The 288358-nt window shown below is 37.2% G+C and overlaps 4 protein-coding genes and 1 long non-coding RNA gene across 11 annotated transcripts in view; 1 reads left to right on the forward strand and 4 right to left on the reverse strand.

Annotated features, from left to right (window-relative positions):
- Positions 1 to 4423: 4423 nt before the first annotated feature.
- On the reverse strand, positions 4424 to 29992 carry tpo (thyroid peroxidase). The gene is made up of 11 exons (XM_030126375.1): positions 29568 to 29992; positions 28882 to 28966; positions 28634 to 28794; positions 28286 to 28415; positions 25562 to 25691; positions 24556 to 24756; positions 23955 to 24455; positions 12035 to 12293; positions 6448 to 6618; positions 5734 to 5971; positions 4424 to 5131 (listed from the first exon to the last, which is right to left on the reverse strand). The coding sequence occupies exons 1-11, from the start codon at positions 29653 to 29655 to the stop codon at positions 4924 to 4926; spliced, it is 2172 nt and encodes a 723-aa protein (XP_029982235.1). The 5' UTR covers positions 29656 to 29992; the 3' UTR covers positions 4424 to 4923.
- A 13879-nt stretch (positions 29993 to 43871) lies between these two features.
- Positions 43872 to 166525, reverse strand: sntg2 (syntrophin, gamma 2). Its single transcript, XM_030126379.1, has 17 exons — positions 166182 to 166525; positions 127085 to 127222; positions 126911 to 126967; positions 126706 to 126763; positions 124233 to 124276; positions 121959 to 122000; positions 116790 to 116877; positions 114436 to 114527; positions 96995 to 97119; positions 86925 to 87054; positions 84181 to 84219; positions 82573 to 82689; positions 74118 to 74189; positions 70498 to 70707; positions 46338 to 46430; positions 45788 to 45898; positions 43872 to 44160 (listed from the first exon to the last, which is right to left on the reverse strand). Exons 1-17 carry the CDS (start codon positions 166248 to 166250, stop codon positions 44032 to 44034), a joined length of 1614 nt encoding a protein of 537 aa, XP_029982239.1. The 5' UTR covers positions 166251 to 166525; the 3' UTR covers positions 43872 to 44031.
- Positions 142873 to 163503, forward strand: LOC115413504 (uncharacterized). The gene is made up of 3 exons (XR_003934472.1): positions 142873 to 142884; positions 148290 to 148292; positions 163376 to 163503. It is a non-coding gene; the product is annotated as an uncharacterized LOC115413504 (long non-coding RNA).
- A 35847-nt stretch (positions 166526 to 202372) lies between the features above and the next one.
- Positions 202373 to 281399, reverse strand: kiaa1109 (KIAA1109 ortholog). 6 transcript variants are annotated; one of them, XM_030126369.1, is made up of 92 exons: positions 281254 to 281399; positions 276114 to 276225; positions 274679 to 274795; positions 273177 to 273255; positions 273019 to 273083; positions 272488 to 272662; positions 271623 to 271704; positions 271311 to 271504; positions 270332 to 270411; positions 270038 to 270188; positions 268517 to 268673; positions 268094 to 268172; positions 267372 to 267463; positions 266151 to 266268; positions 265872 to 266027; positions 264738 to 264835; positions 263487 to 263671; positions 262623 to 262729; positions 262287 to 262519; positions 261243 to 261461; positions 260892 to 261029; positions 259942 to 260118; positions 258965 to 259093; positions 258257 to 258376; positions 257779 to 258110; positions 256419 to 256669; positions 255978 to 256218; positions 255316 to 255807; positions 253591 to 253861; positions 253129 to 253266; positions 252941 to 253011; positions 252604 to 252777; positions 251883 to 252003; positions 250227 to 250376; positions 249373 to 249500; positions 248460 to 248662; positions 248166 to 248366; positions 247449 to 247660; positions 247190 to 247341; positions 245638 to 245788; positions 245380 to 245532; positions 244912 to 245152; positions 244521 to 244669; positions 243756 to 243987; positions 242916 to 243077; positions 242130 to 242198; positions 241098 to 241282; positions 240750 to 240925; positions 239860 to 240454; positions 238940 to 239138; positions 238074 to 238337; positions 237824 to 237917; positions 236671 to 236721; positions 235263 to 235469; positions 234512 to 234747; positions 234126 to 234370; positions 233923 to 234028; positions 233020 to 233117; positions 232699 to 232887; positions 232392 to 232560; positions 231956 to 232167; positions 230951 to 231034; positions 229856 to 230054; positions 229441 to 229500; positions 229053 to 229279; positions 228688 to 228864; positions 228000 to 228130; positions 227786 to 227909; positions 227550 to 227662; positions 226991 to 227081; positions 226543 to 226602; positions 223864 to 224120; positions 223529 to 223744; positions 223037 to 223217; positions 222744 to 222933; positions 222227 to 222388; positions 220404 to 220543; positions 220060 to 220255; positions 219348 to 219542; positions 218906 to 219082; positions 218605 to 218742; positions 217854 to 218099; positions 216865 to 217018; positions 215277 to 215434; positions 212871 to 213060; positions 212330 to 212547; positions 211747 to 211998; positions 210611 to 210814; positions 209142 to 209336; positions 206075 to 206209; positions 205187 to 205352; positions 202373 to 203310 (listed from the first exon to the last, which is right to left on the reverse strand). In XM_030126369.1, the coding sequence occupies exons 2-92, from the start codon at positions 276199 to 276201 to the stop codon at positions 203094 to 203096; spliced, it is 15612 nt and encodes a 5203-aa protein (XP_029982229.1). In that variant the 5' UTR covers positions 276202 to 276225; positions 281254 to 281399; the 3' UTR covers positions 202373 to 203093. The 6 variants fall into 6 exon arrangements, with proteins under 6 accessions (XP_029982229.1, XP_029982230.1, XP_029982232.1 ...); XM_030126370.1 differs by lacking the exon at positions 228688 to 228864; XM_030126372.1 differs by lacking the exons at positions 228688 to 228864; positions 230951 to 231034.
- A 2964-nt stretch (positions 281400 to 284363) lies between these two features.
- The window catches only part of c9orf72 (C9orf72-SMCR8 complex subunit), a 13791-nt gene continuing 9796 nt past the window's right edge, over positions 284364 to 288358 (reverse strand). For both annotated transcript variants that reach the window (XM_030126381.1, XM_030126380.1), the window contains exon 10: positions 284364 to 285237. In XM_030126381.1, the coding sequence (XP_029982241.1) occupies positions 285051 to 285237 (187 nt within the window). In that variant the 3' untranslated portion in view covers positions 284364 to 285050. The remainder of the gene's footprint in view (positions 285238 to 288358) is intronic.

Genomic DNA, 288358 nt, shown 5'->3' on the forward strand with positions numbered 1-288358 from the left:
TGCATACGCCACTACAGTTTATTCCCAGCCTAATCACAGTGTCATTTTTTATGTGTTGTGAGCCACTGTTTTACAGCTTTTTTTTTTTTTTTTCTGAATGTAAAAAAAGTGTGGTGAAGAAGCCAACTATAATGTAAAGAGTTGGTTTAACTCTTGCCCTCTACATTATTTTAGTGACCAGTTACCTCCATCTACACCAGAGCTCTACAAATGTCTTTCCAGACATAAGAAGACGTCAAAGGTTCACCGGTATTTACTGCATGGCCGTTTTCTTCCATCTCTATCAGTGAAACTTGCTTTACTCCATATTTACATTTTCTTGTTGGAATTAAAGTCTGACCCATTTACTAATTTGATCTCCCAGGTTTATCTTAAAGCAGTTCATTTTAAATCATCTTTTTGAAATGACAGCAAATTAAATCAAACTGAGTTGCAACCAGCCTTATATAGTTACTATCTGAGATCTTGGTGGTCTGTGCAGAACCATGAATTGACTGGAATAAATGAAGACACTGATTATGTTAAATTGAAAGTAATAAAGGTCACTAGTAATAGTAGTTTGGAGGTGTTCGATCACATGTAATTGCTTGCAGTATACTGTTGAAAGTACTGTAAGATAAGATAAGATGAGATGAGATGAGATGAGATGAGATGAGATACCAGAGAAGAGAAGATACTATGCCATGCCATGCCATGCCATACCATACCATACCATACCATACCATACCATACCATACCATACGATAAGATAAGATAAGATAAGGCTTTATTGATCCCACTGAGGAAATTGCAGTGTTAACAGTAGCAACAAGAAAAGCACTCGGAGAGTGCAGACCTGCCTCCCGTGCATGTTTGCTTGTTTGTTTGATTGATTGATTGATTGATTGATTGTTAGCAAGTTTTTGTTTTTGTTTTTTTTTGGGGGGGGGAGGCCCCCCCCCCATCCCCGATCACCACCAAAATTTAACCATTTCGTCCTTGTGCCAGTATCAACATTTCCTGAAAATTTAATGAAAATCCGTCCATAACGTTTTGAGTTATCTTGCTAACAAACAAACAAACAAACACGCATGCATGCACATACGCACGTACGCACACAAAGCAAAGTGATCACAATACCTCCTGGCGGAGGTAAAAAAAAAAAAACAATGTGCAAAAAGACAGGCAGAAACATACAAGAGTGAACAGGAAATATAAAAAAAAAAATCTTATATTTATGTTACTCGTTGTTGTTGTAGTTGTTTTGTTTTGCTTTTTTACATATGTACATATTATTTACATATTTACAACATAGCTTTAGATGATGTTGATATTGATGTGATATGGGGGATTACTGTGAACTGTTGTATAGTCTGATGGCTGTGGGAGGGAATGACCTGTGGTATCAATCTTTATTGCACTGAGGGTATTTGAACTTTGAATTATTTATGTGAAATATTGAATATTGAATGATTATGCGTAAGGAAGGTATAACAAAAGTAACAGAGACAAAAGACAGTCTTCATGGTATGTGTTTATTGAACAAAATCAAACCACCTCATTGAAACTGTTTAATAAATGACAGTGGAAAACCTACTGAATATTAGGCATGATATGAGATCACCATTCATTAATGATTAAATAACAGTTATTAAAATATCATTTTAGCTACTTCTATTTGATTCTATTCTATTTTTCACAAGACCCACAGAATCACAGAATTAATACACAGAAAACACACAAGGAAGAGCCATCTTTGTTCTGTAATGAAACTAAGAAACATTTCTAGATTGGCTGCATTGTCAGAAACTTAACAAGGATAGCCTGAAAAAACACACTGCCAAGAAAAGTAAAACAAACATGGCTATGTAAAGACATGCTTGATTTGGTTTTTTTCTGTCCAGTGGCAATCTGCTGAGTCATTTCTGTCACATGAGTTTGTATAAAGACAGCTTCCATTGTGCATCTGCGTTTTCTAGGTAAATGCGGCTCATCCTAAAACTAACCTAACAGACAGAACTACCATACGTATATCACGTGTAAAAACTAAGGAAAATTAGCAAGTAAGATTATCAGATGACAAAAAAGAGTTGTTTGCATATTGACTCCGAAGAACAAACACATTTTATATAGTCAGCACTTCTGGTTGGATTTTGGTCAGGTTACTTCCAGTCTTCTTCAAAGGGGCTTTTATCTGATGTCCAAAAAATATTTGATTATTTCAGAAAGACTCAATCCTACTTTTGTTTTAGTTCCCAAATAATTTTTTCTCTATATTTAACCTTTCTAAAGTGAATTATCACCATTTATCACCATTTACCATCAGGGCCCCTCAACTTTGGCCCAGGGAGAAAAGGCTTGCGGAATCAGGGACATCTTTTAAATCACTTCTTAAAACACATTTTTACAGACTTGCTTTTATGTGATGTTTGTCCCTTTTAATTAATTTTTAATTTTTAAAATTTGGATCTTATCCTGTTTGATTATTAATTTAATTCCCATACATGATGTTGTTTTATCTCACTCCTTTATTTTTACATTAATTTGACAGCATCATGTTACGTTATTCCTGCCCTCTTTATTCCGATTCATTTAATTTATTCGAAGTGTCATGTTTCTGCATTTGTTGTACACATCTCTCCTATTGTGTTGCTTCTGTTTTAGTGTTTTTACTTGCATCTTGTATTGTGCTGTTGTGCTCTTTACTTTATCTGTCAAAAGCACTTTGTAAACTTTGTTTTTAAAAGGTGCTATATAAACAAAGCTATTATTATTATTATTATTATTATTATTATTATTATTACTATTATTATTATTATTATTATTATTATTATTATTATTATTATCATATTATCCTCCCCATTTAGCTTTTTTTCAGTGAAAATCGGGTATTTTCCATTATTTATTTTACTGATCATGTACTTTAATCATCATGCTGAGATTACATTTGAGGGTTATCATACCAAAAACAGGTAAACTTGAGAAGAAATGACTTTTTTCAGACAAATATGTCATTAACTGAGCATAAACCCAGTGTGTCCATTCACTGGTGATTTCTTAAACTCCATGGGTTTTACTGGTGAATCAATGTTGTAGAAGATGACGGCATTTCCACGTTCACTACAGAGCCTCTGAACATCCAAATGGGTCATATCTGATGACCATGAAAAGATGAATAACTGTATTTTACACCAATTATTTATATGTATTGACAGGATTATTGGCTCTAAAGTTATTAAACATTTTAGATCAGTAGATGGTTTTTGTGTCACTGGTGTATATTTGAGTCTTTATAGGTTAAATAGAAAATGTTACGAATTTTGTGCCTCCACTGGTGACCAAAAGCATCTCCTGATCTAAACTGTTTAATACCTGTTGATCCACTTATCCTATCAATCCATATAAATAATTGGTGTGAAATGCAGTTTTTCATCTTTTCATGGTCATCAGATATAACCCATTTGGACGTTCAGAGGCTCCATAGTTACCGTGGAAACACCATCATCTTCAACAACATTGATTCACCAGTAAAACCCATGGAGTTGGATCAGTGACAGTGGATGGACACACTGGGTTTATGTTCAGTTACTGATAGATTTGCAGAAAAGTAACTTTTTCTTCAGTTTTCTCTGTTCTGATATAATAAACTCAGAGTTTTCATGCACATCTATATTAATATAGTAAATCAAATATAAGAAAATAGATGGTTTACAGTGACAAATGCGAATATTATAATAAATGGTGATAATTCACTTAGGAAAGATTAAAAAGACAGAACATTTCATATGGGAACTGCTGCAAAGGTAGCACTGGATCTTCATGGGTTAAACAAACCCTGTCTCTCTTTCTAGACATGGAATGCACTAAGCGCTACAGTTTCAGACACAGTACTTTACTTGTATGTTGCTGTTGTCATTTGTAGAGTGACAGGAGATGTATTTTAACATGACACTGACATGTCAAACCTTCACACATGTACACAATATGTCTTGTCTGATGGAACGCTTGTGAAACATACAGCAAGAATGTTAAACCGCATGTGTTTATGGAATTTACAAATCATATAAATCAAAACATATATTCCAACTGTAGCCAAGGTTGTACCTCTTGGGTGGGATTTGTTTTCCTCACAGGTGCCAGCAGGTAGCAGTAAAGCTCCAGTCAAACAAAATAACTATGGTATATAATGGTATAGATTAATGTTAACATTTAAAGGCTTCACAAGCAAATCCTTCTACGTCTGGTCTGAAATACTGTGTGAATGAATATTCAGCAGTTCATACAATCAAGCTGTGTCAGGAACTGTAATGTAATTATATAATATTTAATTGAACTGCATACTGAACACACTGTAAGAAAAACAGTGCAAACAAATGCTATGAAACAAATCCATTATAATAGTTCTCTCAAACTAATAAGTAACTACTAACCTTATTTGCACATAATTGTATCCTAACAGCACATATTGTTTTGCTCTGTTATTGTTAACGCACTGGAATCTACATTTTTTTTTTTTTTTTTACATTTCTTTCTATATACATTGTACATGGTCTTGATACACTTATTCTTTAGTGTTTTTTATATTGATGTACAGATTCTTGAGTGTTATTATATTTTCTCTTTATTTTTTATCTAGCTGAGAACTACCTCTAAGAAAAATGTAATTAAGTGCACATAATGACAATAAACATTCTTGAATCCTGAATCTTAAAAACTAATGCAGCAGTCCCTTTAATTAGAATCCATGGCAGCAGTCGTACAAAGCAACCAATTTACTAGATGTACAAGACAATATAATAAAACTCTTATTATTTTCTGTCTTCAAGAGACATATTTTCCAATTTCGGAGCCCAGTGATAACTTTCAGACATTAATGTATAGCAGAACCGATAATATTCAAAAGAACATCTTTCAAGAACGGCCCAGAGGACTTGCAAGTCAACCTCAGTGCTTCTCCTCTCTCCAGGCTTCCAAATTAATTGATGGTATATCATCACAACACAGGTAACCAGAGGGGTATTTCTCAAACCTGAAGGCATCTGGATGGACTTCCTTAATGTCAGTGTTGTCACAAATAATTCGAGACAGAGATGTTTTTGAAAGCTCAGCCTTCTGTTGCTGCGTGAATACATTTTCCGCCTCCCACCAAAACCTGAAAAACAGAAGAGAATTATGTTGCAATTAGAACAAAATGAAACAAAAATTAAAATGTGATAATAGGTTAACATTTAACCCTTTCATGCACGAATTATGAGAACCTTAATCAAAAATTTTTCATTCCTCTTTAGGAATGAAAAAAACAATGCAATTGAAAATTTTCTTCTGAAAACTAAATTAAATAACTAAAATAAAAATAATAAATAAATAATAAATAAAAATACATTTAAAAAATAATGATGAAAAAAAAAATTCATATGAACCTATTTTTCATGAAGTTGCAAAAATGCCCACTCAGCTGGACACCACATGTTTAATTTTTGATGCACAGAAACATGTATTTACTGATAAACTGTGTGAAAACTACGGGGAGGGCTTGTGATTCTGGGGGTTTATGCTCAGGGGAGATCTACATAATGTTACCAATTCATGTCAGAAAAGATATGTAGTGTCTTAAAAATTTAATGAAGATTTGTGTAGAAAAAACAACAACAACAACAACAACAAAAAGAACACCAAAATCCACGAATATACAAGAGACCAGCTGTAGAATAACTGTCCACTGTAGTGACCACTATGCATGAAAGGGTTAGGTACCTGTCACCATCCCGCAGCGCTTTCATCTGCTTTCCCATGAGGCAGGAGAACAGAGGACCGATTCTTGAGTTGGGATTGAAGCTTTCAATGATTCCTCCAAACCATACATCAATATTATCAAGATGCTTGTATATTTTTAGTATCTTCTCTGCAACACTGGTATCTTTTACAATGCTTTTGAGATGATCTAGGGTCTTAATGGGGCTCAGTCCACAGAATACTCTCCAGTCATTGTATCCTGAAAAATAATTTCATCACAATCATTTCGCAGGGTACAAGTTTATTAAGTCACTGGTTATTCTAACATGTTCTGTTTACATTATTTCAAAAAAGGAAAAGTCACAATCACGGTGATGCAGGAATAATGATAGGGTAGGTAGAAGGCAGCGCGGGCATTAGTGACTCATAAACACTCCAGGTATAACTGTCACATATGTCTGCACTGAAAATCTGCAGAAGAAAGCAGAAGCAGAGAAGAAGCCAAGAAGAATAAGTAGCTTGTTCAGGCTAGTGAGTAATACCGACAAATATCTTAAGATCGCAGGTAGCGTCACTGACACATGATGTTCTTGGAAACTTGATAAAACAATACTGGTTAACAAAGGCAGGGAAAGAAGAACTGGTTTAGAAGTGAGAGAAAACAACAGGGCAGTGATTGTTGGAGCGATTATGAGAATTAAAGACAATTAAAACAACCATCAGTCATGGACATACCTGGGAGGCCGTGGTCTCTCCCTCTCTGCAGATTTAATGAACCTAAATCCATCTCCCTGGGAATATTAAGGACAACCAATTTTTGAGCTACTTCTTCTGTCACGAGCATGTCTGGGCTAACAGTTCGTGCTGCCACTCCAATCATACCTCTCAGGATCGGTTCAATTCCACCTAAACACACAGATGAAATTGTTTAAACTGCAACAAAAAATGTGTTTTTTTACAGCATAAATTTGCCACTTGTGATATAGTTTAATTTGTCAAAGTTGATTTGTCAAGGTCAAGTTTATTTATATAGTACATTTAAAACAATGCAAAGTGCCCAAAGTGCTGTACGAAGTTGTAGATAAAAATACAAAATATGCTAAAGCTAGTAAAAATAAGAATAAAAATAAGATATACAAAAACTGATTTAAAAAAAAACAAAAAACCAGACACACAAAATGACATGCTCGTGTTTACTGGTCCTAATTATACACATGTACCACTTTATTAACCCCTGAAAAACCAAACAGCACCTGTTGAACACTAATCCTATCAATACATGTAAATAATTGGTGTAAAAATGCAGTTTGTTATCTTTTCGTGGTCATCAGATATAATCCATTTAACCCATAAAGACCCAGTTCTACTTTTGTGTCAGTTCCCAGATGTATTTTTCCCTCTCTTTAACCTTTCTTAAGCAATTTATCACCATTTATTATAATATTATCTTCTATAATTTGCATTTTTCACTGTAAATCGTGTATTTTCCTATGTTTAATTTAGATGTTGATGAAAACTTAAAGCGAATTCAAAGGTTATTATATCAAAACTGAGAAAACTAAAGAAAAAGTTACTTTTTCAGCAAATATATCATTAATTGAACATAAACCAAGTGTCTCCATATACTGTCATTGATCCAACTCCATGGGTTTTACTGGTGAATCAATGTTGTTGAAAATGACGGTGTTTCCACGTTCACTACAGAGCCTCTGAACATCCAAATGGGTCAAATGTGATGACCCTGAAAAAATGACAAACTGCACTTTATACCAGTTGTTTACGTACTGATAAAATTAGTGGCTCAACAGGTATTAAAGATTTTACATCGGTAAATGGTTTTGGTCGCCAATGGTGGTTTGGGTCTTTATGGGTTAAACACTCAGAGGCCGCAGTGACAGTGGATGGACACACTTGTTTTTAACATTCAGTTATTGATGTCATTGCTGAAAGAGTCACTTTTACTGTTTCTGTTATAATAACCTTCAACTTTAATCTCAACTTTTTCCAACGTCTGCATAAACTATGAATTCAATATCGGAAAATACCTGATTTCACCGAAAAACTGCAAAATACAGATGATAATATTAGAAATAAATGGTGACAAATCACTTAAGAAAAGTTAAATATATAAAAAAAAAATTTTGGAACTGCTACAAAAGTACTGGGTCTTTAAGGGTTAAACACATGTGTTGATCTGCATGTTAATGTAAATGTCCACTGTGCCAATCTAATGGCTGTTACTCTCCCATTGGTCTACATGTATGTATGTAGACATGGTTCAAATGATCTACTAATTTCTAAATAAGCATCAGAATGTGTAACAAATGTTAAGTGTGGCAAGAATGTTGGTGTCAGATGGACTGGTCTGAGTACTTCAGAAAATGTTGATCCACTTGGATTTTCACACACAACAATCTCTAGGGTTTACAGAGAATGGTCTGAAAACAGAAAATATCCAGTGAGCGGTAGTCTTCAAGGGTGGAAATACCTTGAATATTATTCTAGCCGTCAGAGTTTGGCCACTCTGGTTCAAGGTGACAGAAAGGTAACTTGAATAGCCCCTGGTTACAGCCAAGTTATGCAGAAGAGCATACAACAGGTCAAAGCTTGAGGCAGATGGGCCACAACGGCAGAAGATACATTCACTGGCCACTTTATTAGGTACACCTGGTACTAGCTAGATTGTACCCAATAAAGAGGCTGGTGAGTGCATATCTGTTCTTTTCTGCATCACTGTAGAAATGTGGGTCATGATTATATTACATTTTGTACTGGACCGTGAAGAAGCAGATGTGATTTGTAGTCTTTTTTTATGTCTTCACTTCAGATCACATAAGAGTTGGGTCAGGCACACCAAGGATCATAGGTTTAATCATGTTTTTTTTTTGTTTGTTTGTTGTTTTTTTCTAAGTATGTCTCAGTGGGATATCTACACAATGAGGAACAATTCAGCAATTCGGGACAGCTTCTGTACACACATTCTTCCACTGAACTCACTCCTCAGCACTTTAGGTTGAACTAGTTGTAATCATCACCTATTTCCATGCATGTATTCGATCTTGCACAGATTTTTCCACAGCAGCAAAGGGTGTCATATATCACAGTGCTATGATAACAATCAGGAATGGTAGCACTGTGTGTTTTACTTTCTAGGATAAAAAAAAATCTGGCATCTGTTTTCAGTGTTTGGGGCAGGAAGCTGAAGAGCGTGTCTTTCCTTTCAAAGTGCTTTAATTCATTCCCTTGGGTTTTACATAACTGCTAAGCTACTATGTGAGCTTAACAACACTAACTTCCACCTAAAAACCTTTTAGATGTGCTCATTTGTTCCCACTGCCTTGACCTCTTAATGTCTTAGATATAATTACAATTAGTCCTCCTCATCAGACAGATAAAGTCTTATTCGGTAGATAAGTAAGTAATAAATAATACATGACTGTGTTGGTAATTAATTTTAAAGAAACAGTCTTGTGGATGAATTATTACATGTCCTGTTGTAAACCTCTAGAGACCGTAAGCATGTTGTTGGAGTAATGCACTAAATCTGACAGACTGAATCAGGGTTTCATATAGTATAAAGTAGACCAGGTAGCATCTTTTGAAAACGCAAGAAACAAGTCGTCCCTTGAGGATCCGCTGGTTCTATGTCCACTTTTTGCAGAAATGGAGCTAAGCATATCAGGACATTCTAAAACCATTTAAGTTTATGTCCCAAAGTTCTTAGCTCCAAGCTAAACATCTACACACACTCACACCTAGAAACATTTAGTTCTATGTCCTGAGTGGCGCTCGTTTCAAATCAGGTAGTTCTATGTCCATGATCCAGACCTGGATCATGTGACATTCACTCAAAAAAGATGTATGCTCCAAAAATACATGGAGGGGGTCTCAAATTGACTGAGACTTGTTTACTTTATGCCGTTGATGCCTAAGTAAGGCATTTTGATACTGGTAAAAGTTTGAAATGATTGGTCTGAACAGGGCTGTCATGGAAATAGTTTTGTTTAATGTTTGTTCAAAGTAGTTCAGTGTTTAAATTTGGCATTTTTAGACGGGCAAGGCTGTCCCGGAATCAGGTCTGAGAGGTGGCTCATTGATAAACTTGTGTATTTGATAGTCATTTTATATTTGAGAGTATGAGGCATTTTGATGCAAAATTTGGCATTTCTGGATAAGTTTTATTTTTCATCCTTTCATTCTTTCACACTAGATTTTGGTCAAGTGGCCAATATTGTCCTGGCCTCAGGTTCAAATGAGAATTTGGCTCATTTACAGACTTGTCATTGATTTGATATAATCATTTTATCTGTGAATGTATATTTAATTTTGATGCAATTTTTGCATTTTATACACTTTTTTCTAATTTTTATTACCTCCGCCAAGGAGGTTATGTTTTTGCCAGGGTTTGTTTGTTTGTCTGTCTGTCTGTCTGTTTGTCAGTCCGTTAGTGTGCAACATAACTCAAAAGGTTATGGACAGATTTTGATGAAATTTTGAGGGTTTGTTGGAAATGGGATAAGGAAGAAATGATTAAATTTTGGTGGTAATCGGGGGTGGGGGGGCCCACAGGGGGGCCCATTTCCAACAAACCCTGAAAATTTCATCAAAATCTGTCCATAACTTTTTGAGTTATGTTGCACACTAACGGACAGACAAACAGACAGACAGACAAACAAACAAACCCTGGCAAAAGCATAACCTCCTTGGCGTGGGGGGGCCCACGGGGGGGGCCACTGATCAGCCTTGGCGGAGGTCTGCACTCTCCGAGTGCTTCTAGTGTTTTTTATGTTTTAGATTCTGGTCAAGTGGGCAATGTTGTCTGGTGTCAGGTTCAAATGAGAATGTGGCTCATTCATCATCTTTTATCTATGAGTGTACGAAGAATTTTCAATACTCATCAATCCTCAGTTTTAAAAAGGTGGTTCATGGTGTTACACATCATTTGCCTCCATTCCACAACTAATTCTCCTGCCTTTGACGATTGAAGTATGGCTGGAAAATGGTTGTTTGCCATGAAAACTGAGTTAACACAATTTACTCAGGTACTCCAGGTGTCCTAATGCATTTATTCACCATTCTACCTTTAATGAAAAAGGATAGATGTGCTCATTTTAGTTGTCAACCTTAAATACATGTGATTGGAAAACACTAGCAAAGGATGGTTTTTAATGTGACATTTTGTGACATCAGTATAAAATACATGTAATCACTGACTGAAACGTTCTTAGTTTGTTCATAACTGTTTTAATAACAACTCTGGTGGACATAGAACTTCCTGATTTGGATCATAAGTGACACCTGTAAAGGCACCAGGTCCTATGTTGGACATAGAACATGCTGACCAGGGGCAACTTACATACCTTGGAATCAGAAAGTTCTATGTCCATTTTTGACTTCTTATATCTCTAAGCCTATGGAGATTTAGAACATGTTAACAATGTTTAGGGTACCTGCCACAGTAAACACTATTCCACACAAAAGATGACTGATAACTCTCCAAATATCAGAGATCAGACAGGTGAAATTTTCAAACACTGTTTTCTCAAAATGAGGAAAAGTGGACATAGAACCAGCTGATTCTCAAGGGACGAAGTGTTACCAGGCACAACAAACCCCGCCCCTCACACATATTGTAGCTTATTTTGGCATCGATCCAGCTGATGTCATCATGTCTATGCGTATGGTGATGTCAGCATATTAATTTCCTCTATATATGTGGAGCAAGTTTGAAGAAAATTGAAACAAAATTGATGTTTTTGTAGACATTTGAAATTTCACCCATTATAAATAAATGGGAGAAAAAAAAATATTTTAAAAATTCTTAAAAAATTTGAACTTTGACCTACTTTTCCCAAAATGTAATGACATCTGTTCTGGGTCACTGACAATCTATAAACCCAATTTGGTATGAATTCAACCGACAGTTTTGCTGCTACAGACATTTGATATTTTGCCCATTATAAATGAATGGGGGAAAAAAAGATTAGAAAAATTCATAAAAAATTTGAACTTTGATGTACTGTTCCCAAAATAGAATCAGATCTATTCTGGGTTACTGGCAATCTATAAACCCAAATTGGTATGAATTCAACCAATAGTTTTGCTGCTGGAGTGTTAACAAACAACAAATAAATAAACAAACAAACCAAACCAAAAACAACACCCTTTGCCTCTCCTTCGTGGGGGGAGGGGGGGGTTACTATGTGTCAAACACCTTTCAGTCCTCCGGCTGTTGTGAGCACATACTAATTTGCGTATCAGTGGTGTGTTCAGGGTGTTACTGTTGCTCCGTCCCATAGGTGGCTTATGGGAATGTACTGACCTTCTTTAACTATTCTCCATTGACTGAAGAGAGTCTGGTGCAGTCTCAAGTGGGGGAAACACTTATGTTCCTGGAACTTTTCATCCAGTCTCATGAGGATCGGTGAAATGGTAGGATGGCCGAACCTGAATGCAGCAGTGGCAAACACATTGGAGGCTGAGGGGTCCACTGTTTCATCGTATCCCTCATAGGGTCCGATGTAATGATCAAAGGACTCTTGGTCGAGAATTTTAGGCATATAGTCTCTCATAGTTATGATCTGGAAGTGAAAGATGAAAGATAAGGCATTAATTTCTGGTGAACTATCAAGCCATAAATGTACGCCAAAGAACAACAATTTAAAGATGATCCACAACATATTTTATTAGGAAACGTGCAGAGGTGGAAAAGGTACTGAAAAATTATAATTAAGTAAAAACTGTAATTAAGTAAAAATATCTTTACTGTCTCCTCAAGTAAAAGGAAAAAAGTACTTAATTTAAAATTCACTTTGAGCAACAGTTACTTACTTTCTTTTGCTTACTTACTTGATGTAAAAAAAGGACGAGTCATAAATCCAATCCAGCACTAGTTGTTTTTAATCAACGTTTAGTCCACATAATAATTAGGACCTTTCAGGCGGTAGAATGTGCAGACTGTGTTCAGACCACTCCATAAAACATTTTCAAGTACACATGGCATAAGTTGTGAATTCTATGCTCCATTTTTTTCTTTACTGACAAACGCTAGCTATACTGCGAATTAAAGCCATTAAAGTAGAAGTAATAAATGACACATGAAATTTAAACCAACTAAAATGTTCGGGACACTCATGTTTTAAAGAACTGAGCTGACATTGATGGGCTGTCACTGTCCACCCAAAGCTCACGGTCTAGGCTACAGCTAACAACCCAGGAGCTAGTCTGTTATACATGAATTAAGGTGATTTCACACTGCAGAAAAGGGATGTCTAAAAACATGATAAAAACCAACTCGTAAAGGTGAGGTGATTCATCTCCTCTAGGCTACTTGTGGGACTGGTTCTAGATAGTCATATATGAGGCGGCCATCAGGAATGTGAAGGGGGCTCATTTTATTTGAGGGGGCAGGACGTTTGTTTAAGTGTGCGAATTCAGCCCACGTAATTTCCTTTCAATTTAGGCTGATTGTTTTTTCCCGTATTTCATTTTTTACTCAGTAACTGGTGGGTTTCCTAATGTAGCAAAGTAAAACACTTGGGTCAAAATGTAGTTGAGTAAAAGTTAAATTACCTATACTTAAAAAAATTACAAACTAGTCACAAAAACTACTCAGTTCAAGCAACTTGAGTAAATGTAATTTGTTACTTTCCACCTCTGGAATTGTGGGATATTTTGTGAATGTGAACCCAAGCAGCTCAGAGGGTTCCCAGTGGGTTTCAGTGACATTGATGCAGTAGTCAGTGAATACCCTGAGCATGAACATATGACGGCACATTCATCCTCATTATTGAATGTGAAGACAGGTTAATTAAACCAACTCATAACTTCATGTCAATAATTTCATCTGGTATGTTTTAACTGTTAATAATAATAACAACCCTTTTAATGTGATTAAATATTACCTTTATGCCATTTGTCTCAAGATATACATGTGTGTGCCAGTGATTTCACCAGAGCTGCCTTACCCAAACTTTGCACCAGGATCCAAAATGGGTCACAAATCTCTTTTTATTGAGTGTCAAGTTGGCAAAGTAAAATGCATAACAATGCTAGCAGTTGAGAATTCTCTCTCTGTTTTCATTTCAGATGCTACGGCTCTTTTTGCCTTTACTTGAACCTAAAAATGAGATTGTTTTTACTGTGGAAAAGTCAGAAATAACAGCTGGTGTTGTGGTGATTTATGATAAAAAAATTTTTGCATCCCACGTAGATATTTCTCAAACTGAAAAAGCCTGGTAACACACTGAATTAATCTCCTGACAGCTATGTAAGCCCACATGCCCTTCAATATTATTATGATGGTCTGATAGGAAATGTGCAGGTCTAGCCCAAAGGTTTTAATAGCACTCATTGCACTATGTCCCAACCACTTAAAAAGCAAAACTAGAAGGGAATAACACTGTCCCTTTGTAATATGTACCAAAAAATTAAATACAATAGCCTGGCAAACTGAGCACTAACAGTGAAATGCAATTCACAAAGAGAAACCAGCTTATCATTTCTGTTTCCTCTGTCCTGAAAATAACAGGCTTTCACTCTGTATGGAAATGGCTTTTGACCTTTCCATTTGTTTTCTGAAAGCCACATAGACTACCGCATTTCCCCAACTGTTTTCCAGTGGCAGCCAATAGACAGTGAGTTGGAAATAATGTATGAGTTGTTTCACCTGCCTGCTACCCTGTGGCTTCACTCACTCACACTCAAATTATATATATATATATATATATATATATATATATATATATATATATATATATATATATATATATATATATATATATATATATATATTTAAAGGAAAATAAGTAATGATTGAAAAAGTAACAGGAATCCTTTTGCTGACACTAAAATGTGCCTTCAGTAAAAAGCAAACATTAAGAGATGATGATATTTCCAAAAAAAGCAAGATTCTTGAGGGTTAGAGGGGTATTACTGTGTATGTAAACAGAGCTGCTCAACTGCACAAAGCGTTAAATTGAAGAAAAAAAAAAGCATGGAATCAAAGTCATGATACAATTGTACTACGAAGCGGTGATAGTTGAGTTTGAGCTGTTGTTCAATGACTTGCCCTGTTAATGTTTGACTAAATGACATAAAAAACCTTTTTGATATTTATCTTGAATAACTTACACATTCAGAGGGAAAATCAAACAATCAATTCATGAACAGCAACACTGTATACTTGGAGATAATTCTTTTAAGTGTCAGAGATGTAATTAAATATTCAGTACACAGGTACACAGCCGCAGGCCAGCTACCGCACAGCCCCAACCTCATAACACTTTAAACAGTTGTGTCCAATTTCCTGCCTACTTGCACCCCACTGTCGGCCCTGGAAGTGGGATTTTTGCGTAGTAATTTCCGCTATCACACATATTTGAATGCATGAGAGTACTGCTTTTACAGGGCCTTGTCAATAATGCAGCATGTAAATAGCAACCTGCATTACGTTCACCTTATGTGAGCTTTTTTTTGCCGGCAACCGCTGCCAGAGGGTTTATTTGAGGAGCTCAGTGAGAGCTATTGGGATTGAAGCATATGGACCGACACACCAAAACAATGAGCTGGAAACTCCTAAAAGCCACAGAGTTGACTGTTTTTATACTACTCAGTTGAATGTAAAACTAACACACCTTTCACAAACAGGCATAATTTCTAATATTACCATATATTTGTCACTCAGTAAACTATTCTGACTACCTGACTGAACTAGAAGTCTGATTTAACCTTCCTCTTGTGTTAGCTTTCTGTTACCATCTCTTATGTTAACGGGTTGGTTTTGACCCATGTCTTAAATCAGCTGTAAAATACACTAAAAACAATTATCTATCATCCAATTTATTTCTCATCTCTTGGTTACCTTGTTAGGCTTCCTTATCCATGAAAATATTGGTTTTAATATTTTTGGTGTGAGCCTCTGGGCATTTTTTTTTTTTTTTGTCAGTGTACCCCTCGATGTGCACTCCGCAGTCACCAAGTCTATACTGAATGAACCTCACATGTGTGGACATGCCCGTCTGTGCTTGTTTTGTTTTGGTGCAGGTAAACTGGATAACAAGGCAAAATGAGAATCCTCAAAAGCTCACATGATTGTTAGAGGAGCTGACTGTCAGTGTGTTGGCTGACAGTGCACTTAGGATTTCAGTTTGGGCTCGAATTATTGCTTTATAATCTTATTTTTATAACTGGGTTGAAACCAACCCTAACAACACAAAGGTTATAATTTCAACCAGAGCATTTCATAATTTAGTGAAAAAAAAAAAAAAAATTATCTCGTTGAAATAGAGGTTCCTGACAAAGTCAAAAAGCCTTGATGCAATACATAAAATTTATGTGGTTTATTTATGCATTTAAAACCTAAAATGGGTCAGTGCCAACTCTAACACAATAGGAAGGTTAAACAACATAATGAGTGCATAAACAAGCTATTGTAGTAATAAACAGACTGCAACGTATGGATGCGTATGGTTTGGTTTTTAACCAAAAATAATGCCCTTAAGCAGCTGCTGTTACAAAACACATTTTACTTCATATGACTGAACAGAAAGCCGACCAAATATAAAAAATGAACTGTACCTCAAGTATGATGTAATTCATACTAAAACAATAAGATTTGCATGTAAATAACATGTTGCCATAAGAGGCAATGTTCTGTACCTGAACCCCAAGGTCTGCATGTGGAGAGAATGTAAAGAGGCAAAGGCTCTATGCAAATCCCTACACTTCTTGTATTATAATCAAGGAGTCGAGTGGCTACTTGTAGGATTTATTTCAAGTAATTGCTTGTGCTTGTGAGTGTGTTGATGTTTCTCCCATCGCACTGGGACACTTCACAACCCCAATCCAAGATGTTGCTCCTCATTACAATGGTGGTTTAAGATGAAAGATGCATGAAACATATGCTACCATAACTTATGTAAAGTGGTGTATTTGTCAAAGATTAGTGAACACTAATTAGTAGCAGTTGATGGAAATTAACCCATAAAGACCCGAACATCCACATGGAACAAAATCATCTACTAATCTAAACTGTTTAATACCCGTTGATCCACTAATCCTATCAATACATGTAAATAATTAGTGTAAAATACAGTTTGTCATCTTTTCATGGTCATCAGATATGACCCATTTGGACGTTCAGAGGCTCTGTAGTAAACGTGGAAACACCACCATCTTCTACAGCATTGATTCACCAGTAAAAACCATGGAGTTTGATCAATGATAGTGGATGGAGAAACTTGGTTTATGTTCAGTTATTGACATTTTTGCTGAAAAAGTTACTTTTTCTTCAACTTTCTCTGTTTCTGATATAATAACCCTCAACTTTATCTTATCTTTTATGAACATCTACATTATCGGTAAATTAAATATAGGAAAATATCTGATTTTTACTGAAAAAAACAAAATATAGAGGACAATATTACAATGGTGATAAATCACCTAAGAAAGAGAGAAAAAAATTAATTTGGGTACTGACATAAAAGTAGCACTGGGTCTTTATGGGTTAAAAAGCTTGACTTAAGGATATTAAGTAAAAGATGAAGCTGCAGTGTAATGCTTTCAGGCACAACTACAGGGCTAAGTAGTTCACACACACACATTTTATTTTATGTTTGACTCCTGACAAACATACTCCTTTAATTGTTTACAACTGGTAACACAATCAATATAAAGTACCAGATGAAAAATGTGTATTAGATGTAGGTTAGGCATTGTCTGGCACACTCTCTGGCAGTATGTGAACACTTGAGCGCCTAAGGTCTCTTTAATCTCTCTTTAAACCTTTTATTCTCCAAAGATCCAAAGTGGAAGAACTTGTAGCCAGTGAAAATCCTGCAGGGCAAGATTGTGTTCTCAAGATGATATTGAAAATGTTGTTTGCTTTGATTAATCTCTGCGCTTAAGCTTATCAGTGTCCTTTAAAGCTCAGGAATCTTTAGTCATGTGGATTGACACGTTCAATAAATACAAGGGATTGTTGAGTCCTTTCACTGAAGCCTACTGCTTTTTCTGCATTAATCATATCCTTTTCAACCACTTACAACTGAGCCAGCCATCTGTTTCTGCAGTTTCATTCTTCATGTGTTCATGAATGACCAGCACTTTAACCCATAAAGACCCAATGCTACTTTTGTGTCAGTTCCCAAATGAACATTTCTCTATATTTAACCCTTCTTAAGTGATTTATCACCATTTATTGTAATATTATCTTCTGTATTTAGCCTTTTTTTTTTTTTTTTTAGTATAAATCAGGTATTTTCTTATATTTAATTTACTGATCATGTAGATGTTCATAAAAGCTCAGGGTAAAGTTGAAGGTTATTATATCAAAAACAGAGAAAACTGAAGAAAAAACTACTTTTTCAGCAATTTCTATCACTAACGGAACATAAACCCATAAGCTCCCAGTGTGACTTTTGTGTCAGTTCCCAAATGAATTTTTCTCTCTATTTAACTTTTCCTAATTGATTTATTAGCATTTATTAAAATATTATCCTCTGAATGTTGCATTTTTTCCCCGGTTAAAATAATCTATTTTCCTAAGTTTAATTCACTGATCATGCAGATGTTCATAACAGCTCAAGAATAAATTCAAAGGCTATTATATAAAAACAGAAAAAAATGAAGAAAAAGTCACTTTTTCAGTAGAATGTGTCATTAACTGAACATAAAACAAGTATCTCCATCCACTGTAACTGATCCAACTCCATGGGTTTTACTTGTGAATCAATGTTATAAAGGATGACAGTGTTTCCATGGTAACTGCAAAGCCTCTGAACGTCCAAATGTGTCTAATCTGATGACCATGAAAAGATGACAAACTGCATTTTGGACCAATTATTTACATGTATTGATAGGATTAGTGGATCAGCAGCTTAGATCAGTGGATATTTTTGGTCGGTGGTGGATGTTTGGGTCTTTATGGTTAAAACACCCATCTACAGGTATATATATATATTATTTTTCAAACTAAATTAATTTTACTGGTGAATCAATGCTGTAGAAGATAACAGTGTTTCCACATTCACTGCAGAGCCTCTGAACGTCCAAAAGGGTCATATCTGATGACCATGAAAAGATGACAAACTATATTTTACCTCAATTATTTACATGTGTTGATAGAATTAGTGGATCAATAGATATTAAACATTTTTGCATCAGTAGACGGTTTTGGTCGATGGTGGATGTTTGGGTCTTTATGGGTTAAATGCCAAAACAGAGGGAGTTAGTGCTTCTTTAATCCTAAATCTCAACTATGAGATTCTCTCCTTCTTGTGAGAAAATACTGTAGATAATGTCACAGTTGGCCAGTTTGCAACCTGGTCAGACCAGATAGTCCTTCACATTTTCCTGCAAAAGCAATACAGGGATTTTCAGAGTTGGTCATGGTTATAGCTTCAGTATGTAAATCCCCTACCTGCCTTTTCATACTTCATCCTCTCAAATTATTTAAAGAACCCCCATCACCTTAGGCCCATCTCTTTTTAATATTGTAAATCTCTTTCCTCTTGCATTGTCCCAGAGTGGCCTGAAAATAGCAGTTGTTAATCCAGCGCTGCAGTCAAATGTCAGCCCCAAAAATCTGAAAGATTACAGACTTATGTTCCCTCTGCTCATAAATGCTTTACAAACTTTACAGCCAAGCATCAGGGTCACTGGTTGCCATCACTACACATTTGCATTTAAACTTTAAATATTGTTTGTTATATTTAATCCAGAAGCCCAACAATTATAACTATGAGGATCAGTGTTAGTAATGCTTCACGCCTACAGCAAAAAATTATAGCTGCTGTCAACATTCCTTTCAGTCACATTATAATGAAAACAGGATTCATAATTACCAAGAGAGAATGCCATATTATGAGCAGTGACAAAACACAAAAAAATACAAGAAAGTAGCACTAGACCTACATAGATAAATACAAGAGGGTGGTCAATTTCACACTGCAACAAAGCACAAAAGAATGACTCATCGACAGTCAGTCACTTGGCTCTTATGTCTGCGACACATTTTTGATATTACATGTCAAAAAGAGTTCATTTAAAAACAGAAAAGAGTAAGTGCACACACTTAACTTAAGCTTAATGTCTAAGTGACACGGTTCATTATTCGACTCCTACAGAGAAGGAATAAAATGATGCAACGAATGATTTTAATGTGCTACCGAAAACCAGGTTTATCTCCGGTTTTTAGAGACTACAGCATCACCACTGAGATGATTTGCACAGGAGCCTTCTGCTGAGAGTTAAAATGACAGTAAAGCAGTAGATTCCACGGCTGGTTGATTCCTACAGTCACCAAACTTAAAGCAGCTGTCAAGGTCCGACAAGTTTTGGATCAATTAAATCAGGAGAGATTTTCTAACTCGGAAGAAGTTATTTTTTCCCTATTTGTCTTTATTATGTGTTGCAACTTCCTGAAACATTCAGACAATGGTACAGAAAAGTCACCACTAGATCCTGTAGTGTCCATTTAGGAGTGTTCCTGCTTCTTCCCTGTCTCACTCAGTGGCTGCATTTTACCCAGGAGTCATAAAAATGGAACATGTTAGCTTTTTTTTTTTTTTTTTGTGGTCTGAAGTGATGCAAGGTTAGAGCAATTAAATCCATTAAGTGAAGATGTTTTCAAATACTCGGCCTTTCAACATGACATGTTAAATATCTGACACAGCTCAATGACAGCAAATTCGCTTTCTGAATTCAACAGATGAATGAATATTGCTGTTTCTAATTATTTTGCAACTAATAAAATTTACCTAGTAGCTAGGATAGACCCCAGCGACTCCCTTGACCCTAATGAGGATAAAGCGAGTTCAGAAAATAAATGAATGAATAAATGAATACTAATCCACTACAGGTATAGATCATTATGAAGCTTTACCGTGCTACTGATATCCTCACATTTCCAGCTCTAACTGCAAGAATTATGTAATTTCTGCAAATGCTCCTTTGACGATGTGTTTCTGTTCATTATACTGACCCTGAGTTATGATTTACTTTATCAAAACAGCATCATAAATTCTTCAAACAAACACATAATCATCACTCATGTCAACATCTATTTGGCCTTCTTTAATAATAATAATTGCAACATGCTCCTACACTTCATCTGCACATTATAAAAATACCATGCTCATAAATGCTTGATTAGTTTATTTCCCCTTAGGGCTTTCTTATTTCCCTGTTTTCAGCTTTGGCCTGTATTTCCATCATACAGTTGTATCCACTTTGACCGAGAATGTCCTCTGCCAGTATCGACCAATCCACTTCAAAAGTCGACAAACAAGTGGTTCCAGGCACAACAAACCCCGCCCCTTGCATATATTGTAGCTTATTTTGGCATCGATCCAGATGATGTCATGTGTATGCATATGCTAATGTCAGCATATCAACTACCTCTATGTATGTGCCAAGTTTGAAGTAAACTGAAAAAAAAGGTTGTTTTTATAGACATTTGATATTTCACCCATTATAAGTAAATGGGGAAAAAAAAGAAGATTTTAGAAATTCATAAAAAAATTTGAACTTTGACCTACTTTTCCCAAAATGTAACCACATCTAATCTGTGTCACTGGAAATATATAAACCCAATTTTGTATGAAATCAACCAATAGTTTTGCTGCTAAAGACATTTGAAGTTTCGCCCATTATAAGTAAATGGGGAAAAAAAATAGATTTTAAAAATTCATAAAAATTTGTAACTTTGACTTGCTTTTCCCAAAATGTAATCAGATCTATTCAGGGTCACTGGCAATCTATAAAGCAAATTTGGTATGAATTAAAACAATAGTTTTGCTGCTAGAGTGTTAACAAACAAAGAAAAGAAAACAGACCGAACAAAAAACAATACCCCTTGCCTCCCCTTGGGGGGGGGGGGGGGGGGGGGGGGTAATAAAGCATGTTCCTCACATATCCTAATGAGAATCCTGTTCTTGTCAGTGACCCCAGAACCAGCCAAGGTGCTACTCCACTTTCATGCCATTTCTTTTATCCTTTTGTTCAAAATGTTTTCTCTTTTATAAGTTTTCCATAAATAAATGAAGTTTTTTTATATGTAAAATGTGTATTGTCAATGCTGTACAGTATAAGTACAGATGGTTAAAAAAAGAAAAAAAAAAGATTGATTGGTGACGGCAGGTGCAGCATAAAAATAAGTCCATTATTGCTCTGCCATCTTATAAATAAGTCATAGATGCAGGTTAAAAAGTACATTTCACATTTCACATTTTACAAGAGTCACATTGCAGTGACTCCTCTGCAACAGTCTTTGTCAAACATGACTTCAGTTTAGACTGTAAAAGAACTCACCTCAAACCCAAAAACCTCAATTACAGAAGCTATTTAACCTAAACTAGCCCAAAGCTTTTCTATATTTTGCACACTTCTAACCAACAACAATGAATATTTTAAAATATACACACAACATTGAGACTTGGCTCCAGCTAAAAGGGCAAAAAAGCAGTGAATCGAATATAATTAGATCTATTAACTGATTAAACAAGGCATTCAAAGATGCAAATGTGGCCTTTAGGGATTGTACACTGTATTTTGACAATCCTTTAATAAACCCTAATCACACCAACAATCATACCCAATAGCACTTAACCCATAAAGACCAAACCAGCAAACTGGCCTCCAAAAGCATCTAAAGCATCTAAAAATGTTTAATACCTGTAGATCCACTAATCCTATCAATACGTTGAAATAATTGGTGTAAAATACAGTTTGTCATCTTTTCAGGGTCATCGGATATGACCCATTTAGACATTCAAAGGCTCTGTAGTTACCTTGGAAACACCATCTTCTTCTATAACATTGATTCACCAGTAAAACCCATGGAGTTGTGGATGGACACACTTGGTTTGTGTTCAGTTAATGATATATTTTGCTGAAAAACTCACATTTCTTCAGTTTTCTGTGTTTTTGATAAAATATAACTCAACTTTAATCTGAGCTTTTATGAGCATCTACATTTTCAATAAATTAACATAAATTACAGGAAAATATTTGATTTTCACTCATGAATGCAAAACGGAAAGCATAATATTAGAGTAAATGATGAATCACTTAAAAGATTGAAATTTTGCTTTTTTTAACCCTTTCATGCACAAATTATGAGAACCTTAATCAAATTGTGTTTTTATTCCTCTTTAGGCATGAAAAAACAATGCGATTGAAAAATTTCTTCTGAAAAATAAATATAAAAAAAAAAAAAAAACTAAGAAATTAAAAAAATAATAATGAAAAAAAAAATTATTACGAACCTATTTTTCATGAAGTTGCAAAAATGTCCACTCAGCCTGACACCACATGTTTAATTTTTGACGGACAGAAACATGTATTTAGTGATAAATTGTGTGAAAACTATGGAGAGGGCTTGTGATTCTGGGGGTTTATGCTTAGGAGAGATCTACATAATGTTATCAATTCATGTCAGAAAAGATATGTAGTGTCTTAAAACTTTAATAAAGATATGTGTAAAAAAAAAAAAAAACCCGAAAAGAATAACAAAATCCATGAATATACAAGAGACCAGCTGTAGAATAGCTGTCCACTGTAGTGATCAGTATGCATGAAATGGTTAAAATGGAATTATGCATTTTAAAACATTTCGCTGTGGTCTACATAATCTGTAAATGCTCTGCTTGGGTCTGAATTCTTCATTAATTCAACTCCACAGGTCCATCTTCAACCCTATTTTTGACTAATGACACCAGAAAGGTTGTTTTGAGCGCTGGCCCTTTAAATGCAAATGAGCCACTTCATGCCCCACCCCCTCCAAATTGTTGGCTGTGCTGCTCTGTCCCGTTCAACCAACAACTGAACATTTTAAGTAATCGGCTCAAAGTTTGGACATATTTTCAGTATAGACTACAACTGCTGCTGCTGACAAACAATTATGTCGTACTCGGAGAAATGTTCATCAGAAGTCTTGACCTTATATGTGCTAATGTTGTGATGTAACTAGTTATAAAACATAAAAAATTAAGAAGGAATTAAAAGTTTGAAGAAATCCACTCGATTTTTGCTGGAATTAATATAAAGATAGCTTTGCAGCACCTGGAGGGTTCAAATTCAACTTTTGGAACTATTAGGGTCCAAATACACAAGACAAGACAAATAAAAGTGGGTTTAGCAAAGTATGACCCCTTTAAGAAAGCACTGGCTCTTTATTGGTTAACATGTTGTGTTGTAGAAGCCACTGCTCTGAGCCTTTTTTCTACAGTTCAGCTACATACCTGGTGGAGAGCTCCAATAATCTTGCGTGCTTCTTGGTACACGGTCTCCGAGCTCCAGTGACAGTTGATACGTTTGAGTTCTCCTGCAATTCGATTGTGCTCTCGAAAAAAAAGAGTATGCAACACGGTCAAGGGCAAGCCCTCGTTGACCCGAGTGTCTCCAGCGGCGAAACACTCCACTCTCTCCCCATCCACATCGTTAGGGTCCTGTCGACAGGGTGAGGGCAGGCTGGCCACAAAAGGAAGGTAGTCTCTTCCTTTGGGATCCTTCAGTCGCTCATTTACAGCAAGTTTCCCCTCATCGCTGGACAGGTCTCGGAGGGAGGCTTGCTGTTTGGGTGTGCTTCCATATACCAGAGAAGCATCAATGAACGATGTAATGATGTTCATCTGCTGTCGCTGCAGAGCTTGTCTGACATCAGACGTGCAATTGACAAAACAAGCTGGTGCGGAGCGAGTAAAAGGCAGGCAGTCTTGTTCACCACACTGCATCTGACTGAACTGCAAAAATGACAACAACAAATATTATTGACAGATGCTTTATTCTAATTTTCAGGTTTGTTTAATTTTTGCTCTAATTGTAGATGATGTAGAGGTTTACCTTTATGGGAAAACAAGGATGCACATTTTCACATGTGTTTAAACAGTCCACACCTGACATTCTCATAGCTGTGCCGGGACTTTGGGCGGTAAAGGTTATGTCATGGTTGATGTACTGACCCCATTCCACCAGCATTTGGGAAAAAGCATCATCACTAGGTTTACTGCAGCTCCGCAGGATTTCTTGGCTGACTTGCCTTACCTGTTAAGACAGCAGCATGTCTGAATCACACAACACCTGTCTCTGTCATAGTATGGGGAGAAACTGGTGTGTTCTGCGCTAACCTTTGTTACTGCGATCTAGCTCATCCTCTTGTCCGTTAAAATATTATAAATACACTCGTTGGTTGAGCTAACAAATGGCCTGTGACATGTTTGCCAATATATTTTTTTTTTCTTTCACATCCTAATCTCTCCAACAAACAGGACTTTGGCATTTGATTAAAAAATGAGTTATGCAATACACTGAATATCCAGGATACTATTTACTTGACCTCCTTTTGTAAGGAAACAAATATTGAGGATCAAAGATATTAATGATCTAAAACATTTTGGATAATAATAATAATCTCTCATATATGTAGGTAAACTACAGGCTGGACATGACTGATGCATATTTGATGAGTCTTTCACACACTAAAGGATAGTATCTGCGTAATGAGTGCATAAATTATAGCTCAAATTTAATGTTAATATCATCTCAGAACTGTTTCATGTGCTGTTTCAAAGAAATAATATTTTTCCACATCATTGGAAACCGTCTCTTTTCAAGCTATGGAAATATTTTCTTAAAGCACAGGCCACAGTATTCAAGTGCAGCTGCAATCTGTGTCATCACACACACAGTTGTGCAGTTCCCAAATTGTGGTGGACTTTATCTGCTGTAAAACAGGTCAGAAAAATAAATAGAATACTACATTAACTTGGGTTTGCAGGGGGAGTCTGCCTTATTTCTAATTTCTGTACCAAGACTTTTGTGTTCCTCAGACCAGCATTTTGTAGATTACCAAGGGAAGTTGGAATCCATTATAGAGCCGTCCTGGGTTCCAACCCTTGGGTTCTCTCTCTTCGTCTTCATATTCAGCTGGAAGCCATCTGACGAAGGGAGTGTTGGCTGCTCCCCAGAGAGGATTTTGCCTGACAAAAGGAATCATGAAGCTTGTCCAACAATACCGCAGAGCAAAAAAAAAAAAAAAAAAGTCCTGTATATGCCATCACCGACTGTTACATTTTTTGCTTCCTTCCAAAAGGTCAAGACTACATTTACCCAAAGTCATATTAATGCCAGTTACATACTATGTATTATTATTATTATTATTATTATTATTATTATTATTATTATTATTATTATTAGTAGTAGTAGTAGTAGTAGTAGTATTATTGGCTTTTCATTTTCCTACATTTACTTTTTTTTATTTTCCACTGTCAGAACTTTGATTAACTAACATAAAATAGGCTACAGGGGGCTGAGCTACAAATCAATAAAGATAAATATCATGATGTATTTAATATTACAATAAATATCATTATAGTAAACGCTTTTATTTGATGGTTAATTTTGTTTACAATAGGAGTTGCAAATTAGCTACATGCTTTAAAGTCTTTGTTCAGAACATCAGATCTTCTATACGTCCACTATGTTTCAATACATTGTCCCTGCAAATTGAATGAATGAATGAAATTATATGATCAATTTTGTTTTAACTTAATTTGACTTAACACTGTTTTTAATCATTATAAATATTTTAAATGTTCTACCCGTAGATTTCTGAAATATTTGTCACCGTCTGATTAACAAGTTATTATTTAACCCATAAAGACCAGTGCTACTTTTGTGACAGTTCCAAAATATTTTTTTTCTCTATATTTAGCATTTCTTAAGTAATTTATTGCCATTTATTATATTATCCTCTGTATTTTGCATTTTTTCAGTGAACATCGGTTATTTCCTATATTTAATTCACTGATCATGTAGATGTTCATAAAAACTCGGATTAAAGTTGAGTGATATTATATCAGAAACAGAGGAAACTGAAGAAAAAGTGACTTTTTCAGCAAAATAAATCATTAGCTAAATATAAAATAAGCATCTCCATCCACTGTCCTTGATCAAACTCCATGGGTTTTACTGGTGAATCAATGTTGTAGAAGATGACGGTGTTTCCACGGTAACTACAGAGCCTCTGAACATCCAAATGGGTCATATCTGATGACCATGAAAAGATGACAAACTGTATTTTACACCAATTATTTTCATGTAAAGCCAGTGCAGAGACTTTAATACATGCATTTGTCACTGGTCACATTGATTATTGTAACGCTCTCTTTTGTGGTCTTCCTAAGAAAACCATGGCACCGCTGCAGCTGCACCAGAACTCAGAGAGCATATCACACCAGTGCTCAGGTCTCTGCACTGGCTCCCTGTGAGCTTCAGGATTGATTTTGAAGTGCTTTTATTGGTTTATAAAACTCTTAATGGTCTTAGCCCTATGTATTTATCTGATTTGCTTTTAACATATGAGCCCTCTCAGACCCTCAGGTCCTCAGGTAGTAATCTTTTAACTGTTCCTAGAGTCCACTCCAAAACTCATAGTGAGGCCTCATTCAGCTTTTATGGCCCCAAACTATGGAACAGCCTACCTGAGGACCTGAGGTTCGCTGCGAGTGTTATTATTTTTTAAAGTAAACTTAAAACCTATCTTTTTAGTTTAGCTTTTAATTAAACTCTTACTTTTTAATATTGCTTTACTCTGTTGCTTATATTTTTATTTTTATTTGTAACTGCAGGACAGTGGGGGGTTTGGTGTAAAGCACTTTGTGCTACAAGTAACGTATGAAAAGTGCTATACAAATAAAGTTTGATTAACTGATTGATTGATGTATTGATAGGAATAGTGGATCAGCAGGTAAACAGTTTAGATCAGTAGATGGTTTTGGTCATCGGTGGCTGTTTGGGTCTTTATGTGTTCAGCCATAAAATAACTGTCTGGATTGTTCAACACTCATTCAGGGAGACAAATCAGACCAATCCGATCTGATATTTACTGTGATAATTATCGACAACAACAGTAATGGGAAGTTCCATAATCTTGTATTTACTACGTACAGCTTTGGAAATTATTACTTTACCACTGTTTATAATAATTCAACATAATAGTCCCTCAAATTGCCTTTTAAATTCTGTTTTCATCATGAGTTTCATCATGATTTGTTGTGCATAGTTTTCATCTGTAGTATAGAGTTAACTTTGTATATTTCAGTAGTTGTAGTAGTACTTCAGTAGCGTATGTATATGTAAAATTTTATCCTGTAGCTTTTTGCACATGCCTACATTTTCAGTATTTTGTGTGATATTTTATGTGATATTTTTTAGGTTTTTTGTTGCTAAACTGATTTCATTGTTCCTGTGACAGTGACCATTAAGATGTATTCTATTCTATTCTATTCTATTCTATTCTATTCTATTCTATTCTATTCTATTCTATTCTATTCTATAATCAGATGCTTTTAATTTGTATGTTCTATGTTATTGAAAATATTCTGTTCTCACTGTGTTGTCATTCATTTCAATGCAGCTTATTTCTTTAATGCATTTACAAATTGGCACACGAGCAAATCCTCATTTTTAAGTCAGATTTATGACATAGTACTCTAATAATCATTTTGAGTGCTACAGCCTTGAAAATAACTGCACAGTTTCTGTCAGACTGATAAATAACACGAGTCGTCACCTGTTATTGCAAAGGCCAGTTATGGTGCGGTATTTGTCGTCATCATCTTGTGGGCAGGTGATAGATTGCAGGGGAATGAGGCACTCTGACAGCTCTGCAAGCAGCTCCACATCACTCATTGACAGCAACTCTGATATTATGACACAGTCAAACAGACAAATTATTGCCATTCATTCATTTGATAAAACAGTTATGATTTATCCAGTGATTCGGTTCAGTTGTAAAATGTTGACCAATTAGAAAATCTGGTTATGTGCAGGTGTTTGCTGTTCTAAGTACTGTCCAACAGTCTGTGAAGGTTTTCCCAAAGGAATTCTCCCTGGATTTGATGATACAAAGCAAGTCTACCTGATGTTGTGACTTCCCTTTTATATCTCTGTCTTGCTCTGTTCTTTAATACTTGTAATGTTGTTTGAAAAACTTCTGCAGCTCGTGAAATCTCCTGGGTTTCAGGCTCCGTTTGCCGGAGGAATGTCAACACATGCATGTTAGACGCTGATGTGCTTCTCCTGTGCACAGAAAATGACATATAAAAGGTGCCTCACTTACATCGATTTGTTAAATCAGAGAATGTCAGTGCTTTTGTGGTACATTACCTTTGTCTCTCATGGAAAAGGACTTCATCAACAATTTTAAGGCTTTCTTCATGTGATGAGATGAGCAGTTCTCTGATAATTGTGGCTGAAACATGTACAAAGTGGTTCATTTAAGATAACATGACCATTTATTTAAATTACATGAAATACTCCATACATGTGGGATTTGGCATTTTAACACCACATAAACCTATTATTTAATAATAATAACTAGAAAAGCACTCGGAGAGTGCAGACCTCCGCAAAGGCAGATCAGTGGGCCCCCGTGGCTCCCGTGGCCCCCCCACACCCGATCACCACCAAAATTTAATCATTTGTTCCTTGTGCCAGTGTCAACATTTCCTGAAATTGTCATCCAAATCTGTCCATAACTTTTTAAGTTACCTTGCACACAGACAGACAGACAGACAGACAGACAGACAGACAGACAGAGAGACAAACCATCGCTGGCAAAAACATAACCTCCTTGGTGGAGGTAATAATAATAATAATAATAATAATAATAATAATAATAGATTACATTTCTATAGCACTTTTCAAGGCACCCAAAGCACTTTTCATTAATGATCCATTATTGATTCACTCTCACATTCACACTCTGGTGATGGTGGATTTATATTAAAATAAATCCAAAAAGACACACACACACACACACACACACACACACACAAAAATCATTTACTTACAGTTAATAGGGTTGGATTCATCAGTTGAAACTGTTGGGAGAACGATGCAGAACACAACCTGGACTATTAACCTAAAATAACAAGCCATTTTTTGTCGACTGAAGGGAATATTTCACAATCCAAGTGTCAGATGACTTCAGTTTACGGTCATTCTCTCCTTCTTGTCCCGGTGAGATGTTTATTAGCCGTATGTGTAATTGCAAAGTGAAAGAGGTTGAAGAATCCAGTTCTGAAGTTGCTTCCTGCTGTCCGTTACTTAAATCCTACGACTGCAATAACTATCATAGGTCCCAGTCTATGTGTGATGATCCTATTGGTTGATGAATCCTAAGCACCTTCTCTTCTGTGTCAAGTTAAAATCAGTTCACATGACATGAAACAAGGCTACAATACGTCACAAAAAGCAAAAAAAAAACTTCTGAGGTCCACAGTATCTGGATGTTTTAGTCTGACTCGGGACATCAAGAAGACAAATAAGCTGATCTGAACTTTGTCCTACATTTAAAACTGTTGATAAAGCAACATCTACTTAAATATCATAGTTGACTGGTCTGAAACAGTAGCCGCCTGGTGTTTCAGCCACTTGACTGTCCAGCAGACTGAATGACACAGAGGACATGAGGCCATACTACTGCAGGGCATAGCTCTAATAAAGACATGGTATAGGGTCTAATCTTTTTAGGGTCTAGACTTTTACCAGTGGTCACTCATGTCCCCATCACTTTTTAAAAGCTAAATGTGTTTCAAATAGGCTGAAACTCTCCCGCAGTGGCCTAGATTCGGTTCTGAATTCAGTATTTTCAGCCATTTCCTGCATGTCATTATCTCTCTCTCCTTACTTTACATGTTACACTATTGTTGCTATAATATAGGGTAAAAAACATCAGTCTATTAATCAACAGTTACCGATATAGCACATTACAAAAGATGAAATAAGAAACAATAAAACACATTCAAACAGAGACTTTTATGTTTCAAAACCCATATTATTTAACCCATAAAGACCCAAACAACCACCGGCAACCAATATTATCTACCAATATAAAATGTTTAATAACTCCTGATCCATTGAACCTATCAATCCATGTAAAATAATTGGTGTAAAATACAGTTGATGTTTCTCCCATCGCACTGGGACACTTCAAATCCCCAATCCAAGATGTTGCTCCTCATTACAATGGTGGTTTAACCCTTTCATGGATCGGGGTCACTACAGTGGACAGCTATTTTACAGCTGTTCTCTTGTATATTCATGGGATTTGATGTTCTAGTTCCATATCAGCTGACACAGCGGATACGTATGCATCATCCCATACACTCCAGTTCACACCATTACTGTAACTTTGCTGTTCTTGATAAACCTGATCTGCAGTAACATGTTTGAGTGTAAATCAATTGCTTGTTATTATTATTAAACGGCGTTTTGTTTTTTGTTTTTTTACTAAACATAGTTTTTTTTTTTGCATATTATCTCCATGAAGTGAGTAATGAGTAGTACTGGAGTATGTTAAAATGTGAGAAAACAGATTAGAAGCAGTATTTTTTTTTTTTTTTTAATTTCATAGTTTTCAAGTGATGTATCAGTAAATACGTGTTTTTTTGCTTCAAAAATCAAATGCATGGTGTCGAACTGCATGGACATTTTTGGAACTCCATGAAAAATAGATTCATAACAAAATTTTCAATGGCATGGTTTTTTTCATGCCTAAAGAGGAATAAAAACACTCAAGAAAATAAATCTTGATTAAGGTTCTCAAAGTCCATTCATGAAAGGGTTAAGATGAAAGAGGCATGAAACATATGCTATCATAACTCATGTCAAGTGGTGTATTTGTAAAAGATTAGTGAACATTAATTAGTGACAATAAATGGAAATTAACCCTTAAGGATCCAAAAATTAACCATCAAACAAAATTAATCACTGATCTAAACTGTTTAATACCTGCAGATCCACTAATCCTATCAATACATGTAAATAATTGGTGTGAAATACAATTTGTCGTCTTTTCATGGTCATCAGATATGACCCATTTGGATGTTCAGAGGCTCCGTAGTTACCATGGAAACACTGTCATCCTCTACAACATTTATTCACCAGTAAAACTTAATTAGTTTGACAAATGACAGTGGATGAACACATTTGGTTTATGTTCAGTTAATGATGAATTTGGTTGAAAAAGACATGTTTTCTTCACTGTTCTCTGGTTCTGATATTATGACAGTTACTTTTAATCTGAGCTTTTATGAACATCTACATAATCAGTAAATTAATATGGGAAAATACCTGATTTTTATTGAAGAAATGCAAAAAACAGAGGACAATATTATAATAAATGGTGATAAATTACTTAAGAAAGGTTAAATAGAGAGAAAAATTCATTTGGGAACTGACACAAAAGTAACACTGGGTCTTTATGGGTTAAATAACTGTGAAGTTTGGCTTTGAACAGAGTTAAAGCTGTGCTGGTTTGATGAATGGTTAAAAATCTCCCATAAATATGATGGTGTAAAGCCATTAATTGAGCCAGTGAATGGACCACAGAACAGCCTGTATATTAAAAAATAAAAAGGTTCTGAAAAGTTGTTGCACCATGACATGCTAATAAATTAGGACACTTTGGGAAAGTTTATTAGCACAACATGAAAACATATAGATTATGATGCAGCCTGAATGTACATAGTTTCCTCTTGTTATATTAGTGTTTTCCTGATGTTAGTTATGCATAGGATGCTGTGAATGTTACTGGTGTGACTGAAAGTGTCTGTATTATCATTATTATTATTATTATTATTATTATTATTATTATTATTATTATTATTATTATTATGACCTTTATTTAATCTCACAGTATATTGAAGTGAAATCTACGGTGGCCCAGAGGTGCAACAGCCCCCCAAAATTTCCATCATAAGAAAAAAAGAACAGCCCAAAAAATTATCTGCTCTAAGAAAAAAAAGAGAACAGCCCAAAAACTTATCCACTCTAAGAAAAACAAAACATCATCCACCTTTTCAATTAAGGGGGCGGTGTTTACCCAAAAGGTCTCTTGCTTTAAAATCAAGGCCACCACAAAAAATAAAAGCATAGGCTGAAAATTTTTAAGGCCTTCAGCTAATGTGGCTAATGCTAAGGAAGTCATCCTCTAGAAGTGCAGGCTGGTGCACTAAAAATAAAGTTTTTTAAAAAATACTGGTTAATTTTTTTGGGATGTTTTCTTTTTTTTTTATCTTATGGTGAATAATTTTTTAGGCTGTTCTCTTTTTTTGTCTTATGGTGGATATTTTTTTTTAGCTGTTCTCTTTTTTTCTTATAGTGGATAACTTTTTGGGCTGTTCTCTTTTTTTTCTTATAGTGGATCATTTTTTTGGGCTGTTCTCTTTTTTTCTTATAGTGGATAATTTTTTGGGCTGTTCTCTTTTTTTTCTTAGAGTGGATAATTTTTTTGGGCTGTTCTCTTTTTTTCTTATAGTGGATAATTTTTTGGGCTGTTCTCTTTTTTTTCTTATATGGATCATTTTTTTCAGGCTGTTCACTTTTTTCTTATAGTGGATAATTTTTTGGGCTGTTCTCTTTTTTTTCTTATAGTGGATAATTTTTTGGGCTAGTGGATAATTTTTTGGGCTGTTGCACCTCTGAGCCACCGTAGAAAGGGGCATTTGCAATACAGTTGTGAAACCACAGGCAGGAATTAATGATGATGACAACAATAAATTCTGAAAACTTAAAAGAAGAAAATGTAAAAAGAATTAGAGCCATAACATGGTTTATCTGCTAATCTGGTGAAATAATAAAACATAACTAGAAAATGATTTGAATTAAGTAAAACTAGAACAGTTCTAAAATACTGATTGTTTTCATTGTTGACTGTGTAAGACATGTTTTATTGTCTGAGCTGTTATTTTTTTCAGAACAAAAGTCAAAGGTTAAAAGTTAACTCACTTTTTTAACCCTGTAGGGAAATTCAGTCTCTGCATTTTACCCATAATACACACACATAGTGCCTAGCATTAGCAATTAGCATCAGCACAGGACAAAAAGGACATCTTCAGTCCAATCTATCCAAGGTGTACACTGATAAGCTGACAGAGCAGAAAGGAAAGAGAGGAATGTAACACAAGAAACTCACAAAAACAGTGTAAGTGATTTCAAATTTTGCGATGAGATGAGATTATTCAAGCACAACATGAAGTCGCACTAATGAGACTGAGCCACGTTCAGGCCTGTTTAGTTTCACAAAGACATACTCTAACAAAACCATTCAAAACAGCCTTCTCTCCTTGTCAGCACACCTTTAATGAAAACTGAACACTGTCAGAATTAATCCCACGCTAATAAACATCACTATGAAAACATTTATTAGTGCAAGTATTTTACAAACAGTATGTGTCACATCTGTTGTCAGATCGTCCCATAGGGATCATCGCAGTCCTTTTATGTGTCCCGGCTTTTCCGCAGAAGTCTTTTTAAATTGTACTTTTAAATAATATGTGTGGGGGGGGAAAGGCAGAGAGGAGGAGAAGGGGGAAAAGGGGGAGGAGGAATAGCCCTTGGCTGGTCTTGGCTGGCCTGGTCCCTGGGCTGTGGCTGCGTTGCTGGGGGGGGTTGTGTGAGAAGGTAATGGTGTCCTCCCCTCCGCCATATTAATTTAAGTTAATTAACCCTTTCATGCATAGTGGTGACTACAGTGGATTCTACAGCTGTTCTATTGTATATTCATGGATTTTGTTGTTTTAGTTCCGTATCAGCCAACACAGTGGACGCTTTTGCATCATCTCATACACTGCAATTCATACCATTACTGTAACTTTCCTGTTCTTCATAAACCTGATCTAGAGTCACATGTTTGAGTGTAAATCAAGTGCTTGTTATTGTTATAAGTCTGTACTTAACTTTTTTTTTTAAGTTGTCATTTTTGTTTTTTTGTTTTGTTTTTTTGCATATTATCTCCATGAAGTGAGTAATGACTGTTATTAGTATGTTAAAATATGAGAAAACTTCTGATTAGCAGCATTAAAAATGTCTGCTAAAGGTTCATACTGTCTTCCACATACAGGGGTTGGACAAAATAATGGAAACACCTTAAAAAATCAACAAAATATAATTTAATATGGTGTAGGTCCGCCTTTTGCGGCAATTACAGCCTCAATTCTCCGAGGTATTGATTCATACAACTTGTGAATTGTTTCCAAAGGAATTTTAAGCCATTCTTCAGTTAGAATACCCTCCAACTCTTTTAGAGACGATGGCGGTGGAAATCGACGTCTTACTTGAATCTCTAAAACTGACCATAAATGCTCAATAATGTTGAGGTCTGGGGACTGTGCCGGCCATACGAGATGCTCAACTTCATTAGAATGTTCCTCATGCCATTCTTTAACAATTCTAGCTGTATGGATTGGGGCATTATCATCTTGAGGTGAAGGTGTTTCCATTATTTTGTCCAACCCCTGTATAATAACACTGGTCAACAACAAATTTATTGTTTAAGTTTTTTGAGCTGATTTAGGATAATTTTGGTGTGCTGAATCCAAAAATCACATTAATTTTGCTCAGTCAGGTCAACTTTCTGAACTATGCTACATATTGGCTTTTTAACATTTTTGCTTACATTTATGGGCATTTTCACATCATGTGATACAAAATTCTTTCATATTTCTTGCAATAAACGAGTTCTGAAGATTTTACTTTTGCCAATTTATGATTAATGGGTTTTTTTAATATTACAGGTGAATGAAATGGCTTCAACTAGAAGATCTTGCAAAAATAAGCCTGATGTATTCTGCTACATCTGCGGTGAATACACCATTGTACCTAACAGGAATCAAGTCACAAGTTTCATAAAGTGTGCTTACCAGTCTTATTTTGGTATTAATTATTATATTTTGTGAGAAGATCAAATTTTTCAAAATCAAATTAGCAAAAAAATCTGACCTGATTGAAAAAAGCAGATGTCATTTTTGGATTTAGCGGTGCAAAATGGTCCTAATTCAGTTGAAAAAACCTAGACAACTTGCAAAAAACATTTTTTTGTAACCATTTATCAGACAAACTAGTAAAGCAAATAAACAAACAACTACCCTTGTCTGAGAAATGAAATACCTATAATAAGCATTAAAAATGTTTTTATTTCATAGTTTTCACACAGTATATCAGTAAATACATGTTTCTTTGCTTCAAAAATTAAATGCATGGTGTCCAGCTGAGTGGACATTTTTGCAGCTCCCTGAAAAATAAATTCATGAGAAAATTTTCTTTAGGCATGCTTTCATCATGCCGAAAGAGGAATAAAAACACTCAGGAAAAAAATCTTGATTAAGGGTCTCATAATTCATGCATGAAAGGGTTAATATAAACTCTGATTGATATGAACTGATAGAAATTATTATAAATATTGAATTATTTAACCCATTTTTTTACTGTTATTGTGGCTGCCACCACCGCTGCCACAGTAATAACAAATAAGACTATTAGTATTATTACTATGTATTGTTGTGTTGTTGTTATTATCATTATTTCATTATTATACCATTAGTATTTTCATTCACACCCCCCTTCCCTTTTCCCTATCGCCCCTAATCAATCCATATTGTTTTAGTTTCTCTTTATATTTATTATCTTTTTCATTGTAATATGATGTTGTCATTGTTGTTTGTTTGTTTACTTGCTCAATTTGTCTGTCATTAGTTTTTTTTCTTTCCACTATGTCTCGTTAGCTGTATCACGAATAAAAAAAAATTAAAAGAAATAAAAAAACATCACTATAAAAACATTTATTAGTACAAGTATTTTACAAACAGTATGTGTCACTTCTGTTGTCATGTTGTCCTGTAGGGATGTAAGGACACAATCATCGCAGTCGTTTTACTTTTACATGTCCCTGCTTTTCCAGAGAAGACTTTTATTTTTATTTTACATTTAAATACGATGTGGAAAACCAGCAGTGAGAAAAGCCTCAGAGGCGGCTCTCAAGCTTTCCGTGAAACTTTCTCTCATCACAAATACTTCAGTTAGTGTTCAGGGTCCGACGCTAACGGTGGAGTCAACTGTGAGAGTCACGGCCCATTGATGGTTGAGCGCTGTACTTGAAATTCATGCTTGACATGGTGCTGATGCAACTTTATGATGCTGTGTGTGTGTGTGTGTGTGTGTGTGTGTGTGTGTGTGTGTCAGCAGCCAGCAGTGACTTCAGCAGTGAGCTAAAGACCATCTCAGTTGTTGCTCCCTGTGCACTCTTACCGTCACGGTGCCTGGTCTAGCTTCAGCAGAAAACGGTTTAAAACTAAAATTCTCAACAAATGAATCTGAGTTTGCGAACAACATAGTGAGAGACAGCCAGACAAGTATATGACATATTGGAGTCTTTTTTTTCCATTATACAGAATCGGGTAGAGCACTATGAATGTCTTGAATTACATCGTTATTTTTTATTGATTGACAGCACAAAACAGACATGGCATCGACATAAACGCATCATTTGGAAGTGTAAGTAACCGTGTCAGACACTGCTATCACACCAGAGCACAGAAGCATATTGTATAAATATTGTTTTAACCCATGAAGACCCAAACATCCACTGTGGACCTAAACCCTCTTCTGATATAAACTGTTTAATACCTGCTGGTCATTTAATTCTATCAATTCATGTAAATAATTGTTGTAAAATGCAGTTTGTCATCTTTTACATGGTCATCTGATATGACCCGTTTGGACGTTCAGAGGCTCCGTAGTGAATGTGGACACTGATTCACCAGTAAAACCCATGGAGTTGGATCAATGACAGTGGATAGAGATACTTGGTTTATGTTAAGTTATGATATTATTAATATATTTTACTGAAAAAGTAACTTTTTTTTTAGTTTTCTCTCTTTCTGTTATAGTAACCCTTGACTTTAAAATGACCTTTTCTGAACATCAGCATGATCGGTAAATCAAACAGAGGAAAATACCAGATTTTCCCTGAAAAAATGCAAAATACAGAAGATGATATTACAACAAATTTTGATAAATCACTTAAGAAAGGGTAAATATAGAGGAAAAATTAATTTGGGAACTGCCACAAAAGTAGCGCTGGGTCTTTATGGGTTAATGCAGGGGTGTCAAACATACGGCCTGTGGGCCAAAACGGGCCCTCTAAAGGGTTCAATCTGGCCCACAGGATGAATTTGCGAAGTTGTATTGATCATAAAGTTAATTCTATGTTTTTCAGTTCCACATACCTATTACTAAATGTTTTGTACCTTTGTAGATCCACTGTGATGTCTAAGTTATAATATACATGTGTAAACGATAAACTGATGCATAATATTGTTAAAATTACACATATTTTTATCAACTAGATATCATGAAATTGTGTAAATATACACACTACTTTTAATTGGCGTGTTATCTGCACGTATTATAAGCTTCCGCATGTATGTTCACATTGTGTCACATACCACGCACTGAGGGTTAGGGTTAGGGTAAGGGTTTGTGGTTACAGATATGTGAACCAGAGATCTGGGCGTAAATTGACACACAATCAAATGACGCTGAATAACACGCAAAAGGATGAAAATTCGTACGTATAGCACGCCAAATGCCATAAGAACTGCCGTGACATACAACACAATTTCATGAGATCAGTCTCAGAAATTTCAGGTTGTTCATGGATGTTCATGTTATTCCCATTTTTTGCTTAAGGATAGTTTGTAAATGTAAACATTTTCATACTGTAATTTAACTTTTTTGCACTAAAACAAAGAGAAAAATTTGGAGTTGTCATTATTTCTAAATTATTATACTATTATTTTACTGGTCTGGCCCACTTGAGATCATATTAGGCTGAATGTGGCCCCTGAAAGAAAATGAGTTTGACACTCCTGTTTTAATGTGTACATGGATTAATTCTGTTAATCAGATGTTTAATCATGTCTGTTTACTGGTGTAGTAAAATTTATAACTACAAAAACATTCCGCAGTGAGCACATATGATACTTGACTAATCCCAAATAACAAAAGGCTCTGAGAGGTATTTTATTTCTGAATAGCATGTTGCATTATAAGATGTCTTTGGTAATGTGGGATTAAGGGCTTTATCATCCTTAGAAAGTGTTTGTTTTACTCTTACAGTTACTGGAGGACAGCATTTAAGACAAAACAGATGATAATTTAGTGAGAAACTACATCAACTAACATTTATCATATAAATGTGGCCTTGAGGTGATACTGAGTTGAAGTTTAGCTTGAATACTTATGATAAAAAAAAAAGTTATATCTTCAGTATTAGCGTTTATTTACTTAGCACACTGTCCTCACACTAAATAATCATTATCCGATACCCACGACAGATAAACCAACAAGTGTGATGATAATGAATAGGTGTCAAACCTGTTAACCAGGCTTAAAGTGGCAGCGCATTGTTGAGTTAAAAGCACACAGAGAACCTACCAGGTAGAAAACTGGTTTAACCAACACACCATAAAAATCTAAAATTAGTTTTGTTGGAGAGGAAACAGATGAGTAATGAACCCATCAGACAGGTTCAGTCAGAAATGCAGCAGATTTTATATAACCAACCCATAAAACTGCCATTGATGTTTCACCCTGTGGCTGATGTTTCATGTACGACATGTGAAAAATGCCAGTATTTAAGGCATGGTGGACTGGACTTGCTATAGCACTGACAAAACTGCATTTCTCAACTGTCTTTAAACATAACTACTGTATTTAGGTTTTACAAGTACCTCTTCGAATACATGTACAGTGTTGTTAGTTTTCATCAGTTTTTAATTCTATTTTTAAGTCCTCTCTTAAAACATATTTTTCTCTTTGGCTTTTAACTCAGTGTGAGGGGTTGGTTTTTATTGTATTAATGTATAATTACTTTTGTTTTTCCCCATTCTTTGTTTATTCAGAAAAGTGAATCATACAAAACTTCCCTTTCAGGTACAATTCAATGTCTACACCTCAAATGTGAATGAGAGAGTGATCGTTGCTAATACAATTTTTTTTAGTAGAATGAAGAACAATTATAACAAGTGGGCGGGAGGAGAGGGCTTACTCCACTTCTTCTACAACACAATAAAACACATTAAGGTGTGTATGTTTACATTAACCTAAACAGAAATGTATATATGTAAATGTTTTCACATAATCCATACATTCAATTCACAGCAGTCACAGATTTTACATAGTTCATCCATTTTGACCAAATACTGAAAAAAGATTCCCTTTGACCCTTAAAAGAAAATGTCAGCTTCTCCAGAAGGTAAATGTTCTGTACGATATCGATCCATTCTTCCATTGTGGATGCTTCAGACTTTAACCATTTTCTAGTGATAGTCTTTTTACTTGCTGCCAAAAGAATTAACAACAGTTTTTTTTTTAATCTTTCAGAGTCCAGTTATCACATGAAATATCTCTTAAGTACAGGGCTTCACACTTACAAGGAATCTTCTCAGTAAACATGTTCACATAGCTGCTCCCAGAACGGTTTGATCACTGGACAACTCCAGAAAACATGACAGTGATTTGCGTTATTTGTCCCACAGAGTCTCCAACAGGTGTCTCCACTGCCCTGACTTTTATTGTTTTTATTAATTCTTTTATCTGTAATATTTGTTTTTATGTCCGTGTACAGCACTTTGGCCGACTGCGATGTCTTCTAAAGGGCTTTATAAATAAAGTTGACCTGACTTAAAGGGCATTTTAGTAAAACACTAGTCGCTTTTCCATTGGACATATGTGCGAAACTTTACCGATAGTTACTAAATGTCAAAAAAAGAGAAGTGTGTAATGTTGGTTTTTCCATTAAATCACTAATGCGATGATTTGTTTATTTGTTATCGCGAGATGACATGAGAAGTCATGGTATAAACAAAGCAACAAACGTAAATATGCTGATTTACAGATATTCATCATTATTATTATTATATACTAGTGGCATTGTACCCGTGGTGCCATTGTACGATAGCATGAGAGGCTAAAATCGCCCAGCATACGTCGCGACATTTGAATACGGACATAAAATTGTGCCTAGTAGTCAGGTAATGTTTCTATTCATTTGGCAAGTTTGGTGGCGATCGGGCCTGTGAAGGCTGAGGAAAATCCGTACAAACATCCTCCTGTGCTGCAACATTGATTGGACGGACAGACACAGAACGTGCATTATATAGTAAGGAAGGATTACCCTTCTATCCCGTACTAAATTAAAAAATGATTTAGCTTCCTGGTGTGTCCACACCTTTTAAAACTCTTCTTCTTTGCTTGTTGTAACATCCGTTAACATGTTTTTTATTCATGTGACTCTAGTAGGAGAAAAAAAAGGTCTTTCAATTGTAGTTTTGCGTGATGAACCAATTGCGCTATGCCCGAAAAACCACCTCTTGCCAGCGCAAAAACTTTTAATCGAAAAACTAGAGTTGTCGTTTTTCCATTAGGTAAATCTTTGTGCGCAACTTATATTCGCACAATTTGAGGGTGAATGGAAAAGTGACAGCATTTATTTATTTAAATGCCATTTGTTGCTGATGCTGCAGCTGATGTGTGCCACTGCTGTTACTCTGAAGTGTCCTGGTCTGCCACAGGCTTTCACCTCCTGCAGCAGCACGGCCAAGATCCACCACCAAACCAAGGTTATTATCGTTAACGAAAACTAACGAAATGACGAAAACTAGAAATGAAAAAACATTTTCGTTAACTGAAATAAATAAATAAAAACTATAATTAAAAGAAAAAAAACTATAACTAACAAACTGTACAGGGTGGGGAAGCAAAATTTACAATATTTTGAGGCAGGGATTGAAAGACAGTGTATGACCAGTTAGTTTATTGAAAGTCATGAGAATTTATTTGCCACAAGAAAATATACATAATAGAACATGTTTTTATTCTATGTGTCCTCCTTCTTTCTCAATAACTGCCTTCACACGCTTCCTGAAACTTGCGCAAGTGTTCCTCAAATATTCGGGTGACAACTTCTCCCATTCTTCTTTAATAGTATCTTCCAGACTTTCTCGTAATAGTTTTGCTCATAGTCATTCTCTTCTTTACATTATAAACAGTCTTTATGGACACTCCAACTATTTTTGAAATCTCCTTTGGTGTGACGAGTGCATTCAGCAAATCACACACTCTTTGACGTTTGCTTTCCTGATTACTCATATGGGCAAAAGTTTCTGAAAAGGTATGGATAATAGTGTTAGGTATGATTATGACATCAGTATATGTTTGGTTTCAAAACAACTGACGTAGTGCCTGCTGAGAAAAAACAACTAAATGTTCATTGTAAATTTTGCTTCCCTACCCTGTATTGTGTGCTTACAAAACTAAAACATATAAAAATTATGGATAAAATTCCCTTTGTTTTCGTCTTTGTCAATGTCGGATTGACACGAAAGCGATTTATTTCACTAGCAATTTTAGCTAGCTGTACCATACGACACTCCACGGTGCATCACTTCTCGTCACTTGTGGTTTAGAGTCGTCTTCTGGTCCCCACTCTACCTGGAAACATGGAGACTAAAGTTGGGAGAAAGCAGCAGAGTCCTGTCTGGGATTTATTTGAATACGACGGAGAAGAGAAAAGATACGACAAAATGAAAATGAATACTAAAACTAAACTAAAACTAAGCATTTAGAAAAAAAATGGAAACTAATAAAAACTAGCAAACCTGCTCTAAAAATGAATTAAAACTAACTGAATTAGAGAAAAAAAAGTCAAAACTAAATAAGACTAAACTCTAAAGAAAAATCCAAAACTATTATAACCTTGCACCAAACAGCAGCTGATTACTGACCAGTGGGAAGTGGCTGAGGGATCATGCCCTACACAGTCGACTCACTACGCTCAGAGCCAGCTTAGAACACTGACACTGTTGGGAACATTGTGCATCTTTAGATTCGTGATGCCTTGCAGATATATGTGGACAAGATACAATGACTCATGAATATAAAGAAGCATCCAAAAGATCTAAAGCAGCAAAGTCCAAACAAAATCACAAACAGTTGCTTTACCCATTTATTTTAGGACAACACTGCAGCAGAGTATCCAATTAACGTTACAAGTGCAGATTTCATATATATTTTTATTAACGCAATGTTAATATATAATAAATAACACTGGTCAACAACAAATTTATTGTTAAAGTTTTTTGAGCTGATTTAGGATAATTTTGGTGTGCTGAATCCAAAAATCACATTAATTTTGCTCAGTCAGGTCAACTTTCTGAACTATGCTACATATTGGCTTTTTAACATTTTTGCTTACATTTATGGGCATTTTCACATCATATGATACAAAATTCTTTCATATTTCTTGCAATAAACGATTTCTGAAGATTTTAATTTTGCCAATTTATGATTGTTTTTTTTTTAATATTACAGGTGAATGAAATGGCTTCAACTAGAAGATCTTGCAAAAATAAGCCTGACGTATTCTGCTACATCTGCGGTGAATACACCATTGTACCTAACAGGAATCAAGTCACAAGTTTCATAAAGTGTGCTTACCAATCTTATTTTGGTATTAATTATTATATTTTGTGAGAAGATCAAATTTTTCAAAATCAAATTAGCAAAAAAACCTGACCTGACTGAGAAAAACGGATGTCATTTTTGGATTTAGCGGTGCAAAATGGTCCTAATTCAGTTGAAAAAACCTAGACTACTTGCAAAAAACATTTTTTTGTAATCCAGTGTAATGTATGGCAGTCTAGTCTGGAATAGAGGGATTTTTACAACCTGGCAACCCAAAAGCAGTTTTTTATAAATTGTTCATATATTAAATGATGAAAGTGTAGGACTAATTAAATTTAATGAATGCTATTACTTACATTATCTAAATACTTTATAAAGGGTCTTATCACAAAATGGTACCAATATTTCTAGGAAATACTTTCAGAGGAAAAAAAAAAATCTTGTAAGAAAGAGCTATGTATGAATAGAGTAGTTCAGCACAGATTACCACATACTTCAGCCTAAAGTTACTTTCACTGCCCGCACCCCCCCTACACACAAGCAGCAGAAAAAAAAAAAAGTTCTACACGATATGCAGTTGTGCTTGACAGTAAGAGCAATTTATTGAAAACACAAGAAATATGCATTTTCACACTGAAACCATTACATAAAGCAACTGAAGATATACAGTACAGCCACTGTATTGGGATGGATCCAAAGTGAAGAAATGTCACTTTTGAGTGAAATGTCCTCTTTAGGTTTTTAAGGTTTAGTCTTCGGGTGTTTTGTCTAAACTGTATCAGCTCAGACTGTGCTGGCAAACTGAAATGCACTTTCTGCTTCTCAAAAATGAAATACTATTTTCCCTGTTTTTTGTTATTCTTACATTATTTACTATTACAGTCTTTTACAAATGTTTCTTTTTCATTTATTCATACAAAAATAGCAAGAACAAGATATACATATCAATAGTCTTTGTGCATAAAACTCTGCAGACGTGCCTCAGATGCACATGGTGACAGGGGTGTCTTAACTGTTCATGTGGTTTCCAGGAAATGTCTGACTGCACATAAAGAGAGGGTCCATGGAGGCCACTTTGGCAGCGATAAAAGAATGTATACAGTGGAGGACGGCTGTTAGATTTGCAAACTCTAGCTCCTGAAAATGCAAGGTATAGAGAGAACTGTTAGTGATGCATGAATCATCAAAATTAACATTATGCAACTCTTCATTACAAACTTAGAAAGACTTAATTGCTCGAGGGGGAAGGACAAAATGAGCCAGGACAGGAGAATCTTAAAGTGTAGTACCACTGGTGGCCACTGGGGTTGGCTCCAAAACAGCTCTGGCTCTCCTAGACTTCTATTGGACATCTGTCTAAACGTCAAGTTGAGTCATTTTTGTCATTCTTGTGTCATTCCTATAATTTGGACCATCTAAGAAGAGACGTGGTGCTCCATCACACCATGCGCATGTGCAACCACAAAGTTAATATAATAATATTCCATTTTAATTCTCATCTACAGTCATGGAAAAAAATATTAGACCACTTTTGTTTTCTTCAATTTCTTGTTCATTTTAAAGCCTGGTACAACTAATGGTACATTTATGTGGACAAATATAATGATAACAACAAAAACAGCTCATAATAGTTTAATTTCAGCGCTGATATGTAGCCATTTTCTATAGTTTTCTTGATAACCAAAATCACTTCAGTTTTTACATCAATACCTATGGCATTGTACTGCCAAAAACAGTGCTTTTAGGCCAGGGGTGTCAAACTAATTTTAGTTCAGGGGCCACATTCAGCTAAATTTGATCTGAAGTGGGCCAAACCAGTAAAATAATAACATAATAATATATAAATAATGTCAATTCCAAACTTTCCTCTATGCTTTTGAGTGAAAAAAGTAAAATTACTTTATGAAAATGTTTATATCTACAAACTATCATTTCAAACATTGTGAATAACATGAACAAACTGAAAAAATAAGTGTAATTTTAACAATATCATGTTTCAGTTTATCATTTACACATGTACATTATATATCTTACAGGTCACAGTAGGTCTACTAATACACAAAACATTTATTAACAGGTGAAATATTGTTAAAATTGCACTTCTCTTAATACATTTCAGGTTGTTCACATTTTTATTTGCGAAATTATACTTTGTTTTAGTGTAAATACATGAAAATATTTACATTTACAAAGAGAAACATTTGGAGTTATGACTGTTTATAAGTTATTGGGTAGTATTTGACTGATCTGACCCATTTGAGATTGAATTGGTTCGAATATGGAACCTGAACTAAAATGATTGTTAATATCTTAGTGTAATTTTAGCATCTCACAAATTCATCGCAAGGGCCAGAATGGACCCTTTGGCGGGCCAGATTTGGCCCCCGGGCCGCACGTTTGACACCTGTGTTTTAGGCATTCTATGTTTTCTTTTCTGTCTGTTTTAGTCACATGATACACACACTCAGTTGTCAGTTAGTACTTGATTGCATAACCATTGTTTTTGATGACTTTTGATAGTGTAATTATTTTCCCACAACTATATTATTACTTATATAAATACCAAATTTCTTATTTTTCTCTTATATTTCATTTTTCATTTGTGCTGTTTTTTCTACATCTTTTTTTCTGCATTTGCTTGTTGACAGTTTAGAAACTAATACACAGCATTATAGTTCCTCCATCCACTAATTATCCACAGTCTATGGAATTACTAGATGTTGTTGTGTATAGTTTAACATTGGTTTCTCAGTTAAACACTTACCTTCATCTCTATTTGATTGCTTTCAGCGTTCTTGAAAAGAAGTTTTACCCTGGTTTTTCCATCATCAGAGGACCCTTTGAGTTGAGAGAACTTGTATCGCCACAGTATAGTCTACAAAGGAGGGAAGGAATAGGTATGAAAGCAACATTTAACACTGTCTACATACACGTTCCAAGGTGAGATCACACTTTGAGAAACTCTTATCAAAACAAAAACTTTAGAACATTCTCACAGTGATATAATGACCATGAAACACCCTGTGTAGTGCTGAAACAACACTAACAAAGGCTTTAGTCCTAAAATGTACCTTTAATAACAATACCGTTGAATCCTCTAAGATACAGTAAATCTGTTCTGGAAACTCCACTGGGTAAATTGGAAGGAAGTGGGAGGAAACTAACTTTTTTTTTTTTTTTTTTAAACTTTCACTGTTTAAAAGTTGCTTTTCCAACCTAAGTGAATATATAGTCATTTGGTATGTAGGTCACTGATACAGTTCACAAAAATTTCATACTGTGTGTATTCTATTGTCAAATCATTCATACTTTACCTTCGAAGTGCCTTCAGAGCAAGTGAAACCCAATTCAAAGTCTATAGTGAAGCACAGGACGTTCCCCTGGCTGCTGCACATGTAGCTTTTTGACTGGTGAGAGAGAAGTGATACACATTATTGGAGTCAAATAATTCTCTTCTGGTATTACATAAATACTATTTAACCTTCCTGTATACATCACTGGGTGAGGTCAAGGGCGTCACAGATGGACAGCTCACTACTTTTTGATTCATAACTTTTGAACCAGACAGTTTGAACCAGTTTAAGACAAATATTACACATAATTGGAAAGGTCTAAATGCCATCTTAAACATACTCAAAGGGCAAAATTTAGTTTCAAGTAATTTTAAATGAAAAATATCAAAAACTACTGCATCACAGACGGACAAAAAAAATTAACGTCGATTTTTTGTCACAATTACAAAGTTCTCAAAACTGAAGTTCCTCTGACAGTGTATACCTTAAACCCTCTATTTTACAACCTAATAATTGGTTAGAGGAAAAAAAATATTTTATCATACCTAAATAGCAAGAATTTTGACAAATGGCAGCGTCATGGATGGACAACAAAAGTAAATATCTTTTTTTAATTTCAATTATCAACATCATATACATTTTTTACATTTACAACATACAAATAACATTAACATTATATTCAAATGTATTTTGCATAGATATGTGCATTTATTAATTTTAACCACTGTGTGTTTAGAATATGACATAAATGATATAATAGTCAAATATCAATGTATTTGGAATAAATTGTTTATTTATGAGAGTTTATAAAATGAATGCAGAATGACAGCACAAAACTGTCCCTTTCCAAACATTCACACTCATGAAACTCACTTTTTTTTTTTATTTCAAAATGCATTTTCATGAAAATATAAGTAATTACCTACCCAAAAATGTACGTTGTCATTTAATTGTTTTGACCAGATGTTAACCTTCCCTTGACTTCGCCCCAATGCTAAATGACACCATCACAGTATGTCTGCACTACATGGAAACACTTAATTCCTCACTATTTCCCTCCTTTTAGGGCTGTAAATATTACCCTCAAATACCTGCAGAAATCTTTATTCATTCATATCATTGTTAAACTACTTTCGTTATGTTCATAAACAGATATTTCTTCCTGTACGTGTTACAATGAAAACAGAGGTGTAACTACAATTGTGAATCATCTCATTTAGATCCGTCATATGTTCAGTGAGTCAGCGTTAACACCTGCAGGCCTTTGGCAGCAACACCTTTCACTGACAGACAGCCTTTATTTAGGTCACTGAATGTTTGTTATATCATTATTATTATTATTATTATTGAGATTATGAGTGTTCCAGAAGTTTAATACCTACAGAGACAATGACTTTTATGAGTGACTGATAATTGTTTGTGTCATAAAAATTACCCAACTCCAGAAGATATAATTTTTTATGGTCATTACGTTCACACTTAAATAAAATCTTCAAATGTTTTCCATATGAAATTAGCCACAGAAAGGTTCCCCTCCCTGCATCTGCACTGAACCTATTCTAGTGCACACATAAGGAACAGTGGGCTACCACTGAAGACACCAGTGGACCTGATCCAGATCCAGTCTAGAAGGGGAACAGACAGGTGGATTAACCGACCAGGTATGGTTTTGATAGTGGGGGAACACGGGGACACCAGAGGTTGCGTTAACTGAAAATATTCCATCATTGACAGATTTTTTTTTTTTTAAATGACGGAAAATTCTGAAGGCCTTCCGTCATTTTGACAGATTAAAATACTGAGGGTAATCTGCTGTTAACCTTTCCGGCTCGACTTGTCCGACCGTAGTCAGTGAGCACAGGGCAGATTTCCTCCAGGGCTGATGTTGGGGTTAACTCCTTTCCCAGTAGTGGAAGACAGCAGCTTTTATTTATGCACAGTATATCGATGTTTGTACACTTTTTCCTTCTGTCCTCTTACACACTCATATTCAAAACTGACACTCCCTCACCTTGCTCGACCACTCACACCATACGCACACGCACGTGCCACACACCGCTCTCGCACTTAAAGGAACATACACACACACCAGTCTCATAACACTACCAAAGAAAGTTTTCACACAACACTGTGAACGGAACCTGCTGCAGAATCGCTGGTCTGTCTGTCTCTTAACAAGTCGTCAAACAGTCCGTAACAGCCTCCTACCTGTGTAGGACCAACAGCACCACTGTTCACAACTACACTGAATACAGCAGCAGTCACATGACTCACCGTTAGTCCACCTGTAGTAGACCCCCTGTCCAGTTAGTCCACCTGTAGTAGACCCCCTGTCCAGTTAGTCCACCTGTAGTAGACCCCCTGTCCAGTTAGTCCACCTGTAGTAGACCCGTCCAGTTAGTCCACCTGTAGTAGACCCCCTGTCCAGTTAGTCCACCTGTAGTAGACCCTGTCCAGTTAGTCCACCTGTAGTAGACCCGTCCAGTTAGTCCACCTGTAGTAGACCCTGTCCAGTTAGTCCACCTGTAGTAGACCCTGTCCAGTTAGTCCACCTGTAGTAGACCCCCTGTCCAGTTAGTCCACCTGTAGTAGACCCGTCCAGTTAGTCCACCTGTAGTAGACCCTGTCCAGTTAGTCCACCTGTAGTAGACCCCCTGTCCAGTTAGTCCACCTGTAGTAGACCCGTCCAGTTAGTCCACCTGTAGTAGACCCCCTGTCCAGTTAGTCCACCTGTAGTAGACCCCCTGTCCAGTTGATGGTGAGTGTGCATATTAATCAGTCAGTGTCCAGTCTTGTGTCGTTGTTTTGCTGACTTTAGCCAAAATTAGATGCTACTTTTCTAGCGCAAAATGTGAACACAGCCGAGTCTCCTTAGTTATTTTAGAAAGCCCAGTAAATGTGATGGCATTAATAAATGCGGTGAAAAAAGAGGGACTGATGCGGTGAAAGATGACAGACAAGCAAGGAATATTCCAGTTCTGATGTCATTTGGTGTGTTACATGTACGCATTTTCTACCTTTCATGTGTTATTTATGGCATGTCAATTTGTGCGTAGATCTGTGGTTCACAGAACCTGAACCCTAACCCTCAGTGCATGGTATCTGACACTGCGTGAACAACCACAAGGAAAGCTTATTAAGTCTACAGATAACACACCAATTAAAAGTGGAGTATAGAATTATGCCAGTCGTGATATCACGTTGGTTTATCAGCCAGCAGCAACTACAGCTGCTGCATCACTGAGATGTTTCTGAACATTAAATACAACTAAATATATCTCTTTATCATTAAAAAATAAAAATTTGAAATGACAGATAATAATATGTTATGACGGAACTTTTACGACCCTGTCCGTCAAAATGACGGACTATAAAAATGTCTAGCGCAACCTCTGGGGGACACAGAAATGTACTAAAGAGGACATTCATTAAACCAATAAGAACAACAAAAGGGGAACAAAGCAAATAATGAACTCCATTTTAAAGTTCCCCTCGCTCACACTAGGAACAAAATCTGTCTTTCTCTGGAGTGGTATTAAGCCGGACGGTTTCCATGGCTGATGGTAATGTTCCACAACACGACTGTGCACATGGGGATCTTTGCCTTTTGTTTAAGTTAGACTTCACGTAGGGTTACTCACTCTTAGACAGTAAGTTTGTCATTTCTCTATACACAGTAAATGTTTTATTCCTAATTTATGAATATAGAAGCGACCTGGACCTGAAAATAAATCATCTGAATAATAATGATAATGAAATGGTTTCACCTATAGCCCAGGGATGACCATATATGATGTCCCAGTTAAATATAATTTTAACCCATAAAGACCCAGTGCAACCTTTGTGGCAGCTCCCAAATGAATATTTCTCTCTATTTAACCTGTCGTAAGTGATTTGTCATCATTTATTACATATTATCCTCTGTATTTTGCATTTTTCAGTGAAAATTTGGTATTTTTCTAGATTTCATTTACTGATCATGTAGATGTTAGTAAAATCTCAGAGTCCATTTGAGGGTTATTAAATCAGAAACAGAGAAAATTGAAGAAAAAGTGACTTTTTCAGTAAAATCTATCATTAACTGAACATAACAAGTGTGTCCATCCACTGTCATTGATCCAACTCCATGGGTTTTACTGGTGAATCAATGTTGTAGAAAATGACAGTGTTTCCACGTTCACTACGGAGCCTCTGAACATCCAAATGGGTCATATCTAATGACTATGAAAAGATGACAGACTGAATTTTAAATTGATTATTTACATGCATTGATAAAAATAATGGATCAACAGTTATTGAACATTGTACATCAGTAGGTGATTTTGGTTGTCACATGCTGTTTGGCTGTTTAAGGGTTAATAAGTCTGTGACTAGGCGTCCTGTCATTTGTGATGCTGTGTGATCTGATCGACAGTATAAGGAATTGGAAATATCTGACTGGCTTACTGGAAACACAGTGAAACTCCAATCAACACAGAATGGAGACATGGTGCTGTGAGAGCAGCAGTATGTTGCAGCAACCCAAGAATCTTTTTTTTTTTTTTCTTAAATGTGCAATAACTCACCACTGACAGGTAAACACTGCACCAGTTGAACCAATACTACCCCATCCATCCATCCATCCATCCATCCATCCATCCATCCTCTAAGGCAGGGGTGTCAAACTCATTTTAGTTCAGGGACCAGATTCAGCTAAATTTGATCTGACGTGGGCCGAACCAGTAAAATAATAACATAATAATATATAAATAATGTCAACTCCAAACTTTTCTCTATGTTTTAGAGCAAAACAAGTTAATTTACATTATGAACAGATTTACAACTACCCTTTCAAAAAATGTGAATAACATGAACAAACTGAAAAAAATAAGTGTAATTTTAACAATATTCTGCCTCAGTTTATTATTTACACATGTACATTATAACGTACAGATCACAGTGGATCTACAAACACACAAAACATTGAGTAACAGGCAGAATATTGTTAAAATTGTACTTGCTTCTCTGAAGACATTTCCGGTTATTCGCATTTTTTGCAAATATTATACTTTGTTTTAGTGTAAATACATGAAAATATTTACATTTACAAAAAGAAACATTTGGAGTTGTCATTATTTTTATGTTATGATAGTATTTTACTGGTCCTGCCCACTGGAGATTGAATTGGTCTGAATGTGGAACCTGAACTAAAAGGATTGTTAATATCTTAAGGTAATTTTTGCATTTCACAAATTCATCCCAAGAGCTGGACTGGACCCTTTAGTGGGCCGGATTTGGCCCCTGGGACGCATGTTTGACACCTGTGCTCTAAGGCATCATGTTCAGGTCAGTTAAATAATGTCCGGTTATAGAGTTTCTGTGCATCTATGACTGAACTCTTAAACGAAAAACAGACATTTTGAGAATTACTGCTTGTATCTGATGGATTACTCACAACTGATTAACCATGTGTTTGATCTGTTTAAAAATAAAATTGAAAATGTTGTGGGTTAACAGATAAGTATGTGCCAGGCATTTTCTTGGCTTGGTGTAGCCACTTCCTGGAGTCTGTGGCTGTTGCTGGGCAACGACAAGGTAGAATAAATAAACTAAGATGCAGAGGTACTGGACAGCGTAATTCGGACACAGTCAGGCTAGGTGTTTTAACCAGTTTACAGTCAGCTATACCAACAGACTATATATTTTCTGCTGAAAAATTAGAATAGCATGATCTGGCTTTACAACAAAGAAAATAATGTAATTTAATCGTTCAACATTTCCTGCTGGTTGGGGCACAGAAGCCGTCATGCAAATGTTGATTTATTGAGCGCTTCCTTTCAATTTGGCCATATTATATTAAATTATTTGCAATATAGGAGGTAAAAATAACAACACAAGAACAACCCGTGGAATATGACTGATGGTGATGGTCTAGTCCAGTGTTAGTTCTTACTGTTGTGCATACGAAACACACAAACATTATTGTGTCATTAATCATCACATACAGAAACAGGATATTATTTCTCCATTCATTACTTTCTGTGTAAGGGTTTGTTATTGTTTTACGGTTTGTACGTGGAAAGTGCTTGTATGATTTGATAACGACAGCAAATCTGATTTTTTTTTTTTCTTTGTTTTGCACTGCTTCAGTTGCTGCCAAAAACAGCATCCTGTGCTGCTTCCTGATAATGTCACGACACTTGACAGAGGAAATCCATTTCTGGAGCCATAAATCTTTAACATTCATTTTGCTGCTTCCAACAGAAACAAACTGGTGTCTCACAATGCTTTTCACAAATCCTTTGAAATCAGTGATGTGTACGTTCTCTGCCCTCAGTGGAGCAATCACCCTCTCCAGGCTTCTCTCGCTACATGACTTAATTTTTATATTGTGTTGTCCACTCACTTAGAATACCAAAAACTGGAAAGACTCTGATTTCTATGTGTATCATGCTTTGTTTTTTTTTTCGCTTTCACTTGAAGACACAGTGGGGATGTGATGGCTTTAATTATATAGTGCAGTAAATGTGGCGAGGGACTGTACAGTCCTTTTACTGGAAGTGTTTTATGCTCCTCCCCTCTTTCTTTAGTATTGTCAGAAATTCAGCTGACTGGGAGAAAAAAAAAACCAAAAAACTGTGGCAAGCCAGCCTTTAGGTCCTTGCCGTCACCTCCTGCAAGACTTTGTTGTGACTGTGAGCAGTGACTATTCTTCTCTAATTGGAAGGATTTTTTTGTGGGAAATTAACATCACAAAATGCAGGAAATGTGTTTTTTTTCTTCAGCCATGTCTGAGAGATGTTAAAACCTGTGGGGATGGGGGATGTTACAGCACAGCAGGCAGCTGTAGCAGGAGTGTCTGCAGTGTTTATGGTGTTTTTACAAACAGTGAAATGAGGTAAAAAGTCCAAGACACTTGAGAAATCTAGGGTAAGACCTATAGCCGTTAAAGGAAGCTGAAAGCATGTTTTCATTTGGGTCCGATTGTTGAAAGTTTAGAAGCTGCTTCATCGCTGTTCACATTGAGCGGGGTTTGCTGAGAAATCCCTGATACTGAGCCTGTTTACATGCACACCAATACTTTAAGTTTGATCAATGGCAGTGGATGGAGACACTGGGTTTATGTTCAGTTAATGATAGATTTGACTGAAAAAGTCATGTTTTCTTCAGTTTTCTCTGTTTTTGATATAACCCTCAACTTTACTCTGAGCTTTTATGAACATCTTCATGATCAGTAAATTAAATATAGGAAAATACCTGATGATTTCCACTGAAAACCCCCCCCCACAAAATACAGAAGATAATACTACAATAAATGGTGATAAATCACTTAAGGATGATTAAATATAGAGAAAAATCAATTTGGGCACAGCCACAAATGTCACACTGGGTCCTTAAGGGTTAAGTCAGTGTTTCTCAAAGTGTGGGGCAGGCCCCCTGTGGGGGTACGAAGGCGTGCCAGGGGGGGCATGGGATCTCTCCTGGGTGGTTGTTTTTTTTTCTCCTTCAGGTTAGAACATGTAGCAGGTGGAACTAATATTTTAGTGTTGGAGCAACCTGGACTCATTTTAGGGACGCACAACAAACAAATCTACTGCCATGGTGATCTGTCACTAGACTAGACAAAGAGTTTAGGTTTGGAGAATGGACAAGGATTGGACTGGAAAAAAAAAAGTGGAATGTTTCTGTTTTTGCACAATTCGTACAGTTTGCACTTTAATGTTCTGAGGTGTGCAATGGAAACAGGCTCATTGCAGCCTCTGATATTGTTAAAATGTTCATCTTTATTACCAAAATTTGTTTGTTGTTCTAAAAAAAAGTAACTTTATTGTCATAGTTGTGCGCATTTCCAATTTTTATTTGGAAAAATATTATCTCTGAGCAGTCTTGTTGAGTTTATTTGTATTGTTCAAGCAAAAATCGAAGTTATTTTTAATTTGAACAACAAATTATTCACGGAAAGCAAAAAGTATTGTTACAATATTGACGTTTCTTTCAATAAAAGTTTTAATTGCACCACTGTTACAATGTTGGGGGGGGCTGGAGATTTTTCGTCCTCCAAAGGGGGGCCCGACAGCAAAAGATTGAGAACCGCTGGGTTAAGTGCATGCAAACGTGTTAGATCTGATTATTACAATTATCTGATTACTCCCGGTTATCAGATTTTTTTGGTCATGTAAACAGGCTCAGTGTCTATCAAACACTGACTTAATCAATTAATTAATTGTCTACATTGTCATGGGGGGGAACAGGGGCAAAGCACCTGAGCCCTGGTCAAAAGAATGTTTGTTATTCTGTTGCAGAAATGCATTGCATGTTTTTCTCCCATCAGAACCACATAGACAGCCAAAAGTGTAATATGACACAACATCACCTCTCACTGTGAGCTAAAAAACCCCATTAACGCCACATCGGCTTATATTACCCCCAAAAGAGAAGAAATGAAGGCTGGCCAATTAAAGGGAAAAGGCAGATATACCTTCTTTTCCTCAGCTGTACCCCCTACCTCTACCCAATCATCTATGTTTACACGGTGTCCTCATATCATCAGTTTGAAGGGTAGCTTATGTTGGACTCTACTGAGTACTCCTCAAGCCACAGGGGGTTAGCCTAATTGGCTGGAAAACAGAAACGGAAGAAAATTGAAACAGTTGAGATGGGAAGTTTAAATACACCTTAGCATAATGTATTCTAGTTCAGTTTTTACAGTGCTGAACATTTCCCTTCTATGTACAGTTCCTCTCATGATTCAGTTAGCCAAATAATTACTTTCTCATATATGCCATTTGCAAAATTTCAGCTTTTATGTAAGTTTACAAACGTGTGTTAACATTTGATTCATATCACACAATTTACAGGAAACGCCACTGAATGGTTGGAGTATTTTGCCTCTCTTAACAATGCCACATCCACTTTCCACTCCAAAATGTTCAATGTTGGATGTATGTTTAGGATCGTCAAGTGCATGCAGTATTCTAATATTACATCAAATATGACAATATTCTAAATGTGTCCAGTTAAACAGACACAGTATATTCTGTTTAGAATTAGGCCTTTTTCCTCAGTAGAGCATTTTCCCGTTAAAACATATGGGATGTGTGGATATTATTCTGACTTTGAGGATTCTAGCTGGTTGAGACACAGTTTATGGTCAGCTGCAGTAGAGACAAAGGTCTTCTGTTAAAGAGATAGATGAAGGCAAAGGAGAGGAAAGTCTACATTTCTGGTTGGAAGGAGAAACACACTGAGCACTGTAAAACTTTGTGAACTCGGATCCGAACAGTTTTATGGATATGAGTAAATATAGGCAATCCCACCACTTTCAGAGGGTGGAATAAATACTACTACTACTACTACTACTACTACTACTACTACTACTACTACTACTACTACTACTAATAATAATAATAATAATAATAATAATAATAATAATAATAATAATAATAATAATAATGGATTAGATTTATAAAGCACTTTTCTATGAACGCATACTCAAAGTGCGTAGAGTGGATTCATTATTCATTCATTCATGTTCTGGTGGTGGTAAACTACACCTGTAGCCACATAAGAGGGAAATAAGAGGGAAATTGAGTTCACACTGTAAAATATAGAAATAAAATTAAAAAAACAAAAACAAATAAATAACACTAACACTACTCTTTTAATCGGGCCATGCACAGCTACATGAAAACTGGAATATTAGTAGAATATTCACTTGTATCAGTCGGCTTATTGAAAATTTTGACAAAAACCAGAACATGTCCTGCATATAAACACAGTCATTGTGCTGCTCAGTGACCTATTTCTAGCTTCCTGGCTCACATCTTTAACAGAAGTTTCCAAATATCCACATAAATCTCCTTCATGCTGCCATCAGTTTCATGAAGTGCACCAGTCCTTCTTGCAGCCAAACACTCTTCCAACATGATGTTCCACCCTTGTGTTTCATGGTTGAGGTGGTGTTCTTTGGGTTCTAAGTCGCACTTCCCTCCTCCTCCAAACCTAATGTGTATCATTATGGCTGAACAGGTCTATTTTTATCTCATCTGACCAGAGAATGTTTCTCCCTGGGGAAAGATCACACGGCTTCATTTGCAAACTTTAGATTTGCTTTTTTTTTTTTTTTTTTATATGTATGGTTTTGAGCAGCAGTGTCCTCCTTGGGGAACAGCCTTTAAAGTTCTCATGATAGAGCACTGGCTTTACTGTGGATGAAGATATTTTATATACTGCTATACCCAACCTTCATCCATTTATCCAGTTACTTGATTGTTGTCCTTGGATGTGTTTGAACAAGTCACAGCAAAATACATTAATCTCTGGAAGTCATTAAATATGATGAACGATGACCCAGACGAACGGGGTACCTTCAAATATTTGAGAATGTCTTCCAAGGACACTGGACTTGTGGAGGTCTGTAATTTTTTTTTTTCTACGGAGGATTTCTTTAAACTTCCATATGATGACGAGCAAAAGGGCACAGAGTGTGAAAGGAGGCCTTACAGAACAGTCACAGGTACGTCCACTGAATACTGACTTACAATGTTTCTCACTGCAAAAAGCTTCTAAATTTGTTTAAAGGTGACGGCCCTGACCTTTTGTGCTATCACTTCGAAGAGAATATAATGAATAAACTGGGCTTCAGTGCTTTGATTGTTGGGCTGAAACCACTCTTTAATGTTACCTTTATCCAACAGTGCAGAGTTAATTTTCATACACACGGCAGCAATTAGAAGTCTGAAACCAAAATGGGGTTAGGGTTAGGTTAAAGGAGCTATATGTGGTATTTATACTTTAAATATTCAAATATGAGCTAAAATAGTATTAGAATGTTCAGAATAAAGAGACCTGAAGTTCTGCTAAAGATGTCGAAGTATTCGATTGTACAGATATGACCTGAATATAATCATACCAATGGAGTTGTGACCAAAGCATCAGGAAGTGATGAGATGAGAACAAGACTTGTTCTCAACATGTCTTGTTTTTAAGATACCAGTTTCATAGCTAAATACAGACATCACTTTTGAGATACTACTTTATCAGTGTTTATGACTGAAGTTTTTCTCATAAAAGCTCCAAAATGAACCCTGTTTTAAAGTCTGAGTCTGTTCCTCTTTACACATGCCACAGATCACGATGGGATGTTAATGACTGTACAGCATCATGCAGTGTACCTGTGTGGAAACGTCTGCATTTGTCGTGTTCCCCCGCTCACATCATCTATATTTTCCTCCAAAATTAACTGCATATAGTTGTAACAAAGCTTTGTGAAATGACATTCAAAATCTCAATCTGAATTCTAAAAACAGGCAGTCGGGGTTCATTCCTTGGTTGGTTTGTTAGCACTTCTTTTTTTTTTTTTTTTGCCATGCACAGTGGTTAGGGAAATTACAGCATGCACTGGTTGGATAGCGCAGCGCCCACAGAGCCTTGTGAGGGCAAAACACAATGTACTCTGATTTTCTGACTGAAGAAGCGAAGACAACACATGAATTAAATATTCTGTTCAACAATTCTCCTCGTTACAATGACAGGAAGCAACACAGTGCGTCAGCGGACACAGGTGGAGTGGTAGAATCAACTTCTTTTAAAAAGACAGAAACTATGCAACTTATTTTACGCAAAAAAACCCAATAATAATAATAATACGTGGTGCCAGGTACAACAAACCCCGCCCTTTTGTTTTTATTTATTTAACCTTTATTTAACCAGGAAGAAAATCCCATTGAGATTAAGAACCTCTTTTCCAAGGGAGTCCTGGCCAAGAGGCAGCACAACACATAGTTACAACATACAGTTACAATATACATTATTCACATGTATTGTAGCTTATTTTGGTATCGATCCAGCTGATGTCATCATGTCTGTGTGTGTACTGATGTCAGCATATCAATTGCCTCTATATATGTGCCAAATTTGAAGTAAATTGAAACAAAACTGATGTTTTTATGGACATTTGAAATGTCCCCCATTGTAAGTAAATGGGAGAAAAAACATATTTTAAAAATTCATATAAATTTAAACTTTGACCTGTTTTTCCCAAAATGTAATGACATCTATTGTGTGTCACTGGCAATCTATAAACCAAATCTGGTATGAATTCAACCAATAGTTTTGCTGCTACAGTCATTTCAATTTTCGGCCATTATAAGTAAATGGGGAAAAAAAAAGATTTGAAAAATTCATTAAAAATCTGAACTTTGACCTACTGTTCCCAAAATATAATGAGATCTATTCTAAGTCACTGGCAATATAAAAACCAAATCTGGTATGAATTCAGACAATAGTTTTGCTGCTAGAGTGTTAAACAAACAAACAGACAAATCAAACCGAAAACAATACCCCTTGCCTCCCCTTCGGGGAGCCGAATAAAAATAAAATACTCCAAGGCCTAAGTGGATGGTTTAGCATTTTACCCCTCAAAGATGTCAACAGCCGCTGGCAACCAGAAGTATCTGCCGATATAAGATGTTTAGTAACTTCTGAACCACTAATCGTATCAATACATGTGAATAATTCAGGTAAAACACAGCTTCTCAGCATTTCAGAAGCATCACATATGACCCATTTGGACATTCAGAAGGACCGTAGTGAACGTGAAAGCATCATCAACATCATCTGCATTGATTCACAAATAAAACTCATATAGTTTGACAAATGACAGTGGCTGTAGGCACTTGATTTTTTTTTTTTTTTTTTTTATGTATAGTTTATGATATACGTTACTGGTAAAATCCACTCCGTTTTGATGTAACGGTCTAAGCTTTTATGAACGTCTACATGATCAGTAAATTAAATATAGGAAAATACCCAGTTTTCATAGAAAATGCAAATTGCTGAGGGTCTAGGACTTAAAGGGTTAACGGCGAGTATCCATGACATGCTAGACCTGTAAACTTTAGACAGTCTCTCAGTGTGAAGGGGAACTCCAATAAATAACATTGGGCCCATGAGACGATGATGAATAAATGAATGTCTTTGTGAAAATAGACATCAGTATGATTGAACATGAGACAAATGAACCAGTCACATAATGTGAATACTAAGGTAAAAATCCTCTGAATGCTTATTAAAGTTAAAATTCCTTTCTAGTTTGCTTCAGTAAATTGATGCTGTATACTAAACACACGTGTGCCTCCCACAGTTAAGTATGTTTTTTTTTAATCCTGGGGAATTAACATCTGCTGAATTAACTGGAGAATGTAATTGAGTCTGGAAGAATTATGACTCTAAACTCTCGCTGACCACATGAGCCCTCCAAACATAAAAGGATTATACATGGTGCCTAAGACTTTCAGATGGATGGTTTTTTTTTGCTGAAGAGCCAACGTCCTGTGCCAGAATCAACCAGGGTGTTTGCTGGTGTAATAGGAAATCATGTAATTATATCCAGCTCCCATGGTGACCCGCAAAGAATTTCAGTCTGGTAGTGACTTAAATATCTTCTGACAGGTGCTCTGCTTTGTAATATTTATAAATGTCCCTACTTAAGGGTCCCAAGCACCAAAGCCCTTAGGCTTTGTAACATTTTTAGTTTTTATCTTTGGTTGGCTGCACATGGAGGGGTAAAAGGGTAAGAATAGGGTAAAATTATAAAAGACACCACTGGCCATTTCATGAGGAGACTGACCTGACATGTTGCAGACTTCCTTATTTCCTCAACACAATATGGGTGCTTCTATAATACCTAAAAACAGGACAGAGGGGCTAAAACTTCAAACAAGATGTAGACTAATGTTATGAAGCAAGTTTGGAAGCACTTTGGGTCTATTTTAAAAAGAAATTTTTAATGAGATAAAAAAGAAACTATTTTTTAAGACACATTTTCATATCATTTTATTAGAGCTGTCAAACGATTGTCAAACGACCCCATTTTAACATCACACATTTCTGGCGACCCCAAACATTCAAAATGGAGCCTTTTTTTTTGGCTAAAATTAATTAAATTAATTAATAATGTATATTATTATGGACGGAGGCAGAAAAGCCAGGTGTAGATTACTGCACAAAGGGAGAATTTGATTTTCCTTGGTCAGCATATGTACAGTCAGTCCAGCTTGGATTTACAAGGCTGACGATTAATACTGAACAAACAAGAACTCAAACTATGAATTATGAAAGAGCTGCAGCATCTGAAACAGACCACAATGAACATTTAAAGATAAACAGAACCACAGTGCTTCAGTTTCAGCTTCAGAGTTTGTCACGTCTTTTATGTTTGTGATTGTCTCTCTCAACTAACCATTTATTTGTTATTAGTAAGTTTTTTTTTGTTTTTTACCTCCGCCAAGGAGGTTATGTTTTTGCCAGGGTTTGTTTGTCTGTTTGTTTGTCTGTCCGTTAGTGTGCAACATAACTCAAAAAGTTATGGACAGATTTTGATGAAATTTTCAGGGTTTGTTGGAAATGGGATAAGGAAGAAATGAATAAATTTTGGTGGTGATCGGGGGTGGGGGGGGCCCACGGGGGGGCCCATTTCCAACAAACCCTGAAAATTTCATCAAAATCTGTCCATAACTTTTTGAGTTATGTTGCACACTAACGGACAGACAAACAGACAGACAGACAAACAAACAAACAAACCCTGGCAAAAACATAACCTCCTTGGTGTGGGGGGGGCCCACAGGGGGGGCCACTGATCAGCCTTGGCGGAGGTCTGCGCTCTCCGAGTGCGTCTAGTTTTTTATTAATTACTAGAAATTCCAGGCGACCCCATTTGAATTCCAGGCGATCCCACGTGGGGTCCCGACCCCAAGGTTGAAAAAACACTGTTGTAAAAGATGACGGTGTTTCCACATTCACTACGGAGTCTCTGAATGTCCAAATGGATCATATCTGATGACCATAAAAACATGACAAACTGTATTTAAAACCAATTATTTACATGTATTGATAGGATAAATGGATCAACAGGTATTAAATAATTTAGATCAGTAGATGGGTTTGGTCAGTGACGGATGTTTGGGTCTTTATGGGTTAAGCAAGAAAAAGCTGAACGTAATTACAACTACGTGGATTTGCAGACACCGCCTCTTTTTTGTCTTAGTCTGTGAATGTCTAGGGATTCAGGCAGACTAACTACGGTGAAGGATAAAAACAAGCAAGATATATCCAAGGTTAAATGAATGGACGGGTAATATCCTCATCCCAGTTTGAGATTCAATGGGTCTCTGTGGTAACACAATCTGAGAAACTGGAGAAAAAGATAAAGTTTTGAGAAAGAGACAGTGTTCATGAAGGTCTGACAAAACACATTCAGACTTTGCCCTTGAGTGATACCAATCTGGGTTCAATATAAAACAAACATAAGTAAAGACAATCTAACCCTGGAGTGAACAAGAAACAATTCCTCTAAAGGATAGTTGCTTCAGCTTTCTGCAAAAAAATGCTCAATTAATATATTTAATGGCCTCTTTCAGGTATTTTGTGAGAAATTATTATTGGATTCATTCAATAGTTTTTGTGCAAAGTAATTATTATCATTTTCAATAATACTTTTTCCGAAGTCAAAAGTGGTCTTGGAAGTAATGTTTGGACTCACTGTGGGAGGGTTAGCAGAATAACAGCAGAAGATGAACAAAAAAAATAAAAAAAATATCAGCTATGATTAATATTTTAAACATTCTTAAGATGTATTATTGTGCAGAGTGATTCCTGTGCTCGTAGCGTTGATAATTTCAGTTTGTGTATGTTTTTGAGCACAGTGTTATGTTCCTTTTTGTTAAAATAAGCATTGGATATTAACAAATGAGCTAAAAGAGGGAAGGACTGCATGAAGGAGAAAGACGCATCACTATCCAGTTTTCTCAGAGCACTATTTAAAGCTGTTACATTTAAATAGTACTAATAAACACTTCAATTGATATAAAACATTTTCTAAATTGCTATAGTGGAACAATTCACACACATTCATGACATTTAATGTATTAATGTTATTGTAGTATTTGTAGTTTGGACTGAAGCTCAGTTTTGGACCATTAGTATTTGAATTGGTAGAACCATTAAATGACACATATGGGTCTGATCAAGCCAAAGTGAACATCAACATGAAAAAGTAAATTTGCACTCATCATTTATTAAGTGGGCTCATTTTTAGCTGAAGATCTCCATTTTATGGAACTGTTATCCTTTTTAAAATACCAGTTACAGCGTACAGGAGAAGTTCTGAACCTTCTGCTAGGCTGCATTAAATTAACAAATAGACATGAAAAGACTGTCTATTAGTTTGACAAATTAAAATTCTGAATGATTTAGTTTGTGAATTCATACAACGATCACATTTAAAAAGCCTATCTGTGAACTGATACTGGGAAATTACTCATTTGTAATTTACCTATATCAGTATGGAACACCAGAAGTTGTAAATGACACTGTGTTAGTATTAAATACATTAAATAAAACATTGTGATTATATCTGCCGTGTTTTAAAAAATAAGTCAACATTTTGGGTGATGCATACAATGGTAAAGAGTCGTCCACATGTTACCACATTCTCATGTCAATAAAACAGAGACTTTCCAATATTTTACTCCAAAATTTATTTTCCCCATAGTTGAATATAATATCTAAAAGGTTTTGTTCTACTTGATATCAATTTCTGTGGAGAAACGCATGTTTTGAATGTTTGCGTAAAGCTTAAAAAATTGATGTCCGTTTCAAGTCCATGTGTTACCGAGCAGTAATTTGACATTTTTCACCTAAAAATTTTATCTCCCCAAATTTAGCCATACATAATGTTAAAGTGCTTATAAATACCTACTCAAATATATATATAAAACATGCATATAAGTTACTCTGCTTACATGACAGAGACTGTTGAACATGAAATGTGTCCATGTGTTACCATTTGATCAGACCCATATCCAGGGTGCTATTTGTCAAAAAAAACAGAGGGGGGGGGGTGTTTGTTTTTGTTGGGGGGCAGTTATATACGTGGGGTTGTGGTCCATAACTAACGTAACTAACACTGGCCTGAAACGAATATGAAACTACACACTTTTAACGTCCAACTCCTGGGTTCTATTCCTCTATTATACAGTGGATCTTACATGAAATTTTCACAACTTCTAACCTGTATCCACTGGACACACCATGAATTTGTCATGTTTAGCCCCCCACACCCCTTTACGGCGCCCCAGTGCATGGGGACGTTCACGAATTCTGAGACTGTCGACAGTTCGGTTCAGGTGAACGTTAGTGCCAGTACTGTAGGATATAGGTGGAAGAAAACTCAGTCCCAACCTGCCTGTTATTTCAATTGACTGGTTTAACCCCCCCCCCCCCCCCCCCCCCCGGAGGATGAAATTCATTGAGCAGAAGTAGGGATGTAAAAACCAGAGAGAGTGTTGATTCCCCCCATCCCCCCCAACAAATCGCACCCTGCCCATCTCTAAAGTAGACATGTTTCCACCATATCAACTGACTTGAGCAGGTAGTCCACGCCTGCCTTAACCACACTCAACTGCATTAATGTGATTTAATATTTTACCTCTAAGGCAGTGTTTTTCAACCTTGGGGTCAGGACCCCACGTGGGGTTGCCTGGAATTCAAATGGGGTCTCCTGAAATTTCTAGTAATTGATAAAAAAAACATAAAAAAAACTATCTAATAAAAAATACATGGTGAGTTTAGAGAGACAATCTCAATCCATAAAACACATGACAAACTGAAGCTGAAACTGAAGCACTGTGGTACTGTTTATCTGTCAAATGTTCATTGTGGTCTGTTTCAGATGCTGCAGCTCTTTCATAATTCATAGTTTGAGTTATTGTTTGTTCAGTATTAATTGTCAGCCTTGTAAATCCAAGCTGGACTGACTGTACATATCCTGACCAAGGAAGATAAAATTCTCACTTTGTGCAGTAATCTACACCTGGCTTTTCTGCCTCCATCCATAATAATATACATTATGTAGACTAAATGTTGTATAAAATTAACGTTTATTTGCAACATAGTATAGCAAAATATTACATGATCAAAAACAAATTAATTTTAGCAAAAAAATAAAGGTCTCTGTTTTGAATGTCAGGGGTCGCCAGAAATGTGTGATGTTAAAATGGGGTCACGAGCCAAAACAGGTTGGGAACCACTGGTCTAAGGTGTCGACTTTGCTGGATTCCCTGCTATATTTACACTGGCGTTAATATATGATTTAAATGAATAATACATGTTGAGTCATAAAAACATCACTCATTTTTAACTAACTTGGAGGCACTGGAGCCAGTGTGGGCTTTATACTTGCACCTTTTTTCTCTCTCATTAATACAGTAATGATGAGAATAAAAACTACATAATGTAACCCTGAAGTTCTTTGCCACAGAAACCATCCAAAGACATGAATTGTGGACATAAGACAGGAGTTAGTGAAAAACCGCTGAACAGTGCACTCTCTACATGAGCCGATCGCCTTCACACTTCAAACATATTTGCTTAAGAAGCAATTTAATGGCTCAATGAGGTGAAGACTTATTCTTACTCAAGCTAAATACATTTAAATAACAGTAGCATTTATGGAAAACACCGCACTGCCTGAACATCAACTCTAAAAGCAATTAACTTCTTAATGCAAAAAAATTCAAGTAGCAAAGATCCCAGAATGTTTTCTTTATGTGCAGATAAGTAATCAACTGTTGAAGCAGCAAATTGGAGGTAGAAAAAGGCTGTATGGATTGAAAAGTGAATGATTTATCAATTTTAACAACAATTCAGTCAGAGACAAAGTGTTTATCGTAATGGTATATTTGGGGGATTTAATGTAAACAGCCACAAGTAATACAGTGGCAAGAAAAAAGTGTATGAAGTCTTTGAAATATCCTTTTTTCTACATCAGTTTGTCATAAAATGTGATCTGATCTAGATCTAATTCACAGGTACAGACAAATATAATGTATATAATGTATAACCCAATACCACACAAAGAATTATAATATTTAATGTCTTTCTTGAACAGAGCATTAACAGTCTGGAAAAACTAAGTGAACCCTCGGGCTAATGACTCAAAACAGCTAATTGGAGTCAGGAATCAGCAAACGTGAGACATGATACCAATGTGGAGTAAGTATGACTTATGAAAAAACACTCAAAACTTCTTGAGTTTGGTTGTTATTCACAAGAATCATCTGCTAATGTGAAACATGTCTTGCAAAAAAGAGATCACTAAAGGCCTTCGACCAAGAATTGTTGATTTGCATACAACTGGAGGGGGTTTCAGAGTAATTCCAAAGATTTCAGTATTTACCAGTCCACAGTAAGACTTATTGTGTACAAATAGAGACAGTTTAATACTGTGGCTACTCTCCTTAAATTGGAATCCTGCCGACAACGCCAATTTGTTATGGAAATGTTCAACTGATAACCCACACACAAAGGGGTGGAGAGAAAGTTAGAGTTAAAATAAATAAATGCATTTATTGAGAAGCCAATCACAGAGAAACTCTGTAAGTGAAGTCTGATTAAACATGAAAAACTAAAGATTATATAGAACCAAATCCAACCCCCTCAAACCATGATGTCATCCCTTACGTACATCATACCACTCCATACTACTCCTTCTCTGCTCCGTGAAGAGGTCATGATGACCTCTTAACTCTAACCTTGCTTGGATCCTATCTGGAGTGCAGGCGCCATTCTCTATCTACACATTCAGACATTTAGGTGTTTGGGTTTTAACTCAAGGCAAGAACTCCGTTCCTGGGTTGGGGGTGTTACAGAGTGGTAAACATCACACATAATAATGACTCAGCATGTACTAACAGTATGAAATACAAAAAGTAAATTTTTCCACCACAACACCCAAACCAGTTCACTTCAAGGGTACAATGCGGAATGTAGTGAGGTCAAAATTAACTCTGGAGTAACAGCTAAAGGCCTAAAGGAATCATTAGAACAAGTTAAAATATCTGTTCATGAGTCTACAACATGTAAAAGACTCAAGACGTAGGGTGCAAATGATGTTTTCTGAAAAAAAAGAAAAGAAAATAACATTGCACACCTGAAATTTGCCAAATGGCACCTTGAGACTCCACAACACTACTGGGAAAATGTTGTGCAGATCAATCAAATTAACAGAATTGTTCAGGAGGAACATGCAGTGTTACATATGGTGTAAAAATGGGCTCTGCATACCAGCAGGAGAACATCATCCCCACAGTGAAGTACTGCCTCAAGGCCTGGACGACTTGCAATCATCAACGAGAAAATGAATTCCCACGTTTATCAATGTATGCTACAGGATAATGTGGGGGTGGCGGTCTGCCAGCTGAAGCTCACTAGAAGATGGATGATTTAGCAGAATAATGACCCTCCAAGTAAATCTACTGCAGATTGGCTTCAGAAACAGAAAATCCACCTTTTGGAGAGTGCAGACCTGAGTCAAACAGAGGTGCAGTGGAATGACCTCATAAGAGACACTGACACCAGACATCCTGAGAATATGGCGGAGCTGCTGCAGGTCTGTGAGCAGAATGGACCGGTCTGATCACCAGCTACCGGGAGAGGCTTGGTTGAGGTTATCAGGGTCTTTGCCCTTTATCCAAGTGAAAATTCCAGACTGTCGCCAGACTTTTTCGAAACCGTTTTCCCCCTCCCCCCAGACCTTGCCTTTATGTACTTTTATACTTGGGTGTTATGACCCTGGGTCATAATTTGTTTATTTACGCGTATATATGTTTCTGTTTATTGTGTGTGTGTGTGTGTTCTCCCCCGTCCTATAGGTGTGCTGTGCCCTTTTTGTGTCTGTTTGTTTTGCAGGAAGCTGATTGGTGGAGTGTGATTGCCCAGCCCCTTTAAAAATGGCCCTGGATCTCCAGTTCACACTCTCTCTTGCCTCCTGCCAGCTTCCAACCATGTGTTCCTGTGTGTGATTGTCAGTCTTCGTGCTTTCGTGTGATACTTTGTTTGTATATAGTTGTAAATAGAGTTTTTATAAATTGGTCCTTTTTCTGGTAGGGGAGGTCAGCCTTTTTTTGCTTCACCTTTTCTCCTGTTTTTGGTTAGGGAGTTTAGGTTAGTTTTCTGTATTTTATTTCTTGCATTTACTTTGGATTAGGTAATTTAGTTTGAACCTTGTGGAAGACTTTTTGTTTGTTGTTTTAGCCGCGCCCTCCCCTAACCCTTCTTTAGTTGTAAAAAAAAAGAATCTTGTGAACTTTAGTTTTTGACTGACGTGTTCTTGGGAGCTGGGAGGGGACAAAGTAGAGCGTATTATGTTCGCCTTGGTAAACCCCTAGGCCTTTTTGGTTGAGATTGTACCTGTTGTGTGAAGTAGAAAAGTTCATTTTAATAAATGTATGAATGAATGAATGCATAATTCATTCATTTTTCTGAACCTGCTTTATCCTCACTAGGGTCACGGGGGTCGCTTGGAGCCTATCCCAGCTACATAGGGGCGAAGGCGGGGTACACCCTGGACAAGTCACCAGTTCATTGCAGGGCTGAACATATAGAGACAAACGATCACTCTCACATTCACACCTATGGGCAATTTAGATTAACCAATTAACCTATTAGTGCATGTCTTTGGATGGCGGGAGGAAGCCGGAGTACCTGGAGAGAACCCACGCAGACACGGGGAGAACATGCAAACTCCACACAGAAAGGTCCCACCCCCCCGTCGACTGGTGTTGGAATCGAACCCAGGACCTTCTTGCTGTGAGGCATGAATGCTAACCACTGCACCACCGTGTCGCCCTGAATGCATAATTTGCAATAAAATGTTTTACTGATAGAAATGTTTTCAAAACATATGAAAAGCACAAAAGTACATGGATATCACACAAACCAGTTTCACTAGAATCATTCCAGTACTGACTGGTTGGTGGAACCATATTATGTTTTTTATTTACTTTCCTCATGTATGTCTTATCTTACAAGATTATGTGCCTTTGAGCATACTCTAAACTTTAACTATGAGAGAAACTTTTTTCCAAACTTCATTAAGATTTTTACACAAAATTCCAGACTTTTCAAGGTCTGGAAAACAGCGTTTCAAAATTCCACACTTTTTAAGACTTTCAACACCTGCACAAGCACCTGGGTTATTACTGCCAAAGGAGGTTCAACCAGTTATCAAATCCAAGGGTTCACTTACTTTTCCAAGTACTCTGAACATTTAATACATGTTTTCAATAAAGATATGATTATTTTTGTCTTATTAGGTTAAGAACATTGTGTTTGTTTATACTTCTGACATACAGATCAGATCACATTTTATGAGCAATTCATGTTTAAAACTGGAAGAGTTTGAATGGTTCATATAGTTTTTCTTAATATTTTATGTGGACAAAACTAAACCCCAGAATAAACATATTAATAAATGAATCATCATTAAATCAACCACATGAGGAGCTTCAGGAAAAGCCAGGCCTCATCACAGCAGGTGCACATTTACAAATATCTACTCTCAACACCAATGATTGGATATTACTGTTCACACTGGAATTTACTCGATTGGCTACAGCAAACAGTTATATGAACCATTTATATTTTTAACTAGTCTCAGCCCAGTCTTCACACTCCTTTAGCACTGTTCCTGAGCTGCAGATAAGTATAAGAAAGTTCTAGAGCTGTAGATAAGTATGGCACCCCCCTCTGTCATTGTAAAATAGGGAGTGACACTTTATTTACAAAGTACTGTTGGGAGAGAGGTTGTTGGTAGAACATGTTCATAAGAAAGTGGTATTAACATGACTAAATGCCTACAGAAGAGTGAAGCATGTAAAAAGAGGTGTCTTTGTCAAAACTTGCTATTTTCAGGGTGTTGTTACAGGAACTTTCAGTTCCCCTCCCCTGTGAAAGTGATAATACACTGATAGGAGGAAAATGGAGGAAAATGACAATCCTGCTGAACGGAAATATTCAGCCTTATTCCAGCAGAGTATGTCTACAGCCACACTACCCTTTAAAGGTGCGCTGCCACACAAAACTGCTTTCACTTGTATTTTTGAAAATATGTTCAGTCGACCTAACCATAGGTGTTTGTGTTATGTAGTGAATTTGAAAACGAACCACTACCTCCTCTGTCTGCTATTGCCACTGAGAGGAAATCAGGTCAATTAGAAAAGCTGGTCAGTGTGACGTGTTAATGCCTGAGCTCATTACTATTCATGAGTGAGACCACACCCACAGAATACATCTAGCTCAGTGACAGTTTTTGTATACAGCAAGCTGGGGCGCCGTAAAGGGGGGGGGTGTTGAACATGACAAATTCATGGGGCCCAGCATTCCCGGGGGCTCGTAGAGCAGTGGAGGGGGTCCAGTGGATACAGGTTAGAAGTTGTGAAAATTCCATGTAAGGTCCATCGTACAAGAGAGGCACAGCAGCCGGGAGTCGGACGTTCAAAGCATGTTAAGTTTCACTTTTGGTTTCCACCAGTTCCTGTTCTTGTTGTGTAGGGTAAAGGATGCTGAAAAGCCAGGCTCTCACTGGCTAGCTGTTAGCAAAACAGAGTCAAGCATATTAGCATGTTGAATATTCATGAGAACTAGCACAAATCGAGTCTTCCAGCAGACTTTCTATACCATGTTAGAATGGCTTGAAACTCGGTAACCGAGGCTTTTTTTCCACAAAAAATGTTAGAATCCATGGTAGAACTTCAGACATGACCAAAAAAGTAATGAAATACATGTGGCAGGGCACCTTTAACTAGTGTTATACACGCAGATACTTGAACACAGATTTATAATGTTAAAAATTCAGCTTTTACACAGTATATTGTGATGAAGTTTCAAGTTTCAGAAAGTTTTCTTTTCTGCATTATACAATAAAGAGTCAGATTCAATGGCTCAAAGTGATTAAGAAAGTCATTCAGTAAAATGTGGCTTTGATAGTGAAACAGATTATTTGTGTGGCATTAGGGTGATTGTAAAGGTTTGACTCAGGAGCTCCTGGAGAGCTTTTTATGTTCACAAACTTGTCTCAAAGGCAGCAAACTTTAAAATAAATGACTCCTGTTTGATCTAAACTTTTCTCCAGGTTGAATACTGGCTATTAATTGTACTTACCCGATTCTGTCTACAAAAAAAGCAAAGAAGCTTGTGAAAAGGGAGATTAGTGGTCTGAATACAAGTCACTATCAAATGGGTTATTGGAAAGGTGAAATGGAAAAGATGTTGGGAGAATCTCCCCAGCTCACCTCGTGGCTTTCTAACAAAAAGGTAATAATGGCCAGCGTCTGAAACACCATAAAGGACAATAAATACTCACTCTTATTCGCTGTACTTCCAAGAAGACGGCTCTTTGGAAGGACTTCTCCCAGATGGCCAGGTCAGTGGCCAGCTCTACCCTGAAGGTGTGGCTCTGGCCGTGGCCCACCAGAATACTGAAGCACAGAGACTCATTGTCCTGCTGCTCAGGTGAATGTTCGAGCCCCAGATAGAGCCTCGCCTGGAGCCAGCAGTCCTCTGCCATCCACAGCTGAAACAGGGTCAACATTTTAACTTGGAACGCAAGAAAATCTAAATATTGGAATATTGCCTTCACCAGGCATCACTGTTTTGGCAAAAAAATCATTGTACATGTGGACAATGAAGTTGCAGCCACAGTAAAAGAAGCACTAAATGAATCCCTGTTTACATGAGACTAGTTTAACCTGGGGACCTCTGTTGAAAATGACATGATAAACACCAACGTACTGTATGTTTGCACAGGATAAGCAAATTCTGTTTTTTAGTTGAATTTACTGACATTTTTCCATAAATCATCACCAAGTCTCACTATTAACAGGCTATCACTTGTATCACCAGTTAAAAAAAATAAAAATAAAAAATAATTGTACACTGTTATGCATGTCATTCATCTCATTATCTTCTGAGATTTTGCTCTTTTGAAGGTTTTAAGTTTAGGTTTTCATTGACTATCCATGCTATACAATAACATGAGCCTCCTGAATTTCCACCCAAAAGTTTTTTTTTAATTTTCATTTGTGTTTTCCAACGTACCCTCCATTTTTCTCAACCAGGAAATAGGCAGAACAGATGTACAAAGGTAACAAGAAACATTGCAAATCACTTCAAATCCACAAGATATTAATTTATGCAGGACTAATATTATCCCAGAACCTCTGTGTTTGCTGAAATTATAGACAACCAGAGAAAATTTTATACGACAAATTGATGACTGCAGATAATACTATTGTAAACTAATGCAAATAGGATTTTAAGATCTTTACACACTGGAGGAATTATGGTCACGCAAATAATTCACAAATGCTTGTTTTTGCGATCTGATTTTATGATGCATTTATTTTTGACGTAAGTTAGCTTGTGTCAAATTGCTTTTCACATATTGCTCTCATCTTATGTTTAAATATATTTTTCTTTTTTTCCAATTTCACTGCTCTTACCTCTATCCTTTTCCATTTTTTTTCTTTTTTACTGGTAATATTGTTCTTACTTTTGCTGCTGTAACACTGTAAATTTGCCCAGTGCAGGACCACCAACAGATTATCTAATCTTATCTAATAAAGGCATCAATTTATCATTTCTGTGAACCGGATGTCAAGTGACAATGGACAGTGTGTATCAAGCCATACTGTTTTGAATAAAGCGATACATACAAATGATAAAGACAGCGGCATTGTCAAACAAGACCAACATTAAATGTTATACTGACCCCTCAGCCCTTTTTTGACATTGAGCTCTGCCCTGCACCTATACCCCTGTTGCTCCTTGTTCCCCTACCAGTATCACTATCCCCTTCCCTCATCTGTGCTACAGTAGTCACCTATCTGCCACCATGACCATGCACTGACCATGACAGTCCTGAAAGATGTAGGTCAACTCAACCATCACAATTTGAAGTGTAAACCATGATTTGACCTTGAAAATGACAGTCTAGGTCAATGCCTAAAGAACTCATCCAAGAGCTTCCAAAGATATGCCTGAATACCAAACATGAAGTAGATCAGGTGTTTTGGTGAAGAGTACCGTATTTTCCGGGCTATAAGGTGCACCTGAATATAAGCCGCACCTGACTATAAGTCGCAGGTGTCCACGTTGTGACATGAGATGTTTACACAGACAGATGGCAAACAGAAAGATTATTTAAATATTTATTTCCATACCTTAACTGCTTTTTTCCAAGCAGTGCCTGTAACACGGCAGTAAAACGGCAGGAACACGGCTGGTTAAAAAACCCAGAAAAGTCATTGATCTCTATCTTCATCTTCCTTCTGCTCATTGAAACCACTTCAGTCGTCTTCTTCAGTGTCGGAGATGAACAGCCTCAAAGGCTCCGTCATACACCTTCTACGTCTCTCCTCCGTTGTTGCTCAGTGGCACTTCTGTGCTGCAGCTCTATTTCCTTCTTGGACAGACATTGATTGCTTTTAACTTAAAAGCTGCAAAATATGCATTTTTTCATGTGTTTTCCATGATGAGGGTTTGTGCATGATACGCAAAATGATTGTTAAAAGTTAAGATTAAAACTTCTCCTCTTCATCACCTCTTCCACCTGTCTGTCTCACTTTTGCGCTTCCTGCTAGAGCGCCCCCTAGAGGCCGTTAGCCCATATAAATCCATACTCGAGCTGCATTGCTGTATAAGCCGCAGGGTTCAAAACGAGAAAAAAGTAGCGGCTTATAGTCCGGAAAGTACGGTAACTGCCCTGACACTGTTGACAAAAAGACCAAATTTGACACATCTACCCTGACTTGACCTTGAAAATGATGGTCAAGGTCAATGCCCGAAGAACTCATTCAAGGGTTTAATCTAAACACCAAACATGAAGGAAATTCAATTATTTTGTGTCGAGTAATGGCATCAACACCATTGAGAAGGTTACTTTTGATGCATCTAACCCAATTTGACCTTGAAAATGAAGGTCACGGTCGACACCCAAAGAACTCATCTAACAGTTTCACAAATTTTGCCTAAATGCCAAACGTGACAGAGATCAGACAATTTGGTGGAAAGTAATTGTGTTGACACCAATTCACAGACTCACAGATGGGCCAAGGGGTAGAAAGTAGACCATCAGGATAGTTTATGTAACGTGAACGTCACGACTCGATGAATCAATACAGTTTACGTCACATGTGTCTTTTTACCTGGACACAGACCCAGGAAATCAGAGTATGCAGGATCAGACACACACACTGCAGATGAGGCTCAAGGTGGTGTTGAATCATTTACTGTTTCTGCTGAATGGTGTGGCATAAATATATTTGAATTGAAATGTTCTAAGTGTCAAAAACTTGCGTCACTGCCAGTGTGAATACTTAAGATTAGAAAGGTGAGTACTTCACATTTTTGTTTCAATTATTCATCATACCTCCAGTGTGTAAAAGCCTTACAAGTGTACTTTTTTATGAATCATTTTTTCTCATTTGTCAAGTTCTGAAACTGCTGTTAAATATTAGGGGGAGTTTTTCTTCCTCATTTGCATAGACATTGTGATCTACTGTAGATGTTTGTCTGGAAATGTATCAAATATTGAACAACTGCTGTATTATGAGCAAAGAGATCATGATAGTATCACATTGTGAGCTGCTCTGTGATTCCCACTCCTGAATATTACATTATAACTGGTTGAAGAATACGTTTTTACAATTCATAATTTTTAAAATAAAATTTAATGAATGGAATGAGAAATTAATCCATTAAATCTCAGTTTAATTGAAAAACATTGTCTCCATATCCCCCCTAGTTTGTTGATGAAAAGTAAGACCCCAGATCTGGAGCGTTCTGTTTAGCAGGCTCCCAGAAACACTACACTGATTGAAAAAGCAGAAAAAAAAATCTACCATCCGCACTGAGATGAAAACTTCACGGATCAAATTCTGAACAGCCCTGATGCACAATCACAGTTCTCTGCTCTTAACTTACCTTGTGAACCTTGAAGAGAACCTCATAGAGGTTATAAGTTGTTTCAGCTTGTCCCCAGTCAGCCGCACTGATCTGAGACATAAACATCAAGAAGTGTGAGATGAGGAGAGAGCACATAAAAACCCGATTTTCTGTACTTGTTAGTAGTACCTCCACGCACAAATAATCAAATGAATGTTGGATTTTGTATTCAGAATACTGAATAGGGAGAAAATACAGATACTCCTACTTGCATTATACATGTAGATACATCAGTGAAAGAAAAACAGATGAATATACTTGAAATAGACAACACATAGCATGTACAGCAGAGATATAAAATTGTGACTATTTTTATACAGCTTGTAATCAATAGAATTTTAAATATTTACCAGCAGTGATGCATGTTCTACACACAGTAGTACATTCTCAAGCAGGTGTGGTCTTTTACTAGAATGACGTGTTTCTTATGCAACTGAATTGATCTATTGCCCTTATTCCCACGCCCCGAGAGTCAAGGATGTGCAAGTTCTAAAGCTGAACCAGGACCAGCTCATTCCACGACTGCACCTACTTTTTTTTCTGAAAGCAAATTGGAAATAAAACACATGGGACCTACGTGTGTTACATCTCAAATTGTCAAGGCATAAGAGGTATAATAAAAGGAAAGGCCATAGATAACATACACCGACATAAGTAACTACATTAGTAACTGAAAATCTGGAAAGCTCTGACTGTTTTATTTTGTCCTTTTTTTGTGAGGAAATGGGGAGGGTCTCTACTACATGTTGACTATTGCCCCATTTCCACTGCGTCTTATCGGCTCGAGTCAACTTGGCCTTTTTGCGTTTCCATTACAAAAAAGGACCTGGAATCTGGTACCCGGTACTACTTTTTTGGTATCTCCTCCGCCGAGGTTCCAGGACTGGGGACCAGATACTAAAATGTGATGTGTAAACACTGCAGACCACTGATTGGTCAGACAGTTGTCTCTGTGACCTGCCGTTTTACAAAAAACAGATGCGGAAGTGGACAGTAAATATAGCGGTACATTAATCCACATGATAACAGCCCAAAACTATGCCATGGTCAGTCAAGGAGATTCAGTCTTTGGTGGCCGACGTAAAAATTCAGACGAGACAACACACAACGAGCGAGTTTATCAGCAACTCTCTGAACAGATGACACGGAAGTAACGCACCACAACGCTATGACGTCCAGGTACTGTAAAGTGGGTAGTATCTTGTAATGGAAACGGTCTCCAGGAATGCAGAGTCGAGCTGGTTCCACGTAGTGGAAACGCGGCATAAAAAAATGTAGGATTAACTGTTTAACTAATAATCTGATGATTGTCACCTGTGTGGAAGAAAGGTTGGAATAAAAACTTTACAAAAGAATGAAAACATTAAGACATGAATAAAAGGTCAGTCATGCACCTGGATGAACGGACAGAGTTGTGTTTATCAGGACTGAACTCAGATAAGGCTGTAGACACTGGAACCAGACAGGAGGTGGTCTCTGTGTTAGAAAAGATGCTTTTGGTCGGTGTTACTGTTACTGGCCACTTGGAACTGTCACACACTCAGAAATAAACTCCACCACCACAGTCAGCTGTTAAGTCTGTCCAATGTGTCAACATGTCCATGTTTACTGAGAGTATTTAATGTGTCGAGCCAATATAGTCACTAATGCTAATGCTAATATTAACGACCAGCTCTTTAAATTACTGTTCTATTTCCACCTGTGTCTGGTTTCAGTCTCTCAGTCTCACTCTGTCTTCATGTTTGAATGCTGTTCCAGCACTGGAAAAGTTCTTATCACAGTCAGAAATATAGCAGCAGGTAGGGTACTTGAACTGTACATATTTTAGAAAATGCTCCATAAGTTTAATATTTGTTAAAAGACTGTTCAAAGACATAACTAGTGAATGGAGGAACCATGGTGTCCTGTTGGGTTTCTGAACTGCAGTTTTGAAGCCAGTATTTTGAAATTTGGCTGTCAGCATCTTGGCTGTTAGGAGTTAGAAGTGACCATATTTGGATACAGCAGCCCAAGGGCTCATAAGTGAGTTAGGTTAGGGATGCGGTAGAACAGTAAACTTCATCAAGCTTTAAGAAACAGTTATTTTACGGACTTGTTTGTGGAACCTCCACAACACAACAGTTAGCAGGTCTGATTAAGAGAGAAAAACTGCATAGATGGACCACCAGAACACTTATTAGTGGGCCCAAATAAACCAGATGGGGACTGGAATGACTCCTGGAAAAAAAACAACAGATTGACTTTGCTTTTTAACAGGAAGTTTGATGTATGTATAAAGCAGCCAAGGCTCTTTGGAGCCAACTGGAACCACTGCCAGTGGTGTTAAGATCATTTTGAGCCAAGGTCCTTGCCCTCTGGTTAAAAGAAAGCAGAAGAGCAGTTATTTACTACAATGAAGACAAATTACTTTGGAAAGAAGTGACATTAGCTGGTACCCTTGGCTATCCTCTGACTGAGACCAAACAGAGAACAGAGTAGCTTCCTGCAACTTCTGCTTCGTCAATGGAGGCAGGATCCATGTTTTTCTCTACAGTAGAGAAAACACCCTTAGATTCTTAAGAAGTGAAACTGACTATATCATTCCATTACAATAGAGGTACTATGCTTTGCAACCACTATGTCCTGAATGCAGTTCTCAAGGTCCTACTGTTACCTGCTTTTCCTCTAACCTCTGCCTACACTCTATAATAAATAACATATATTGATAAGAGTGAAACTTAATTTTGATCAGTGGCTACATTAGTGTGCACACCTCTGCTATTTTGGAAAGAAAGCTGTTGCCCAAAAAAAGTTCAAATGTGATACCTCCACCCAGTTGCACAACACTTTGCCCCTCCTGCTCACTGATACCCTACCTACCCAGGGATTAATTTAGAGTCTTAACTTTCAATCTTTTTAAAAACTTTTCCAAAATGTGTGTAAAAAAAAAAAAAAAAAAACAGAGAAAGGTGCATGTAAAGAACATGTGTATGAAATTAAAAAAGAAGTCAGGTGAATAGTGTTTGAGAAATCACTTGGACAAATTTTCTAAGTTGAAATTTTCCAAAATTTGTTAAAAAATAAAAAAAATAAAGGAAATTCAGTCATCAAACTGTGCACTGCACCTCTCCTTGTGATAAACAACATGTGTCAAATATGAAAAGATTCAGGTGAATAGTGTCTGAGAAATCGGATTTGACAAACATCTTGGATGAATGGACGGACAGACAGACAGAAGGACGGGTAGAGGGATGGATGGACTTCCTGGTATATCTATATACCCCCGGCAGGCAGAGGCTGTAAAAGAAAAAAGAAAGAAAAAAACACCACAGGAACTTCACCTCTTTGCTTCAATACACTTTGGTAAGGCCCCCCAAGAGGACTGTTTGACACCTCCGTACGTTACAATGAAGGCTAAACATGGTGCACTGGTCCCACCCTTACAAAGCACACACTAATTAAAACTGATAAGAGGCCAATCTGTATTTGTTGGTTTCCAGGGTGTGTTTCATTAAACCACATGCCCTGGTGCATATTCAAGCCTTCTGCACCTCAGGGATATTGATTACCACCACATTTCAACCAAACCCAGAGGACAGGGGTGACATTTTACAAGCCACCAGCTGCAGAATGCCTTCCAATTCTGGAACCACAAGTTGAAGAACATATCCTTTTGTAATTAACCCTTTATCAGGCAAGTGACTATTTTTGGTAATTTCCGCATATATTAAAAGACAGTGGCAGCAATAGTTACAGTGAGGACAGTGAGTCAGCAATCTCAGGTCCAATGTGGTCTACAGGGTCTGTAAGGTCCACCTCTGCATAAACAGTGAGTGTACCTGCTTTGTTAGGTACCATGAAGTAATGGTACTAATGTAAGGAATGATGTTCAAAGGGAGAATGTGGATGTGGACAGGGGTCTGGAGCAGCACTTATGCTGGTCTAATGTTCTAAAATACATGCTCCTTTCACCTTACATGTGTTTTTCTTGTATTTTATTTATTTATTTATTTATTTATTTATTTATTTATTTATTGATTGCCACTTACAGGTAAGGAACCAAATATGGTAACTTTATTCATTCATTTTTTTACATAATAACAAATTTTGAAAAATTTCACAAAATTTAATATTTAAGTTTTGTTATGTCTTCCAATAACATGCTAAGGTCGACATTTTCAATTTTAGAGTATTTCTATGAGTGAACTATAAAGGATTAATGCTTTTTGTAATTCCATCAGCTCATCAACAAGTGATTGACCTATTTATAATAAAATAAAACAATACTCTTTATTGCTGCAACTCACCTCCTCTACATTCAGATAAAGTTGACTTCATCTCTTACCTGCTCTAGGGCTAAATTTTAGTCCTTTATGTTACAACATCACTAAAGCTTTAGCAAGCACAACCTAACTTTATAAGAAAGTTGTTTTTTTTTCTTTTTAGTTTTCCGACTTCAGAAAGTGTTTCTGCTACAGAAACATCCTTGCACTTCTTTGCCTGTGGCATGTTGAGTGTAAAGGAGACATTAATGACATTTCTCGGTGCATTTAGGCAAGTTCTTATTGCATATGGTTAATTAAGGCTGCCTTGATGTTTGCAGAAGCCTGGTAGCTCCTTATACTTAATCATTTACTAACAAACTTAAAAATGTACCAAAGGATTTCAGACACTTACACATCAGAACATTGATCACTGAGATTTCTGGATAAAATGCAGCATCATGCACAACTAAACAAACAAATCCCTGTCAATCCCATAGTTCTGTTTGTGCTGTTGTAATGCCCCCAGAAAAAACATACAGCTCTACCCCACATGGGTTAAGGAGAGCACAGACTCAGAGTGTGTGCTTAAAGACTTTCCTTGCCATGGTAACAGCCAGTTGAACTGACCATTTCTAATCTGACACACAGCATCGATGTAGAGCTAGAATTGCCATGGACTATTCGGCCAGTGGAGGAAGTCATTTGTGACCATGTGCTTAAGGCTTAAACAAACTGGAGGATACAAAAATCAAAATGCAGAGAATTAGTTTCCAGCAGGCAATTGATCCATGTTATATATGCTACAGGGGTTACATTAAGCATTCACATTATTCTGATTTTACGGGCAGACTTGGCATAGTAGTCTGGCATAAATCAAATGCTGTCTGAGGAGAAGCTAGCCAATCATTGTGCCCCTGAATTTTAATTAATAGGGAGTCTCTCAGCTCTGTCACACGACTCCTAAAAGACCAATGCTAATCAGCTTACATCCATCTGGAGAAGCCTCACCTGTGACTAACACACTTCTAGGTGTAGTGTCTCTTTGAATTCAGATCAGTGTGTCTTCGTCATTCGTGTGCGATTCCTTGATTTGATCAGATGAAAGGCCAAGGAAAAGATAATGAATTTTGACTTTAGGAAAATGCATTGTCCAACCCTGGCTGTCACTCTTGCCACAAGGTGAAAAGTCTTCAAATGCAGCCTTCAAAATGTTACGCTGTGTGGCCCTCACACAGAGCGATAAGAAACACTCAGGGTTAGATAAGGACCTAAAGACGCATAGGTTTCTACACGGCCTTCACATGAGAACATGACCGAAAACCTGTCATGGACTGGCTGTAAAATATTAACCCACAAAGACCCAAATGAGGTTTTAATAGTTCTGGATTTTTCATTATAGTTTACTTTTATTTTTTTCAATTCTATTATTTTATCATTTTACTATTGTTTTTAAATTCTTCTATTCTATTATTTTTTTCTCCAATTCAGTCAGTTTAAATTAGTTTTTAGATTTTAGAGCAGGTTTGCTAGTTTTTATTAATTTTCAATTTTTTTTAAATGCTTAGTTTTAGTATTTTTTTTTTTTTTTCATATCTTTTGTCTTCCTTGCCGTCGTATTCATAGAAATCCCATACAGGACTCTGCTGCTTTCTCCCAACTTTAGCCTCCCTGTTGCCAGGTAGAGTGGGGACGAGAAGCCGACTCTAAACGACAAGTGACGAGAAGTGTCGGACTGTGAAGTGCCGAATGATACCGCTAGCTAAAATTGCTCAAGCAAAATAAATTGATTTCACATCAATTCGACACTGACAAAGACAAAAGCAAAGGGAATTTTATCCATAATTTTTAGACATTTTTGTAAGTTTTATAAGCACACAATACAGTTTTAGTTAGTTATCATTTTTTCTTTTAATTATAATTTTTATTTATTTCAGTTAACAAAAGTATTTGTTCAATTCTAGTTTTCGTCATTTCATTAGTTTCCATTAACGATAATAACCTTGGACCCAAACAGCCACTGGCGACCAAAACCATCTACTGATCTAAACTGTTTAATACCTGTTGATCCACTAATCCTATCAACACATGTAAGCAATTGGTGTAAAATACAGTTTGTCACCTTTTTATGGCCATCAGATATGACCCATTTGGACGTTCAGAAGCTCCGTAGTGAACGTGGAAACACCGTCATCTTCTACAGCATTGATTCACCAATAAAACCCATGGAATTGGATCAATGACAGTGGATAAAGACACTTGGTTTATGTTCAGTTAATGATAGATTTTGTTGAAAAAGTCATGCTTTCTTCATTTTTCTCCATTTCTGATATTATGACAATCAACTTTAATCTGAGCTTTTATGATCATCTATATGATCTGTAAATTAAATGTGGGAAAATACCTGATTTTCATTGAAAAAATGTAAAATACAGAGGATAACATCACAATAAACAGTGATAAATTACTTAAGAAAGGTTAAATAGAAGGAAAAAATCATTTGGGAACTGCCACAAAAGGAGCACTGGGTCTTTATGGGTTAACACGGCTATCTATCCTTCGGAAATTTCATAAACAAATTTGACGCATAATTGCTTGTCAAACAGTGTTTAAGGCCAACGAAAGACAAGCCACAGCAGACTGAACAACTCATAACATGCCCACTCCACCTTGGCACTGGAAAACCAGTGTCCAGAGAGTAAATATGATTAACCTGCGAGGAACACTTGCCAAATTAAGTAAAAAGATGAAAGAGGCACATTTTGGGCTACAGCGGTTTTTCAAACTAATGGTACAACAGGGTTTAAGATGTATTGCAAGCAGGAAGAGTCTAAAAGGCTACATCTTTTGGCAGTCAGACAGAAAAATATTAAGCTGATGCTAGACTTGTGTGAAACATTAATGCAGCATACCTCTGATTTCTCTCTACTGGAAAGGTATCCCAAAATATGCATTGAGCATTTTAGCTGTTTATAACCCAAAAGTTTTAACGCTGTGGAACTTATGCTCCTGGAAATTAAATAAATTATGAGGTCCTTATTGAATATTTTATAATTATGGTAAAAATGCATTGTTTTATGAGGGACAAAAAAATGACATAATTAGAAATAATTAAAGAGATAAATAAATGCAGAAATAAATGTATAAATAACTAAGTATACTTTTCCACTGACAAACTGGACACAGAAATACGTAAATAAATAAATGTGGAAATACAGAAATACGGAAGCAAATAAATAAATAAATAAATAAATAATGAATAGTGATTTTATATATATATATATATATATATATATATATATATATATAAAATTAGTAAATATATACATTTAAAGATGCATGCATAATTGAGGAAATAAATAAATAAATATTAAAGTATGGTAATAAAGACATAAAACATAAGCAATTAATTATCTATTTATTCATTTGTGCATTTATTTGTTTATTCAAGTATTCATTTAGTTGTTTATACATTTATTTATTCATTTATTTATGCTTATGTCATTTTTTGTCCCTTGTATTGTTTTGGTTGAAAATCATGTAGAAAAATAAAAAAAAAAAAACAATCTAAGCATATGATTGATGGCATATGCATATCAAACCAAAGCTGTAAATATTGAAAACTATTATGCATTCTTCATGTTCTGTCATGCGCTGTCCCTATCGTCACAGCAGGGAACATTTTCTTAGATAGGCAAAGGACAACACAAAGACTATATTTAGTCTGTCATGGTCTTAGCTGATAAAATTAAATATAACAAATTTTTGGATTGCTCATATTTCTCTGCGCCCATCAAAGCCTCTGTGCATAGCTGGAAGTCTTTTAACCAGCACATGGGTGTAAAAGGAGCCTAAAAATTTCAAAATGAAGCAGTTTACTGAAGGCTACAGCTCATGTCTTTTATTTTCATGGCTATACAATGCTTTGATTAGTAAGCAGCAGCAGCATACAAATCACCATATTCTCAAAAAATAAAAAATAAAAAAATATTCAGAAAGGCCCTGGATGGGTTGTTATAAATCCAGGCTACTGATGAATGAATTCTCTCTGTGGGACTTTTTCAATAAACTAAGCGCTTATTCTTTTTCAGAAATTGTATAGAGATGCGACTAAGAACATATTACCCCCTGAAATGATGTCAAGTTTCACTCCGCACCAAAATATACAAATTAAATTTATTCAATAAACTCACCGGGGGAGTCCTGAAGATATAAAAATATGGTCCCCTTAATGCCAGGAACTTGAATGCTGAAATTCGACCAGCAACGCTCGCCTCGGGGCTTTCACATGCCCAACCCATGTGAACAATCTGCAAGAAAAAGCATGGTTAAATTTGCAGTTCTAATTCTAATCTAGAAAAAGTGAAAGACATTTACAGCGTAAACCTGTGTATTCCTCATCAATAGTCCAGTATAAGATGGACTGTCAAAGTGAATGAACTGAACTAGAATGACAGCTGTTCTGTCCTCAGATGTTCAGTTAAATGTAAGTCATTTAAAATGTGTCATTAATAATAATTCAAGTAGTGTTAAAACATAACAGCTGTAGTTAAAAGCACAGAAACTGGTTGATTAATTACGCTTTTGAAATGCCTTTAAGAGTCGTGCTTCGTATTATGGGTTAGAGATGCTTTAACAGTAAACAGTAAAACACATGGTGACAGATCCAGATGTGTTCAAGGATGAAGCTCCATCCCATCTTTAACTTCTCCAACACCATTGACAGGCTGTAAATTGCTGGAAATGTTTGAGAGACTTAAGCTACGTCTGTTTGATAGTTCATTTCGGGCATTCATAGCATATTACATTTATTCTAATAAGGCTAACAATCTATGCTAATATGTGAATGTCTTCATTAGCATATCAATAGTGTTTCACACCTTATGAACGATCATATTAGCATATTAATGATGTGATATATTTATGTTCTCACATGCAATGATGTACATGCATTTCTGTTAGCTAAAAGAGGCTTTTCTTTCTGTTTGGTACAGTTTCACTCATAATAATGTAAAGTGCTTTGGGTGCCTTGAAAAGCGCTATAGGAATCTAACCCATTATTATTATTATTATTATTATTATTATTATTATTATTATTATTATTATTATTAGTTTTCACCTGTCACATGAAGACTGTAAATAAAGGGAGCAAGGTGTTCCATATCCTGGCTCGTGAAAACTGAGTTTGGCCGTTTAACTGCATTAATATACTAGTTGTATAAAACACACAGAACAGTTCAGCAGCATACTACAGCGTTCTACTGCGCTGCTGCAGTCTCAGCTGCATACAACAGCGTACCTTTGATCTCCTTCAGATTGACTTGAGAGGACTCTCAGCCTTCCTCTAAGCAGTGGATCTGTACAGTAGAAGCTGATCTGCTTCCTCTCCTACATTAGCTTTCCAAGTAGATTTAAGTTGATCAATATTTTAACGCTGATCTTCCCTTCTTTTCTTAGACACACCATCTAATTATCATAAGTTGTACTGGTTTAAAGATACTCATCAACAGTTTGACACATTTAAGCTTTGGGAGGACATAATAACAGATGCTTCTATTGAACTGATGCAACTTTATGCAGATGATACACAGATGTCTCTATAAATGTGGCTGGGTTTTTCAGTTTCATCAACTGTCTATTCATAGCTCCATGGCCATCATCTTCTTAGATCTTACATTAAACTGCATATCCATGATGGTGGAGGATTCTAGTTTCACTGGCTGTCAGCATACAGCAGTTGATACTGGCACAGTACTAGTGTGATGAACTGGTATGTTGACTTTGGAACAAAGTCATCTTACCTGATCATCTGAAGAACAGTATTTGTTGATGATCTTTATCTACATGGGAAAGAAAAAGAAAACAGGAATCAATGGCATGCATTTGAAAAACATTATTGTAACAGATATAACTCCAAGTCATCAAGTTGCTATGGCAGTTGCAAGTCTGACCATTATGTTTTAGATTTTTGCGTTAATTTTATGTTACACATCATTATCTAAATATCTGATTTGTTGTAACTAAAGTTGTTTTAGTTAAGTCAAATAAGTATTTTGTACTAAGCTAAATTTATCCTGGTTCAATATAAAGTTCAATATGTCACATGACCCTCGACATGGAAGCGAGGCACAATGCAGGAGAGAAGGGCAGGTCTGGCAGGTCCAAACAGAGAGCATTACAGCCCCTTCTGTTTTCTGTTGGTTTTCCAGGTGAACATGGTAATGACTTTTAATTTATGTTCATAGAAAATGGTTATGTCAGAATTAAATTTAAGTCACACCTTGTTTAATTGTCTTGTTTGTATTTAGTTTTTATGGTGTACCACTGCATTACCCTCTGTGAAGAATAAACTTGTTGTGGGCATCAGTAAGAAGCGTGGACACATTCAATAACCAGCAGTTATAAATATTGTATTACGAATGTCTTTCTACACCCTTAATAGTGCTATGAATCACACTGTTGAGACTTGAGGCTTAAAACACACTCACACATAATTACCTATTACAGTAAGCACAGTTAAAACTATTACAACATGTGTCATCATTCTAGGAATGAAAAACAAAATGAATCATGACTAAAATAATATCACCTGAAATCCTCATAGGCTGCCCAATTGTAAGCATTTTTATGAAACAACACAAATGCTACTGAAACTAACGCTGCAGGCTTCATGTGGTCATGTTCACAAATGACACATGAGGGACCTAGAGTCTATTTAAAGGTCGTAGGTCATTAAAACAAAAGTTCCGCTTTCTCAAAGCCGGCACACAATTACCTCCTGATTGGCCATTTAGCAATCACACTCCACGTCCGTAATTAGGTGATGCAGGCATGAATTAATCACACATTTAAGAAAAAAAAAAGAAAGACAGCTGTGCAATTGACGAGTTTGGGCATACAGTATGTCTGTACTCTCACCAAAAAATGCCTCACATCATCAGCGGGATAATCAAAGTGAAATAGGAGGAAATGAGAGAGAGAAGTGAACATGCAGAATGACTACTTAGCAGTCATTAATTAGGTATGAGAGAGCCTCTTTTTTGTCAGCGGAGAAGAGGAAGAGGTGCCACTGTGACTCAATGAGTGCTCGTCAGGCAGGGTTATGCTGTAGTCTGTGTGAGTTGGCTCCAAAAAGTCAAAAGGAAAACTGCTGTGGGCAAAACACATGTATTATAAATTTCAATGTTGTCTTTATTAAGATGGAGTTATCAATTCCAAAGGACCACAATTTGGTAAGAGGAAAATATTAGAGACTGATATTTAAGTGATTTTAGGAGTGATTAGTCTGCTCTGTGAGAACATATATAAAAATATAACTGTCAGATTAGATCCATTACCACATTTAATAAACAAAAACCATTACCCTTAAATTAATGGCTGACATGACTGAATGCTTCCAAAAATGCTAGTACATATTGTACAAGTTATTAATATACTTCATGTATATTTGATATCTTAGATGACCTAAATTATCCACTCCCAAAGCGTAGTAGAACATAATATCTAAAAGGTGTTATCCTAGTTGATATCAATTTCTGTCGAGAACTGCATGTTTTGAATGTTTGCGTAAAGCTTCAAAAATTGATAAACATTAAATAAAGCATGGTGATTATATCTGGCTTGTTGTTTTAAAAAATAAGTCATCATTGTGGTGATGTATACAATGGTAAAGAGTCATCAATGTGTTACTATGGCAACCTGTCCATGTGTTACCACATTCTCATGTCAATAAAACACAGACTTCTCAATATTTTACTCTAAAATTTATTTTCAGCATAGTTGAATATAATATCTAAAAGGTTTCGTCCTACTTGATATCAATTTCTGTCAAGAACCGCATGTTTTGAATGTTTGCGTAAACCTTAAAAAAAATGATCTGTTTCAAGTCCACCTGTCACTGAGCAGTAATTTGACATTTTTCAGCTAAAAATGTTATCTCCCGAAAATGTTGTTGAACATAATGTTAAAGTGCTTATAAATACCTACTCAAATATGTATAATACATGCATAAAAGTTACTCTGCTTACATGACAGACTATTGAAGACGGAATGTGTCCACGAGTTACTGCATGATCGGACCCATATGCAAAAATGAGCTTTTTTCATAAATTACAGATAATGCAAATGTTTGTCATTAAAACAAAAAAAAAAAAAAAAAAGGGAAAGACTGGTCCGAATAGTAAGAGTTCTTAATTAATTTTGTTCGGACCAGTCTTTCCCACTTTTTTTTTTTTAGATCTCTAGATTTTTTTCCTTTTAAATTAAATTAAGTTTCCAAGCAGAGAACCCTAAGTGGAATCCAACAAGTGCAATCATGGTCTTATAGTACAGGCTTGGCACTGACAGTGAAAGGCATATATGAGGTAAAAGTTTTAACAGATACTGGTTTCATCACGTCAACTTGACACCATTGAAGTTTCACATATTTAAAATGTTCAAACAAATCAGTAAACCACAGAATTTCTTTGCAGGTCATGTCATTTTTTTTTAATAAAGACTCACAGTATGATCCAATCAAGTCAGTGATGTAAAGAAATGAACTTACATTCTCCTGTGTCAGATCATTGATATTTGTAGATATTGCTTGGAGCCAGTCTGTGCTTTCTGCTGCAGTGCAAAATTGAAGAATATTGGTGCTGGCTCCATCCAAGGCAAAGACTTCAAAACAGTTCGACCTGAAGGAGTGCAGAGGTCAGAAATAGAACAAGACTGATCCACAAGATAGAGAGCCACGTTACACAAACTGAAGCTGGGGCATTACTTTTACAAAGGTAAGAGCTGCATGGAAGCCTTACACTGAGCTTTTCTCAGAAGCAGGATGGTTAATGACACATGATTGTTCATCTGCCCATCCTTTGTGTAACTACTGCTCCAATCACAGACTATAAAAGAAGCTTGGTGTTGTCAGTAGTTATTATTGAAAGCTATAGACGTCGAAAAATGGATCTCCAGCTGCGTCTCATTTGGCTGCATTTCAGGAAATGCCACTAAAACACACTCATGACATCTCTTTCTTAAACACTCTGAAGTGCACAAAAAAGATTCAGATTCAGAAAATTTTATTTATTCCATATGGATAATTCATTTACAGCTTACCACAGTCATCAGCCCACATCCAAAGTGCAATGTGACAAACATAAATCAGTGTACAAATACAAGATCATTGGAAGCAACTACAAATAAATGCATTAAATAATCAGCAATAAATAATCAACAAATACCAATGCAGGTTAAAAGACTAACAGACCCTGTTGGTTCTGCTTACATAAAAAAATCTCATATAAAATGACTAAAATAATAAAATAAAATGACCTGAGGCAACAATTGCAATATTTGGCATTACATCACATTCTTTTCATTTTAACAAAAAATCTAATTAACTTCACCACTCTTCTAGCTCGTAGACTAATACTACTAAAATGGAAAGATAAACAACCTCCAACATTCAAATCTTGGTTTCTAGATCTTTTACATCATTTAACACTGGAAAAAATCAGATATTCTATAAGAGGATGTGCCAATAAGCTTTTCAGTACCTGCCAACCTGTTCTGCATCACATAAAAAAGGTAGATCCCTCATTTATTCCACAATAGTCTTATTAAGTCTGTGACTAATATCTGTATTCCTTATTTATTTATTATTTTTATTGTCAATTATCCTTGTTTTTTTTGGTGCAACAGGGTGGGAATGTTCATGGGTTTGGGTTTAAAAACAAAAAAAGAACAATGACTGTATTATATTTTTTCTGTGACTTGATATGTAATAAAAAACACTTTGAGCAAAATGACTATAATTACCAAGATCAATAACAAACCAAATGACAGATCTGAAGAGAGTCCTATGTGTGTCCTCTTTATACTTCATACACTTAATAAGCATCAAAATGACATAACTTGCACTTCAGGTTGATCGGTGCAAAGTATTTACACGAAGAGCTTAGGTTTTCGTTAATTCAAAGTTCTTGGCATCATTTGGGTTCATTTTGTAGTTTCTGTAATCCTGCTGGAGTTCACTGGGGTCATTCCTTTAGCATCACTTTTAATTGTCTCTGTTGATGGGGTGCTGATGAGGTCATCTAAGATAAATCACACTTATTAGCCTCATGTGATACTTCGGGGTGTTTAATTTCAGTGCATTTGCATGCTCGTGACACTTTTTAGCCTTATCGTCAACAGCATTCAAGAATAATCGTCAAATAATTTCCAAAATATTTCCGCATAATGGCTAGAAACGCTGATGCAGGAGGAGTGTGTGTCATATTATAGAAGGCTGGAGGAACAGAAGGTGGTGAAGACGAGCAGAAAGGAGAAGCAGTGGATGTATGAGGTCAAGGCCGATGAATACAAAGAGGAAGCAGAAGGCATCAAATGTGCAATGTGAGAATGGAAATCCTCTAAGACAGCTCCTAAACCAAACACTTCTTCCACTCTCAAACACACAGCAAGTCCTCTATGTTAGATGTTACAAAGTCAGCATTCCTAACAAATCCTCTGGTGAGCATGACTTTCATACTGTATCTGCAATAGGCTTGTTAAAATCTTATGTTCCGCTGCCTGTGTACTGACCCAGTGGCTCTCCGGGGGTGATTTTCAGTCAACTTAAATACAGTTTTTTGGTTTAACAAGGGTGCAAATTCAGTGTGCGTGACTCAAATTAGCTTACTGCTGTGATTTATACAACTGTAAAGCGCCCCGAACGGATGGTCAGAATGTTTTAGAATGATTTGTCATGCAGAACCAGCAGTATATGACAACACCTAAAAATCTACGACAATGCACAATATACTGTGTTTTGAATTTAGAGCAGGGGTGTCAAATTCAGTCAGCTTAGTATGATCTGAAGTGGGCCGGATGAGTGAAATAATAATATTAATCACATTATGAAAATGTTTACAACTACAAAGTTTCCTTTAAAATGTGAGTAACATGAACAACCTGAAATGTCTTTAAAAAAAGAAAAAAATAAGAGCAGTTTTTACAATATAATGCCTCAGTTTACGAAGAGACTTTAAAATATCCAAGCACCTTATGTAGTTGGACTACACCTACTTTTCGAACCACCATAGATCACTTAAATAACTGTTACACTTAAATCACTGTTACACTTTATATCACTGCCCTGAAATATGTAAATACAACCAGAAGTCTTTATTTACAGTAATGTACAGGAAGCTCTTTTAGCGGTAGTTCTTTAGTTATTTAGCAAGTGTGTTTTAGAGTATATATACTAACCTTAATGTTAACCTGGTACTAACCTACTGTTGTGTTGTGTTTTGGTCTGTCTGTATTTCTGTCTTCTTGTGCTGTATGTCAAGCTGCTGAATACATGAATTTCCCTCAGGATTAATAAAGTATCTATCTATCTATCTATCTATCTATCTATCTATCTATCTATCTATCTATCTATCTATCTATCTATCTATCTATCTATCTATCTATCTATCTATCTACCTACACATGTGCATTACAAGTTACAGATCACAGTGGATCTACAAATACACAAAACATTTAGTAACTTCCAAAATATTGTTAAAATTACACTGACTTCTCTTAAGACATTTCAGGTTGTTCATATTTATTTAGATAATTCACATTTTGTGTGAAAGGATAGTTGGTAAATGTAAACATTTTCATGTAATTTTACTTTTTTACACTAAAACAAATTATTATTTATAGGTTATTATGTTATTTTACTGGTCTCATCCACTTTAGATAGTGGTCTCCCTGTGAAACCTGAACTAAAATGATTTTAACATCCTTGATTGTTAATATCTTCATTGTAATTTTTGCATTTCACAAATTCATCCCATGGGCCAGATTGGACCGTCTGGTGGGTTGCTTTTGGCCCACAGGCCTTATGTTTGGCCCCCGTGATTTAGAGGAACACAAAAAAACCCAAAAAAAAACAAGTGGTGCCAGGCACAACAAACCCCGCCCCTTGCATGTATTGTAGCTTATTTTTTTGGCATTGATCCAGCTGATGTCATCATGTCTATGCATGGGCTGATGTCAGCATATTAATTGCCTGTATATATGTGCCAAGTTTGAAGTAAATTGAAACAAAATGTATGTTTTTTATAGAAATTTGACATTTCATCCATTATAAGTAAATAGGAGAAGAAAAAAAGATTTAAAAATTCATTAAAAAAAATTTAACTTTAACCTACTTTTCCCAAAATATAATGACATCTATTCTGGATCACTGGCAATCTATAAACTCAATTTGGTATGAATTCAACCAACAGTTTTGCTGCTACAGACATGTGAAATTTCACCCATTATAAGAAAATGGGGGGGGGGGGATTTAAAAAATTCATAAAAAATTGGAACCTTGACCTATTTTTCCCAAAATGTAATCACATCTGTTCTGGGTCACTGGCAATCTATAAACTCAATTTGGTATGAATTCAGTCGATAGTTTTGCTGCTAGAGTGTTAACAAACAAACAAACTGAACCAAAAACAATATCCCTTGCGTCCCCTTCGGGGGACGGGGTAAAAAAAAACAACACACACACAAAAAAACTGTGCACATCTGGGACTAATGGAAGAAGTGAAATGGAGGATGAAAGTGGAATGAATGAGGAAGTCCAAAAAGAGATTAATCAAAGTAATGGACAGCTGGCGGATCACTGTCAGAAAAACACAACCCTGTCAGAAGGCGCTGAGAAGCCTTTCCACCTTCACTGAGCAGGACAGAAATCCTCACTGAGACATAGGATCTGTGGGGAGCCTGATTCTCTCATACATCTGCACCGTTCCCAACGGCACAAATTATTGTGGCTTGCCTGCTGACTAGGCAATAATAAATCTAAGGAGACAAACAAGAGATATATTATCCACTCACCACAGAGGACGATACATAAAAAATATGAGGAAGCAGAGAGTTTTTGAGAGGAATGCAGTTATTAGTTATAGAGTGAATGAGTGTGAAAATGTGGCATGTCTACTGATTAGCGAGGCGGGAAAATAGTCAAGCTTTGGGGCATTCCGTTTCCAGCATAATTAATGCGAGGAACGTGTTTGCTTTTGATTTCCTGCTAAGAAATGCATAGATGTGGGCTGAACTTTGAATCCCTGACACTAATCATACCAATAGCACAAAGCTGAACGAAAAACAGAGGGATGCATCATCAAATTGTGATATATTCTTTTAAATAGAGTAATTTGTGTAGAATTAATGGCGATACTGAATGTAAATGAATGCAGTGTTGGATTAGGAAAGCTGAAGTAGGCAAATCTGTGTTAATTCTCAAGGTTTGCTTCGACGCATTCATTTCGACAACTTCAACAAAAGGCTAAGAGGAGCTCGCTGTCAGACTGAGGGGCTGGTCTGACACCTCAGGCTTGCCAGGAAAATTGTGTCCAAAGAAGGAAACATGGTGTGCTGGCTGCTGCCTCTGTAATCCATGTGGCATTGTTTTTTTGGGTTGTTTTGTTTTGTCCTAAACATGAGAATCATTCCCCAGGTCCCCAATGAAGTTGATTAAATGTGATTAATCAAAAGTCAAATACTGCAAATCCCAGTGTCTTTCCATGGATGAGTTTAAGTGCATATATATAGTCAGCTTCAGACTATAGAGTCGACACCAACATTACATGAGTGTATGTGGCATGAATTAAATGTGCACTTCCTTTAATGGATTATGGCAACACACTGATGAAAAATAAATTAAAGAATTCTTATGTAACTCTTTGATGTTGTGGCTGTAGCTCTTGGACTGCTCATTACATGTGCTTCCAAAGTAAAGGGAACACATGGCAAAAAAGAAAAAGAAAAGCAAAACACCTGCTTTGAAATCTGCTCAAAATAACACAAGCATCGTGAACTTCCATAGCAACTGTATATACTGTATGTTTAGCACATGTTTTAGTCATTTACACACCATTAATGAATGATGCCAATATTCGTTTTCTATTACAAAAAAAATTTAAAAAAAAAAGTATGAGTCTAGAAAAACATAATCTAAACAGTGTTTTGTTTTTTTTTTAAAAATCTGTTTGACATTTTTTGTTGAACACATACAAATCATAAATTTAGTAAATGTAACCCCCTTACCCCACCCCCACCCCATGATCCCAGATCCTCTAAAGCACAGGTGTCAAACATGCGGCCTGGGGGCCAAATCCAGCCCGCCAAAGGGTCCAATCTGGCCCCCTTGGATGAATTTGTGAAATGCAAAAATTATAATGAAGATATTAACAGTAAAAGATGTGAAAATCATTTTAGGTCATTTCAATCTGAAGTGGGTCAGGCCAGTAAAATACTGTCATAATAACCTATAAATAATGAAAAACGCAAATTTTTGTCTTTTTTTTTGTGTAAAATAAACTAAAATTACACAAAAATGTTTATATTTACAGACTATCCTTTTATAAAAATGTAAATAACCTGAACAAATATGAACAATATGAAATTTCTTAAGAGACGTATGTAGAATTCTACCAATATTCTGCCTGTTACTAAATATTCTGTGTATTTGTAGATCCACTGTGACCTCAAAGTTGTGACGCACATGTATAAATGATAAACTAAGGCGTAATATTGTTAAAATTGCACTTATTTTTCCTTCAAATTTTCAGGTTGTTCATATTTGTTCATGTTATGTTCAACTACAGTTCGTAGATATAAACATTTTCATTACAGAATTTTACTTTTTTCACTCAAAAACGTAGAGAAAACTTTGGTGTTGACATTATTTATAAGTTCTTATCCTATTATTTATCTTATTTTACTGGTCCGGCTCACTTTAGATCATATTAGGCTGAATGTGGCCCCTGAAAGAAAATGAGTTTGACACCCCTGCTCTAAAGGACAAGAGAACACAAAATACAAAGGAAACAGTAAATAGGTAATCGATAAATAAAAATAAAATTGTTCTAGACGCTGATATAACACCTTGTCCACTTAATGCCATCTTTGGAGTCCCCCTGAATTATCCTAAGTTCACCACACACAAACTAAATGTGTTAGCATTTGCTTCTTTGATTGCCCGTAGATGTATCCTCCTTCTTTGGAAGTCGCCTAAACTTTCAGCAGAACACACCTGGATAACGGACGTAATGTTGTTCTTAAAACTGGAAAAGATCAAATTTTCTCTCAGAGGATCAGCTGAGAACTTTGACATTACATGTAAACCTTTCCTCTCTTACTTTGATAAAACATTTACAGAAAACATAACAGAATAGAATAGCTATAACACTTGTAATTTAGTGAATGTGTACCAATGTGGGTGGGTGGGTGAGTGGGGGGGTTACTACTTTTCTCCTTTTCTTTTTTTTGAGTTATATTTTTCTTTGTTGTTAGGCGTTTTTCTGGAAAACTGGAAAATTGGACATGCTTATACCTGTGCTGAGAGGATTTGTATACTGAAAATGTATCCTAATAGAAATATTCAAAAAATAAATAAATAAAATAAGAATTAAATCAAAAAGGAAAAAAAAATGGTGAAATGAAATAAATAAACACAGCATTGGTTTAAGTTGCCAGTCTTCATCTAAATATGTAGAAATATACAAATATACTCTACTAGTCCCAGTTTATAGTGTTTTGTTTTAACCACATATTTCAGATGATCAGTCCTTTTAGATGTTTTCTGATGATCCGAGTGCGAGTCGATCAGTCAAATGTCATCTGTTTAACCCCGCTAACATCCACATTGATCTGCTCTGTATTTGTGCATTGTGATGTACTCATGTGATCCATATTTGGTGAAATAAACTCTGATATCGACTCGCTCTCTGCCTCTGGGGATCCTTATTGATTGAACTCTGTTTCTGATACAACTCTGGCTTATTAGCTTTACTGTGACCACTGCGCTTTCTTCAATACTATATACTCACATTTAGCAGTCACTTAACCGTTTGATTGGTCTTCAGATTTGGCTAAATTACTTTCACTTCAAAAAGTCAAAACCAGTTCTTTACTGAGGTGTTTGCTCATTTGGACCGTGAACAGATGAGCTCTTTTACTGTGGACCGAGACTGGACGAGTAAATAAAATACACAACTTCCACCAAAGGATCACATAAATAACCAGATTTAATCTTTAATAGTTTTATTGCATCTCACTTCATCACACTTTTCACATTTAAGTGTATTATCTGTATCAAAAAAATGGTACGAGTCTGATGAATAGTAGCCTCATACTCTTTTCATCCATTATTTTCTTATTTCATTTATAGGAGAAAATGTTCTGCAGCATTTTTAACCTTAGTATTAAACAAAGGCACTTTTCAAAAGTTATATTCTGTTATTTTTTCCATTTAAAGGCTACACAGTGGTAAAAAAGGCCCTGCACCAACGTGGGCCTTGTACAGTTTCTCAGTATCAAATGGTCCCCTGAGTTTTCTTTATTTTATATATTTTCAATGTTCTGTTGTAAAATATGGGTTTATGAAAGTTACAGATCATTTCATTCTGTTTTTATTTACTTTTTACACAGCATCTGAACTTTTTTGGAATTGGGGTTGTACAATACTCTAAATGTACAAGGGTTAATATCAGCAGACTTGACCTGGAAATAATTAACAGATAAGTTTGAGGCTGCTGAGAAAATGTCTTGCGGCTGATCACGGCCTTTAACCCCAGTTTGGATGGAGGACATTTGTCAGAGTTATTGGATTTTTGAATGTTTTCTTATCTGTGGCAGCTGTATGGGATTTAAAATTGGATAATGGCAAAATAAGGTCGACAAATGTACACAAACAACTGAAAAAATGTGTTTCATTAACTCTGCAGTGCATAGGTTCATTTTGTCTTAACCACTATTATTGCATTTGCAATTCTCCAGCTAGACTCACCGTAAAGAGACAGAAATGAGGAAATTTGAGGTTTCATTGACCAAACACACTCCAACCAAATATACACATGATATAACACTTGAACTTTTAGTATATTCTGTAATAAAACATGTCGTGTGTAAGACTGATGAAGACTTTACGGGTCTGTCAGGTATTAACAGGCAAACCACAAGGTAATACAGAAGGAGTGACTAAACAGAAAAACAAACTAAAATGTATATACACACATATAAAACCATATATATTTTTTATAACCTTTTGTAATTGTATCTGTGTTTTCCAGTTGTATTTTACTGTTCTTTGTGAGGCACTTTTTGACTTTTCTTGTCTGTGAAAGGTGCTGTATAAATAAACTCTGCTTGCTTACTTATACAGGGTTCCTACACGTTTGAAATTTCAAAATTCCGTACTTTTTCCAGATGTTTTGGTAAAAAAAAATTCCAACCAGCCAACCAGTCTATATATTTGGGATTTATGAGCCAATCACACTGGTCTACAAGGAAAATGCTTCCAGAATAAAAGTAATGAAATTTTACCGCATGAGAGTCACTGATAAAGAAAAATCAAGTCAAAAATGCTGGTTGGCTGAACTTTCCAAGATACAGCCTTGGGTCAAAATGTGAAACTCAAGAATTAATGAGAGAATGGGTTTGACTCAAAAGGAATATTTGTCTCAGAGCTACAAGATCTACTTCAAAACACTGTCTGCACATTGGAATACATTCACTTTACAGGTTCTATTTAGTGGAAGATTTATAAAACTATTATATAAATGTACATAAACCAATATATATGTGTAATAACACTTAATCATATACCTTGAAAACATCAGCAAACCAGCACTTTTGTCATTTATTTTCCAATTAATCTTATTAAAATACGTAACATTAGGCACATTTAATGTCTGAAGCAGATCATTTCTAAAAAATTGTAGACCAGTGTCAGAGAATTTCCATCGACCCATTATGAGTTCTGCCAACGATCATACAAGGCATGTTGAATAGCTCGCTCACCAACAGTGTGTGGACATCACCTGTCCGTCAAAGCAGCAGTGAAACCTGACGACACCTGGGCGGGCCTTGAAATGGGTTGGAGGAAGATAAGAGCAGAAGGCTGTACATTCAACTTGTCAATCTGCCCAAATGTTTTCTGGGATGTGTAGCCTACTGTATGTGTTCTCATACAAACATTTTAGGTGCGCTGGCAAGTGCTTTAAAAAACAGATTGATCCATTTCTTTTTTTTTAGATATTCACAATTTTTTGTTTTAGAAAATAGAACAGTGGTAACAGTCTTGGAAACATGAATATTTTTCCATACATTTGTTTCCATTTTCCATACTTTTCCAGACCTGGAGATTTATAAAATCAGATTCCATACTTTTCCATACTTGCGTAGGAACCCTGCTTATGATACCTATTCTTAGTGGATATATAAGGTTTACACTATATGCTTGACACTATTCAATTTCTGTAAAGTAATCCCTGCTTTTCTTGGAGTTAATATTTTGTGTGAGTTTGGAAATAGAAAATGCTGACTGAAAAATGTTTAAAGGGAAAACTACAGTGCACAAGAAAATCAATATAAAAAGGACAGACATAATAACCAAATGCATTTACAAGTTCGACCAGTGTTCTCGCAGTCACACTTCCTGAGCCTCACAGCTGCGTTGACCTTTTAAGCCGTTTATGCCTGTGCATAGATATTGGCATTAACATCCTCTCGCCTAAATGAAAAGTGCTTGCTAAGCCAACAACTGTGCTCAGTGAACTGTGCACCTTAGAGGTGAATTATATCATGCCGGATTACCCTTACCTTAATTTATCTGTGCCCGTTTTGTATCTGGAGACTCTGGCCATCAACAAGGGCAGGCAGACGGCATCCAGCCAGCGTTTCTCGTACTTTGGTTCATTAGCTGAGGGCGAAGGGGGTGATGGGGCCTGTGTGGAATACATGGAGAATGCAATGAGCTTCCTGCTTCCCTCGCCAAGTCCTTTTGATCATTAAGGATGTGGCCTGGATGCAACACTCGCACCATTTACATGCACAAAGATTTCCTTTCTTGACCTGGGTTAGTAATCTGTACATGGTTGAAATCTAAAAATAACACACTCTGATACTGAGACAATGTTTTCAGGATAACACCAGCATGTTGACTCAATGCCACTGATTCATTTGATTCATATCATTCATCTATATTCACAAACACATACATATGTATGCAGAGGAATATGATTGATATGGCCAAATAAGTGCATTTTCTGTGTATAATACTGAAACCGCAAAGGCAAAGAAGTGAATTATCCCATTATTTACACATGATCTTTGTCTACAGGGTGGGGAAGCAAAATTTTCAATATTTTGAGGCAGGAATTGAAAGACAGTGTATGACCAACTAGTTTATTGAAAGTCATGAGAATTTATTTGCCACAAGAAAATTTACATAATAGAAAATGTTTTTATTCTGTGTGTCCTCCTTCTTTCTCAATAACTGCCTTCACATGCTTCCTGAAACTTGCGCAAGTGTTCCTCAAATATTCGGGTGACAACTTCTCCCATTCTTCTTTAACAGTATCTTCCAGACTTTCTCGTAATAGTTTTGCTCATAGTCATTCTCTTCTTTCCATTATAAACAGTCTTTATGGACACTCCAACTATTTTTGAAATCTCCTTTGGTGTGAGGAGTGCATTCAGCAAATCACACACTCTTTGATGTTTGCTTTCCTGATTACTCATATGGGCAAAAGTTTCTGAAAAGGTATGGATAATAATGTTAGGTATGATTATGACATCAATATATGTAATTGACGTAGTGCCTGCTGAGAAAAAACAACTAAATGTTCATTGTAAATTTTGCTTCCCCACCCTGTATATAGAAAATCCTTTCACAAGTCAAGAAAGTTCCAGGACTACATGAATATAAAGACTATAAACCAGAGGAGGGGATGTCATCATAACTGTCTCTGAGGATGTGTGTACATTTTCAATATGATTATTTTCATCTCTTTTAATGATTTTTAACTGTACTTTTAAAGGTTAAAAAGGAGACAATAATCGTTGGGTGTTGGTAATGTATCATACCAGGCCAATATGCAATTTCCCATAACATTTTTATACTAATAAATAAATGTGTAAATGATGTCTCATTATTATTATTATTATTATTATTATTATTATTATTATTATTATTACCTGTTGCCATTAACCACTGTTCATATTTAAGTAGGGGAACACCAGAAGGGATGGGACTTCACTTCTATAATTGCATCATACAGTGTGTGTGCGTGTGTGTGTGTAAAAACAAAACGACTTGGGTTACAGGGCTCTCTCTTTCTATTTGCTTCACTTTCCACACAAACACACAGACCTTTCAGCCTCTTACATACCTGTCGGCGACAGCAGAAATGACAAAGCTTGTAATTCTGCTACATAGAGCCTCTACAACATTTCTGTAGAGTTTTGCAGTGGGTTGTATGTGTTAATCTGTATTTTAGACTATACTCACTCTGACAGATTCACATATGACGTTTCACTTTTCTGTATCGTGGCTTTTTTCCTCTCACTAAAATGTCTACAGTTTGTTCAACCACTATTCTTGATCCTTCATTCACTTAGTGGTGAGGAGGGACCAGATTAGCAGATCTGTTTATATACGTTTATATATCCTAATTTTTACCTGTTAGGACAGGCGCTGTGTGTGAGCACCAAAGTAAAGTATTTAGGTCACTTTATTACGGATCAAATGTCCGATGATGATGATGATGATGATGATATATACAGGCAATGTCGGATGTTATATGCCCAGGCTAATATGTTGGCAAGAAAATTCTCAATGTGTACAGAAAATGTCAAGAAGAATCTCTTCAGAGAATATTGTACTCCTCTTTATACTGCCCCCTTGTGGGCCAGGTTTACAAAGGCTAGCTTACAGAAGCTCAAAGTCGCATATAATGATTCCATGAGAATACTGTTTAAAAAACCTCCATGGACTAGTGTAAGTGAGTTATTCTGCAATGCAGGAGTTCACACTTTTCAGGCTTTTATGAGAAACTTAATGTACAAATTTATCTGTCAATTGAACGATTCTCAGAATTCCATCATTAGGCTTTTGACAAATCCCAGTCATAGTTCGGTGCGATACCAGTCATCCCTGTGGCAACACTGGTACAGTCGTCTTTTATAATATTGATGATGTTTAGTCTGTATTTTTAACCTGTGGTTTTGTTTTTTTTTATTTTTTATTTATTCCATTTCTTGATTGCTTGTTTGTTTATTAAATGGACTCCCAAGTCTACAAATAAAGATGATGATGATGATGATGATACACAAAGCACAACTGTTACACAAATATTACATACGTTACCTTGACGCCCAATGTGGAAAAAGTGCATGATTAAGTGAACCCCAGTTGTATCTGCATATGGTTTACACTTTATGTAGCTGCAGTATATCTGACTGTCTCATCTTTGTTTATCATGATCCAAAAGGTACATTTGAAACAATAATTTTTCACCATATGTCCTGTTTCTCCAATCTCTCACAAAGCTAACACACCTTAGCTCCAGCCCTCAATATATTTAACTAAGCAACTGTAACCATCACCCTAAAACTTTTGTCACACAAACCTTGTATGTTTCATGTTGAAGGGGACACTACATAGTTCAGGGCCATACAGATACTTGTGAGTATAAGATTCTCCAAAAATGTATGAGTTGAAATGAATGCAGTTATTGACTAGAATTTTGTGACTTCAAGTAGGAAAAAGTTAAGGACAGTTTGGAAAATCTAACTGATGCTTAACCCATAAAGACCCAGTCAGTGCTACTTTTGTGGCAGTTCCCAAAGTATGTTTTACTCTCTATTTAACATTTCTTAAATGGTTCATCACCATTTATTATAAAATAATCATCTGCATTTTGCATTGTTCCAGCGAAAACATTAAATAGTTCCAATATCAATTGTACTGATCATAGACCCAAAAACAAACCATAAATACACAACTGAAGTTACTACAATATAAATGGTTAACAAGGGTTTATACAACCCCTGAAAAACTCCATCATATGTCAAGTCATATTCCTGATACATGGACTAAATGCCAAGATAATAAAAGAACTCTTATTCGCTGTCTATGAGAATGTCCAAAGATACAAAGATTCTAAAATGAGGTCATCAGTTGTATGTCTGAGGGATTTAACATCAAGATTCCATTTTGTGCCAGACTTTGTATACTGGGAATATATCCAGAGGATTTTACACATAATAAGAAACAAACTAAAGTGTTGGATTTGGTACTGTTGCATGCCAGCAGAGCTATCGTCTTTAACTGGAAAAGTATGGAGGCTCCTTCTATAAAACAATGGATAAAAGAGCTATCAGAGCGCATCGGACTGGAAAGACTGACTTATATTATCAAAGGAAAAATGAAGGAATTTCTACAATTATGGGAACCGTATACGAACATTATAGCATCTGGAAAATAGGGACATGTTATCATAAATGAATTACTACGGTTTTATTTTTCGTTATTATGACTGCTGTCTTAATTGTATTTTTCCATATATGTGTACATGTTGATAAGAAAATATGTGTATGCTATTTGTATACATGTCATTTGGTGCAAGTCAACCTGGTGTGAATGGGTGTGTGTTTGTGTTGTTTTGATTCATGTTCTTTTTGTATATTATTTACTTTGTTAACCTTTTATCATAAAACTTGAATACCAATAAAAATATTGTGGAAAAAAAAAAAAGTACTGATCATGTAGATGTTCATAAGAGCTCAGGTTAATGTTGAAGGTTATTATATCAAAAACTTTTTCAGTGAAATCTATCATTAATTGAATATAAATCAGGTGTCTCCATCCACTGTCATTTGTCAAACTCCATGGGTTTTACTAGTGAATCGATGTTGTAGAAGATGACAGTGTTAACATGTTCACTACGGAGCCTCTGAACGTCCAAATGAGTCATATCTGATGACCATGAAAAGATGAAAAACTGTATTTTACATCAATTATTTACATGTAGTGATAGGATTAGTGGATCAACAGGTATTAAACAGTTTAGATCAGTAGATTGTTTTAGTCACTGGTGGATGTTTGGGTCTTTATGGGTTAATTGTGAGGGATTCATTTATATTTACAAATTAAATAAAAATGACATGAAGTTCTGAAACTGACCAGAAGAAATATGCAAAACAAAGTGCATTTCAATACTTTTTTTTCTTCATTTTTCATTTCATTGCTTTTCTGCACGTAGTTATGAAATGTTATTAAGCATTTTAAGGTTCTTGTTGACCTGATGTATGCTTGCTACAACAGGTATAGTTAATGCATGTTTCTCTGGTTGTTAGTTCTAACTTCAGTCACAATTAGTTATCAATTAATCAATTAAATTACTGCCTGCAATTCTGATTATCAGGTAATCCATTTAACAGTTTATTATGAAACTTTAGGCAGTTCCATTTTAATTTAGGTGGTTTCGTGCTTTTTTTATGTGTTCGTTTTATTTATTTTTAAACACATTTCACAGACAGAGCAATGAATTATGAATCAAAAGTGCTGTAATTCATCTCAGTACTGATTTGACAGAATGTCACCAACATCCATTCTATGATTTCAAAGCTGAATATTGAAAACTATTGTTTATTTATTTGGGTCCCAGAAAAAAACAGCTACTCTCCCTTGGCTCCGCAAGAAACTGATAACAGCAGTTCTCAACACTGATGTTATTTAGAAAAATAAGATTCAATTTAAATGAAAATTTCAAGAGTTCTTAAGATTACTCACTCAATGTTAATAAGAAAATCTTTTGATAGGATGAGATCAAAAGCAGGTAGAATTTGTACATCTGTTCTGTGGACAGGTGCATCCAAGTAAAAATAGTGCATTTCCACACTTCACACACAAGTGGGTCTACAGAAAATGGACCAGAGCAGTTTACGCCAGAATCAAAAGAGAAAATGCCTCTCGGCGTTTATTAACGACAGGATGAAAGTGCTTCGGAGAAAATCTCATCTTCAAGTGCTGTGGTGTTACAAAGACATGGTAGGGAATAATGCCCTTGCTGTTTATATTGATGGATTGCCATAATCTTGGCAGGAGTTTGTCTCTGTGAGCTCTTTTTAATGGATTTTTGAAAACTGAGCCTGTTGTAGGAGTTTGTGACTGTAGCAAATATATATATGTGTGCATTTTAAGATTTTCATTGGTAGCAATGAGCATTCGAGGAATCTCAAACTGCAGTTTAAAGATGCCTGGGTTATTACATAATAAAGGTGTTAATGTGGCATGGAAACATGATTTGTTTTTGCCAGCTGTGCACTGTGTTATGGGTAATTTCAGGAGGCAATACACAAAAACCCATAATACCTCAAAATGCGCTTTTCTATTTTTTATACACTACTCGCACAATTTTTCATGGTCAATAATTCTTTTCTGTCAAGATTTCAGGAGACGACAGAAAAGGAAAAACAGGCCAGCAGCTAGGCCACTTTACACTCACAATCAAACTCATTTTTTTAGAACAATGGCTTTAAGGTTTCATAAAACTGAAATAGATGGATGATGAGCGCCATGTAACAGTAAAGACACACTTTACAAAGAATTAAGTGTTGTCACTGTGACGGAAAATGTCAATACAGTTTAGTTGCAGCAAATTGAATCCTTTCTCACCCACCAAATGTTTTCTGCAAACTGAAATTCTATTACAAGGTCTCCTCCGGAGGCTTTGAGGGAATTGGCAGAACAGTTTGGTTCAGGACAGCAGTCTGCAGCAAACAGCTGAAAACACAACTGCACTATCTATTAAACTGCCATGTGTTGAACTGGACTGTAGTTATTTAAACTGGGAGTCTTTTAGAGGGAAAGCGTAAAAAATAAACCTGAGAAAGTACTAAAGTTTAACAATGAGTCAGATACAGAGTGAAGCTTCGCTTGTCATCTCACTGCATCATATCGTCAATGTTAAATATTACTGCAAATGGAAAGGATTTAAAACAAAAATCAGACAAAACTAAACTCTGGACTTAAAGAGTACCTTTGATGGAGTCTGAAGTCTAAAAAAGCACCAAGTGATATTAAGATTTTTAGTTCCAGTTTATGTGTGACCCACCTCTGAACGTTCAAAACACAACAAATATCCCTCTGCAGAGCTTTACAAGTCCAGCTGTGAATTTTCTCCAGACTCATTATGAAAATGTTTCCTTACCTTTTGAATAGCTATGCAAATACTGGTGACCTTGATGTCTAAACAGCAAATTAGAGTTTATTTTTGATATGCATAATATTTTGCGTTTTGTGCAGGATTGGTTACAATTTATTTTGAAGTGTAAGATTTGTTAAGTTACTTTGAGGAACTGACATGGGACTTTGTGATCAGTAGAAAAAGATGGGGTAAGGGGGCAGGAGTATATAAGTTATACTAAGCTGTATACTTTTTTTTTTTTTAAATTAACTAAATTTTGGGCACAACAGCCTGACACAGCCGGGCAATAGTTGTATCTAAAACTGTTCCAAAGTTCCAAAGTTTTAATGAAGCTCTGTGTAAGACTGATGCATGATAAAGTGCTCATTCTAAAGGTCCTGAAGCGTAATATGTTGACAAAAACCTTGATAGCTAGAAGAGCGGCACATTTAAATGCAAATCACAGCGCTCTTAATGAAGAACAGATGCGTTACACATTATCTAATGAGTTACAAGCTTAGGGATCAAATGAGTGAAGCTTTAGTGGCATCAAACAGTGAATCGTTCCTGGAGCTAAAGATTATCTGTCAGCACTAAATCCCAGAACTCCTCCAAACAATGCCAAACGGGGTGATGCAGCCGGTGGATCATTATACACACAGCACAGGTACAGTAGGTTTGTGTTCATTACACAAAAACCAAATCACCTGCCTTCCTCAGACTTCTGAAAGGATGAGCATATTATCTGAGCATTAAAATAGCCCCTGGTGGTATGTAGTCAAGAGTGAAACGGCACAGAAAAAGTGACTACCTTTGCAAAGACAGTCGCACATCATTTGCTGAAGTGCAGCGCGTCACATGCGGACCCCCTGTCAGCCACTCCCCGGTAATTACAACATTTCTAAAGAAATTATCATCTTTTGCTCCATTTATGTCAGCCAAGAACAAAATGTTTTAGTTAATTCTCAAGCGGGGCTCCGTAGAGAGTAGGTGAGGTGGCAGGAAATAGAAAACTATCAGGCTGTCAGAGTGGATTACACTGACAAAGCCTCCACTTGAAGAGCTGAAAAACAGAAAATAAAGCCATGGTATTGTTCTTCAGATCAGTCACTCCTTCGTTCCGATACTCCAGAGGTGACACAAAGCATACATAATTATTAGAAAGTGTAAAAATGAATGTAAGGTATGCGGTACATTAAAGACAAAAAAAAAAAAAACAAAACTATGCCAGTCACTTCAATGTCACACAGAAGACAAAGCTTATTGAATTTTAATCAACAGAAGAAGTACTTACATGAGTGACTGCTTGGAGAAATTTGAGTAAAAACACAATTAAGTTTGTGACATGGTGGAGGCGACATCACAATTTGTCCCATTTTTTTCCACTTCCAAAAAAAAAACCCATTTGTTTAATCTTAATTCTATAATCGTCTAAGCATTTACTATGTGAGGTCTCTTTGCACATTTATTTGTGGTGTTCATGTGTATCCTACTGCAGCTTAAAGATGCACGGTTTATTATGTAATAAAAGGTGCTAATGTAGCGTGGAGACATGATTTGTTTTTGCCAGATGTGCATTGGGGTTATGGGTAATTTCCAACGCAAATCAAGCAAGGTTCCCTTTACCTCAAAATGCACTTTACTATTTATCCTTTTATAGTTATTTATGTTCAACAACACTAGAAGAAACTACCACTGATCTGTTTTAGGGGAAGGACATATTAACAATTTAACAACAATCGTGGCTTATTACTAGGGATGGGAATCGTTCAGAATTTAACGATTCCATTATCGATTTTGCTTATCGATTCTCATTGGGTGAGGGAAAAAAAGAGTACAAACGGGTGCGTATGTATTAACTGTCTTTTATATTTCCATCTCTGCACAGAAAATATAACATATAGAGTATGTACAAATAATAACAGATGACGCCGGGCCCAGTCTGGGGGGTGGGGTGGGGGGGTGTACAGTGAAAGTGAAATTAAAGACGCTTTACTAATTCCTCTATTGCCGCATTTCTACTACGTGGAACCAGTTCGACTGGGCTCGGCTTGTCTCCCATTGTTGTGCACCGCCTTTCCTTTCCCTTCTTACCTTCGGAAACTTGTATTTGAGGAGTTACGTTTGTTGCCCACACCGGAACCGGCCCAGCGTTCACTCTGCCGCTACATTCACAAGCGCCGCTAAGTAGCATATCAAATATGTGACATTCCTATAAATGAATCACATGCTGTGGACAAATGTTTGAGGATATTGGAGGGATTCCACCCTTTTGAAGACATGGAAGTGGACCTGGTGTCGTCTTTTTAGACCGTTTCTGCCTCAACGCCAGGTTGGCTACATTCTGACCAAAACAATGCAGCGTACGTGTGACGTCAACGCGCATGCACAACGAAGGTGGAATCGATGAGCAGAATCGTTAAGCAGGCAGGCAAACAATTCCAAGGAATCGAGCTACTGGGAACCGGTTCTCAAAAAGAACCAGTTCTCGATTCCCATCCCTACTTATTACATTCATTTTAGTTTGCAGGCCCAAAAAATATTTGTATTCTCAAAGGTTTTTGGCCATTTAGTTGAGAGTGAACATTCAAAAGATGACAGGAAATGAAGGTGGACGGCATGTGATAAATGCCACCGTTTCAGGAGTCCCACCGGATGTAGTTATATTTCACTGTGGGCACCCTGAGAAGTTGGAGAAAGTTATTCATCCTCAGGGGGAATCAAAGTCTACCCAAGATTCAAAGCCTTCAGAAAACCCACTTGGCGGTTGTTAAGATATTTCTGGACCAAAGTGGATCTCACAGACTGACCAGGACTGACAGAGCAGTCACCCAGGGCATCTATAAAAGAGCACCAGCATCATAAATATCAAAGCCTTAGAACACATTCATACAGGAGACAGTGGACAGAGTAAAATTAGGGTTCTACAAGTTCAATGTCAGACTTTTTAAGACTACTTAGAACTGAATTTAACGCCTGTTTTGCACCCATACTGCCAAAAATTTGTGACTTCTAGACTTTAGGAAAATGTATGTATTTACTCCATCACCGTTCCAAGTCATTTCTCACCAAGGGCTGCAATGTTAGTGATAATTGGCTCCTAATTTAAATATAAATTGTCACGTCAGGACCAGGTGGAACTGTGTCGACTAACGTTACTTTCTTTGCAGATTGGACACATTTAAACACAATACAGCCAACAAGTATATGGCAACATAACTGAAGACTTACCATATCAAATTTAATACCTTTCACAGACTTTTTTTATGGTATTAAATACAGATTTGTAACTTTTTAAGACCCTGCAGAAACCCTGTAAGGAGATGACATGAGCTGCAAAACATATCTTCAAAGACAGTATCTAACACTATTATTTAGCGTCAGATTGGCAATTTATTCTGGAGTGTTTACTTCACCTAGAGGCAATTATTACTGGTAAAGGAGAGAGTGAACAAATTGGTCAATATGTGTATCCCCTAATTACATGAGATAGTATCCCATAATTACAGGAGGTAAAACCAACAGCGGTGCAACAAGACCACAGGGCTATTTCATGTCTTATCATTGTTGTTTCCACTTGCTTCGAACTCACCTCCCTTACTCCGTCTTCAGGTTCTACATATACCAGAATGATTTTCAGCATCCCCACTGAACTCACTTGGCCTTACAGCATCTGGCAGTTTAATGTACAGGCGGAGAGCAATATGAACCACCCCAAAAAAACCGATGCCTTTTCTGAAAAAAAGAAAATCGAAGCCTAGTGCACCTCAACCCCCCCGTGCCCCTCGTGGCTGTGCTAGGCTCAGGTTTATTGGGTGGATCATTTGTGGACTGGTTGCAGCCTCTTACTATGCACTGTCTCTCTCTGTGCTGTACATTAATGAAATAGTGAGTTTACAAAGTCGTTCTACATCTCAGAGTGAATGCCTTGGAGTGTCCATTATTCTAGGTTGCTGTGATTCGCTGCTGATAGCTCTTTGCGTCCATTTAAGTGGCGCCTTCTTGAAAAGTTTGCTGGAAACTTAATCAAGGTTACATAGACTCTCGGCCTTGGAGCTGGCGCTTTACTCAAAACATTACTTGGAAATGTGCAACAAAATGAATTACTGGAGCGCATTTCTGTAAAGACACAGCAGTAATTAAAGCTAAATTAATATTTTTTTGGTTTGTTTGGCCACTTGGTAATAGCAAAAAAAAAGTGGTAGAGACAGCACTGACATATAAAGCAGAAGACATGTGTTGGAAGAGCTGCTTATTTAGAAATCCCACAGTCACAAAGCAACACAACTGATGAAATCATAATTTTTCTGCAAAAAAAAAAACTGTTTTGGACACAAATTTGACAAGACTGCAGAGACAAAACCAAAGCAGTAAAATTCAGACATAAGACAACCCTAAGATCTGACGTTAAGAGAGTTTGGTGAAATAGTTTGACAGGTTTGCCATCAGCTAACTCCTTTAACAAAAACACCGTTCAGATCAAATGTTTATAAAACATTATTTAGTGCAGCTTTAATTGTACTAAGTACTGAGGCCATTGGGAAATGCTACCAATATGTGACAAGAACTTATTAACAGAATTCACAACATTCTCAGATGTTAAGGTCAGTGAGATATCAAAAACAAAAAATGCAGCACTTTTTCGCATTTTTACTATGAATAACATGCAGACGTCGTGTAGTACGATGCCTGACGTCAATTACCGTTGCAACCCTAACGGAGCCTAGGGCTTAATGAGCCTTTCCATTACACACTGTTATAACGCAGAGTTGTTTAATGCCATGCAGTGTCATTTTTTATTCCTTTTGGAGGAAAAAAATAAAATTATGGATGCCCTACTTTCATGCAAATCTCTATCTGGAGGCTTCCTATCATTATAGTCTGAACATTAAAGTGAATTCACAACTTACACTGTGCTGAAAAAAAACACAACAAGCAATTACTCTAAGAACAGAAAACAACCACTCACAAAATAGTCTGTGAGGCAAGAAGAATCTTCCTTGACATGAACATAAACTAACTGCAGGCCAGCTTTTGCCATTTTGTGTTTTTCACCTCATAAATCTGATTTTCTGGGGAGTGAAACTGCTAATTGTGTTTGTCAGCCACCTAGTTTTCAAAACAAGAAATTAAAAGTAAGGACCCCTGCTAAAGTCAGCTGACCACTTATTGTCACTGAGTCATACCTTATTTGTTTTGGCATAAGTATGTCAGACTCCATTTTCTTCGTTTTTCCTCAGATAAACCATGCGCATAAAACAGGACTTGAAACAAATGCAGACCACGCAAAGGACCAGTGCACTGAAATGTTTTTCCTTCTTTCAGCCCTTACAGCTAGGATTTTAAATGGAAAACACTTTAAATCTAGATTATCTATGAAAGGTTAAAGTGGCCACCTGCTGCCTTTCGAGCATACTTTGAATAATTCATGTAAAATGACCGGCGAGAGATGCAGTCTTTAGGGCTACTCTGTTCATTATAGATTACCATGTTAATATGCAATCTCCAAAAGCCATACTATTAAAAGGGTGAAATATTGGCTTTGGGGTAGGAAAAAATGTAACATCTCCTTTACAACTTTTTGTCTTCTTGCAGAGTATGTAAGGTTTAGACAGTGCTTTTCTATAATTTAGGTTTCCTTTCTGTGCACAATGAGTGGCAGTTATATAGACTGGTCACTGCTTGTTTGGTCACTGAAGGACGTCAGCTGTGCACCCTGGTTAGTTACAGCAGGCTTTGTCCTTTTCATACGGATGTCAAGCTGACTGCACCACATCATGCTTCACAAAGATCGTAATATTCCTCTTTGGAATTGGTAAAAAAAAAAAAAAGAATCTGCTACTACAGTGAAGCCTTTCACATTTGCTCAGTCCCAGCAGCACACACTGTAATCACAGCCATCACCACTGTGAGATCAAACAGACCTACAGAGGAAATAACACCAATATAGAACCTTCTGAAGGAACCTGCGCTGTTTGCTTCTCACCATCTTTTCCTTCAAAAACAGTCACTGATTATGTGCATGTGTGGAGTCCTGCAACTGGTGTAAAGAGCTCCTGCCGGGAGGTACAGGATTAAAATTCATGACCACCTAAAATTCATTCAATATTCTATAATCAATTTAGCTCAGTAGGTCATTTTCATTTAAATCCTTCTGGACAACCACACAGGGCATTAGAAATGTATAACTTACTGTTACATACTGAAAATTAATCAGCCATCTTTAACAGTATGTTCCCATTTTGGTAAAACGAGTACACCACATGCATGCAAAATACTGTGTTCAGTTTTTGCATTTTATCACACTGCAGCTACATTCCAGTTTACAAAGCTATGCTGTAACTTTCATCTAGCTCGACATGCTGTACACTGTGGAATGTTGGGCCATCCCAGGTGAAAGATGACAAAAAGCAGTGGTATCATTGGATATAAATAAATTAACAAGTGGTGCCAGGCACAACAAACCCCACCCCTCACACGTATTATATCTTATTTTGGCATCGATCCAGCTGATGTCATCATGTCTATGTGTGTGCTGATGTCAGCATATCAATTGCCACTAAATATGTGCCAAGTTAAAGTAAAATGAAACAAAAATTATGTTTTTATAGACAAGTGAAATTTTGGCCATTATAAGTAAATGGGAGACAAAAAAGGTAAAAAATTCATAAAAAATTTGAACTTAGACCTACTTTTCCCAAAGTGTAATCACATCTACAGGGTGGGGAAGCAAAATTTACAATGAACATTTAGTTGTTTTTTCTCAGCAGGCACTACGTCAATTGTTTTGAAACCAAACATATATTGATGTCATAATCATACCTAACACTATTATCCATACCTTTTCAGAAACTTTTGCCCATATGAGTAATCAGGAAAGTAAACGTCAAAGAGTGTGTGATTTGCTGAATGCACTCCTCACACCAAAGGAGATTTCAAAAATAGTTGGAGTGTCCATAAAGACTGTTTATATTGAAAAGAAGAGAATGACTATGAGCAAAACTATTACGAGAAAGTCTGGAAGATACTATTAAAGAAGAATGGGAGAAGTTGTCACCCGAATATTTGAGGAACACTTGCGCAAGTTTCAGGAAGCGTGTGAAGGCAGTTATTGAGAAAGAAGGAGGACACATAGAATAAAAACATTTTCTATTATGTCAATTTTCTTGTGGCAAATAAATTCTCATGACTTTCAATAAACTAATTGGTCATACACTGTCTTTCAATTCCTGCCTCAAAATATTGTAAATTTTGCTTCCCCACCCTGTATTCTGGGTCACTGGCAATCTATAAACCCAATTTGGTATGAATTCAACCAATAATTTTGCTGCTAGAGTGTTAACAAACAAACCAAAAACAATACCCCTGGCCTCCTCTTCTGGGAGAGGGGTAATAAGAAAAAAACTGCAATCCTATGTTTCACAGATGGCCATTTAACCGGTCTTGTGATCAGACACAGCTCTTGCACATTGACCTGTGTTGTAGCTGGAGAATTAGTAAATGTTAGCATTGTGCAGTCTGCATAGGTTGGCCTCAAGTTTACTACATCTATACTGCACCGTGAGACTGCTGAAATCTGACAGTTGGTAGAAGCCTTAAAGGGGTCATATTTTACTAAACCCACTTTTATTAGTCTTTGGTACATTTATTTGTGTATTTGGGCATGGTAACAGTTCATAAAGTTTGAATTTCATCCCTCCAGGTGCTGCAAAGCTATCTTTATATTCATTTTGGCAAAAACTGAGTAGATTTCTACAACCTGTTTTAATTCCTTCTTAATTTGTTACGTTTTATAACTAGTTACGTCACAACATTTGCACATACAAGGTCAAGACTTCTGATGAACATTTCTCAGCGTATGACATAATTGTTTGTCAGCAGCAGCGGTTGTAGTCCATACTAAAAATATGTCCAAACTTCAAGTCAATTATGTAAAATGTTCAGTTGTTGGTTGTATTAACAAACACAAGTGGCTGAATGAGACAGAGCAGCACAGTCAACAACCTGGAGGGGGTGGGGCATTAAGTGTTGCATTTGCATTTAAAGGGCCAGCGCTCAAAACAACCTTTCTGGTGTCATTACTCAGAAATAGGGTTGAAGATGGACCTGTGGAGTTGAATTAATGAAGAATTCAGACCCAAGCATAGCATTTACAGTTTATGAAGACCACAGGGAAATGTTTTAAAATGCATATAAAGCAAAATATCACTCCTTTAAAACCAGTTGCACACCATCTGTTCAGAATCAGACAGCAGATCGGTATCCGCTAAAACACAAAACGACAGCAGACTCATACTGGTAGCCCACAGACCTGTTCATTACCAATGTCCCGCTGACCTCTTTGACATGAGTGAACATTAAAAGAAAAGCAGACTGTACTGTAGGGCTTAATTTTCCCTCCTCTGCTAGGGGAACGGCTCCCGGGTCGGGATCCACATTTTGGACAGTCAAATACCACCCCAGCGTGCACTGGATGCGTAGAGGACATTATGGATTACTTCACATTTAATAACATGTCAAAGTCAAAGCGGATTTGTATGAGCCACAGTCCACTAACAGAAGCTCAGGCTGCAGCTGATAGTGCTGCTGGCGCCTGGCTAGTGGATAGTGCTGCTCAGCTAATGTTACCAGGATGATAAAAACAGAACATACTCTAGAAAAACAGGCGATTAGCAGTACTTTTGTTCCATCTGCCTTCCACTTCCCACCCTCCCCTTCAATCGCTGCAAAAAAATGTGACTGTTTGTTTTGTCTGTTGTGGGCTTTTCAGGTAAAAGCTGCAGGAGTTGAAATCAGGGTGAAAACAGGCCATAATTAGAATATCTGCACCTTCCCTCTGCAGATTTCTCCTCTCAGTCCAAATTAAAAGACTAAATATAAAGATAGAAGATCGAGTAGAGCAGGAGAGTCACGTCCATATCGCATTTAACAGAATCTGATCAGTGACTGGTGGCTACAGCTGTCAATCATGTATTTAACCACCCAACTCATTGGAAAAAAAACCTGCTCAGCCAAAAACTGTACATCATGGGATAGATTTTCTACATCCTTAAAACACAGGCAAAGACTACATGCACAAGTCTCATGTCCTGTCAGACCACTTCAGTTGCAATACGCTCCGAGGTAATTATGGATTTTTATGCCCAGCAACTGTACAACCACTGAAGCTTTAATTTTAGTTGACACTCAGACACAGAAGGTGAAGCCAGTGCACATTAATGCTTACATTAGTGTGAACAATTACTAAGAAAGACTTCTAATTAGGCACCAAACCAGCCAAGTGTAAGAGAAAACAATAAGAGTAAGAGTATTATTGTTAAAATTATTAGTGAAACCTTGATGTTTTGCTTATTCACACCAATAAGTCCTAATGAATTGGACTGAATTAAATAATAGCGGTTTTAATTCGTTAAAGTAATACTACTAACATTTTTACTAATAATGGCCCTGCTCTCTCCACATGTCCCAGTAAACCTTAATATTATGGCCCAGTCTGTATAAATAATGTCAAGGCACTGAAATGGAAGCTGCTTAATAGAGTTCAGTGATTAGTTATTTGATAAAGGTGTGTATTTACATCTGTGCCAACATATAACTTCAACACGTTAAAAGCCAGAAACTACATACACTTGTTACTGGGTGCTTCTGTGAAACTGGTCCCTAAAAACAGGACATGGGGGCTAAAAAAAATCAAACCAGATGTAGACTAATGTTATGAAGCAAGTTTGGAAGCACTTTGGGTCCATTTTAAATATAAATACTTTCTGAGATAAAAGAGAAAATTTTTCAGATAAAACACATTTTTTAATTATTTTTATACAAAAATCTGCATGTAACTCGGTAAAAAAAGACACAAAAATTACGTGCTACTATTTTTTCGAATATCTTTTTATTCTCTCACAGGTACATTTTGGGAATCAAACTAATTATGCAAGGCAGAGTGTTTCACAAAAATAATTACTCGCAATTTATATGTGTTTAAATGGGCGGGTTCTGCATGTAACGCGGGTGGACACGATGGGTTAAACCAGGAATGAGACTGAGATTCATGAAAAACCTGCATGTCTGGATTAGAAAAACCACTAGGGTCGACAAATTTAACACAGTGTCTTTATTTATAGCGGTATATAAGACCATTTCAAGCCGTGTTTTCCAGATCAAATGCACTGACACCTAGGTAGCTTTTCATGTCCCAATTTTGGTCCTATTTTTGGCACCAATATTTGATTAAAAATTCATTAATTTTGGGATGGATCAGAGCAAGAGTTTTTTTTTTTTGTTTTTTTTTTTTTTGCATTTATCCAAGGTCATCATTGGGTACATCCTGGGGGGAAATATCTCTACATTTCTCTTTTATTATTGGGTCTAAAAAGCTGTTTCATAGAGGCACCCTACTATAAACTGATCCCACTTTCATATTTTAGCACAACCATTAAAATGCCAACAAATGTGAGCCTAAAAGTTTGTAATAAAGGTTTTCATCTGCCTTACTGTGTCCAACCTCAGTAGCAATGGCATGTTACCAGAGGCCATGCAGCTCAACAATCTGACCATGTTCAAAGAAAGAAAGCTTTTTAGCCTTTGCCATCAGGAGGTCATGACTGTGAATACCTGACAGAAAATGAATCCACATTTTTGCACAGATTTTGGCTTTTAAACGCTGTGCTCTTAAACTCTGATCGATTACTCCAATATTTTTTGTCTCACTCCCATTTCTTCTTTGTGCATTTTGAAATTCTACGTAGAACCTTCTTAAGATCCAACAGCACAAAATGTTAATTCTTGCAAATTTTCCAACTGGTCTTAAAATTTTGATCAGGAGTGTAGATTCAGTTCATCTATCATTCAGTACATAGGCATCTTTCACACAGCTTCAGGTTTCTTTATTCTTAACATTCCAATGATAGGTTGAGGTAATATATGAATATTTTAAAAATAGAAATACTACATATAGCACCTTTAAGTGAAAACTTTAAACTGTATATGGTAGCCGATATACATCCAAGTAACACACTGATCAGATACTGAGAATCAATATTCAGTGAGTAATATCAAAGAGTTTTTTCTTACTGTGTTGTTTCCATTTCCATTTAAATGTACACCACTGTCAAAGAGTGGAGAGGACACTCGACTGCTGTGATCAGTAGATGGCCCTGGAGAACCTAGGGAAAAAAAGAACAAGAAAGAAAGAATAAGAAAAGAATGGAAGGATGATTCATGTTCTTTGCAAACAGGTTTCACAAGAATCACCGTTAAAAGATTCAGTTCGTTGTTATGTCACATCTATTTCTGAAGGAATAGAATAATAAAGAATGTGTTTTTCTGTCAACTTCTGCATAAACTTTAAACTATGTGGCCCAGTTCATGGTCTTAAACTTTAAGGATTTATATATTTATTACTGACTTACAGCCCTGCCTTTAAGCCATGCAGAGTGGAGAGAAAGGCTGCCCTTTGATATGATATTAGTTTGGCTTTAGACGAACTGCTTTTCTGGTTTGGTCACACTCGGAAAAGTGTGGCAAACAGCCTGGCCTGGTCTGCTGACATTTGTGCCAGGATAAAACAAAGGGCGGCTTAGAAAGACAATCTGTCCTGGACGTTTAATTTCCAGGCAACAAAGCAAGACTCATCAGCCTGATAGCCTCCAGCAAAACCTGAGCATCTCTGTAGCCATTCCTTCCTCTGAATGTTAACTGGCCCAAAAGACATTAAGACCGGATTTCTCCAAGTAATCACTCCGAATTTGTGAGACTGTGTTGGCTTATCAAGTAAGCTGTAAATATTCAGGCTCATTTCTTAACATCAATTATTTTCCTACATCTGTGCGTCTTACAATTAGGTAAACTGTGAAAAGTTATCATTACTTTTGCTGTTGGCGGCTGAATGAAGTGTATTTTTTTCCTAGATCTAATTGTTAAGAATGAGGCAAAGGCTGCATGGGTTCTGTTGTCACACTGTTGTTATGACTTCACATCTGAAGTTCCAGATGTAATGCAAAATTGTCATGCAATGCTGATAACATATCCAAGACAAGGAATGTTATGACAAGTGCTTTTTTCTATCAGGAGACAGTTGTGAGAACTATGCTTATTTGCATCTGTGTGTTTGGGGAAAAAAAAAAAAATATTCTGGCTCTTACACACCACAGTCTCATCACTTACACAGATCAAGGACGTTGAGATGATGAAAATGAGAAGATACCTTATAAAACAAAGTAAACCAGTGACTCTAATCCACTGTAATACTTTACTGAATGAAGGACATCACATGCATGATAGTGATGATACAATGTCATGACACTTGTTCATGTTCTTTAAATAAACATAATAAAAACTAACGTGAACTGTACAACTGACATTATCTCTAAAGCAAAGTCTTCAGCTTTATATTGTACTTACTATATTCTAGTAATTAAGCTGCTTGAATTTTTATTCTAATATACATTTAACCCATAAAGACCCAAACAACCACTAGAAACCAAACTCATCTACCAATAGACAATGTTTAATAACTTGTAATCCATCAATCCTATCAATTCATGTAAATTATTGGTGTAAAATACAGTTTTTCATCTTTTTGTGGTCATCAAATATGACTCCATTTGGACGTTCAGAGGCTCTGTAGTTGCCGTAGAAATGTGGTCATCTTCTACAACATTGATTCACCAGTAAAACCCATGGAGTTTGATAAATGACAGTGGATGGAGACATTTTGTTTATGTTCAATTAATGATATATTTGCTGAAAAAGTTACTTTTTCTCTGTTTCTGAGCATTTATGAACATCTACATGATCAGTAAATTAAATATAGGAAAATACCTGATGTTATAATAATACCTTTTATTTAATAAATGCAAAATACAGAGGATAATATTATAATAAATGGGGATAAATCACTTAGGAAATGTTAAACAGAGAGAGCTTCATTTGGGAACTAACGTAAAAAGTAGCACTGGGTCTTCATGGGTTAAGAAAACTGGCCCACTTTTTACTGAGTGTTCAATGACATGGTGAAACTTTTCAAAATCTTAAGCTTACTTTGTCTTTGGTGTAGCTTCTTTCTCGTCCACCACCGTTTTTCCACCTGCCTTACCCACATAACCCATTTCTCACTTTCTAGCGTCTCCACATGGATGATTTTAGTGTCTGGGTGTCATCTTTTCAAGCTGCTCTACTGTAGGCAAGTACAGCAGCAGAAGTCTGCGGCTCTGAGTGTTCCTGACATTACTGCTCGTCTCGGGCCACTGAGCATGACAATTTATTACTTTGGAATAAATGCTCATCTATCGAACGCTTTAGTTGTCCAAAAAGGTAATCTCCCATAAAAGTGGCGTATTCTTTTATTGCTTAAAAAGAAAAAAAAAGCCAAATAAAAGTGCTGTTTATTGTGAGCTCATATGGCAATGAAACCATAAAAGTCTTACCTAGAGGCAGTTTCAGGAATGATGGAACCTCTCGCAAGTAGCGAACGGTGATAGTGACCTCATCTCCCGCCGTACGCAAGAGGTGCACCTGACAGGAACAATGGAGGGATAGGGGACTGAGTGATGTGGCAAGATAAAGTTTTATCCGATATATATATCTTGTGGAATACTGAAGTAAAAAAGACAAAGACGCAGGAGTCTTGCAGTCTGAGGAAAAGTCTCAGAGTCCCCTTTAATTTCAGCCTTTTAATGCACATAAGAAACAGAAGTCATAACCAAAACTGGACCTGAACTGTTGGTCATATTATCCCCATGTCCAAACAAGGAGCTAGATGGCCGTCTCTTCCTTACCTGACCACTTGCTGGAATTCCACAACATTGGCCAAAACATGGGTGTTAACCCTTTAACCCCTGACGTGTCTGTGGTGAGCATTCTGAATGCCTGATTTATTCTAAATATTCATAAAAATTCAAGCGTTTCCTCAATAAGAAAAATTTCCAAATGCAATGATAGAATAGACCTTGTTCTTTCCATAGACATCTGAGCATGCTCAGTGCACCCCCTGCCACTTGTGGAACGGTGAGTGAGACCAACTCACTATAAAAATAGACGGTTTGGGCTTTTTTATCCCTTTTTTTTATATATACCATTTTCTTTGACTTTTTTTTGTTTTTACTGTTGTTTGCAGTGTTGTTGTGATTTTACTTTGTTTCTTTTTTTTATATACTGTGTTTTTATTGAGCTTTGACCGTGTAACAGCTTTTTGGAGTTCAACCTGGTGCCTAAAAGCAGCTGGACTGATTTAGAAAAAAAGAGCCCCAAAACAAAAACTAGTGGGCCCAAATTCAAATACTTGTTGTTTTTCAGTGTGTTCTAGTTCACAGTTCATGTTCAACATGCTAAATCTCTTATTGATGTACATTCTGAGTGCCTTATTTAGTCAAAACCTGTCAAACTTCTATTCCTCTCTGTCTTTTTCTGTTATTCCACCCTATTTTGACACTAAAACACACAGTAAAGCAAAAGCACAGAAGAAAAGGAACACAAGCACATACTCACAGCAGCTTTTATGACACTGAAACAGATGCACATTCACAGCAGCACGTTTACCTGAAATACTGTCTCAGAGGTTAAAGGGCTAACAGGATATCAGGGAATATTATTGGCTGCTGGACACAAATATAGGATCTTCCTGTTTCACTGTTTCTCTGGGTCATGGCAACATGGACACTAGCCAATTACTGCAACAACAGTATTAGAACATCTAAAGACAATGTGCAATCCATAATATTATTTCTAACATTATCAGAATATCCAAAGATAATATGCAACACACAACACACATGTATAAATATACATATAGCAAACGAAACCAGCCGCATTGATGTCAAGCTGTAAACGACCAGGTTAAAATGTAGCAGGAGATGAGTGAGAAAAAACATAATCAGGAGTTAAACCCAGACTGGAGACACTTTGCTTACATAATCAAAGACATAATGTGAAGGCTGACGTTTCTTTCATGGCAGGCGGCGGCGAAGTGACGGCTGACACCGCAAAGCAATTACGCTCCGAATTTGCGATTATCTGATGTCTAAATGCTGTAAAATACATCCTCAAAGATGTCGAGTCATACTCTCAAAAAGCTACGCACAAGTGAGGTAATGTTTAAAAAGCATGAAATATTAAAACTGTCCATCTACCATTCATGTAGGGGATGAGAGAAAACGGACGAGCAAATGAGACGCTTGTCTGGAGTTTTGAATACGCAAGGTCATGTGTACGAACCCTAAACGGACAGATCTGTCTGCGTGGTTGCTGTTACTTCAGTGTGAGTGTCTGTCAGTGCTGCGAGTCTGTCAGCCTGTCATTAAAAGCTCTACAATTTGTTGTGAAGAGAAGGTGCTCATTACGTGTTTTGACGCTCTAGAGGTGAATATAGTGAACATCTGTTTGGGGCTGCGTGTCGGAGAAGGCGATGACAGATGTGGGAAGATGTGCGAGCGTGGATTTAGGGGTTGCAGAGAATCACAAGAAGAAGAAGAAAAAAAAAAAGACTGAGTAAAATTGAAACAAAGATGTGTTTATAAAAATAATAATGTCCTTGACTCCTCTGCACGTTTAGATACACATCTCCTGCTCTTCAGTCTTTTCAGTTTATCGCAGTGTAAATCAGAAGAAAAACAGCCTCCTGCCAAGATCCACCTAAGATCCAACCCAGATTGTTAAAGCACTCTTCTTTGTTGATAAGCACCAGGACTGTGTGTTGAAGCTGGAAACAGCAGTGGAATGGGGTTTTAACGATTAACCCTTTATCAGGCAAGTGACTATTTTCAGTCATTTCCACACACATTACAAGACAGTGACAGCAACAGTTCCAGTGAGTCTCAGGTCCAATGTGGTCTACAGGGTCTGTAAGGTCCACCTCTGCATGAACAGTGAGTGTACCTGCTTTGTTAGGTACCATGAAGTAATGGTACTAATGTAAGGAATGATGTTCAAAGGAATAATGTGGATGTGGACAGGGGTCTGGATCAGCACTTACAGTTGCGGAAAAAATTATTAGACCACCCCTTGTTTTCTTCAATTTCTTGTTCATTTTAATGTGTGGTACAACTAAAGGTACATTTGTTTGGATAAATATAATGATAACAACAAAAATAGCTCATAATAGTTTAATTTCAGAGTTGATATCTATCCATTTTCCATGTTTTCTTGATAATAACCAAAATCACTTCAGTTCTTACATCAAAAGCTATGGCATTGTACTGCCAAAAACTGTGTTTTTAGGCATTCCATGTTTTCTTTTCTGTCTGTTTTAGTCACATGATACACACAGGAGTTAGTACTTGATTGCATAACCATTGTTTCTGATGACTTTTAATAGTCTAATAATTTTTTTTGTGACTGTATGTTGGTCTAATGCTCTAAAATATATGTATTTTTCATATGTACTTCTTGGACTGATTCATTTACTTATTTATTTTGACACATATGGGCAAGGAACCAAATATGGTAACTTCATTGACCTTGATTTTCCACATGACAATAAAAACTTTTGAAAGAATTCACAAAAGCAGTAAACTCTTGTTACATCCTCCAATGATACACCAAGGTTAAAATTCTGAATTTCAGAGTATTTCTGTGAGTGAACTATAAAGGGTTAAAGGCACAATATGTTCTTGGCAAGGCTTAATTTGAGCCGGATCCAGCCTGATCGGGATCCAGCACCTCCAACGTCAGATCTGGAACCATTTCATTGGATCTGGCACCTCTATGAAAAAATAAATAGCCTAAATGAAACAGTGTTTTTAGGCATTCCATGTTTTCTTTTCTGTCTGTTTTAGTCACATGATACACACAGGAGTTAGTACTTGATTACATAACCATCATTTTTGGTTACTTTTAATAATCTAATAATTTTTTTGCGACTGTATGTTGGTCTAATGCACTAAAATATATGTATTTTTTATATGTACTGCTAATTTTTTATATGTACTGGAGTTGTAAAAATGTCCACTCAGCTGGACACCATGCGTTTAATTTATGTAGCAAAAAACATGTATTTACTGATATACTGTGCAAAAACTATTTAATAAAAACGTTTGTAATGCTGCTAATCTTATTTTGTCTCATATATTAACATGCTCTATCTAATACTAGTTATTACTCATTTCATGGAGATAATATGCAAAAAAAACCCAAAACTTTTTGCTTAAAAAATAAACTGTTAATTACAGTCTAATAACAATTAGCAATTGATTTACACTAAAACATGTCACTGCAGATCAGGTTTATCAAGAACAGCAAAGATGCACTAATTGTATGAATTGCAGTGTTTGGGATGATGCATAAGCTCCACTATATTGGCTGACAACAAAACACATGAATAAACAATAGAACAGCTGTAGAATAGCTGTCCACTGTAGCGACCACTGTGCATGAAAGGGTTAAGTGTTTTAGAATGTCCTGGTTACCTCCACCCCTGTTTTGAGTCACCAGCACCCCCCTCCCCTGCATTCCGGCACCTCCCACTTTACAAATGAAGCACTGATTCTCGGTGGTCATGTGCAGGTTGTGTTCAATTGTTGCTCTAGGAAAATCTGCAACCTTGACCATGGACTTCAAACTCTTTATACAGAAGCATCCATGGCATTTACACAATTATAGAAGCAGAAGACTGTTACCAGAGCAGAGCTGCTGAAACTGACTGGAACAAGCTGGTCTGTGTCCTGCATATGTATGTACCAGGGACGGTTTATGGTGAAAAAGGGTTTTTTTTTGTGGCTATGCTACCAAATAGCATAGGTTTCCTACAAGGATAACATGGCATATTTGACTTTGGTGCCTGTAGCTCAAAAACTGTGGGATGAGTTCCAGTATGTGCCAAGACCATGTCCTTCATAGTGAATTTATATTAATGCCGGTGGGACGGTGCAACATGCAGCCTCCCAGAAAGACTAACCACTAAGTCATCTGGTCCTTCTGACATTAAACTGCTGAACACAGAGCAGCCTTGAAACAGGGCTGTCTCTATGCTCTGTGATTACAGAAGAATGTAATCTGTTTATGGGAAAATACTCCAATGATAACACTGAATACTGAAAAAATAATAACAAGGGTACAGGATAACAATACAGTCTAAACCAGGGGGGTCAAACATACAGCCCACGGACGGACCCCCAATAGGTCCAGTCTGGCCCATGGGATGAATTTGCAAAAATCAAAAATCACAAAAAAGACATTAACAGTCAATGGTAATCACTACACCGCTATAGTTAAATGCTATATTTTTCAGTTCCAGATGCCCGTTAATAAATATTTTGTGCCTTTGTAGATCCACTGTGATCTGTAAATTCTAATGCACATGTGTAAATAATAAAGTGAGACATGGTGTTAAAATTGCACTCATTTTTCTTAAGAAATTCCAGGTTGTTTGTAGTTGTTCAGGTTATTCCTATTTTTTATGAAAGGGTAGTTTGTAAATATAAATATTTTCATATGTAATTTTACAGTTTTGCACTAAAATAAAGAGAAAAACTTCAGAGTTGTGATTACATATAGGTTACTTTGGACCCCTGCAGATCAAACTGGGCTGCATGTGGCCCCTGAACTAAACTGAGTTTGACACCCCTGGTCTAAATCAACAGATTAATGATAAATATACTTACAACTTCTTCATGAGTGCAGTGCTCTACATTGATTCCATTGACCTAAAGAAATCACAAGAAAAAACGTAAGTGAGAAAATGTGGAACATTTTCACCTCTCTATCCTATTCTAATAATTTCTTCAGGGTTTTTTTCAGGTTTTCAGAAATGTAAACAGATGCAGAGGTGCCAAATAATGACGTACAAATACTTTGTTACCTTACTTTAGTAGAAATTTTGGTTATCTATACTTAACTGGGGTAATTATTTTTCGCCGACTTTTTACTTCTGCTCTTACATTTTCACACAATTCTCTGTACTTTCTACTCCTCACATTTTAAAAATAGACTCATTACTTCTATTTCATTCTGGCTTATCATCGTTCAAATAAAAACTATCCAGATGAATCGCACCATCCAGATAGAGTGAATTTGATTGTGATTGGATGAGAAGTACCATTCCGACATCCTACTGGTTTTTCTGTGTTCCATCACACCTACACATGACACAAATCACATCACACTCCAGTGAGAACACAGCAGACGTATGTAGTCTAGTATGAACATGTTCATGGCAGACACTCAAGAGAACTCGAGCCAAATGCCCCAACCACTGTACTGCACAGACAACCATAGGAGGGTCACTGTTACTAAGCCTGCCCTGGGTACACCTATTCTCTTGTCCAGTTTTGTTCTCTTACATCTGTTGCCCTCACAGATTCCTGCAGCTAAGCTTGGATGTACATTTACATTCCAAGGTGATTAATAACATGCCTCTGAAGTTTGACTTTTTGCACCATTTCAATACTTATATTCAACTAGTCATCATATCTTCTGCTCTATGAAACATGTTAATGCTCGGTAGTGCACATATATGGTTCTTTAATACATTTGCATTGGACTAAAATGTGTTTTTTCAACAAACATTTTAAGCCATAAAGACCCAGTGCTACTTTTGTGATAATTCCCAAATGAATTTTTCCTCTATTTTTAATCTTTCTTTTGCATTTGCCTATTTCTTCATATTCATTGTATTGATCATGTAGATGTCCATAAAAGCTTAGATTACAGTTTAGGATTATTATATCAGAAACAAAGAAAACTGAAGAAAAACTGACTTTTTTCAGTAAAATACATCAAAAACTGAACATAAAATAAGTGTGTCCATCCACTGTCATTGATCCAACTCCATGGGTTTTACTGGTGAATCAATGTTGTAGAAGATGACGGTGTTTCCGCGTTCACTACAGAGCCTCTGAACGTCCAAATGGGTCATATCTGATGACCATGAAAAGATAATAAACTGTATTTTACATCAATTATTTACATGATTGATAGGATTAGTGGATCAACAGGCATTAAACAGTTTAGATCAGTAGATGGTTTTGCTCCCCAATGGATGTTTGGGTCTTTATGGGTTAATATAAAATTATGGTTATTATGGCCTTCAGAAAAATGTTTTTTGGGGAGGTGGGGTAGTGCACTGTCAGCCCCTGTGGCACATTTTTTTGCCTTACATTTACTTTTATACTTTAAGTAGCTTTGAAACCAGTACTTTTATACTTTTACTTGAGTAAAAAGCTTGAGTTGATACTTCAGCTTCTACAGAAGTCTTTTTAAACCCCAGTATCTATACTTCTACCCGAGTAATGAATGCAAATATTTTTGACACCTCTGAATAGATGCAATATAATATAAAATTGACAATTCAAATAAGTCATTGCAAATAAAACACAAACATAGTAATGCAAAGGTTGAGGCAATTGCCACTCACTTCCTAATTCAGATCATAATAACCTTCAATATGAATGTTAATATTGTTTAGCTGCCCAGTGAATCTACTTGATATTCAAGATAAACAGCAAATGCAATAAACCTGTGCTCGTGCCAGATGCATTCCAAATAACATTTAAGAGATTAAATGAACATCATTACTAAAGACATTACACTTCTTTAGCTTTGATGGTTATTCTTCTGAACAAAAGCTATTATTCATCAGTCCTCTTTGGATTAATTCACTTTAAAATCCGTGACACTACATTCATTTTATAATGAAACTGTGATTGTTATGTTTCAGGAAAGAATATAATCAACAATATTATTATCTCTCAACAGAGTGTGTAGACGCTAACATACAGATTCATCTTATTAGAGTCCTGTGCGCCTCACACTCTCACATCAGCATTGGATTGAAACAGTGAAATTATAGCCAGCCAAATAAGATGCAACAAGTCGATCCTCCCCGCTGCGACCTGAATCAACCTCAAAGCAAATAAATGATGAACCAATGCACCAACCTGCAGCACAGCATCCCCGACGAACAGCATCCCCGTCTGATCGGCTGCAGGCGTCAATTGTCAAATGTCAGAGGTTAATGAAAACATTAGATAATAATTCCTCATTTCATACATGGTAATGTGGCGGAAATAGCAATCAGTGTTTCGCTCTGACTAATCTTGGACAACATTACACAGCTCAGTGAAAGAACACAGGAAAGCATGAAATTCGAAACTAATCAGGATATAAACCCATTTGCAGCAGCATGAAAGGAAACAATGAAACCTCTGTTGTGAAAAGATTTGTGAAGCACTCTGAAAAGGGCTCTTAACGTCCCGGGGGATATGAAGACATGATTCTCTCATATCCAGAAAAGGTATTAAACGGGATGTGGTCAAAAAGAAAAAAAATATATCCCATATTGCATCATAGCAGGATAGTTAGAGGTCATCCGCTTAGACGATTTCACTGAAAACATGATTAAAGTATTTTCTTTTTCATCTACTAAAACAGCTTGGTCATATTTACTCTTCTGCTCTGGATGTTTTCTCCACAGACACATTTGGAAACAGATGCTGATGACAAAGTCCTGGTCACTGGTAGAAAAATACAGTTGTACCAAATTAAAAAAAACTTCACAAGCATATGCTTTTTGGTTACATTTGGGGAAAGAGCTAGTTTTAATTATACCTGCCATTAGATTTAACATTAGTATGTGAATCATTCAAGCCATCTTTTTTAATTATACTGTCTGAAATGTTTGAGTGACTGACATCTGTCTGCATTATATGAGTAAAGAATAAAGAACTGTGACCAGGAAGAGTTTAGCTTATGATAACATAAAAAATGAAAATATTTTTCAAATTTAGCTTTTTTTTGTCCAAATTGAACAAAAAAAAAAAAAAAAAAAAACACCTGCCAAAACGTCTTCCTCTTCTTATCTGTATTAGTATCTTATTTACCACATTGGAACAGATTAAACCAATGCTTTCACTGTGAATGTAAAACTATAAGACCTTAAAAAACAAATTCATGTTTCATTATACACAGGGGGCTGCACTACAGAATAATACTGACACATGTTATAATGCAATGCTAAATTTTGATAATATCATTGCAATACGCATATATCTATGCTGACAAAATGCTTAACAGTTTGTTTTTACTTAATTTTACTCAGCGTTAAAAAAGTCATTATAATTGTTTCAAATGTTTTACCTTCAGATTTCTGAAATATTTGTTGCATGTTAATCATAACTATGAATACTAAACTAAAACTATGCACTTATTATTTATGCACCTCCATCCAACTGAAAAATTACATTTTATTTTGTACATTACAGTTAATTATCCAGATTTTTTACCCAGTTCTGTTTTTCTTTGCTTCTAATTCATTATGTTTAATGTTTTTGCTCTTGTCTTCCATCCATTATCCATCTATCCATCGATCTTTGCCTTAAAACAAAAGAAACATTGATGCCGACATGTTCACACCAAAAGTCAGAGCGTTCGGGAACCAAAAATGTGGCCAAGAAACTGAGTTGTAATGTTCTGTGTTGCATTAAATAATAAAATATAAAGTGCCCGCACTTGAAAACCCTCGACCTTCAGTCCATGCCAAAGTTTTTGGACATATGGATGGACAGATGACGAACTGATGACTATACCCTGTGGCGAGGGCCAAGGGTAAAAACCATCTTTTGAGAGTTCTGTGTCATCTTTATTGCCGCTCATACATTCACTTGCAGACATGCATTTTTTCTCCTACCACCTATCCCATCATGCATCAGTCCAACTACATCTACAGTAAGTGTCGAGGGACAAAACAGTAGCAATGATCACGGGCTGTTCATGAGTAAGCACTTCAGTTCCCAGTGTAACTGGTGCAGGACCCAGCTCCGACACTGGGCTGGCCAGTCTGAAAACAGCTAAAGAACTTGTAGCTGTCAACTTTTATTCTGAGGTAACTGTTTTGATGGTACTTAATGAGGTAACTAGTTCAATTAGTCAGTTTCTTTCCACAAAACTCACCAGAAATCACAATTTAAAGGTTTATTTTGCAAAATTGTCCTTCGGGGTCATGCTTCCCCTGGTGTTGCTAGGTCAACGACACTATTATTTTTCTCTGCTAAAAATGTTGCTGTTTGTAATTAGCTTGATTCATTTTTTTTTTTTTTGTCAGTGCCACATGTCAAATTATCTTCCTTTACATTAAACTTCATATTTTTGGGTTATGAATAAGCCAAACCCTTATGGATATCATCTTGAACATTGGAGAAATACTGGTTTTCATTTTTACACGTTCTAATATTTTATAAATACTACTATTAACAAATTAAATGAAGGAAAATACCTACACATTTATCAATAATGCCACCAACTCCTAGCTGTAGCTGTGCTCTAGAATCAATTTCATCATTCACCAATGTACTGCAAAAAAAAATTCATATCAATTTTACAGTAAGAGATAAAAAAAAAAAAAGACTTTCTTACCTACTTGATCTTTAAAAATCTTCGAAATAACCACTGGCACGCTGTGCTCTGCACCACCCTGAAAAGCAGAACATAAAGATGAGAATGAATGCTGTTGGTGAAAGTTGCTGCCATAACTGTTTTCTCAGACATGCAGCCATATCTACAACCCCAAGTCTTTTCACTTTGACTTTAGTTTTTCCATAATCAAAACTTATCTGCTTACTTTGATGCTTAAGCCCAGACCGCCAGCCGCCTGTCTTCGGAGTACAACAGTTCTGTGCTTTAGAAAGTGGGAGTTTCTTATTGGCAAAAGGATACTGTGAACATTGAAACTGTATTTTCCAAAGTTATGTGCTGTGAATTACAATGCGAGTCTGGAGCCATCAGGCGCACTTACATTTACATGGGATTCACTTCCTCTTGTGCAAACCACATCCAGCTTCTGTATGGTTAATACCTCTTTGGTCAATTTCAGGCAGACATCATAGGTATTGTTGGTCTCTTCATTGTACAGCAAAGCAATTCCAGATTTTGTCTGTTGGAATTGAGAAGAGCATTGACATTTTGCCAAGCGGTGCAATTATGTACACAATGAACGTTTTAATCCTCTTTTCTCAATGTATCATTTGTGCACCCTATTTTACTAGTCTAGTTTTGGGTTAATTGGTTTTGCTTGACATTGTGAAAGTGTGAACCTTTGTGCAAAAAGAAAAAAAGGATTGCATGCCGTGAATTTCGTATCTTTCTGCACAAAAAAAGGGATGCATAAAAGTTCAGACAGTTGCAATAGAAAGTTTGACTTTGAGGACAGAAGGGATAACAACAGCCATTTCAGAAGAAAAGACAGTTTAGACATCACACCAGACACTTTGACCATCTGAGTGCAGATGAAGATCCCCAGACACCATGATGCAACAGCAATAACAATATATTCTGTTTGCTTGTCTTGTTTTTGTACTTTATTGCCCCTTTTGTGGCTGGTTAAAAAAAAATAAAAAAAAAAAAGAAATCATTATAAAAAACTGACTGCGCTGTTATTCTCAGAGTGAGAAATTCAGGCATACAAATTTGTGAAATAATCTTTATATCATAATATAACTCAACAAATGAATATCATCCATTGTCAGTAACCAAGGCTGATGGTGTTCGGCTGATATCAGTACAACCCTAGAAATGAATCTAGTTATACCCTTTTAATATATATATTCACATGGCCTCTAACACTAATCTGTATTTTTCTCTTTCTATGCGAGGAAAATGTGTAGCAGGTCAAGCATTTGCATACAGAGGAAATTTATCAAAGCTAAACCAGTGTATTTCAGTTTATGGCTTTGATAAGACTCATCGGAAAATACATAACCAACTGCCTTATAACAAGTTCCGAAACTTGAAGTTATGAAAAAAATATGAAAGATAAAAAATGGGCAGGGAAACAACCAAAGCTCTATGCCTAATGCTACGAGGATGAGTCAGTCATTCATGTGGTTAAAGTAATAAGGGATGACGTACAACAAACCAGTCATTTCAAGCAAATAAACATGGACAAGGTGATGCAGGACCCAAAGGAGGTACAAATTAACCCAGCAACATGCAACAATTTACCTAACATCTGTAACTTGCTGACAAAGTAACTGGGTCTTCCTGACATGCAAACCTGGATACTACTATACTTTTACACTAGGGGTGTAATGGTACAGAAACATTTCGGTTCAATACATTTTCGATATGTTTTCGGTACAGTGAAGGAGACCAGTTTCACAAATTTGACATTACCAGAAATATAACCGACCTTCACAAAACAGTGCCCGCACACCGCTCTTGTTTTGTTGACTTGTCTCTCTCTATTGACATAACTGACAGGGAATTCAAAATACTCCCAAATCACAGACCTTAGAGAAGACCGAGGACCTTCCAACTCTGGCTTTGTACCTGTGGCGCTGCTCTGATCTGCCATGCTGGTTCACCTTCAGCATGTGTTCGGTGCGTGAACTGCTTATACGTCCATCTCGGATATCAAATATTGTACATGGGCTCTGCTTGCAGCCACTCTGCTCATACACTCATATATATGTTTGTGTTTCGCTTCAAGGTTCGGGTGGAAACTTAAGCCAAGTGTTTGCGTTCTTCACATAGGGTACATGTATTTGTTCGGTACACTTCCGTATTGTATTGAAGGCCCCGAACCGGAATGAGTGCACCATTACACCCTTATTTTACACCCATTAATCCAGTGTTTTTCCAACCTTGGGGTTGGGACCCCATGTGGGATTGCCTGGAATTCAAATGGGGTCGCCTGAAATTTCTGGTAAGTGATAAAAAGACAAACCAACAAACAAAAAACTTATTAATAAAAATATATGGTGAGTTGAGAGAGACAATCATAATCCATAAAAGACATGACAAACTGTGAAGCTGAAACTGAAGCACTGTGGTACTGTTTATCTGTCAAATGTTCATTGTGGTCAGTTTCAGATGCTGTAGCTCTTTCATAATTCATAGTTCGAGTTATTGTTTGTTCAGTATTAACCCTTTCATGCATAGTGGTCACTACAGTGGACAGTTATTCTACAGCTGTTCTCTTATATATTCATGGATTTTGTTGTTTTAGTTTCATATCAGCCAACACAGTGGACACTTATGCATCATCCCATACACTACAATTGATAACATTACTGTAACTTTGCTGTTCTAGATGAACTTCATCTAACATATTTGAGTGTAAATCAATTCCTTGTTATTGTTATTAGACTGTCATTAACAACAAAAGGTTTTTTTTTTTTTGCATGTTATCTCAATGAAGTGAGTAATGACTAGCATTAGAGTATGTTAAAATGTGAGAAAACATCACATTATCAGCATTAAAATGTTTTTATTTCATAGTTTTCACAGTAAATACATGTGGGGTTTTTTGCTTCAAAAATTAAACACATGGTGTCCAGCTGAGTGGACATTTTTGCAACTCCATGAAAAGTAGCTTAATAAAAAAAAAATATCGCATTGTTTTTTTTAATGCCTAAAGAGGAATAAAGTCACTCAAGAAAAAAAAAAAAATCTTGATTAAGGTTCTTGTAATTCATGCATGAAAGGGTTAATTGTCAGCCTTCTAAATCCAAGCTGGACTGACTGTACAGATCCTGACCAAGGAAAATCAAATTCTCACTTTGTGCAGTAATCTACACCTGGCTTTTCTGCCTCTGTCCATAATAATATACATTATATAGACTAAATGTCGTCTAAAATTAATGTTTATTTGCAACATAGTACAGCAAACTATTACATGATCAAAAACAAATTAATTTTAGCAAAAAAATGTCTGTTTTGAATGTCTGAGGTCACCAGAAATTTGTGATGTTAAAATGGGGTCACGAGCCAAAACAGTTTGGAAACCACTGCTTTAGTCACATGTGCAGTTACTTCAACAACATATTTATGTAAAACCATGAATACCATGTGGTACATGGTCAAAAAACTGCAGCTACAATGCAAATCTCTCTGTAAAATACTGTTAAAGTGCTGCTAGTTATTGAAGTTATGCACGGTATGTGTAGCATATAATGAAATATGAAACGTAGCTTTCATACTCCCATCATACTAAAAACTTTATTTTTTTGGTTCATATCATCCACTAAATAATTAGGCATATGAATAGGAGGCAGTTGAGATGCATTAACACAATCTATGACATGTAAAAAGACAAAATGAAATTATACAACTCTGTCTTCTCTACATTACACATCAGCATATATTTTTAAATGCTGCATTCAAGTGTTAAGTATCATTTCCTCCTAAGGTTTCATTACATTTCACCAGTAGACCCCTTGAGACTGATTGCTAAGTTAAAGAATGGTGAGGTGAAGTTATTGCTCAGTCACTTGATCCTAAGGTACAGAAAAAAAATAACACAAATATAAAGTTACCATCAAATTGGATCAGCATATTTTCACAGACATTAAAAATCTAACAATGTAAACTTCCCATAGATGTGATTTTTCCGCAATAAGCTTCACTTCTATTTCAGTTATTATGTTTCATTTTGATGCTGAAGCAGGTTTCTCTTCTGGCTCGTTTATGAAATTTCTCCTCCAGTTCTGTTGATAAATAAAGCACCACAGTGCACTATGGGGAGCATTTTTATCATTGTTTTCAAATACGTTACACCAAGTATTTCTATAGTGTTATACTGGAGTGCTGCAAAAACTGAAGACAACAGCCAAGGCTTTTTCCAATGGATGACTAAAACTGAAAGACTGATAAGGTTTGAGCAAAGACTTCTAGTCAAAAAGCAAAATTAGATGCAGTTAATATACAATAGTGTGCAAAAGTCTTGGGCCACCTTTAGCTTTGTTGTTTCTGCATGATTGAGATAAGCATTCATATCAATTTCTTATTCCCTTTTCTTCAGATACAACAAGAAAATGCAATGCTTTAAAGGGGTCATATTTTGCTAAATCCATTTGTTTTAGTCTTTGGTTCATTTATTTGTATTTGGACCCTAATAGTTCAAAAAGTTTGAATTTGAACCCTCCAGGTGCTGCAAAGCTATCTTTAAATTCATTCTGACAAAAATCGAGTGGATTTCTACAACCCATTTTAATTCCTGCTTAATTTGTTGCGTCTATAACTAGTTACATCACGACATTTGCACACATAAGGTCAAGACGTCTGACGAACATTTCTCCGAGTACGACATAATTGTCAGCAGCAGCGGTTGTAGTCCAAACTGAAAATATGTCCAAACTTCAAGCCAGCTACCTAAAATGTTCAGTTGTTGGTTGAACAGGACAGAGCAGCACAGTCAACAACCTGGAGGGGGCGGGGTGTGAAGTGGCTCATTTGCATTTAAAGGGCCAGCGCTCAAAATGACCTTTCTGATGTCATTACTCAGAAATAAGGTTGAAGATGGACCTGTGGAGTTGAATTAATGAGGAATTCAGACCCAAGCATAGCATTTACAGTTTATGTAGACCACAGGAAAATGTTTTAAAATCCATAATTAAATTAAAAAAAAAAAAGCAAAATATCACTCCTTTAAAAGATACACAAAAAACTGAATTTAATGGGTTCGAAAGGTTAAAGTCACTATTTAATGTGACCCTTGAGTCCATGATGAGAAGCAGCACAAACCAAAGCGTCTGGCGTGAAATCTGGTATAAAACGTCAAATAAATGCAATAAATCTCATGTTGTCTAAATAAAAGGGTTAAAGACATGTTAAGCGCAAAGGGAGGTCACACTAAATACTCACACTTTGGTTTGTAGAAGCCGTGTTTTCTTCGAAACTTTTGTTTTTAATGCTGTACATACTTCCCATATATCCAAATTATTCTTTAATACAGAGACTGAGAAATGCATATGTGCAGCCACTGTAAAGCTAAGGCTGACCCAAGACTTATGCACAGTACTGTACTGTGTAGTACACATATTTATAGTGTTTAGGTTAGAGTTAATTTCAACGTAATCTAGGTCATGCCAAGATTCCTCATTTCAAGCATAAACATGCAGAATGAGTATTACTGCGGGATTCAGAAATGTGCATCAGTTCAGAGGAAAAAATGAGTTTTTACAGAGACCATTATGCGTCGGTACAGAAAATAAATATTCATGTATTATACATTATGCTTTCTGGTCTGACCCTGGCTTAATAATGTCTGGCATTAATGCTTAGAAAAACTGAGAATGAAAATAAAACAAGGACAGGGCAGTAACACTGACTAAAAAGGAACAAATGCAAACATACTTTTCTCATATTCTTTTGCAAACAATATCTAGATTTGAGAAGAACAGCAGAAGAATGACCTCGTCTTAAATGTTGTACATGCTGTATTATTAACAAAGAAGGGAGAGTTAAATTCCATCTTCCTGCTTTGTGGTGGCACAGTGAGTTTTTCTGTTGTGTCTCCTCAGTTTAGCCAAAGTTTGATGACACACAAAGGCCCAATTCTCTGCTATAAGAAGGAAATCAGCTTAACCTCCAATAATTACTTTGTACTTTTTCTGCGCCCAGCTCTTTATGGAGCTGTTATTGCTTCTTGACAAAGCAATCTAGTCTACAGGATAACACTATAACACAAGGTAGTTGAACTGTCAGGCCGCGGAATGAGGAAATATTTTTGGGTAATAAATCACACATATTTATCGATGTTTGCATAAACAATTACACAGCCACATGCCTTAACACAGGGGTGTCAAACTCATTCTACATTCAGTCCAATTCGATCTCAAGTAGACTGGACTGCTAAAATAATAGCAAAATAGCATATAAATAATGACAACACCAATTTTTTCTCTGTTTTAGTGCAACAAAATAACATTAAATTATGAAAATATTTACATTTACAAACTACCCAAACAAAAAAAGATGTGAATAACCTTACAAAACTGAAATTTCTTAAAAAAAATAAGTGCAATTTTCACATTATGCCTCAACTTATCATTTGTACATGTGCATTATGCATCACAAACATTTAGTAACAGGCAGAATATCGTTCAAATTGCACTTAAGACACCTTAGATTTTTCAGGTTTTTCATGTTAGTTCAGGTTATTTAGGTTTTATTGTTAAAGGATGGTTTGTTAATGTGAATATTAGGGCTGTCAAAATTAATGCATTAATGCAGATGAATCCATCTTCATGATTAATGTGATTAAAAATTTTAATGCAATTAACCCATCTGCCACACAAAGTGACTCTGAACACCTCTGCCAACGCATTAGGGGCAGTTTGTCCAAGTAGAGTTACTGTTGCACATGTGCAAATGGGCAGTTGATCCGGTAGTGACAGGCAGCAGAACCAACCCATAAAGATGGAAGACACTAAACAGCATGTTGGCCCTCTGGATGGAAATACGAGGACAAAAAAAACCAAGACGGAGCAGTCAACCGACATATTGTATTATGCACACTCTGCAGGAAGGCATTTTTCTTTTCACCAAAGCACTTCCATCTTAAAATACCACACTAATGTGAAGCATACATTAGCAGGGGATTCTACTAGCACTTCAGCTAATGCATCACCTAGCTTGCAACAAACACATTAAGTGCATATATATTCCCTCCTTTCTTGAGTCTGTTTGTTCATGCAAAATGAAACGGGATTAATATAGATTAAAAATGAATGATATTTAAAAGTGATTAATCGCAATTAATCCACAGCAACCCTGTGATTAAAAATTTTAATCGTTTGACAGCACTCGTAATTTTTTTTTTTTTTTTTGCACTAAAACAAAGAGGAAAATTTGAAATTGTCATTATTTACAGGCATAATGTATACTGACAGTCAATAGAAACTTTGAGGTAGAAATGTCTGCATATTTCTACTTGCAGGGGGTTGTCATTATTCATTGTCAATTTATTGATGACTTGTTGAGATAATGATGAGTTGTCATGTTGTCACGGTTCATTGCACATGGGTTGGTCTCTTTGCAAAAGTGGACCAAATACACATTGAGCAGTACTCAGTGGGTATCTGCATAATTTGAGGATTGGTTTTGAAGGCCTATATAAAGGCCCAAAAAAGGCCACCATTGTTAGTCCAGTGAAAGGCATCATGCCGCATCTATCACATGAACAACGTCTCCGGGCACCGGGTATAGTGGAGGCCAGTTTGAGCTCCAGTGATATAACCAGGCGTATGGGCTGTTCCCAACCCACAATCAGAAACCTGGTTGAACGCCACAACACCACAGGCTCTGTTGACGATAGATCCAGGGTGAGAGAGAGTGACAACTTCCGACCAGGACCGCTACTGTTGTGACTTTGTGTTTGGCAGGTGCCATTTTCTTTTGTTAAGTTTTTTGTTTTGAAATTATTTTTGAAACTTTAGATTTTTGTTTCTGTATGCCAATATCCTAAACAAATGATTCATATGAAAAAAGTCCAGTTTAGGGTTTAAAAATAAAAATTATGTCGAAAAATATGGTCTCGAAGTTTTCATTGACTGTGAGTGTCATATTTTTTTCACATTTAACAAAGAAAATAATTTAGACTCATTATTTATAGGCTATTATGCTATTATATTACTTGAGATCAAACTGGTATGTATGTGGAACCTGAACTAAAATGAGTTTGACCCCCTTGACTGTTAATATCTTCAGTGTAAATTTTGCATTTTTGAAGGCCAGATTGGAACTTTTGGCGGGCCAGTTTTGGCCCATGGGCCGCATGTTTGACGCCCCTATCTTAACAGTAACAGTCATATGGAGGAGGGAAGTGCTGTGTCTGTATTTGTCTGCTGGCACATACAGACAGTGAAGCTGGTTTATTTGTGAATTCATGACTGTTTTTGTCAGTGTTGATGATCCACATTCCTCCACGTCCTGTGTCCTCTGGGCATAAATTAGCAAATGATGTTACACAAGGTAATGAACAGCTTAGGTAGGTCAACATGTCAGTTTTACTTCCTACTTGGCTTACATTTACTGTATAACGTGTTTGACAGGCTGAACAATATGGGACTTCCTGAAACAATTCATTAGCCACAGGCCATGCCTGGGCATGATTTAGGTGTTATTACGAATTCATATCATGAATCGGCTCCATATTTTCAGGTGTTTAGAGACGGAGCCGTCAGGAATGAGATCCATTGTGTGGGCAAATGTGTGGGAAGCTGGAAATGATGCACCCCCTCCCAAATAAAAGTAGCAGCTCTCGGGCTCGTCATTTATCATTCCTGTGCTTCTGCCAACACGATGATGTGTGAATATGCAGTCACATGGAACCGGCAGCCATAAAGCAGCCCTGGCCAGATCATCAAAATAACAACAACAACAACAACACTATGTTGAAACTTCAAACTACTGGTGCAAATTGAAGACAACAGTAAGGATAAAAGCAGCCTTGTGAAACACCTGCACATGAAACAATCTTCTTACACAGAAAACACTGGTTGTGTATTGTCTTTAGGCCGCCTGACAAAGTGTTTAATCCTGTGAAAAGTTGAAAGTTTCTAATATTCAGATCACAGTGCCACTGCAGATGCACATGTAGTTGCATTAAATTCATAGCTGCCTTACATTCACGCCTGAATAGAGGTAAAAGCATATCATATTCATCATGCTGACTGTGACCAAAACTACATCTTCTTTCTGTGTAAGAGCCTTAAAGTATTTGTGTATTTGTGTGCGTGTGTGTGTGTGTGTGTCTAAATCCACACCTCAGCCGAGTGGAACAAGAACTGCACTAGAAGTCTCCTGCATAGTACTGAGAAAACACTATTTAGAGAAGGACAACAAAGGATTAATCTTCCTCCAAACAGACGCCGTAAGCTACAAATGTCAGTGAACACACCCTGGGCGCAGTCTGTGTTTTAGATATCGATGTTTTGGTGGTTTCAGGTCCAGGTCAGCATCAGGTGTGACCATCTCTCATCTTCTTGGAGGTGCCAGATGTGCTAAAACCATGCAGATAACGTGGCAGACTGTGTTCATCAGGACATGGGATACTGTATGTGTCCTGTTATAACTTTGTTAGAGTGGATTAGGTTCAAAGTGGCATCATAGGAACAAGTGCTTCAGATTGATTACAGAATAGGTAATAAAACTGCAACTGTAATTATCTGTTCATATCAGCCAGTAAAATAACAGGCATCAACGAGTGAAGGTGTTTGTTGTTTTTGTTGTTTTTGTTTTTATCTGCTTCTGAGATAAGATGTGCCAGTGGGCCTATGTTTTCAAGATATAAGGTGTGATTTAATACATGAGTTTATAGATTTATAAATCTTACAGTCAAAGAAACGTGAAAAGTGGATGTTTTCCAAATTGCAGTCAGAGTTTTGAAGTAGAAGTGGAAGCTCAGAGACTAACATAAATCCTATTCTGTCATTCATTCAGAGAATTTCACATTTTGACCCAATTCTGTATCTGGAAACCTACAGTGAAGAAGTATTTTTGACTTCATTTTTTCTTTATTTGTGACCCATATTTGGTAAAGTTCCAGCACTTTTATTCTGGAAGCGTTCTGCTTGTAGATCACTACAGCAGCAGCATAAGGTCATCCACAGATGATACTGCTGATAATGATCACTTCTGACTTTTTTCCAGTTTACATGCACCATTTTTTTGCCTCACATCTTCCATCAGCATCAAATCCAACACATTGCCATACTGTTGCATTTTCAGTTTTCTTTGGACACTAAAGAAGCTCATCACAGAAACAGATGAGCTCTCTAGTAAACAGATGCAACATGAACCGTGTGCGTCTTCCTCTTCCCTCTATAGAAGTTTGATCTCCATGCCGTCGGCGTTCAGTCTGCATAAACTGCTCACAACTCATCAGAAACTAGCAGCTCTGTTTATAACAAACCTAGTGTTCTGTTCATCATGTCGTCATGTTGCTTCGTACTGATACAAAACTGGTTGGATTTATGACTGTGAGGCTGTTGGCCCATGTCGCTGATTGAGTAATGCTTTCTAGTTTGACACAACCTGTCGAAATGACAAATTCTTTGATGGTTCTCATAAATCAACTTGGGTTCGACTCCTGGACCAGATGGGCTACAGACACTGCTCTGATTAGTTTTCTGCAGAAATCATTAACATACATGTTTAGCTGTCATTGTTAGATTCTATTTTATAGACCAGCACTCACTTCCAAGCATCTTTGAGTACTTAGAAAAGCGCTATATAAAACCGATGTATTATTATTATTATTATTATTATTATTATTATTATTATAGACTTTTAAACAGATTTTAGATTAGATTAGATTTATTCCACAACAGGGAAATTCAATGGTCAAGGCAGCAACAGAATAAAGTGCAAGAAAAAGTGTGCATGCAAAAAAAAAAAAAAAAACTATATAAAATAAAAAATAATAGACATAACAAAACAACAAAAACTATACAGACTATGTACATATACAACAGAATGGAATTTCAAAAAATAAAACGGTACAGATGAGGTTACACAGGTTATACTGTTGTGTTGTACAGTCTGACGGCAGTGGGGATGAATGACCTGCAGCAGCGCTCTTTTAGACTTTTAAAAACAGATTTTGTTTTTATTTTTAAATAGTATACATACAGCACTTTTATATAACGCAGCACTTTTTACATTTTGAGACTGAATGTTTGAAAACTATTAATTTTTTATACTTTGTACGAGAGTCACGCAACGAAATTTTGTTCAAGTGCACTATTATTTTGAATGTGTCCAGGAATGACAAAGTTATCTATCTATCTATCTATCTATCTATCTATCTATCTATCTATCTATCTATCTATCTATCTATCTATCTATCTATCTATCTATCTATCTATCTATCTATCTATCTATCTATCTATCTATCTATCCATCCATCCATCCATCCATCCATCCATCCATCCATCCATCCATCCATCCATCCATCCCAACAGTTGCATGATGGGCAGTGTCTGCGATTTTAAACATCACTGTAAATTAGCCTAATCGTCAAGACTGCCAAAAATAATCTCAAAGTACAGTAGATTCAGAGCAGACCCAAAGACATGCCGATATACACCTCCTGCACGGAATGAAAGCAACATTACAGAAGCACTACCTCCAACATTCCATGAGTGAAAATGACAAAGAACAAGCTGACCATCTGTCTCAGGCGGCGGACGTATTTCTCAATTGTCTCAATTGCCGTAAATATATTTTCAACGTGAGCTCACTTTCGTTTCCATAGAGTTTGCGTTTGCTACAGTCATCTATGCAGCTTCAGGCTACCATTGTGCAACCCATTCACAACAATCAGGCTGCATAGCTTTGGTGGTTCTTCTCCAGCAGTTCACACTGTCATACAAGATTCAGGAGGGTTAACTTAATGCAGTAATGGATGCCGTAAACACACTCTGTTGGTCACAAGGTAAACAGCAAATGAAAGTTAACGAAGTTTCAGGAGGCAGGGAAAAGGCAAATGAGCTTCACAACAGCGGGAGACATAAAGCAAGGCAAGGCAAGTTTATTTGTACAGTCTACTCTCGTTATACCGCCAACTTCCGTTCACGGCCAAATTGGCGGTATAGCGGAAATGGCGTTACAACGGGTTGCATCCATAATGTGCATGTCTTTACAATATGATGTCTATGCTGCCTCCGTTAACCCGTTCTAATTGCGTTTCTAAATAAATCTTGATTCTGTTATGTTGTAAGGGATCATTTAAAGTGGGGAAACATTTTAAGCATTATTATACCGTGTTGGGAAATGACACCCCATCATCTTGAGGCTTTGGCTTAATCCCACGTCCTCTTCCCGACATCCTGACCTACTGAGTGTTCTGCGATAAATGAACGGTGGCCGTTCCGTAGACCTACTCGTAGCTTGTCGCGATCAGTGTCTGGCGCGTTTGTTTCAGTGCATTGTTAAAATTTATGTGTACTCGATGGCAATCACGCTGGCGGTATAACAGTCAGGAAATCAATGGTATAAGTGTTGTTTGTGCATGGAACTGGGCTGGCGGATGGCGATAGGCAGAAATGGTGGTATAACGGCGGGCGGTTTAACGAGAGTAGACTGTATAGCACATTTCAGCAACAAGGCAATTCAAGGTGCTTCACACAGGACATTGAAATACAATTACAGGGAAAAGAAACACATTTAAAACATTATAAAAGAAACATGTAAAAGGTGATTAAAAACAGCAAGTAAGAAAACACATAAAATCAAATAAATAAATATAATAATAATAATAATAATAATAATAAATAAATAAAAACACACATATTAAAGTAAGAGTTGCAGTGCAGAGTTTCAAAAGAGAATATAAAATTTAAAAAGTAAAAAGCCTTTTAGTCAAAGGCGGCAGTGAACAGGTGAGTCTTTAACCTTGACTTAAAAGAACTCAGACTCTCAGCAGACCTGATATTTTCTGGTAGTTTGTTCCAGATATTCGGAGAATAGAAACTGAACGCTGATTCTCCATGTTTAGTTCTGACTTTGGGAACACAGAGCAGACCTGCACCAGATGACCTGAGTGGTCTGGATGGTTCATACTGGACCAGAAGGTCTCTGATGTATTTTGGGCCTAAACCATTCTGTGCTTTATAAGCTAGCAAGAGAATTTTGAAGTCTACTCTCTGAGAGACAGGGAGCCAGTGTAGAGACCTCAGAACTGGACTGATGTGGTCCACTCTCTTGGTCTTAGTGAGGACTGGAGCAGCAGCATTCTGGATCAGCTGCAGTCGTCTGATAGACTTTTTAGGCAGACCAGAGAAGATACTGTTACAGTAGTCAACTCCACTAAAGATAAATGCATGGACAAGTTTTTCAAGGTCCTGCTGCGACATCAGTCCTTTAATCCTAGAAATATTCTTGAGGTGATAGTAAGCTGACTTTGTAATTGTTTGTATGTGGTTTTTAACGTAGAGGAATTCATACCGCGTATTAAGTTTCACTTTCACTTTTCAAAGGGACGTACAGTCCTACGGTCTGTGCGTACACATTGTGAGGTACACACAGCACAGACCGCACCCCCACGTATAAGCCCCTACAAAATAATCGTAGTAATCGTGAAACTGCGATTATTTCTCTGATAATTGTGGCTCCAAAATCTCTAATCGTTCCATCCTTAGTCTGCACATACTATGCATGGTCACAGTAAACTTTAGGTGACAAACTTAACTGCAGACACGGTCACTTAGTGTGTTCAATGTCAGTCCATTACACCCTCCTACTGTCGCTGAAACTGTTATTGAATACAATCCAATTCACATATTTTTCCTTCTTTTGTTATTCTCCTCCTGTATTAAATAGTACATTCAACAGCACCCCAAACACAACCAGCACTCACTTCCAAGTCATTTCCAGTCAGTGCTCCAGCGCGTTACTTAAAATCCTTCATCTAATCAGAAAACCATCTAACATTAACATACCCATGCCAAAAGACTTTACTGCGCGTCCGGCCACACTGGCATTTAGAATGATCGATCACAAAGAAAGCTCCAAGGTGACAGAAAGTCGTTGGAACTTTTCAGTCAGGCAGTCCCTGTCCTCATTTGGCAGCTCACAGCATCATTTGGTAAAACTCTGTTTGCCCATTACAGCACCAAGCCAAAGTTTTATCACACTCAATAAGCACATTTATGGCATGTCAAAAGAGAGGAGCACTTGATTTATGCTATCAGAAACAAACACTGTGTTGGACAGAATAAATTGACTAGTAATAAGAAAGTGTGGCTGCAAAGTGAGTAAAATATAAAAATAATACACACTAAACTACTAAGTGAATTAAAGACAATATTGCAAATTAAACTGCGAGCAAAAAAAAGGAGCATTTCTTATGCAGGAAGAAATTAGCTGAAAAGCAGGGTCCCAGCAGAAAGACTCTGAGAATCACAGCAGTAGAGAATGTATGTATAACACTGAAAATCAAAGCTGAATTTTTATAACGTTGTCTGTATTTATTATAAATGGTGAAAGTGAAAACTGCCAGGGGGCAAACATGTATAGTTAATTAGTTTAGTCAGGGAGTAACTTCACACACTAGGTGAGTGAACTCAGACAGAAATCACACCATCAGACTCGCTGTCAGTCTCTCGATACATGAAATTCACACTTGGACCGTGGTGTTTATGAGCTGCTGCTACTCTGAAAAATCTGGTTATTTTGAAATTTTATCTTAAAAAAAACATGCCAGACTTTAACTATCTTAATGTGTTTAGGCTACGTGAACAGACTTTTTGTTCCTAAAATAGAACGAACACTGATAAGACTAATGATAAATGTCCACAGAGGCATAGACTTCATGTTACACTGAAGAGTTAAATTAACGTCCTGAAAGGCAGATGTTTGTAGACAGTGATTAGTGATAAGTGTAGTTCTACTGCTTAGAGGAGTGTTTACCGGCTGAGGCTGACTGAGGAGAGATTTTTAGTGAGGCATGACGGATACTTTTCTACATTATCAACTAAAGCACACAAAATGTTTCAGCATTTCACTGCGCAGTTTATTTTACTTTTCAGTGTTGTACAAACATTACTTTAAATATTCTGCAGTGAAGACGTCCTCAAACTGGGAGGAAATAATGATTTGACATTTATGATAATTGTTATACACTGATAAGTGCATGTGCATACTGTTAACATTTTTAGCTATACTGCCCTATTTTTAACTTAATCTCATTACAGGGTGGATTAAGTTGTATATTTAGTTCAACCTCTCAAACCAGCTGAAGAATAATCTCTGGAACTCAGTCTATACATATTATCAAAACCATCCATTAAAGCTATACTGTACAATGCGGCATTTTTACACTTTTCTTTTGTAATCTTAAAATGCTCCTAATAAGCATGTGTCAAACTAAAATGTAAAAGAAATCCACCAGGTTTTGAAACTCAAAAATGTTTAATTCTCATATATTTCTGATAAAAGTCTGACCAATCATTTTATTTGGTCCGAATAAAATAATTGGCCGAGCATCCTGTCTGTCATTCATCCCATCCCATGTCGCATACCGGTGCCTCTGAATCTGACGGTTCACTGGTGCTGCTTCTCCTGTCTACGGGTTGTGAATGGATAGAACTCAACTTGGGATGTAACAGTTACCGGTATAATGATAAACTTGCCAACAGTTAGTATTGCTGTTTAAATTCTAACTATCATGATAACCATGTTTGATTACTACACTTTTCCAGAGAAAACGCCTATGTAAAGATATGCTTCTATGTCAAATATCTGACTATGGTTTTAATTTATTACAATTTAAATTTTCTATACCTTATATTTAAAAAAAAAAGATACCAAACATGGGTATAGTAAACATTTATTTATATAGTACACGACAGAAAAATCAAAAGTACTGAAAAACAGTCAAAATAAGTTCAGACCACTAAGGGTTAATATTTGAATGTTTCTGCCAAGAGAAAGTGCGTTGTGCCTATTTTATTTGTTTTTTTTTTTGTTTTTTTTTTTTTCAAAATACATCTTGGTTAAATTATTTCAGTGTGTGTATTAGTACTTTTTGAACATTTTGAGCACAATTTCAACAATACCGCAATAATAATGATAACTGTGATAATTTGGGTCACAATAACCATGATATGAAATTTTCTACATCCCTAAACTCAACCAACAACCAAGGGAAACAAATAGCAAAACTCGACTGCAGTAGTCAGAGTCTGCTGAATGAAGGATGGAGATAAAGTCCAGGTGTCGGACATACTCGACTCTGCTGACATGTCCGCACAAAGCTCAATTTTTATGACCACATGGACTCCATGTACACATACTTGGTGTCATATGATTGTAGGATGATAAACATATTGACTATGAAACCTCAAATGTCCACGGACAGTTGCAGAGTCCACACCGCTCACAGTACAGCACAGTCCGCCTGACTCTGTGGAACCTTTATTGTAGGTGATGAGGTGCAGTGAACACAATGATCCACAGACCAGACCCTTAAATCCAGGGTCTCCTAATGATACAGGAGCACCAGGTGGATGACGGTGTGTCTGACTGCTGAGGGAGGGGTCATGTTCAAATTTTTACTAAGTGTTGTGAGACATGCCAGATCGGTAGGTATAGCTTTAACAATTATTACTTAATTAATTCCTTAATTTATGCACAAAGATCATTTTACAACGAGTTCGATTATATACCTTTTTTCTGGCAAATAAACACAACTTATAAAATGCTCAAGCATTGGCCAGTCATGTCCAGGCTTTTACTGTGACTGTGATACATTTCCTGTATGTTTGCCCGCTGTTGTTTGCAGTTGATCATCTACATTTACATTGTTGTTTAACGCCACTTTTGTTTTTTTACAGCGCTCTTCATTTAAAAGAAGTTGTATGTAGTATTAATATTCCAAACCCTCAACAGCAAGGGGGAGTCATGTACCAGAACACACTTCTACCAAAACCACCAACAAATCACGCTATACGATATATCTACAGACTGTAACACTCACTAAATAAAGTATAAAGCTCATTGTTTACACACATCTGTTTTATGGTATCATCAGGTTTTCTTCTTCAAACTAAAACTAATAGCCAATTGTGTTGTCAGTCTGTTACAATTCATGTGCCATGTTAGTTGATAGTTTATATTATAACTCTGTTAGCTTAGCTCTGTTTATAGATTAAAAACAGCCACAGAAAAACCACAAACTACCTCTGTTTTCAGTTTGCGTTGTCAGTAGCTGCACTAAAAATCTGTTTGGAATTGACAAAACAAGGTCAGAACTGTCAGTTCAGTCTGAACTGTGGATCAACAAACTTAAAGATAGTAATATCACATTACTTTATATCTTAAAAGCCACATTATCAAACTCTTTATTTAGAGCTGTGTCCAGTGGAAAACGACAACTGTGCTTCTATCTGTTATCACTATGACTCCAAAAGTGATTCCAAGGCCCTGGGGCATTACTTTTCCTCATCATTACAGACCGACTCACTACTCCCTCTAGTGGTCACATAAACCATCTGCCCATCGGTCTACATGTACTCAATGTACATCTCTACGATCCAACTCATTGGCAACATTAACAAAACTTTAGAGCGCTTTATTCTAAACACTCAGATGATAATTTTGGGTCATTTCTTAATATTTAAAAGTGGAAACAAGTGGTGCCAAACACAACAAACCCCACTCCTCACAAATATTGTATCTTATTTTGGCATCGATCCAGCTGATGTCATCATGTCTATGTGTGTGGTGATGTCAGCGTATCAATTGCCTCTACATATGTGCCAAGTTTGAAGTAAATTGAAACAAAAATTATGTTTTTATAGACGTGAAATTTTGGCCATTATAAGTAAATGGGAGACAAAAAATTTTAAACATTCATAAAAAATTTTAACTTTGACTTACTTTTCCCAAAATGTAATCAGATCTCTTCTGGGTCACTGGCAATCTATAAACCCAATTTGGTTTGAATTCAACCAGTAGTTTTGCTGCTAGAGTGTTAAAAAAACAAACAAACAAACAAACCAACCAAAAACAATACCCCTTGACTCCCCCTTCAGGGAGTGGGGTAATAATACATATAGCCCTGATCAAACCCTAGCTTCTGAATTGTTTGGTCATTCTGAATGGGTCAGTGTGAGCATGTGGTAAGAAATTTATTTTAAGATTAATCTTAATACATTTTCTTTGAAGTCATTGCTCTGTATATTACTGTATATTACATTACTGTATAGCCTATATAGGTATTTTCTTTCTCTTTATGCTGCGTATGCTACAACCAATAATTTCCCATCCTGGGATTAATAAAGTATTTCTGATTCTAGTGTCAGACTTATTTTGACAGATGAACATGAAAGTCACGCAGTATGTTGGCTGTTGCATTTTATCACTGCTCCGTTTGTCAGCAAATCAATGAGTTTTAAATGCAGAGTTGAAAATTATATGCATTATAAATACATTTGCTTGTTTTTAAAGTTTCATAAATGTTTGTTATGACCTAATGAACATGGAAAAATGTGTCTGGAGGTGAAATTGAGTTGAGAAGCACTGATATAGTCTGAAATAAAGCACATATAAGGTGATCTAATGCTCAAGAAACAAGAAAAGACCTGTCATCTGTTCATATTCTATTTGACACGATTACATTACCTCCATTAAATTTCCATTTGAGCCGCAATAGTATTATATTTAATATTGTTTACCAGGTTCCACATTTACCTGACTTGAAACAGAAAACTGTGAAAATTTGCAGTAAACATAATCATTGTAGTCATTTAATACATCTCAGACTTGAACACACTGTGATACAACAAATACACTCAAGACACCACCCTGTACTCCACTGATGCGTCTAAAAAATAAAAAGACAATACAAGGCAGCAGTAGACAATATTTCAAGTCAGCAGCAGATACTGACTCCACAGGTTACCCTTTGCTCTGCTCTTGTTGTACAGAAACCTGCATGCTTAAGACACTCTGCCCACAGCTGTTCGTGGTCAACACACCACCTGTGGCTACAATGAAAAAAGGTCATGAACAGGTGGTTAGAATTCATATGTCCTAGAAGGATTTTGTGTAAAGCCCAGTTTGATTCAGTTACAGTAGACAGGGAGGAAACAACAATGGATTTATAAGCAGACCACCTGACCACCTCTGCAAGATACAGATGCAACTAAAGAAAAAAAAATACACAAGATATTTACAGGGTGCATGCACAGCTTTTCTTACAAACACAGAAAAAAAGTTTCTGGAGAAATGTCATGAGTTTTGGAAACAGTAGCTCTTCTAAATTGTGTGAAACAGAGGGTGCAAACTGTCACAGCCATCAGCTCCACTGTTTATAGTGTTTGTACCAAGGTATCGCAGTTGTGACTCCAGTGGGAGGGGGGGAAAACACACACTTAAGAGGTTAAAGAATCAATCAGATTTAGATCTTATTGGCCTTGGCATAACTGAAGTGGGAAAGTCATTATGGATCACCAGTAGTACATTTTTTTTTCTATCCAACACCTCTTGAGTGCACAATTAACCCATAAAGACTCAGTGCTACTTTTACAACAGTTCCCAAATGAATTTTTCTGTTTATTTAACCTTTCTAATGTGATTTATCATCATTACCTCAGCCAGGAGGTATTGTGATCACTTTGCTTTGTGTGTTTGTTTGTTTGTTTGCATGTTTGTTTGTTTGTTTGTTTGTTAGCAACTTTACAGAAAAACTATTACAACCATCTTTACCAAATTGTACCCACAGATAGGCCTATGCACCCATTAAATTTTGGGCCAAGTAGGCCAAAATTCAAGGTCACAGCAAGGTCACAAAATCTCAAATTTTCCTATCTCTCATCATTGAGCAATCTTCGAAAATTCATAAAAAATTCAAAACGACTCCGATTAGCCTCCAATTTGATACACCCGTAGATTATAACAATATCTTGTATCTGGCACAAAACTGCCCACATCCAGTGTGGAATGTGGACTCTGTGGACATTTCAATTTAACACTGAAAATCCCATTTATGACACATTTTTCATTATAACTCAACTAATATTGATTGGAATTTAATATAATTTGACATACACATGACTGGTACCAAGCTTCAACTTTTTCTACTGTATGGAACAACCTTGAAACTGTTTAATTTAAAAAGAAATAGTTGATCCACACATGCACACCATTCGGGGTGCTTGGTGGAGGTTTGCGCTCTCAGAACATGTTTTTTAATGTTATCCTCCATATTGTGCATTTTTTCAGTGAAAATTTTCCTATATTTAATTCACTGATCATGTAGATATCTATTGAAGCTCAGATTAAAGTTGAAGGTTATTATATCAGAAGTAGAGAAAACTGAAGAAAAAGTGACTTTTCAGTCCAATCTTTCATTAACTGAACATAAACCTAGTGTTTCCATCCACTGCCACTGATCCAACCCCATGGGTTTTACTGGTGAATCAGTGTTGGATAAGATGACAATGCTTCCACGTTCACTACGGAGCCTCTGAACGTCCAAATGGGTCATATCTGATGAATGAAAAGGTGACAAACTGTATTTTACACCAAATATGTATTGATAGGATTAGTGGATCAACAGGTATTAAACAGTTTAGATCAGTAGATGTTTTTGGTCACCGGTGGATGTTTGGGTCGTTATGGGTCAAGTGGCACATAGTGTGTCTGATTTCCAGTTTACTGTCACAGTACAGTATGTTTTCATTGTAAACAGGGCTGGATGATAAGACAAAAACAAACATTTTTTATTTATTCATAATTCACAATTTAAAATGAACTTTTTCCATTGACATGAAATAATGACAAAACATGATTAAATTTTGACATGTTTAACCCATAAAGACCCTGTTGATCCACTCATCCTAACAATACAACTAAATAATTGGAGTAAAATGCAGTTTGTCATCTTTTCATGGTCATCAGATATGACCCATTTGGACGTTCAGAGTCTTCGTAGTGAACGTGGAAACACTGTCATCTTCCACAGCATTGATTCACCAGTAGAACCCATGGAGCTGGATCAATGACAGTGGATGGAGACACTGGGTGTATGTTCAGTTAACGACATAATTGCAAAAAAAAGTCACTTTCTTCTGTTGTCTCCATTTCTGGTACAATATCCCTCAACTTTAATGTGAGTTTTTAAGAACATCTAGGTCATTAGTAAATTAAATATAAGAAAATGCATGATTTTCCTTGAAAACATACAAATTACAGAGAATAATATTATAATAAATGGAGATAAATCACTTGAGAAAGGTTAAATCTAGAGATAGATTTATTTGGGAACTGCCACAAAAGTAGAACTGGGTCTCTATGGGTTCAACAGTGTTCTTACTAAACTTTCTAAACGATTAGTCGGGCCGATTATAGCTTATCACCGATTAATCAACATCGGTCAATATGTAACTGATATATTAATTGAAGTTTTTTGCTGCGCTCCGTTCCTGTTTCTGTGTGCTGCACACTGCCCCAATACCTGGCCCCACCCCGCCCCCGCCCCCTCCCACACAGAGCAGTGAAGTGCACCAACACCTCTCACACTCACTGGGCTGCAGCAGAGAAGAAGAGAGAAACAGCGACAGAAACGGCATCTATTTTACTCCATGGTAAGCTGTGACTTTGTAAAACAATATAACACTATACTTTAGTGTCCCATGAGAAAAACGTCGTTGCGTAAACACGCTGTATGCCAAGGAGAACATTCTAGTTTTTTTTCCACGCAAGTTTTAGAGAGCGTATGACAGCGTTTTAACGTCATGTAAGTTGCATCTCTGTGAAATAAACAAAGACATTTGCAACTGTTAATTCTCATGTCCACGATTATCTAATATAAGACTATTATACAGTGTTTTAAAGTTGTGTAAGTTGCATCTTTGCTAGGCTTGCGCTAGCCTATCACCACATCGCCATTGGCGATGCATTTTCCTGGCTGGCAAAGTTGTTTTCAACCCGTGTAGCCACAGTGGCGAAGGTATTTTTTAGTAAAATCAACCAACTTACATCTCTGATCGAAAATGTCCGAGTGATAACCAAGGAAAATAACAAATGCGGTCTCCACTACTGAAGAGCGCTGCCGAGAGCGATCGAACTCACCCGAATGTTTTCGATTTTTTACGAATTCACACGGCACAGACAGAGGGGGTACAGAGCGGAGCAGACCACCACCAGCGGAAGTGAAAACCAAACTTATGGCTCATTTCTCTTTTCTCTACCTGCTGAAACTTCGCTTTTAAACCTTACCAGCGAAAACGCTGCAATATTAGTATCACATTAGTGTTACCTCTGTCGTCTCCATGTTTGTTTTTACTGACTGTCTTCTTCTTCTTCATAAAACTTTACTCTTCTTCATAGTATTTGTCCTGTATGGTTAATTCAGAGTGGTGCCCCCTGGTGGAGAAACGCTCATTCCAACATATTTAATGTCAGTAGCAGCACTTTGTTCCAGTCAGACTAATGACAACGACAATAAAGCACATTTACAAAAAGAACTAAGAACTGGAATGGGATTATTAAGCACTAGTATCGGTACTCGGTATCGGCAAGTACTTAAAAGTAAGTACTCACACTCGGTCTGGAAAAAAGTGGTATCGGTGCATCCCTAATGTATGGTATCATACTCAGAGGTGTCTCACTGGTAAATGTATTTTATATTGAATCTCATGAACGTCAGTGGTCAGAATAATTGTATTTATAAGTCTATCATTTATTGTTTTGTTATACATTAGATTAGAAATAAAAATAGTTTAGATGAAAATGTTGACTTAAGTTAATTTTTTTGTATGAAACTGAAGCCAGATTGAACATATTTTTAAGCTCAAAATGCACCAGAATGCAGGAAAAAGACTTCATTTTTCCCAAAATTTCCCGGGGGAGCTATGCTCGTCACCGCGGTCCGCTACACGCCCCACTGCAGGGACCCAGACTGACTGTGGCTTTTTGTGACCACACTCATTTCTACTAATGTAGCCACAGTGGCTGTATCTTTCATTTTCCTAGCGCAAGCACAGCTTTGTGAAATACAGATATATGCAACTGTTCACTCCCATGTCCATCATTAATATCAGACTACTATACAGCGTCCCACTTCACTTCATACTGTCATGCAGGATTTACCGGGGCTCATAAATTCACAAGTTAATGTCTTCAATAAAATTATTTTGAAAAGGTTCCAAGTAACGTATTTAGTTGTAATTTTATGTATTGCATGTTTTGAAAGCAGCTACATTTTTACATAAAATGTAGTTTAGTCCCTTGTATTAAGTCTAATAACGTGATGCAGGTTACAATTATTTCTTATTTTGTTTGCAGACAACTTTTTTTCACTTTTTAATGTTTGCTTCAGCATTTATTTTTGAGCTGTTTGCAAATACCCAGTGGCCACAGATGGAACTTTTCATTAGCTAGTAAATATGACTAATTTATACTGGTAAGATGTTTTTGTGAATAAGCCTTTTAAAAACACGTCATGTATTAGTTGAAAAACACCTCACATTAGCCTATGTATTATCACTTTCAGCTAAATGCAGCCACTTGTTTTTATTTTAAAATGACCAACTATAGAATCAAATTCTATGCTAACAACCAAAATGCATTAAATGTATATATTTTCATTTCACAGGCAGAGGGGAGGAGTAAGGTGTGGAGCCACTTCACAAAAGACTCCACAGGTGCTAGATGTACCATCTGCAGTGCAAGAGTTAGCCAGGACTCCAGCACCAGCAAAGCAAAGAACACTACAAATTTACTGATTTATCATTGTGTTTACAGTTTGCCTTTTCTTATTTATCAGTGGGTTTACAGTCCTTATGTTGACAGTGTAACTAATTAAAGTTCCTTATTTTAATTCAGTAGTCTTCTGCTTCTTTGTGCTGAATCATATTTTTGGTATCCTACTATATAATGCACGTTCTGTGTCCGATCGATCGATGTTGCAGCACAGGAGGGCGTTTGTACAGATTTTCCTGAGCCTTCACAGGCCCAATCGCTGCCAAACTTGCCAAATGAATAGAAACATTACCTGACTACTAGGCACAATTTTGTGTCCGTATTCAAATGTTGTGAGGTATGCTGGGCGATTTTAGCCTCTCTGTACTTTGAATTCTTCATCCCTGTCGCCATACTCCATTTTCGGAAGTGGTTATGCTGCTGTTCATGAAATTTCTACTGCTAGCAGACAATGCTACAATGTGAAGGCTGCATTTACAATAAAGAATGGGCACTTTTCACACACAATGGCACCACAGGTGCAATGCCACTAGTTGTAAGAATGTATGTTCGTGTACAGTATATATCCTGTGTATATCAATGCTCTTAATTCATATATCGGCCGATATATCGGATATCGGCTTTTTTTTTTGCCCCCTATATCGGTATCAGCATCGGCCCTAAAAACCCCACATCGGTCGGGCTGTAGTATCTCCACTATTTACAGCTGGGTAATCAGGCCAAAAGATTATACGAGTTAGAGGTAGAAACAAAATCCATGACTTGCATCTTAGTTCGCTGATATGTCCATGATGTATTTGACAGGACTAACGTCACCTGCATTATATGTTTATAGGTTCAGATTCAGATTGAGATTCAGAAAACTTTATTTATCAAATACGGGCAATTCATTTGCAGCTTACCACAGACATCGGCCCACATCTAAAGTGCAATGTGACGAACATAAATTAATCAGTGCACAAATACAAGATCACTGAAAGCAACTACGAATAAATGCAACAATAAATAATCAATAAATACCAATGCAGACTAAAAGACCCTATTGGTTCTGCTAACATTAAATTATTCATTCATTCATTTTCTGAACCCGCTTTATCCTCACTAGGGTCACGGGGGTCGCTTGGAGCCTATCCCAGCTACATAGGGGCGAAGGCGGGGTACACCCTGGACAAGTCGCCAGTTCATCGCAGGGCTGACATATAGAGACAAACAATCACTCTCACATTCACACCTATGGGCAATTTAGATTAACCAGTTAACCTATCAGTGCATGTCTTTGGATGGTGGGAGGAAGCCGGAGTACCCGGAGAGAACCCACGCAGACACGGGGAGAACATGCAAACTCCACACAGAAAGGTCCCACCCCCCGTCAACTGGTGTTGGAATCGAACCCAGGACCTTCTTGCTGTGAGGCACGAGTGCTAACCACTGCACCACCGTGTCGCCCTCACATTAAATTATATATATACATATATATATAAGCACCAGAAAAGCAATGTTCAAAACATCACAGCTGAATTCCTAGTGTGCAGATGTGTGATCCAGCTCCATGCTCTGTTCTGCATTAGCACCAAAATAACTTACTAACCAAGTTTCAAATCAATCGGACTTGAAATAGCCAAGATTAATCATCAGAATATGAATCATAGCTCTTATAGACCAGTTGTGACCAAACAGATAAAGGGTTTTCTCCAAGTTTTCCAAAGGCTTTAGGAAATCATAGTTGTGTGGGGTGATGATGAATATTTAGAAGAACTCACAAAAATGCAAAACAAGTCTATTCACTGATAAAGCAAATGATGCGTCAGTGTTTTTTCTAAGATAAATCTGCAAAAACTGATGTTTCTTATTGATTATCTCCACTGTGGAAACCTCCAAAATTACACTTGTCCTTGCCACAGTTTCAGAATAAGACAAAAATTTAAAAGACAGCGTTTCCCATAGTCCAACTATATCTATGGTACCTATGCTGTTGTTTTATCACTGCTTTTTTATTGAATTAAAATGAACTGAAAGGCTTAAATGAGTGACCAGAGCATGTTTGCATCCATTCTGTTGTTTGCATGTTATTAACTAAAAATGCTTAATTATTACATGGTAAATAACTTTGACTTGTGCACAAATGCACCATTTGGCTGCCCCGCTTCATCTCATGGATGGATTATATTTTGTTAATGTCATCTTGTTTTTTCCCTGCCAAGTTATCAGTCCTGAAGTTATTTTTCACTCTGAGAGAAAATAGACATTTTCTGTAATGGCTGACACAAAGAATCTGATCGCAATCTGATCATGTAAACAGACGATTTTCTGTCACTGTAATAAATACACAGACTCACACAGATCACCTGTTGGCTTCATAACTTCTTTGCTGATTATCTGATGTTAGATTTATCTGGAAAATGTTACATTTTACAAAACACAACCGTGATTAATGTCACCAGGTTAGTTTGCTGCTGTTGAACTGCTCAGCTCACAGTAAAACTAAATGTCAGATTCGGACAAACAGTAATTATTTAACAAATAAACAACAAAATTCAGTAACAGTGCTGTTAACATTTCTATTCAGCTCATCTCATTGAGTTGGATTGATTTCTCAATTATTGTAGGGTTAGACTGTAAAATATAGTGTCATTTTCCATCACTATGAACATTAACGTTTAAAACCGTTAACATGGTTTAGTAAGACTCTGCTTGCCATTATGTTTTCAGTTCATTGCAAGACCATAGTGGAGCAAAACAGACTACAGTGGTGCACCGTAGTCATGTATCATTAACGGGAAACAGTTGAAGATCTCACAGGTCTTTAGTGACATATCTATGTAAAACCAAACCTCAAATGTGTCAAAACAACACATTACACAAAGTCCTGCTGGTTAATGTGAAGTAACTGAACAGACACTAAAACATTTCCATAAATAAATAAATGCAATGCTCTGTTGGGGAAAAAAAAACCCAGTGCGACACTGGTTCTGAGGGCATTAATGACAGTTTATACTGTTCTGTGATTTATTTAATGACAATCTCCTCAGTTCCTCTGAAAAACACAGCCCCAAACATGTTTCACTGCATTTCAGATCTGACACCAGCAAATATGACAAACACACTCATGAGGATGAACATCCATGAGGATTAACGGCAACATAATCAGTTATATTCATACACTTTTAGATAATTGTATAAACTATTAAGGAAACTGTAGTGAAAATACACCACATAACGTCCCTGACATGACAGTGATCTACTCCTACTGCATTTTATGTCTTAACAAAACACATCAAAACTTCTTAAGTTAACACAAAAAGCCATTAAGTGTCTGAAGTATAGATTTGGCTCAATACATAATAAAATATTTGGATTCTGAATCAGCTAAAAATGTAGTTCCATCATCATTTAATTGATTATTTAAACATTTACTGATAGTTTTTAGAAACGATTGATTCAGTTTTTGATTTGTCATAAAGTTGGTTGGAATTAAACCAGTCTGATATGTGCAAAGTACAGGCACACAGTTATCCCTTTATTGGGCAAGAGTCTATTTTTGGTAATTTCCGCATGCAACACAAGACAGTAGTTGCTTTTCCATTGATCCTCAAATTGCACGAATATAACTTGTGCATAAAAATTTACCTAATGGAGAAACGACAATTTTGTCAAAACTCTCGTTTTTCGATTAAAAGCTGTGGTGCTTGCAACAGTACTTATGTTGTTCTAATGTTCTAAAATGTGATGTCATAAGGTTATAAAATGTGTTTTTCTTGTATTTTTTATATTTTTACTTCTTGGATTTCACTTACGGGTAAGGAACCAAACACGGTAACTTCATTGACCTTGATTTTCTACATGACAATAACAAATTTTGAAAAATTTACCAAAAGTAATAAAGTCTGGTTACGTCGTCCAATAACACACTAAGGTTGAAATTTGAATTTCACAGTATTTGTATGAGTGTCCTATAAAGGGTTAAGGGTAAGTGCTAATGTGTAAAAACACATGAGTTTGTGTCATGAGAGCCTTTGAATGTCACTCATAATGGAGTGGTATTTGGCAAATGTGTTCAAATTATTTTTAGCTACACGGGTTCATCGGTTCAACACTTTGTTTTTTTATCCCACTGGTGATATCATTTAACTACTGGATCAGCCGCCTGTGGTTTTTCGTCACCTCTCGGCCCAGACATTTCCGCCTCTCCCATCTCTACTTTCTGGTGCTGAGGTAGTTGACATTTGAGTTCACTTTGGCTGCTGTGGAGGAAAACGTCCCAGACACTGATAACCTTGAGAAGCACCACAACTGACAAGTGACACACACACACACACACACACACTACTGATACACAAACATAGCCAGCAGCCACTGATGACTTACACACCCACACCACACTCACTCGCTTTTAGCACAGATAAATGCAACACTGTCTTGAAAAGTCATCATCAAACCTGTACATGTAAGAAGTGGAATGTAAAAAAAACCCAAAATGACGCAAACAGCTAAAGCCTATTTCATGGCAAAAGACCAAAAACATCGCGAGCAGTTTAATCAATGAGTAAACGCATACCCAGACTTTAAGATATTGTACTACCTCTGCAACACAGTTTTGTTTAACCTTTTATCGGGCAAGTGACTAATTTTGGACATTTCCAAACACATTCACATTACAAAACAATGACAGGCAGCAGTTCCAGTGAGGACAGTGAGTCAACAATCTCAGGTCCAGTGTGGTCTACAGGGTCTGTAAGGTCCATCTCTACATGAACAGTGAGTGGACCTGCTTTGTTCGGTACCATGAAGTAATGGTACTAATGTAAGGAATGATGTTCAAAGGAATGTGGACAGGGGTCTGGATCAGCACTTATGTTCTAGTTCTAAAGTTCTAAAATACATGTTCACATTGCATGTATTTTTCTTGTATTTTCTATATATACACACTTCTTGGATTTTTTTTTTTTTTTTTTTGCCACTCACGGGCAAGGAACCATACACGGTAACTTCATTGATTTTGATTTTCTACATGACAAAAACAAATGTTGAAAAACGTCACAAAAGTAACAAGTGGTGCCAGGCACAACAGATCCCGCCCCTTGCACATATTGTACCTTATTTTGTCATCATGTCAATGCATGTGATGATATCATCATACAAATTGTCTCCATGTATGTGCCATGATTGAAATACACTGAAACAAAATTGATGTTTTTATAGACATTTGAAATTTCGCCTGTTAGAGGTAAATGGGAGAAGAAAAAAGATTTTAAAAATACATAAAATATTTTGACCTACTTTTCCCAAAATGTAATCAGATCTATTCTGGGTCACTGGCAATCTATAAACTCAGTCTGGTATGAATTCAACTAATAGTTTTGCTGCTAGAGTGTTAACAAACAAAGAAACAAAAAAACAATACCCCTTGCCTCCTCTTCAGGGGGTGGGGTAATAAAGTCTTGTTATGTCCTCCAATAACGCACTAAGATTGAAATGTTGATTTTCAGAGTATTTCTATGAGTGCCCTATAAAGGGTTAAATAAACTAAATGCATGTAACACAGGTACCTGCTGGTGTTTACAGGTGTCAGTACTACTTTGAGAACCTGAATCCAATACATGAGACTGAGTTCAAGAACAGACTGAAAAACCCTGTAACAGCTGTGAATGTACGGTTTTAACGTTGCACTGAAAATCTACTATATCATCTAAATTTGCTGGGATTTCTCCCAGATGAATCATTTATAATTTATAACGTTTTAAATCTAGTCAAAATGTTGTTGACATACCCTAAAAAAAACTTATCACAGGGGAGCAAGGTGTAAGAAGAAAAAAAAAACATTTGCTGCACTTCTGATGGGTTTGGGAAATAGATGGATACAGGGCATATTTCCACGTATTTGGAAATATTTAATAAGAAAACAAGTCTGACTTCCACAGTAAATGCCTGCACGTATTTTGTGAACAGTGACTCTGCATTTTTGCAAATATGCACATTTCATAAGTTGCAAACATGTACATTTTAGAAATAGTGCCAAAGTGTTGCAAGGTTACCTCATTACTATTTGTGAGCTCCGAAATGAAATGTTGCCTTGAAGCACTAAAATAAAAAAGGTTAAAAAATATTAATGGATTTTTTTTAAAAATCCATTAAAAAACAGCCCTGAGACACTGCTGCACTGATGAACATAATCCATCATTTTAAATGAGACGACTTCTCCTAACATGGCTTTAACATGCTGCTAATTACCACATTAAGTTGAACTATTTTAACTTCTTTCAATCAGGGTACACTCCTACAAGAGACTGCAGGTCATTAAAATAAGATAAATTAAATGTGAAACCAATGTTTGTCTTCACATTCAGTTCTTGCAGAACCAAGCTAGAACATTGTAGATGCAAATAATGTCCCTTTTTGTACAGTTGTATAGGAAATACTCATTAAGAGAGATGGATTATATTCATCAGTGCAGCAGCATGTCTCTGCATGCTGTGTTTAATGTATTTTTCGAATCAGCAGGAGCTTATGACTCAAACATAGTGGGTAAAGCTGCAGCAGCTTCCGACTCTTGTAAACACACAGTGCATGACTCCTCGCAGACCTTTACTGCTTTGACAAGGACCTTCTGTCTTTGAAGGTAAATATTATTGCAGGTCATGTTCCTAAGGCTCTTGTAGCTCAAACACTTACTTTAGGGAAAAGTGCATTTCTATATATTCCCACTTTGGAACCAGTTTACTACAGTGGCTGTGAATATTTAAAAAGGTCTTCTGGTGATGAGGATTATTATTATACCCCAGGAAATATGTTTAGTAACAGTTAAGCAGTACAACAGAGCCTCATCAGAGACAGAAAATGTAAAGAAATGATTTGCAGCACAGCAGGCATCTATGTAATGATGTGGGAGTGGAGTTCTTCGTGGCAAAGCAATTTGATGTTTCTTTGTTGCAAAACCAATTTTAAAATACTCTGCAAGTGAATGACTTTATGTGCATTAAGTAGATCATTTTCCTATGCATCAGTAAATCTAGTGTATGCAGTACCCCAGTGAATGTCAATATTCTGGAAGGTCAGTAAACTGTAGTGGGGATGGAGCGATCCCCGTCTGCACAGAACTCACAGAAATGTGATATTATATCTTCTGCAATCATCCTCCTCCAGTCTGTGGGGAATCAAAGCTACTTGATGCATTTCCTCTCAATTGTATATTCATTGTTTGAATAGGCTGTCTCGCAGTGCTTTGCTACTCAAAAAAACAGCACGGCTGACAGTATGATACCCACAGTTTCCTCAAATCCACCCAACATGTGTGAGATTATCGCATGTGGTTCTGCAAGAGCAAGAGATGAACAACTCGATAAAAGAACACAAGAAAATTAGTGCAGCTAAGTCTGCACATTCTCTTGGAAAAAAAAAAAAAAACCCTTGGGGGGGTTATATTAGAGGGTTATGTATGTGTTGTGTTCTCTCATATACACACAAAAAGTGAAAAACAAATAAATGTATTAATGAACAATGCAGCAAAAAATTCAAGATGGGGTTGGGCCTTTCTCATGTTGCCTCTGAGGGAGGACTAATCTGGGGCGAATGTAGATTTTGAAGACTAATCTTGGATCTGGGTTTATTTTACCCAAAGTTTCAGTCATTCTCATTTCAAGGACAAAAGTCAAGACAGATAAAGACAAAATAAATTTGTATGTTTTATTTAATATTTCCAAGGGGCGTGAGACGTCCACAACAATTCACCATCAGCCGATAAAAAGGGACAAGGTACATTTCTAACCATCTCTGTTGGAAATGAATGGGACATTAAAATGCATAAGTTTCCTGCCTTGAATCTAAATAAAAATGCTAATGACACGCTGTGGGTATTAATAATGCAGAGGATGAGTTTCCTTTTATTTGCTAAGGAAACATTTCAAGAAAGCCTCTAAACAGTGACAGCACAACTTGTTTTGATGCATCAGGATTTATGACACGACATATCCTCTTGACATTTTAAAAATTAAAACGCCATCTAATTAAGACTTTCATTACTACCCAGTTGTAGTGGGCTGAATAATGGAATATGACTGTGCATAATAGTGTATTATATATGTATCACTCCACTTCCTACAGGGACTAATTATAAGGCCAAAAAGAGACTAATTTATGATATAAGACTGAAATGTGCCCTTTAGCCCAATTCACAACTCTCACGGGTCCATCGTGTTCCTGCCGTAAGTTCAGAAACCATAAGAAGATTTAATTGAAATTGTGAAGTCATCTAATAAGAAATGATATCTACACTAGTGACTTAACATTTACCACAATCACAGAAAAGAAATGCTCGGAGGAGTCAAACATACGCACCAGTTAGGGTCATTGAATTACATTCTGAAAACTGATGACAGGGGGAAAATTGAATATTGTACAGGCAGTGAAATATAAGAATGTGATATTAAGATTTAATGTTAAAAAAAGATGATTTTTGTGTCTCTTTCCAAATTACCTGAGTAGCCGGAGAAATGAAATGTTAAAGGGAATTCAGGTTCATGCTCCGACAGTAGTGATTTGGTTAAAATATGATTGACTTCCTGAATACAAAAGCATTGACTTTCACATTCCACTGGAGTATAATTACGCTTCTGCAGCTCCTGCCAAGAGAAACCCTGAGGCGCGTTACCACAGGGGTTTGACAATTTTCTATGACATGCATGTCACTTATTTTTATTCCTTTAGAAAGGGACAAGCCAGGGTTTGATTGTCTGATAATTGCATTCCATCACTCTTTATTTAATCCCATTTTACACTGATCTGAGTTCTGGGTTGTCCTTGCTGTTGCTGCTTGTTCCTCCAGTAAAGGTCATTTTAATCAAAGAGTAAATATCTCCTACAGTTCCAGCAGTCATGTCAGCCTGTGTGTGTACATAACCATTCTATCAATGGAAAAGTTTTAGCAGTGATTTTACAAACTCTGGCTTTCACCGAAGAGCTGGCAGTCTGACAGATTTTTACCAAATGCATCATGTGAAGTGTGAAGTTCAGTTTGTAGAAGTAAAACGAGAGGCTCCCTGATCGTAGCAGGAAAAACAGACCACAGAAAGTCAGTGTAGAAGTCAGCTGAGACAACACTTGAACTGGGATGGAGACTGTTAGCAGCAGGAGGAAGCAGGAAAAAACCATGCACGATCACAGCGCTAATACACACCGACATACACAGTTGAAACAATGCACATACATAATGAAAACACATACCAGCTGGTGTCACAACTGGAACCAAAATGAATGAATCAATGAATTAATAGCTACATATAGGGCTAGACGATATGGAAAAAAAAATCATATCGCGATTTTTTTTTTTTTTATATCAGACAATATTGATACGTATCACAATATAAATCAAATCACTATTTTTGTCAAGCTTAAATTTTCCATTACTCATAAGTTAGTTGTGAAGACATCAGAAGGTTAATTTTGATTTAAATATGATTTATTTTCTGTCAGAGGTTGAACATGACAGATGAGCTGAAGAACATTATACAACTGTTTCAGATAAATAAAACAGGAATATATGTGTTTAAAACTAAACTAAAAGTCTGACCAGCAGGAAAAAGCTTTCAAGTTTTAAAAGAGAACACAAACAAAACAGACCATCTTCACTAAACAATACTGGGGTATATATATGTGGGGGTGTGTTCTGTAACTGCCATAACTGGCATAAACCAAAAATGAAACTTAACACACTTTGAATGTCTGACTCCCAGCTTCTATGCCACACCCTAGTTTTCAATAACCCGGTCGCCCCAGTTCTCTGTCACATTTTCTCCCGAGGGAACACTCATTACCTCTCGCTGCTGCTCAAACATTAGTGTGTGTGCTGCGGCTGCTCTTACACCTGTGCTGTGTGCTTCAACCTAACTTAACGTGGCTCTAGCATTATTGGTTGGGTGCTGCGCACCTTAAATATGATCGGCTGTTCTTATGTCTGTCAAAACATGGACAAATGAATTCCAGCTGAATTGTATCTAGCATGTCTCATATTTCTTTCGAGGAGTTATTTCGCAATATATATCGTTATCATTTTATCGCCCAGCCCTAGCTATGTAGAAACTGCATTAGATTAGAACATTAGGGGTGGGAATCGAAAACCGGTTCAGACTTAGAACCAGTTCCGGTTGATCAGTTCCATCAGAATTGTACACCTCCAGCGTTATAAATTCTTCTTAACGATTCTCTCATTTCTCAGCACAGCGTTTTCTGGTTATCCCTCCATCACATTGCAGTACATTACATAATTGCGTCACCTGCTGACCTGCTTCAACCATGAGGAATCATGGAGGAAAAAACAATCCAAAGCTTGGCTACATTTCATCAGAATAGATGAGAATAATGCTGTGTAGTCAGTGTAATGCTGTAATTTCATGTAAGGGTGCAAATAGAAACTAAGTAAAGCTAAATACCAACAACATGCTAAAGCATCTGTCAACTCGGCATGGAATTAAATTCCAGGAATGTCATGTGTTCGACCGCCTCTGTACGAGTGCTAATGTTGCTGGCCAAACAAGCTCCATGTGACCTGCCAAACTACTTTTTTCACACTCAAAAATCCACTGAGGAATCAATAGGAGAACTAATAAGGAACTGGATTGGTAATCAGAATCGACAATAGCATTGATATTGATAAAATCCTAGCAATTCCCACCCTTAATTAACACTTACTTGTTTTTCCTGTGACCTAAATTCCTGGCATTTCTTAATCATTACTTTGACACTGAGATCATAAGCAAGGGAGACTGATCTCAAGAAATCATGTTGTATGTCACACTAGTTCATATGGCATTTGGGGTGCTATACGTACGCATTTTTGACCTTTCGTGTGCTATTCAACGCCATTTGATCGCGTGTCAATTTACACCATGATCTCCGGTTCACATAACCCTAACCCTCAGTGTATGGCATTTGACGTGACGTGACGTGACGTGACCGGACACACCAAAAGGTTATAATGTGTACAGGTAACACACCAACTACAAGTGGTGTGTATATTTATGCAAGTCATGATATCATGTTGAGACAGCATTAAAATAGACTTTGATGAACAACCAATAAGCTGTGATGAGAGAAAAGGTGACTCCCCAGCACTTCTTATGTGCAGGGATGAGATGTTTTTGATGCCAACGCCATTATCACTTCTGCTCATCGACCCCATTCTTTATCGATTGGCTGTCTGTCTCCTCTCTGGGAGCGAAAAAGCAGGCATATAGAGGTCTTCAGTGTCAATGCCTTACCACGTTACATGAAATGATGATTTTACAGATATCACAACTCACATCAACTTTCTTTAGGCACACTGGACCATTTCATCGTTTCTACGGTGACTCCTCATTACTGCTAGTTTCCAGTAGCATCGATGCCTATGTTCAGCTGTGTCTTAAGTACAGGCAAAAATGAGCCAAATTTGATTTTTGTTGCACATATGTGATGTTGTGAAGTAGGCGTTGTAGGAGTCATCACTTTGTATCGATGCATCAACATAAAAAGTTCAAGATCAGAGTGCCCTGACTGAAAAAGCATCAGAAGTAACTTGGGATGAAATCAACATCCAATTTATTTCTACATTACTGTTAGCAGAGGGAACATTTCTTTATTTGCTGTTACAAATGTGATCAGTAATTTGTTATGTATAATTTAACATTTACTTGCAGAATGATTTCTCCACTCTGTCTCTCATTTCCACTGCCTTCAAAGAACAATTCTCACCATGTCTCTCTGAACAAACCTTTAGGCTGTTACAGAGGCTGAGGTGTGATGTAAAAAAAAAAAATACTGAAATACTGGAGATACAAGGAAGGAATGACTGGTCTAAAATTAGAGCCAGAAGTGGTTTTATTAGAGTGTTGTTGTTAAGATGTTTTGACAAAAGAAGTATTTAAGAACCAGCAATAATGAGGAACTGAGCTAAAGACCTAGAAAAACACATCAAGTTGAAAAATAAAAATACAATAACATAGTAAATAATTTTCTATGTGCCATTATACACCTGCTTAACTAATGAATTGAACTGAATATTGAAATACACAAGGTCCTATTCTTTTGCATCACATTGAATCAGATTATGGTCAATTAGAATCAAACTGTGTCAGACTGTTCCACATCGCAATAGTGAGAAGTCATATTGTTTATATACTGTCGATTTTTCAATGTGATAACATAACATCATGTAAATATACTAGGGATGTCCCGATCTGATCTAAAGATCATTATCGGCTGCCTGTCTGGCATTTTTTAGAAGAGCTGATCGAATTTAGTCACGAGCTTAGGCCGATCTGGGCCAGGTTCTGGGATGAGGGGGGACGGGGGGATGGGGGGACGGGGGTGGGGGGGTGGGGGGGGGCTGCCCCTTCAAATGAAAGTTTCCAAAAGGTAGGGGAAAAGAAAATTACCTTCACAACAGCGGGAGGCTTAGAGGAATTAGTAAAGCATCTATAAGTTTCACTTTAAGGTCTGGTAGTGATGCATGAGTCAACCCGTGGGCCTTTTGTGGAATTATTTGACCCGACCCGACCTGCAAATAAATGGACATTCTCTTGATCCGCCCCAACCTGATCTGCGAGTAACCCGCTGATCCGCGCATCACTAAAGTACGGCGCAGAACACACACCCATATAATACCTGGACAGACCTGTCCATACACGCGCTACAGCAGTGATAAACATATGGCCCGCAGGCCAAAACCGGCCTGCCAAAGGTTCTAATTTGTCCCACAGTATGAATTTGAAAATTATACTAAAGTTATTAAGAGTCAAAGGTGTCATAGTTGTTTTAGTTCAGGTTCCACATTCAGCCCAATTGGGGCCTCAAGTAAAATAATAGCATAATAACCTATAAATAATGACTCCAAACTTAAATCAAAATGTCATTGTAAAAAGTCAGTATCAGGTTAGTATCTGCAAAACTAATCCTAAAAAAATGGGATCAGAAGCAAAAAAATCCAGATCGAGACATCACTAAAATATACACGCCACTTTTAATTGCTGTTAATTGGTGTGTTATCAGTATGCATTATAAGCTATCCACATGCATGTTCACACTGCGTCACATACCACGGACTGAGGGTTTGGGTTATGGTTAGAGTTAGGGTTATGTGAACTGGAGATCTTGGCGTAAATTAACACACAATCAAATGGCGTTAATAAATTGCGAAAGGATGAAAAAGCACATGTATAGCATGACAAATACCATAAGAACTGCCATGACATAGAACGTGATTTCATGAGATCAGTCTCAGATTTTTAATGTTCTGGATCTGTGGTAACGCATCGAGGTGTGCACTGCATTGGCCTTGGTGATGGAGATTCACATCCCCAGTGTGAACAATAAAAATCACACCAAATTGTAACCGTTCCATTCTGATTCGGGTCACATCTATACGTTTGTCTAGATTGACATTAGTAACCGTTTTGTTCAGACAGGAAGGATTCAACACAATGAATACAAACAGAATTTGTCTCCATCTCCCGGCATCCACTGCCCACTGACTTACAAATGAAACGATAAATGCTGACTTTACTGGCCTCCACCTTTCCTAAAGTACAGCATTGTCTGTGTGTGAAATCTTTGTTGATACGAGTCAATTCAGCACTGTGAGCAGGTCACAATGGAATCTAATATTGGCCACATTTTAAAATAACTGGAATACAAAAGAAAAACTCGGATTTGATAAAAATAAATATCTAAATTGAACCCTAAGGGGAGCAGGGTGAGTGCAGTCTTTCACATCATTGGACAATTTGGAGTCCATTCTTGATTCCCATCCCTATTCATTCATCAGTGATTGTAGCTCGCTACAGCATCTGACAAAAAAAAAATAAAAGAATACTTTAAATTAGTGCTGACCCACAACATTTCTATCATGATATGAATAGACATGGTGGAAGCATCGCAGAAGAATACCTAAAAGTCAATGAATAAGAAAAATCCTTCACTTGCATCAAGCATTCATACTCAGCATTCAAACCAATTTAGCCAATTAGATGAAGCTCTAGATAAATGTGCCATGCATTTGTACCATTCAGCCAATCAGATGAAGTCCAGGCTTGCTGTCAGCTACTTCCAGATTAATTGGTGCCAATTTGATACCAAATATAAGATAAGTTTATTTATCACAAGTCATATCATAACAATGTTATTGCACACTGCAGAATTTCCCCATATTATGCAAGCCTACTTTCAAAGATAATTGGATTTGATTAAAGTTGATCTCCAATCCAAAAATAAGACAAGACTGAGACAAGAAAAAGCATGTTTATAATGGTTGACATAAATTGTCAGAGTTAAGGAACATCTCAAGACATAAACTGTGGAGAGACATGAAGCCCAGTATCAATTTGCAGAACACTTTGGATGCATTTTTGTGCCACAAATAGTCTGGAACAGTCTGGAATAGCAAGGATGGATATGCAGTACATGGACGATTTGCATCCTTAATGAACACATTTTAGCATTTATTGAACTTTTATTCTTACATCATCTGCAATTTTTTTTTCATGAAAGACCTTTTAAAAACAGTCTTTAAGGAGCTACAAAATCCTGAGTTTAATTACTGCAATAACACTCTTGACACTCCACACCAGGTGATTGCAAATATGCATAATAGGGTGAAAGCTTTCCAGGCATCCTGGTGTCCACTGAGCCTACTGCAACAGGAAAATTCAGCTTACTGTATAATTTTAGCCATCAGTCACTGGCAAATGGAGAGGGAGGATATATGTGTGTGTGTGTGTGTGTGTGTGTGTGTGTGTGTGTGTGTGTGTGTGTGTGTGTGTGTGTGTGTGTGTGTGTGAGACAAGTGAACACACTTTAAGCAGAATTAAGCTGCAGACCCGTGTCCCCATGGGCTCTGGTATCCAGTTTTAAAAGCATATGCTTGGTGAACGGAAAGTGCCCACAAAGGAGGGCTCTGGAGATTGATGAAATTAAAGGTGCTGTGTGTCCACTGGAAGCAATAACAGGCAAACAGCTGAGCACCATGCAAAAAATGTCAGATCTAGTTCAACAGACCACCCTGTGCTCTAAGTTGGAATAAAAATCAAAGTGTCATAAATAATAATAAAACAGATGTAAAAACACAGCATCACATCTAGAGGCTGTCCATTAATCTTGCTCTTTAGGAAGCATTGGCATTTTTGTAATGACCACAGATTCAGACAGCAAATAAATTATCTACAAAGGTAAGAAAATATAGTTTAGCCACTGGTTCAGTCAGGTCTAGACAACACCTACAAATACAAAGTAATAAGTTTTTAGGTACAGCTCCTACTCTGACCATAATCGCACCAAAACGCGCAGTTTATTCTCACTGATGTGGAACGTCACACCAGCCTCCATTCACAAATCGGATAATTTAATATTTCTGTGCATTTTTTTTCCAAACTACACGTAACATACAGTATGACCTCATATCTACAAGCAATATATGTGCTCTTCTTGTGATTTCGGCGTGTATGCCCAGATAGATGATGTTGAAAACAATAGCTCATTTCAACAAAATTCTAAACTTGCGCCGTTCCGCGAGCGCTTCCGCCCAATAACATTCAACGCCATTCGCACGAAGAACTACCAACCACAGACTGAACACTATGAAGAAAAGTTTTAAATATAAGCGAGTAAGACCGTTATACTACACGAAATATAAGCCGAAATACGCATTAGTTGTTGTCGTTTTGGAAAATCGTTTAAATCAGTGACGAATACGGATAAAGAAGTGTTTATAAGCAGAGAAACGCTTTATTAGTTGGTTTCTAATCGGAGTTCGGTGTCTGTGGTGCATTCGATGTGAAGACGCCGTTCATGTCGGGTCTGAGCGGCTCCACACATTCCAGGTCTGATCTGCTGTTTGACTTTACGCTGGAAAACAAATAAATGCGTGTTTTTCTTACCGAAGTTGGAACCAAAAGGCTGGCGGGTCGCTCGATCAGCTCAGGGTGCTGTTTCCCGGTCACATTCATTTCCCATTTAGAAAAAAATAAATAAAATGAAACAATGCTTTTTTTTTTTCTGTCCAATGACTTCGACGGGAGTTTTCAAGTCATTTATCCAGTCAATTGGCTGCGAGTCTTATTCACCGGCGTCCCGTTCACTGACACAGGCGGACGGAGGAAGCATGCCGTGCCGTGCCGGGCTGCTTTCTCGCCTTATGCTGCAATTAGACCAGTTTGGGCTGCAGCAGGGCCAGTTTAGGAACGGCGGCGGTGGTTTATTTGTCCAGAGCTCAGCCGTGAGTGTGAGCCCAGTGTGTGTGCCGTTCATCAGTGTGCCTGTCCTCCACCTGCTGCCTGTCCTCCTGTTTATTAACCATTCTGCGTCAGAACACAGGACTTTAACCCATTCACTGAAATGAACAGCAGCTCAGCCCACAGCCACAGCATCCACCATGCAACACGGCCTTTTAGCAACATTAACTGCATTTATGTGGATTATCTCAACACCTGAGTGGATGACACTTAATACAGGGGTGTCAAATATATGGCCCGTGGACCAAAAACCAGCCAGCTGAAGGGTCCAATCCGGCCCTGTGGGGTGAATTTATTAGTCAGTCAAAGGTGTCAAATTACAAAAAAAAAAAAAAAAAATGCAGACTAATTCAATCTCACCTGGGTCAGACCAGTAAAATACTATTATAACAAGAAAAGCACTCGGAGAGCGCAGACCTCCACCAAGGCAGACCAGTGGGCCCCCGTGGCCAACCACCCCCGATCACCACCAAATTTTAACCATTTCTTCCTTGTGCCAGTATCAACATTTCCTGAAAATTTCATGAAAATCCGTCCATAACTTTTTCAGTTATCTTGCTAACAAACAAACACACACACACACACACACACATGCAAACACACAAAGCAAAGCGATCACAATACCTACTGGCGGAGGTAATAAACTATAAGTAATGACAACACCAAAATTTTCTCTTTGTTTTAAGTGTCAAATTACATGCAATTGTTTTATGGGGTAAGGAAACTCTCAAAAAGATTTGTGTGCATAAGATAGAAATGTGTGCATATTATTCTATACTTATGCAAAAAACAAATATTTGTAAACTCTTGAATTAGTTCAGTCATACATAAAATGTATTGTGTATATTTTATCTGTCAGAATGCAAATGAAAAGAATTACAAACATGAAATGCAACTTTACGATTGTAATCATGAATACGAATATAAATGAATATGAATATTCTTCCCTGGAGTCTCTGTGCTTTATTGCCTCACAGGTTTTCCCAGGATCATCACAGGTTTTCCCAGGATCATCACAGGTTTTCCCAGGATCATCACAGGTTTTCCCTGGCTCATCACAGGTTTTCCCTGGATCATCACAGGTTTTCCCTGGATCATCTCTGGACCTGCTGCTGTGGTCCTGCCTCTCTCCTCCCTTCGTCGTCATCACTCACTTATCCATATAGTTATGATAGTGTTTATTATACAGTTCCATAGATGTTCTAGTTCAGTTATCTGTGCATCAACTGCATCCATGTGTCTCCCCCTACTTCCCCCCTTCTCCCCCTCTCCCCCAGTCTCTCTGTATCTCTGTCGCTCTCTCTTTTGTCCTCCTTTACTCTCTCTCTTTAACCCCAACTGCTCAAGGCAGTTGTCCATCCTCCAGGAGTCTGGGTCTGCTCCAGGTCTCTGCTGTTAAAGGGAAGTTTTTCCTTCCACTGTCACCAAGTGTTTGCTCCTGGAGGATTCTGTTGGGTTCTGGAAATTGGCTTAGGGTCTGGTTTCGACCAACTCTATATGTAAAGTGTCATGAGATAACTTTTGTTATGATTTGGCGTTATATAAATAAAGTTGATTTGATTTGAATTCACCAACATGACTCGACTGTCAAAAATACATCACCACTTCACAGACATTATTTATGGAGCAGAGGATACATGGATTCCACAGACTGCACATGAGTTGAGAGACAGCGGACGCATATCGAGGTACTGGCATGGATTCTGGGGCAGCCGCCCTGGGTGCTGCAGCTACGTGCCACTGGTACCACAGCTTCATGCCAAAGGTGCAGCAGGACTGCATGTATGCATGTTCAAAGCGCCAAGCTGAACAAGGTGCTTCCTTAGCTAACAGTCCAATGGAATTGATTAGAAATAGTAGCATGAACAGTACGTAAAACACATTATGTAGCAGCATATTAGACAACTACGCTGGAAACTCTGATGTATAATTACTTTATTTGAGCTGAAAAATGCAAATTACAGAGGACCATGTTATAAATGGTGATAAATCTCTTAAGAAAGGTTAAATACTGACTTTTATTGTGTTTTATGTGTATTTTTATGTATATTTTTAGTGTGGATGTATGGCTGTGATTTCTATTTTGCGTAACTTCTGCTGCTCCTGCTGTCTTGGCCAGAACACTCTTGAAAAAGAGATTTTTAATCTCAATGAGCTTTTTCTTGGTTAAATAAAGGTTATAATAAATAGAGAAAATCAATCATTTGGGAACTGCCACAAAAGTAGCACTGGGTCTTTACTAGTTAAGTTAGAGAAGTGTAATTCTAATAATATTCCGACTGTTTCTAAATATTTTTTGTCTTTATAGATCCACTGTGATCTGTAATTTGTAATGTGTAAATGATAAGATGAGGCGTAATTTTGTTAAAACTGCACTTTTTTTTCTTAAGAAATTTCAGGTTGTTTGCAGTTGTTCATGTCATTTACATTTTTTAAAGGATACTTTGTAGATGTAGACATTTTTATCATATAATTGAACATTTTCACTGTTATTATGTTACTGGTCTGACCCACTTGAGATCGTATTGGCCTGTATGTGGCCCCTGAACCAAAATGAATTTAACACCACTGACTTAATGCTGTGAGTGCCACCAGAGCAGTTTTACCACCTCAGATTCAGTGATTCAGTTCAAAATGAACCACCACCCAGAAAAAAACCATCAGAATCAATATGCAGCTAAACTAAGTCGTTCAGCTCTGTGTCTGGCTCACCAGTGTAACCCACCCCGAGCATGGAAAACCTTAATAGATACTGGCACAAATTAATTTCTGTGGACATTTGGGGGTCCTTAAAGGCTGCGCTTCAATGGAAGCAGGTCTCGCTCATTTTCTTCTTTAAGGGGAGTCGGGTCAGAGATGGTTTTCTGAGTCCTCACAGCTGGCCTGAGGGACTGGGGTGCTGTATGACTCCTACAACCTTCAGAATCACAACCGGCTGCAGCCACATTTAGATTTTTTTAACAGTATTGGAGCTTTTCTACACTAGATAAGATACTTCCTCCAAGAACATCTTCAAATCAGTCAGGAGCTAAAGGAGGTTATAAATAGAGACTCACAAATGCCTGGGAGCGTACAGGAGGCTACCTGAGGAGCGGCTCACTGTGTACAGTATTATTACCAGCCTATTATCTGTGAGAGACTTTTTCTAAGAATTTTTTTTTAATGTTCAGGATTAGAGCTTTGTGCACGTTTGGGAGGTTTTCAGTGATGGACTGCTTCAATGTGCTATATCTGGCAATTTCAGCATGGAGCTATCATGAGAGAGTGTGAAAAGGTGTCATCAGAGTATGTGAAAAGGTGTATTTGTCAGAAAAGCTCTTTTACTTTCACACTACAATGACAGGCACATCCACTCAGAATCCAGTTTAGAAATTATACTACACTAAGATGATATTTTTCTGCAAAATCTGATGAGATTTTGTTTTGAGCTCGGTATTTTTATTATCTTTTTTTTTTTTAACCAAATCCTATCTGCAAACATTTTGGGTGCAATCATGGTTTTTAGTCAAACACTCCTAAAGCCAAAGTAGAGATGCGAAGGTAAATGCATTCTCATTGTAGGAATAAAAATATTTACTTTAGTGATTCCAGTAATAAAGCAGCTTATACATTATGCATTTCTTTACAGTAATTACCGATAATAGTAATGGTGCTTCTTTGGGAGGTCACTCAACCTGCATCTATTTAAGCTACAGTGTGTAGGCTGTTGATTAGCTATGTTTAGATGTTAGCTCTTCGACTCCTTTTGAACAACTCCTTATCAAACAAGACAATCGGGAACAAGAAACTTTGCCATTCACTGATTAGTCATAAGTAGAAAAAACTTTTTTAGCTTCAAAAAGGTTAAATTCCGGTGCTTTTCTGACAACAGCTTTCAGTCCAAAATGGTAGAGGTGTAACTCTGCTCCCATTTGACAACAATTATCAACTTACTCTTTATTGTTTTGCAGCAGCAAAACATACAGACATAGAGAAAAGAGGAAAAGGATGAAACTGTGATGGTTTTTGACAATGAATTCTAGCCCATAATGGGGGGAAAGTAGCTCAGTTACTGCACGATTCTATAGCAATGGAATGACATGTTCATTTGTTCTGCGTAAAAAAGATGAGGTTAAGATGACAGTGATATATCTGAACTGTGGTGTTTCAGTGAATCTTTTAGTGTCGACTCAAGACAGAACTTACTCCTGTTCTGAGTCTAATTCCATCCACTGCATGATTCTAGAAACTGTTGTAAAGTCAGTAGAGATGATCGTTCTTGTCTGAATGAACCAGGAGTAGTTCAGGGACATCAGTAAGACAGAGAACCACAGGAACCATATGAGACTCTGCACCTGTTACTTTGAGTTTTTGTACTATTTTATTACCTATTAACGACCTGCCAAAAATTCAGTATCTGTTTATATGTTCAGTATGCTATATGTAGAATATTTTTGCAGCTTTTCCTGCCATTGTAGTCCAGTGTTTGAATACGTTATTTCAGACTCAAACTAAGGCCATGTCCACATGAAACCGCATCTTTTCCTATCTGATCTTTTTCTTTGTCATTTTCAAAAAAGCGCTCTGTAAACACAAAGTCGTCTCAGGATATATCTGCGTCCACGCAAAACCACTGAAAACAACTGAAAACAATGTAGCACTGGTTTTCTTTAGAAATATTATTAGAACAAAAAAACCATTCATCTTGTACAAAAATGTTTGTTTTTAGTTCAGATAGACATACAGTAGCTATGCAACCAGGCAGACAACCACAGATAATTTTACACTACCCAACTTAAGAACAAATGCAATGAAAAGAATTGTAATATACAGAGCTATGCTAGAATGGAACAAACTACCGGAACACATCACACAAGAAAACTGTAAATTGAAATTTAAGAAATCAGTTAAGAAACATCTATTGGCCATAGATGATTGATACCTGGGTTAATTGAATATATGTACTGTATATATCATACCGCTGCTGACCTAAAGGAGCTGCCGTGTCTGTATTTTTGTCTGTTTTTTTTAATGTTATGTAGAATGTGAAAATTGTTTTGTATGATTATATTGTATGTTATTTGCATTGACAAGTTGTAAAGATTATTGTAAGGACCCCAGGAAGAATAGCTGTAGCTATGGTACAGCTAATGGGGATCGTAAATGAAAGAAAGAAAGAAAGAAAGAAAGAAAGAAAGAAAGAAAGAAAGAAAGAAACAAAGAAACAAAGAAACAAAGAAACAAAGAAAGAAAGAAAGAAAGAAAGGCCTATATGTGGCGTTGTAATGCTCTCAGAAAAAAACGGAGAAGAAGGCGTGGAGTATGCACATAAAGCTTACTTGGTTCTACCTGGTCTGAACCTATATTTCCTTCTGGTTGCCCCTCTCCGCACTGAAGCGTGGAAGAATTACAGAAACTGTTAAAATACGTTTTGGTTTTTTGTTTTTTTTTGGATGACAACTACAGACTAAAAAAACAGGGAAGTCTGGCTTCCCTTGGCCTCCGGGACAAAAAGCCACTGGTAGGAACCCCGTAGAAAGTAAGAGAAGTGGCTTGTGACCAAAGGCCAGTTCAATACACTACACCACCAGAGAAACTGTTGGCTGATCAGCTCTTAAGCAAGGCACTTAAGTCCTCTTTTGCTGCCTGGGTGCCTGACATGCAGCCCACTGCTCCAGGTCTGCAGTATGTGGTGTGTTCCTGCAGGTTCACCTGGTGATGGGTTAAAAGCAGAGGTTCAGTTTCAGTGTGTGCTGCATGTCCACATGTATAATAAACCCACACATAAAGAGTCTTTATCCTTGAACCTGTGAACACTCCTGTTGTCAGTACTAAAGTATAGGTTAGGATGTTTGCTGACTCAAGCTTCTTTTCAACAGCCTGTATGTGCTGGGGTTCATTAAACACACACTGACCATCGTACCGCTGTAGCGATCAAACTATACTGACATGTGTCAACAGAAAACAAAAGGACAAACACTGGCATCTAATTTACAACAGAACTGTTCAAAGTCATTTAAATGCATTCTGTCTGCTGTGACCTAATGGTGTTTGTAGCTCTCTTGGTCTTTTCATTTTGTCTTAAATTAAAGACTTAAGAACAAAATAAAAGTGGCTTTACTTTGAAAACCTTACTCAACATAAATAGACGATCCCTGGATGTTTTCTTTATATGTAGACTTTAGTGCAACACAAAAGACTGACCATATTAGTTGTCAAATGAGGCTTTAATTTTGGGAAATTTAAGTATAAAAACTCAAATTCAAGTATAAATACAGAAAATATACACCTTTACAAATAATTATAAGATCACCTATGATTTATATTTAGACAATGTCATTATCTGACTTTATAATTTGTATTAGAATTAGAATTGGAATTCCCAGAAGAAGGGTCTTCATTTATTTAATACTTTTTTAAAAAAGAAGTTCACACAGTGCTTTGACAGGCAAAGCAAACAGGACACTTACAACTAATGAATGCAACAGCATAACCAATTAACCAAACAATAATGGAAAAAGCTCAAATAGAAATGGGAAAAACCCTGTCACAAAGTATTAGCCTAATAATACAGGCAAATTTATAATTACAGTGGAGATAATTACTGGGACAATAATTACAAAGAAAAGAAAACCAAAAAAATAGTAATATCATCATCTCATCCCAACAAAAGTGGGATAATAAGTAGAGAAGAGACAATATTGCATCTTAAAAATATTCAAAGTAGTGAAAGCAACAAAAGGAGGAACGGACTTCAAAAATAATACGACTAATAATATATAATAAGTTCTATTTCCTCCCACTCCTTTTTGTCATATTTTGTTTCATGTATATCCAATCCAATCCAACTTTATTTGTAAAGCACTTTAAAACAACCGCAGTGGACCAAAGTGCTGATATATATACGTGGTATATGTAAAAGTTATTCATATTTTCTTGCCATTTGTTGGATTACTTTCTTTGTTTTGTTGCATATTCAAAATAAATTGAATGATAATTTACCCTTTAACCCCTGATGTGTCACTGGTGATCGCTCTGAATGTAGGATTTATTTTAAATATTCATGTTATTGTAGAAAACGGGCTTTTTCTTTGTAAAGGAAACATTCTGTGACAAATGTTGACTATTGACTGCAGCAGTTCTGTTTTTATTTCCAAAGCTGTACATATTAGGTTCTTCTAGTCTGTATTAGTGATCTACACTTGAGCTTCTTCAACACTGAATTTCCATCATGAACTTTCTTGATAAGTTGTGAGAACTCTCAGTCTTTTCATGTTGTGATTTTAACATCTGTATTTGTTTCCTACCTCGCAGGTTCAGTCTTTTCAAGTATGTTAAAGCTCCCGAATCTTCCACAAGGTGGTAAAGACACCTGGATTCTACGTCTACTTTTTAGAAGTTATACCTTTGAAAAATGGAAATGAAACTTTCCAAAACCTCTTATCATTAAGGGGAATGATCTTCTAGTGTGGTGTAGTTGGCACATCTGGTCTCAGCTTCACAGCGCAGAAAGAAATACACTTCCATATGTCCGACGATCAATCAGTTATTTCGAAAGCTCTGTCGGGCCCACTCAGCTCAGATCGAGGTGCTGTGGATCTCTCTCTTGCATCTTTAACTTGGGTGAGGCTTTGAAACGCTTGTGTCAAAGCTTCAAAGTGACTGTCTTTCTCTGATATTATATAAAAAATGCTCACTTTTCTGCACTCATGTTTTACATAATAGACTCTGTTTTAGGCCTCAGTTTCTCCCATCCAGTGTTGGGAGTAACGCGTTACAAAAGTAATGCATTACACTAATGGGTTTTTTGCTGTAACGCAGTAGTGTAAGGCATTACTTATCAATTTTCAGGAATATTTTACTTGGTACATGTTCAATAGCACTTACGTTGGAACACTCTTTTCGCCCATAATTTAAGTGCTCAATTGAAAAAAAAACCCAAAAAACAGCAACATCTTAAAGAATCCAAAATGCGACAGGAAAGTTCTGTTTCCTGTTGGTGTTCAGCCAATGGGTGAAGACGGTAGAAGACAGAACATTGGCCACATGGACGTATGCTCATTACTAACCCTATTTGTCAGAAGCTACTTAGCATGACCCCTGTGATCAGCAATGACAAGGCAAGCTAACGTTTCTATGACATGTTACAATTCTTTATCAAGTGCAGATTTTTCTACTAGCGTCCTCGGTTTGAACATGTAAAATGTTGAAAAAAATCCAAGCCTTCCTGCTGGGATTCGAACATCGTAGTGTTGAGGTTCTACTGATAAATCTGACTCCAATTCTCTATCCCCTGCATTCGTTACATTGATTATTACCTTGACCATAAAACAGACCTGAAACAGGATTTAAGAATAAGAATGAATCAATCATTTAATGAACATTAATCAAACTTACACAGATTTGTGGTCTCCCAAGGTTACAGAAAATCAGTTTTCCAGGCCCACAGTCATAAAGTCTTCAAACATAGAACCCATCTTTCTGGCTGTCTATCTTCAAGAGCTCAGAGAAACCTTTTTCTTCATCCTTTATAGTCATCCATAGGGTGTTGTCTCCTTCTGGTGTCAACCAATAACATTGTGCATCCCCTACCTTACAACTGTCACCCCCTCACCCCCTGTCCTTACCCCACAGACCACTTAAACTCTTCTCCTTACGGATAATAAAACAATAAACATTCCACAATAATAAAAACTAAACTAACCCGTCTGTGTCCCTTTGTTTGTGTTTTCCATTCCACCCCTTTAACCTTGCTACCTTCTAACACAACTTAGAGCAAATCAGCAAAATACAGAAATCACAACAATTATATAACTGCTATATTACATTCCAGTTACAAAACATAGCTATCATGATTATTACATTCTAATTATATAACGCTTAGGTTTTTATATGTCCTTCTACTGTATAATTCTAACAGTAGACCGTGGCGTTATTTATAAAGCTATCTATCCAAATGTTCTTCGGAGCACAAATGTATGTGTCCCAAGGCTTTCCTATCTCTTGTATTGGAAGGGTTCTACTGCACACTGTATGTAACTCAAAAGTAATACAGGGGTCATGTAACACATTACAATTCTAAGATACTAATGTTGTAAGGTAGGGACTTAAATAACAGTAACACATAATGTGTAATGTATTACTGTTTGGAAGTACCTGGAACAACACTGGTCCATCATCACTAGAAAAGGAGAACTGGTAAAATGGAGAAGTTGCACCGTGGACGCCACTATTTGCACATTTCCAAAATCCGCCTCAAGAAAAAAAGTCCTGTGTTAAAAATGCGCTTTTTGATGAAACAGCGTAGGAACAAACTCCCAACTAACATGCACTATGTGGAATTAAAATCACAATCTCATTTTCAAACAATACCCGGAATGGAAGACTGCCCTGATTAAAGTAGCAAAATAATGTTATAATCTCGGAGATTTTAGGTGAAACTTCAATTTTAATCCCTCTATATCTCAGCACAGGCTTTGTGTGCCTGAATGCTTTGCTTGGCATTAAGAACGCTGCTAGAAATTGGTTCAGCTTCTATCTTTGTCATACTTTGCATCCCTTTCTGTTCAATTGGAAACTCATCATACAGTAATTTTCTGCAGACAATAACTGGGGCAAGGTTCCTTAAAGTTCAGCATAAGGTCTCGTACTTTCTTTCACTCTCTCTGGGATACACATTCCTTACTATACATCAAATTCCTTCACAGTTCAGTCGCTGACATCTGCTATGTCACGTCAAGTTTGTTTTTGATGTGTTGTTTAGTATCACGAGTCACAACTTTGTATGAAAGGCCTTAAACCCTTTCATGCATGAATTAGGCTAAAGTTGAAGTGCATTTGGATTTTTTTTTTCTTTTTTTAAATGGCTTTATTAAGAAGATATTTAACCTCCTGAGACCCAGGAAAGTACATGTTTTTATTTATTATTATTATTATTATTATTATTATTATTATTATTATTATTATTATTATTATTATTATTATTATTATTATTATCATCATCAGCAGCAGCAGCAGCATTATTATTATAATAATAATAATAATAATAATAATTATTATTATTATTATTATTATTATTATTATTATTGCCTGTATTGGAAACATCATGATGCAACAGTTTTTTCAGATGCATTTTTTTTTTTTAAATGGACAGTTGGATGGACAGTTTTTTTGAGGGGGGGGTTTGTATAAAGCTTTGAAACTCGTGTCCACAAACGTGGACAGAACACCCATAGCTGGGTCTTAGCAGGTTAACTTTATGAGATCACAGAGCAGTCCAAATTCTACAACTAAGATGATACTTTTTTTCATTGGATTGCTTAGGGTCTATATTGACTTGAATTGATTGAATTGATTGTCTTTATTGTCATTTGACAGTACAGAGTATATCAAATGAAATTAAGTTTGATGATTAGGGACATCAGGCCTCTGCTCCTAAGTGGAGCGCTGCCATAAACCCCTTTCTTTGAAAAATTGCAGTGAAGAACAGAAGACAAAGCAAAGTACAAATATAAGACATCATACAGTTTCCCACAGTACACGTGGACACATGCTGGAATTTTTTCATGGATTTGAAGGGAATTGGGGGACAGCATGAGCAATTAGGCAGACAGCAGACGTGAAAAGGCAATGGGGGAAGGGGACTGCCCCCATGTAGTTTAGACAATATTGCCTTTATTTTTATAACTCTTTGGAAAGTGATCTTAAATTATGCGTCCACAAATGTGGACATAATGCATGAAAGGGTTAACATCTGTACAATATACACCTACATCTGTCCTTCACCCCTCAGTTCCAGACCTCACTTCCTACTTCCAGGTCCAATCCTGTTCATTCATCTGCATCTTGAGTCCGAAAAAAAAAATCCAGCTGTTATTCAACCACTTTACATGTGATGATAAAGAGCAGAGGAAGTGAATGAACATGATTAGTAAAGTTACAAGTCTTAACCAAAACAGAAAAAACAAAGTTTTGTGTTAAAGTTAACTCCTGCTGCATCTGTCAACCTAGATCTTAACAGATGCGGTTGAAACAAGTGGTGCCAGGTGCAACAAACCCCGCCCCTCGCACATATTGTAACTTATTTTGGCATCGATCCAGCTGATGTCATCATGTCTATGCGTGTGCTGATGTCAGCGTATCAAGTGCCTCTATATATGTGACAAGTTTGAAGTAAATTGAAACAAAATTGATGTTTTGATAGATGTGTGAAATGTTGCCCATTATAAATAAACAAAAATTAATAAACCATTTTATTTTTGACCCACTTTTCCCAAAATGTAACCACATCTATTCTGGGTCACTGGCAATCTATAAATCCAGTTTGGTATGAAGTCAAATAATAGTTTTGCTGCTAGAGTGTTAAAAAAACAAACAAACCGAACCAAAAACAATAAAATAAGACCCTTGTGAGGTGTTTCACATCTTCATCTGTTGTGTTTGCTTTGTCAGCCCTTTATCTGTGCTGTCCACATCAGGAGAAAGTAAATAAAGCAATGATTTATGTCAACACACAGCTGGGTATGAACTGAAGTGATGCCCTGCTGTAAACACACCAGGAGATAAAATAGTATTTAAGACATTTTAAATCATTGTCAGCCCTGCGATGAACTGGCGACTCGTCCAGGGTGTACCCTGCCTTCGCCCCTATGTAGCTGGGATAGGCTCCAAGTGACCCCCATGACCCTAGTGAGGATAAAGCAGGTTCAGAAAATGAATGAATGAATGCCATTTTAAATCACAGTCTACTGCAGGTACAACACTAACTATGGAACAGTGCATTGATAACTGTTGTTAGTTAGATAAATGAATTGAACCTCCTCTAATTCCTAACTGTTCTAGATGTTCTAGATGCTGTTATAGACTATTTAGACCCGGAGATGAGTTTTATGGAACTGTCACATTAGATTTAACAACCAGATGGAAAAGTGAACCTGCTGGAGGAAAAAAAAAAACCTTCAACTTCTATGCCCTTTTTTTCCTCACTGTCATTAATGGAATCAACTGGAAAGTAACTGAGTTCATTTCTTTGGGCGCTTTTAAGTCCAAATGGAGAGATCTTGAGGCCAACTCCATAACTTGCACTTGTTTTTCTTAGTCTTCTCATGGGGTAGTGAACGAACAGACTCATGCACACGGACAAATCTGCTTGTAAATATTATTATTATGAATTATTTATTGACAAATGTGTCTGTAATATGTGTTTTAACTGTGTAATCTTGTAACTGTGGGTTGTATTTGCTGCTGCCTACCTTGGCCTGGACTCCCTTGTAAAAGAGGTTCTTAATCACAATGGGATTTTTCCTGGTTAAATAAAGGTTAAATAATAATAATAATAATTTTTTAAAAAGCTAGCTATCTCAAAAGATCACATATAATACCAGCAGTTCTGTCCGGTACCTTAGCCCATTGTGAGTCACTGCTCTTTCAGTCATGGTCAGCCACATGTTGCTTCTTTCACAGACTGTTCCAGCACTGGCAGTGACGAAGACTCATTAAATTGTTCAACTACGTGGGCTGTGATGGACTGGCCACTGACCCCGTGCAGCAGACACCAGTCTAAGATGACACATTATTGGCCAGTGCTGCATCGCATCTCTAGGACAATGGTAAAATGCTAAGTGTATGACTGCACAAACAACAGCCGCGAACACGTGCTTTAACTCGATCTCACTCACTGACTGCTGCTCTTTTACTTGCACTCATTACCTCAATCAAAAACAAGTACATCACATACGTCTGACAATGGCTGCTCCCATAGGTTCTGCCCACATGTTTAATTCACGTAATAAAAAGGTCGAGTTTGATGCATTTATGGCAGTTTTTACCCCTCCCCCCGAAGGGGAGACAAGGGGTATGTTTTTGGTTCGGTTTGTTTGTTTGTTTGTTTGTTAACACTCTTGCAGCAAAACTCAGAACAGACCTGATTACATTTTGGGAACAGTAGGCCAAAGTTCAAATTTTGTATGAATTTTTAAAATCTTTTTTACTTATAATGGGTGAAATTTCAAATGTCTATAGCAGCAAAACTATTGGTTGAATTCATACCAGCCAGATTAGATGTGGTTACATTTTGGGAAAAGTAACATTTTTAAAATATTGTTTCTTCTCCCATTTACTCATAATGGGTGAATTTTCAAATGTCTATAAAAACATCAATTTTGTTTCAATTTACTTCGAACTTGGTACATATATAGAGGTAATTAATATGCTGACATCAGCACATACATAGACATGATGACATCAGCTGGATCCATGCTAAAATAGGCTACAATACGTGCGAGGGGCAGGGTTTGTTGCACCTGGCACCACTTGTTTTTACTGAATTTCCACCTCTCTTGCTTATAAGTAATAGAGGGTATGCACATACATCACTTTCCCCCCCGGGCCACGCCCCTTTAAGTCAGACTGAGTGGCAAAAACCAACCTGCTCAACATGACAGAGTATAGCAGTAAACACAGCCAGACCGAGAAAATGTGAAATATGAAATTAAGTTAAGGACAATTGGACTGGACATGGATCCATATGAGCTACCAAAGAACAAGTGGTCCACAAACATCGACATGTGGACAGAAATTGCCTATCTGGACATCCAGGGTGTAGGGGATCATCGCTATTTTTTACCTGAAACAAATATACATGGTTTCATCATCACTGATGACCAGGGTCCAAAACTAGGGCCCAGAGCCAGCTGATCCAAAGTGCATTTAGACCATGTACTGACCCCAGTGAATATATGCATGAACTACTGGTACTGAGGAGATTTACTGAGTCTAGTTCAGATCAAGTACTTTATACAACACAGATACTACTGCTGTGGACCAGCAGGGGACCACTGGATTCTGGGAAATTAGGAGATTTATACACCTGTTTTAAAATTACCTCATTATTCTTGTAATATTATGGCTTTATTGTTGAAATATGACGACTTTAATCTCATAAACGAATGACATTTTTGTTAAATCATTAGTTTTTTTTATAACTATGACTTTATTCTCATAACATTGTGATTCTTTTCTTATTCGACTTTAAACTCATAAAATTACGGGTTTTATATCAATATTTTATGACTTTATTCTCGTAGTGACAAGTGTTATTATTTTCTTATGTGGCCCTAATACACCTTCGTAGCTTTATTTTCCAGTTCCCCTGTATTTAAAAACTGGGTTAGCCTCAGTTTAAGTCAGTTTACTAATCATGTAGGAGCACAAGGTTCAGAATCACAAAATGAAGACAAAAACCATGAAAGATCTGATCATGAAACCAAGAGCTTTACTAAGAAGTAACGTTAGCCAAAACAATACGTCATTTAAGGTCTGATTTGACCCAAAAATACAGCATAAATTAATGTTACCTGACACCAAACAGGATCCGCAGATCTAGGTTTGGTTACCTGGATTTGTGGATCCATCTACTTCTCTTTTCTTTGTCTTTCAGTGTCTGTAAAACAATAGCTCCGACTGCTTTTCAAACCTGTTCATACAATCAGTCTCACAACAGCTCCTCCCCATTTTTTAAAAATTAAATATTGTTCTAAAGTTGAGACTGTATTGAAGCCAACACTGTCACTCATCTCCCTCTTTCTGCCACTCAGTGGGCGGAACCGCCGTGACTTCCGCTAGTGGTGACGTCATGTGCATACCCTCCATACACAAAGCACAATTAATCTTGTAAGCATGACCAGTACAGGTACACTTTCAATCTACAGGAGCTGAAACCAGGGAGAAAACACCAGACTTTGATATTCCTCTCCTTTCTTCTGCAGATGTCTCCTCTCAGTCCAGATCAGAAGACTAAATATAGACCATCATCTGGGTTCCAGGTCAGTCTAAATGGATGTCACAGTCTTCCACTTCTGTTGATTTTTCTCTGTGATGGCTCCTCTGTGGTCTTTCTTTTCCTCCAATGACCTCTTTTTCCTTCAATCTTTCCTTCCAGGATAGTTTTCTGGACATTTTGCTTTCGTATGTTTTTTTTTTTAAATCAACAGTTTATGGACCTCCATCTCTTTCAGCATCCATACATTTGTCTTTTTCTCTTTCCCTGCTATTCTACCTATTCTTCTTTATGCCCACATTTCAAATGCATTGATCTTTTTCTCCAGGCTGGAAGTAAGAGTCCAGGTTCCAGAAGCATACATCAAAACTGTCCATATGTGGTACTGCAGCAGCTCTATATTTACAGGATAGTGTAGCCTTTCAGCTGTAAAGATTTTTTTTTTTTTTTTCATTTTGTTGTCTGATCCTCTGCCTAATTTCTTCATCAGACCGTCTTCTGTTATGAGTTATCCTCAATAAAGTTAGGGAAACTTTTCTCTCACTCTATTACATTCCCACTGATTGAAATTGTCAGTGTTCCTTTCTTGTAATCATCATTGTCTTATTCTATAAAAATATAATTATCCCCCTGAGACCCAGCAATGCATTTTTGTCCTCTGTAGGGGACAAGAGCTCCACAGCTTTACTTAAAAAAAAAAAAAAAATTAAAAATACTGTCTACTACAAAAAAAAAAACCAAAAAAAAAAAAAAAAACTGTTGCGTCATGCTGTTTCCAATCAAGGCAATTATTTAATTTTAAAAAGCCGAAACCTTTACTTTCTTGGGTCTCAAGAGGATATACAGTCACAGAAAAAATTATTAGACCATCAGAACTCATCAAAAATAATGGTTATGCAATCAAGTACTAACTCAGAAAAGAAAACATGGAATGTCTAAAAGCACTGTTTTTATCAGTACAATGCCATAGCTACTGACGTAAGAACTGAAGGGATTTTGGTTATTATCAAGAAAACATGGAAAATGGGTAGATATCAGCTCTGAAATTAAACTATTATGAGCTATTTTGGTTGTTATCATTATATTTGTCCAAACAAATGTACCTTTAGTTGTACCAGGCATTAAAATGAACAAGAAATTGAAGAAAACAATGGGTGGTCTAATAATTCTTTCCACAACTATGTTTAACCTTTTATAATAGAACATCATATAATAGAACATCATTTTTTGAGCATTACAACAACATGCAGTTGTGGAAAAAAATTATTAGACCATCCCTTGTTTTATTCAAATTCTTGTTCATTTTAATGCCTGGTACAACTAAAGGTACATTTGTTTGGATAAATACAATGGTAACAACAAAAATAGCTTGTAAGAGTTTAATTTCAGAGCTGATATCTAACCATTTTCCATGGTTTTCTTGATAATAACCAGTTTTACATCAATATCTATGACACTGTACTGCCAAAAACAGTACTTTTAGGCATTCCGTGTTTTCTTTTCTGTCTGTTTTAGTCACATGACACACACAGGAGTTAGTACTTGATTGCATAGCCATTGTTTTTGATGACTTTTGATGGTCTAATAATTTTTTCCACGACTGTAAGTGCTGATCCAGACCCCTGTCCACATCCACATTCTCCCTTTGAACATCATTCCTTACATTAGTACCATTACTTCGTGGTACCTAACAAAGCAGGTCCACTCACTGTTCATGCAGAGGTGGACCTTACAGACCTTGTAGACCACATTGGACCTGAGATTGTTACCTCACTGTCCTCACTGTAACTGTTGCTGTCACTGTCTTGTAATGTATGCAGAAATGACCAAAAATAGTCACTTGCCCGATAAAAGGTTAACCCCTCTACCTGTCTGAAAAATCTAGGCGTTATGAGGTAGATATTCTCCAGCCTGAAAACACCATCAAGGAATAGATACAGAGGTCTCTTGTCCTCTAATCTACCAGATTTACGCACTGAAAGGTAATTATAAAAACTATCAAACACATCAGCTTTAATTTGCGCCTTTATTAAAATCAAAGTTATTCTTGAAGACAGCTGGAGTGACCTTAAAAAACCCAAACTGGAGAGACATCAGTTCAAAATATGATAATGAAGTCTGGGGATGTTTTTAGTTCACGATAAGCCTTTTTATTCCAAGCCAAACATATGGCATGTGCCTGGGTTTTAACTGATGCTAACAGATGAAATCATCTCTACATTTCCTATTAGTTTCATTATTGATCGGGGTTTGACAGCACATATGGATTTGGGGGCGTCACGGTGAGTATCTGGGCTCACGCAACCATGAACTCATGTTGTAAAGTCAAATGCACCACAGGGCATCTGCTGCACTTCATCTCATCAGCTTTCTAGTCTGTCAAGTATATGAGCTGTAGATGTACAGACTGTATATATAGATGAATCAATGTAATTACTCATGTAGTCCCATCCTGTCTTGACGTTAACAACAGTATCACACGGAGAGGCAGGAGCGAGAAAATCAATCATATTCCTGACAAGATCCTACAAGCAAAACTATTCACATATCACCAGCAATTATAAAACCAGCAAGAATATCGGACAAAAATGAACACTTTTTGTAGAATGGTGTTAATTCTACAAGAAGTTAATCTACACTTTTTGTTACAAACTTCTCAGAGCTCTTTGTCTATATTTTCCATGCACTTAATGTCTTGGCAATTGCCCAGTTTTTCCTTTTGTTATAACATTTTCTCAAACTTTTGTCCGAATACATATTTTAGTCCAAATCATTCACAACCTCAGGGACTGAAACCCTAAATGTTACAGTTATTTATGGATTTATTTTTTAAGTTTCTTTGTCTAACTGTTTCCAAACTAGACTGCTCTTAAAAGAGGTGCTGACCCATAGCTAGCATCTGTTTAGAATATCCAACTCACTTTCACTTTATATGATTTTTTTTTTTTTTTTTTTATATTTATGTCCATATAAACAGAAACACACAATAAAATATTGCTGAGAATTTGAGTGTGAAACAGTACAGAGACGTACTGTGTCTGCATAAAAGATTTTACAGAGGTTTGAACTAAGCTGTGGGTGATGTGACCTTGAACTTTGACCTTTTGACCCCCACATTTATGGGTGACCAGATCAAATCATGGTCAACGTTACTGCTGACTTTAATCATCTTTCCTCTGTTTGTTATAAGGTTATGTGTGCAAAGTAAACCCATGCCTGACTCCACAGTCATGGGTGATGAATTATCCATTAATTTTATAATATCAGACTCAAAACCTAAATTCCACTGTTAATTATTTATTCATTATTAGAATTTCTTAATCAAACTACTTTCCAGACTAGACTGTATTTAAAAGAGCTGCTGATTCACGCTCAGTACATGCTATGAATATCTAACTCAGTGTCTCTTTATGAGATTATTTTAAATAGAATTCTATTTTCTAATACACTGTTGGAATACATTAGTTTTCAGACACATTTCTGTTTTATTCCTTTTTATACACATCACTGATTATTACCTACTGAGTCCCAGTTACACTGTATCCATCAAGAATAAAAGACATTTTCACAGTCATTTCATGAGAAGAGGTAAAAGATATTCATTCAAACTTTATGGGCAACAGTGAATGTGACTTATATTCATATCCAGATAAACACAAACACACAATAAAATGTACATGAGTATGTGAGTTTGAATCACTACAGGGAAGTACACAGGGATTTTAACTAAATGTTGATCCAGTGACCTTGAACTTTGACCCCAAAATCGATGGTTTAATAGTTTCAAGTTTAATGATCTTACCTCTATTTGTTATCAACTTTTGGTGTAAAGATAAACAAAAACAAACAAATATACAGACAGTCTGACTCTGTGGATACGCCAAATGAATTTTCCATATAAGATATAACATTAGGAACCCAAACCCTATTGTTACTGTTATTGATGTGTTCAATTCTTAACATTTTTTTCATCAGAAAACTTTTTAACCCTTTCATGCACACTGGTCACTTTTGTGGACAACTATTCTACAGCTGTTCCCTTGTATATTCATGGATTTTGTTGTTCTTTTCGTTGTTGTTGTTGTTGTTGTTGTTGTTGTTTTTGTTTTTTGTTTTTTTACACATATCTTTATTAAAGTTTTAAGACACTACATATCTTTTCTGACATGAATTGGTAACATTATGTAGATCTCTCCTGAGCATAAACTTCCAGAATCACAAGCCCTCCCCATAGTTTTCACACAATTTATCAGTAAATACATGTTTCTGTGCGTCAAAAATTATGTGGTGTCCAGCTGAGTGGACATTTTTGCAACTTCATGAAAAATAGGTTCATGAGAATTTTTTTTTTCATTATATATATATATATATATATATATATATATATATATATATATGTGTGTGTGTGTGTGTGTGTATATATATATATATATATATATATATATATATATATATATATATATTTATTTATTTATTTAGTTTTTTTTTTTTTTTTTTTTACTATAATTTTTAATTTATTTTTCAGAAGAAATCGCATTGTGTTTTTTCATGCCTAAAGAGGAATAAAAACACTCAGGAAAAATTTTTAATGAAGGTTCTCATAATTCGTGCATGAAAGGGTTGAACTACCACTTATGAAAACTGCTGACCCACACTCAATACTGGTTTAACATATTTACTCAGTTTCACTTTACCTGACATTTGTTATTTGATATAATTCTATTTTATAATATATGACACACATCATATGTTTACATCCATATAAACAGAAACATGAGGATGTGAGTCTGAATCACTAAAATACCTGCAAAGTAGGGATTTAAACTCAGCCTCAGCCTCAGATGATCAGTGGGTCATGGTCAATATTATTGTCAAGCTGAATCAACTTACTTCTATTTACAATTGAGTTATGGTGTGAAAGTAACACAAACAAACAAAATACACAAATAGCCCATCTCTATAACTATGGATACTGAATAATCCACATATTTTACAGCATCAGAAACCCAAAAGCCCAAAAACTAACAAACTAACTCTCTCTACTAAAGCAGATAAATAGTCCAGTACTGTGGCACGAAATGTTGGTTTGTCTATAGCCACAGAACCAATCAAATGTTAGCATTTGTACTGACACAATAAGCAGTAACAATATTTTGTTACCACAGAGCCAGTCATGGATACTGTTCCATGAACTCATTAGCCTCTTGTTGCCACAGTACTGTGGTGATATATGACGTATACACACGACAACGAAATCATGTCAATCTGCAAAAGCTTAACATCGTGCCCTGAAATGGTATTTTTGGAGAACAGGTCCCTTTTCCTATCACGGAACATGGCATGTGTGATGCTCATTGCCACAGTACTGTGTCAGCAGGGTGACAGGTTAACAGTCTACAGAGGATGTGACGAGGGCGCCGATTGGCTCTGTGGTAATAGACAAATGAGAAAGTATGTGCCGCAGTATTGTGGCAATAGACACTTCGTAAAGGATCATGTATAATTTTACCATAATTGCACTAAAAAACTAATGGTTAAAAAAATTAATCCACACTCCACTAGAAATATAACACTGTGGTGATATGTAATGACGTCTTGTAAAAACTGATGTTTTCTGCAAAGCAACAGAGAAACATTTAGAAAAACATTTTACAACAGGCCTGGCGAATGGATCATTTAGTTTAGGTTTTGTGTTTGTTTGTTTGTTGTTTTTTTAGTTTTTGTGGAGGCTTTCTGCTCTGAGAGATTAATTGTTTAACAGACAAAGGTCTTTGTGAAAGACGGGATGTGAAACGGCCCAGTGCTGAGGCAGATACCCACCCTAGTGCTTAAAGAAGTCTATTAAAATTTCATGATCAAAGCTGCACTAAGATCTAAGAGAATTAAGACGGAGCGATCTCCTGACTGCATCCATTTAGTTTGGAAGCAGAGACGTGTCCTCTTTGGGGACGTTGGAAACAAAAGAAGACATTTCTTTTGTTTATTTATGTATATTGTGTTTTCCTGACCCCCGTGTAGTTTGTCCTTTGCCTATAAAATGAGTTCTCAGGAGTTGGAATCAAAGATAGTTTTCCTGCGCCTTAATGCTGATTCATGGTGTTTCTCCACAACTTTAAAAGACACAAACATGACAAAGATAACACATGATACACAGTGCAGTTAGAGGCAGAAAATTAGTGTACTTGCTTGGAGCTCCCGCAAAACTTAGAGTATTAGAAAACAATAGGATGGTGGCAAAATATCACCATCTTTAGACAAATTCATGATCTGAAAATAGCATCAAATGACGTCAATATCACGGTCATTGTCTTGAGGAAGTTCCACCCTCGTTTACATAAATCTGAATAATTCCAGGTCACTGAACAAGCTGTGCTAACATGGAAAGTTCATGTAGTGCCTTAAGAAAAACCAGTCTGGACAGATTCATCAAAAAACACAAGCAAAAGGCCGAAGCAACACAGCTCAGGGAGATTAAAACTGTGCCAAAATGTAAAGCTGAAATGTTCTGTTTCATTTATTACCAACGTATGTTAATGAATGACTTGTACAAAGCCGTGTGTGCGTTCGTCTGTGTTTCTCTGGTTTGTTTGGGTGAATCCACAGACTTTATCTGTCGCCGCCAGAGATAAGTCTGACGAGTGCCACAGGTGAGAGGAGCCAGTGGTGTGATATGCCGTCTAGTGCTGAGGGCTGGTCATTTTCTGAAAGAAGTGACTTGAAACGGTCTTTGGCAGCACTGAGTGTGTGCAGATGTGGGGTGATGGGAAAGGGCTCGGGAAAGTGAACCAGATGGGGGAGGTGGGGTTCTTTCATCCTTATTCACACTAATATGGTTAAAGTCAGTGAAGGTAACGCCGATAGTCTGGGACCTTTAAGCTCTGTTTTTGGGCTGTACCATCCCAATTCCAAAAAAAGTTGGGACGCTGTGCAAAATGCAAATGGAAACTGCAACGATTTGCAAATTGTACTGAGAAAGTGGGCCTTTTTAAGTAAAAAAGGCAGCAATACTTTACCAAATAATTGGGTCAGGACTATGTTTACACCCGAGGAGACCAGTTTCTGAAGAGGAAAGTTTCTCCATTCTTGGCTGATGTAAGAGTCTAGCTGTTTTTCCAACATTTTTTTTTAATGCTTTTTAAGTGCTCCGTTCACCAACTGCTTTTAAAGTTATCAACCATTTGGTGCAGTTACAGATGTTATATTTTTAACCTCATTTGACTGTTTTTACCCCACCCTCTGAAGGGGAGGGTAGGGGTATTGTTTTTGGTTCAGTTTGTTTGTTTGTTTGTTTGTTTGTTTCTGAACACTCTAGCAGCAAAACTATTGGTTGAATTCATACCAGATTTGGTTTATAGATTGCCAGTGACCCAGAATGGATGTCATTACATTTTAGGAAAAGTAGGTCAAATTTCAAATTTTTTATGAATTTTAAAATTATTTTTTCTTTTCCCATTTACTTATAATGGGTGAAATTTCAAATGTCTATAAAAACATCAATTTTGTTTCAATTTACTTCAAACTTGGCACATATATATAGGGTGGGGAAGCAAAATTTACAATGAACATTTAGTTGTTTTTTCTCAGCAGGCACTACATCAGTTGTTTTGAAACCAAACATATATTGATGTCACAATCATACCTAACACTATTATCCATACCTTTTCAGAAACTTTTGCCCATATGAGTAATCAGGAAAGCAAACGTCAAAGAGTGTGTGATTTGCTGAATGCACTCGTCACACCAAAGGAGATTTCAAAAATAGTTGGAGTGTCCATAAAGACTGTTTATAATGGAAAGAAGAGAATGACTATGAGCAAAACTATTATGAGAAAGTCTGGAAGTGGAGGAAGCAACAAAAAACGTACCAAAGCTTTTATTAAAGCTCTCAAATCCAAAATCCTAAAGGATCCAACCAAATCCATGAGAAAAATGGCAATTGAACTTAAGGTAGACAACAAGACCATTAGAAATGCAGTAAAATATGATTTGAAGTTAAAATCTTACACAAGAACACCAAAACACTTGTTGACAACAGCAACAAATCCAACTTTAGCCATTTTTGGGAATCATGTTTATGGCCGCCTTCTAGCCCAGATCTAAACCCTCTGGATTCTGCTATTTGGGGCGTTTTAGAAAATGCTACCAATAGAACATCACACAGCAATGTCGACTTCCTTAAAGATACTATTAAAGAAGAATGGGAGAAGTTGTCACCCGAATATTTGAGGAACACTTGCGCAAGTTTCAGGAAGCGTGTGAAGGCAGTTATTGAGAAAGAAGGAGGACACATAGAATAAAAACATTTTCTATTATGTAAATGTTCTTGTGGCAAATAAATTCTCATGATTTTCAATAAACTAATTGGTCATACACTGTCTTTCAATCCCTGCCTCAAAATATTGTAAATTTTGCTTCCCCACCCTGTAGAAGCAATTGATATGCTGACATCAGCACACGCATAGACATGATGACATCAGCTGGATCGACGCAAAAATAAGCTATAATACACGCAAGGGGCGGGGTTTGTTGTGCCTGGCACCACTTGTTTTTATCTGTTAGTGGTCTACCCCACACAATTTTGGATAAATTGTCCTGAATACGTTGGTCTACAAGGAAAATGCTTCCAGAATAAAAGTAATGAAATTTTAACACATGAAAGTCACTGATGAAGAAAAATCAAGTCAAAAATGCTGGTTGGCTGAACTTTCCAAGATACAGCCTTGGGTCAAAATGTGAAATTCAAGAATTAACGAGAGAATGGGTTTGACTCAAAAGGAATATTTGTCTCAGAGCTACAAGATCTACTTCAAAACACTGTCTGCACATTAGAATACATTCACTTTACAGGTTCTATTTCGTGGAAGATTTATAAAACTGTTATTTAAATGTACATAAACCAGTATATATGTGTAATAACACTTAATCATATACCTTGAAAACATTAGCAAACCGGCACTTTTGTCATTTATTTTCCAATTAATCTTATTAAAATACGTAACATTTAGCACATTTAATGTCTGAAGCAAATCATTTCTAAAAAATTGTAGACCAGTGATATTTTGTGTGTGTGTGAATCACTGATCACAGACAACTGCATTTTGCACTCAAGGTCAAATACTCAAAAGTTTCTAGGTATTAATATGTGGTGGAAAAAAAAAAAAGTCTCAGTCAAAACTCATCTGATTTGATTCTAAATTACCACATATAGCTATTCTGCCAAAATCACCAAAAGAAAAAAAGAGGATCACAATAATTTTCTCCGTATCACTGTATCTCCTGATATGTTAAAGCACAGATTCCTTTCAAATTTTATCGAAAGTATTGTGTTTTTGGGTCAAAATGTGGAGCAAAATAGCACCATTTGCATAATCATGGCAGTATAATGTCTGCCTTGGTGGAAGTCATCACTCTCTGTTTTGCTTTTTAGTTTAATTATTCATTTATTTTCCTTTTCTCCCTCCAAAAAACATATTTTGGATGCAAAAGAATAGTCTACCTGAACTACTTTCTGTGTAGAATCCAAATTAGACATTACAGTTCACACCAAAAACTAGCAGGTAAATGTCAGCAAATAATGTTCATTTTGCAAATTCTAATAAATACAGTTAAAACTACTTGAATAAACACAAATTGGACACTCGAGGTACTCAAGGAAACTAACAAAAAAGCTAAAATTGTAGATGATACATTAACCCATAAGACCCAATTTTAACCTTTCGTAAATGATTTATCACCATTTATCATATATTATCCTCTCTGTTTAGCTTTTTTTTCCCAGTAAAAATCACATATTTTCCATTCTTTATTTCACTGATCATGTACTTATATCATCATGCTGAGATTACATTTGAGGGTTATCATACCAAAAACAGAGAAAACTTGAGAAAAAGTGACTTTTTCAGCAAAATCAATCATTAACTGAACATAAACCAAGTGTTTCCATCCACTGTTACTGATCAAACTCTGTGGGTTTTACTGGTGAATCAATGTTGTAGAAGATGACGGTGTTTCCATGGTAACTACCGAGCCCCTGAACGTCCAAATGGGTCATATCTGATGAACATGAAAAGATGACAAACTGTATTTTACACCAATTATTTACATGTATTGACCGGATTATTGGCTCTAAAGTTATTATACATTTTAGATCAGTAGATGTTGTTTGTGTCACCGGTGTATATTTGGGTGTTTATGGGTTAAAAGGGCTGGAAACAGCAAGAACAAGTAACCACATAGTCACTTAGTCCATATAAAACATAAAGTGTCTGCCTGTGTTTAATTGGAGAAGCTTTTGCAGATCCACAGAGCTGATGCACCGCTCCATTAAAGGAAAAACTGGAAAGCTTCACCTCCTTGAGACGTGACAGCCTTCATAATGCTTCCTACTCGGTCCACAAGGACGGCGAACCTGCCACATTGGCTTTAGTACAGAAGCACCGTGCTGAAGCTTGCAAATATAAGAGAGCTGCAGAGCAGCAGATGTTCACCACAAAATGTCTCAGACAAACATGGCAGTCAGTAAGGTCACTGCCAAGAGGGGGAACTTTCATCTGTTCTGTACGACTAACCGCCGCTAAGTGGGGAAATTGTTCTATTTATGCTAACTACCCGCTTCCTTTTCAACACATCAGCCATATTGTTACAGCAAATTATTAAATCGAAGTAAAGCTGATGAAGTGGAACAAGCAATTAGAAACTCAATCAAAAAGTAGCTCAAATCTCAATTTGCTCATTAGTATTAAGACAATGTGGTCACTGTACATCATAACGATGCTCGCTGGTATTCAATTTAATGCACTTCAGTCTTTAGTTTCCCACTTGGACACATTTGTTCTGTTGGCCAGCGCTTTGAGGAGGTCTTCTTCAAGTATCACATCTCTAATCTTTCTTTGCATAAAACACTTCCAGCTAATGAGGATTTTCATAACCAGGTGGAAATTGGAAAATATTCTTCCCTAAAAAGCAGATGTAATAAAAACTGGAGTCGCTAATTTTGATGAAGTCAGAGTTCAATAAGAAACAGAGGAGGAAAAGTGATCAGATCAAACCTGCTGTGGGTTGAATAATGTTGTAATGAATGCAGTAATGATGGCAATTAAGCCATAAAAACCCAAAGAGCCACTGGAGAACAAAAGCATCTACTGATGTCAAATGTTTCACTCTTTAACCCTTTCATGCACAGAGGTCACTACAGTGGACAGCTATTCTCCAGTTGTTCTCTTGTATATTCATGGGTTTTATTGTTTTAGTTCCGTATCAGCCAACACAGTGGACACTTATGCATCATCCCATACAGTGCATTTCATACCGTTACTGTAACTATGCTGTTCTTGATAAACCTGATCTGCAGTGACATGCTTTAGTGTAAATCAACAAACAAAACAGTTTTTTTTTTTTTTTTTTTGCATATTATCCTCATGAAATGAATAATAACTACTATTAGAGTATGTTAAAATGTGGGAAAACATCTGATCAGCAGCATTAAAAATGTTTTTATTGCATACTTTTCCATATCACTTTCTGATATTAGGTTTTAAATACATGTTTCTTTGCTTGAAAAATTAAATGCATGGGGTCCGGCTGAGGGGACAGTTTTGTAACTCCTTAAAAAAAAAAAAAAAAAAAACCTAAATCGTATGTTTTTTTTCATGCCTAAAGAGCAATAAAAACACACAAATATTGTAACCAAGGTTCTCATAATTGCATGAAAGGGTTAAATGTCATCACTTGGCATCAATCGCTTGATGTGTCATCGCTGACACACCCTGTGCATATGCAGTTTGGATGACTGTAACTCTTTCACTGTTTGTGCAATTGGAAAAATTCCAATGGTTTCTGAAACCTGAGACATGGGGGTTTGTAGGCTTTATTAAGTCATTACTGGAATTTTACTCACAAAGAAGCATTAGCAGTATTATAACATGCAGAAAATTGTAAATGATTGCTAGATTTTGAAAGATCAGAAAAAGAAAGTGCTCTGGAAAAATAAGCAAACGGACTCACTCACAGCATATATTCTAATCTATTTATAGTCAAAATAAGGAAAAAATGTCCAGGCAGACCATTTTAGGCTTAGGGTTTAACAGGTTAATACCTGTTGATCCATTAATCCTATTAATCCATGTAAATAATTGGTGTAAAATGGAGTTTGTCATCTTTTCATGGTCATCACATATGACCCATTTGGACGTTCAGAGGCTCTGTAGTATATGTAGGAGGTTTATTCACTATAAATTCAAAGCCTATGCATGAGTGGGGGTGGTAATAGCGATAACAGCAAATGCTAAATACTTCCTGCCCTTTACTTCAAAGTATACGGTGTTGGGTAGAACTGAAATCAAACGGAGAAAAACTCAGTTTGCGTAGGAGTGTACACACATGTACCTGTAGAATGAAACAATTGGCCTTTATAATAAATCTATTTTCATGTTTCCCACTCAAAGAAGAAAGCTGCAAGTGTATTCTATATTTGACATAAAGTTGTCTCTACTCGACATGTGTTTCCATCCAGATTCACTGGTGTTTTAACCAATAAAGACCCAAACATCCACTGGTGACCAAAACCATCTACTGATCTAAACTGTTTCATACCTGTTGATCCATTAATCCTATTAATACATGTAAATAATTGGTGTAAAATGCAGTTTTTCATCTTTTCATGGTCATCAGATATGACCCATTTAGACGTTCAGAGGCTCTTAAGTGAACTTGGAAACACCGTCATCTTCTACAACATTGATTCACCAGTAAAACCCATGGAGTTGGATCAATAACAGTGGATGGAGACACTGGGTTTATGTTCAGTTAATGACAGATTTTGTAGAAGAAGTCACAGTTTCTTCAGTTTTCTCTGTTTTTGACATAATATCCTTCAACTTTGATCTTAGCTTTTATGAACAGCTACATGATCAGTGAATTAAATAAAAGAAAATACTGGATTTTCACTGAAAAAAAAAGGAAAATGCAGATGATATTATTATGATAAATGCTGATAAATCACTAAACAAAGGTTACATGGAGAGAAATTTTCATTTGGGAACTGCCGCCAAAGTAGCACTAGGTCTTTATGGGTTAATACTTTTGTAACTTTGGTTTTTCATTGTGTGCCACATGATTGATTGTAAATCTTTCATGTTATAAATTGACTGATTTCATATCCATATCATACAGAGTGGTGAGCTCTGAATTTGTGTTTAAAAAAATATAGCCAAAGGGGTTTCAAATAAAGTCACAGAAAAGGTGAAATGTAACAAAACATGAGCCGAATGCTGAGAGTTTTAAACGAAACCTTCTGCTCTGTTTCTGTTCAGTAAAATTTGTCTTTTTGACACTGAAATTGCTCGACAGAATATTAAATTGAAGTGTGTGATCTGTAGTATGGTCTGAGGCCAGTTCACTTGATCATTTTAGTCCCGTTCGGCACATTTTACTGTGTAATAATTAGTGTTAATTGGATTTCAACTAGTCTTTACAGAACCCCATCTGTTCTGATTGTGCGCACTGTCGTCTCACTACTTAAATTCTGCAAAAAGTGTATGTATTCACTAAAAAATACATATAGGTAACAGTCAAAAGCACTTGTCATCTGGTTCACTTCAAAGCTTAGAGCCCGTTATATTAAAACTTGTGAATGCTGCAGATAAAGTATGCCCGCGTTCTCCTGCATACCCTTTCACATCATAATTAGCTCTTTAAAACATTTCGCTGTGTAAACCCGACTAATGAAGACTTCCAGGCATGGGCTGATCTGTCACATGTTCTGAGACTCCGTTCACCGGGAAGTCCAAGGCTCAGATCTGAGGCCAAGCAGGACTGTCTAACATATCTCAGGCCACTTCATGACTTTTTAATGTTTCCTATTCTGTTTCTGTTTTATTATTCAGGAGCAGGACTGTACACTGCAGGGAGCGATTGTGTCATTAAGGAGTTCAGCTTGTGGGACGACTGGCTTTTGACTCCATCTACTGGTCATTCACTTTGGTTTCATGTCATTGTATGTGCAGAAGGTTGAATAAAAACAACAACAACAACAAAAATACAGGGTGTCCATTAAGTCTCTTTACAATTTTATACATTTATTACAGAAGCAAATGAATAGACAAAACTATGGAAATTATTACAAAATGAAAAGTAGATATTGAAGTTTTTTGCCTTATTTAACCCTTTCATGCATGAATTATGACAGCGTTATTAAGAGTGTCTTTATTCTTCCAGGCACTAGAAAACAAAGTGATTTAATTTATTTTATGAACCTATTTTAAACTTAAACTTAGACTTTATCATCATTCAGATGTGCGAGCGTATACAGAACAAAATGTTGTTGCATTTACTAAAATATTCATTCATTTTCTGAACCCGCTTTATCCTCACTAGGGTCACGGGGGTCGCTTGGAGCCTATCCCAGCTACATGGAGGCGAAGGCGGGGTACACCCTGGACAAGTCGCCAGTTCATTGCAGGGCTGAACAAAAAGAGACAAACAATCACTCTCACATTCACACCTATGGGCAATTTAGATTAACCAATTAACCTGTCAGTGCATGTCTTTGGGTGGTGGGAGGACGCTGGAGTACCCGGAGAGAACCCACGCAGACACGGGGAGAACATGCAAACTCCACACAGAAAGGTCCCACCCCCCATCGACTGGTGTTGGAATCGAATCCAGGACCTTCTTGCTGTGAGGCACGAGTGCTAACCACTGCACCACCGTGTCACCCTTGCTAAATTTTTTTTTTTTTTTTTTTTTTCTAAAATATATAATAATTCATATAAATAAATAAATAAATATAATAAAAATAGAGAACATAGACACTAAAAATGTAAGATGTGAACACAATGGAATATAGGCTGTGCAAAAGGCAAAAAAAACAAAACAAAAAAAACAAAACACAGTGCATTTTTCATGGGGTTGCAAAACTGTCCATTCAGCTGAACACCATGCATTTAATTTTTTAAGCAAAGAAATGTATTTAGTGATAAACAGTGTGAAAAGTATGAAATAAAAACATTTTTAATGCAGCTAGTCTGATGTTTTCTCACATTTTAACTTACACTAATACGAGTCATTACTCACTTCATGGAAATAACATGCAAAAAAATCCAACTTTTTGTTTGAAACTTTTTGTTTCACTAACAACAATAACAAGCAACTGATTTACACTCAAACATGTTAGTGCAGATCAGGTTTATGAAGAACAATAAATTTACAGTAATGGTATGAATGTCATTGTATGGGATGGTGCATGAGTGTCCACTGTGTTGGCTGATATGGAACTAAAACGACAAAACCCATGAATATACAAGAGAACAGCTGGAGAAGAACTGTCTACTGTAGTGACCACTGTGCATGAAAGGGTTAAATCACTTCTATATGGGACTGGATTTGTTTCAATCATAGTCTCATCAGTGGTGTCAATGGTACCAGTGATCTTTTTCTTCAGGTCGTTGATGTCCTGTATCTTCGTTCCATACATTATATCGTTTACATAACCCCATAGAAGGAAATCCAGGGCAGTGATATCTGGTGAACGAGGTGTCCAGGGAGTTGGACCACCCCTTCCAATCTACTGGTCTGGAAATGTTGGATTTAGGAACCCACCAACATGCAGTCCCCAGTGTGTTGGTGCACCATCGACCTGGAAAATGATGGTTGGTTGAAGGTCTTCCAGTTGCGGTGACACATATTCCGTCAAAAGGTCAAAGGTGAACATTTACAGGAATTGATCTCTGCTTGAAGAAAAATGGACCAATGATTCGATTGCACATGATCCTACAATGTGATTAAAAACTCTGCTATTACACTGGTCTACAATTTTTTTTAGAAATGATTTGCTTCAGACATTAAATGTGCTAAATGTTACGTATTTTAATAAGATTAATTGGAAAATAAATGACAAAAGTGCCGGTTTGCTGATGTTTTCAAGGTATATGATTAAGTGTTATTACACATATATATTGGTTTATGTACATTTATATAATAGTTTTATAAATCTTCCACTAAATAGAACCTGTAAAGTGAATGTATTCTAATGTGCAGACAGTGTTTTGAAGTAGATCTTGTAGCTCTGAGACAAATATTCCTTTTGAGTCAAACCCATTCTCTCATTAATTCTTGAATTTCACATTTTGACCCAAGGCTGTATCTTGGAAAGTTCAGCCAACCAGCATTTTTGACTTGATTTTTCTTTATCAGTGACTCTCATGTGGTAAAATTTCATTACTTTTATTCTGGAAGCATTTTCCTTGCAGACCAGTGTTATTATTATCATTATTATTACTATTTTTGTCATTTTTGTCACTTGAACAAATTTTTATATTTTTATCTTTATCTTTCAATTGTATTTGATGCCTTTTTTTCTTGTGCCGCTGTACGTTTGAATTTCCCAAATGGGAGGTGAATAAAGTAAACCTTATCTTACCTTACCTTACCTTTTTTTTTATCTTATCTTATCTTATCTTATCTTATCTTATCTTATCTTATCTTATCTTATCTTATCTTATCTTATCTTATCCTGTAGTGTAAAAGAAAGAGGGAGATAAATACATATTATTAATATTTTATGGAGAAGGGGTGGGATTAAATGAGTTGTACTTCTTCCCACCCCTTTTCGGGCATGTAAATGAGACTATTGTGCTTTTCTTCTGTCTTCTGTCTTGTCTAGATTGTTGATTTTTTTTTTTTTTTTTTTTTTTTTTTTTATTATTGACATTTTACTTGTTCACATATATGTTAAATTTCATTGTATGTTCAAAATAAATCACTAAAATCAAAATCAAACCTTATCTTATCTTACCTTATCTTATTTAATTTTATCTTATCTTCTGTCTTGTCTTGATTGTTGATTTTTTTTTATTATTATTGACGTTTTACTTGTTCGCATATATGTTAAATGTCATTGTATGTTCGAAATAAATCACTGAAATCAAAATCAAATCTTATCTTATCTTATCTTATCATATCTTACCTTATCTTATTTAATTTTATCTTATCCTATCTTCTGTCTTGTCTTGACTGTTGATTTTTTTTTTTTTTTAATTATTATTGACGTTTTACTTGTTCACATATATGTTAAATTTCATTGTATGTTCAAAATAAATCACTAAAATCAAAATCAAACCTTATCTTATCTTATCTTACCTTAACTTATTTAATTTTATCTTATCTTCTGTCTTGTCTTGATTGATTTTTTTTATTATTGACGTTTTACTTTTTCACATATATGTAAAATTTCATTGTATGTTCGAAATAAATCACTAAAATCAAAATCAAACCTTATCTTATCTTACCTTATCTTATTTAATTTTATCTTATCTTCTGTCTTGTCTTGATTGTTGATTTTTTTTTTATTATTATTATTGGCGTTATACTTGTTCACATATATGTTAAATGTCATTGTATGTTCGAAATAAATCACTAAAATCAAAATCAAACCTTATCTTATCTTACCTTATCTTATTTAATTTTATCTTATCTTATCTTCTGTCTTGTCTTGATTGTTGATTTTTTTTTTTTTTTTTTTTTATTGACATTTTACTTGTTCACATATATGTTAAATGTCCTTGTATGTTCGAAATAAATCACTAAAATCAAAATCAAATCTTATCTTATCATATCTTACTTTATCTTATTTAATCTTATCCTATCTTCTGTCTTGTCTTGATTGTTGATTTTTTTTTTTTTTTTATTATTATTATTGACGTTTTACTTGTTCACATATATGTTAAATGTCATTGTATGTTCAAAATAAATCACTAAAATAAAAATCAAACCTTATCTTATCTTACCTTATCTTATTTAATTTTATCTTATCTTCTGTCTTGTCTTGATTGTTGATTTTTTTTTATTATTGACGTTTTACTTGTTCACATATATGTTAAATGTCATTGTATGTTCGAAATAAATCACTAAAATCAAAATCAAACCTTATCTTATCTTATCTTATCTTCTGTCTTGTCTTGATTGTTGATTTTTTTTTTATTTTTTTTTTTATTATTGACATTTTACTTGTTCACATATATGTTAAATTTCATTGTATGTTCGAAACAAATCACTAAAATCAAAATCAAATCTTATCTTTATCTTATCTTATCTCTCATCAATTACTTTTGGAATTATTCTTTCAATTGTAAACAGATGTTGTGGACAGCCCATATAACAAAACAAGGAAAAGGGAATCACTTCAAAGCAGGTCTGGAATATTCACATCAAATGTAACGTCCGGCACAGAAAAGTTTCACTCCGCTCTCACGCTGAGCTGTTCTGAGCCGGGTGTCCTTAGGCAAAACTGCTGTAATCTCACAGCAGACATCACAGAGGAAACCTGCAGTTCTCTTCCTCTTCACTGTGCCACTGTGCTCCCCTTCACCCGCCAACGCACCATCAAAAATGCAAAACCATGGCATGAAACCAAAAGTGGAACATGGCTCGTGGTGAGGAGGGGATGTGAAGTGGAGGAGATTAGCTCTGGTGGGGGGAGACTTACACTCACAGTATTGTACACAAAACCCTGTGGTGAGCAGGGCAGGCTCTTTATGGAAGGGGTGGGGAGGGTATCCTGACAAACATGAGAGGAAACTAATAGAGACTGTTATAAATTACTTAATGAATCTCATAGGCTTACACTCATGCTCATTAATTGACCTAAAAAAAGAAAAAAAAATACAGAACAGCAACAAATTACTGCCTGAAGAAAGAAAATGTATCGCTGCTGGCAATGGCACGAAGCTTTGATTCCCACAATGTTAAACAGTTTTAAACAACATAACCAACCACAGCTAAAGGTCAAGTATTAAAAAGCATGTGTCAGAGATAGATCAGGAAGCAGGAAGTCATGTCCCTCACCCTGTGGATAGTAAATTCCACAACTGATTTATTTCTAGTGAGATCTTTGAGAATGATAAAAACTTGTATCTGCTGCCAAGGCTGAAAAGAATTTAATGATAGAATATGTACTGCAGTTTCTGTCTTTCTTTTTTTTGGTCTAATTTCAAAGTCTAACTGCGCTACAGCAAAAACATACAACTACACTCAAGGAAAAAAGAAACGCACCATTTTCATTTCCTCGATTTTTTCAGAAATATGACAGTTATTGCAAAACTACAAACTACAATGAGTTCAGTACTATTCTGAGTCCAAATGAAATGATTGTTTTTCTGGTTCCGGTTGATTGATTTTGATTAACAGTAAGAACTGTATTTGTGTGCTCCTCACCCATGTCTGCTCATGAGTGAAACTCAAGATGAATTGGACCTCTCCTCAATTGTGCACAACCATTCCCTATAAAAAAGACACCAAAATGGAGCAAAAACACATTTGTCCACAATGCCACGACTACGGCAACCAGAGAGAGATCTGGCCATTGCCGGCACAAACCTGTCATGGAGATGTGACAGCCAGTTGTCATGGTCCTGTGCGGTGGTTGTAACACGCAGTTGACCAGATCTGGGACGGTCGTTGGAGGAGCTGGTGGTGTGGTAACACTCAGCGAAGCATAAAACGGTAGAGTGGTGGACTCCAAACACCCTGGCTACGGCCCGTCTGCTCCGTCCAGCTAAAGCATACCAATGGCCCAGTCTCTTTCTGGTTGCCGTAGTCGTGGCATTGTGGACAAATGTGTTTTTGCTCCATTTTGGTGTCTTTTTATAGGGAATGGTTGTGCACAATTGAGGAGAGATCCAATTCATCTGAGTTTCACTCATGAGCAGACATGGGTGAGGAATACACAAATACAGTTTATTGCTAAACAAAATCAATCAACCGGAACCAGGAAAACAATCATTTCATTTGGACTCAGAATAGTACTGAACTCACTGTAGTTTGTAATTTTGCAATAACTGTCATATTTCTGAAAAAAATCGAGGAAATGAAAATGGTACGTTTCTTTTTTCCTTGAGTGTATATGCATAATGTCTAAGGACAAAACATTTATTTTTACCCCACTTCCCAAAACGGGAGGCAAGGGGTCAGTGGCGATTTCTCAGAGACTGCAAGGGAGGCCTGGCTTCCCCTAAAATTAAGAAAATTAAATGGTTAAATACGTACGGTTGTGTTGACATTTCATTGACTACAAATGTGTTAGAACACGTTCATCTCACAGACGAGTTCGTTCAGAATCAGCTTTATCACAAATCAACGGACTCGATGTTGTTCACTTCTCATCCATTCCCATTGCGCCGTTTTCTCATTTACCCGTAGACGCTCAGCGTCCATGCACTTCAATGGGACTGAGTGGAACAGTTTTTTTCATTGCCTCAAAACTGGACGGTAATTGGATAAATGCCACAATGTTGTCCCGCCCCCGGATGCCGAGCGTCTCTGGGGGTGAATGGAGCTGTGGGCGGAGCTCGGCTGGGCTGGACGCCGGGATTCCACGTGCTGATAGGAGGATCAGTTGAAAGGCTGAATCCCATTTGATTGACAGCTATTTTTAGATCTACTCCTTCACTGACACAGTTGAGTTTACTAACGTCGCACATTCTGCTGTGAAATCAGAGAAACCACTACGAAATTACTTGTTCATTTCTTGCACTGTAAATAAAACACACTCATTGTACTTCCTTGTTTCAACTTAACATAATTTCAACATTTTCTTGTTTACTTGGTACAATACGACCATTTTCTTAAAAAGGAACAGAGGGCCGAATTTATGTTTAAATAACCAGACGTTTTTTTTTTTATGTAAGCCGACAATGAACTTCCCCTGTGTGAAAGACGAGCAGCCGCCACTGTATGAGAAGCCGTAAAGGACAAAATACTTGGAATTCTTGCCCATGCCTACAGAATAAGGGGAGTAGAGAGAGAGAGAGAAGGAGAGATAGAAAGAGAGAGAGAAAGAGAGAGAGAGATAGAAAGAGAGAGAGAAAGAGAGAGAGAGAGAGAAACTTAAAACTTTTTGAGCTATTAGGGCCCCAAATACACAAATCAATGTACCAAAGACTAGTAAAAGTGGGTTTAGCATAATATGACCCCTTTAAAACTAGCACATAACCTGTTTTTGATAATATATCACAAAACACAACATCTCAAAACTTGAATGCATGTTCTTTTCACACTAATCACTCCAAAATAACACCTGAGAACCATGTAAAACTGAATGGCAATAGTTTAATTAAGTTAGGAAATTTCATTATATACACTGGTTCTACTGCATGGATTAAAAAAAGACAAAAATAAGCTTGACACACCAAGCTAATACATGTTATAGACGCTGCATTTCACCTCCATAAATAATGATCTTGGTTGAAATAATAATTACAAATTGTTGTCATCCTCATGGCAGGGCACAGTGGATGATGTGCTGTTAACTGTACAGTAATCATTTGTTCACACACCCCCCTCCCAAAAAAAAAAAAAAAATTAAAAACACTGTCACCGAACTGTTCTTAAATATCTTAAAACTACGCTATACAATACATAAAGCATATCTACCATGTGTTCCATGGGAAACAAAGAAAAGGCAATGGTTTAAGAAATCATTTCTCATGAAATATTGGTAAGCCTTAAGCGATTTCAGTACGGTCATTTACAACAGGTAAAAGAGGCTGGTTTTACCATTAAAGCCATCAAATAATAAGAATAATACTACAATATGCTACTTTGTTCCAAATATACAGATAACAACATTGGTGCAAAACGCTTCAGTCAGAGCTGCTAGTGGCATGCACCACAGTAAACAACTAAGCTGAGATTCACAGGTTGGTAAAGTGGGTTTGGTGACATATTGTACAGTAGTGGCCGATGTAATACAGTCCTCCAGTGTTTTCGACCTTCACAGAATCATCACAGGTTTGACGTTCAGTGGTTTCTTAGTGTTCCTCTTTGTCTCTGCCCTTCTTTTCTTTCTCGTCCTGTAGGGCGGTGCCCAGCTTCTTGATGAGCACAGACAGAACCTTGTCCAACGGGTCCATCACACCTCTCTGCAGCCACTTGGGAATGGTCGTCCTGGCGTGGTGGAAACCTAGTTTCTGCAGGATGTAATCCACACCCACCGGGTCGATCTTACGGCCTGTCCAGGAGATGAGCCTGAAAACACAATTCAGTAAGTATACAGGTTTTACCATTTGTTCGTACATGTTCAATAGGAGTGTTTCTGGTGATTCTAGAAATTAGTGACATTTGTAAGAATTCTAAGTAAAGTATCTGACGTCACATACTGTGTGCCACAAATCCCAAATCAAACCAACATCCATTTAGTTTTGTAAATAAGCACTAGATGCACAGTTCAGGGTGTGAAACATGTCACTTCCAGAAGTCTTCCTTATTAGCTAGGGGCACATAACCTTGGTAACTCGCTCATCTCACCTTTACTGGCATCTGTATTATACCAGGCTGCTTGGTCTTTATCCAAATAAACAGAACAGTTATTTTTTTCCCCAAAACCTTGATTTTATGTACTTTTGTACTTGCATACCTACTTTTCTGGTTGAGACTGTACCTGTTTGTGTGGTAGAAATGTTCATTTTAATAAATGTATGAATGAATGAATGCATAATTCACAGTAAATTATGTTTTACTGACAAAAACATTTTGAAAACATGAAAATCACAAAAGTGCATGAATATCCCCAAACAAGTTTCACTAGAATCATTCGAGTACCTACCAGTTAGTGAAATCACATCAAGTTTTTATACTTTTTTCTATAACTTATTAAGACTTTCACACAAAATTCCAGACTTTTCAAGGTCTGGAAAACAGTGTTTCAAATGTCATACTTCTTAAGACTTTCAACACCTGTATCATACTATTAACTACCTCCTGCTGGGATGTGTTCACCTTCTGTCATTGTCTGCTGTTGCATTATGGGATATTCCTACTGGTTACTAATACAGTAGTATTTACCCACAATTCAAATACTACTGGTTTCATTCTGCAGCTTCTCATATACAAAAACAATCTTGAATACTGTTGTAGCCTATTAATCAGCATGTTTGTATTTGATTTCAGACTGTGCTGTTGTGTTTTTTAGTTTTTATTTGCAGAAAAAAAAAAAAAAGTCCAAATAGCGAGCACAAAATGCGCTCAGCCCTTGAATAATGCAAAGAAAACAAGTTGATATTCATTTTTAACTAGCTCAATACTAATGTTTTAACCAAGTTTAAAAGTTCAAAGATCAATATTTGATGAAACAACCCTGGTTGTTAGTTGTTAATGTGCCCTGGCGTGTTCTCCACCAGCCTCTTCCATTGGAGTTTGGTGCTTTATCAGGTTTGCTTGGCGTCATGTGACCGTCCAACTTCATTGTAGCGGTTTTCATTAAGATCCACATTTGGTTTTTTTTGGACAAGTCTCTGAATTTCAGAGCTGTGAGCTACATAGAACAAATCAAAGTTTTGAGAATTATTTCAACTTAGAATGAGGAAGATGAGAAGTGATAAAACTTTAGAAACACTCCTTGCTTTTAATTAATAGTCCAACTAATTAGCAGCCACTTATGATGGAGCAAAAAAAAAAAAAAAAAAAAAAAAAAAAGAGCAACACAAAACTTTAGAAGAAGTTTTTGCAAACATAATTGAGAACTTGAAATGGGACCTTTGTAACATTTCACTGTAGTGGAACACTTTTGTAATTGCTTACACTAGATATAACAATACAGTTTCAGCTTCATATTCATTTTCCTTTGCTTTCATTTCTGTGTGTAACTTTCTAATGCATGACGAGCCTGTATATCTACATGTGCAGGTTGGGTGTTGCCGTCACTGGGTCCAAGGTCAAAGGAGCTGATGCTTAAACAGCGTCACAGACAGTCTTTTCTATTTTCTCCTCCGCTGATTTTCAATGAGCACAACCCATGGCTAAGCACAGTGACTCAGTGTGATTCCGTCATATGAAAAAGTGTGCATCCGCTAACAAAACAAAGGATAAACCACTCCAGATGTAGGTGCAGCGGAGCGGGCCTGACCTGAGAGTTGGCTCCAAGTGCCAGGTGTTGCACATGAATTCCCTCCAGTCCACCGTGGTGTAGTTGATGCTGTCATCTTTGTCCTTGTCCGTGGAGCTTTCATCGTGTAAGGTTGTTGGGCTCTTCTGGCCTGGTCGGGCTGCGAACATCCGCGGGGCGAACAGGGCTAAAGAAAAGCAGAGAAAAGAAGGACAATAAGGATGTCTCCATGCACACTTCACTGCCTCTGAGAAAGAACAATGTGTATGCCATGTTAAAAAGAAAACACAAAGAGGAAGGAGGAAACAACTCCCAGAAGTCGAGAACAATAAACATTCATTCCCCTTCCTGAGAGTCAGCACCTTGATAGTATAGATCTGGACTCTATTCACATTCAAATACCAATCTGCCACACTTTAATTAATCAGCTTTAATCAAACGCTGATGAAAATCTTCACTAGTCTGCTCTCTTCTCTCTTTCTATTCATCTGCACAGAACAAAGTCGTGGCATTAGTTTAATTGTCATGAAGAATGCAAGGTTGCAGGCGTAAAGATTGCTAATTTGTTCCTTTGTAACAATAGGAAACCCATTAAAATGCTGCCAGCATTGGTTTGTCTGACCTCCCTGCTGTGTGTGAAAATAACACTGAGCTGCCTGCATTTCATGCTGCTTTTCTAAAAGATGTCCAACAGCATACAAACAGCTTCACAGGTACAGAGACGGACTGATGTGCCTCATTTTGTTATTTCATCTTGGATAAAAGTGTGCTGAGTTACTAGTTTGACGTGATGCACGACATCTATTATGAAGCGTCAACGACTGTCATCTGAAAAAACTCAGTTTTACGTTGGAAAGTCTATCGAAAAGGACATTTGACTTGACACTGCGCTGCATAAAGGCCACACACCTTTCTCCTTTTCCTTCAGGTATGCCGACACCAGGTCGTGAAGGAACATGATGAGCTCAGCGTCCATGGTGACACAGATGTGGTCGGTGAATTCTGTCACTACGCTGCACTCCACCTTGGGTTTACTGTTGGAATCTGGAGCCAAAACAAAAGAATTAAGCCAGAGACAATTGAATGCTTAGAGCTTTGTAATATCCTAAATACCCATTTGAATCATAGTCTGTATAAAAAGTCCACATGGCCACTGTTATGTCATCCATTTTGTTTTGTGGATTACTGTGTAAACATCCTGAAAGCACTGACTAGGAAACATTAAGGGTAAAGTACACCACATTTTCTTGAATAAAAAAAAAAAAAATCATCTCATACATTAATACTGATCTCTCAATCTTGACTTCTGGTGGTGTATTTACTTGCAGAGACCCTGCCCTCTGCCTTTATTTTCTATTTTGCTCTTGTTTTGTTGTGTTCTGGAGGTTCCTCGGGGGTGCAGACCAGCAACGATGCTGCCAAATAACAGCGATGCACAGCATGTGCAGGCGAAACAATCTAAAAAGGAAGCTGCTCTTCACTGACTGATGTATTAGAGGAACTGCAGGTCTGTCTGAGAGACAAAAGTCTGGACAAAGCACCAACAGACCTGTCGAGAAGGAAAGAGGAGACAGACGAAAGAGCGTTCCCACAGTTTTGCAAAGGTGTGAGTGAGATAAAGTGTACTGAAGAGTAGAAGAGCTGTGAAAACAATTAGAAAACATTTTATTTTAATTTTTCACAGCTTTTTGTTTACACTCTCTATTTAACTCTATGGTTTGCTTGACCACAGCTGTTTGTAAATGGTTCTAATTGTGGATTACAAGTTACATGCTGTCAAGTAATTTCAGTTATATCAAACTGTTACTACATACAGTTGTGTTTGAGAACAGGAATGATAGGAATGTTCATAATCAGGGTTCCTACAGGTTTCTATGGGTTAAATTTAAGACATTTTAAGACCTTTTTAAGACTACTTAGAACTAAATTTAATGCCCATTTCACAGCCATACTGGCAAAAATGTGTGACTCCTAGAATTTAGGAAAATGTGTTTATTTACTCCGGTGCCTTGATTCCCATTATTCCAAGTTGAATTGATTTCTTGTACAAGGTACAGCAAACTTCCAGCACATTCCCTTCCACTCGTGTCAACCAGGTCCAGAGTGATCTTTTCTCCAACCTGGCATTATTACATTTGCACTTCCTCATGCTTACTTTTAGCTTGCGAGCCGTCCCTTAAAGATCCCAAAGTCAACGTTCTCTGGCAACTAACGGCTGCACGTGTTGGGCTGAATGTTCTGTGATCATTCCTCAGTGGGGGCTGCAAAGTTAGCAATAATTGGCTCCTAACAAGTTTATGGCAACACAAATTAAGGCCTACAATGTCAAATTGAACACCCTTTAAAGCTGTGTATGACTTTCATCACCGATTTTTCATCAAATCTGTAAAACCCGAGTCATAGCCTAAGTATCACATATATGTAAATCTTTCTGTGATTACGCACCTGAATCTCTTCCCTCACAGTGAACAATTTCGAAGTTGACTCAATCACAAGCAGTCCATTTGTTTACATACCAAGCCGGCAGGTCACTTGGGCATTTTTGAAAATTTGTTGCAAAGTGCATTGTGGGAATTGGTATTCCACGCAGCCGCAGTATGGCCGCAGTGGCAACAAACATGGAAAACGGCTTCATTGCTTCTTACTGCTGCGGCTGCATGGAATTAAAAAAAACCCAGAGTGACAGTTTGGTTTTGGTTTGGTTTGTAAACAAAGGACGGCTTGTGATGGAGTCAACTTTGAAGTAGTTCACCGTGAGGGAAGAGATTCAGGTGTGTAATCATGGAAAGACTAATGGATTCATAATACTTTGGCTATGATTCGGGTTTTAGAGATTTGATGAAACATTGGTGACAAAAGTCATATGTAGATTTAAAGAGTTTTTCAAGGTATTAAATACAGATTTGTAAATTCAAGACTTAAGACTTTTTAAGTCCCTGCAGGAACCCTGATAATGCATCAACACACTATTGAGAAGACCAGATTTCCATCTCATAAAATTTAAATGCAAAATAAATGCAAACATCAGCTAAAATATATATCTACATCTATTTTAACCACCAAAGACCAAAAGCATCTACTGAAAGCTTTAATAACTTTTGATTCACAAAATTCAGATAAAATGCAGAGTCTCATCTTTTCAGTAGCATCAGATGTGTCTCTTTTGGATGTTCAGAGGCTTAGAAGTAAACATGGAAACACTGTCATTTTCAGTAACACTGATTCACAATAATTTGGTAAATTATAGTTGTAGAAAAGTCACTTTTTCTCTAGTTTTCCGTTTTGATGTAATAACCTTTGAATTTACTTTGAGTTTTAACGAACATCTACATGATCACTTAATAAAACATGGTGAATTAACAGCCATTCACTAAAAAAATAAAAATACATAGGATAAGATTACAATAAACTGTTATAAATCATGAAGAAAAGGATAAATGTAGAGACTAAGTTGTTTGGAAATCTCTACAAAAATAGTTCTAAGTCTAGGTGGCTATCAGTAAACTTCATGAAATATGTGCATAAAAATGTTTTCTGTACTTTGACAGTTCTATTAATTCAACTTAATCACAGCGCCAATAGAACTGTCAGGAAAAGTATATTCTATTCAGCAAAGAGAAGTCAAAAGTCAACTCTGAAGATGCGAGAACTGTGAATCTCACTAAAAGGACAGACATCAACGCCTTCTATTAGAACTGAAATTATTAACAGAGCGAGACTTTCTAAAACAACCACCATTACATTTACTAGAGGGCCTGAAAATAGGGAATGACATCAGAACTACCCGTGAAGAAAAAAAATAATTGACAGTATTTCTTGAGAGCAGTCGACATTTATTGAATGGAGTCAATTGGGGTCAGAGTTTTTATGAGCTGGCGTCTACGTCTGTCAGCGGTAAAGTCTGAAAGGTTAAAGGGGCAACAACCACCAGCCCTCCACATCCTCACATGACATTCAGAAAGTAGCATCACATTACCAGATAGAGAAGGCTCATCTGGATCCTGGACGTGGATTGACTTGAAGTCCAGCTGCATTCTGGGAAGGGCAAAGATGGTCTCCGTTTCGTGGTTGTAGCTTGAGGAGCTGCGGAAGCTGCTCAGTAGACTAGAGCTTTTGGCAGTGGCTCCACTTTCTTGGTTGTTGGCTTCCACGTTTCTCAGCAAGTTCAGCTCTGAAAGAAGAGATTAAACATGTCAAAAGTCTTTGGAGTTTACGGTAATGCTCACAGTACTACACTGTTCAGTTCGGTTAAATACCATCGGCACCTCATTTACATTTAAGATAAGAGACAGAGGCTGTGAGGCAGAAAGACAGGAACTCAGATGGAAAAAAAAAAAAACTACAAGTAAAGCTTTCCAAGTTATAGACCAGTCTGGTTCATGTGCCTTTCAGTGTAATCTGATTAGCCCCAGTACCTCTTGACCTGCTTAATCTGCTCATATGTACTATGAATTTTGAATTTTCATTTTTTTTTTACAGTTTAGTAAAAAAGTAAAAAAAGTTTAAGTCTCTACTGTTACTGTACAAATCATACAAATCAACTGTTCTCATTAGTTGATGATTTCAACTGTTTATTTGAAACCTAGCAATGAATTTTTGTCCTCTATAAGCGACAAGAGTTTCATTGCTTTAATAAAAACACTGTCCGGTGCAAAGGACATTCCAAAAATAAACAAAAAATGTCACTGAAAAATTGTTGCATTATGCTGTTTCCAATCAAGACAATTATTTAATGTAAAAAAGCCAAAAATTGTACTTCCCTGGGTCTCTGAAGGTTGTATATGTGTGCACTGAATGACTTTAATACTCATGTTGTCTTACAATATGAACTTTTACTTTAAGTCTTCTTAACATATACCTTGTACTTTTACTTATACATTACATTTACATAAGTATTTCAACTCCTCTCATTGCTGGCTCATGTTTATTAATTATTGTATATTTACTGAAGCTTGGCATGGATTTGTAATAACATGGATTTATGATATAGTGTAGAATATTTGGCTCCTTCACAAGTAATGAATACACACCGCTGTTTCAAATGATCACAATGGACAAGACTAAGTTATTAGTTCTTCATATGTGGGTTAGTGACAAAATATGGGTGACAAAGTTAGTAATTTAAAAATATTTTGAAAATTTGATTTCAGTGCTTGAGTCAAGTTTATTAGTGTGTTGATTTTTCAGTTTTGCTTGTGTTATACATTTTGAGAGGGGATTTATACTTTTTCCCCTTGGTTTAAAACTTACTATCCATGAAAATGTGAAGTGGTGTAACCCAAATGAGAAATGTATTCAAATTTTGTCTACAAAATGAGTAGCTGAGAGAGCAGATTTAAATCATCATTTTGTTTTACAAGCGTCCTTTAAAAGATTCTTAGGTAATATCTAAATCAGAAATTTGTGTCTTTTTGTGTCATTGAGCAATGTACAAAAACCTGTTACCTTCATTCCTCATGGCAGTGACATAGTTAAACCATTCTTTGACAGTTGCGACTCCGTGTGGAGGATTTTCATGGCGCCGGCGGGTTATTTTGGTTATCGTGGCCATGGGGCTTTCGAGTGCTCCACAAGGTTTGGTTACCATGGTGTTATGACCAAGATGGAAATCTAGAGTCTGCACAATGTAGGTAGAATCGTCTTTGGAGCCTGTACGTAACAGAAGTAAATATCAGCCATTAACTAATAATAATAATAATAATAATAATAATGTTTATTTATATAACATTTTTTGCAGAAAGATTTCAAAAAGTGCTTTATAATAAAATTGTAAGTAGTATACATACACAACAAAACACAGAAAAATACACAGGTATTTAAAAAAAAAAAAAAAAAAAAACATACAGCCACATACACAAACACATGCATTAAAACATAATAAAAGTCTTTAAAAAGGGATTTTAACCCATACAGACCCAAACATCCACCAAAAACATCTACTTATCTACTTATCTAAAGCATTTAATACCTGCTGATCCATTAATCCTAACAATACACATAAATAATTGGTGTAAAATACAGTTTGTAATCTTTTCATGGTCATCAGATATGACCCATTTGGATGTTCAGAGGCGCTGTAGTTACCGTGGAAACACTATCATCTTCAACACCGATTCCCCAGTAACACCAATGGAGTTTGATAAATGACAGTGGATGGCGACTCTTGTTTTACGTTGTTATTGATAGATTTGCAGAAAAAGTCAGTTTCTGTTCAGTTTTCTGTTTTGATACAATAACCTTTGAATTTACTCTGAGTTTTCATGAACATCTATACAATCAGCTAATTAAATGTAGGGAAAAATACATGATTTACACTGAAAAATGCAAAATACAAAGGATAATATTACAATAAATGGTGATAAATCACTTAAAAAAGGTTAAATAGAGAGAAAAATTCATTTGGGAACTGACACAAAAGTAACTCTGGGACTTTATGGGTTAAGGTCGAGTCTATGAGTACAAATGCAAAGCTATAAACTGCTACTATTATTATTACTTTCATTACTGACTGGTCTGTAACTTATTTTTAAATTTTCATTTATTTCACAGTGACTGTCTCTGAAATGGGCTTTTTGTCTCACCATCCTCCCAGATCTTCTGTGCCTCCGTCCAGAAGGCGATGTTGGGCTCTTCCAGGTGGAACAAAGCCCACAATTTGGAGCGGAAGTTGGGTCCGTGGAAGCAGGCCAGGGTCATGTGATTGCCGTGGAGGCTCATTGAGCCACCCAGCTGTACGGCGTCCTCAGGCAGAGGCATCTGGAAGAGGGAGATGTGGCAGCCGGCGATTACCTTCAGCACCCCTGGCCAGTGGCGGTGATGAGCTGCGTCCATGTCTGTGTGACGGCGACAGAGATGAAGCGCAAAATTAGAGGTGACGTTGACGTAGAGGGAAGAACCTATTCTGTTTTTACTCTAACACTGCCAGCTCTTAAATGTATGCGGCTTGTGTTTCTGTTATTATCCCATGAGCATATCTGATTACATTCAGTTGTTGAAACACCTTGTCAACAGAAAAATGGTATACAAATTAAAGATATTAGAATTACAAATCACTTTACTTCCTCTAACCAGCAGGGTCTCGGAGATACTTGCTGAGCAGTGCCATATTATGCTACTGCCACTGTGAAATATTCCACAAACGCTTACTGAGGATGGCATTCTTACAAAGCTCAGCAGCTCCTTTCTCATTGTTGATGACAGGGGTTTTTGGAGGCAGGTAGGGTCCAGGGCCCCAAGTGGAAAGAGCCCGTTTGCTGGTGTCGAACTGCTGAGTGAAAAACTCCTGCAGCTTCATGCCGATCTTGATGAGGTCTGGTGTGGTGGAGCGAGATATGATCACCTGGAAAATGTCCCACTGCAGGTCTCCATGGACAAAAATCTCACTGGAATAAAAGGAAGAAGACGAGGATGAAAAAGTGTGGGCAAGCAAAATGGTGGGAAACAGCAATGGAGCAAAACTTTGGTTTGCAGAAAACATAAAGAGCGTTTCTGTAGGTTTCAATAAATGAAATGTAGGACTTTTTAGGGAATGACTGCAATTTGAGTTCTACTTCCTATCCATATTTGGAAAAATGTATTAAAAATTTGATGAAAATTAGAGTCTGATAAAACAAACAAGCAGATGAAAACAGAATGAAGAAAAACCACTGCATCTGGAACATCAACGATGACGATAAAATCAGTATTTCAATTAATCGTTTCACACCTTTTCTCTGACAGGCTGGTGTCAACAGTACACAGGTTGACCTTCCATTCGTCCTGAAGCTGGAGATCAGCGTTACTGAACACTCCCATTAAGATGCTGGAGCCCATGTAGTCCACCCGAGCCTCTGTTGAGCCCATGGTAATCTGGATTTTATGGCTCGGTTGCTGGTTTGGGTGTTCGGATATGTGAGCTAGAAAACAGATTAAGGGTGGTTAGCTGTGTTTTTATGCCACTTCTTGTCAAATATTAAGACAATTCAAAATTCACTGACTTGTGCACCTTGATTTTTTATTTTACCTTGTATATATCCTTTATATTTTGCATATATTTCTTCTACTCTGTGGTATAGATTTGTACATTTAGTATTCTTCACATATAATTTCATGTGTAAGTGTTTTTTTTTTTCACTTTATGAATCTGCTGCTGAATAGAACAGAGCTGCTACACGGATTTTTATTACCTCCGCCAGGAGGCATTATGATCACTTTGCTTAGTGTGTTTGTTTGTTAGCAACTTTACTGGAAAACTATTACAAACATCTTTACCAAATTTTACCCACAGATAGGCCTAGGCCTGGGATGAACCCATTAAATTTTGGGCCAAGTAGGCCAAAGTTCAAGGTCACAGCAAGGTCACAAATTCTCCTATCTCTCATCATTATGCAATTTTCAAAAATTCATAAAAAATTCAAAACGACTCCGATTAGCCTCCAATTTGTTACACCCGTAGCTTATAACAATATCTTGTATGTAGCAAAAAATTGTCCCTATCCACTGTGGAATGTGGACTCTGTGGACATTTCAATTAACATTGAAAATCCCATTTACGGCACATTTTTCATTAAAACTCAACAAATATTGATTGGAATTTAATATAATTTGACATACACATGACTGGTACCAAGCTTCAACTTTGTACGAAATATTGTTCCGCTCCATTTCTCTTCCGTTACGCTCTGTTGACTTTTGTTACTTTTTATGCACCATTTTCAAAAAATCCTAAAAAAATGCAATTTGTGAAATATCATGATGAAATTTGTTTTGCACATCCATAGACATATGTTCTATGACAAAAGTTCCAGTTTTTGCTGTTCAACGAAAATTACGGAAGCAGTTACACAGGGAATTTGCAGGGGGGTCACAATTCACTTTCTCTTACATTCAAATGCTAACTAATAACTCGTTTAAAAAGAAACAGTCAATCCACACATGCACACTGTTCATGGTGCTTGGCGGAGGTTTGCGTTCTCTGAACACTTGTAATTGTAACAGCGACAATAAAGATCTATTCTCTTGTATTCTATTCTAATATGTAGGAAACAATTAATAGTATACATGTTTTGCATTAAAGGTTCAACTACTACATATTGAGGATAAATAAATGTGTCTAATTATAATGACAACTGAATAAATGTGTAACGGTGACAATGGGATATTTATAGTATAATTCATGTGCAAACCTTTATTAATTTTTGTTTGGTGGCTTGCCTTGGTCCCCGTTTTTGTCTATTTGTGTGCACTACGGCGACGTTCAGACAGCAGGTCATAATGCACAATTTGGATTTTTTGGTGAAATCCGATTTTTTTGTGTGCTCGTTCATATTACACATTAAATGCGACTTCTATCAGTTTTGAGTAAGAATTGAATGCGACCTTGAAGTGAACCGCATGCGCAAAAGAGGTCCTGACATAATATGTGACCACACAGGCACACACTGTGTTTATGGAAGTAACACTTGTGACGTTTGTTATATTTCAATGGCATAAAGGTCGGATAAATGCGACTTGGCCGTTCAGATTAAAGTTGCATTACAAAACATCAGATACATATCGGATTTAGGACCACATATGAAAGTGGCCTAGGTTGGATTTGTGCAGTTCAAACTGTCTTTAACAGATTGGATACAGGTCACATATGGGCAAAAAAATCAGATTTGGGCCACATTTGCCTGCAGTCTGAACATAGCCTATTTGTTGTTGCTTGTTTTTCTTTTTGTATGTCTTACTTCAGTTATGATATTATGTTATTTGTAAGCTGTTTATTTTTTTTTTACCTGCCAATGGGACTCCAGATGGAAATTAGCCATATGGCTATAATCTCTCATATTTACATGTAAATGTTCATTAATATGAACTGTCCCATTTTAAAAATAAATAAATCATTCATTCATTCATTCATAAATTCTGCTTCCTACTGTTCCATGCGCGTAAACATGTCCGATAGTAAAAGACTTGAATGACAGCAAGAAATAACTGGGTATGTGTTGTACTCATGAATGCACAGGTCCCAGTGTTGTGTTGGAATAGTGTATTAAACTCTGGCTCAGGTCCACATTCACAGTTTGAGCTGCTAACAAGTTGCAGAAAAACACCAGATGTCTGAAAAGTTAAGCTTTTGTTTACTTACAGACCATCTCTAGGGTGTTCACGTCTATATTGCCACCCACCACTCCGCCCTTGGAGTCGAGCTTGGAGCGGCCGAGGCCAACAGACATGCTGATCTCCCGGTCCCGGTTGCTGCCTACAGATAGCCGGCCCTGACTCTTCAGTCCGCTGGTCGTCCAGCTGCAGGGGCAAACACATTGTGAGAACCCCTGAAAGGCTGCTGAATAATGTAAAAGTGCTCCCTATGAAACATAAATGACTCTCATTGCCCAGGAATGAACAAAGGTAACTGAAAAGGAAAAGACCAGTGAGCCTCAAGAGAGAACTCTGACTGACACGTTATGGACTTAAACTTGTATGACTTTACTGCAATGTGCCATTACAATACACCTTTACTAATCTGTGACCACAGATATCAGAGGTTTTCACTGGCGTTAAATGACATGTTAAAATTACAATAACTTTTTCTAATTTAAGGGCATTCGTGTTTACATTTTACACTGCAGTGATCTCATTAATATTTTTCTTTCTGAAAAGCAAACACCTACATTTTTTTGTCTAAGGAATATTCTGAAATCCTGAATTATTTAAACAGGTAGAGGTAGAGAGGTCTTCTCTGCCTGACTTGGTGAGAATAGGCAGGAGATGTGTGTGTTGCTTAAAAATGCAGAGCACCCACACATTTCTTTCCAAGTGGAATGTGTTTTTTTTTTTTTTACTTTATGATGACACAGAGCTTATAAAACAGTGCTGTCTTAGTTGTGTGGATTCTTTGTTTGCCACCGATTCAGCAGGATTTTCTGCAATCCTGCCTTAACCATAGAGATAAAAGTAGTAACGACTGCATATCCCGGTGACCACAAAAATACAACAACATATGTTAGATGAATGGAGCCCACAGGAGTGGGCGATAAGAGGCCATGAGGGCTGGGATATCAGATGAACACTGGATGTGAAGTGAGAGAAAGAAGCAAGGAATCACCCCAGAGACATATTTGTGTGCACCACTTCAACAGCTTATTACTCCAGTAGATGTAAACAAATGATGCTGATAATGTCCAGCTTACTCAGTAACATATTAAGCCTATTGTAATCTATCTTCAGGCAATGAAAGGGATCCCATAATCCCTTTTTATTTTTGCCCTTCAGTGATTAAAGCTATCTTAACTTACTTACCCCACTGACTATCTCAGACACTAAAGCCTACAGGAGTGATCTCACTACAAAAGTGCTTGCATTTACAGTTTTCATTCCTGCTTGACTCATTTGCCAGAATCCTTAATTCCAATTTTAGGCCAATTTTAGAACAGCACAGAGAAGATTTATCCATCCAAGCCCCGAGGATCAAAATGATAAAGATGTCTGTTTATGTATAAATATTTATTGACCATTGCATCATCTGTTGTGTGTTTGCCCAGAAGGCACTTAATATTTACTTTCAAACTTAAGAGATAAACTGCATAAGTTTGTAAAAACTTGGACACTGCTTATCATGAAATAGCAGTTTTACTGCATTCCACATAAAAATCGCAAATAATGTAATAGATGTAAGATTAAGTGTTGAGGTGTTTGAAAATGCACCATTTTGAGGTGAAACAGTGACCACTTACGTATTGTTTCCCATGACGTTGCTCATGTTCATTTGGACAGTCAGCTGTTTCAAGTTGATGGCGAACACCACAAGAGTCTCCCATGGTGCCCCCTGCTGTCCTGCTGCTTTACCATTCTTACTGAAGGATGGAGTGGATGTCTTTGACACCGAATCTATAGCGAAAATGAACAAGAACCGTATGTTCAGTCAGATTCATCTGCTATCTGTGTGTTATTATCTGTTGATAAAGGTCTCTCAGTATATGGTCTATAAAGTCACAAAAACAAAAAGTAAATTAGACGGTTCCCGTAATCTGGTTCAGAGCAAATGATCCGGGTTCTGTAGTGTAGCAAGGTAGGAGACCGTGCCAGATACAACACAATGGATTCTAATGAACAGTAGAGGAAGCAGAGCATTCTGTGGTTGTGTCCTCATAAGTCCATGCTTCCTGTTATACAAGAAATGTTTATGTACTTTGAATACTTCAAAGTATGAAAAACTTGGAAAGGATAATAACTGGTATATCAGGGAGGATGCAGCAATCATGCGAGCTAAATGTTCACGCTTCAAAAAAGGTATTTCCATTTCCTTTATGTGCATTTACTCTGGCAAAAAACTACAATGACCACCTCAAATGATGAATGAATTTTGTCGTTTCCATAAACACCTTCACTAGGTGAAATTACAAAATGCGAATGCACCAAATGACTAGCAGGTTAGCCCAAAATTGACCGTTGACCATCAAAATCTAATCAATTCCAAGTGAATGTTTTTGCCAAATTTTAAGATATTCTGTCAAGCTATTCCTGAGATGTCATGTGTTTACATATGATGGATACCAAAAAAGCTTCTTGTACAGATGGATGCATCTAAAAAAAGATTAAGTAAAAGGACAAAGCAGGAGCCTTCTGTATGTCATCCTTGTCAGTTTATACATTATCCCAACATTTATGTGCTCAATATATGCTTGTATCGTATGAATGAAAAAAAAAAAGTTTTTTTAATTACCTCTCCTTGGGGCGGAGGAATCAGACACACTCCTTGTGCGACCTGGTGCAGGGGACTTGAGGTGACCCAGGCCACCAGGGGACATGTTGCTTCCAGTGGAGTGTTCTGAAAACACGTTTGGTGACTGGGGTATGTGCTGGGCCCCCATGCTGCCGTCCCAGGTCCTGAAGTAGGCTTTCCGGCTGGACTCGGGGGACAGATGCTGAGTGACGTTTTCAGCTGAGTCTGGGGTGGCGGGGCCAGAGGCTGATGTAACGTAAAGGTCAAGACATATAAGTTAAAGACAGACTTGGAAATGTCAGCATGGAGCAGACAAAGATAATCTTGGCTGAAGGAAGGTCAGCAAGATGGGACATTAAAAATGAACACAGGTTACAGGTTCAATATGGAAGAATCCCACACCCTCATACCCTCATGTGAAGTTTGTAGCTTGTTTTGTCATTTGTTACTATGCGAACAACAGTATCTCTGCTTAGATCCACGATAACAGCCACAATATATCAATTTCAATGTAAAAAACAATGTATTTGGAGTAGTAGTATTAGCAGTTATGGGTATTGCACCTGCCCCCCCCCATCTTTCTCCCTTTAACTCTAAATGCTCTAATTGAAAGTGTCATGAGATAACTTTTGTTATGATGTGGTGCTATATAACCGCACAAAATAGACTCCAACACAAACACAGTGCAAACATTTACAAAAACATACTTGTTATACTGAGCTAGTCATTGGGAAATAGAACCAAGTGTCACCTGGCAGGTTGATTGTCTGGTCTCCTAAAAAGAGGCGCCTGGCGATACTTCGGCGGTACCAGGCCCTCGGGAATGCCAAGATCTCACTCAGCCGTCTCATGTCGTACTTGAAGGAAGCTGAGCCTATGTCACACACAGCTAAAGGGAGAACAATAAAGACACATTGAAATAAACTAAAGATAGAATCATGATATATATATGTGTGTGTGTGTGTTTATGACTTTTCGAAAGTACATTTTTCACAAGGTTCTTGAACCCTACCACAACCAATGTTCTGCTGACAATGGCAGTAATAACATACCTGAAATATTGATGAGTGTTGTGTCCATTTTGCCGCCTTTGCTTGGAATGAAGCTCTCAATGAATGTGGGTCCTCCGGAGCGCCTCATTCTGGATAAGCTGACCTTCACAAACTCCAGGTTGATACTTAGAGAGTCTTTTCTTCCTGTTACTGAAGAAGGCTCCTCATCCACTGTACCTTAAGGAAAAAAGGCAATTATGACAATCACATTAGGTTTTAGTTTCACTTAACATGGATGCCACTCAAACAATAAAAGATAAGAGCTAATGAAACGAGACAACTTTGGCAATAAGTTAACATTTTCAACATACATCTAGCATTTTACAGAATTGCTATTTTTTTTATAAAAGAGAACAGCTTTTTAGATGAAATGACAAAAATGCATCCTTGTATCATTTACCAAAGACATTTTTTTAAGTTCTCTCTCTTTTCCTTTCCATACCTAACTGCCCTGGAGGCAAGCCTGTGACAGCAGATTTTTGTTTTCCAGCGCCGTAGGGGTGGAAGACGTAGAGGGAGAAGTCAGACATGCAAGCAGTGAAGCTGAGGCCTGAGGAGTTACTGGGGGGGCCGCTGAGGTCCGACTGGCTGCTGCTGTGGCGGCTTCTGCCCAGAGGGCTCCCCAGCAACGGAGATGCTTCAGTGAGGAAGAGGACAGTCCATCAGTCAGTCAGGCATTTATTAATTGACAGATGCAGAGGCCATTAGTCTAGTGGGTGATACAAACTTGCATTTGACTTTACTTGGACTAAAGCTAAGCTAATTAGAGGAACCGGTGGAAAGGAATGCTACAAATGCATAAAACATGTAATATTTAATAATAATAACAACTATAATAAATCATCATTCTTTTTGACTTCAGAAAACTAAACAAGACCTCAGATAAAGAGAAATGCAGACAAAAAAAAAAATTAAATAGAAGAATGCGTGTGATGTGGCAAAAAGATTGGAGAACAAAGTTACAAATGCAAGAAAATAAGCTGAGAGGAACATTAAACTCAGCCTAGACACTGCATGGCATGACAACTAATAGATATGCTCCAGGGGATTCAAAAGATTTTCACACAAAATGTATTTCAGTTCTCACTTATCTCTGAATATATTATAGTATCATTATGACTTTAAAACAAACTGCTGAGTCATGCTTTACACACCTTTACTGGGTGGTAGTTTAGGTATGTGCTGCCCAGGTGGAGTGGAGGAGGGTGGATGCGATCCGTCATTGGTGTGGGCTCCTGTGGGGGTCTCTAGCTCTCCACGGTTGGAGGAGAAGACCAAGTCTAATGAAGGTAGTTTGAGCATACACTCCACCCTGGACATTGGCAAACAGCTAAAGCGGATCTGAGAAGGCTGGAAAAACAGATAAAAATGGACATTTTAGACTGAATTTCCATAAGCCAAACTGTTTACAAATGCAAGTAAAAGGGGATGACCACTGATAATGTTGCTTAAAATGGGTTATGTAGTTCAGGGTTAAATTAAGCTATACTTGGATTACCTGGACTCTGACGTAGACAACCACGTCCACAGGGAAGGATGAGTAGGCTGATGTAGACGAGGAAACCAAGGAGGTGGTGGATTCCTCCAAAGGCTCAACTGTGTCAAACTGACCCATATCCTCCTCTTGGGAAGCTACAGCTAAAAAACATTCAAAAAATTTTTTACATAAGCCCAGTCTTCTCAAATGAAGGTACTTCGAAGAAGCTCAGGGGGTACTTGAATTATTAAAAAAATAAATATATATATATATACAGGGTGGGGAAGCAAAATTTACAATGAACATTTAGTTGTTTTTTCTCAGCAGGCACTACGTCAATTGTTTTGAAACCAAACATATATTGATGTCATAATCATACCTAACACTATTATCCATACCTTTTCAGAAACTTTTGCCCATATGAGTAATCAGGAAAGCAAACGTCAAAGAGTGTGTGATTTGCTGAATGCACTCGTCACACCAAAGGAGATTTCAAAAATAGTTGGAGTGTCCATAAAGACTGTTTATAATGTAAAGAAGAGAATGACTATGAGCAAAACTATTACGAGAAAGTCTGGAAGTGGAGGAAGCAACAAAAAACGTACCAAAGCTTTTATTAAAGCTCTCAAATCCAAAATCCTAAAGGATCCAACCAAATCCATGAGAAAAATGGCAATTGAGCTTGAGGTAGACAACAAGACCATTAGAAATGCAGTAAAATATGATTTGTAGTTAAAATCTTACACAAGAACACCAAAACACTTGTTGACAACAGCTATGAAGGAAAAGAGATTGGAAAGGTGCAAGAAAATTATTACATGGTTCAAGAAAAAGTCCTCCATTGTAACGATCTTTTCAGATGAAAAGATCTTCACTGTCGATGCTGTTCTGAACCGCAGAAATGACAGATTTATCGCAAAATCTCCTTTGGTGTGACGAGTGCATTCAGCAAATCACACACTCTTTGACGTTTCCTTTCCTGATTACTCATATGGGCAAAAGTTTCTGAAAAGGTATGGATAATAGTGTTAGGTATGATTATGACATCAATATATGTTTGGTTTCAAAACAATTGACGTGGTGCCTGCTGAGAAAAAACAACTAAATATTCATTGTAAATTTTGCTTCCCCACCCTGTATGTGTGTGTGTGTGTATATATATGTGTGTGTATATATATACATACATATATATACATATATATACACACACACACACACACACATATATATATGTATGTATGTATATATATATATATATATATATATATATATATATATATATACACACACACACTAAGTCATCATATTCTCAATACAAAATATTGAGAATTAATGCTGAAATATAAACCACAATAAATAAATTCATATGATAAAATGGACATTCCTGACTATTTCATTTCAATATTTGTATTTTTTTTATGTTATTACTGTCTGTCATCTTGGCTTTGGTAAAATTTTAAGAACATTTTTATTTTGTTTTCCTAAAGATGAGTTTATCTGAGTAATTAAGTAATTATTTTTTGTTGATGAAAGGTTCATTTATTCATTAATGACCATTTAATTTATTTTCCTATCAATGAAACAGGGCACTTTTCAGTTTATATTTTCCACACAAAATTTGCTTATAAAAATGTGTTATTTTTAATATATTAAAGTTAAATATATGCTGTTTGTTTACAAAGTTTAGCACCTTTGGCACAGGAACAAATTTTGCCTCATTTTTTCCAATCAAAAATGCTGAAGCAAGAGTTGGGGGCACTTGGCTAAAAATACATATTTCAGGGGGTACTCCACTGTACAAAGTTTGAGAACCACTAGATTAGATGATGCAACACACAACTCACCTGCATAGTTCCTCTCCACAGGAGTGATAGGAATGGTCTCTAGGGCTTTTTCAAGGAAGTCCAACAGACAGGGGCTGATGACCATTTCCTCTGGCAGAGTCTGGAGGGCCACCCATGCGTACAACTTGGCCGTCTTTACTCCTCCACTGCCCTTACCTTTGGCTGCAAAGACATATGGGAGTTAAATCATTCACCTATAATACTTTACAGTGGGCTGTGCAGTTTGTTCAAAGCTCCGTTTAAACTTTCGGTAAACTACAATCAATCTATGAGTATTTTAAATAATCTTTGATGTCATCCTGGAGTCGTAGTCTTCCCTTCTGTGGTGTGCATCAATATGCATGAGTCCCTTTGATCAAAAGTGCCCTCTGGTTTCATGCTTTAAAATAAAAGATGAAATTGCATGCACTTGATTAGGTGGATCCACGTGTGGATGTAAATCATCAGAGTGGGAAGGCGTGGCACTTAAATGTCGATGATTAGGACATGCAATTATGGATGAGGCAATGCTCAATACCTGATGGAATAGGTGGGGGCGGGGGAGGAAGGAGCGAGTTAGTCTTGCTTTGGACAGCATTGGTAGGGATGGGAGGGCCGTTATCTTTCATACCATACAGCTTCGATTCTTTGGAGAGAGTGCGAGGGAGGGAGGATCCGCGTGAGGCGTTGGGTGACTCCGTCTTCAGGGTCTTGGAGTTGTAGTGCAACTGTGAGGATGAAAAAGAATTCATGTGTAAAGGTACTGAATAAATAATACACAGATATAGGAGTGAACTGTTGTGAACTGCTGAATGCTAAGATGATGCTGACCTTAACGTCGACTCCTGGAATGTAAAAGACTGTGGTCTCCATGTCATTGGATTTGGTCTGAAGGGAAGAGGGGCATTTCTTGCCAGCGAGGAGATGGGTAGTGGAGGTGTAGGTGGGCTGCAGCTTCTTCTTCTTCGGGGGAGACTCTTGGTCCAGGCTCCTGAGACTTCGCTCACAGCTTCTAAAAAAACCCCACAGGGAAAAGTGTGTTGTCATATAAAGGAAATGTGCTCAAGTCTTATTCTGTTAAGTCTTCTGAATACAGACAGGTGCAAGCTTTAGTTTGTGTTTCTGTTGAGAACATGTCGCAGCTGTTGCTGTTATAACTTAAGATTTTATCTGGCGAATCTTTCAAGAGGATTTCATTATGTGAAGTCTGATTTGGCTATTTCAAAAACGATTCATATCCCACAGGAGTCAGCGGGAGATGTCAGTCAGACTTCAAATAAGATTTTGTATTTTTCAGAATGAGAAATGTTCTTTTCATCACACCTCCTAAAGGAAATATCCTCATGCTCCGTCTGCTGAGTTGTGGGGTGAAGAACACACTTCCCGCTGTCAATCTCCACACGCACATCCAGCTCAAAGTCTATGTTTCTCTCAGTTGCTGGGCCACTGAAGCTGCGATTGGTGGGCGTACTCGGCCAGCGCTCACTAAACAGCTGACTCACAGCAGAGAAGCCTGATGACTTTCTGTGCGATGCTTGGCTGAAAGGAGAGGAGAGAGTTAGATTTATTGCTGAGAATATAAATTATAAATCCAAAGCTTTCACACAATCATATCACAAGATTTGGAGCTTTTCTTATCTCCCAAAACAAAAACTTACAAAGGCCTCCGATAGCTAGGCAGTCTTTCAAACTCATCCTCCTTTTCGGAGTCTTCAGACGACGAAGAGGACAGGTCATCACGCCTCATGTCATCATGCTGGAAGGGAATTGTGGGTGAAAAGACAGCAGGGGTGGCAGGTGCACTGAAAACTGAGTGCTGGCCCTCAGAGGATGGTGAATGAGGATGGAGATGATCAGAATGGGATGGCTCATCGATGGTAACTGACAACAGGTCAACCTCTGTCTCCTCAGGAAACTTTACAGAAGGACAGAGAGTCAAATTCACACAGGGGACAGTTTGACGTTTGTACAGAGCTCTTCCTTAAAGGAGATAGTGTTCTTTGGACATGGTTTTCGTGATTTGCCTTAATATATGACAATGAAATTCACTGTTGATTTAGTGGTGAATTAAAATAATCCTGCACAGTTTAGATGTGCAGATATTTACACATGACATGTCCATTAACAGAACACTACCAACTGTTGTCAGAGGCGCTGAGAGGTCATGCACTTTCTGTAAAGAGGAATTAAGGAGATGATGTGAAACAACGAGGAAGATGAGCATGATGTGACACCCGGACACGACAAAGGTGAAATGCACTCAAATGAAAACAGCTCAAGACATTCTACCATATCCAGAATGGCAGTTGAAGACAAGGCCAAACCATCAACAATTTGGACAAATCCCAGAGGCAGTTATTGACAGAGACAGACTGCTCCTGCACACTGGCCAACGTTCATGCATCATACGTACATCATCATCATCATCATCATCAGATGCATCAAGTACAGCTGAGACTAGTCTAGACCGGTCCAAAAATGTTTTTTCCTCATTATTTGTGGAGTTGTTTTACTGACAATCTGATGACGAGAGATGAGCATGTTCAGCAAATACAGTCATTTAGCCTTAGGTACAGTAAGTCAGTGTCTGTCAGCGAAACATTTGAGTGAAAGAACGCAGAAACTGTGAAGAAAAATACTCACACCCAGCAAGAAAACACCCCTGGAGACAGATCCACCACCACTTAAAGTGTATAAGGTAAACACTCACAGTAAATCTTTAAAGATTTACAGATCAGTCAAACTTTTGCAAGTAAAGTAATAGGTCAAGTCATGTTTCTGTGTGTAAAGTATACTGGAGGCCAATTTGGACTCATCTACAAATGTTAACATATTTCTCATCTGTAGTATAGAGTTAGCTTTTGTATATTTCAGCAGTTTTTGTAGTACTTAGTATCATATGTATATTTAATATTTTATCCTGTAGGTTTTTGCACATGCCAAAATTTTCTGTATTTTGAGCGATATTTTTATATTATACAAGTGTTTTTGCCGCTAAACAGAACAGAGCTGCTAAACTCATTTTCATTGTTCCTGTGATAGCGACAATAAAGATTCATTCTGTTTTATTCTATTCTATTCTACTCTGTTCTACTAGCGCATTGACCCATGGGGAACCACTGGTCATATTAATACCGATATCTAGGGACTGAAGCTAGTAAATGTGTCATTCCTGTTTTTAACTTCATTTCCCGTCATACAGCGTGGTACTGCACTTCCGGTCAACCGTCATGGGCAATGCAACATGATTGTAAGGCTATTGTATTCCAAAATTACTAATATCTCCCAAAATATTGGTCTTGTCAACTTGCCGAGGTATTTAATGTGGAGATGGGACTATTCCTTAACTGTAGGTATCAAATTGGCCAGTTAAAAACGTCTAAATTTCTCAGAACTGAGCAGATACACACACACAGACGCTCTGAGGCGTTTGAGTATTATGATATAGATGTTATAAAGTATTTAAACATAAATGGTGAAAATACCTGATTTTCATTCATATGAGTGATTATCTTCTACAAACTAACTGCCTTTATTTTTTCCTTCATATGCTGCCATGGTTGCTTTATTGAAAAACTCATAACACGAACTACATTTCGCAAAAGACACTACAAAACAGCCTTTTTCTTCTCTCCATCTCAATCCACATGGGCAGGATTTCTCTCATTTGTATGCATGAGAGAGTCACTGTTCGCACTGACAAGCAGCAGCTGACAGTCTTTGGTTCAGAGGCTAACCATGCAAGTTGTTAGAGATCAGTAAATAAATTAAGGCTAAAGAAAAGCCGATTTGGATTTTTATGCATTTTCAAGACAGGATGAGAACGTGCAACTCCAGTATACATAAAGCAGCGTTCAAACCATACATTTCAAATAACAGTCCTTTATTATGCAAGCAGATTGAGCTCTGAATGCATATATCTGTGAGCTTATGAGGACAAAATGTTCACTTACATAACTTTGTGGCTATTAGACTGCCACAGGTACTTCACCAATAAAGTACTAATCAAGGATGTCATGCATATAGTTTCATTTGGTGCCATTTAAATGTAAAGCAGAGAGATGTTTATGCACCAGATATAAATACAGTGCAACTACAGATACAAAGAGTATGACATTAAGTTATCATGCAAATAAGCCCAGTGTTGTTTAATGTAACATTACTGAAGGTCAGTGTATTTTCAAGTTGATAGTGTTCATCATCCTATTTTGATTTTGCATATTGAAAATCCTGTTTGTAGTATTAAGGTAATCACAAAGGAGAAGAGGAAACAGAAGTATTTGCTGGCATTGGTTAGATATTTTAGTTTGTTAAATTTGATTGTTTGTACCATATACCTTGAATACCTCTCCTGGACTGACAGGTGCATTTGGAGAATCCAAGGCCTGATTATTTATCTTAAATTAAACAAAAGAGTTGTTAAAGAGGCCAACCTAAAATACAACGTAACTTTAAGAGAATGACGACAGTTTGGTCCACGTCTGGTGCAAACTGTACAACCCATGACCATGTGATAGTCGCAGACCATTACATTTTATCTGCTGTTGCATGATGATGATCAATCACAGTGAGAGACAGATGGATTGGATGAAATAATGATCTTCAGGCTATAAACATAAAATGTGACATAACTACAAGTGGTGATATAAACACTTGAGATAAGGTTAGGGCAAAATATCTCAAGAGCTGAATTTTAAAATGCAATAATGAAAAAGCTACAACAGGTAATGTGTTGTATTTTCCTGATTTGAGAAATACACAGGAGGTTTTTAAAAACATCTTTACCGTGTCCTGGATGTTAAAGGTAACCCGTGGTCCAGGGGATGATGCATCTACACGGATATCTGGTAAATCATCCATATCTCCTATTCTGGAACTGGAGATACAAGGAAATCACATGAGTGACTCAAATGAATCATCATACATTCATAGGAACTCAGGCACACCATATATTTATCCCAGGGTAAACAATATATTATCAGTGAAACTATGTGTAATTCAGGTGCAAATTGTTATTCATGGAATAAGTTACAGTAATTTTTACTCATTTATTTCAGTCTAGAGTTGATATTACATTTTTGCTGAAGGTCTGTGACCCATTTAAATATACTGATTGCATCAACGTCAGGTTATCTGCATAATTACTATAAACAAATGAGATAAGTGATTTTTCCTCTACACTGATATGTGTGTCTCACATTCTAATTCTACCGGTGTTAAAGTGTGTTTAATAAACATGCGAGGCTGGTGAGACGGAGGTTACTTACTGCCTACACGGGTTATTTACATTAAAAGCGAGAAGAAACATCCTTAAGGTATAATATTAAACCAGAGAATTCATCACCTCTGTCTGTCCATCCGTTTTAGAGGAGGTCTGCCTGCAGCTGCTGAGATGCTTTTTGAGCGGTTGTAGCTTGGTTTGTAGCCAAGACCCCATTTATCCTTTAGAGATGCCGCCTGGCACAAAGCAGCAAAGGCAAAGTCAGAAACAAGTCTCTTAATTGGGCAAATGTTGATGCTCTTAAAAAATTCAGTGGCAGGCATGTATAGCTGGAAGGGGATGAGAAACAAAGTATTCACCCTCATGCTAGAGCGACGTAGTTTCTTTCTGACGTCTCTCCTGATGTCATTAACGGCTACAGACTCCAGCTGCTGATAACGCTGGATCTCCTGGTTGATGGTACCTTCACTGGCTCCCAGTTTCCTGAGGTAAAGAGAAGGACATGTAGATAAGCTAATGGAATTGTTTCAAGAAGTTGATGATGAGTGCCAAGTAGAAATAAGAGATGTTTACTTGAGGTCGTCAATGACTTTAGCCTGTTCGTTTAGCTCTCGAATGTCCACCACCCTCTTCGTAAACTTCCGTCCTCTGGCATCAACTACCTGGTTCCCCAAAACCATCTGCCTTCTGGGGTCGATGGTCTCCTGTTGGGTCAAACAAATGTTATAGTCACATACAGGCCAGAGTGAAGGCAAAGAGTAATAACCTTGTTGATTAAACCCAAAATTAACCAAAAGGAAACTTTTATCCCAGGAGCATCTGCATCCTTCTCAAATCTGTGATCAAAAGCAGGTTAATTTGATTATTATTCAAATGCAGCAGATTATATGTAATCTACTCCACACACCAGGGAGAGCTTAAAAAATAATTGAATAAATAAACAGTAAATAACCACCACCACCATCACCACTCCACTCAGAGGGAAAGAGGAAAAAGACCATGTTTGCCACATGGGACTGTAAACACCAATTTGTTCTAATAAACCCATCATTGGAGCTAAATGAGGAGGATAGTGAAAGCAAATGCTCAGCGACACTATTCTCCATTATCATGCTTCTTCTTTCTGCATGAAACAGCATTGCTTAGCATTTTGGAAACCACAGCCTCCAACTAATAATTGCACGTGACAGAGATGTTTGCCACCTCAGAAGTGATTTTGGTCAGCCCAGAGAAGAGTTGAATGCTGTGGGTGACTACATACACAGGCCCAGGAGAGAGGTCTTTGGGCCCTGGCACTGCCCGCTCGGAGGCGAGGCGATGCACAGTTTAAGTAGTCAGCTGGGACAGATACACTCTGAGGCCTGGGGCTGAGGCCCAGGATGTGGTTTACCAGACGCTTCCTTAAGGTCAGCCGAGGGCTGAACTGGCTCTCTGGACTCTGTAAACAACGGTAGGAACAGATGGATGGACAGCTGGACGACTCAGGTCAGACTTTACTGTGGTGTGCCAGGTAGAATTGCTTTAAATGTTCTCATCATCTTGTTTTATTGTCACCACAACTAATTTGACAAAAATGTTTAAACTACAACACCCCCATCATGACCCAAAACTTTGCATATGACTTACCATGTGGATGGTGGGTGACATGGTGTCGGCTTCGTCCTCATCAGAAAGGTCAGCCATGTTGACAGAGTTCAGGTCGGCGATGTCATCTACATCCTCTTCACCTGTCAGTGACGTCAGTGTATTGCCCAGTGCATTGAGGCGCTTCCCGATGTTGGGGTCCATATGGACGTCAATACCACACATTTTCCAAAGCACATTCAGGGTCCAGGTACCTGCACTGCTACTCTCTGTTTTGAAGGGAAGGAATGAAGAAGTGTGGAGAGAAAATCAGAGGAAGCGGAAAGAATTACTGCAAAATAAAGTTTCCACAATGTTGTCTCAAGATTATTGTGCAGCTTTAGGGTGTGATCCATATTTTATGGACCAGAGCACAGTTAAAAGAACTTGCCTGCAGAGGGTTGCCCTGTAGTTCTGGAACATACTTCATATGTACCATCCGGGACAACACCTATATACAAACCACAGACATACAAGCAATATCTGGTTAATATTTCACAGGAGTTGTGCTCATGGAAAGACATCAAAATATGCTGTTTCTACCTTATACACATCATCGGTCAAATTATAGGCTCAAGACTGAACAGTCAAATATGTCTCTCTTTTATTTCTGCTTATTGAACACATTTCATAGACCATCATTTTAAAAAGAAACATTACAGTGTTGTTCAGTGGGGTTAAAACAATGCAAGCAATGCATTTTATGCGTACACTTCTAGAATAGTCCCCTTTGTTTTATTGAGTTTAATGTGTGCATGCATAATCACTTATGAAAATAATTATTGTGCACAAGTAGTGTAACTCACATGCATTCATAACCAGGTCCCCTCTTATTTCGGGCTTCCAGTCGTCCCAGGATGTCTCAAAGCCCTCGGCGAAGCGGATGCAGAAATTTTTAAAGTGGCCTTTGCTCACCAGTGACTCCGAGGAGCAGGCAGTGATCAATGTGCTCTCAATAGTCAGGACCAGAGCTGAGCCAGTGTCAAAATCTATACTGTGGTTGGCCTGGGGGTGAAGCGAGGATTGGTTACTGAGACACTGGGAAAGGTGGAAAACACACAGAACAAGAATCCAGCTCCAGAAGGTGGAATTGTTGGTAACATTTCCTTGTGGTCTTGCATATCTACTTTTACACTATAATTATACATAGTTTGGTCAATACACTTCTTCTAATGTAATTGTATATAAATTATATATTTGTAGATTGGCTCCAATCAAGATCTAATTATGTTCAAAAAGTATACAATAATTATGATTATGCAAAGTCAGAAGAAGTTGTTACCAATATTTTCAATTTGTTAGATTATGTTGAACTGTCTGATATGGGAAAAGCTCTGAAGCACATTACCTGAATTTCTGGATTAACTCTGTACTAATTTACTCTACTGGTCTGATTTTCATCCGTGTCATAACTGAAAGCAGGTAGCATATCCAATAATCTATCATTATGACTTGAATCAAAATCAGACAGTGATTTTGCACAATTACTGAGGAAATCCAAGTCATGTGTAAAGGTTCACATGCTTTGGCAGAGGTAATAACAGAGGCTGCAATATCCACCACTGCAGTGTATCATTAATACTGGGTATAATAATGTATGGCAGCCTGACTTCATTTCAGCAACATATGTGATTCTTGGGACACCAACTGGCAGAACCTTTTTTTAGTATTAAGTAATTACACACCCCAAACACCTCAGACACCAGCTCAAGCTTCATTAGTTGTCACGTCAGGCTCGTGGAGGAAACCTGGTTGTTACAAAGTGACGTGACCTGCAGTTTTACCAGCGGAGCACTTAAGATGCAGCACACTTCTGGCACAATTAATGTAACAGTATTGATCACAGGAAGTCAATGTCCCACAACAAGCTATCACAGGAGAGGTAATGAATTATAGGTTACTTTTCGTGCATTTTTATGCTGGCCTACTGATGTGCTGGCCCCAGCTTCAGAGTTGGTGCCCTCCGTAACTGGTACTTGTCCTCTCTATGGAAATAAGTGTGATAAAACAGCTGATCTCATCTCTGTTAACATGTATAACACAACAACTGATATGGCTTCTTCATTAATATCCAGTGTTTCCCCTAGAAATGTCTGTGAATGTAGGAGTGGTAGTGTGAGTCTTTCATCAAAACAATGATATGAATAATATTCCAAAGATTACTCTCTGTACTTCATTTTAAAAGAATAATAGAAAATAACACAAAAAGAAACTCTAGCTACTGTAGCTGAAGGCAAGCCAGCACATATTTACAGTAAAAGCTGTAGAGGATTTGCAGTTGTTTGTTGTGTATCAAGGGGAAACACTGATATCAAAACTAACAATAATACATTTACAAAAAAGATCTCAGCTCTTTGTAACACAATATACCTTCCTAAAACCGAATCAAAGCTAAATCACTTTAATAGACACTGGCAAAGACTGCCAGTAGAGATGAAGATGATCGGGCCTCAGGAAAATGATGCTTTGATTTAATATAATGACTAAAGCAGCCTAAAATGATTTTAGCATGCCTTGCTTACTAATGTATTCCTTTAGAAGGCACTTTTATAATATGACAGTGAAAAAATGTTGCTATCAAGCAAGTACTTGCTTTTCAAAGATAGATTTTTTTCAAGATTTTATATTGTTGAACCCATTACAACTACAGGGAACGGGGAGAAAAAGCAAAGCCTGGCTGGAAAAACAACCCCAGGATTTAAACACCTACACAAATGCATTATTCGCATTAAACATAAACATATGCAAGCTCGTATATTTTAGCTGACTATCCCACATCCCAAAGCACTGATGTCTTTTAATTTGTACAATACGAGGATACAGAATATAAGATAAAAAAATCTAACCACAATGTGAATAGACTAGATACTTAATAGAGGCAATCAAATGCAAGTGGAACAGATTACCTGAGATGCGTTGGTGATAGGCAGACAGATGCCCAGGTCATTGACGGTCAGCTGCAGGAAGAGGGTGCTGAAGGCCTGAGCAGAGGTCTGCTGGATGCCAGGCAGCTTATCCACCACCTCTTTGGTGGCCATGTGGATGTCCTTGTTGAGGGCCATTCGCTGCTCATTCCAGTTGTCATATGCTGCCTTGTAATTGAGCCAGAATAGCACAGCTGCAGGAAGAGTACACAGGTGGGGAGAAGTTATCACACTATCCAGACCTGGACGCAGTAGTAATAAGTCATATTAGTGTGGCAGATGTCATGAACTGAACAACATCCCAGAATTCAGACTGTGTTTTATGCAGTGGATATTAAGGTTTACTAAGGGAACCAGTGAGGATCAAATTACACAGCTCATCCCAAAAGTAATTTGTAGAGAAAATAGTAAACTATACCTCTGTCAAATGCCACCGGCTGGGCAAAAACTATTGGTCTGTTGAGTGTGATGAGTACAGCCTCCTTGTCTGAAGAGCCGCTGATCTCTTCTTGCAGAGCGTTTCGCAGCCCAATCCTGGTTCTGAAGTATGCCACCTGGTGGAAGTCTGAGCCAGCCTCTTCATAGACCTAGAGAAGGAAAATGGGTCAAATGACCTACTATATTCAAGCACTGGAGGCCATAAAGTCCATTTACATTAAGAAAGTTAATTTTAGTCCAGGAACTCTCTACAAGTCTAATCAAAACCATCATATGCTAATCTGTACCTGGTGCTTGACTATCTGTCCAAGGGCCAGGTTGAGATCCACTTGACATTTGCCAAAGAGTTTCAGGTAGCTGCTGCTGCCACCAGGCTGAGCCTTGCACTGGATTCTGTTGGACAGCTCCAGCTCAATCAAACCTGTCTCAAAGCGCACGGCTCGCATAGATGGAGTAGTGGCTGTCATCTGGATTCCCTGAAAATAGGAAAAGGTCATTAAGAATATGCAGGGGAAAAAATACTATGTTGGCATATTAAAACGTGGAACAAACTCGGTTGCTTGGTTGCTTTGCCAGCCGCGAGTGATGTGCTTTTTTGCATGAGATACCTTGAACATGAGGCTGAGTGAATAAAGCAGGATTTTTGGCTTGTCTGCATCTGTCGAGGTGTCATGCTCGTTCCACAGTGGGATGGGTTGTTCTCCTCCTGCAATCACAGAGAGTGCACATACACATCAACTTTCCATCAAATGCTTGATGACATTTAATACAGCGGGGTGGTGTTGTGTGTCTGAATATATAGTACACCTCGAATTTCTGTTGAACTGTCACAATGCAACCTCATTTAAAGACTCATCTTGAATGTGAACACCTGTGACACAATCACCCAGAGGCTCATTTTTCTTTATGTTAAAACGACATTATGACATGGCATCATGTTGGGTCCTTACATCGATCAAGCTCAGTGAGTAAAACAAATTACTACCATCTGTAGTGGAGATTAACACAACTGGATTTGTGCCAGTGGCATGGACATTGTTTTGTGGGGAGAAAACATCTTTTTCAGTGACTTAAACAGCAGCTAGAGGCTATAGAATACTGTGGGGAACAGTCAGGTGTTAAAATTAGATTAACTTTATTGATCTGAGAGGAAACTGAATCATTTCCACAGCAAATATTGGTTCCACAGGTATATGGGTTTATTAAAATAAATCCTATCCTCTTTAGTTAGGAAAGCATGTGGTTTAAGAATGTTTAAAAGATACATTTTGGGGTTTGGGCTACAGAATTGCATTGCCTGTCTACATGATTATTGATAACACAGCTTAATACCAACTGCACAATACAGAGAACAAACATCAGAATATGACGAACGCAGTGCTTTTATAAGCTGTATCCGTAAAGTTTTGGCACAATTAACTACACTACAATAAATAAGATATGAGGTAAGTTGCAGATAGTGCAAAAACATTATAATAGGGTAAAAAATCCAGACATATATGACACCGTACCTGACACCTTCTGAATGACCTCATTGACTTCCTTCATGAAAACTTTCTGTAGAAAAACCAGGTGGTTGAGCAGATCTGTGGTCAGATTATGTTCAAAGGAGCCAATCTGTAAAGAAAAGAGGACAAATCTGTCTTGGGCTGATCTATTTATAAGTTGTTACACATTATCCTGACCAGTTCAATGGGTTTCTTCTTCTTCTTACCTCAGCCACACAGCGGAGGTAGTTGCCTTGCAGGTAGTTCCCTTGCTTTGCTGGAAAATCATCAGGTGCCCAGCCCTGGTCCGAGTGGCTCTCGTGATCCTCCATGATGTACTCACCAGACATAGTGACTGGAGGCAAGGTGAGGCTGGCTGATGGTGGCATGGTGGACATGTCCACTGGGGACACTTTTGACTGGAAGCAGAGCTTGTGATTTGGCAGCTCAAAGGTGAAACTAGTTTGGGCCCCTGAAAGCGGAAAGACAAAAGTATTATTCTATCTCAACCAAGTTCCAAAAGTGTCTATTTCTTTACAAAAGATCATTAAATCAAATCGGTTTGCATTGTCATAAAATCAATCTTAGTTCAATTCTCTACAGACACACATACCTGTCATGCCATGGCTCTTCATCCGACCCATTTTGTACTCGGCTTTCAGCGAGGGCAGCAGGGCAGCTCCAATGGTGATACCATCCATCATGGCGCTGAACTTGAGGACAATGGGCTTTTTCTCCAGACCTTCAGGAAGCTGAGGGAACTCGTTGGCTTCTACAGGCGTCTGATTGATGCTGGAGGCTTTGTCAGAAGGCTGTGGGGTAGGGGTGTCTTCTCTGTTCGGAGGTTGACTGGAAGGGGTAAAAAGTCATTTCAATCAGTCATATATGACAGAATAGGTGTGATCATAGTTTTTTTTCACTCTGGCTTTGTGAATGTTTCCATTGGATTTATCAACTTCACTGGGCAAATAAGTAAATAAATAATAAATGTTTTATACTAATATTGAAATATGGAAATTTTGTTTAATATTCAAAGGACATCTTCAAGTCTATACATATTTTAACATAATTGAGTCTTTTGCTATGGAAACAGGTCATAAACAGCTATGAGAGCACCTATCTGCCATGTATATGGATATACTATATTTACTTGTCACTTATTATTACAGATAGATAGCATTAGGAAATGCAATAAGACTTCATTTGGAATTTTAATACAAGTGTGTAAAGTATGAGGTTCTGATTTCTTTGAAAGGTCACAGAAGATTTAAGAAGCAAAATTATGTTGACTTGATGATCTAATATGTATGCAAATTAAGTTTTATTTAGAGAAGTTAAAAGAAAAATAAATGAAGTGGACGTACGCATTGGAGGGTTGACGGATGAGGTCGGAGATTTGTTTGGAGAGCTGATGGGAGCTGCGGACCATCATACTGTGCAAAGTGGCTGGGTGCTGGGGGATGTTGATCATGATGGCCCCCACTTTGAAGACAGCTGCATTATTGGTCTTCAGCCCCCGTTGGGCGCTATATAAAGCCTGGGACTTGGCAATGTTGCATTTCACCACCGTTCTAAAACAGAGAACAAACCGAGTAAGTCACAGTGATTAAATCAAATTCCTCTTTAGATAAAATGGAAATGTGGCTGAATTTACAACACATGTGGAATTAATGAGACGTCAACCACTCATACAGCATGCACATTCAGGATAGCATTCACTTTTTTTGGGCACAGGGCAGTAATGACAATGACACAGTTATGTACATGTTTCACAATGAACAAATACAGTCATGAATTTTACACAGTGTATATAATGAAAGACAACTGTTTTTTTTAACATAAAAACCTTTTATGATGCAGCCCCTTTTCAGTAGATAAACTGCTTCTCCTACATTCTTAATCCATAAAGACCAAAACAGCCAGTGGCAATCAAAAGCATCGACTGATGTAAATGTTTAATACCTGTTGATCCACTAATCCTATCAAAACATGTAAATAATTGGTGTAAAATGCAGTTTGTCATCTTTTCATGGTCATCACATTTGACCCATTCTGACATTCAGAGGCTCTGTAGTGAACGTGGAAACAGTCATCTTCTACAACCATTGATTCACCAGTAAAACCCATGGAGTTTGATAAATGACAGTGGTCGGACACACTTGTTTTTACGTCCAGTTAATGATATCTTAGCTGAAAAAGTCACTTTTTCTTGAGTTTTCTCTGTTTCTGACATAATAACCCTCCGCTTTAATCTGATCTTTAGTGAACAGCAACATGATCAGTAAATTAAATACAGGACAATACCTGATTTTCACTGAAGAAACACAAAATACAGAAGACAATATTATAATTAATGGCGATAAATCACTCAAGAAGAGTTAAATCTAGAGTAAAATTCATTTGGGAACTGCCACAAAAGTAGCACTGGGTCTTTATGGGTTAAGTTGGTTATGAATGCTGAAATACCTGACTTTGACATTTCAGCATTTTCTAAATAACGGTAAAAATCAGAACAGAAACACTATGAATAAGCAACATTTAGAAATCAGTTATAATTTAGACTGGCATACTTCCTGCATTGGTTTGTGACTGGTTACCCTTAGGTCACATTAAAGTACATTTATACATGGTGTTCATTAAACTGCTTAAGCCTTTCTCAAGGACAGCCTCTAAAATACATATGGATGACTCAGACAAAATGAAGGATGTGCGATAAGGGCAGGTGTGTTTTTGATTCACTAATGCATGAGCCCTGTGGCAGTAGTAACATACAGAAACTCTTGTTTAGCTGTGCTGGTGGGAGATGTTGGGAAATCCTCCAGTCTATGCAAGTAGTTGGAAGAGAAAGGCAAGGAATAAAAGCAAAAAAAAAAAAAAAAAGAAGAGCAGAAGATAATGTGAAACAGTTCTTAAATTGTTCTGCCAACGTTCTACATAAGCAAGCACACTGAAGGTGATGATCTCCTGGTATTTGTTTCATAAAAGCCCCATTTATGACAAGGCTCTGAATTAATGATGCAGCTTAAAAACCTGAATAATATGAACAATCACTGAAGCACAGAATAAAATTAATAACATAAGGAAAGTTCGTCTAGGAGAGTCTCTCAAAACATCTGGCAAGAAGAGAAACAAGTGAGCAGCACTTCTATTCACTTACATCTGAATATTTCCATTTCATACATCAGTAAATAAAGCAAGTACTCAAGCTGTAGGACAAACACAAATTGAAACACAAGGGTGTAGTTTGGCACATTTTGTTTAAGGTTTTGTTTTCACAGCTTGAGTATGTGTTAAATACAAAGAGATGAAACAAGTTTTTTTTTTTCTGTAATAACTGTATAGTTCTCAACTAAACCAAAGCAGCATGCAGATATATCAGCCTGTCTGAATGCATGACTACAAGGCTTGCAACCTGATTAGGGCGGTTATGTTCGAGGGGAAATTGCTTGCAGTAAAAACAAAACTGCTGTTAAAATTACCGGCCTAGAAAGGAGTCTGTAATTGGCTCTCGCTGTGCAGAAACACTTGTGGAAAACACTGCACGCACTTTTCATTTTAAACTCAATCTGACATTAAACCAGCCGTGTGCATGTTACCTCTGTGTTGTTTAAGTTACAGCAATGTTAGACAAAGATTACTTGTGAGATGTGAACTTAAACATTTATGCATTAAATTCATATCATTTGTCCCTCGGGTCGAATAAAATATATGAAAATAACACTGAATCATTAAAAGTTTTAGATCAGCATGAACACTTCTGTACGCCCACAATAACCCTCCAAGAACAAACCATTATTCAAAGAGGTAAATGTTAGATTATAAAGCAGGCAGTTTACAGAGATATAGGGCATTAAAAAATACAATAATAGTAATTGCGAGATCTATTTTTTACAAACAGCAGAAACAAAGATGACTTTGTACATACTGAATATCAGGGGTTATGCCCTCCAGCAGAACGATGTTCACTCCTCCTATGTGAGCTGATGCACAAGTCTCTGTCATTTTCTGGTGAAGGATGTCTGAAAACACATGAAAGCAAAATTATATAAACGATATTTTTTTGCAATGTCTTTTAATTTGAGTGAGTCTTCTTATGTTACGGGACTTAACAATCCCATTGCTACAACAGTAAACTGACTGTTCCTGTTCATTAACATCTCAGATCTCCTCCTCACCTTTCATCTTCTCCTTCAGGGTGAAACTTCCATGGATCTTCTTCAGCTCAGCCTCCATCGTCAGCCCACCAATGTCAGCTTCTAGGTGGGTTCGGTTCACCATACCAATGCCAAACACTATGAGGGTCACATGCTGCGGTTCAGAGCTCACCAGACTTCGCCTCCTTCCTCCTGCTCCTGCAGGTTTATTGGGTGTGGTGGGTTCCTGTTGCTCATTCTCAAAAATGACTTTACAGAGCGGTTCTGAAGGTCGACGTCCACCCTCTGCATGAATGAAGTTAGAGGGAATTTAAAACAAAATCCCACATATATGTTAATGTGACCTAAATAGTGCTTGCAAAAATTTTGCCATAATTAAAAATCAGAAATGAGTAAAGCTGAAAGTTAAGTCTTATTATCCTCGCTGGGAAATTTGGTCCCTACATTTTAAGCCATCCAAATACTCACAAAATACCAAGCATTTACATTAGCAATTAGCATTAGCATAAATCACGTTAGGAGCAGGGAGTTAGGGACCAAACCTAGATCTTCATTTGAAGTACAGTAAAATGTGTGTTCCTGCTGATCGAGAACTTAAGATAAGCACTGTGTACAGAGAATTAACCTACATGTACCTGTTTCTAATGGTGGGAAAACTGGAGGAGCAGGTAAACTCAACACAGACTGAAAAATCAAACCTGCAACCTTCTAGCTGTCAGGCTGAAGTGCTAACCACTATGCTGCACCACTATAGTCCTAACAGCCTAATGCTTATGTTCTGAGAAAAAGTCACATTCTGCAAATTATCCACTGACGTTCACGTGTAAAGAGAGAGAGGAGAGATAAAAGAAGGACAAATTGACAGACTGGCAGTTGGAGATTCCCACCTGAAAGGCAATTCTCTGGGGAGCTTTTCTCCAGGATTCCAGTGGGATCAGAGATGAGAGAGTAGAAGTTAAGCAGCTTGTACATGTTCTGCCAACATTCTGCTGATGGCTCACTCTGCTCTGACACTGTGATGGAGTCGGAGTCATCCATCTGGATTGCCATGTGGTCGGCCACGTCACGGGAGCCCTTTCTTGACACCTGAGGATGTTGCACAATATTCCACTTTATTAAACACAAAGAAATTTCACAATATGCATCATAGAAGCCAAATGGGTTTAGCTTTATTGCAATTGTTACCTGTTTCAACACTGTAACGAACTAGTAGTCATTACATAATGTTGATTTCACAAAATGTCATGACTTTGTTACAAATGAAGAAGAATGAAGAACACGATTGCTCATAAGATTTTACATCATCCAAAGACTACGAAAACTGAATAATGTGTGTTGTAATGTGTGATTTGTGCTTGTAGTAAAAGGCTTTTGCATTCTACTGGCTCCCTCTAGGGTTCGTATGTATAAATTGCCAGTTTTAAACTCATTTTAGTAATCATTTTTGAGGTCTGGGCAGGTTTAGCCCTTAGCAGTATCAGAGACGTGGCTCAATACCTTATTTAACAGAATTGCTCAGGGCAGTTGTTGCCTCTTCCAAGTTATAGATTCTAAACAGTCAAGTGGGCTCTTTATCTTTAGAGCAGCCTTCTTTAAATATTCCGACTGGTTAAATCTATTGACTGTGAGAACACAACCACTTGAAAGAATCCCTAGTTTATTTCCTATTGGAGAATTTGCCAATACGAATATCTGAAGGTAAACTTGTTTCTTGTTTGTTGCAGAAATGCTTGCATCTTTTAAGTCATCTCTTACAAACTAAGATGAGATGTTTGCTTTAAGTCTGTTATGTTTAACACACTATTACCTTAGAAGTGCGTCGCTCTGACCGTCCAAGAGAACTGCGCGCCCTAGGTTCCCTTCTCCCCAGCGTGTCCATTCCTGATGGAGGTCCGTTAGGAGGCAAACCCCCACTAATGCCTGCTCCTCCTGCACCCGTGCCACCCCCTCCACCCACCCCTCTCTTGCTCTTCAAGGTCTGTGTTGCGCTGCGACCGCCCCCGTTCAGGCTTCCCCGGGAACTGCGGCTGAAGTCTGATGACCTGAAGTGGCGGTAGGGTCTAGCCTTGAAGGTGGGTGTCGGGGAGGCGGAGCCAGCAGTGTAGCGACTTAGCTTGATATCGGTCTGTGTTGCCTTGATGTCGTCAATCATGGTGCTGAACTGGTGAATAAGACGCACCAAAGCCATGTCGACGCGTTGACTGATGGCCTGGCAAGCTGTGGTGAAATCACAATGGAATGTGTTGTAGTGGCGGCGGTTGAGGTCATGGAAGGAAAGTGGGGCTGCAGTGGGGCCCTGCGGAGCACTGGTTGACTTCTCCATCACTACTGCATTAAGGCTGAACGTCTCAATCAGCAGCGCTGGCTTGAACTCCAGCGGAGGGAGGTTCACCATGCCTTGTCTATAAAACAAGACAGACAGAGAATGACATACAAAGACACATCATGATGTACAGAAAAAGAATCTAAATATAATGAAATGTTATGGTAATCATCCTCTATTGGCACTCAAACATTAGGATAATGATGATGAATTTAAACAGAACACAAAAAAAGAAAACAAAATGTCACACGATGTGCAGCTATTTCATTGTGGCTCTTTAACAACACTTTATGGAATTGGAAGAAGCTGAACTTATATTGTCCTAGCCCAAATTCAAATGACTTGGCTAATTAAGATCAAGGCTAGTCTTTTACCTCCTGGATCTTTTGTTTTTGCGCTCTTTGGTGGTATCAGAGTCAACAATGTCTGCTCTGAGACACTCAAGATTCCCAGAGAAAGACAGGTGCTCCCCGAAATACATTTTGTAACTTAAAGGTGTTGTGTCCTGGGCCTGGATGCCTGTGTAGCTCAGCAGAGGCTTGAAAACAACCTGAAAAAGAAAACAACTTGAATAAAAATTCTCCAAAAAGCCAAAAGCTCTTTAAACAGTGCATACAGACTCTTTGGTTTCTCAACAGTGAACATCTGAAGCCCATTTACATCAAGCAACACAGCATAATGTAACCACTGCAAGACAAAGGGGGAGATATTTTTAAACCCACCTGAGCGTCGGCCAGCTGAACTGCAGCAGGGCATTGATTGCCCTCCTCAATGTCGGCCATGTCATCCTGGCTGGTGCTATGTTGGGAATGCTGGGAGTGGGTTCCATCCAGTGTGTTTTGATCACTGGACAGAACTGTATTGAAGTCTGATGCTGAGGGAATGGTGGGAAGGTTACACGTCCCACCTGAGGATGTAAATAGGAAGTAGATCAATGAGCTCGGACTGTTATGTTGCATTGACAGACCATGCGAGTTCACTGGCAGTATGTTACCATGAGAGGCACAGTACTGAAGGGTCCCTTTTTATCACCTTAGTGCTCATAATAAAGATGTTATAGTGAGTTAAATAGACTATATAATAGATAGCAATCGCATTGGTGTGATTAAGAGGAGCTTTACAGCCATTTAGAGCATGATTTTAACACCCACATTGCATTTGGTTAATTTGTTTGTAAAAAAAACAAACAAATTAACTGTGGAACTGTTGTGAGAAGTTTGCTGTGCTGTCACTGACTGACAGCTGGCTGAGCAGATAATGAAAGAGCTTATTGTCATGGGCACAAATCCAGCTATTACACACATCATTTAAGACGCCCTCTACTAAATTGTGAAGGAAGGTGCATCTTTTTCAGCAATCCATGTGGGTGATTCCAAATGATGAGATGCTGTTGTGGATGGTGAAATAAATACAGAGTGCAGCTGTCTGTAACTCAGAGGATGAGCTGGAGTAAAAGGGAATAGAGGGTGGGAAAGCTCTATGCTGTGAGGGAGGAACACAATTTCAGTTTGCTGAATTAAACATTTGTGTACTCTGTTTTCTATTATGTTCTAAGAATCTGACTGTTCATGACTGATGAAGAGTATACTCGAATAAAAAATACATAGATGTATTTGCTATAATTAAAAAGTGGTATTCTAATTTTTCTACCACTGAACTACTTAGCTAAAAGATGAACACACTACTGTTTTCAGGTAGCATGCTAATTACTTCACCAGACATCACCAGCACAACACTGAGCAACAATCCCTGACCTCGTCCTGGGCTGTTATGTGTTGGCAGTGGGTGGTAGTGGTAGTGGTTGTCATGAGAATCCACTGGGTCTAGTAAAACAACATTATATAATTTGAACTATTACTATTATTATCTTTATCACTTACAGTCACTAGTCGCTTTTCCATTGGACATCTGTGCAAAACTTAACCGATATTTACTAAATGTCGAAAAAACAAAGGTGCATAATGTTGGTTTTTCCATTAAATCACAAATGTGATGATTTGTTTGTTTATTATCACGAGATGAGACGAGAAGTCATTCCATAAACATGCTGATGAACGTAAATATCATGTTGATTTACAGATATATTCATTATTATTATTATTTACTACCCCTCTGTCCCATACTATATTAAAAATTATTCCGTTTCCTGGTGTCCACACATACCGTGCCATGTTTCTTTTAAAACTCTTCTTCGGTTGTTGTAAAGTCCGTCAACATCCATTTTTTTTTAATTCACATGACACTAGATGTGGAAAAAGGTCTTTCCATTGTAGTTTTGCGTGACATACCAATTGCGCTACACCCAAAAAAACCCTTCAACTTTTGGTCGAAAAACTAGAGTTTTGGTGAAATTGTCATTTTTCCATTAGGTAAATTTTCAGGCGCAAGTTATATTTGCGCAATTTGAGAATCACTGGAAAAGCGACTACTGTACTAAAGGCAGTGTAAAGATCAAAATAAATAAACACAATCAAATGACTTTGAATAAAACATTTACAAATGAAGGAAAAACAGCATCACTGCAGTTCATCATGTCTGACCTGTCTGCAGGCTGTTGTGCTGGGAGCGGTTGACCGGGGAGTCCTGGGTTCCAGCCCCAGTCCTGTTGCCCACAGCATTGGACATCCAGTTATAAAAGCTGACCGAGGAGGGCTCAGACAGTAGTGGGTGTTCTGTCAGCATGTCTGTCCCAAGGCTGTTTCCTGAGGCACAAAAAAACAAACAAACAAAAAAAAAAAAAAAACAGTTCACTTGAGAGCATGTTACATAAGATAACAATAAACTGAACATCACAGTTACTAACTACTGTGACAGTTTTACAGAGGCACATCTGGTAGAGTCTGATGGTTAACATCTGGTTCAGGCACATGTGCATTTGTAAATCACAAAATATATGATCCCCAAATGGTTTGTTTTGAGGTAATTCCAGGTGAAGGTATTTCAGTTCATGTGACAAAGAACACCTACACACTTTAACTTATTAAATATGAAAATATGTATAAAAAAAATAACACAAATTCCACTGTTATTAGTTTGCAATGTTGTGATCTGCATTTGTAGTTTTTGGATTGTTTACTTTTACAGATCATCCACTACTACTGCTACTACAACTACTACTACTACTAGTATCACCACCACAACTACTACCACTACTACTACTACTACTACTACTACTACTACTACTACTACTACTACTACTACTACCTGTGAATAGACATTATTTTGATATAATGTCCACTACAGAAATGCACAGCAGAGGTCAGCATTACAACAAAAATGAAAAGTGGGCTGTGGTATCTTGAAATAAAAAGGAATTCTGGTGCTCAGTAAATACCACGACATTCCACATGCAGCAGTAAATAGCGATGTAATCATAATACCTGTGCGAGTGAGGGAGCTGCTCTTGGCTGCAGTGGTGGCAGACGGCTCATTCCTCTGGGGCGTACCCTCCAGGAGGTTGTGCAGGCTCCTGAAGCTGCCTGTCAGATTGCTCAGGAGACTCTCCTTCCTGGGGCTGTCCTTGGCTGGCAGGCCGGCACGACTCACATGGGCAGGTGAGTCAGCTGCTGTGTCACCGCTGGTGTAGCTCAGCGACTGGTAGGGATGTGAGCCCTGGGTATGACAAATGTTCCGATGACAGAGATGAGGCTACCACTGCCAGCACATTTCTTTTCACGTAGAAAAGGTTAACTAGACTGCCACTATTAACTACAGAAATAAACCCTGGTTCGAGTTAAAAAGAGATGAAAAGCCTCCACAACCTGCACATCTTGCCTTTAGTGAAGTATCACCTCTTCACTCAGTGTTGGCTCTGATCCCCCCTGGCTTTTCAACAGTCAGATTACCTTTACACCAGTTACAGCAGTGCTTCTGCTGAACTTCTATGTATATTCAATTTTATTTCATGAGCTCAGGAAAAGATGAAGTATTGCATAAATAATATATGAATATTTTTCCTCTGACACTCTGCCATTCAATCTATAATTCTGCAAAAAGTGAAATAAGTAACTGCTGCTACTGTCGTTTAGAGATTCTGCTTTTCAGACATTAGGTAAGGCACTTGCACATAATGGTTAGCTGCATCTACATATAGATCAAATGCAATAGATATTCACATTACTGGGAAGCATAAAAAACTATCATACCTTTATCCTGAGCGCAGACTCGCTGTGTGTGTGGGACTTGGACAGCTTCCTCATGATCTCCACTCCGCTGACAGGACCAGAGTTTGCTTCTTTTGGTGGGGGGCGACTGCATGCTCCCTCCAGCAACATGGTGTGTTCACTCACTGTGGCTTCACAATAATAAAATAAAATAAAACTCCAAGAAGAACCATGGCACTGCAATAAGTAATTTCTGTATATTCATTTTTCATCATTCATTTCTTAATCATCTTTCCAATAACAAGTGCCAACAGGTTTTATTTATGGCTGTGCAAACACTGACAAGTAGAGGTTAGGAGATCCTCAGTCCATCTGTACTAACAGATGGGTGGGTCAAAACCATTATATCACATCAAATGCTGCAAGTTCCCACCTGCGTCAAATTCAAATTCAGCTCCATCAGCGCTGGTGTCACTCTGCAGGGCTGCTCCGTTGTCCAGGCCCAGAATTGTGTCACCCAGACTCTGCTGAGGCTCCTTAGGTTTGGCAAGCTGATTGGGCCTCATCAACCCAATAGCCTTGAAGCCCTGAGTTACCACGATAAATTTCATCCATTGCCTTGCCAAAGCGACCAGACCTTTCTTTAGAGTCACTAATGCAGGAACCCCATCATTCTGAAGAAGAAGAAAGACTGCATTAGCTCCACTATTTCACACAGGTAATGGATTAATTAAAATAATGAATAGGGAGCATAAAAACTTATGACCACTTAAGACAAATGGCTGTTAAATATTCTTTTAACATGTATTACAAAGTACAAAGAGTACACAATGCTTTGTAAAACTCAACGACTTTAAAAAAAAAAAAAAAAAAAAAAGGAGATTCTGGGTGTTGCACTGACCATAGTAGCCTCCTCTATGACCGAGTAGTCTGCCTGCTGCAGATAGCGGTGCAGGATGTTACACAGCATACAGGAAGGATTCTCGTGCAGATAGCGAGCTCGTTTGGTCACACGGTTGTATTTGCTTCGGATTGGGATGTGAATGCTCTTTTTCTGTTGGGCAATGAAAAAGATATTATTGAAAGGTTCAAATGGAACACTGTTAGTGTTACATGAAATTAAATAAAAAGCTGATTAGAAATATTTTTCTTCACTGACCTCCAACGCTTCTGTCATGATGCAGCCCATAACGGCACACACTCGTAGCGTGCCTTCCATGTCCAGTTTGCGCAGGGAAGACTTGAGTTGGTCTATGGGAACCAGCCATGCACCAATTGCAGGTGTGGCTGTGCTCAGTAGATTCAACTGCCTAAAAGCACAAACAAAAAACTGAGTCACTTTATAATATCGTATCTGTTTACACCAGTGGTTCCCAACCTTTTTTGACTCTTGACCCCATTTTAACATCGCAAATTTCTGGTGACCCCAGACGTTTAAAACAGAGACTTTTTGAAAAAAAATTGTTTAATTAATTTGTTTAATAATTTGTTTTTGATCATGTAATAGTTTGCTATACTATGACGCAAATGAACGTTAATTTTAGTCTACATTTAGTCTATATAATGTATATTATTATGGACGGAGGCAGAAAAGCCAGGTGTAGATTACTGCACAAAGTGAGAATTTGATTTTCCTTGGTCAGGATATGTACAGTCAGTCCAGCTTGTATTTACAAGGCTGACAATTAATACTGAACAAACAATAACTCAAACTATGAATTATGAAAGAGCTGTAGCGTCTTAAACCCACCACAATGAACATTTGAAAGATAAACAGTACCACAGTGCTTCAGTTTCAGCTTCTCAGTTTGTCATGTCTTTTATGTATTGGGATTGTCTCTCTAAACTCATCATATATTTTTTATTAGTAAGTTTATATTTTTATCAATTACTAGAAATTTCAGGCAACCCCATTTGAATTCCAGGCAACCCCACGTGGGGTCCCAACCCCAAGGTTGAAAAACACTGGTTTGCACTGTTTACTACCCTGTTACATTTACCCTGTTACATGTATGTTTGCATTGCTTGAACTGTTAGATTTGCCCATTTTTATATTACTTTATACTACTTTATATTACTTATACTACACTAATTTGCACATATTTTGACTTCACACTACTTTATATGTAATATTTTTCTAATATATCTCTTTATCTTATTGAGATTTTATTTAGATATAAGTGCTCTGTCGCTGGCACCTGCAATTTCATTGCACAACTGGTGTAATAACAATAAAGCTTATTCTATTCTATTCTATTCTATTCTCATGTTTTTCTCTACTTCAAACCAACATCTAAAATAAAGTGTTACCATGATCTTAACTTTTAGGATTTAGTGCCACTATGGTTGCACCTATCAGTTACATGGTGCACTTGTTTAGCTTATAAATGTCTGATCCACTTTACAAAGCCAGTGGTGTCTATCATTCTGAAGATCTGTCAAACATGTTTGCATCAGCAGCAAAGTTGACAAGAATTGCTGGGGGGGGGGCATAGGTGAAATATAGCCAAGAGGGGTTCCATAAAACTACCTCTGGCAGAAAATATTACACTTACAATAGTATACTGCTGCCATATTTATGACACCATCAGCGATAGTAACTTAACTTCATCAATGTAACAGTGGGAGTGAAATATGACTATGTTTGTATAAATGCTGGAAATACTTTGTGCAACAACTAGATAAACAGAAAAGTAGTCCTGATTATGTACCTGGAGATGGCCTGCGAAGGTGAGCGCACATTAGTTGGAGCAGCAAAACTAAACCAGATTTCTCTGATGGTCACTTTCATACTGCTGGAGTCAGGTGGTGGGGGCATGAGAGGGAGGTCTTTTTTGAGATCATCTGATTCAACCCCTTCATCCTGCAGTGAAGAAAAGAGAATTTGGTTACAAAATCAGGCTCAAACAGATATAACACCATTTATTTTTACCTAAACATCACTGGTGCAAACATTGTTTAGTCTCTCACCTGGTCATCTGAGTCCGAGTGTTCGTTGACATCTGAGGCAGGACTGATGGTGTCATGCGGTAAGTTGTCATCGGAAACATCTGTGCTGTAGCCGCTGCCAGTCTGAGAGCCTGTGGATCCATTGGACTTAGACATTCCCGTCTTCCCTCCTGTGTCTGAGCGACCCATCACACCAAATGCATTGTACAGAATGGCTCCTGATTGACGACCCCCTGCAAAACACAAATTCAACACATACAAGGTTTTCACAAATCAAGTATACATACTGTCTGTAAAATATTTTCCCATCCTTACTGATTTGTTTTACCTTAATGGAACCAAATACAGTTGCGGAAAAAATTATTAGGCCATCAAAAGTCATCAAAAACAATGGTTATGCAATCAAGTACTAACTCCTGTGTGTATCATGTGACTAAAACAGACAGAAAAGAAAACATGGAATGCCTAAAAGCACTGTTTTTGTCAGTACAATGCCATAGCTATTGATGTAAGAATGTAAGTGATTTTGGTTATTATCAAGAAAACATGGAAACTGGATAGATATCAGCTCTGAAATTAAACTCTTATGAGTTATTTTTGTTGGTATTATTATATTTGTCCAAACAAATGTACGTTTAGTTGTACCAGGCTTTAAAATGAACAAGAAATTGAAGAAAACAAGGGTGGTATAATAATTTTTTCCGCTACTGTATAATAGTGGAGCTCAAGATGGTTTACCTTTAACCGTGAGATTCTCGATGCCGCATTCAAACATTATCCAGCCCCATTTCTCAAGAGAAGTCATGGACCGGCCCAGATCACCTGCAGCTGCCTGCGCATCTGTCTCATCTACCAGGGAGAACTCCTCCATTTCCTCTAGACCAAACAGCACTTTTGATTTCTCAAAAGGGATGGCTGTAATGGCACATGTGCCGATGTCTATAGCAAGAGAAGAAGCAGTACAACAACTCATTAGAAGTGTCAGGCAGTGCCTCAGTGGATCATTTAGGGTTGTTCTTCTACTATACTGACCTGTGGAGTCGAGGCCTCGGAGCTGGCTGTGAATACGGTGGATGTTGAGTCTAGCAGCGATCTCTTTGCCCTTCTCAATGCCTGCGTTTGAGCGTAAAGAACCAGATGACTGAGGCTGCATCTTAGTGGCCGAGGCGTACTTTTCCAGCATGACAGAGGGACGACCATGTTCTGCGGTGTTGGGCGTCTCTTCTACAATGCCCCTAAACAAAACAGAAACAAAATGTGTGTTTTTATTTGAGCTGTTACATTTAGGTGTTAACCCTTTTAAGACTGCCATTATAACAGGCCACCTTGGTGTCTTCATGTTTTCTTTGCAATAAAAGTGTCAGAAAATGTCTTTTTTGCCAATTCTTTTGCACCTTTGTTTTCAGGAAGAACTTAACTTTCAATATCTGTACATAAATTATCATTATTATAAATAATAAATGCTTAAAACAGTGTTTTTGTAAAAAAGAAAAAAAATTACTTGAAGCATATTTATTATCAGAAACAACTATAAATGTCCATGACAAAACTTTCTGAGATTCCAGAAATAAACTTTCAACTATTTTACATCTGCTCAAACATGCTTTTTGGTCGTAAACATTCTGTATCCATATTACGCTTCATATTTTTTGTTATTTCCAGGCATTTTCTAGCTTGTGTAGAAGTCTCTGAAACAGTTCTTTTCTACCTGTAATAGAGTCCCACATTGCTGCCATAAAGTGTTATATAGTGTCGGAAAGCGGTTCAGGAGTTATAGTAATTGCCGTTGTTAAAGGGTTAAAGAGGTACTGTGAGTGTCCTGATATTTCAGCAGTATAAGGTTAAGAGAATTGAAAATTAATAGTCAATTAAATAATAAAAATATGATTCTATGAGTTCTATTTTTTCAACAGAGTCATAATATGAGGAGAAGTTGAGGCATTACCTGTTCATTCTGAACTGGGTTGCAATCCTGTCAAAGCACAGTGCCACTAGAGACACATGTGTGACACATTTACTGGAGCAAGACGGTGACCCCTCCTCTACAGAGGCTTGAAGGAGACAAAGGTTTACCTGCACAGAAAGAGCAGAGATGTAAAATACTGCATTCTAAAAAAGAATAAAAAAAGAGGTTTTAAAAATGTAATGCTAATAACATAAATAACACTGATGCCAAAGTGAATCTCTTTATGAAGACAAATTACTGTTCCTCAGGGATGGATACAGTAAACAGATTAGTCATACTGTATGTGAGGCTGCTTTTCCCAAATGGAAGATTGTTTTTGTCTTCTCTTTATGAAGATATACAAAGCGCAAAAATAAAATCAATACTGCAATAGTCGCATAATTTATCCTGTGAAATGTTTGGTGTAAACAGACTTTTACTTCCATTCGGTGGTTTCAGAATATTTTGTTGATGATGCACAATAACTAATGACAAGGGGTATCTTTTTGTTCTTCTGTATGTCTGTCAACATTCTTAGACAAAACTACTGCACTGATTTTTGGTAAAAAAAATTAGTGGAAGGCTATAGTTGACCCATTCCATTTCTGACTGCAGTAGGCATTGTCAGATGGGGAGTTTACCGGATAATGGGGTCTTGACAGAGGTATGCGTCTTTAACTTACAATATAAGAAGTGACTCTGTTATTGATATGCAGCATGTGTTGTACATTAACCATAAAAATATAAAGAGAGCCCGTGTTCGTGAGTCCGTGCTTGCGTTTGAACCTTTCTTAGTCAGAGCAAAATCTGAGGAACCCTCATGGCCTCTCATTATTCAGGGTCATCAGTCTCACCTTAGGGATGGAGACATTGGCTTGGAGGCCCTTGATTTTCACATTATCCGGTTTGACAGACAGGTCTGTCTGGCCTTGGGAGATGCTGAGGGATCCAGGGGTCGCGCCCTCTGTCTTGGACAGCTTGTGCTCCTGCTTGCCTGTTTGGCTCTGTGTGGACCCAGATTCAAAACAGGGGCACATCAGTAATTGGGCAGAAAATCTTCCTTCAATGCACACTTGACTTCTTTGTGATCACTTAATTGATTTTATTTTATTATTGCATCAGCTTATAATATACCCAGCCCATAACAGGCTCGCAAGACACCATCCAACACTAAAAAGAGAAACCAGTCAGAGTAGTCATACAAATTACAATAAAAACAAAACCAACAAATCATCTTGGTTTTATCCAGGTTTTATAGCTAAACTGTGTGTCATTTCTTGTTTGTGTTTATACACCAGCTTGGCCTCTGCTTGGAAGACAGAAAGTGGAGGTAAAAAGAGTAGTAGACTCAATGTAAAGAGTAATCATCACTCAAAAGTTAGAAACCATGACAAAGAATAAGACCATGTTATTTTCAGATTTTTTTTTCCTCACAGCTGTCATTCTCTACTACACCCATACATCTGATGCACATCACTGCATAATCTAATGGAAATGCTCTAAGGAAATATAAGGAAAATAGTGCATTGACCTGTGGGGATCCACAGGTTCTAGATGTAGTAGTTTTGATGATGTTGTGTATTTGTGCATGCTATACTGCATTTGTCCAGAAGTCACTGCCAAAGCATTCTGACCATAGCAACGTGATTGTAAGACTATTGTATTTCAAAATTACTAATATCTCCCAAAATATAGTTCCTATCAACTTGCCGGTTCCACTAGTCTGTTTCTTGGCCAAAAATACATAAGTATGCCAAACTACAGCAGTCAGCTCTTTCCAGATTTTGTGTGAATCGCAAGACACACATACACGCATGCACACAGGGCCACTTGGCTTTTACAATATAGATAGCATATGCTTCCTCTGTTGTCTAGTGTTAGAGAAAGAAGACAGAGGGGTCTGTGCTTTACCCAGAGTTTTCCCTCTCAGATAAAACTGATCCACTATGAGTAATGCAAAGAGTGAATCAACAGGAGTCACTTCCTTTTTTATATATATTTGCCCATGTACATGTTCTGCACAATGCTGCTGTGAGCTGAAGGTACAAACAGTGCCAGATGGTCAACACCCGAAAATGTCTTGAGCACCACAAACAACAGGAAAATAGAAAATACAGGCAGAGAGATGTGTCTCTAAATACACCATCACAAAGGGAGGCAGCATCAGAGATGATGACTGAGAAGGATTATTATTGCATGAGCCTCTGTGGTGTTTTATATTGTATTAAAATGTTACATATTTGGTTTTCAAAGATAAAAATAACCATTCCTACATAACTTTCATAAATGTGTATTTTTCTCTCTTAATTATCTTTTCAAATGGAAGCTAATTTTAGTCAACACTCAAAACATTTAGAAAAGATCTGGTGTATAAACACTGAGATACATGTAAAATAATAACATTAAATGCAGTTTTGAGAAGGTGATGTTTGTAGTAGGATCAGTAGTCAACATTTAAAGTTGTTACAGTGAGCTTGCAGGTTCACTGACCTGACTAATGATGTACTTACAGACTCTGTAACAGTGGACTTGCTTATCTGATAGGCTTCATTGAGGACTTTGCCATGCAGGTCATCCAGAATGGCTGCAGGGTGTCGAATACTGGCAAAGTGAACCATGGACTCAATGTACCTAAAACAAAACAAAAGACAAATTGTTGCACAATTTTGGAAAATCTATGTTATTTGGTCAATATTTAGAAACACAAACACATTTTCCTACGTAAGCATATTTTTTCACTGCTTAGAGATTATTCACTCCTACAGGTCTTTATCTCAAGCTTATCTAATTCCATCCAACAAAAGCCAAAAGCTGACTGATAGTACGAACAGTGGTAAGTTAGCGCAGCAGGCCTTAAGCCAACTATAGACTCATACCGGTAGAAAAGCAAGAGCAAGTCCAGACTGTGAATCACTGTCAGCAGAATTTTAAATTCAAGATGTGGTGTGCGTACAGATTTAAGTGTCTTTGAGTGAAATCACAGCCTCAGGCTATAAATAAAACTCAGCTTAGTCTGTGCAGTGTGATACTGTGAAAGACTTTGTCATCAGTTCAGGTATTTCATTTTAAAAGCCCTTTTTTATAACTGAGATTGAAGACCGGACTTTTTAAGGTCAGTCTAGAAAGTAAGCAGGTAGCAAATCACACAAGTTGGGGAATAAAAATTAATCATATTTTAAATCAAGACATCGCTTCAAGAGCACACCTAAAAGAGAGAAATATCATTAGTACCTGTCCAACGATTCAGCCACAAGAGGTGTGAGCACCACATTGATGGCCCCCTTCACTTCTACGATAGCTGTGGTCCTGGTCTGAGCTAAAGGCTGCTCCAGAGTCCAGTCATCCGTTGTTGTATCCTCATCTGTGTTCTCCATGGCCCTTTTATCGAGGGGAGTGTAAGGTGTGCTGTCAAAGGACAAACCAACATTGTGTTACTATAATTAGTAACATCATAACTTGTAATGTGAATGGGTGAAGAAGAAAACAGATTAATCGCAAGTATTTGTGTGTGATCAAACACTATAATTACAAAAACGTATCTTACAGAATGAGAGTGTTTTGAAAATACCTGTTGTTCTCTCCCATGAGTTGAACTCCTCTGTCTAACAGAGAGCTGGCTGAAAGGCCCTGCTTTATGACCTGAAAAAAACCCCAAATTATTTACACCCCATGTTTTGTAAGTGTAATTGTGCAAAAATGCCAACACCATCTTCTAAAGTTAAACAACATAAAGGGTTTTAGAGATGAGTAAAATACCTTAAAGCTGGGAACAGAGAGTTGGTCGAATGAGGCGGAGCTCTCCTCGCTGGTGGGCGTGTCCAGATCTAAGGGGCGGTGCAAAGAGGACTTGGAGGTTCTTTTGTTGGTGGGCTGCTTGACAGACCAATTTGACACCTGATGGAGGTAAAGAAAATAATAAACATAACGTGCTTGCACTTGAAAACCCTCGGCCTTCGGTCCACGTTAAACTTTTTTGCGCATACGGATGGACAGACAGATGGACGAACAATGAACTGATGACAATACCCTGCGGCGAGGGCCAAGGGTAAAAATTATTAGCAACTAATATTTTGTAAACAAGGATCTACTAAAATTCAGAGTCATTCTTATATGCCTTAACAGAATAAAAAAAGAATTTTGTGCATGTGCAGCTGGAATGTTTTGATCCCCAAGGAACACCTGGTTTGCAGAGACATGGACAAACATGAAAGACTTCACCTGGTAGTGGGCCAGGTAGCTTTGGTAGCACGCCATGACATGGGGTTGTCGAGTTACAGGGCCAGGTTCGGCTGTCTTCTCTGCCTCCACGGAGCTCTCCTCCTCCATAGCCAGGGCTGAGACGAAGGAGGCCTGGGACGTGTGGCTGGGCAAAGGCTGGGATGGCAGAGGGGGCAACGGAGGCAGGGGCAGAGGACGTGGCTCAGTGATCAGCTCCCCGTTGAGGACATAGGTGAGGGGTCCCTCAACACTGTGGTAGATGGAACTTCGACTGTGGGAGGTCAAAATATTCACACATGAGCATGAAAAGAATACAATAAATGTAATATCGACCAGTTTGAGTCAAAACCCTGCTGATATAAGAGTAAAGCTTTTGGCCTTTTGAGGATCAATACTGGTTCTAGATCTGGATGACACCCAAATAATTATTTTTTGTGTTATTAAGATTTTCATTTCAATTTAATGTCAATCCAGCTCCATTGATTTACACAGTACCGTCCATTAGTTATATTCAAAAGGCTATAATTTGGGCTGGACAGAATCTATAGTGCCTCTGCACTGTGTATAGTTCCATGCTCTTGAATGCATCCTAGTGTTTTCACAGGCTTGAGCCAGTTGAAATCTTTCATGAGACTGAACTGATTATTTGTGTTTGTGTGGAGGCTATATCAATCACAAAGTGTGTTAAAAATCAATGAGACAACATTTGGGGTAATAGAAAAATGACAAGGTAGTTGCACAGCAAGACCAAAATCCAATTTGCAAAAACACACCCGCAATAAGTGGCTGCCCATGGATCAAACATCTCATTTGCTACAACCCTTCTACATCACATCCATCCTCCCATGATCGAATCAAAGTAATAAATGAACGCTGCAACATGTCTGGCTTGGGGGCAAGTTGCTTTACACAATGAAATGCAAAACATGTTGGGTATAAAATACAAAATTGTCATAACACAGTTAATGTATTCCATCATATTGTTCCATCAAGACATTTCACAATCATTGCAAAGCTGTTGGTGTGACTCATTAGAAGTTGTTTACTGCCTGTTTGTCATTCTGCAACACTTTCTGAGTTTAAATGTTGAAGTCCTTGCAAAGACACCAACTACAAGATCTAGTAAAAAAAAAAAAAAATCTAAACTATAATAGTATCATTAACATTCCACCATAGCATCCTTCAATGGGAATTTACAAATTGGACATAATTAATGAAAACATGATGCCTGCAGTCATTATAATCATAAAAGGGGCAAGATCCTACAAAGTGGCCCTTTTACATTATTTATAGAGGGTAGCACTTCCTGATATCTGGCAAGGTCAGGTCTTGCTCAACAGTTTTTAATTCATCTGCTCTTAGAGAGGACTACCAAAGGGAGTCTTTGATGTTACTGTGAGCTGTCTTGAACCTCCAATCACCTTAATCCAGTGCTTAACCTTGTTCTTAATCTGACCGTCTACCCATTCTCCTCTCAAATTTTCAAACTATTTAACTTTGAAAACAAGGGATCAACTGAAGCTGGGCTCAATCAGCTGATGTCATTTTCAAGCCAAGGAATTTCCCACCAGCCCAGGACAAGTATAATGATATATTGGGCTTGTAAATGTAGAAATTCAGTTTCTACATTCAAACAGTAATGAATAAAACAGTTTGTATAGGGGCAAGTAAACTTGTCAACAACTAAGTGGAAAAACCCATGAATGTTTAACCCTCAGAGCTGACCTGTAGTTCTCCATGTGATACGGGGGCTGCTGTGGCTGCTGCATTTGCTGTCTCCTCTTCTTTTTCCGTCCAGGGTATGTTCCTGGACCCTCATCCGCACTGCTGATTGGCTCAAAGTCCTCAGCAGCAGAAAAGTAGGCTTCACTGTCCGCCACAGACATGCTGGAGTCTGCAGAGCGGTACTGATGGAAGGTGTTGGAATCTGCTGATGGTGTGAAGGGAAAGGAGCCATAGCTCCTACGCTGACGTGGTGAATCCAGGACATTCTCATCACTGCGGGACACCTCGCTGCTGAACTGGACGCCTCCGGACAGCACAGGAGGTGGCTTGTCTGTGAAGACGGCTGCAGATAGACTCTTGGTACTTCCCAAACGACCTGAGTGCACTGAGGACTGGCGCTTGAGAGGAGAGCAGAGGGGCGAGCGCACTGAGGAACGCTCCTGGGAGCTATTAGGCGACACGGGTGACACTTCTGGGACTTCTCCAAGGGTGCTGCAAAGTAAAATATAACACTTGAAAGATTTTTACTGTATGAAGCCTTCATTATCAAAGTAATTCAAATGCAGAGAAAAGAGACCTAGTTTTTAATGAATCCCTTTAATGTCATTACTTTTTAAGTGAACTTGGCTTGAACTCGGCTCGTTCTTTTGAATTTTACTCACTCAGCTGGGCTTTTGCCATTCATGGTGAACATGCGCTCCTCGATGCTAGGCGAGGGGGTGTCCCTCTCTCCAGCCAACAGGGGCAATGCAGCACTCGAGGAACTATTTTCTTCAGAGGAGGATGCAGAGCTGTGGGAGCGCTGTGGGACCTGAAGGTTAAGGTGCTGCTGGCCTCGTCTCTCGGGAAGCTCAGGAGGCAGACACGGAGAATGTGTGTCTGTCTTCAGTCCGACAACCCTCCCTGAGAAAACATATGGTGCTCTTTAAATGGGGTTCATTTCTCATTACTAGTCATGACATTATATTGAGGATTTTGCTCTACTAATAAAACACTGTTAACTACTATACATAAAAAATTATACATTTTGCTTGGGACCCCCTCAAGCAACAACAGAATTATGCTTCCAGAGAAATGTAGAATAAATCTGGGCAAATTAATACCATCCACTTTGGGTGTTTCCTTGGTAATGATCCACTCCCCAGGCTGCAGAAGGGACTGCCCATAACACATGTCTGACTCAGTGCTGGAGGACGAGAACGCAGATGAAGAGGACGGTGTCAGCTCTTCCAGCTTGAAGAAGTCCAGGCCCATGTTGGTACCTCCAAAGAACCTGCAGCCTCCGAGGCAGCCACAACGGTTCCTGCTGCGCTTGTTGCGAATGGTAGCCTCTTCTGGCCACAGAAACCACAATCTGAAAAAAAAAAATGAAGAAAGTAAATGTAAATATTGAATATGTCTGACAACTGATGTTTTCTAAGCACTTAGAGGAAACATGCAGTGTACCTGTAAATTTCCCTATGGGATGAATAAAGCATCTATCTATCCATCTATCTATCTATCTATACACATGGAGTAAAAAAAAAAAAAAAAACATGTAATGTCTAAAATGCTACAGATCTACAGTAGAAATAGTCAGCCTGTAGCCTTTTGACAGATTTAAAATAACTGATTGATGTTGAATTTATAACCATGATAGTCATTATCCTCGGAGACCTTCACACGTCATAGGCCATACAGGTGTATCATGTTGGCAGACTTGCTGAAATGATTCATTATACAGACGTGTGAAACAGCAAGTATGTCAGTTTCATTAAAAAAAAAAAAAAAAAAGACCATTGATGCCATTTTGGCAGAAGGTGTTAACAGTATAATTATGACTGTGGAAAACAAGGTGTTAAAATTAAATGAAACGGATTCTACATCCTGGACTTTATCATTGTCAATACTGAGGGTGGGATGTGAAAAGGGGGGGGTGTTTTTAAAATCCACATCCTGACCCTGATGGGCAACATCCCAGTCCCCCAGCATGAATAGTTGTCATGTATTCACATATGCTGTATCGCATTTGTCCAGCAGTCACCTCCAAAGCGTTCACTTGATTCTGGGGATAGCAACAAGATTGTAAGGCTATTGTACTCCAAAATTACTAATATCTCCTAAAATATTGGTCTTGTCAACTTGCTGTTTTTGCTAGTCTCTTCCTTGACCAAAAATACATAATTATGCCAAACTGCAGCAGTCAGCTCTTTTCAGATTTTGTGTGATGTCTGACACACACACACACACACAGTCCACTTCCCTCTCATAATATAGATAAAAGTGTATTACACTTCAAGGTAACACCTAACATGTCACTGCATACCTTGAACAAAGGGGGGAACCCCAAAGGCCAACAGAGTTCCTCAATAAAATCTGCTGGAAGCTAAATAAAGGACAAATGTATCGACTCACCTGCCACAACATACAATATCACAAGTGCATAAAGAACCAAACAATAGATGACAGTCTACATTTTTCTACCTTTTGGTCTGAGCGTCGTGTAGTTCCAAAAAATGCCTTTGGACTTCACATTTGGCTGGGTGGTCAGCGGCCAGGGCAATGTCTGCTGTGATGAGGTTCAGGTTGACTGAACCCGCCTCCAGCCAGACAGAACGTCGCAGCAAAGTGGGCTGACCGAGACCTAATGGCTGACCTGGACCTTGACTCTGTCCGGTCGGCTGCAGCCTGGCTGCTTCGTTGTGCTGTTGCTGTTCAATGTACTGCCGGATATTTACATCCTGCACCACAGCGCTGATGCCCTCTCCTACTGCCTGATTGTGCAGGTTGCAGTTTGCCACACGAATAATGCTGGTCTGAAGCAAGAGAAAATGGAAAATATTATGGTATGTTTTTGAAGTAACCGTTTTCTTCCTCCGGTATGGACACTTGTCATTTTTAATATTTCAGAAAAATAAATAAGACCTTATCTTTAATCAAATAAACAAATAGTTCTTCTAACCTTAACATTTGCAGCACAGCCATGTTCAACTATGAACAGGTCCACACCATCCATCGCCAATCGGGTCATAGTGTACTTGAGCTCCTCTGAAGTGCGACAGTGACCTGGTAGACAGGTTAGCTGAAAGACAACCATCAATTAGTACCAGAAACTATTCAGTGGTTGCAAGGAAGGCAGTGTCCAATTTAGTGACTCTGCTTTACATAGCACTACATAGCCTGTAGCCACCACAGCTGTCACAGAGTAATGAGGTAGTTTTTAAAAATATCCTTGTTAGTATTCACGCTGAAAGAAGGCATTCTCATACTTTTCTTTGTTTTCTAACATAATCTTACACACTAACATGGTGATATGTATGTATCCTATGTATGGTTACAGTGAGTAGATCAAAAGATTTGCATCAGATGCTTTTGTTCAGTCTCTCCAACTGTGTCAAAGGGCACTGTCTGAATCACACATCATTAGAAAAGTGTTTGCATTGGTCTTCATTTCTTATCTGTTGTTATTTTCCACAACTCCTGAACAGTTTTGACCAACATTCAACTATAATGAGCTACTGCTGTGGATTTCAGCAAAGAATTCAGAAGCACACATATACTAATGGGTTTAAAACAACAACAGGGTAGCGACAGCAGAGGAGGAGAAAATGTGTGGAAAAATGAGGCTTAGAGCTCACACAGCATTTCATGGTGTGTGTCCTATTTGTACCTTGGCATCACAGATGCGTCGATCAACACCATGCTGGCAGATGACAGAGGGCTTGGGTTGATCGAGCTGGAACTCTCGGGACACCACATGGAAAACGAATGTCTCACCCCACTCTATCATACTGGCCACCTAATAATCACAAACACAGACACATTAAAACTGCACAGACTAACAAATGTTTATACTGAAATGCATAACAAAATTGAGTTCAGGATAATACTTCAGATGATTTAATGTTGAGATTCTTCAAATAAGGCCCAATAAAATGCTTATTAACATACGTGTGATTATTTATATCTAACAAGACATGTACAGTATATTACTTTTGTCTTAAGGGTTTATTTTGTTTACATTAGGAACAAAAACACCTGTAAATATTTCAATATGTTGTTTAACTTAATACTTTTGGTGCATATTTTAATGCTTAACAATAAACTGTCCTCTCTGTCTAACTACCAAAAAATGTATGTATATAAAAAACATTTTATTGAACAGTTTTGGCTTTTCTGTTCAGCGCTAATTAATGATACAAAATTAAGTATTAGTAAAATCAAAATAAACATGTTAACTGAGATTAAAATATAAACATTTACAAGTGATTCCAAGAAATCTACACTTCAGACTGCTTAAAAAAGTTAGCTAAGTTAGTAAATACTAGCTATGAACTCTCTTTTAGATGTTTACAATCTAAAAAAATAAACTCATTTATGATCCTATTATTACGCTTATACAGTCTTAGTAGCAGATACTTATGTTACTGAGCCCCTTCTTACCTATAAACTCATCCTTTACAAGAAACTTAATAGATAATTCCATCAAAACGAGAGTCAGAGGCAGTCAGAAATATAGCTCAACACACTCCCACACGCATGGCCTTAAGAGCTATGACACATTCATAATGTTTTCATACTATCCACAATACACCCTCACCACATTGAAAATCTATCCCTCATTTCAGCTTGCTGTACCACACACACCTGTGGAACAGTGACCCTGCCAGTCAACCCTCCGGCCTGCATGTCAATGAGCCAGGCATACTCCAAAGTGTCACTGCCCAGAGGAAGGCCCTGAGCAGAGAACATGGCGTGGGCCCTCATCTGCAGCCCGGAGAGGCTCAAGTGGCCATCCCTCAACACCCCGTCTGCTGTGGGACGCTGTGGTAAAAGAGCAGAGTCATTCAAATTGATGCATAATCATCACCTTTTCACTTTCATTCTCATCTCTACTCATTCATAAAAGTGTTATTCCATTGAAGGAAAGCGGCGAGGGCTTCACATTCTTTAACTCGGATAAGATGGCGTTATTTGGTTGGAATGGCAAAGAGGATCACGCTAAAGCTTAGACATTTTGTGTGGCTATACAACACGTGGCCAGTACACACGTTTCACATAATGTAACTCCGGCCACTGACCACTGGCTCAACTCAGGGTGTGACCAGACGAGACTCGGTAAGTGCTTTTGAATTAATATTGACTTTATTCACTTGTGAGGCATGTTGAATAGTAACCTTAACAGAAGGGTCCTCTATAATCATGTTATTGTAAAAGAGGTCATAGTCTAATACAGTTTAATATCCTCCTGAGGCCCAGTAATGCATTTTTGTCCTCTGGAGGGGACAACAGTGTCACAGCTTTACTTAAACACTGTCCATTGCAAAGCATATTTCATTTAAAAAATAAATAAATAAATATAAAATGTATCTGAAAAAAATTTTGCATTATGTCATTTCCAATCAAGCCAATTATTTAATGTAAAAAAAAAACCCACATTTTTAATTTCTCTGGAGGATATGCAAACTAACAGTTTTCTTCTGACCACCTCTCATAAAGTTATATTTTCTGTTTTATATGTCTATTTTTCTTTACAGATAATATCAAAATTGAAGCAAAATACAGAGCTAAAAACCATCAGAATTAGATGGGTGTACCTGGTAGTTGTCACTGACAAAGATATGAGCAGGAGACAGGAGCAGCTGAAGCATGGTCTCCTTGTAACCCTTCTTCATCTCAAAGCACAGACGCTCCAAGAAGCCGGATGGCCCTTCAGGACCCTCGCTGCTGCAGTGCTGAAGGCACCAAGTGAATGTGCAAAAACATAAAGTCATGGAAATTTGACGTATGCATAAAGGTTGTGTGTGTATAAATATAAACACACACATAAAAAAAAAAGAAGCTTTGGATCCAAACAAAGATCTGAGCATATTTTCATTCTTTCCTAGTCACTAGTCACACCGCCCCATTCACTATTAAAATCAATCCTTGGCAGCCATCACTCTTACCATTGGCAGTCGACCGTGGACTTTGTAGAGGTTAATGAGCACAGTGATGTCCCAGGGCCGCAGGTCCAGGGGATGGATGTCAGAGGTTTCCTTATGTTCGCTGTCCTCCATACCCAGAGGAGACCAACCAAGGCCTGAGGAGGTGGAGGCGGACAACACAGGGCTGGACACTGCCTCCTCAAAGTCTGTGTACATGTCATCCTCACCAAAATAATTCTCCTGTGGAAAAAAACATAAAAAGTGTCCAGCCACTTCCTCCACAGTTTCATTGATGCTTTCAGTTAATATCCACATGTTGCATTGCCATTGCTTTCAATGATCTTGTATTTGTGCACAAATTTATTTACGTTTGTCACATTACACTTTAGATGTGGGCTGATGTCTGTGGTAAGCTGCAAATGAAATGCCCATATGGGATAAATAAAGTTTTCTGAATCTGAATCCGATAAGATTGGACCATTGTTTTCGTAAGTTCATGACGCTATAGCAATGATGATGCTTTTAAAATTAATCCACCCCTGTATAGCCATTGTACAATGAGAATAAATCTATTCTATTCTATTCTGTTCTATTCACTCGCCTTAAATACAACACCTATAATCAATATGCTCATATCTTTTGTCCATTTTCGAAATTGAATGTTAAACCTTCCATATTCCATGGACTTTTCTACTTAGATTGAGATATTAAAATGTAAGTGTATTTCATTATTTTGGTCTAACGATCCACATTTATACATCACACTGCCTATTAAAGTTGAATGGTCTTTATTTATCTATTAAACTTCTCATCTCTCACTAAGGGATGCTTTATCATATCGTCACTTTCCTAAAATAACTGCGTATGTCATTTTTTTAACAAAATGACTTTTTTTGCCTAAATCATCAAATACCCAATTTCAGGTTAAGTTTTTTGTTTTTCTTGGAAAATCTGGAAAAAAATACTTGTGCAATTATTTTAGGAAGGGGACGATGTATAAGGATGATATACAACAATAATGTTGAAGCACAAAGTTTATTATTACACCTTCCACAGTATTTGTACCTTGATGGAGATCAGTGCTCGGAGCATAGGCCCATACAGGAGGATTTGAGAGTCTGGGGACATTTCCATCTCCACATGAAGCCTGTCAGGAGGCAGCTCTGAGGGGTCAGTGGGCACACGGCTGTGGGCTGCCGAGGCAGATGTGGAGGTGTAGCGTGGTGTGGCATTATGGGGGACAGAAGAGTGCTCTGGGGGCCGCAGAGCTGACAGCATGGATTCCTCCATTTCAGACACTGAGTAAAAAATGAAACGCAAGATGAATGCATCTGTGCATAGAAGCATAGAATGACACTGGTAGAGTAACAAAAGAAATGCTACTGATGCAGTGAAGCTTACATGACTGCTTGAGCTGCTCATCGGCCTTTTGGGGATAAATGGGGTGCCAGGTATAGTCAATGATGAGCAAGAAGTTGGGTACACTCCAACAATCCACCCAGCCAGCTCTGGTGTACAAAGAAAAAAAAAACATGTCCAGTCAGAACACAAGCTACCGAGTTTATAAGTGGATTTTCCAGTTCATCATTTGCTTTATGGAGCGTTCAACAAGGGGACATACAGTGCAGACCAAGGACTGCAAATGGGTCACGCCTGATTTCTTTGCAGCGCTGTGTGCACAAGTCCAGGCAGAATTTGATCGTAACCTCCCCAGGGGGATGTGGGTCTTTCACAGTACTACATCAGTACAACATAGGTCTTAGCTTAGGGCTGTTCATAATAAATGATCGTGATGTTGCATTATCATGTACAGAGTGTGCATTCCTGCTAGCATAATAAAGGTTCTCTAGCATCTATTTGACCTTTCAGTGTTTAGGACAGTGAAAGGTGAAAGGTAGTACAAGTGTTTTTAATATAAATAAAAGCAGTGCACTGCAGCACTTAACAAAATGGATTAAGAGTCAGACAGAGGTCGAAGAGCACAAGTCAATTTCATGTGCATTTTAAGTATCATTTCATAACTGCTCCTAAATGTTATGTATCAGAATACAACTGAAGCAACAACCACTGAACTAGCCAAAGCATATACAGTGAAGGTAAAAAGAGTACATTTACTTGAAAGTACCGCCTACTTGCCAACACTTTCTTTCTTTGCACTGATGTGAGTCAGTGTTACAATGATGACTCACCGGTCCTTCTCTATTCTATCACACTCACTTTTTGCCCACAACCAGAAGAGAGAACAGCATCCCAGCTTTAACTCACTCTGCGTGGGTGATGTTCCTCCAGCGGGACTTGGTAGGTTTGGGAGGGGGAGCACCTTGATTCTCCCCTGGCATGAACATATCTGGGGGCAACTTGACATTCTGATAGTCTTTGGCCAGGGTGAGGAGAGGATAGCGGCTCGGGTGGCACTCTGGTAGAGAGAGGCGCATATCCGTGTCCTCCGCCTGAGGTGGACAAATGCAACCAAATGTAAATGGCTTGTGTCACAGCTGCAGGCTCACAGAAAAATTAATCAAATCAGAATATTTTATTAATCCCAGGGGGAAATTATTTCAGTCGCTACATTAAAGTATAATAAAACGTAGCAGGAAAGAAATTATCAATACCACAGAAAAAAAAAATACATATATATACACACACACACACTATTAAGATAAATTAGAACAGCAATTCGTACAATATGTACTAGACCAGTCTTTCTCAAATGGGGTGTATATACCCCCAGGGGTACTTGGAGGAAGCCCAGGGGGTACTTGAAATTTTTGGGGAAAAATATATTAAATAAGTCATCATGTTGTGAATATAAAATAAATAATGAGAATTAATGCTGAAATATGGAACACAATAAATGCAGTCATATAATAAAATTGACACTCCAGACCTTATTTCATTTCAATATTTTTATTTTTTAAATTATTACTGTCTGTCATCTTGTTTAAGCTTTGGTAACATTTTAAGAAGATTTCTATTTTATAATAATTAATTACGTAATTATTTTTTGTTGGTGAAAGGTTCATTTATTCATTAATGACCATTTAATTTATTTTTCTTATCAATGAAAGAGGGTACTTTTCAGTTTATATTTTGCACAAAATTTTCTTATAAAGATTTGTGATTTGTAATATATTTAAGTTAAATATATGTTGTTTGTTTAAAAAGTTTTGAAAATAAAAACAAATGTTGCCTTATTTTTTCAATTAAAAATGCTTAAGCAAGAATTGGGGGGTACTTGGCTAAAACTATATATTTCAGGGGGTACTGCACTGTAAAAAGTTTGAGAACCACTGCACTAGACAATAGATTATCAATATGATAACTAAAGAATTATACATAATAAGTAAAAAACATACAAAAAAAATATAATTGTGCACAATTATAATTATGAGGTTATAAGGTGGAATTAAACGGCATACATTTAAACCTTTAAAATGTAATCATTAATGCAAAAGTGAGTATCTACTACATTTTTCAAGTTTAAATTAAACAAAGACATCACTTGGTGTGACTCACCTTCAAGCTGAAGCGGGTGTGGCAGGTGGTGGGGACAAACTCATTGAAAGGCAAAGTGAAGTCTATATTAAGTGTCTCGCCGCATGCAGCCAGGTACACTATAGAAAATCAATAATATAATTGATTAGACTGCTCTGCTCTGGATGTAAGAAGTGAATACACTGTAAAATGTATCATGACTTAATTAAGTAAAAGATCCTGTCATGGACATTGGCTTCCGGTGTTAAAGAGCTATTAAGTCATTATTGATTAGCTTCACTGGTGGGATTTTTGGTGCATTGTTAATGCTGCACACGTAGATAATGAAGAGTTCGGTTTCTAACAGAAATCGACAGATAGTGGATTTTTAAAGACTGACAGAACAACTATAGTTTAAAGCAGGAAAAAAATGATAGCCCATTTATCGGACCATGTCATCCCTGTCACTCATCATGAATTTCTGACACTGAAAATCACCTATGAGTGTCTGAAATTAACCTGTTGACTTCATTGAAATTCAGAAATCTGTTGAACTAAACATGTACGTCAAAGTAATAAATACTAAAATAGATAAATCAGAGCCAGTGAACATCAAACTCCAAGTAATTAAGCAATACATGTGAAACTGAACATCAAAGTAACCATAAAAAATAGCTGGGAGTGATTTTTGCCTTTTGAGCTGTCACTTTCCCACAGAGTAACTAATTCCTGTTGAGAACCCTGATAGAAGATGCTGGCCTCCATCTGCACCCCCTTCTGCAGATAATGATAGTCACCCTTACTATTAAACAGTTAAATTACAATATTACTCATTAATAATACCATGAATTATATGTTAATGTAATACTTTCTGATGCTTTTCTTTCACGAAACCATTTTTTCCCCTCAATTGGAAAGTAAAGTGTCTTTTACTTTAGAGAAAAATATCATTACAGACATCTTTTGTGTGTGGTACATCACACAAAAAGATCAGACCTGATTTGAATGATTTATGAAATTGCTTATACAAAGACCCTTAAACAGAGGAAAAAAACTGCACAAGGATGAAATTTAATAAGCTGTACTCACAATGTACAAATTGAAAACACAATACAACAAAAATCTGCCAATCTCCATTTCCACAGTCATATTCATCTGGAGGAACATCTTCCTTACCATTCTCTTGCTGCTTGGTGGAACAATCAATCCAGTTATGCTGGTTTGCTGCCCAGATCATCTCAAACTGGTGGAAAAGAATCTTAAACTTCCAGGAATAGGGTACGAAGGAATAAATATCAGGGGCACTGTCACTTGCCCAGTCTTGGATCAAATCTTAAAAGATAATAGGAAAGTGAAAAAAATTAATTCAGCACAGTTAAAAAAAAAACAAATCTCTTGAGATGTAAATGAATGTTGACAGTAACATTCATCCAATATATTTCCTGAGGGAAGTACCAGTGAAAAAGTTTTTCTGAGCGTAGATGAAGTGGTAGGTGGCTTTGTAGACCTCAATCTCACACTGCCATGACTGAGACATGTTCCACACACGAGGATAGCTCGCTATCACATGGAACTGAAAAAAACAAAAGGCATATTTTCTCAAATGCAAAGCACTTAAACATTTACTACGCATACATGAATCACTTCAACTATCAGTGTCCAAAGAGAGGTAAAAAGATTCAAGAATGTTTATTGTTATTATACGCAGACAAAATTTTTCTTAGAGGTAGTGTGTGTGTGTGTGTGTGTGTATATAGTGCCGTCAAATGATTAAAATTTTTAATCAGATTAATCCCACGGTTGCTGTGGATTAATTTCGATTAATCACGATTAAATATCATTCATTTTTAGTCTATATTAATCGCGTTTCATTTTGCAAGAGCAAACAGACTCAAGAAAGAAGGGAATATATATGCACTTAACATGTTTGCCGCATGCTGGGCGATGCGTTAGCTGAAGTGCTAGCAGAATCCCCGACTAATGTATGCTTCACGTTAATGTGGTATGTTAGAGTGGAAGTGAAAAGAAAACTCCTTCCTGCAGAGTGTGCATAATACTGTCGGTCTACTGTTCCATCTTGGGGTTTTTTTGTACTCATATTTCCCATCAAGAGGGCCAACGTGCTGTTTAGCATCTTCGATCTTTATTGTTTGGATCAACTCTCCATTTGTTCATGCGCAACAGTAACTCTACTTGGACAAAGTGCCTCAAATGCATTGCCAGGGACATTCAGAGTCACTCTGTGCTGCAGATGGGTTAATTGCATTAAAATTTTTAATCAGATTAATCATGATGATGGATTAATCTGCGTTAATTTTGACAGCCCTAGTGTCTGTCTGTCTGTCTGTCTGTCTGTCTGTCTGTCTGTCTGTCTATCTATCTATCTATCTATCTATCTATCTATCTATCTATCTATCTATCTATCTATCTATCTATCTATCTATCTATCTATCCATCCAGCTATATAAATAAACACTCAAGAATATGTACATCAATATAAAAACAGTAAAGAATATGTATATCACAACTATGTACATTATATGTCAAAAAGAAATGTCAAACCCAGTATATACAGTGCAGTGCAGTAACAGTGCAGTAAACAAAAGTGGCATTAGGTTAAAATGTATCTGCAAATCATCGACTAAAGAGCTTCTTCTTTTATTGGCTGCTACTTACAGCCAGCATCTCAGCCTCTAGTAGAGTTCTGTACTGCATGCTACTGGTCGTGTCCACATGAAGCAGCTGACCTTTGATGGTGGGGGAGTAGCCTAAGGGCAGAGAGAAAACGCACAGCCATCAATTCTCAAAATCCAAACTTTAACGAAGTTCTTGTAAATAATGTCATTTACCAGTAAAACTTGTGAAGCTCTTTACATTAACTACATTTCCGGGGGCGGAGGACAGCAATGATTGATGACTGACAAAATATTATCTGCTCTGTGTGATAAATTATTACACATACTCTCACCAAGTATCAGTGTTGTGGTGGTAAATGTCCCCTGAGGTCAGTTGTTTTATTCTGGAAATGGCTTTGAATTTCATTTCTGTTGGTCTTACTTGATCTTTAGTCTCCATTACTGTATAATGGAGGGTGAAGATTTCAATATTGAATTTCAGCTCACTTAACCTGTGGGTTGTAGAGCAATACACCTACATGCTGAATGGAGCTCTATGTGGTAAAGTCTAAATACTTTTTTAAATTATTTTCTTTATTAATGAAAGTGATTTTTTTTTTTTACAAGTGACACTGCCTAATAGCAAACCATTTTTTTATTAATTCAACTTGAGATTTTAAAAGCCATTAATAAAAAAAATTAACCACATACAGTGAACTCATGTATAAAAGAAAAATACATTAGAAATTGCTTCCATGGCTGTCTTTTTTAACACACACTTACCATTCTCTCCTACAGTCATAGGTATGTTGACCTCGAGGTAAGAGCCAGCACCTACATTCACATGAATAGCATTGGTTTCCTGGTAAGAAGACGAGACAGAAAGACAGAGAGCGTGTCACACACGCTGCCAAATTATTAACGAGGGCTCCACACTGGCTTAAAAATATTTCACATGCATTTATGTTGTTATTTAGTATGCACTTCACATTCTTAGCTTTGTGAAAATCCCTGAGCTGCTCAGGGATGAAAATTTGAAAAAGCATAAAACATGAACTAATATCAGCCGCAAAAACGTGGTGAAGCATAAAGACAAAGATGAGGGGAGCAGCAGAGGGAAGACGAAAGATCAAAGCAGCAGGGCACAGGAAAGAAAAGAAAGAAAGAAAATAAAAGAAAGCACATAAGAGTGAGCGCAAGAGTCACCCTGTTTTTGGTAAAAAGCAGATCGATGGTAGCATCAGCAATGATGTTCATTCGCAGCTCGAAGGCCTGGATCTGCCGGGGTTTTCCAGGCTGTGCAACCTCCGTCACCTTCATGTCTTGGAAATCAGCTGGCAGGAAAAACTTCCACAGACAGTCCCTGAAAAAAGTGAGCACTCATTTAAAAGCAACACCAATGTCTGAGCTGTAGTAAGAAAGCTTCACTTTCATTCCCAGATTGCTACTAATGGTGTGATAAGATATACAGGGTTCATACATATTTTTCAGGTCAAATTCAAGCACTTTTAAGGGTAATTTTCAAATTTTTCCAGCACAGATATTATCGCTGGAGTAAAATACATACCTATAGGAATACATATAGTGATGATTGTTTTTTTACTTTTGTTTTTTTATCACAATGATGTACATTGTATTATGCTATAAACATCTAAAATTATGTTTCATAATAGCAAGAAGTTTAGAAATTAAAGGAGAACACAAAGTTTTATCCAAAAAAGGGAAGGTACTTGGCGTTCTTCAGGCACACTCGCACAGAGACAAAGATTAAGATAAAAATGTACCTGGAGTCGACCTGAGATCACCTGGTAATTTTCTTTTTTGACAAAGTTTTATTTTTCAAAACGTATCTCCTCTAAGTAAGTAGCTTTGGCTTGACATCTAACCTGGCAGAGTTAATATTAAAGATAAAGAAATAAATCACATCAGAGTAAGAACTACAGGCACTTTCAAGCACTTAAATGAGTGATATTTTGCTTTTTAAAATGGAATTATGCATTTTAAAACATTTTCCTGTGGTATACATAAACTGTAAATGCTATGCTTGGGTCTGAATTCTTCATTAATTTAACTCCACAGGTCCATCTTCAACCCTATTTCTGAGTAATGACACCAGAAAGGTTGTTTTGAGCACTGGCCCTTTAAAGGCACATGACTCCACCCCCTCCAGGTTGTTGACCATGCTTCTCTGTCCCGTTCAGCCACTTGTGTTTGTTAATACAACCAGCAACTGAAGACTTTTGGTAATCGGCTCGAAGTTTGGACATATTTTCAGTATGGACTAAAACAGCTGCTGCTGACAAACAATTATGGTGTACTTGGAGAAATATTTGTCGGAAGTCTTGACCATATATGTGCAAATGTCGTGACGTAACTAGCTGTAGATGTAACAAATTAAACAGAAATTAAAACAGGTTGTAGACATCCACTTGATTTTTGACAAAATTAATATAAAGATAGCTTTGTAGCACCTGAAGGGTTCAAATTCAAAGTTTTTGAACTATTAGGATACCCACATACACAAATAGATGTACCAAAGACTACTAAAGGTGGGTTTAGCAAAAAATGACCCCTTTAAATTTAAATTCAAGCACTTTTCAGACCTTGAAAACACAATATTGAAATTCAAGCATTTTCAAGGATTTCAAATATCCGTACGAACCCTGGATATCGGTTATGATGTCATACATGTGAAATACACAGTGTTTGTGCACGCTCTTTGCTCACCTCTGACGGTCTGCCCACGGCCCATAGTTGAAATCAGTTCCTTTACCACAGACGATATCTAGACCCCAACATGGAGGCAAGTCCTGCAGCTTATCCTCCTCACTGCACGTCTCAGCCTCCTCTCCACTCTCCTGCTCCACAGGGACCAGACCTACATACAAATACATGTAAAGCCAATGACCACACAGCACACTCCTGACTTTGAAACACCTAATATTTGGTTTACTGGTTCACCAATCGTATACTGGTGAAGTAGTTGCATGAATGTCAATATGTCTTGAGGTGTATGTGTACCGGGTTCATCCTGGTAATAGTAGATGTCTACATCATTGGATTGCATGACCACAAAGCCTTCGCCCATCAGCCTTGGAGGTCTACAACAGAGAACAATTACATCACAAATAAAGTCTCATATAAATTTCCTACTACACCTAAGAGTCAACACTGAAGCTCATCACAGGTATGAAACACTCCCGTCCTCTCATAAACCGCTGCTCATTTTTTTACTGGACTGCAGGAGGTTGAAATCGTAGACAGATTCTGAGATACTGCAGCTGCCAAGCAAATATAGAGTGACTCTTATCACTGAAGGTAATGCAATTTCACCCTCCATGTTGTTTTATTCATTAGAAGTGAAGGAATAACTGCTTATGGAAATTTAGCTGATTTTAAACGGTACAGTTAAAGCTGCCAAGTGGAAAGAGAAAGAGGAAAGATTTATTCATCTGAAAAAAGTGCTATTACAGCCCATTTCCAGATAAAAATAGAGCATCCTTTAAACTGTTTATCTCTGTACAGACATGACAAAAAAATGGCACAAGTGTATAGTGAGTTTTGTGTAGTGTAGTGACACAACAGATCTGTCATTTTTGTAAAAATGAATGAGATGAACACACTTATGATCAACACCATAGATACAGAGTAAATAGGAAGCAACAGAGAAAGAGCAGAAACACACAATCAGCCACATTAATAAGCAAAAATCCCATGTTCTACTTCACTTTCATGACTGGTGATTCTTCAGGAAGCACCTGTTATCTACATGTTTTAGTGCCGACAACAACTACTGCAGAGAAATGAGGTCAGCACATTTAAAAATTACCTTGAATAAATAACACCTGGCGTTCATATAAGCGGCAAACCCCTTGTAATACCAGCCTTGAAAGGTGACAAATTTACAGCAAGCAAATTGATAATAACATCAAATGAAGTAGAAATGTATGCAGATGACCCAGCAGCTCCCCCTCTCCATCAGTGTGAGGTCTGTGCTTACTCGTCATTCTGCATGCCCAGGTAGCGGGGACTGGGAACCAGCATGACGCGCACATTTTCCAGTGAGCCTTTGACGATGTGCATGAATTGGTCCAGGTGGCTGGACGGTGGCTTGGTAGCGTACGTCAGGAAGGCATCTTCAAAGTTCACACACAGAGTCTGGGGGAGGTAGTGGTTCCCAAATGCCAAACGGCCCTACAGAAGAACAAATGCACAGACCCGATCACATTACGGAGCTTTAATGTTTAATGTCTAATGGTCTTTGATAAATTTCCCAGTGATGGGGGTGTCTGTGAATCTGCACTGTACTCACTGTGCTGATGTTCACTTTGATGACAGGAATGAGAGAGCGCCAAGATGACGTGGGGTCTGGACTCTCTGCTTTGATGTTCACACTATAAATAAAGCCAAGTGCATTAAGTCTTGTAACAGCTGTTAAAAAAAACCATTACCACAAGTTGCAAATAAAGCTGTATTTTACCAGACAGTATTGATGTCTTTGTGATGAGACAGAAGGCAGACCACAATGCACAGCTTGCTTAGATTTCTTACACTAAACAAAATATATAATGTAATACTTGTTTCCTGCTTGTTTTGTGCTTTCTACAACTGACTGTGTTCTTTTACAACTCTGCTGCAAACTGAAGTCAAGAATAGTGAGACAATATTGTGCTTAATGGCAGCATAACAACAATTACTGAGATAGTTCTTGTTTCAGACTCAATTATACCCATAGTTTCCCTCCAATACAGTACTCTGATATTTGACATTTAAAAAAATAAGATGAATGCTTAGAGCTGTTATGAGTTATTTACAATAATCACATTAACTTTTATAATAACCAAAGTCTAGTCACTGGTTGATTGTTTTCTAAGCAACTCAAATGAGGTGTCCTTATTATCTCCTGAACTTTCTTTCATCGTGTATAACTGGATATTGTATTAATTTCTATGTATTGTTGGTGCCTCTTAATTTGTTTTAAGTATGTCTATGCAGCTCTGTTGTCCAGGTCATCCATGGAATATAGATTCTAAATCTCAATGAGGATTTTACCTGGTGAAATAAAGGAGATATAATATATATATATATATATATATATATATATATATATATATATATATATATATATATTTATATAAAAATATTAGGTAAAAACATGGACCACTTTAATATCTTACCTATCAAGGGTCTTGCTTCGCTCCTCCCGTCCCCGCTCTTCATCTTTTTTGGGTGTTATTAGTGTGGGCTCCAGGCCAAAGGTCTCCTGCAGGCGGGCATAGAGGTCGGTCCGATTGTAGACGTGAAACTCAAAGCCGTTTACTGTCACGTAAAGCCTGGTCTCTGCCTTGGGGTCTGGTGGTAAGAGAGAGTCAAACCAGACAAAAATTATGCTTTGGTTCCATAAGCAATTTATTCTGGTCCTTATGTATCTGGACAGTCGAACACAGATAAGAAAGATCTACACATTTTCTCCTTATAGCAAAAAAAAAAAAAAAACCACACACATTAAAACTAGGAAGGCTACATTTATTCCCAATAGAATGCCAATTAAAATTCTTTAAGTTTGAAACTACACATTTGTAAGTTCGTATTTTCCTTCTCAGACTACACACATCATCCCACCCGTTTTTTAGGCAACATTAGTCAAGGAGTTTCACTTCTTTCTCTTGTTCTTTGTTCCCAACAGAACTTAACCCCACTCTACTTACCATGCTGTTTCTGTTTTGGGTTATACATTTTCCACCAACGAAATATAAGGAAGCCATCCTGTATCCTGTCACAGAGAAAAACAAATCAGTCAGTCAGAGAACAAAGAAGTAATAGAGGAACAGAGGAGGACAGAGTTGCACAGCATCAGTCAGACTACCTGATAGACATGTCTTGGTTGATGTAGTAGACATCTCTGAACATGACTTTCCCTGACAGCACAGAGAAGGAGAACGAGCCTGTGGAGGAGAGGTCAGGCATACTAAGTGTTACACATGCTAAAAATGTTGCAAAAGCAATAAGAGTAATGTTTATTGGACTATCTGTAAAGCGATAAGATCTCTGTACATGCAAGAGCAAATCTATTTAGACGTGATTGCAGCAAACAGAATTCGAGTTATCACAGCAGTAAATTAAAATACGCAAAAATGGAATATGACGGTTAATTAAGCTCTTTCACACAATGGGCTTACTTCTCTGTGTTGCATTATCGGAATATTCAGTTTGATTGACAGTTTACATCATTAGCTCCTTTTGGTTCATAACATCACAGAACATGTATTGTGTTCTAATTCTTTTAAGATAAGAAGCTTTATTTGTCATTGTACATAGGATACAATGAAATTTCGTTTGGCATCACACAGGTCGCATCAGCAGTTAGATAAAATAAAATAAAATTTGATGAAACAGGTAGAGATTGTTGGATCAGCAGTATGATACTGTACAGTAAAAGCAGGTCAGCATGGTTTTTAATGTCAAAAACCGACAGCGACACTGGCAACAGGATGTGAATCTGTTGACTAACATCCTCCCATCACGAGGACTGTGTTGGTCAGTACTTCTCTCAAACTCTGTGCAGAAATATGACTCAATAACATTTGATTACACACACCTTAAACAAGTTCAACCCTGTTCAACACACGCAGTTAAATAAAGCACTTCAGGAAAATAAGTTACCCTATGTTAAACTGTTTGTAATAGATGTTATTATCTTGTATTTATTTACTAGACTTCCACAAAAAGAAAGAGATTCCCTAAAAAAATAAAATCATTGGAAATTGTCAGTACAATGAATATACATTTAAAAAAAAGATGTTTAAAAATACATAAGCGGGCACATGGGTGACTGCTCACTTTGTAGTGACACATACTGCTAAATAGATGTTAACCAAGCTCTGCCTTCCATTTAAAAATTTAATGTTGCCCTAGTTGTTATTCTAACACTTCCTATTTACTCAAAGCCAGGAAGTTGCAGGTTTCTCCTAACATGCACTACTATGAAACTAAAACCTGCCAATAAAGTGTTAAGTGCAAAAAAATGCAAGCTTCAGCGTACTATATATATCACAGAATACATTATTGCAGATGTTTTTTTGAGAAACTGACATGTTTTTGGAAAGAACTTGTTACTTTGCTGAAAAATAGTGGTAGAGTAAGTGTGGCTTTACGGTCCCAAGGTGCCCCATAAATTAAGTGTAGTTTGTGTAAAAGAAACTCGGTCTGGTTGCGGTTTGCTGATCAGACTCCATGGAGATAATCACTGAGAAAACCTGGCTCGTCATGAAATATTCAACAGGCCGAGTTAACGCCTTGAACTGAAATCTTTGGCAGCATTCCTCCTCCCTGTTTATCACCCTCTGACTAAGCTCCAAGTGAACGCACCAATATGAATGTAGCCATCTTTGTAGAGTCTGTTGATGATGAGAGTGAGGATGAGCCCAATGTTGCGGGAGTTGTAATAAGTTAAATAGATGATCCATCCACAGGATAGAATGGTGGCTGTAAGGCAAAAATACAACAGTGTCAAAGACAATAAAAAGCCTACAAGTCATTAATTATACATGTACATGAACACTATATTTACAAGGCCAATAATTTATGATGGGAGCTTTAACCCTTTTAAGACTTATGAGCTTTGCCAATATTTTGTTACGCATGGTCTGTCTTAAATATGACCAATTAAATATAACATAAAATGAAGTTTGCAAGGGATTAAAAAATAATAATTTACAACACTAGGGCTGGGATATCTACCAATGTTTCAGTATGATCCATTCATTTAACCCTTTTTAAGACTGACATTATAACAGGTCGCCCAAGTGTTTTCATGTTTTCTTTGCAATAAAAGTGTCAGAAACTGTCTTTTTTTGCCAATTCTTCTGCACCTTTGTTTTCAGGAAGAACTTAACTTTCAATATCTGGCCATTAATTACCATTATTATAAATAATAAATGCTTACAACAGTGTGTTTTAGTAAAAGAAAAACAGACTTGAAGTTTGAGCATATTTATTATCAGAAACAACTGTAAATTGCAGAAATAAACTTTTAACTATTTAACATCTGCTCAAACATGCATTTTGGTCCAGAACATTCAGTATCCATATTATGGCTTCATATTTTTTGTTATTTCCAGGTGTTTTTAGCCTGTGTGGAAGTCTCTGAAACAGTTCCTTTCTACTTGTAATAGAGTCCCACACTACTGCTGTAAAGTGTTATATGGTGTTGGAAAGCGGTTCAGGAGTTACAGTAATTTGAATGCTGTAAAGCGCAAAATACAGTGCCGGAGAGACTGCCGTTGTTAAAAGGTTAAATACCGTGTGACAGAGGCTTCTTTTCCTGACACACAAAAGCCTGATTTGGTTTTTTCCAATTACTTTGTGGTCATAAAAAAAGTCAATATGATCCTGCACAATGAGAGCAATGTCTATGACCTACCAGGAAATACAACAGATCTGAACAATACAATGATAATCTTTCTGCAAACATTATTTTTACAGAGGCATTTCAAAATTTTTCTGCCAAATTCTCATCAAGTATGTACCTGTTAGTTTGGATGAAAACTCTTTTTTGGAGGGCAGTGTGATTATCAACTGAACAGACAACAGCAGAATAGAAAAACTGCCAAGAAAATGACAGCACATCCTCAACTGAACAGCTCCTTCAACTGGAACCTGATCCAATGCTGACGTACATGCATTTTACATGTTAAAAGATACTCCGTTTCGTTTTGCAAAGGAAACATCCAGCATGGATCAGACACAGATGCTTTCTGTACCTGGGCTTTTTTCTTTCACAGTGCAGCTACAGGGCACTTACCTACGAGGAGCCAGATAAAGTTGGAGTTGTGTTTTGTAAGAAAGTCATCCAAATCCACAAAGCTGGGGAAGGTGTTGTTGCCATCCATGGCTACAGGCTCTCAGTCGGAAGTCTGAAACAAAAACAGTCAAATGTGTGCTCAGTTCCACGGTGCAAAGTAAAAAGGGTTGGAAAGAAATGCGGTACAGTCGAAAAAGAAGGAAAGTGAAGAAAAAAAAACTAAAACTAAAACATTTAGTTTTCATGCTGCTGCTACCATATACAGATACATCTGGAAAAATCTGAATACTGTGGAAAGTTAAATGTGTTTTGTCGGTTATTTCAGAAAGTGAAATCTGTATATCATAGAGTATCATATCTAGATCCATAACATATTTTCATTCTTGATTATTCTTATAATTAGTGTGTATGTTTTACTCTTAACTACACAACGTAAAGACACATTCTGTGGCACTGTACAGTGGTATTTTGCAATAAAATGAAGCAAATTCCCTTTATAGATTACTTTAATACTAAATAAGTAGGGGCAGACCTCCTACCCCCCATGTAAATTAAAGTGTTTCAAGAATCTTTTTTAATTTCAATTTTGATAATTATAGCCCACACCTCTAAAAATAGATGACCACATACCTGAAAATACTAGAACATTTCATTTTAAGCGCCACTGATTTTTTTTTTTTTTTTTAAGTTTAGTTTATTTCATCATTTATGCCGTAAATACCATGAATTTCTCATTCAGGTTCCGTACACACTGAACTAAGAGACACCAGACCCAATCATACAGATGAGCTTAAGTCTGCTATCAAAACAACCTTGACTTCCATAAAACCTCAGCAGAGCCACAGGCTGATCATTTGTGCATTATAAACCACTTTTACACAGAGATCCTGGAAAAAAGGTGAGATGGTGATCCCACCTTTTTGCCACCATTGACCGATTTCCAAAGCCAAGCCAAAGGAGTAACAGAGGTGAGACAGGCTGAACTTTTACACAGAGGACCTTCGTTCCGGAATCAAAGGGGCGGTGACGCAGCACAGCATTTAGTGTGACGTATAACTTGTACATCAGAAATACCCCAAGCACAGCGGTGTTGCTAACCTCTCCAGAGTCTGGGCCTGTCTTTGACCATTCCACAAATGTTGGCATGGATAGAGTCCTCCACCCGAAGTGACAACAGCTCACGGATCTCAGCGTCTCCCCAGTTTGACATCTTTCTGGTCACGTTGATATGTTTGTTTACTGTACATGGCCCCTGCTCATTTTTAAATCCCCCCGGCGTCGGGGTTGCACACTCAATACATCATCAAAAGGACACCTTGGTTGCAGTATGAGAGGTGTAGTATGAGAGGTGTTCCTTTTACACAGCGCTCTGGAATCATGATTCCATCTTTATCACGGCTCTGTTACTACCTTCAGAGGTGTTACAGGGCCACGACAGAGGTGGGACCAAATGATCCTACCATTTTGTTTGCACAGATGTCGTCCCAGAATAAAGGCAAAATATTCCCATGACAGCTGTCTAAAAGGGGCTATAGGTTAACAGCCTTCTCTGAATTGCATATAGGTGTGAATGCCTTGCCATGAACTGACAACACATCCAGGGTGTATCCTGCCTTCAGCCAAAGGCCACTGGGATTCACTCCAGCCCCTCTATCACCCTCCAGAGAATTAGGAAGTCACAGAAAATTAATGTATAAATACACTACCAGTCAAAAGTTTTAGAACACCGCAGTTTTTCCAGTTTTGTATTGAAATTCAAGCAGTTCAAGTTCAATGAACAGCTTGAAATGGTGCAAAGGTAAACAGTAAACTACCAGAGGTAAAAACCAGTCCATAACACCTTCTTGCAGTCTTCAGTAGTCCACTGGCGGTGTTTCATGGCCCAGGCAAGCCTCTTTTTCTTATTCTGAAGTCTCAGCAATGGCTTTCTTGCTGCAACTCGACCCATCAAACCTGCAACTGGAAGTCTTCTGTTCACAGTTGAAACTGAGACTTGCTTACTACGACCACTATTGAGCTGTGCTTGAAGCTGTTGTCCTGTGAGTCGCCTATCACGCAAGCTGTTGACTCTCAGAGACTTGTCTTCTGATTCTGTTGTGTCTTTGGGTCTGCCACACTTCTTCCTGTCAGCATTTCCCTCAGTTTCTGAGTGCCTTTTGATGGTGAAGGAAACTGGACTTACTGACACCTTGACTTTCTTGGCAATTTCTCTGGAGGAAAGACCTACATTTTTAAGTGTTATGATGGTCTGTCTCTCTTCTATTGTTAATTGCCTTTTCCTCGCCATTTTTATAGTAACACACTACTTTCTGCAGTACAATACTGTTCAAATAATGCTCACAACAGTATGGTACCAAAGTGTGTTCCAACACTGCTTTTATGCAGACAGAGGGGTTTGGAAGGAATTCAGAAACATTGGGACACCTGTAGGAATTGGTAGTACCAACTTTCGAGGCTTGATCAACCTCCATTGCTGCAGAACTGCTTTAAGTTGTTAACCCATTTCTTGTTTGCCTTTTTGTATAATTCTGAAATGTACATTATTTTTCAGTTTTGTTTAACCTTACCTTTTTTTGTTTATCTCTGGCAGTTCACCGCTTACCTTTGTACCATTTCAAGCTTATCATTGGACTTGAACTGCTTGAATTTCAATACAAAACTGGAAAAATTGGGGTGTCCTAAAACTTTCGGCCGGTAGTGTGCATTTTTCAGAAGTTCAATATTTCTGTTCAATATTTCTGTATTATAAATACCCTTTTTACTTAATCTTGATAAAATATTCAATTCAGATTTCTAGACTACTTTTAGACACCAGATTTCAGACTTCATGAGAAGTAACTTAAGCAAAATCATCAAAACAATTTCACTTGATGTGTAATAACTCTAAAATATTAGTTTCACTGTTTGAATGAAATAATTTTAAAAAATACTTTTCTACAATAAACATTTTTTTTAGATGTACCTGTATGACTTTGATATTCACATGGAAATGAAATATGTCTAATGATTAAAATATGATTTGATCATAAAAATAATCAAATAATTACATTTAATTATATTTCATTTAAATAGCACCAATATTCCTATGCTCTCTGATCTTATTTTTGTACAAATAACATGTGATCCTAATCACCTACATGTTGTGAACACATTACTGTGTTTAGTTATCGGGCTTTGGTCTAAGGAAGGATTATTTTATTTGTATAAGGCAGGGGGGTTGTGTGCGAAACAACATGTGCAGTCAGACCATGTGTACAAGTCAAAGCTTGAATACCATTACACACAAACAGAAATCCTCTGATAATCCACCTTAAATGAAGTTGGCTGAGAAAACCACTGAGATGTAACCAAACCCAGCAGAAAACACAAGTTTCTGATAAATTTCTCCTTTACAAATAAGGCAGTGCTGCCCTCATTGTCTTTAAGAATTTTCTAATAAAACAGAAGATCTGGCCTAAGAGGCAACATAATACCAGTGACCTCTCAGGTGCTAATCCTAGTTTGGTTGTGGCACTGAGTTTGTTTACTATTTCAGATTAGGCAGGATTTGACATTTACATAGTCTAAGAAAGTGTTTTTGAACTTACAATACCTTTACCTACATATATGATGATTATGCTTAGCATGTAATTGTAACTGCCTCGTAATTACTGCCTCGATGTGATTCTTTCTTCTAAATGATCATACCACAGAGAAAGCGAGTTGAAGTTTGTGTTACACCTGTTTTAACTAACGAACTTCTTTGCTGCCATTAAAGAAACAATCATGCTGACAGTGATTCAACACACTTGACTAAAGTATTTTCACTTTTGGTCTGGAGTGATTTTGTACAGTGAAGAATGCTATATCAGTTTCATCAGTTTCTTTTTAGCTGCAACACATCTGGTTTTGGCAACACATTATCAATGATTACGGTGATTTATTAGTTATCAACTGCAATGTTAATCAACAATAATTTTGGTAATATAATTATCTGTTGGAGCCAAACATCTCTGATTCCATCTGCTAATTTTCTTGTTTCTTTTACATGGCAGGGAACTGAACATTGTTGGTGATCAAACTAAGCATTTCAAGACAACAGCTTGATCTCTAGGAAACACTCAATGAAATCTATCCAGCCAACTCATCAATTAATGGAAAAAAATGACATTGAATATACCCATTAACTGCAGCCCTACAACACAAATCTTGCACTTGTATCTATCACATATCTTACTCATATAAAACCTGATGGTATTTAAACATTAAGGACTTAACAAACAATTGAAAATGTAACTTCAGACATTACAGAACACAGGAACACACATTGAAACACTACTGATTCTATACAGTATTTTGTTATAATCTGCAACACCTGAAAACATTTTACAGGTAGACAAGTAAACCAACATATATAGTGCAACTATTCTTGATCAGGTAAAAAGGAGTATAACTAACGAAGCAGATCAGGCCATAATCTGTAATGATGGCGGATTCAGCACTGAGTATCTGGCCATTAGATAAAGAACAGACATTTTATTGAACACGGATTGCTAACTTATCATTACTATCAAACTGTCAAACAGCACACAAAACAGCAATTGACCAAATTAAAGTCTGAAATTTATCCAAATATCTCTCGGTGTTGCATGACAGAACAACTGGGACAACAAGCCACTAATAACAACAGGAAACAAACTTATCAACCTGCTTGTCAAGCTTTGGCTTTGTTTACATTTTAAACATGGAAAGGACGTTAATGCATGATAACCAGCTGCTACTTTTAGGCAAATGTGTGGTGACAGCTTTATTAACAATGATCCTGCCCTTACATGTAATCTGGAAACTCATCAGAGACATACCTGAAAACAACCGCATACACCTAGCTAAATCCAAATCTTATGTCATTTCCTGACCGTACCGGCAGCTCTAATTTGTTAGCGTTTCTTTGTTAATGAACAGTGAATACAGCTTCATCCAACACGGCGAGCTTATTCGCTTACGACATTTTAGCTCGCAGATAATGTTGTTATTAAGCTAAGCGCTAAATGTCATAATGTTAGCACGGCGGTTGGCTAGCAAGCTAATACCAGCAGGCCGCGCCCTGTAACTTCTCCTTTATCGAAGTCTGAAAACAAGTCAAAGAGTGATTGTAAAATACCTTAATGCCTTCGATAAAGCATGTTGTTTCATCTTTGCTCCGGTTACTCGGGAGTTGTTGTCCTTTTGTCGTGTCAGACATGGGGATTGCTAGCATCCTCTGTTGAATATTTACCTGGAAGACGGTTAGTCGACATCTCTTCCTGCTCTGACGAGATCAGTCATAAAATCTACCAATAGAAAATAAGTGATTGTCAAATCCTGGCCAATCACTGAAAAGGGCGGGAGTATAATTACATACTGACAGGTGTTTCTACCTATCAGCGTGAATGTTTTTATAGTAGCGTGATTTCATGAATGTCACGCATTTGGTACACTTCTGTCGCTAAATAATAAATACGAATAAAAAAATTATATAAATACTTGCCAAAAATGCTTTTATGATTAATTTATATTCGAATTCATGAAATACATTTCAGGGAAATAGAGAAATAGTACAGTATTTTGTAGAACACCAACAGTAGCTCAGTTTTCTTTGATAAATAAAACAAATGATCATTCTTGTTGTTGTTGTTGTTGTTGTTGTTGTTGTTGTAACTTATTTTTCAACTTTTTTTTTTTGCTTTACTAGTTGCACAGTAAAAAAAAATATGCAGTTGTTAACCCCACAAATGTAATAACTCCCACAAAAGTAATAAACCGCAAATGTAATAAAAATGTGCAGCTTTTAACATAATAATACCATAAATGCAATAACAGTCACCTACCACAAATGTAAAACCTCATTTTCCCACAGTGTGCTCCTACCCTCTCCATTGTTATCATAATCATATCAAGACATTTTATTACATGGTTCAAACACAGGCTTCTATTATACTTAATGAGAGTAAAAAATATCCAGTTCATAGTTAAGCTTTATAATAAAACCTTTACAACATTTTTGCCCATTCTGTTTTGTTCCTCCATATTTGTAATTAAAAACCTATTAATCTGCAATTAGGACTATGTGGTGTAACTGCAACGTTTGATCATTGTAAAAAGGCAAGTACCCAAAGGACAAGAATAAATGGGAAGAAGAAGAAAGATGAATTAATATTCATGCATGCATTACTTAAACATATGTGATGTACTAATTTATTATTATTAATTTATTATTTTATTACTTATTATATAAGGAGAAAGGGTGGGAGTTTCTAAGTTATACTTCCTCTCACTCCTTTTCGAATGTGAATTGTATGTCTTATGTTTGTTTTTGTTTGCTTATTTATTTTTCTTCTTTTTTGACATTCATGTTTTAAATAAATACATCAATCAATCAATCAATCAATCAATCAGTGAATTACATTTATGTGAAATTATTACAATTTTGAAAACTGAAGATTTTTACCATCATACAAACGTAATAAATCCCTACAAAAGTAATAATTATTACATTTGTGGGAAATGAGGCATAACGTTTGTGGTTGGCAAATGTTACTACATTTGTGGGATTATTACGTTAAAAGCTGAAAATTTTTATTACATTTGCGGTTTATTACTTTCGTAGGGTTAACATGTAGTTACCACTCTATATGCAAACAAAGGCAAGATAAGTTTATTTGTAGAGCACAGTTTATACACAAGGTAATTCACAGTGCTTTACAAAAATAGAAAACAACTTTTGAATACATAGAGATAGGTGGATAGTAAATATTAGGTATGAAAAGAAATATGTAGCTTCCTGTATGTGTTTTTGCCATCAAATGAAACATAATGGGTACTTTTTCACTTTCTTCCTACTTTCATACCTTTCAGACTTTTACCTAAATATTGGTATTTTTTCATCTCATATTAATTTTTCGTTTCACACAATATACATTCCCCTCAGTCAAATAAAACTTACAAAGGTCCCTTAAAAGATGCATCAACTTTACCTCAAAGAACTGCCATAAGTTGGAAAAATACTTCTGTTAAATGCCTTTTTCAGTGCCATAAACAAAGCTTCCCCAAATATAACGCACAAGTTGTTTTACTGAAGAAACTCCAAACACTGAAGCCTTGAATTCTTCCCTGCCAGTCATGACTCTCCCTCCAGACTATCCAATTTAAACGCTTTAAAAGAAAACGTCTTACTTTCGTCTTCCCTTCCTCGGAATGCTATTTCAACTAAATTCCTATAGGAGGTTTTTGGTACAGTTGCAGCTGATTTTCTATTAGTAATAAACAGCTGCTTTAAATTTGGCTCATTCCCTTCTGTTTTAAATATGTAGAAGTTGAAAGCTCTCTCGAGAACTGATTTTCTTTTTTGCTTGAGGCAGTTATATGCAGACTGTGCCTTCTATCACCCAATGATTTAAAGAGACAGAGACATTTATGAATGAGCACATCTCTAAAAACAGGTTTAAAGCCAATCAAATGTTCAGGAACAGCTTCAATATTTTTTTCATATGTTCATTAATTTAGTTATTTTTATTTTCACCAAATTGACCATGTACATATAGAATTATTTTAGAACTTATTTCAAATTTATTACTAAAAGGTTTATTTTTCTGTTTTCAGACTTTGCACCTGAGGATTGACTTAAGGGTCTTGGATATATCGCCAAGTTATTCAATACCATGTGTCACACTTTAGACTAATACCAGCAAATGACTGGTTATTTACCATCAAGCGCCTTCAGCTCAGCACTTTCACATCCTGCCAAATTTTTTCTTTTTCATTCTCTTGCAGACTACTTCAGTTGTTAGAACATGTTAGTGAGCAGTGTGAAGAAAGACACAATTTCATATCAAAGTATTTATTACTCATTGCGGCATTTAAACGAACTGACATACTATTTGATATTTCTTTGTAAAAAATAATCCATAAAGTTAACAGAAAACATTTTTTTGATTTGTTTGATGTTCAGATAAAGATCTTCACATGAAAAAGAAAACAAGAACTTCCTAAACAGTTTAAGTAAATGCAGTGAAAATAAGCGTATGGCACTTTGACATTACAATGTCAACACAATTTCCATTTTCAGAATGAATACTCAGATCACATGAACTACATTGGTTGGATATGGACCAAATATACAGCAAATTTATGTTTGCTGTAAGGCGAAATAATCTGAACAGCAAATAGCTGAGTTGTTGCTGCGAGAGAAGAAAAAAAAAATCAGTGCAAATCCATTTTACGCACAGCTGGGTAAACGCATTTAATGATAACATTCACTGTCAGCTACAGACACAGACAAGATGGTGCAATCAGATTTCATTTATAGTAATTTTGTTTTTGTTTAAAAGATATGTCCATACTTAATGATTCTAATGTCATTTGATCTGTATCACTCTCAGCTAGGACGCACTATAAATAATTTAATAATAATTTTTAAAAAAAGAGCTCACAATTGAAGGCCAGCTGAGGATGCTGTACGACAAAGGCAGTTTAATTTTAAATTAAATTGCCAAAGTCCTGGTGGGCACCTCTGCCACTTTTAATACCACAAAATTAATACAGGCCCTCTATTAGCAGAAGGCATAGAAGACATGAATAATTCAACCCGCAGAGAATAATTTAAGTCTTCGAAAAACATTAAACTCACATTACGCTTAGAATTGGTCAAGGCAATAGATCAGAACTTTAACGTTAATGGCTCATAACAGCAATAATATCAGTCTTTATAATCATGCAGTGTATTTCTGAAGACACAAAAGGCAAAGTGTTATTTTCTATTCAACACAACAGAAACAAATATTCAAGCTACTGGTTGTTTTGTATAAAGAGTACAATTGTGCATGCTTTTATGTAATGATAGAACAACCAAGAAAAAAAAACGCAACGACAGCAAAATTCCATTAACCTCCAATACGTAAAGTGCAACTGAAAAGAGAAGAGTCAGAAGCTCATGAGCACGTCTCGCTCCTGCATACTGGTGTAGAACGGCTTCCCGAACACAAACGAGTGCAGTCCGGCCCTCAGCTTCTCAGCAAAGGACATTACTATGTTCAGGTCTCCTTCCACAGTCAGATCCAGGTCGGACTTTAAATTACGTAGGGACCGAAATGGCTTCTTCCCTTTTTGCCTGTGAAAGAAAGAAGAGGGGGAGTGGAGCCATTGAAAGTGTATCTGCTAACAACCTACAGTATTCAGGGTCAGAGGATTTGAATTAGCATCTAGTTGGATTGCAGCTGTGCACAGAGATGCCATGCCACAATGAATTATGTATGCTTCTACAGGATGGCAACTGAGCATAAACAATCTTGTCAAAGCACCTGTAAAATAGCACGGCCTTAGACCCCAGGCTGTTAGCAACACCATAAACAAGACTGCTTTTATGCGCTCACACGAGCACACAAATGATGGTTTTGCTTGTGTAGTTAGTGTTGTCTCCGGAGTGAAATATGTTTAGGCATTTACCATGTTGGGGAAGTGTAATGTGAGACGTTAATGTGACATTTAACAAAATATCTGGCAGAAAGAGCAGATTGCATTTTTAACTTCGAGGTAGAATTTAGGGAAATCGAAACATACACCGCCATATGTTTACTTTTTCTTACTTCTTTTTTTTCACTTGGAAGATGAAATATGGGTGATATAGTGTACCAAATCTGTCTTTGTGAACACTGCATCAGCATGAGGTATTATTTGATCCCAGAGACATATAGCTTTTGAAAGTAATAATTTGGGCCTCCCTAATCCAAATGACAAATGGCATGGAATAATGGATGACCTAACCCTAACCCTAGTGGTCATTCATTATTCCATGCCATTTGTCATTCAGATTAGGGAAGCCCTAATAATTTAGGTTTTAGTTTAGCTGTATGAGCATTTTAGGTGTAAACAGGATTGCATTTACTAGTGCAACATTTAAAGAACTTTTTACAAGCTCAATTTCTGGTGATGTTGTTTCTTCTAGTTTGCACCATTACATTTCATTTAAAGTTATTTTGTCTTTTGTTTAAACCTATATTTCAGTGGTTTGTGATTATTGATAACCTTTCTGTAATATTTCCTGATCTGCATCACTCTCAGCTAGGAACCATTTTTATTAATCCAATATTTTAAAAAAAGAACACCATGTCGTGTTTAATTGAATTCGTAATTTTAACAGAAAAAAAAAGGTTTAGTGTAACAAGTGGATACAAGTTTGACAAAAACATCAGACAGGTGCTTGCTAGAACCAGTGCTGGATTTATAGAGATCTACAGAGTTTCACTTGCACATTAAAGAGGCAGAAGAAGCAACAGAGTGACTGCTGTCCTGAAAAAAGTGTCAAGGTCAGTCCAGTGTTGGGATGCACAGAAGGAGATGAGTCAACTCCAGATGGAGGAATGACCAGGTCACCACGGGGAGGGTGAAATGGAAAGATTTTGGAAGCAGAAGACATGGTCAGCTGCAATATCTCTGATGAATTCTCGAGGTTTAAGAAGATGTTTTTGGAGTCATGACAGAGGGTGGGTGCTGTAACCCTGAGGGGTCTGAAACGTGACTAGAGATTATAACAATTTAAGATCCTTTTTTAAGCAATTAAACAAGGACCCCGGAGAGAAGGGCAATTCTATTAAACAGAGTCTAAAGCTACAGTACTGGTGTCTTACTTGTTTAGTCGTTAAATGTTCAGCTAACTGCCTAAATGAAAAACGCATTAATCTAAAGTCTGTTGTGGGGGCCATCAAAAGCCACCGGGTCACCTTGCAATCTGGAGCACAGTCTCATTTCTATGCCTGAGGGGGGGCAGAGAAATGAGAATATCATGTCAGTGATCAAACGACGATCATAAAAACATCATTTAGTGTTTTGATGATGATGAGGGTAAAACGTCAGATCTGGCACTCATCCTGAATCTCTCAGAAGCTGACTGGTACAGGTTCATGCTGCTGATAATTCATTTAGCAGACAGGAGCAGTTTTTACCTGCTTATAGTTTCGGCTGCTTCCACGTGATGTTGCTGTGACGTGTCTTGTAGGCTGCTCAGGAGGATTATCTTGAGTAACCGAAACTAGTCAAGCAGGTAAAAACTGCTCCTGTCTGGTAAATGAATTATCTACACAGTCTCAGAAGCTGAGCTGTGTTGGCTGGTTGGTGCCATGATGGCATGTGCATTACATCATTTTCATCATCTTAGCACATTACTCACAAAACACTATGGTATGTAGATGAGACTGGACTATCATATTAGGATGATCCTAAAGATTCATGACCTGGAGACCACAGCAAAAACCATATCATCCCAATACCTTCACAATTTATCCCATGAGCTAGAAACGTGGATCATTCAAAGTCTCTTTTATGTAAATAATATTTCACTATTTATGCTTCACAGTAATTACCTCTGCCAAGTGAAACGGCGGAGGTTATGTTTTCATTGGGGTTTGTCTGTTTGTTTGTTTGTTTGTTTGTTTGTCTGTCTTTTAGCAAGATAACTCAAAAAGTTATTTGGATGAAATTTCCAGGAAATGTTGATACTGGCACAAGGAACAACTTATTAAATTTTGGTGGTGATCGGGGGGGACTGATGTGCCTTAGCGGAAGTTTGCACTCTCCGAGTGCTTTTCCAGTTATTTTTTTAATTGTTAGCTGCATGTTAGTTGTGTTTTTAGCCAGTAGAAAGGTGACTTCATGATGCTTTCTTTGTGTAACTTAAAGTCCAAAACCCTTTGATAGCAGCTTAGAGTCACATAAAACAGAAACTAGAAGCACTCGGAGAGCGCAGACCTCCGCCAAGGCTGATCAGTGGGCCCCCCCGTGGGCCCCCCCACCCCTGATCACCACCAAAATTTAATCATTTCTTCCTTATCCCATTTCCAACAAACCCTGAAAATTTCATCCAAATCTGTCCATAACTTTTTGAGTTATGTTGCACACTAACGGACAGACAAACAAACAGACAGACAAACAAACAAACAAACAAACAAACAAACCCTGGCAAAAACATAACCTCCTTGGCGGAGGTAAAAATAATGAAATTTTTAAATCTAATGAGACAGACAATAAATGATCAAAGGATTTTTGCTTGAGAAATACAAGATGAAGAAATTCGGCAACACACATTTTAACATTAATGTGACTCTGCTTTTCCTCATATTAAACAAGTAAAGACATGCTGTAAAGGGAACAGAAGATTGCCCTCAAATTCCAAATGAATCAGGAGAGGTTCTCTCACTCAGTGTTTCATTTTGCGCATTATGAAAGAGGAAAATGCC

This window comes from Sphaeramia orbicularis, chromosome 22, assembly GCF_902148855.1.
Source record: "Sphaeramia orbicularis chromosome 22, fSphaOr1.1, whole genome shotgun sequence".
NCBI classification, from domain to species: domain Eukaryota; kingdom Metazoa; phylum Chordata; class Actinopteri; order Kurtiformes; family Apogonidae; genus Sphaeramia; species Sphaeramia orbicularis.

Coding starts and splice junctions, on each gene's coding strand:
- tpo (XM_030126375.1), bottom strand. CDS start 29,655: ATGGCTTGTTATTTTAGGTTAATAGTCCAGGTTGTGTTCTGCATCGTT. Junction 24,757..25,561: donor ATGGATTCCAACTTCCCTTG/GTAATCTACAAA, acceptor CTGTCTTAACAG/GTAAGGCAAGTCAGCCAAGA. Junction 5,972..6,447: donor GAGAGACCACGGCCTCCCAG/GTATGTCCATGA, acceptor ATTATTTTTCAG/GATACAATGACTGGAGAGTA.
- sntg2 (XM_030126379.1), bottom strand. CDS start 166,250: ATGAATGTGACCGGGAAACAGCACCCTGAGCTGATCGAGCGACCCGCC. Junction 84,220..86,924: donor ATGATCTGACACAGGAGAAT/GTAAGTTCATTT, acceptor TTTCCCATGTAG/ATAAAGATCATCAACAAATA. Junction 46,431..70,497: donor TGGAAGTACAGCGAATAAGA/GTGAGTATTTAT, acceptor CTCTCTCACCAG/TCAAAAAGCTACATGTGCAG.
- kiaa1109 (XM_030126369.1), bottom strand. CDS start 276,201: ATGGATGGCAACAACACCTTCCCCAGCTTTGTGGATTTGGATGACTTT. Junction 266,269..267,371: donor TAGAGGCTGAGATGCTGGCT/GTAAGTAGCAGC, acceptor TGTTTTTTTCAG/TTCCATGTGATAGCGAGCTA. Junction 238,338..238,939: donor CCCAGAGAATTGCCTTTCAG/GTGGGAATCTCC, acceptor TCATTCATGCAG/AGGGTGGACGTCGACCTTCA.